Genomic DNA, 211,898 nt, shown 5'->3' with positions numbered 1-211,898 from the left:
TATAATAATAATAATTTCCTTGTATTGTCATTCTGTGTAACAATGTACACAGAACGAAATGTCGATTGCACCTGACCCGTTGTAGCGAGCCGATGCAGCCGCAGCCAACAGAGGGCGCCGCCGACCACTTTTTAAGTCTTAGGAATGACTCGGCCGGGGCGCGAACCACCGACCTCCCAGTCTCAAAGCGGGCGCCTTACCATCTAGGCTACTGAGCTATGTTGAAACATTAACAATATCGAAATGAACAAAACATGAAATGGCTAAAATTTGGGATATGAAGGAGTATCAATTGGTTCTAACTCAAAAAAACATGTAAAAAAGACACCAAAGGTACTCTAACACAGGTTTGGTTATACAGTACATCTCTGCTAACTTAATGTTGAAACACTAGACCTTATTGAACAAAACATGGAAATAAAGAACAAAACTGCAGGTTATGCTGGAACACAAACTAGCTCCCAGCCTTACTAAATGGTAAATGGTCTGCATTTACTGTATATAGCGATTTTCAAGTCAATGAAGACCTCCCAAAGCGCTTCACAATGTGCTTCACAGTTACCCATTCACACACACACTCACACACCAATCGGGAGTCAGTCATGCAAGGCGCCTATCTACTTATTGGGGGCATTAGGGATTCACTTACTTTGAACAAAACACGAAAGAATTTTAAACTAATAACAAACGTCAGTTTAAAAAAACAAGTGTTGAAATTTGCCAAAAAGGTATTAAAAGGACAACAGGAATAAAAATTTTTGGGAAAATAAATAAGCTATGATTTATCAAAACTCTTAAGACACGATACTTCCTGTTAACAGACTCCTAATGGTGTTACAAATATGGTGACTAGCTTGAGACAAAATGGCTGATTTACATGTTTATTGTAGATTTTTTGAGACTTGAGGCAACTTGAGAAAGCTAATGCTTACGTTATGCTTGAAGATTGCAGGACTCAATTTATATATCAGCTTTAAATTGTAAAAACATAAAATAAAAACGTGATACTAAAAGTTTTCAAATTAACAAAATCTCAAGGGTGTTCAAAAACCATAGAACAGTTAAAAACAAAATGGCTGACCTATTACTTTGTTTTACTTCTTATTTTTGAGATCCAAGCAAAGCGGTAGAAGCTAATGCTAACGCTAGCATACAACAAAGTCATAACATGACTATGTTAGTTTAATCAGTGATGTCACTCACCTCTTATTTATTTATCAAGGCAAGGAAAAATACACTTTAATCAATTAAGATTTTGTTCATCAACTATGACTCCCTGCTCGGCAAAGGACCCCAATTTAGTAGCAGGCAAAAGCGCCTGAGTAAAAGGCACAAAAAAAGATATCTTCTCTGAAGGCCGATTCTTGCCATAGTTAACCCATACTTGTCAACCTGTACGTTTTTGCTGTACAAAGTACTTTTATTATGCATTTTAAGACGTGTACGACATACAAGAAAATCTGTAGGGAAAAAGGCAAATTTGTCAATTATGGGTACCATCCGGTATACACCGACTATCACGAATTGGCAAATCAATCAAGTCAAACGAGTTATAGTTTGCAATAGTCTTTGATCTGTACAGCCCTTTGAGACTCTTTGTGATTAAGGGCTATACAAATAAACATGACTTGACTTGACTTCGAGTTGTGTTGTGAAAGGAAGTCCATCTCTTTTTAGAAAACCGGCTTTTTCGGCTAAACTCATTAAAGAGAGCCGGCTCTCGTTCAAGCTACTTAATTTTTGAACTTTTTTATAATAAACCTCATTCATGTCGAGCAACTCAGTATCTCACAACAAAATGTTAATTAACAATATATATGATATGACGAAACACATGTACAATATAACATGTTAAACTACATAAATAAACACGTTTGGAAAAAAAAATGGTGTAAGATTATTTTGTATTTTGCAAGGGAAAATACAACAGTTTGTAAGGGCGTGGAGCTTGACAGGTATGTTAACTTTTTAAGTCACAAATATTATGAAAAGTTGATAAATTGGTAAATACAAACTTTCAATTCCTCTTTTTGCTTGGCACAAAGTCTGGCGATAGAAAGATAGCAATTTGAATGTGTTTGTGTAATTAGCACAGAGCTCAACTCGACCGGTCGGTTCTGACGCCAACAACAAAACAAGGAGTAACGCCTGTGAAGGTGGGGCAAGGCCTGGGGGTTGCCATGGGAACCGAACCCCTCCCTTTTATTGGCTGGGGAGGTCTTTCGAAAAAAAAAGTTCCCGACGTGTTTGCGCTTGTGTTGGTGCGCGGAAGGGAGGTGTGGTCCGGAACCCGGTTCACTTGCCCGAAAGTCGACAAGAGGTGCGGTTCGGAACCCGAATCACTCGCCACAAAATCGAGTTGCATTCACTTCTACCCGACCCGGAACCGTCAGAATGGAAGAAGAACCGAAACCTGAGACCAGCAGCGTCGCGGAGCCAGAACCGCAACCTGAACCCGAACCAGAGGATGTCGAGCTTCTCATCCCGAGTACCGGCCAGACGTCCCCCACAATTGGGACTGGGACCAGTTCCAGTACCCTGGCCCGACTAGGTCTCAAAAGCCCACCTAGCCCGTCCCCCTCCAGCCCGGTAGAACGCGGACAGGTGAGTCGGGCTGCAGCTAATAATAGTTTACTAGTCAACTAGTCACTGACTATTGAAAAAATTAGTTTAATCATAGGAAAATGGTTCTTTTTTTTCTTACAGGGAGTGTGTAACAGAGGCCATTTTAGGTTGAGAGCTTTGAGGGTGCTGAGCACCTAAAGTAGGGATGGAAAATCTATGGCCCGCTTAACAAAAATGGCCAAAACATAATCAAGATATAGATATAATACATACCTGTCAACCTCCAGGGCTCCATTCCCTTACAAACTGTCGTATTTTCCCTTACAAAATAATCTTAACCATATTTTTTTGGTCAAACGTGTTTATTTATGTAGTTTAACATGTTATATTGTATATATTGTTAATTAACATTTTGTTGTGACATCCTGAGTTGCTCGACATGAATGAGGTTTATTATAAAAAAGTTCAAAAAAGAGGTAGCTTGGACGTTCACTGTAGAAGGAAAAAATACATGCAAATATAATTGAGTAGAATAATACATTTTCTTATTCAAATTATGAATTTATTTTCTGCATTAAATTATTGTTGGTAATATACTGATTAAAGGGATCACCGCAAACCTGTCTTTTTTCATTTTCTCATTTTATACTACATTTTTTTCTTAACTTCTTAATGCAACATAATAATTAGTAGTATAATGCATCAAAGCAAGTGAGCCGTTTGAGAGACCGCTCTCTTTAATGAGTTAAGCAGAAAAAGCTGGTTCTTTAAAAAGAGACGGACTTCCTTTCACTACATCAAACCGCTCGCTTCGTTTGCAACAAAAAAAAAAACGATACCGAGATAGAGGCTTCCGCAGCGAACTCGTTTGACTTGATTGATTTGCCGTTTCGTGATAGTCGGTGTATTCCGGATGGTACCCATAATTGACAAATTTGCGTTTTTCCGTACAGATTTTCTTGTACGTCGTACACGTCTTAAAATGCATAATGAACGTTCTTTGTACGGCAAAAACGTACAGGTTGACAGGTATGTTAATTTATAGATATAATACTAAATATTGTACTCGTGATCAACATGTTTTTCTTTCTTTTCCCAACTTTGAACCTATTGTCATTTTTCTGTGTCTACAATGAAAATACTACTACAGAAATACTACAAAACTAAATGTGACAAAACCAAGTGGTTAAATCAAGGTCTAACATATTTCTATGTCTTCATTCTGACTAGAAAATACTAAAGAAATACTACAAAAATACTACCTCAGTAATCCTAAGAAACAAAATTACTATGACAAAAATATTACAACAGAAATACTGCAGTATTCTTAAAATACTTGAGAAATACTACAAAGCTACTCGTATGGACATATTTGAAAATACTTCTACAGAAATACGACAAAAAACACTTCAGTAACACTATAATACCAAAATAATGCTACATACATATCAAAACAGAACTACTACAACAATTATAATATGGAAATACTACAAAAATACTACTGTAGATATACTACAAAAAAGTATTGTAAAAGATACTACAAAAAACTGACTGTAGAAATACGATAAAAATACCACAAAAATGCACCTCAAGTAATACTACAAAAATACTACGGATATAATACAAATATTCAATGAGGGAAATACTACAACAATACAAATGAAATGTTACAAAAATAAAACTACAGTAACACTGCAAAAATGATGACTACAGAAATAATCCAAAAATACAACTTCAGTATTACTGATGTACTACAAAAATTCTACTTAAGAAAATACTCCAAAATACTACTGCAGAGAAGCTACTCCACCATGATAAGGCTGTGGAGTATTTCCGATACTGAGTTGTTCACATTTTTTTTTCTTTTTTCTTTTATCTAGTGTTTTTTTGACTAGTGTTTTTATTTTAGCGTATCCTGCCCTTTATTAAGGAAAGGAGATTTTTCAAAAAGCTATCATGGGGGGTGTGTTTGGGGGTGCTCGGGTTGAATTTTGAGGTGCTTGGGTGGAATTTTGTGGTGCTTGAGCACCCGCCCCCCCAAAACGGGCCGGTTATGCCTATGGTGTGTAATATTTGACAGCTAAATGTTGCTGCATTAAGTAGTGCAACGTAAAACAAGTGCATTTACATTTTTATTTACCTCTAGGAGGCGCTAAATGATTGCATGACGTTGTTGTAGTTATGAGGCAAATAATAACAAGAAAAAGATGGTACAATGAAAAGTACATCCTTGATCAAACATACTGTGAATTCTAATAAAAAATAAATAGAAATGCAAAAACAAATAGGCACAGTGCTTGGTAGGCGTGGTTGTTACAAGAAAATACAGGGTAGTAATGATAAATACCGATACTTTTTGGTGTGCAAATGTTATGATCATTTAATAATTGACCTTTTGCGTTATTCCAAAATTACGATAAACACAGCAAAAACAAATTAGGCGCTTGAAGTGTTTTATCTTTTATCAAAAAATTGAAATGCAAATTTTACCAGTATGGAAAAATACATAAATATCTCTATTACAACTGTTACAAAACAATAGTCAAAAGAGTCAAATCGAAAAAGCAGCAAGGTAACAAAAACACAAACACTGTATAGCAGTGTCAACTAGAGAACTAAAAAACCGGTCCATTCCAAGTATCATTTTTACATCACTGCCTGCAGCTATTTGCTCTCTTTTTTTAAATGTGTTTATGTCAATTTGCAGTGTTGCCACAGTAGCAGACCACTTGACCACACAAATGACATTTTCTTCTGTTGATGAACAAAAAGTCTACACCGCACTGCACTTCCTATTTTCTTCTGTCATTTTTAGCTTCTAATAGGAAGCATACCCATAGATAGGCCCTCTTTTCTGCCTGGCAGGCAGGATGCAGCAGCAGGCCTGGAAGGGAGAGTTGCTAAAAATGTGTAAAAGTGTGTTCATCAGTTATAAAATGGCCACGAGTGCTGGTTGAGAGAGAGAAGGGCTGCACCATCACCATAGAGAAGTGACGTTTTGAGGAAATTAAAGGAGTCGAGTATCAACACAGGACAAGTGTATCGTTTCGATCCAAGTTCTTGCTTAGTATTGATAATATTGATATTCGGATCAATCCGCCCTGCCCTAACAAAGATGCAATTGTGCATGAGAAACTCTTGTTAGAGATTTTATTTATGTGGAGATGGCTTACCTCAGGGGTGTCGTTCTAGCTCAGGGGCTGCATAGTAGAAATAGCACTTGTGCAGGGGCCAGGCTAGTAGATAAGAGACAGAGAAAGAAAGAAAAAAGAAATTAGGAAAAAGATAAAGAGTAAAAGAGAAAAAGGTCTAGAGAGAGAGAAATGAGGATGGAAAGAATGTTAGAAAGGAATCGTAAAAGAAAGATAAAGGAGAGCAAAATGGAGAAAACGAAAGCAATTATTTTTTTTTCCTTTTTCACCCTCTTTTCCCATTTTTCTTTGATTTCTTCCTAATTTTTCTTCTTTCTTTTTTGCTTTTTATTTCTTTTTCCTGTTTTATCTATCATTCTACTTTTTTTTAATTTTCTTTCTTGTCAAAGCTTGGCCAAAAGAATGAGAAAAATATTGCTGTTTTGTCACTTTGAGTTTCCATAATTTGTAATCTCCTGGTATTAATTGCACAACATAACACAACATAATCCAGTGGTAAAATATTACACAGTGTCTTTTTAATTGAACTAATTACCAGCTCAGTAGCCTAGATGGTAGTGTGCCCGCTTTGAGACTGGGAGGTCGCTGGTTCGCGCCTCGGCCGACTCATACCCAATTGGTAAAATGGCGGCGCCCTCTGTTGGCTGCGGCTGCATCGGCTCGCTACAACGGGTCAGGTGTATCGACATTTCGTTCTGTGTACATTGTTACAAAGAATGACAATGCAAAGGAAATTATTATTATTATTATTATTATTATAGAGTGACAAACTCTCATTTAAGTAAAAATAATTGAAATGATTTCTTTAATGATTTAAAAGTATTTTTCTGCTTTTTATTTCTATGACATTTTTCTTTACTGATTTAAAGCTGACGGCCATTGCGCTTCTCTCAGTTGTCTTGGGGGCCAGATTCAATCATTTGGCGGGCTTGATGGAGTACGCGGGCCGTATGTTTGACCTCAATGCCTTAATCTGATGAAAAACATGTCTGGCAACCACAGTCGACAATGGAATTCATTGTCGACTATTTTTATTATGGATTTTTGTGGAAGGTAGACTAAGGATCTCATCCCTACAGGTGAGCGCCATCACAGTGGTGGCGCTGTTGGACAAACTGGTCCACATGATGGAGGCGGTAGAGGAAAACCAGCGGCGCATGGAGCAGAAGCAAGCCGATCTGGAGTCCAACGTTCGAATCCTGCAAGGTGACGTGACCCGGCTGAGCAAGAACCACGCCGGAACCTCCAACGGGGTCTGCAAGCTCCTGGAGCGGTCCAGGAAGGTCGGGGGAGGCCTTAAGGAGGTTCGGGAGCGACTCGACAAGCAGGCCGCGCAAGTCAAGAAACTGGAGGCCAACCACGCGCACCTGCTCAAGAGGAACCACTTCAAAGTTCTCATCTTCCAGGTCAGAACCTACCAAAACTCGAATGTTTGTGGTTAAGAACTGTTTTGGGACTCGTAGAGGACCTCCTCTTAGATTGTTCCATAATATAAAAGTAAAGCTTTTGTGTCACTTTGCGAGCAAATAAGATCAGGCCTAAAAAAAAAATCCAGCCCTAGCCCGACCAAGTATCTTTAATTTGCATCTTTTATATTTTTGCATCTGCAGAGGTGACATTAACTGACCATTTTCCCTCATAGATGGATTTTTTTAGGAGTTGGCAGGAAAATGTGAAGGCCTTCCATCAGTTTTACGGGTTGAAAATACCCACAGCAGCAGTACGTCCTTAATCTATCTCAACAATTTAAAAAAGAGAGAGGCATAGAGACAAAGGAGATTAATGACGGGTAGATGATAAAATTAACCAAAAGTCTGCAAGAGAAGCCCAACCCCAACGTAATGATTGACATGTTACCTAGTGTTTACTATGTTTGTGTACTGTAATCCTGTGCAGTCCTTTGAGACATTTTTGTGATTAAGGGCTACATAAATAAATGTGACTTAACTTGACTTTTAGCCCAAATTTTGGGTCAGGTCGCATTTAGGCTCAAAGGCCCAGTGTATAATATGTTACCACTACATGGCACTGTGCAAACGGAAATCAGTGACACAGAGCACAGCGTAGCAGCACGTTGCCAGACAAACATGACGGGATTCTACTATGTACAAGATTCAAGTGAAGGGCGGAGCTTCTAGTAGACAAGCGAAAATGCTTTTTAATATCAAAGTTGGGTTTTGGCACCTATGCAAAATCCATTCCTCAATGCAAGATTCTCCTTTCCCTCTTTAATACTGATTTTTCCTCCTGAGAGTTAGCAAAAAAAGGTGTGTCTGGGAACGAAGCTGCACAGGAAAAGCGGGCGGAGTCTGGAATCAGATAGTCTTTCAGGCCCGTGGCTATTCAAGTGCCAATTCAAACTCCGATCAGGGTAACCGGAGATGGAAATAACTGTCACTCATATGTATTTTATTTTTGCAGTTGTAAAAAAATCCTGTCTCCATTTTAATATCTTTTGATCGATTTTTTTAAGGATATACTTTTTACATTGCAGTTTTTATATTGTGATAATTCAGTCAGTGAAAAAATAAATAAAATAATTTTAGATAAAGTAAATATCAATGCATAAAATAAAATGTAAATAATCAGCTTTGATTTCACATGAATTATCTATTTGCATATCTCCAGATTTTTTAACTGTTGTTTTCCCCTCTTTTTTTCCCCTACCTTTTAGTTACATTAAGTTAAATTCAAGCCACCATTTTTTACGCTTTTTTCCCTTCCTACGACAATTTATTTCTAGCCATTTGTAAAAAAAAACTTTTAATTAATGCTCCAGCACCCCCGCGGGCCTACTGAGGATAAGCCGTGCAGATAATGGAAGGGTGGATGTATGTATATATATATATATATATATATATATATATATATATATATATATATATATATATATATATTTATATTTATATTTATATTTTATGTTTTAAAGTCATGTTTTAATTATTCCCCATAATTTTGGCAATTATTTTCTCATATTTCCTTTCTATCTCCATTTACATTTTCAAAAAAATTCACAGAGAACCTTTGGGCTTGTAAAAACATATATATCAATCCATTATCTGCACTGCTTATCCTCAGTAGGGTCGCGGGGGTGCTGGAGCCCATCCCAGTGGGCAGGGGACACCCGGAACTGGTTGCCAGTCAGTCGCAGACCAGACAGACAACTCACACCTAGGGACAATTTAGACCGGCCAATTAACCTGACAGGCATGTTTTTGAAATGTGGGAGGAAACCGGAGTGACCGGAGATAACTCACGCAGTCACAGGGAGAACATGCAAACTCGGGGAGGTTGAGGTAGCTGGACTTACCAGCTCAGTAGCCTAGATGGTAGTGTGCCCGCTTTGAGACTGGGAGGTCGCTGGTTCGCGCCTCGGCCGAGTCATACCTAATTGGTAAAATGGCGGCGCCCTCTGTTGGCTGCGGCTGCATCGGCTCGCTACAACGGGTCAGGTGTATCGACATTTCGTTCTGTGTACATTGTTACAAAAGAATGACAATACAAAGGAAATTATTATTATTATTATTATTATTATTATTATTGAACCCTGAACCTTTGCACCGTGGGCACTAACTACCCAGCCGCCATGCCACCTGAAACATATAGAAAATTTGTTGTTTTATAGTATAATAATCATTCATAATGATTATTTTTTTATTGTTTGTTTTCTTATTTATTGTTTTAAGTGCAAACCAGTGTTTGTCTGTGCAATTAAAACGTCTTTATTTTTATATATTTATTCACTTTCTTTAACTCATATATTGAATATTTGGTATCTTCAAGAAGAATCTTTGGACATGCAAAAAATACGTACACAAAAATTATTAGAGTATATTAAATTATAATACATATTCAGTAATATTTTCGTGTTGAAAATAAAATGTATTGCATTTTATTTTATTGTCTGCTAACTAGTGCTTATCTGTGCTGTGAAAACTCAATAGATGATTGTTTTTTATTTTGTTTTTATGTTGTTTTTTTCCACATGAGTTGTCTGAAAATGTGCTAGCTCTCCCCCTCAGTTGTCATGGTGACCCGATATTGTTGACACAGCCGAAGCATTTAGCCATCTGGGTTATCTGGTTTCCCAGGTACATAGAACAGGTGCACTTTGTCACTTGTTTTTCTTTTTTGTTGTTTTCCCCTGCAGGCAAAAGAGTGTTTGGACTAAAACGAGCGCTGATTTTTATTGACTCTTTTTTGATTGCTGACAATTTAAGAAGGAATATAAAAGGAAATTGTGAAAAAATGTACCACGCGATTACAAGGTACATTCATTTACGTAGGGTGTGTCGAAGGCCTATCAGGTGTGCATGCAACAGGTGGCAATCTTGCAATCGTTCGTGCTATTATCCGCCTGTTTTGGCTCAGGCGTATGTAATTACATGCTTATAGCTGACACTTGGCAAGCCTTAAAGTGACAGTATGTAATAACCTGCTGTAAGGGGTTGTAGCTCAGAATGGAGCTAACTTTAGCGGCTAGTGGGAGAAACTACTAAGTGGCCAACTTCAGAGGCTAGTGCAGGTAAGCTACTAATAATGCCAGTAAAAGATGGCTAAAGTTGGTCAGAGCTGGTGGAAACAGCAGACTTTAGCAGCTAGCTGAATATAGCTAGCTACTAAAAAGGCCAGTAAATGATAGATACGGTTGATTAGAGCTGGTGGTAGTGGCTCACTTTAGCGATCAGAGGGAGAACCTACTACAAAGACGAAAAATAAATCTTTTGTCACAGCTTGTGTAAGCAGCTAAATTTAGTGACTAGTGTGGGAACCTACTCATAAGCCCAGTTAAAGATAGAGTTGTTCAGAGGTAGTTTAAACAGCTCACTTTAACAGCTAGCAGGGGGAATCTACTAAAAAGGGCAGTAAAAGATAGCTGGAATTGGTCAGAGCTGGTGAAAGTGACTAACTTTAGCGGAAAGCAAGGGAAAACTACTGAAAAGGCCATTACAAGAGTTTCTTATAGCTCAGGGGTCGGGAACCTATGGCTCGCGAGCCATATATGGCTCTTTCTATGAATACCTGTGGCTCAGAGACAAATTTGATTGCATGCAAATTTTCTCCATCTCGTCCAAATGGTAAGCTACTAATACTGTTCAGATACACAAAAAGCCAAATCGAAGTTGACAATGAAGCAGTGCTTGGCAGAATATATAGGGCACGTTTTTCACTACAATTTACAGTCAAGGTGTCACACGAAAAAAAAAAAAAAAAAAAAACTCGTTCTGGCTGTACATCGCTAAAGAATCCGTTATATAAAACTATATTATCTGTCTTCAGTGTTCAGATACCTTATGGTGAATCCACAGAACACACTGTGAATACGCCAAAACACCGGAAGAGAACTTAAAGTTTTTTGATTGGGGGAGTGGGAGGGATGGGTGGAGCTATGCAAAAAGTGCAAGCACTCCCTCCCATCTCTCGCCCTACGCCGTCTGCGTCATAGATAAGCACATCAGTCTCCCTATTTGCAGAATGTTGTGACGTTTTTACAAAATAACTGCTTACATCTGGTTTTGAAACCAATATGTATGAAAAAAAGGGTCAAAATTAGTTTAACCGATCTTCAGTAATTGCAAAAAAGACACAAGTTTAAAGTGGTATGTTTGTTGATTTTGGGACACGGGCTCTGGCATTATTCTCTTTTCAGAATTTTTATCAAATCATCAAAAATAAATGTGCTGAAGACTAAGCTTTTGTCTGGGGCGCGGGTTTAGCAATTTAGTAAATTTGTCTCATAATATATGGTGTGGCTCTTTCCCAAAATAAAATTAATATATTTTGCTTTTATGGCTCTTTGAGTCAAAAAGGTTCCCGACCCCTGTTATAGCTGGTGTAATCAGCTAACTTTTGTGGCTAGTAAGAAACGCTAATTAAAAAAAAGTCAGTAAAAAAAAAAAACAGTTGGTGCAAAAAATGGCAAGACCAAAGAAGAAATTGTCAAGCATCAGCACCCTGAATACAAAAACTTAGTGACATGAGTGGCTAAAGAAGGAATAGGCAGAAAAACAGTGCCAGATGCCTGTATTGCAGAACTAGGCAATGTTCACTTGCATGAGCAGCTGTGACAGGCAATTGAAACTGAAGGACGAAGCAGGAGTAGCTAACAATGGCGGCTAGCGGCAAGTCACAGCCTGCAGCCAAGTGCTTAACATGAGTGGCTAGAGAAGGAACCAGTGGAAGAAATTGAGGATGATGGAATTATGGACTTCAGTTACCTTCGCTCACATGGTCAGCAAAAGTAGGTTACGTCTCCCTCGGTTTTATTGCGCGTCTCAACTTGAATTCATTAAACAGGAAAAAGGCTCTAGGGTGAGGCTGCTTAACCACACCTATTTGGTCAAGCGTCAATGACTGATGGAATGGCAAACAAACCATTGTGAGTCATCCTCAAGCTTTTGTGCGATAGATAAAAGTCAAATCGTAATATTGAATCGCTAAGAGAGTCGTTAAAGTTCAGTCCTCAACTCTGAGAAACATTTTTCCCTTCTACCTTCCTGCCTGCGCTTGAGTTTTGGTAGCATCCCCGCCAGTCACGTTGCAATTACGATCAGCTCACACGGATCCCATCTCATTAAAGGACAACATTTTCAAATCGGGACGGGGCGGCTCATTAGTTGTAATACAAGATGTTCCCGTGAGAGTTTGCCCCGAGACCGGCGAGTTCTGGCTAACAAACGGCCTCCCGGAATGTCCTGCGGGGAAGCGACAACATGATCACAAGTTGAGGCGCGTCGGTTGTTAGCAGCGACCCGGTTCTGCGATTTACATTTTTTGTTGTTTTCTTGGTGGCAGAGATTTGCCGATCAATGAGGTTGACTTTTTCACCAGGTCATGTCGCACGTCCATTGTTTTTTGTGGTTAATGGGGACCATAACCCCTCATAATATGCGGAAATCTGTCAAGTAGACATCCCACATTTTCGTTACTCTGCCAGCCACAACTTACTTACACAAACTAGGAAGATGAATCCGGATTTCTTCTTCATGGTGGATGCCTGGTGAGCTCTCACAGCGCCACACACGGGTAGGGGCGGAAAGAAGCACTACAGTAATGTCCTGTACTCGGAAAAAGGTGCACAAAAAAAATCGAACTTACAGCAAATTTTCGACATTCCCAAAAAAGTGTTTGTAAAAATTATATATATATATATATATATATATATATATATATATATATATATATATATATATATATATATATATATATATATAATCTCTATCCATCCATCCATTGTGGTCTGCACCGCTTATCCTAATTAGGGTCGCGGCGGTGCTGGAGCCCATCCCAGCTATATATAATATATTATTTCTCCGCTTTCTTCCAACTTGTTAAACGTAGAATAGTGACGTGCAGGTCACATGAATGCGTCTCAAGTGTTCGCACAGAAGTTGCATTCCAAAAGATCAGATATGTATCGGGTTAAGGACTGCATATGAAAGTGGCCTGGTGTCATGGTCGCCGTGGCGACCGGTCTGCCCCGCCCCCTGGTCACCAGCTGAAGCAGATCCGCTAATTGCATGGCTGCTATTTAAGGTTGGGTGGTGGGTATTGCGGGTGTTGGCTCATTACACCTTTTCTGTTCTGTTATGCCTTGTCCTGTTTAGTTTAAGTCGGAGGAAACCCATACCTGACCATTCTGAGTGTAAGAATGTTTTTGTTCTGTTTTGTCCCGGAGTTTTTGGACAACTTTTATTTTGGTAAATAAAAGCTTTGATCGTACGCAATTGAGTTCTCCCTTCCTGCCTCCTGCCTCCGTTCTGGTCCGGTCACCCCCTTCCATCCCGTGACACCTGAGTCTGGTGTGGAAAGATCTGATATGTGTCGTTTGGACTGACATAAACAGATCAGATACAGGGCTTATTTTTGCAAAAAAACTAAACAAAAAAAACAAAAATTGCCTCCAGTGTGAACCTAGCCTTAGCCTATGGCCTTCAAACGGCACTTGAGTTACAATATTTCACTATTAATGCGTTACAGTATCCGTCACTGAAAAACTATTTGCGATTTAGGAACACATTTCTTTTTGAACGTGACAAGCTGTTTTTCCCCAGTTCTTTACGCTTATAATGAACTGTACGGTTTTTGCCGCGATCCATTATCCCCACTTGACTATTGTTGCGGGTGGGGTTTGGCAGAACGCATTTTGAAAATTAGATGGGGATAGTTGGGGGCTGTACTTCTCTCAAACCCAGTTTTAGAACCATAGTGCCCGATTCTCGTGTCATAAATCGCCTCACACTGTCTGACGTTAGTCCAACCTCACGCAAACAAAATCTATGACCCCCTCTTCACTTTCACATTTACGCCCGAACGAGCGAGCAAAATAAGGACAGAGAACACTCGCCAGTCTGTACGTGGCCGCTGAAGCGAAAAGAGAGAACGGCCCAGTTATGTGCATGTTGCACTGTTGAGTGACAGAATTTTTTTTTATCCAGAATATATACAAACAAATAGAAAAACCTGACAATGGATCCTGATAACTTCTCTTGCACAAACAAGCACTAATGAAGGCCCTGATTGCTAGTGTGCTTCCATTTTCTGACTTGCAAGCTTTAAAGTGACAGTGAGTATTAAATTAATATCCTTTTGTAAAGCTTAAACTAGTTGAAAGGATGTTAAAAAAGTCAATATTCCATCCAAATAAGTCTTTTTCAAGACCCTATAACAACGATTTTAGCGGGCTTAATTTATATGAGTTAAAAGCAACAGATTAAATTCCAATTAAATTCAACAATATCATGATTTAAAGTATTCCTTTCTTGGGAGCAAAATATTTTTGAAATCTTACAACTTCAGAGTTTGTTACAAAAATGCAAAAATGTCAAGCAAGGCATTTAAATTGTCGTGTCAAAAAAACTGGTTTACCGGCTTAACTTTAAAATATGAACAGTATGTCACCATGGCTGTTTCCAACTAGGCGGCTTGTTCCAGGAGCTAACAGCTTCTTAGCTGTTAATGGTTAACGTTAATAAAAAAGGAAAAACATGAACCCTCCTCCTTATCACCGGATGTCTTTTGGACGTAGGATTTTAGATGAAATCTGGTGATCTCGGTTTATACAGTTTAATCCTGAAATGGGTGTTTAAATTGCGTTGTGATTAGCTCATTCAACGTAGAACAAATTTAGTCCAAAAGTGGTCATTTGTTCAAAGTTTGCACCTTAAAAGTTGTCTCTTCAAAGTCTTGGAAAATACTCACTTTTCAACCAAGTAAAGATGTTTTTTGTAGTTAATTCTAGTCTGTTTAGAAATTATTAAGTCCAAAAAAATAAGTCTAAAATTGGGTTTATGCCCATTCAATGAACACCAATTTTTTTGCCAAAATAGTTGTTTTATCCAAATTTCGTCCCAAATAGTCATCTTTTAAACGTTTTGAAAAGGACATAGAATTTTCTACTAGGTAAAGACGTCTTTTGGACCTTGGGTTTTGGGCTGGTATGGTCCAATTTAGACATTAATTAGTCCCGAAATAGATGTCTAAAACTGTTGTTTTTTTGTTTTTTTTATCCCATTAAACACACACCAAATTTAATGCAACAACCGTTGTCTGGTCAAACTTTTTCCCCCAAAAAGTCATCTCTTCAACATCTTGAAAACTAACTTCACTTTTTAACCAAATAAAGACATCGCTTGGACATGACATTATCTTGCCAAACCTCATCTGGTTAGTTTTAGAAATGTATTATTCTATAAATTGATGTCTAAAACTGGGTTGTGTTCAGCATAGTGTTGCACGATTTTGAAAAACAAACAAAACAGAAAAACAATTATAATTTTTCAGACCTAAATTGCAATTTGATGCGATTTTCAAACTGCATTCAAAGTGCATTTTTTATGCTAGTTCTTTTTTTGTTTCGGGCAGAGCATAAACATAGTGACATGGAAACATAACTTGAGATGACGTACTTAGAGACTGAGAGTATATGACTTTAGCAAAATATTAACCGTAGATGTACAAATAAAAACTGAATTGCAGTTGAATAAATGGTCTCTAATGTCATTATACAAAAGGACATCAAAATTGGAGGGCCATTCCTTTCAGTGTAAGATAACGATTAAGAGAGCAGCTGGCAAGCCACATGCTAGAGTCGGGTCCCTGCGACTTTTGCAAGGTCTTAGTGATGATTAAAATTCAAGAGTCACAAATGTCGCGGTTTTCCTTGAGTGGTAGCTCCAAATCGTCCGTTTTATTGGCAATAGACCTGGCGTTGGTGACTAGCCACGTTTGGCAGTGGTGGCTTGAGAGTTGTTAGCCTAGATGTTAGCGTTCCCTTTTGACGCCGCTTCAGTCAATTCCGGGACGCGATAAATAAATCAGGGAGCACACGCTGGTGATCATCTTTTTTTTTGCGCTGTTCTGACTTCCCTCAGAGTACGATTTAATTGATGATTTCATTTTCAATGTAACAAGCTGGTAAAGCTACGGGCTGTCGTGTTCGTTTTGGTGGCCAGTTGTGCACCACGCTGCTTGACTGGCAGCTTACACCAGCCTATCAAAGTCTTGCACACACGTCTTGCAAACTTTGCCTTTATTGGCTGGTGCCATTAAAATTTGCTCCTGATTGGCTGGCACTGTTAAACCATGAAACGTGACAATTCTTAGTAGCCAAAGACTCCATCACTCAAAATACAAACTGGAACTATGAATCTTTGAAAAAAAAAGTGTTTTGCGGTTACACTCTCGCGAGATCGATTCGATTTCGGTTAATTGTACAGCCCGAGTTTAATTTATTTAACGTAGACAAGATTTAGTCCAAAAATAGTCATTTTGCAACCCAATTGTCTTTCAACGTCTTGGAAAATACTTTTTGTTTCAAACAATATAAAGATGTCGTGTGGGCATTTAATTTTAGGCTAAATCTGGAGCTGTTTGACTTTTTATCGTCATAGGCTTTGTGTTCTTCCAGAGGGGGGTATATTTGGTGGTCAGAGAAAGACTTGTACTTGACATCTCATTTCCACTGGGAAAAAAAACAAAATCCCACTCATATAAAACGTGTCACATAACTTGACTCGTTGATTTTATCCGCGTACGCTCTTATGCAACAACCACTCACCGACATTTCGCGGTGCTCTTATCAGAAACGCTTTCCTCCAAACAATCCAGCCGATTACTTTCGCCGATTCGAGCGCTACTGACGCTATCTTGTGAGAGAGAGACAATAACAGGAACCGTGAACCGATGTCATTCTTTTTGTTTTTTGTTTTTATCCATCAAATACTTGCGTTGCGTGGACTGTTGTTTTCCAGGACGTGCGCTATCAAATACTTCTGTTTCCTTTCCGTCTTTTTTGCAAACTGTCCAATGACGTTGCCAACCACTTTGGTACAACCTTCATGCTGGGCTAATGCTAGCATGCAAGAAACACTGTTAAAATCAAATTGCAGGGGACAAAACGATGAATCATTCAGATAACGTACTACTGCTTACCTGTTGGCTTCCCACACAGCAAAAATTGGTTGAAAATACATAAAAAAGATGTAAAAATTGTGTCCAAAAGACAGCTGTATTTGGTTGAAATGTGAAAGTTGAAAAAAAAAACATTTCCAGACAAAAAGACGGTTTGGGGGACATTATGAATTGGGTATAGACTATAACCACTATTTTGAGACTAATTCCTGTCCAAAATAGACCCAAATTTCAACGTCCAATCAACGTTAGGTGCTGGGTTGGTCAACAGTTGTAAGGTGGCGGCTTTAACACAAGTTAAGCTTCTATGACGTTCCAATTTCATATACCAATTTTTTACAGTAATGTCCTGATCAATATTTTCATGATATTCTTGGGGAAAAGACATCAAACTGTCCAGTGATTTTCGTATCCGCTTCTGAATTACCTAGATGAATACATTCTGCGCTAATGTTAGCATACACAAATAATTCTAGGAGAAAAACCAAATGAACTTTCAGATAATGCAGTTAGCTAGTTGCAGCTCTGCTTAAATGTTGGATTCCTACCTAGCAACCACTTTCCTGGTCTAAGTTTCCTCCCATGAGTTTTTTCTTGGCATGACTGCTAGCTTTCCCTCATGACTGTTAGCAAAAGTAGCTCTGAATACACTTTGTGAGTTTCACTCTAGACTTTGTTCCAACTTTGAATTATAACATCAAAACTTTTGTTGTCCTACGTCACCGCATGCTGTTCGCAAACGTAGCGTTTAAGTACAGTTGGTCCTCAACCTGTAAATCTGGCTTCTTGTTTTTTTTAATCCCCTAGCGTAAACTGTGACCTCAAAAGGTGTGTCCTCTTTAAGGTTTTCTTTTCTTTTTACGTTGCACAATACACTGCTAGGACTTCCTGGTACCCAACTGTGACAACGCTTTTACTACCAGTTGTTTACAACGGAAATTCAATACTTGAGTGCTACATCGACGTCTTTACATTTCAAGTAGGAACAGATCTCAGTTTCTCCTGTCTTGTCTTAATGTCTTAATCCATCGGTCTGAACAGTCCAAGGAATCGCCAATCTCACATAAACGCTCATTTGGCTTAATTTGGCTGGCCCTCCATTCTCCCCTATGTCCGGCAATTTGGGGAACTGGCAAGGGAGCGCCCAACTGTGCTTGATCTGAAGTTTGGTGGCCCCTTTTGCCTGAAGGTCTTTCTGCCACAGCCTCTGTTCTCCCTTTCACCCCCAGCCTTGGGACTATTTTTTGGGGCTATCTGGCATCTGGAACATCATCCCCCTATAGGCGCCGACATGAGAGGATTGGCTGGAGTGTGCCAGCCTGTACTCATTCCGTCCCCACGCCTGCAAATCGTTAGTCTAGCTCTTTGCCTGACAGCAGAGTTTGTCGGGTCATTGCCATTGGTTGTTTTTGTTTTCATTTTTTTTTTTTTTTCTAGTTTGGACACTTCATTAGTTGCTTTAAGACCACTCTCTGCTTCCCTGCATACTGAGTCCCCCCCACAAAATCACATGTACCCAGATTTCAAATTTACTGCCAAGATTTTCTGATACAGACAGATGTTTGTGTGAAGGTTTTGGTTCAGTTGATTTAGAAGTAAACCTAGATCTGAATCAAGAGTCCTTTAGAATCTGACCATCGATTTAAACATACATGCAAAACTACAAACTGAGACACTTTCAAACCTGTCAAACATGAAGACGCTAAAGAATGATAACCTTTCCAAGAATGTCAGGAAGCTCTTAAGACATTGTAAGAGTTCTGACGGAGTTCTTAAGTTATTCGAAAACCTTGCAATCAGCTCGCGTGGGGTGTTATTACCCTCATCCTTAAGTCCATGTGGACAAGATCATCTAGAAGTCACTTGGCTTGGAAACAAATCCAAAAATTCTGTAAAAAACAAAAAAATCAGTCCTAACATGATTAAAAAATAATTTGAAAAAAGAATTGGGATCAATCTTTTTTGTAGCTGATTTTGGTCATTTACGATTGAACGGTATTCAGGAATTATCGATGATTTGTCTTGTTTAAACCTCTGTGATTGATAAAGCAATGAAATAATTTATTTTTTAATTATAAAGCATTCATTTTTAAAGATATGCCATGATGAATTTTTGTTACCGACTGTTCTTGCCCAAGACACACCACAGGAAATGGTGCCCCTACGACACTAGTGGTTAAGGGATTACATACATACATTTATATAATTATTTCCTCCTGTACAGTTCAGAAGCCCAAAATTTTGATCAGCCCTCAAAAGTAAAAAAATCATCAACGACTTGGACGTGATACAACGTGACATCCTAGCGCTGGCCTCCTTTTGTGTGCACTTGTTAATGAGCATACACGTTTTTCGAAACTGCCATCAAAGAGAAACCGGCATCTAATAGGAGCCAAAATATTCATGCCACAACCAGTTTGTTCTTGTGCAAATGTGCTTGTTGCATAACGCCCCAAGTTCTAAAATGCATGAGCCTCGTTTGCATGAGTTGTGTTAAGGTCTGCGTGTGGAAACGTAATGCGGGAAAGCAGGAACTGGGGAGGCGTGGTCAAACAAAATGTTTAATAATAAAACCAGGGAACAAAGTAAAATGCAAAACAAAAGTGGTCCTAAAACAACTTACAACATGTCTGAACCACAAGCAATAAAAAAAAACTCTGCTGCGAGGTACAGGCAATATAAAGACCTGAAATAATGAACTGCAGGTGTATGAATAGATTAGGTGCAGCTAGGCGCTCACAAGCCATTCCCTCTAGATTGGCGCCCTCTAAAGGGAGATATGGTGTAGCAGACCCTGACATCGCACCTCAAGGGTGCCATAGGGCCCAAAAAACAAATCAAAAAGCAGTCCTAAGCCTAAGGGGGTAAGGGAGGCTATGGCGGACAATCATTTGGTGCTGGAACAGGGAACAAAGCAGAAAAGGGTCCTGCGCCGTCGAAACCAAGGACAGAGGCAGCCGAGGATCGTTCGCCGCAGAAACCAGGAACTGAAGTGGATGATATTTTGCCGCGAACTCAGGGACAAATCAGGGACAAAAGTTGCCGAGGGTCCTTCATCACCAAAACCAGGGACAGATGCGGCAAAGGATCCTTAGCTCTTGAAAGCGGGAATAGAGAAAGTTTAAATTCCTTTGCCGCTCAAACCGGAGAGGGAAGCACCCGAGGATCCTTTGCTGCCTAAACTGGGGCCGGAAGTAACAAAGGGCACTTGGCCGTCAAAACTGGGGACGGAAGCAGCCTGGGGTCCTTTGCCACCAAAACCAAGGACTGATGGCACAGATCAAGAACAGGAGTGTGGAACCTCACTGCTGGTTCCCTTGATGCTTGTGTCCATCTATCACGATTTGTGTTTGGATCTAATACGTGGGGAAGCAGGAACTAAGAGAGGAGGGACTCAAATAAAGGGGAACTTGGGACCAAATTAATAAACAGATGCTCTCAAAGCAATTGACATACCAGTAGTTTCCAAACGAGAAACAAACCACAGTCACTGGTGGGTGCTCTCCAGTCACTTCTCCCATGTTGATCCTGGAACTATCTATGAACTCCCACTAGCTTGTACCGACCCTTGTAAGTGTGGAAACGCTCTTTCTTCTGGTAGCTTATATTTTGTCAATATCGCTGGACACTTAATGTCTCTGGTGAGACACTGTGTCTTTATGTTAATAGTCTTTGTTTTTTCCTTTTCCAGGAAGACAATGAAATCCCCTCCAGCGTTTTGGTCAAAGACTCCCTCAAGACACCTCAACCGAGCCAGTACGACGCCGAGTCCACCCAGCCCGACATGTCGGTCGCCAGCTCTGTGGACGGCCTCCAGACCATCAGCCTTTCCTCGGATGAGGACCTCTCGGTGGAAAGAGCCGAGGCGGACCTCCTAGAGTGCGGCGCTTCTGGAGGAAGTTCTCACGGGTACGAGCGGCGGTCCGACAAATTTAAGCGCTCCAGTCTCAAGAAGGTTGACAGCATCAAGAAGGCTTTTTCGCGCCAGAGCATCGAAAAAAAGGTGCACCAGATCACCACTAAGATTGTACCGCCTGAGAAACGGGAGAAGATTATAAAAACCCTCAGTCCCACCCACCCCAAGAGTCCTTCTTCTAAAAGTTCCACCTTTAAGGTTTCTCCCATGACCTTCAACGTCAAGAAAGTCCGAGACGGCCAAGTTCTTTTACAAGACCGGATCTCAACCGAAGAGGCCCATGTGGAGATCGCTCCTCTGGAATGCTTAACTGGAGACCAGGAAGCTGAAGCTCAGATTCCGAGTCCGTCCACTTCGGGCGACGTGAAAGCGGAGGTAGCCGTCAACGGAAATTCGGCGGGCGTCCAATGTGAAATCAATGGCGCTCGTTCGGCCGGTCTTGCTGTTCCCGAGCGTGACGACGATGTCGGAGAGGATGAAGACGAAGAACCGGAGGAGGCCTGCAAAAACCAAGCCAAGATTACGGCCACCGAAGCCGTTACAGTCAAGGAAATTTCTTAACCACTGATCTTTGTTTTCTTGACCTCCGTCAGGGAGGACTGAAATTTTCCTCTGTAGTTAAAGGTAGTACACTGGGTCCTGATATACGTCTTTAGACCAACATACAGTAGACCCCCAGGATACAACATTAATCGGTTCTGAGGTGGGGATCGCAAAGTGAAATTGATGTATGGCGGGGGATAGAAACTTATGGCTATTTCTGTATTTAATTGTGCATAACGCACATTTTTATTTTCCTAAAAAAAGAACATAATGTTTGGGTGTGCCTGAAATATTGCTGACCACAATCGCAAAACAGTGGATACAGTGGTAAACAAACGTTGAAAGAGACAAATCATAATCATTGGACCACCCGTGGTATATATATTGTATGCATTAGGTTTTGTCTCATTATTACACAATTTTTAGTCTTGGTACAAGAGATCAATGTTAGAAAATGGAGAAAACAGAAAGTTGTCCGAAAAGATGAATAAACGGAAAAAAACCCAACCCAAAAAACGAGAAAAAAATGAAAATAGAAGAATAGAATATAATCTATTGTCTTTGTTACATGTGAACGAAAATTAACATTCATCTCTGGTACCATGAATAAATATGATGTGCTAATAAGACTTAAACTAATTGTTTTACGTATGTTATCTGTACTACTTGTAGTCCAATGGTTAGGATACGTAACTCACAACACTGCGACCCATATTTGAGTCCCGTTGCATCCAACTGCAAAGTTAAAGCTAAGAAAAAGAATAAAAAAAGTTTTTTAATGAAAAAATAGGGATTCGCATTATACAAGAATGTGTATTATGCACTAACAAACATAATTACCTATGTATACCTCTGATAAAAACTTAAGAATAACAAAATACTGTATAGTAAATAATACTAATGTCTAAAATACGTATATATGATTAAACAACATTAGAATTAAAAATACATGTTAAGGAAAATTACTTCTTATTTTCACCTTTAGTGTCATGTGAATTGAGCTGGTCCAGTGGAGTTGCGGGTGGAAGCAGAGGCAGGAGGAGTCAAAAAAGAAAACCGATTTTAAATCTTCCACTTGAAAGAATTCTTATTGATTTATTCACCTCCTCATTTTTAATAATGCTCCTGATTGTCTATTATGTACGGCTATGCAACTTAGCCAGGGTAGCGATGTCAGTGCCTCCTTCACATTTCTTGATAATCGCAAGCTTTGTTTCCATGATTATCTCTTCTCCCTTTAGCATCAATGGAAAGTCTAGCAATCCATAGCTTAACAAATTTAAGTTTGTTGCATGAGTTTCTTAACAAAAAAGGGATTGTGGGATGTAGTTAAGCCAATAGCATGTCAGTGTCTATGTGACTCAAACCAATAGCAGGACCAGTGTCTTTTATGACGTTGACCAATAGCAGACATGTATCTCAGAGACATTACTCGTCATATGCTTGAACACTGGTCATTTTATACTTTTCTGAACAATTGTATAGTGGGGAGAATGCTGTAAAAAGTCGGAAAAAAAATATGACACCATAAAGTGAAAATGTCATAAGGTGGGTATACTATCCTGGGGTTCTACTGTACCATTTTTGTTTTTGAACAGGGCTCAATCGCATTTTGTAGGAAGTTTTAAACAAATGACACATTTTTGTATATAAAACTAAATAAAAAAGATTAGGTATAGGCAGGGTGCTATAAAGTATTTCAAGGAGAAATCAGAATAAATGTAGGTTTGATGAAAACGAGAATGGAGTAGGCTGTCTTTTCACATCCCCTCCATAAGGTTCTCGGACTTGTTGTGGACCACACCAAGTAAAGTATCTCCCCAGGACTTGGAACGTGAATCTTCCCCAAACTTGGACAGTAATAGTAAATCTCCTAGGAACTGCTCCACCAATCTCGTTTCTCGCTGGGCTCCGATGTCACTCCCCTGAAAAACGGCCTTTGTTGTGGCGCCCCATCTAAAAACGAGTAAATCTTTGGGGACGAAACCGCTTCTGTAGCTAGTTTGTTGCCAGGTTATGCAAAAACAGGAATGAGGTCTTGGGTTAGTCTTCAAAGCTGTTGTGCTTATAAACATAGATGAGGATACCATAAATGTAGAAAACAAACCATGATTTAAGAAAAGGATTTTTACTGTAAAGAAATTGGATAGTGTACAAAAACAGAACAAGGAAGTTTATTAGGTACTCCAGTATTCAAATACATTAAAGGCAACATAGAATCGACTACACATCCCTGTTACATACCCAGATTTAAATGAACAAAACATATAAGGCGGAGAAAACAAAAGATATGCCAGAATACTATCTAGTTCTAACTCAACTAAACATCCATGTAAGCAAGACATTGCAGCAAATGTTGAATACCAACTCGTTCTGACTGAACAAGACACGGGGATGGAGGGAACATACCCAGATGTGAATAAAACAACTACATAATGCTCCAACATCAAACAGCTATAACATAACAAAACAAGAAAGGAAGAAGACTCAAGAAGCATCCCCACACATGGACAGACCAACAACTGGAGTGCAATGATAAAGAACTCGTAAAATATACATGTAGACACATTCTAACTAGATCTAACTGAGCAATAACATTAAAGTAGGACAACGCAGGATATGGTGGAATACAAACTGGTTTTAACGGAAAGAAAACGTACTCACGCACAGAAGGGACAAATCCTTAGTGTTCACACACCAGCTGGCTAAAACAGAACAAAACATCGCAAGAAACGTTCCTAAATGTTTCTGATAGGGAGTGCCCTGACGGGGAGACCATGACATATAATGCAAATGAACAAAACCTAAAAGAAAGAACGCGAGTTACGTTGGCAGACTGAACAAAATGTGAATGTAAGACAGTGCAGAATAATAATAATAATAATAATAACATAGGAACATGAATTCACTCTATGTGCACGAGGTATACCCCTATGGACACCTGGAGAAGGGTAATTACAATTTTCTGGGAAATTAAATTTCTAACTGCAAACTGGACAGACAACCTAGAGTAAAAAAACAAAACATTTTGGGCTCATTGACCTCCAATATGAGTCTAATGTTTGCTATATTTTGTGAACGCGATGTAGCATCAACACATCTTTCGGAACTACCGATTTCTAATCATTACAACCTGGTAATATAGTGATTACACAATAAATTGTTATTTTTGTATTGCATATCAAACTGGTAGCCATTTGTGCTAATTAATAACCAAAAACGGTATCTCTTGGCAAACCAGATGTTTCAGAGGTTGAGACAATTTGAACCCAACTAAAAGAATCACAACCTGGTAATAACATGGTAACAACAAAGTAATAACACAATAAGTTATTTTCAAAATGCAAAATAATCAGCTAGCACTTTCTGCATGATGTTTTAGTGTTTTAGTGGTTGACTGAGTCTTTTTTAACATAGTCAAGTTGAGTCATGTTAATTTTTATAGCCCTTAAACACATACAACTTGGTATTAACATTGTAATAACACGATACGTTATGAAATTTCTTTACTCAGTAACAAAAAAGTACAATAGTTCAATACTCCCAAAAAGCTTGCCTACTCCTGCACTGAAGATTGTTTTTCAATTCGAAACAATTACCGAATATAAAGAAACCAAGTATCTTTCTCAAGGAACGATACGCTGCCGGGTAGATTCAAATGTTTAGTCGTATTTCTTATTTTCTGTAGCTTATCTTTGCAAAAGCGTTTGCAACGTGCACAAGCTAGTATGAGTAATTGCGCTCCTCAAGGAATGCGCTTGAGGAGATAAGAGCAATGGGAAAAAGAAAAGGAGGCCTCGCCGCCGACCCACACCCCCCACCCTCTCTTTTGTTATTTTCTTGTTACATTGCAGAGGTTGCAAAGAAAAAAACTCAATTTTGCTGTATTTTTTGTCATAGTATATGATGTGGGGAAATGGAAATAACAAAAGAAAAGCTCATGTTTTTAGTTACTTTTTTTTTAGTTAGTTACTTTTAATTCAAAATTTTACAAAAAAAGTTAATTTGTCCTATCTTAATGTATACATGTATTTCAATAAAAAGTGCTGCCTCTACAAAATAAAATGCTCCTGTTTATTTGTTAGTGTCCCCTTTTGTTATATATAACATACTGTATACATACATATTTGTGTGTATATATATATATATATATATATATATATATATATATATATATATATATATATATATATATATATATATATATCCATCCATTATCTGCACCACTTATCCTCAGTAGGGTCGCGGGGTGCCCATCCCAGCCATCTTCGGGCAGTGGACACCTCACTCACTCATTCACACCTAGGGACAATTTGGACTGGCCAATTAACCTGACATGCATGTTTTTAGAAAGTGGGGGGAAACCCACGCAAGCACAGGGAGAACATGGAAACTCCACACAGGTAGGTTTGGTCCCATGACCTCAGAACTGTGCCACACATGCGCTAACCACTGCCGTAAATGAAATGAAATGATCTGCATTTATATAGCGCTTTTCAAGTCAATGACTTCCCAAAGCGCTTTACAGTATGCTTCACATTTCCCAATAGCGGCCGTGCAGCCATGTAAGGTGCTAACCTACTTATTGGGGGCATTGGGGGTTCAGTGTCTTACTCAAGGACACTTCAACATATCACACGGAGGAGCCGGGATTCGAACTGCGATCTCTTGATCCCAAGACGAGCGTTCTACCTCCTGAGCCACTGCCGCCCCGTATGTAGATATATATATATACATATATACATATATACATATATATATACATATATATATATATATATATATATATATATATATATATATATATATATATATATATAGTGCATCCGGAAAGTATTCACAGCGCTTCACTTTTTCCACATTCCAACGCAACAACGACCGAAGCACACAGCCTGGAAAACCAAGTAGTCAAGTCAAGTCATGTGGCTCCGTAAGAAGCACTCAAGGTTTTAGCATTGCCCAGACAATTTTCAGACCTGAACCCAATCGAAAAGCTTTGGAGGGAGCTCAAACTCCATGATTCTCAGCGACCGCACAGAAACCTGACTGGTCTAGAGAAGATCTGTGTGGAGGAGTGGGCTAAGATCCCTCCTGTAGTATGTGCAAACCCAGTGAAAGACTACAGGAAAAGTTGACCCCTGTAATAGTAAACAAAGGCTACAGTACCAAATATTAACATTCATTTTCTCGGGTGTTCAAATACATATTTGCAGCTATATCACACAAATAAAAAATCGTGCATTGTGATTTCTGGATTTTTCTTTTTAGTTTTTCTCTCACAGTGGACATGCACAGACGATGACAATTTTAAATCTGGTCTGAGAGTCATTCAGGTGCTTTTTGGGTTAGGGTTAGGGTTAATTCCAGACGGGCTTCCATGTTCCTTTTACTAAGGAGTGGCTTTCGTCTGGCCACTCTACCATACAGGCCTGATTGGTGGATTGCTGCAGAGATGGTTGTCCTTCTGGAAGGCTCTCCTCTCTCCGCAGAGGAACGCTGGAGCTCTGACAGAGTGACCATCGGGTTCTTGGTCACCTCCCTGACTAAGGCCCTTCTTCCCCGATTGCTCAGTTTAGAAGGCCGGCCATCTCTAGGAAGAGTCCTGGTGGTTCCAAATGTCTTCCATTTACGAATAATGGAGGCCACTATGCTTATTGGGACCTTCAAAGCAGCAGACATTTTTCTGTATCCTTCCCCAGATTTGTGCCTCAAGACAATCCTGTCTCGCAGTTCAACAGACTGTTCTTTTGACTTCATGCTTGGTGTTTGTGCTCTGACATGCACACTCAACTGTGGGACCTTATATAGACAGGTGTGTGCCTTTACAAATCATGTCCAATCAACTGAATTTACTGCAGGTGGACTCCAATTAAGCTGTAGAAAGATCTCAAGGATGATCAGTGTAAAAAAAGATGCACCTGAGCTCAATTTTGAGCTTCATGGCAAAGGCTGTGAATACTTATGTAAATGTGATTTCTTAGTTTTCTATTTTTAATAAAACCCCCAAAAAAGTAAAAAAAAACGTTTTCACATTGTCATAATGGAGTATTTTGTGTAGAATTTTGAGATAAGAGATTAAATTAATACAATTTGGTATGAGGCTGTAACATAACAAAATGTGGAAAAAGTGAAGCGCTGTGAATACTTTCCGGATGCACTGTATATATATATATATATATATATATATATATATATATATATATATATATATATAGAGAGAGAGAGAGAGAGAGAGAGAGAGAGAGAGAGAGAGAGAGAGAGAGAGAAAGAGAGAGAGAGAGAGTGAAGAAAATAAGTATTTGAACACCCTGCTATTTTGCTATCATGGAGGGATTTAAAATTGTCATCGTCTGTGCATGTCCACTATGAGAGAAAAACTAAAAAGAAAACTCCAGAAATCACAATGCACGATTTTTTTATTTGTGTGATATAGCTGCAAATATGTATTTGAACACCCGAGAAAATGAATGTTAATATTTGGTACTGTAGCCTTTGTTTACTATTACAGGGGTCAACTTTTCCTGTAGTCTTTCACTGGGTTTGCACACACTACAGGAGGGATCTTAGCCCACTCCTCCACACAGATCTTCTCTAGACCAGTCAGGTTTCTGTGCGGTCGCTGAGAATCACGGAGTTTGAGCTCCCTCCAAAGCTTTTCGATTGGGTTCAGGTCTGAAAATTGTCTGGGCAATGCTAAAACCTTGAGTGCTTCTTACGGAGCCACATGACTTGACTTGACTACTTGGTTTTCCAGGCTGTGTGCTTCGGGTCGTTGTCACGTTGGAAGACCCAGCTACGACCCATCTTCAATGCTCTGACTGAGGGAAGGAGGTTGTTCTCCGAAATCTCACAAGACACGGCCCCACTCATCCTCTCTTTAATGCAGTGCACAAGTCCTGTCCCATGTGCAGGAAAATACCGCCAAATACCACCATGGTTCTGAGTAGGGATGGTGTTCTTCGGGTTGTAGTCTTCATTCTTCTTCCTCCAAACACACTTAGTGGAATTATGACCAAAAAGTTCTATTTTCTGACCACAGAACTTTCCATGACTCTGTATCATCCAAATGGACAAACTTAAAACGGGCCTTGACTTGTGCTGGTTTGCGCATGGGAACCTTTCGTGCCATGCATGATTTCAAATCATGACGTCTTAGTGTATTACCTACAATAACCTTGGAAACGGTGGTCCCAGCTCTTTTCAGGTCATTTATTCCTCACCTTTCTCAGAATAATTGAGACCCCACAAGGTGATATCTTGGGGCATGGGGCTCTACTATGATTTAGATTGCCCGTCATGTTTAGCCTCCTCCATTTTTTAAGGATTGCTTCAACAGTGGACCTTTTTTCCCCCAAGCTGTTTATTGTTAAATGAAATGATCTGCATTTATATAGCGCTTTTCAAGTCAATGACTTCCCAAAGCGCTTTACAATGTGCTCCACATTTCCCAATAGCGGCCTTGTATTGCAGCCATGTAAGACGCTAACCTGCTTATTGTGGGTACTAGGGGTTCAGTGTCTTACCCAAGGACACTTCGACATGTAACACGGACGAGCCGGGATTCGAACTGGGATCCCTTGAGCGCTCTACCTCCTGAGCTACTTCCGCCCTTGTTGTTTATAATTCACCTCTAGAGGTTGCTGTAGCTCAAAATCGAGCCTGCATTGGAAGGAGACACACTATGAAAGACCTGAAGGCAAAATTCCCGTGCCTATTTCCTTATTTTCTAAATTTCAGCCAGTGAAAGGACACGAACAAGCGAGCTGGATACACCCGTGGCAGTTGAAAAGACACAATAGCTAAATTTAGTCAGAGGTGGGTAAGTGGCTAACTGTAGCAACTATCGAGAAAAGCTACCTAAAAGGGCCATTTAAAGATTGAATTTCTCAAGCGTTAGGACTCTGAATCATGGGTATCAGTGGAATGAGTGACTAGAGAAGAAAACAGTGGGGGGAGTGGAAGATGCCTAAATAACGGAACTTTGCGGAGTTCTCTTGCATGAACAGCTGTGGATGGCGAAAGACACTGAAGAACAAAAAAGGAGCAGCCAACAATAACAATAGTGGCAAGGACTTGGACTCAGCTGTGTGCAGTAAGTGGACATTTTGTGCTAATAGCAGCATTGGAACAAGCTAACTTGTCAAAACCCTCATTCAGGCTTCTCTAGTGGTAAAATGGCTGCCACAAATGTCGACTTATTCAAATAGTAAAATATAAATACTAATTTTCAGACCTAAAATCATGTCATATGATAGTACACGTGTTTTTGCATATTATTTGCATCAATGGTGTTTAATTTAAATGAATGACGTATTTTACACCACTAGAGGTGGCTATAAAACACACACCAGGGCTTTAAGATAAGTTGAGGAACATTGTGTGTGAAAACGGTAGGAAACAATTTTACAAATATATAATCCGGCGTTTTGAAGTACAAACATAACTTAGAAAATGTATTTTAGACGTCATTTTAAAGGCGCCTGTGGATTCCGTCACGTGATTTGCCCCTTTTTTTTCTAAATAAACATTTATTACAGACAAAATTGGCATGAAAACACGCCAAGAGCAATACAAAGTTTACAATTTCAAGGAAAAAGGGTTCAGAAATATACCAGCGATAATAATTAAATACCATATATAAAGTAAAGACAAATAATAGTAATCACTTGTTTAACCCTCCGGTTGTCCTCATTTTAAAGGACATCTTTATACATTTTTACAGAATATTATTCACACACAAATGTGTATTGAAAATAACCTTATATTATCTTTGTAATCTTGGGACCAATCTAGGAAAAGTCATCACATTTAAATTGAAAATAATTTAAGGGATATATTCTAGGTTTTAACAACAAATTGGACAGTCATTTTGACCCAAAGAACAACGGGAGGGTTAACTCAACACAAGAAGGGATTCTTAGGTGTACTACGTACCACTTGTACATTGAGAATGTCAATATATTTCATGATTTAGCCTCAAAAACAAATTCGTTGACAACATTTGGTACGATATTTAAAACTTGATTTTCAAGGCACCTGATGATGACGTCAGAAGACTTATCACTTTGCTTTATCAAAGCAAACAGAACGTCATAAAACCCACACAAAAACGCATTGATCAGAGAGATGACAATACAGTATATCAACTAAAGTGAACATAAATTGTGGTGGATACATTTGTTTAGAGGTGGTTTGCGTCCTCTAGCGTTTAAATTACGTATTGTCATTTACACGATGACCTTTTTTTTTACCCAAAAGATATTTATACGTAATGGATGCCTTCCTCCTATGGATTAGTATGTTTTATACAAATGCATCGATATTATGTATACACTAAACACCTCAAAACGTTGCATTCACAGATGTAAAGTGATCTACTCTCTGTTTCCTGTAAACGTTGCATAGTCACGGTGGCCGAGAGGTTAAGGCGTTGGACTCGAAATCCAATGGGGTTTCCCCGCACAGGTTCGAATCCTGTTCGTGACGACATTTTTTTTCGTTCTTTCAACTGTTTGCTCAAATTAAAGTTGTTGGTCATGAATTCATGTAAACAAAAATGTCATTGAAATAACGTTTATTACGTGTTGGTCTACACCATTTGATTAAAAGTCGGGAAGTAGCAACTGACTAAGTAACCTATTACCTTTTCAGAGACAAAAAACAGAGTTTTCTTTTTTACTGTATTTGGAGAAACTTTTGTCGAAGTATAAACCGACTTTAACGATTAGAGATATATAAAAACGCGTTTGAAAAGTGTACTACCCCCCTCTCAATAAGCTGAATAAAACAGTCCATCGTGCTTGTGAGGTGAACGACATAAAGAACGCAAGTGTCCCACTGTATAGTTTTATTTTATATATATATATATATATATATATATATATATATATATATATATATATATATATATATATATATATATATATATATATATATATATATATATATATATATATATATATATATATATATATATATATATATATATATATATATATATATATATATGAAATATAATAGTTAATTTCGCCCCTCACCGTGACAAATGGAACCGTCAGACGCCAAAACCTGCTGTTTGTATAAGTCAATTTATAACAAAAGTTGAGAGTTTTACATGTAATCGTTTTTAAACGACATAAAAGAATAATTAAAATAAGGTTCACTATTTGTCGACAACGTGCACTATCCTTCGTGTTGGTTTACACCATTTGGATTTCAGTCGACGCCGAAAAACTAACTAACTTGTAGTTTTAACAAACAAACACGGCGCTCTAGTTTTTAAATATCGTTTTATTTTTATTTAATGAACATTTGGTCCATACAAAATTTCATTTATAAATTGGGAACAGAGATATTTAGAAAAAAACGATTATGAAAAGTTGACTCCCTCCTCTCAGCAAACCTAATGGAACCGTCCATTGTGTATAAACCAGCGGCGAAGACGTGTGACGTCAGACGTCATGAACCATAGTGGAAACATTGCAGTGAACAGCCGAGCACACCAAAAACTTAGTGTTTTTTACACTTTCATCTAAAATAATCTGAAATGACAATTTAACGATCTTTAACTTTGGCCAACTTTAGCCGAATTTTCATTTAACGGAACACTCCAGTTGTAACACAACTGCGTGCTTATTTATTCCCACTAAAGGCAACACAAAGGAAGCACGGTTTGTTAAGATTTCTTTAAAACAGCTTTATTTTTTTCCATTTCAAATAATTTCTTAATGTCTTTCCCCTCTCGACTTGCAGCCTAAATGGCGAAGAATTTTTGACTCCGGATTTGTTGGTACATTTTAAGGTGCAGTTAGCGCTTTGCTTGATTAACCTATTATACAGAGTTTTTTTGCGTCATTTTTTTTGATAATATTACTAAAATATTTTTGACCCTCGGCCATGAGAAGAAATTCATCCAGGAAAACCAAAGAAAGTAGCTAGCTTTCGTTGTAGCCACATAGTTGGCACTAGCACCGGCGCCACCATCGCCCTGTCATTCGATATTTTTCAAAATATCTTGAGTGGCCATTGTGTGCGTTTTAATCCCCACTAAATACATATTTATTATTTAGTGTACACAAAAAGCGGCGTGGTTGCTTTGTCGTTTCCCAAGCTAACATGCCAGCGAGGCTAATGCTAACGTAGCTTGCGGAGCTAAGCTAGTTTTCTCCGCCAGCGGGTTAGCATCGACACGGACAATGGCAGCGCCCTCGACCGAGGTGATGTCTTTGATTAAAGATGTCAAACCCGGCTTGAAAAATCTGAATATTCTTTTCATCGTTTTGGAAATCGGTAAGTGTTAGCCGGTACGGTCGCATCTTTTGGTTGTCCTATATACCCGGTCCGAATGTTCTCTTAAAGGGACAGACGTCTTTTGTGCGTTCGTCTTACGACGTCGTATGTCGAATTTGCTCGCAAAATTGTTTATAAATAAAATTTCCATTATTGTCATTGATAACGAGGTTACACGCTGTTATCCAGGAGGGACATGTAATAAAAGTGGGGAAAAAAATGAATTAAATTTAATATATTTGATTAAATAGATAATGATAAGGTATACACATCAATTACCACCAAAGATTAAAATATTGGTGTTGATTTTTCAAAAAATTAAACTGGAAAATTCACACTTTTATTTCAACATTTTAACATCTTAAAGAAAAAAAACTTGTAAGGCAGTGTTTTTATAAAATAGTTCAAAGAAAAAAGTGCAATGCCACTTAGCAATAAGACAATTCAAGACCATCAAGTCCAGAATTTACGGATTGAAAATTAACTTGCACGCTGCAAAATAAAACACTGATTAACCATGCTTTGGACCTGTATTGTGCAATAATGACAATAAATCCGTTTTTTAAAATGTAATTTATACTATAACCCTTTATTATTGTGCGCTCTGTTATGTTGTAAATTATCTTGCGCCATCAGGATGTCTTTTTTTTTTTAATTTCCTTTTGCATTTGACATGGTACTATGACGACTAATTGGGCAAAAACAAAAAAGATGAATGGTAAATTGTTTGCATTTATGTAGCGCTTTTCAAGTCAATGAAGACCTTCGAAGGCGCTGTACAATGTGCTTCACACTTAATCTTTTTCAATACATGGACACAATATTCTTGTGCGCTTGTCCAGGGTAGAGATGGGTATGTGTTTACATGACTGAAAATTTATATATATCTAAAATAAGTTTGATAAACAACAAAAGTTTTGTAAGCTGTATTTTTCATAAGTACATAGGAATAACTAAAAACGATCATTTAGATGACAACATAACTAAAAGTGCATTACTTTTCCAGTTCATATATATTAACATTTGGAAATATTTTTATTTAAGACAAAACTAATTAGAAATAAAACTGTTTTTTTGTGGTTTATAGTTGTATGAAGAAAAAAAACCTGAGCGGTAGTTATTTAATACTGTTAAGCATGGTTTATGGTTGTTTCCAAAAAGAATATGATATCCGTGTAGTCAAAAATGTAATTTTATTACTATTACGGTAGTTAAATGCTATCCCTTAGAACGATAAACTGACTCCTTTAAAAGGTTCAAGCATTTGCTTAAAAAGTACTGCATAGACGATTGTATCTAAGTTTTTTCAACAAATAACGACTGTGAAAAAATTATCGCAGTCAATGGAAACTGATGCGGACAGCCATTCGGAATGCTGAACAACGCACTATATAAATCAGTGAAGAAATGAGAGAAAATTGTGAAAATTGAACAGCGTCATAGCGAATGGTCACTGTAAATTAAATTCAGGACTCGTGTAACAACATTGTAATTCCATTTGTGTTTTTGTCCAACCAGGACGAGTGACCAAGACCAAAGATGGTCACGAAGTACGATCCTGCAAAGTGGCGGACAAGAGTGGCAGTATCGCCATCTCTGTCTGGGATGAGCTGGGAAGTCTCATTCAGCCCGGCGATATTATCAAACTCACAAGAGGGTAAGGCATCAAGTGCACAATCTCGACATTTCAGTCTGATTTCAACAAGATGTGTTCAGGTACGCGTCCATATGGAAAGGATGCCTGACGCTATACACTGGAAGAGGTGGTGATCTGCAGAAGGTTGGAGAGTGAGTAGCATCAATTACAAGATTCATTTTGGGGGTAATGTGCCAGACAAGAAAGTTGTATCATTACTAGAGGAGTAAAAATATACACTTGACCTCCAGAATATGACATTCATATGTTGTAACGTGGGAGTTCCAAGGTGAAATTGATGTGTTGTATTAGGGGGTGTAGAATAAACTTATGGTTATGTGTAGATAAAGCATTTCAAATCTCCGGTAGACCACATGAATACATTATAATCGTGTATACATATGCAAACTTAGTAACAAAATAGTGTATATTAAGTAATCATGGTTCACGGATCCCTTAACCGACAGGATCATCGGCGCTCTACTTTCTGTGGTGTGTCTTGGGCAAGTGTGGCCTGGCGCCACCCATCCCACTTTCAGTGCGGTTTTTAGGTATGAGTTTTCTCCCCCACATGAAACGGATAGTACTGCTTCATTTTCCTCATATTAAGGTTTTTAAGTTTTTCCTTGCCCTTGTATAGGTTTTAGATCAGGAGATTCTGCAGTTTGCAAAATCTGTGGTCTGTGCAGCTTGTGATTAAGGGCTATACAAATAAACATGACTTCATTTTCATGGTTACTTGTAGGGCGGCATGATTTTGGACAAAACCTTATTGCGATTTTTCAAATCAGTATTGCAATTTGAATGCAATTATCGATTTTAAAAGAAAAGTGCCTTTCCTGTGCAAGTTTTTTTTTTTTTTTTTTTTTTTTTTTTTTTGCAAGTACCTAATCACAGTGAGCAGTGTTTCCATTTAATTTTGTGAGACCCCAATGGGTGGACAGTCTAGGGCAGGGTTACTGTTACACAATTCCCTGATCTAAAACTTTCATGAGGGCAAGGAGAAACTTAAAAACCTCAGTATGAGGAATCGAAGAAACCTTGAGAAGGGGCGGCACATGAGGTAATCCCCCTTCGAGGATGACAAGGCTGCAATAGATGTTGCAAGGGCAACAGACAGACATCAACATGAAATATATGTAATAACAGAATGTCTGGTTGACACCCTACTGACTTAAACAACATTCACAAGCTATTCAATATAAGTGGGTTTTAAGCCTAGACACTTTCACTGAGGTTGCAGATCTAATCTTGAGTGCAGAGCATTCCACAGCACCGGGGCCCGATTGGAGAACGCTCTCGAACATGCCGATTTTTTCTTGGCTCTTGGGATCATTAGTAGACCAGCATTTTTCAAGCAAAGGCTCTGAGCAGGGACATGGAGGGAACTTCAATCTGAATATGAGGGACCAAGTCATTGCATTGTTTTGTATAACAAAACAGAATCTTAAAATCACATTTTAAATTGACAGGAAGCCAAAAAATCTGAGTAATGTGATCAAACTTTTTTGTCTTAGTTAAAAGCCACGCTGCAGCATTTTGTACCAGCTGCGGGCTTTTGATGCTAGATTTAGGGAGGCCGGAGAGTAGTACATTACAGTAATCGAGATGGGAGGTTACAATTGCACGTATTATATGCCACTACACAAACCAATTACTGACTAGCAATTTAGATGATGTAGACCAATAGCTGACAGGAATCTTGGAGAAATAATGTGTCAATTACAACAATTCCATACGTTTTTGTTGTCCTTGTCGTATGGAGGAGGAAATGCCAAAATGATGGACGTAAAAACCTCAAAATCCCCATTTTAAAACGCAATAATAGTTAGCTAGGGACACTTTAACTACGGGTGTCTACTGTTTTTTGGTTTGTTTTTGAAAATTTCTCATTGTTCTTTCCAGGTTTTGCATGGTCTACTCAGAAGTTCCCAATTTCAGCGAAGCTAATCCGGAGCTTCTTGCACAGACAAACCAGCAAAACAAGTCTGTAAGTGCTTCAGCGGTTTCATTACCCTAAAAATAATTTAGTGTTAAATGGAAAATTAGTCAGTTCACAAAGGTATGCAATGAATTGTCTTCCTCTGGAAAATCTGTGAGCATTTTCTTTGCAACAGGGGAAACCGGACCAGAATCAGAGAGGAAACTCTCCGCCAAATCAGAATTCAGGTAGCTCGGTTGCACCAGGTAATTCATATTCAAATATCTCTTTATGTAGTTTGTGACACCAATTCCTAATGTATTACTCTTGTAACTTGGGGAAAATGCGCAAACATTTGCAGGTAAAATCAACTGAAATTGTTTGTCCACCCCACAGGAAATGGATCCATGCCCCCATTTTCCTCCAACAACAACAGTGGCGGGGGTCCGGCACCGGGCGGTACCCGCGACTCTGCGTTCGGGCGTGCCAACGGGCGGTCCCCCGGCAACGGATCGGCCTTGCCGACTGGCCCCGCCACGGCTAAGACGTCGGTTAGCATTAGCAACGGCAGGGATCCTCGACGTGCCAAAAGATGAAACTGGGAGGGCGCCAGGTGCGCTTCTTAATACCTCCCTTTTTAAATTTTACTTTGGGTAACCTAATTTCCAGACTACAGGCCGCAACTGACTATAAGCCAAACGTGCCCAATACATTTAAAAGGAAAATACATTTTGTACATACATAAGCCGCACTTGACCAGGTTGAGACATAAGATATTTAAAAAGAAAGTTCGTAGACTTACAAAGTTTTAATAACAAATGCACAAGGGGAAGAGGCAGCAGGACACAGCAACACGTGTCACAACGCTAAGGGGGCTGGTATTACTTCATTGTTGTTTTTTGACAGTTTTAACTTTCTTGAGACCACTTTCCCACTCTTAGCTTTCTGCCCGAGCATCCCTGGCGGCCGTTAAGAAAAATGCATCTGAAAATTGTGTGTCAAGAATTGCGGCTTATAGTCTGAAAATTACAGTAACTCTTACTTGACTCCCACTTAGCTGCATTTTTTTCTCCACTGCTGGCTAATATTAGCATTAGCGCCCCAGAATTCTAGCACTCTTGAAGACTTGGTGCTCTTCTATTAAGAAAATGGAAACATTTTCTGTAGCTAGTGCATCCTTTTTTGGGGGCCATAATTGTGAAAAAAAACTTCATCAGGACCACTTGAAGCTTGAAAGCGGACAATTCACAAAATAAAGCTTAGGAAAGTTGTAAAGCAAGAGTTTGATTTTTGTTTTTCAATGAGAGCCCAACCAAAGTTTGCTTCTCTTCTGAGTGCAGATTATTTTTGCACAATTTCCTCGGTTTCCTCATATTTGTTGCACCAAGCACCTCCTTGTAATCCATTGTTTTCTACATTATGCTCTATGAAATTTCAGTGAGATTTATTTTTTTTGTAAACACTTTTGTCTGTTAATTGCTGCAGTTTTCGTTTGATTTTCAATAAATCCAAGAATAATTCAGACACGGGTGAAAAATCAAGCATGCCTGATGTCTATCAGTTGTGCTAGATTTAAGACTTGGTAGTCCCATTGCAATAAATGCGGTTAATTTGATTTTGAAATAAAAAATCTGATTTTTAATAAACCTAAGAATTATCACACTCAGGTGAACGAATGCAGCGCACCCAATGTCCTGCAGTTGTGCTCCAATAGCAACTTAGTATTTCTAATGCAATATAAGTGGCCAATTGAAAATAAAACCTACTAAAATCTAATTTTCAATAAAGCTTAATTCGGACACTCAGGTGAACAAAGGCAGCGCACCTATTTTTTTTTTTTTTTGTACCTTGTCCTGCTATATGTGGCTGTTCTTTTATTTTAGTGCTACCAAATTCAGGTTTTCAATAAACTTCACAATTCCGACACTAGGGATGAACAATTGCAGCTCACCCGCTGCCTCTCACACACTTGAATTATGATCTCGTAATTCTGTTTTAATATACGAGGGTACATTTACAAATCACAATGGAATTTTCAATAAATTAATGAACAATTTTAGAAACAAATGCCCCTCACCCGATGTTCATCTTAAGCAGTTGAATTGTAACCTTGTAATTTTGCTGCAATACATATACACAAATAAAGAAATCACATTTTTAACAATGAAGACACTGAAGAAATGCAATACACCTGGTGTCTGTCAGGTGGTCTTAAATTGTTACTTTGGAGCTGTTTTAATATATTTTGGCAAATTTTACAAAGAGATTTTCCACAAACCCAAAACAATTCAGATACACTGGTGGTTAAATGTAGTGTACCCGGTGTTTGTCAGATGTGCTCTAATTGTGACCCCTGCAGTTGTGCATTATGCATGGCCACATTTATAAATAAATGTTCCAAAATTGCATTTTCAAAAAGCTCAAGATCGATTCACTCCCACTGGCTCTCACATGGGCTCGAATTGTAACGTGGTAGTTCTGCTTTAATAGATATTGCCAAATTTAAAACTCCTATTTTTAATAAACCAAGCAAGTTTGACACCGAACAAATGGCAGTGCACCTGATGCCCCTCAATTGCACTTGAATTGTGACCTAGTCGTTCTACTTATTGTTTGTAGCCAATTTGACAAATAAATGTTCCAAAATCGAATTTTCAATCAACCAAACTTACGACACCCCAGTGAACAAATGCAACGCATCCGATTCCTGTAAATTTCGTTACAATATGTTAACCCATTTTGTAACAATGACAATAAAGGTATATTCTATTCTAAGTGCGCTTGAATAATGACCTTTTAGCTCTATTTTAATATATGTAACCAGAAAGTCTTCAAAAAAAAAACATTGACAATTTAGACGCTCCGGTATAAATACAGCGCACCCAATGTCTGTCAGGTGCGCTTGAATTGTGACGTTACAACTTAAATCAATAAAATTCTAATTTCAATGAACACAAGAACATTTTAGACACTGGTGGATAAATAAAACACATCTGATGTCTGTTACGTGCATTCGATTTGCAACCTCGTAGTTCTACTGCAGAGGTTGGGTACCTTTTTGATCCAAAAAGCCATGAAAATAGAATTTTTTTTTTTTTCGTGGGGGTGGGAGGCACTCCATATAGTTTAAGACAAAATATAGCAAAACCTCCAAACCTGCTCTTGAGACAATAGCTGATTCTTCAGCTCATTTTATTTCTCCGTGGGACGTTAGATGTGATAAAATCCATTAAAAATGATTATGTCATAGCCTGTTTCCCCATATCATTATAAATATACCACTTATAATTGGTTTCCCTCTCGCAGTTGCTTCAGAGTATAGAGGCTCATTTTTGCCCTAAATAATGGTTTCAAAATCTGGTGCAAGCAAAGTTATTTAGTAAAAATGACACAAAATACTGCAATCAAGGATACCAATGTATTTATGTATAGCTACGCCCATTCCTGTTGCTCATTCAATCAAATTGCTTTACATTCTTTTATAGAGCTTCTTGGTAAAAGGTTTGTTTCTGGTTAAAGCTGTTCTGTGGCTTTTCAACAAAGAACAGAGAATGTTCAATGAGCTTGATAGCCCAAACAGGTCTGTTGGTGTGACACCTTGATTTTAAACTGGTTAAAATTGTGTCCTATACATCTACTGGACCAAACCATTTCATGATTATCTCTGCTTCGCATGTGCAAAAACTGGCCCTTCATGAATTAAGATACTGAAAATTTGCCCCATTTCATCTGTGTGCTATATGTGTTCATGAAAAGGGCCACAGGTTCCCGACCCCTTTTCTACTTGAACATGCAGCCAAATATATTTTAAAAATCTAAAATAAAATTTTCAACAAACCTGGCAATTAAGACACTCAGGTGAACAAATGCAGCACACTTAATTTATTTTGTGACGACGTTCTATTGCAATATATGTGGCCAATTGTATTTAAACCAATCTACCAATAATCAGATTTTTATATAATCCAGTGAATTATTTCATCTGCATTAGAATTGTTACTTGATAGTTTTCTTTTAATATATGTGGCTAAATTTGAAAATAAATCAAAATTTAATTTTCAGTAAAGCCAAGAACAATTTAGACTCATGGTTGAATAAATGTAGCACACCCAATGTCCATCAGTGCACTTGATTTGTGGCATCAATTCTACTGTAATATATGTGGCAAAATTTACAATCAAATACAAATTTCAATAAACCCAAGGACTATTTAGACTGAGTGTCAAACATAGAGCCTGTGGCCGCCAACAGATTGAGTCCGGTCCGCGAGATGAAACTGCGAGAAGCGCAAGACATAAACAAATTGCAGTCCACTTGATATAGTCAAAGCCAGGAACCACTCCCAAAGATACTGAAGCTGTTTTTATTTCTCTTATCTTGTTCTCTTTCTCTCCTATGCCTCTCCCCTCTCACTCTGTTCTATCTTTCTCTCTTTTCCCTGTTTTGTCCCGGTATTTTTTCTCTTCTCGCTCTTTTTTCTCTTCCTTGCTCCCATTCTTTATCTCTCTCCTGATCTAACTTTTTTGTTCTCTCTCCTTTCTTTGTCTTTGTAACCTCAACAAATACTAACCTAACTGCAATAGTTTTTGATCTGTGAAGCCCTTTGAGACTCATTGTTATTAAGGGCTATACAAATAAACATGGCTTGACATCTAGAGTTAAAAAAAAAAATACCATATGGCCCCTGAGCTAAAATCACTGATTAAGAAATTCTGATGATTAAATGCAGCACACCTAATGTCTGTGTGTTCGGAAAATGCTTCTGCTCATGAATGTGGGAGTGACTTATTGCGTCTTAATGAATTCCTTTTCTGTGGTCTTTATCATTCAACATTTCCTAAACTCTGTATCGCTATTTTACGTTCACAAATGGTTAAAAAAAAAACGACGAAGGGGAAGTTGTATTTTCTTCTTTTTTGGGGGGGAACCAAGCACCCAATCATGATTCCGAGAAAACTTCACCAAAAGGAGACGAGCTTAGAAGCAAATATGAGTAAGTAAACATTTCTTAATTGAAGCCACGCGGATACCTAATAGCAATTATTAATTAACTTAGACCAAATGTTGCAAAGTGAGAAAAAAAATCTTATCTTTTAACACAAATTAGCGTATCAAATCCTGCAAAGGACCTGCCAAAATGCAAGGTAAATACTCGCTAATATTTCTCTTTTATATTGGATTTAACTGAAAAAAGTATCAAATAGTCTTTTTCAACAAGTTGGCAGTACACCAGTCTCTGCATTTCTGTGGTTAATCCTTTATACAACCACGCCTATCAAATGAATTTCCACCAATTATATATTATGATGTAACACAATTATTACACATTTTTCCCTGGGATATAAGGATGCCGCAAAGCACTGTGAGACTGGTAGTACAGAGATAAATGATACAAGCAAACTCCCTTGTGAAAAAACCTGTATTGTTTGATTTCTCAAGAGTTATTTGTGTTTTATTTTCTGCCCCCACGGGGGTAGTGCCACAGTTGTATCTTTCCATCTATAGTGTAAGTCCATGCTTCCGGCAAGCCAAGTACGAGCACAGCGTGTAAATGGACAGAACGCAGTTATAGAGCTCACATTTGTAGTAAACAAGCACAGTACTTGGTTGATTTTGGTGAGTGACATATCCTTTGAGGGGACATTGTGTTTAATTCAGCGCCTCCTAGTGCTAAAAAAGTTAATTAAAAAAAATAATATTGATTTTTGATTTGTCCCCTGCCCACAGTCCGATGATTGCTGGGATGGGCTCCTGCACCTCCGCGACCCTAGTGAGGATAAACGGTGCAGCTATGAGATGAGACTATTGATTTGAAGAAAATGCAAACATACATGGACTATCCTAATTAAGTATTCCTTAAATTCTCAAAATTTGACAAATTTGTAGTTATTCTACATAACATAATTCTCACTAAGAGGGTGCTGACATGAATCCGCCATCTTGCTTTTACGGGTACCCGGATTACCAAAAACCTTGCGAAAGTTCGTCCCCCAAATAAGAGATGATAAATTGTGCTTCATTGATCAGTTTTGAGTCTCCGTAGTTCTCATTCTTCTTGTGCTTTGTAGCACTAGTTTTTGGTTGCACTACACAATACAGCGACATCTAGTGGTGAAATATAATACAGTGTCCCTTTAAAGTGACACTGTAAATCTGCGAAATACGTATTTATAGAACAAAATCCGCGATACACCTGATGTTTATCATTTATATGTAAAACAAGCATATTCATCCTGAGTGTAAATGTGGTTTAGACTGTGGGTGAATGAGGTTCACATCACCTGGCCAGGAATTGATCTCTATAGAAAAACTATCCTTATTGTGGATTAGTTACAGAAACCTTCCTTAGCAAGGGTAATGATGTGGTGCCTTTTTCATATTTCGTGACAATCGCAAGTTATATTTCCATGGTTGACATGTTTTTGCTTTTGCCTTTAGCGTCACAAAAAGCTTTGGGACCTTTAGTTAAATGAATTCAATTTTTTTTACATGAGATTCTGAACTGAAAGAGGAGAGCGAGAAGGGGTGCATTGTTGGAGGGCTTCCAGCCAATAGCATATCTGCATTTTCATGATGCAGTGTCAAACCAATAGCACGCCAGCATATGATGTCAAGCAATAGCAGACAGGCACACTAGACACTTGCATAGTCTCATCTCTCATTAGCCGTACCGCTTATCCTCAGTAGGGTCGCGGGGGGGCTGGAGCCCATCCCAGCAATCATCGGGCAGTGGGCAGGGGACACCCTGAACTGTTTGCCAGCCAATCGCGGTCCACACAGGGACAGACAACTCATTCGCTCATTCACACCTAGGGACAATTTGGACCGGCCAATTCACCTGAACTGCATGTCTTTGGAATGTGGGAGGAAACCGGAGTGCCCGGAGGAAACCCACGCAAGCACGGGGAGAACATACAAACTCCGCACAGAAAGTCTGGAGCTGGATTTGAACCCACGACAGGTTCCCATGACATGAACTGTGCCGCACAAGCGCTAACCACTGCGCCGCCGTGCTGCCCTGCATAGTCATACGTAGAAACACCGAAACTTTTAAACTTGTTGTTTATGTCGTATGGTGAAGGAAAATGCCTTAACGAGGGACTGAAAAAGCATTGTATTCTACATCACAAGGTAGGGATACCGTAACCTGGGGGGTTTACTGTATTTTGTATTTGTTACCAAGTGTTTGCTAAAGCTTAAGGTCCATCCTTGAAATGTGACATTGTTCCGATCTCCCCCTCAGATCTAACCTTCTTGTCATACACACTCGACTTCGGCTCGGAGTACGACGATTACAACTACACCTACAACGACACAGACTTCATAATCGACCCCGGGACTGTACCCTGCAACCCGTTCACCATCCCAGACACCGCCGCCCTTTGCGTCAGCGTCTTTTACATCCTGGTTTTCCTAATGGCCGTTCCCGGAAATCTATTGGTGGGTTTGGTCATCGGTCTGAGCCGCCAGGCACTCCCCCCTTCGGACCTTTACCTTCTGCACCTGGCCGTGGCCGACCTCCTACTGGCGGTTACCTTGCCCTTCTGGGCGACGTCAGTCATCAGGGGTTGGGTTTTCGGAGACGGACTTTGCAAGATGATCACCATCGTCCAGGAGCTTAGCTTCTACTCTAGTATCCTGTTCCTGACTTGCATTAGCATGGACCGCTACATGGTTATAGTCCGGGCTATGGAAGCCCGCAGGTCCAACCGGCAGCTGTTGAGCTGGGGGATCTGCGCCGGGGTTTGGACGGTGGGACTTTTGCTGTCCCTACCGGGTCTTCTCTACTCCTCTTTTTCGTCCTCGGGTCACATGGTCTGTGCTGAGTACTACGACCCAGGTAGTGCCGATGCCTGGCGCCTGGCCACCAGAATCCTTCGCCACTCCCTTGGTTTTATAGTCCCGTTGATGGTCATGCTGCCCTGTTACGGAATCACCATCCAGCGACTCTTTCGGATCCGAGGCGGGTTCCAGAGACAAAGAGCCATGCGGGTCATTGTCTTTGTGGTGGTGGCCTTCCTGCTCTGCTGGACCCCGTACCACTTTGCTGTCATGACCGACACGTTCTTCCGGGCCAGGATTGTGCAGTATGATTGCCCGGCTAGGACTGCGGTGGACCGGGCCATCCTGGTCACGCATAGTCTGGGTTTGCTGCACAGTTGCGTCAATCCGGTTCTGTACGCCTTTGTGGGCGAGAAGTTCCGTAGGAGGCTGCAGCAATTGATGAAGAAGATGGGAGTTTTGGAGAGGACGGCGGTTTCCAGGACCAGCAGGTCTTCGCTCTCGTCTGAGGTCACGTCCACATTTATGTGAAGAACTGATGGTCACTGGACTCTTGTCTTTTTAAAATAGGCCTGTTTTTGAACATTTCTATTATATCAGTACTTTTTTCTCGGGTTTTAAAAGGGTTTTGCTATGTCAATGAAGAGTTATCCGGTTTCATTAGATCACCAGGAAATAGTTTGTGTTTCTGCCAATGCATCAGTTAGAAGGCAACAGCAATAATTCACATAAAGTTAATCTACCCATGATGTTCGATTTAATCATGTCTTTATTGCACCATAACGAAGTATTACCAGTACCAAAAAAAGCGTTTCCAATAAACGTAGACATGAAATAAAGATGTATTTTTAGAAACTGAATTGATATCAGATAGGATGCAGGAACAGAACAAGGAAGTTAACCAGGTACTTCAGAAGTTGGAGACATCAAAGGCTCGACTATACGCCCCTGCTACATAATTTGTTTCCACATGTATGTGGACCGAACAACAATAGTATAATGGGACCATTTAACATAATGCAATCACACTAGCTCTAACTGAACAAAACAAGACAGGCAACTTAAAATGGTAGAACACTAAAGACACCTGAACACATCATGAACTTAAACAACGGAGTCTATGTTGAAATGCTGACTAGTTCTAACCAAACAAAACACAAAAAGAGAGGACACAGAAAGCAAACTTACACCTAAAAAGAACCCTGACATAATGTTCCAACAAAACATCAAAGAGGCCACACTTGGACAGAACAACAAGAGTGCCGTAATGGCACTCCAGTCACTGTTATATCAATGTGTGAGTATGTTTTTGCCATTGTTTCCTTTCATGTTTTGTTCTGTTAGGACTAATTGGTGTTGGACCTTTAAGCAGTTTTTCTTTTCAAGTATTAATTTGGTCCCTGTCTTCTTATTTCATTGTTTTGTTTATTTAGAGCTCGATAGAGTTTCAATATATCCTGTGTCCTCTATACATTCATGATTTGTTCATTCCGATCAGGGGTCTCCATCCTTTTTCAAGCTGAGAGCTAGTTTTATTATTATTATCGCAATGGGAACAAAGTTTGATTTACATTTAAAGATAGAATGACTTTATGTTATTACTATGTTGATACTTTATTTTTACCAGGTTAATTATTGGAAAAAAACATTTTATTTGAAAATCACAATGACCCATCAGTGATGATTTTGAGAACAGGTCCTCGAGCACCTCAGTTGTCCTTACGCGGGCACCACGTTGGAGACCCCTAATTTGTGTTTCAACATAATGTAGCAGTAATGTGCCTGTGTGTGTTTGAGTACTATTGATAGCTATTGAATTCCTTGTTCTGTTCCATACACATTCGATAGCGATCCCTTTTCTGAAAGTGAAATCATTTTTTTCAAATTTTGTTTTATGTCTTTATTTGTGGGAACCTGACAAGCAAATGTCAACATCATGACAAAACAGGAAGTTTTGCAGCACCTCAAGACAAAATGAACTTTTCTAAACAATGTTTTACTTACTGAAATGGGAAGTTTTGACATTTTATGACAATCATCAAGATCCTTACATTATAGACTTTAGACCTTATATAATACAGGGGAAAAAATGAAACATTAATTCCTAATGAACACCTGATACAATACTCGTTTTTTTTTAGTTTAGAAAACCGTTTTTAAAGTGAAAGTGTGTAATAATTCTCCACTAGAGGTCATTGAAACTTAGAATGGAGCTTTAGTGTGCAATGGATGAAGACAAACTACGGAAGCCCAAAGGCAAAATTCCCAATCTTGCTTTCAGATTTCCCCCTAATGAACATGGACAGGACATCAAATTTACGGTTAAAACCCACAAGTGAAAACATAAGAGCAAATTTGATACACTTATAGCGGCTGATAGCCAACAAGTAGCGCTGCTGTAAGTGGCTATCTTTATCAGCTAGCGGGAGAAGCTATTTAAATGAATAACCAGCTGTGGAAGGGAGTAACATTAAAGGACAAATCAGAAGCAGATAATAACAACAATAGTGGCTAGTGGTAAGCCACCGCTTGCAGCCAAGTGGCTAACATGAGTGAATAGAGAAAGAAACTGTGACAGAAGAAGTGAAGTATGACTAATTCCCTGAACTCAGCTACATACAGCACTGAAGAGCAAAGCAGGGGCAGCTAACAACACCAGTTTCTCTCTTTAAGCCATAACCTTCAGCTAAGTAAAATAAATGGCTAGAAAAGGAAACAGTGGGAAAAAGTGGAATATGCCTTAATCACTGGTCTCTGTGACCATCACATGCAGGGCTCAGCTTTGGAAAGACAAAGCTTTATTCACACAGAGCCCGCTAACAATAATAGTAGCGGCTAGTGGCTTGTCATAGCCTGTAGACAAGTTACTAACCTGAGCGGCTAGAGAAGTAAACAGTGGAAAAAAGTTGTAGCTGCCTGAAACAAGGGACTTGGCAATGTTCGCTTTTATGACCAGCTGCGGAAGGCAAGTGATATGGAAGGACAAAGCAGGAGCAGCTAAAATTCCTGAATCATGGGAATCACGCTCAGCTGTGTGCCGTAAGTAGCCGTTGCTTTGCTAAAAGCTGCAAAATCAAAGCTCAAAATCCTCATCTGGGCTTCCGTACTAGTAAATTGAACCCCGAACTTGACAGCCCCCCTTCAACTTGTGTAATCTAATTAAACATTTCTTAAGCTTAAATCACATCTATAAAAAAGTACTACATGTAATTTCACTCAATATTTGAATCATTGTTTAAATCAGTGGGGGGCAAACTAGGGCCGGGGTTCACGTGTGGCCCTGGCAGGCTTTTTAATTTGGCCTGCTGAACGAAAATGGTTAAAATATAATGATAATTTATATAATTGTAAATAAACTATTACTAGTAGAAAATGTTTTTTGGGGGGTGCTAGCTTTGTCCCCTTTGTCTCTTTGTGTGTCTACTGCAAAAACAATACTACAGAAATACAAGACAAGACTAAATTTTGTGAATTTCCCTTAGGGGATGAATAAAGTATCTATCTATCTATCTATCTAAATGTGAAATTGAGTGCCTAAAAACGTGGCCCTAATATTTTATTTTTATTTTTATTTTATTTAAAAAAATACTACAGAAATACTACAACAATCTTACATTAATAAAACAAAATACTTGTAAGAAATCATTAGAACATAAATACTCAATTCTACTACTGCAGCAATGCAAATAAATCATGGAAATATTACAAAAATACTGCTACAGTAATATTAGAATACTACCATAATACTTAATAAAACCAGCTCGGTGGCCTTGGGGGTAGGGCGCCCGCCCCGAGACTGGGAGGTCGCTAGTTCAAGCCTCGGCCGAGTCATACCTAAGACTTACAACATTGGTACTCATTGCCTCCCTGCTTGGCGCTCGGCATTAGGGATTGGAACTGGGGGTTTTCTTCACCTAATGACTCCCAACACATCAGTTAATTTGAGCGATAGGGCTTGGAATCCCCTCCTCTGTTTCAATCTCCCAGAAAGAGTCAGAAATATGAACGTGTTCCTGACTCTAGCCACCTTCCACGAGGGGGATATGGCTAAGGTATTTATATATATATATATATATATATATATATATATATATATATATATATATATATATATATATATATATATATATATATATATATATATATAAAATAGTACTATACAAACATTTTTACAGAAATTATATTAAAGTAATACTAAAATACTACAGGAATACTACAACATACTATACAGTAATACTAAAAATACTTTGGAAATATTGAAAGAAATGCTGGAACAGAAAAACCTACATTTACAGAAATACTACAAAAACAATACAGAAATAAAAAAAATATTACAGAAGTACTACAAAATACATCTGCAGTAATACTACGTACATACTACAAAAAAACTACCACTGAAATTCTAACACACATTTACAGAAGTATGAAAAAAATACTATTATGGGAAAAGTGTAAAAATATTACCACCGAAATAGTACAAAAACACTGGAAAAAAATACAACTACAGTAATACTGAAAAACTAAATATCCAATTTAGTACTTAAAACAGGGACCCAATATATTATTTTGCTTTAATTGTGAACATTTCAAAACCAATTTAATGAGACGAATATTATTAAAAAAACATAAAAAGAAATGTAACATGCATATGTATCTACAGGGAGTGCAGAATTATTAGGCAAGTTGTATTTTTGAGGATTAATTTTATTATTGAACAACAACCATGTTCTTAATGAACCCAAAAGTCTCATTAATATCAAAGCTGAATATTTTGGAAGTTGGAGTGGGGCTTTTTTAGTTTTAGCTATTTTAGGAGGATATCTGTGTGTGCAGGTGACTATTACTGTGCATAATTATTAGGCAACTTAACAAAAAACAAATGTATACCCATTTCAATTATTTATTTTCATCAGGGAAACCAATATAACAGCTCAACATTCACAAATATACATTTCTGACATTCAAAAACAAAACAAAAACAAATCAGTGACCAATATAGCCACCTTTCTTTGCAAGGACACTCAAAAGCCTGCCATTCATGGATTCTGTCAGTGCTTTGATCTGTTCACGATCAACATTGCGTGCAGCAGCAACCACAGCCTCCCAGACACTGTTCAGAGAGGTGTACTGTTTTCCCTCCTTGTAAATCTCACATTTGATGAGGGACCACAGGTTCTCTATGGGGTTCAGATCAGGTGAACAAGGAGGCCATGTCATTAGTTTTTCTTCTTTTAGACCCTTTCTTGCCAGCCACGCTGTGGAGTACTTGGATGCGTGTGATGGAGCATTGTCCTGCATGAAAATCATGTTTTTCTTGAAGGATGCGGACTTCTTCCTGTACCACTGCTTGAAGAAGGTGTCTTCCAGAAACTGGCAGTAGGACTGGGAGTTGAGCTTGAGTCCATCCTCAACCCGAAAAGGCCCCACAAGCTCATCTTTGATGATACCAGCCCATACCAGTACCCCACCTCCACCTTGCTGGCGTCTGAGGCGGACTGGAGCTCTCTGCCCTTTACCGATCCAGCCACGGGCCCATCCATCTGGCCCATCAAGACTCACTCTCATTTCATCAGTCCATAAAACCTTAGAAAAATCCGTCTTGAGATTTTTCTTGGCCCAGTCTTGACGTTTCAGCTTGTGTGTCTTGTTCAGTGGTGGTCGTTTTTCAGCCTTTCTTACCTTGGCCATGTCTCTGAGTATTGCACACCTTGTGCTTTTGGGCACTCCAGTGATGTTGCAGCTCTGAAATATGGCAAAACTGGTGGCAAGTGGCATCTTGGCAGCTGTACGCTTGACTTTTCTCAGTTCACGGGCAGTTATTTTGCGCCTTGGTTTTTGTACACGCTTCTTGCGACCCTGTTGACTATTTTGAATGTAACGCTTGATTGTTCGATGATCACGCCTCAGAAGCTTGGCAATTTTAAGAGTGCTGCATCCCTCTTCAAGATATCTCACTATTTTTGACTTTTCAGAGCCTGTCAAGTCCCTCTTCTGACCAATTTTGCCAAAGGAAAGGAAGTTGCCTAATAATTATGCACACCTGATATAGGGTGTTGATGTCATTAGACCACACCCTTTTTTATTACAGAGATGCACATCACCTGATATGCTTAATTGGTAGTAGGCTTTCGAGCCTATACAGCTTGGAGTAAGACAACATGCATAAAGAGGATGATGTGGTCAAAATACTCATTTGCCTTATAATTCTGCACTCCCTGTATAAATGTGAAAAACTGGATCCAGGACGGCCCCTTGGCCACATTTTTTAACCCAATGTGGCCCACCACTCCAAAAGTTTGCCCATCTCTGATTTAAATTATTCAAGTATTTTTTACCACTAGGGATTAATATATACCATAAATTTGGTATTCTAAAGCAAAACCTCAATGATTAACCAAGAATTATTTCTACTCGTTTTTTTAATAATTATTCTTGGCGTTAATGATCTAATTGTCAAAACAACTTTATCAAGTTTGAGTGTTGGTACAGTTCTATTGAGTCCCCAGGTCAGCTAAAAATGACAAAGGGGGTGGGGCCCTTTCTGGTGGCAGCTGCTATCAGGGCCCAGGAGAGTCATTTCCCTTAACAAACTGGTAGAAGTATCGCTGGTAACTGTGGAGGTACAGCGAGGGAGAGGTTAGGCTCTGGAGGGGTTAGCTCATGGGAAAAGAAAGGCAGGGGGTCCGGTCCAACCCCCTGAAAGGTAGCTTGACATTCAGGAACCGAACCTAAGCAGGACTTGAGGACTACTGTGCAAAACCTCACAGAAGATTCATTGTCAAGTTTCAAGTTCAGCAGAAGAAGAAAAAGGTGTAAAGGTCCGAGGAGCTGGTACTGCAACATGATCCGTGTGGTCCTGCATCTAAATATACCACTGAGTTCGAGTGTGGCACCTAGAACACCAGGTAACCTTTTTTTCAGTTCAGCAGCAAGAACGATTGACAGACTTTCATGCTCTAAAAGCTCTGAAAATGTGACCCCAAGTGTTCCTAAATTCAACCATTAAGAAAAACTCTGTAAGCAAGAATGAAGAAATCTAAAGGGGACACGTCCCCGGAGATGGGGGCGAGGGACGCTTCCCCAAATCTTGGCATTCCTCCCAAATGCTCAAAAACCAGTCCAGAACCCCGAGGCCGGGCTCGCCCTAGCCCGACTCCGCCGGTTTTCACGCGGAAGATGAGGAACGCCGCTGTGGGGACGGGGTGTGACATCCGGCTTAAGGTGACAGTTTCTGGAGACCCGCAACCGTCCCTGTACTGGTACCACAATGAAGAGATCCTGAACATGGAAAACCAAGAATACGGAGGTCTTTGGATTAGGGACTGCAAGCCCAGTGATGCTGGTCTGTACACCTGTATCGCCACTAACCACCTTGGGGAGGCCCGGAGTAGTGCTGTCCTGGCTGTCTTGGATCTTGGTGAAGGTAAAAAACACTTATAGTATTATTTCGATGTGGTTTTCATCATATTTTTATATTACATTTGGAATAGAAATTCCAGAATTGTAAGGACTAAGCCATAAAATCCTTTGGACAAAAATGGTAGACTTCCAGCGTTGAAAATCCAGGTCCAGAAAGTAAAAACCCAGCCAAAAGCAGGCCAGTTAAACTGGCAAGAAAATAACTCCTTATCTCTTGTTTTAGGTCAAGCACCTGTGGTTTTCTGGACCTGAAACCTCAATTACTTGGTGACTTTCTGGGTCCTTAAGACTTTTTCATTCATCCTTTCATGATATGACTCGATTCTGTGTAGGGCTACAAAGATTTTTTTAAATTCCATAAAACGTTTTACCCTTTGGACTAAAACAGAGGACTTCCATTGGTGGTCGTGGTCAAGAATGTAAAAACCAAGCCAAAGATTTGCCAAAAGTGTGTCAATTAAATTAGCGAGTCAGCAAACTTAACTGAGAGCTGAGTACCAGCACTGGTGGAATGGAATTCCAAGTTTAAAACTTCAGTTCCAGTTGTGAAAAATCCAGGTCCAGAAAGTAAACGACCTGAGAATTTTTTGCAGGAAGTGTAACAGTTAAAATCTGCATGAAAACAAACTCGTTACCTGTTGCTTGATGACCAGCACCCATATAATGCAATTTCTAGCTTTGAGCATCATGATTAGGCCTTGAAACCTGTTGGACTAAAATGGAGGACTTCCATTGGTTGAAAATCCAAGTCCAGACCGTAAAAACCTAGCCAGAAGTTTGCTGAAAGTGTATCAGTTAAATTGGTTGGTTAATTGACCTGTTAACCTTTGGAATGTAATTTGTAGTTTTCATCGTCAGAATTACGCCATTGACTATTTTGAACTAAAATGGATGCTTTCAGGTACAGAAAACTACAAGTGCTAGTACTCAACCGAACGGTAACACGTTTGTTTATCAGACACTTTAACTCGGCAAAGCTTTGGCTGGCTTACTACTCTTAGGACCGGGATTTTCCACTTCCTGAAGGTCATCCATTTTATTTCCATGATTTATGGATTTTCTAAAAATCATTCCTGCCCAACACAGATTAGAGTCCCAAATTTTAAGGACCACAATTTACCAGGAAGTCTGCAATAGGTTGAGGTTTCAGGTTCAGAAAACTACAGGTACTGGTACTCAACTGACCTAAATGAGTTGGTTTGCCTGCCAATTTCAATTAAAATTTCAATTTCAAGAATTCTTTGGCTGGGATTCTAGTTGCTGTACCTGGATTTCCCACTAGTGAACCGTTTGACATAAGTTTGAAATCTTTTTGTCAAGCATCGACCGCCGTCTCACAATCCCTGATTTTTGAATGGGTTTGTTATGGGCAAATTCTCAAAAGGCTTTTTTGAATTTGTCTAACAATTCAAATGTTTAAAGTATTACTTGGATCTCTTTCTTAAGAGTTTCTCCTTTCTCGTTTTGGTATTTTACATACAGAATTTGTTCGAGTTAGTTATGAAACACAGCATCCTTTCCAGGTGCGTCTTGTGTAGTTCATACAAAGTTGACTCTGTGTTCTCCACAATATTCCCCCTTTGATTATTTTCAATCTGGATCCAGGACCGAATTGGACAGATCTTGGATTTTAGGCTTTCTGGCATTTTTGGGCCATGAACAAAAAGGTTGAAGCACCTAAGACCTGGTCTAAGGTACACTTGGTCTAAGGGGCTTAAAAAAGTGCTGGTTAAGACCAGCACTTGGTATGATTGCGTGACAAGTTTGGCACAAGTGATTTAACCTTTTTGGACCTAGTATAAGATACACTTGGTTAAAAGAGCTTAGACTAAGTGCTGGTCTGAGCTCCTTAGACTTAGACGAGAACTTGGTCTGATTTAGGAGACAAGAATGGCCAGCATTGACTCTCCTGGGAAGGAAAATAGGATTAATATATTTTCCAAAGTCATGTTAAGCAAAGCCTTGGACACTGTAGTCTAAGCTAAGTTGTTCATCAAAGTTTCAGCTTCTAACACTGTCACAAAACTGAATTCAGTGAATTCTTGTTTCTAGCCGCATTGTCAAAGACTAAAAGACCAAAAGACTCAAAGGGGAAAGGTTTGTTATTGTTTTTTCAATTATCTGACATTTGGTCTGAAAAGTTTCTTGAGTTTTAACCTTCAGTTCAACTACCTTTGATCACCCATGCTCATGGTCGACAGCTGTCCCATCACTCGAGCCCCCTCCAAAACGTTTCTATCGCTCACTCCCACTTCCAAAATGGCCCCCATGTCCACTCACTGACTCTGGAGATATTTATACTGTGGAATTTGCCAGGCCTCAGATTTTTGGGATGTCCACAAGCCGACGGCTCTCAGGTTACACGGGACGACATCAGCGCTAATTTTAACCCTGCCTGGGACAACTGTTTCTTTCCCTTCACTTGATTCTGTAAGACGCTAAATTCGTAAATACTTGGAATTTGTATCGTACCTGCTGCGATCATTTGGGCAACCAGAACCAGTCCCACTTTTAATTGATAGGGTTCCGCTGCTAGTTATGAGGGTACAGTGTCAACTGCAAAGGCTATTTTTACACATAGTAACGAATTTGAATTTTCGGAAGTACGTAATCAGAGAAGTTATCGGTAATCATAGTAACTGGACCAATTCATGATCGGAAACACAAACAGCACACGTCAATGTTGTGTCATGGTTTTATGTTTCTTGTCGAAATCGGGACTAAATTTGGACTTAATTATGTGTGAAACTGACAAGAACAGAATGAGCCAATATCCAAATGACATCGTTGGCTGGGTGGTCATTTTCTTGATATGACAATCGTCCCATGTGGGGGAGAAAACCCCACACCCCTAAAAACAGTCCTGAGAGGGACGGATGCCCCCAGGGTGTACTTGCCCAAGACAAGTGTCATGATATATTGCCGGACTGGAAGGAGAACAGAATCTCAAAGCTCTGATCAATCGACCCAGTAAGGAATGGAAATCTGCACAAAAAAACCCAAACAATTAGTTTAGTTAGTATTGGGAGACACAACATCACTAGCCTCTGTTTTGCTGATATTATTGCCGGATTGGCATGAGACGAACCATAACTCAGAGACCTGGTCAATCTCCTGGACAAAGCATCAACCTAGTATGGAATGGACAACAGCACAGAAAAACAGAAGTAATGACTAACAACACCCAAGGTATCACCACAAACATCACCATCAACCAAATTTAAATATTTTGGAACTTCCATTTCAGAAGAAGGGTCAGAACCAAAAATCACAGCCAGGGTAGCTTGAACCACAGCCACACTTGCCAGACCTAAACTCATCTGGAGGGACAAAGAACATAGAAGTGAAATCAGACATCAATCTCATGGAAGCGCTGGTTACTTCCATCTTTATAAACGCTTGCAAGACATGAACTCTGACAGCAAAACTGGAAAAGAAAATCCAGGCCATAGAACTGTCATGCTACAGGAAACTTCTAGGCATCAGCTACATAGCCCATGTGACAAACGAAACTGTGCGCAACACCATCAGGGGGCCCCTACCAAGAACTGTTGTCAACTGTGCATAGACCAAAACTGCAGGGGCATGGCCAAGCTCATTCACCAGGGAACGGTCCAAGGGGATGGAAGGAGAGGAAAATAGAAAAAGAACTGGGCCGACAAAATCAAGGAATAGACTGATGCCATTTTGCCATGACCCAAAAAACGGCCAGGAAAACAGTGGAAAACGCTGTCAACAACAAAGACACAGTCGATATCGGTATTGCAATTCAAACATTTCTAAAATGGACCTGAACTGATTTAGCCAAACTTTATCGTCCAAAAGACATCTCGGGCTGGCTGGAAATTGTATTTATATGTCAGAAATTACAGTTTTATAGACTTATACCTCTCGTTAAATTCACATACACTCAAATGTTAATAAATAAGAGAGACCCAGTAAGTACTAATTTTTGGACTAAATCGTGTCTTAAACCAATCAGACCAGATTTACCCAAGATCCAACGCCTGAAAGGTCCAGGGCTGAGTGGCTAATATCTTTATATGTAAGTAGTCACTGGTTTATAGACTTATGTCTCTCGTCTGAATTCACTTCAGTGGGTTTTGAATGAATTTGTATCAAACATCACTGATATCTAACTTTTTAAAAATAAGATATTCCCCACAAATATCTGTCGCCTAGGCAACCAAGAGATCCCCTTTTGTTGCAGTTAACAGAGAGGAGTGTGTGGAAAAGGGAACGAGGATGCCGAGCAGTGCCGTGGAGCTCGGTTATAAGGCTTCAGGGAGGCAGCGGGGGAGGATGCTTGCCGGCAGATGAGGGGATGCACGGACACGCGCTCTAAAACCAGCTAAAAATGGAGGCTTTTGTCCAACAGAGGAAGGAACGGCGAAGAGCGCTGAGCTGGAACTTGTTACGTAACGAGGAGAGTGGCTCTATGTCTCTGCCTCAAGCGGCGTATTATTCTCCTCTTTAACGCGGGAAAATACCTGTTGAGTATTTCAGTGGAATCCCCTCATGAAGCTGAAGGTGATTCCTTGTTCTTGGAGCACCCATGCAGGAGAACCGAATTAGTGAGCAGGCAAGTCAGGTTTATGTTTACTGTTTATATGTAAGATTTTAAAGTTGTGAGTTAAAATTTAATCTGAATTGTCGGATTTCTCCGATGTTCTCCTCAAAGCTGGTGTGATCTTTGGTCAGCTTGGTGAGTGTCTGGATCATTTTTTCTGCACATCTTCTGACTGACTGGTGGTCACTGTGGAATTCCCTTGTTTTCTTAGTGCCATTAAAAAGTGAATAGTACTTATCTGAAAAGGGGAAGCTTTTCTTCGTGTGTGTATATGCTGAAGTCAAGCATTAAATCCAGTACATATCTTTATAGGTCACATACCTCAGAATCCAGTCTTTGAGGGCCAGAGGTCTGCAAGATTTAGAGGTTTTCCTCATTAAACACAAGTGAATCACACTAGAAAGATTGCTATTCAAGTTTTTTCAGACCTTGCTAATGAATCAAGTATGCGTGGAAAGGAAAACTTAAAAAAAATGCAATACTCCAGCCCTTTTGGAACCAGTTTGACATGTCTGTGACATAGATCCTCGGCCATGCCTGCGTATTTTCGACTCAAAGCTGACTCAAGTCATCTAAATAATCGTGCAAGGGGGCTTACACTTATGAATTTTGGTAGGTCCTGGTGTATTGGAAGAGCCTTGAATGTGAAAAAAAAAAACTCATCAAAAAGGTGAAGAGCTGTCACCCAGGACCTGATTGGGCCAAACCTCCCACTATTCCTCCGACCAACCCATTCCCGGAGGCCTCGGCAGCACCAGGGCACACCATCCCTACCCCAGCGGCAGCACCTGCTGGAAAACAAGCCCCAGACCCCTAAGCAACCCTACCAAGACGGCCCCCCGCCGGCCCCAGACCTATTTCCTCCCTGCCAAGACTTGGGCGGGGTCAGGTAACTAGGGGACACTGGCCCGCAGCCCCCTGTCTATATGTCTGATAGAGGTGGGATATTGGGAATGGGATGGGATAAGGGTGTTGCCCCTTTCAATGCCCGTCAGGGTAAGACCTACTGAATACTCCTCTTCCTTACACACTATTTTTACATCCACTTTGGGTTTACTCCAATGCTTTGAACATCTGGCGGGCTGCCATTTGGTGCCACAAAATCTATAGCAAGCATTGTTAGGGTTCCGGTGCAACTTGGACTATTTAGCTTCGAGGAGCAATAAAAGAGGACCGATCTTTTGCTGACTGCTAGGATTTAAATTGGAAAAATACTGGAGTGCTTTTAAAGTGACTGCATAGTTTTGATAAATGTGAGGCACTTTATCCAGTAATCAATAATTTTAATACATTGCTGTGTTTCTCTTCGAGTCTCTTTTCATTTTTAGTTCAATTGATGACCTTGCATTCTTTCTTGATTCTCACTTTTTCTGATTTTGTGAAACGCTGTAATTGGAAGAGGTTGTGCAATCCAATCCAGAAGTATCAAAACAGAGAAGATATATTCTTAATTTTTGTTGCAGACATCAATAGTTGAGGACAATTGTCAAGTTTTGGGGACTGTCTTCAATCGTGCCACTGTCTTTGAACTCAATGTGAATATTTCAGCAACATCCGAGCTCTTCTCGCTGTTGCGTCTGTGAAAATGAAGTACCCCCGTTTACATAATCCCACCTACTGTGAAGCAAGACCCCATGAGAGCTGCCAATGACTCAGCGGTTCTTTCTATTTTAAGGCCCACCAGTTACTGGATTCCCTTTCAACGTGAACAAATCTTAGGTTCATACCGGTTTATTGAATCCTGATTGTTAGTAGTTAATTTTTGTGAAAGATTAATCTTTTGTCCTTCTTCCTGCATTTTAGAATCAGACAGCAGTGAGGACGAAGGACAAGTTCAATTTGAGACCAATGGACATGGTGTGGACGATGAACACCATGTAGGACGCAAAGGTAAACAATTTGTCCTCAAATTGCTAGTAAAAAAACCCTTAAATAAAACTCGAATTTGTCTTTCTTCATGGAGTGATGGACTCGAATGCAGAAAATGAAAGCAGAACATGTGAAGATCTCAATCAAGCAAGGTAAACATTCATCTGAATGTTTTAAGACATTTTTTATTTAGTGGATACGACATGAACCTATTCTGAGGTGGAGAACATAAAGTGAAATTGTCGTATAGCGGGGGATAGAAATGGTAATTAGCTCTGAACCCTCTGTACCCAACATAAAAACATTATAATAACAAAATAGTAAGTACTACATACAGTATGTGTATTATATGTGTGTAGGATGGAATAATATTACAAATTAATATACATGTATTAGTAAAATGGCATTCAATTCACCTTGTTTTGACATGACTTGAGCTGGTAGAGATGAGTAGTCGGTGGATGGACTGTAGTTAGATTAAAAATGAAAACGTATTTTAAAATATTCACTTGCAAAGATTTTTAGGCCCTTAGAATATTCCCTTGCTTCAATCGTCTCGTTATTTGTAGTAGAAGTCACAATCGTCGATTGGTCACAGCCATGCAATGTAGCGATTTAGATAGATGGATAGATCTTCATTGTCCCCAAGGAGAAATTTGTTTTCAAAGACACTGCCTGATAAACGTAAAAAAGGAAAACACAATGCAAAGGACATCACACGTGCAGATGACTGAATAAGATTATTACAGACAGTTAAGTGCAGCAATAGCAGAAGGGGCAGAGCTTTGACTGAAGTGTAGCCGCTTCCACCTCAGAGTTCTGAACCTGCAGCCCAAGGGCAACAGGCAGAAGTGAATGTGTAGTTGAAGATCTAAATGTCTCATAATTGTCCCGGCCATAAGTGTGATGGCTTTATTGATGAGGTGTGAGAGGTCCGTAATGGGCAGATACGGTATTTTTATGACCGTAGGGCCCACTGTGTGAAAAGGCACAGTCTCTGTCGCTGCTTCTGTATTCAACTCATACACAGGGTGCACAGCACGATAGGACGCGGGTGCCCTCTACTGCGGCCACCTTACGACAACACAAACAAGAATGCAAGTGTGCGTATTTAAAAATACAGCGGGAGCAAAACAGAGTATGGTTGTGATTTATTTAAGTATTTATTACAAAGTAAAACACCCAGATATAAACTTGTCAAAGTTTGTTTTTCAGCTTCCTCCACTTGCGAACCATCAATTCATTAGTCTTCAATTCTTTCACGGCTGCTCGTTTCTATGTTCTGACGCATAGCATAGAAATCAAGACACCATGGCAGACGTAAACAAGGAAAGCACTTAATGGAGGGAAAGTGAGGTTTTGGATTTAGTTATTATTTAGGGGGGCAACTCTGTTCAGTCTCCAGGAGCACTATAACCTCCAATTTGATAGATAGGCTACGGCTTGTTCTTCTTCTTTTTCTTCTTCTTAGAGTTTAACAGCGGTTGTATCTACCTTTGTGATGCATTACCTCCCCCTATCACCATATCCTCGTCACCGTTCCAAATCTCAAATCCTGTTAAAAGGTCCCATACTCCTCAAAAAATGTTTAAGAATCCGTTTGTTGAGGCCCATTGTCCGAGTGAAGCAATCTGTTCCTTGAAAATTACATTACTCCCCCCTTCACCAACTTTTTCTTCATTTCCTCCCTCTGAACGATACGTTATGCTGAGTTGAAGTCAATGAACAAGATTGATGCGAATCTGTCAGGTTACTCAAGATGTTCCAAGAGTAGTTGGAAGAGACATGCAGCAGCATCCTCTGTTCCCCGTCTGGCCTTATAGGCAAACCGAAATGGATCTAGCAGAGATCCAACCGTTCTATCCTCCATAGAGTGGTCTTTCCAGGCTATTCATGATGATGGGTGCAATTGGTCTGTCGAGATTCAAGTCAGATGGAGGGAGTTTTTTGGAAACCGGGATGATTATAAAGGTTTTCCAGGCTGTAGGAAAGGATGCGATCGTTAGAGAGATGAAGTGCACGATTGGTGAGTTTGGCCTTTATTATATCCTTTATTATATCTGTCTGTTTAGGCCAATAACAGAGTTTCAGTCCCCACACTGGAAGGCTTAAAGTCTTGATTTCATATGGATTTTAATGAAAGATGTGATCCAGGGATGTGAGTTGGGGTATTTCTTAAATGTATAGTGGATGATATGCAGAATTTTATGTTGTCCGTGATTACAGAAACCCTGTTCTCCAGAACACTTTAAAAGATATCCCAGTCTGTGCACGCTAGTCGGTGCTGTGGATGGTGGCTTAGGCATGTTTCAGTTCCGTTTTGTAATGAAGAAAAAACCAAGCACATTATGGTCGGCGTAGCCAAATGGAGGATGTGCCTAGACAGTGAACGCATCCGAAATGTTCCCATAGCATTGGTCCAGGTTGTTGCGCCTCCTCTTACATACTGGTACAGTGATGGCATATCACTGTCCAGCCTACAGTTGTTAAAATCACCTTGGGATACTTAGCCATTATAAAGCAAGCACCCTGGGCCAGAAGTTTCGCTGGCGTCCCGGTGCTAGCTCTTGGGGAATGTCGACACAGCTGATCACCATGCAAGGGAATAGAAAGGCAGAATTGTCAACAATTCTAGATCAGGGGCGGCAGTGGCTCAGGAGGTGGAGCGCTCGTCTTGGGATCAAGAGATCGCAGTTTGAATCCCGGCTCCTCCGTGTTACATGTCGAAGTGTCCTTGCGTAAGACACTGAACCCATAATGCCCCCAATAAGCAGGTTAGCGCCTTACATGGCTGCACGGCCGCTATTGGGAAATGTGAAGCACACTGTAAAGTGCTTTGGGAAGTCTTGACTAGAAAAGCGCTATATAAATGCAGATAGTTTCATTTCATCATCAGACATGCAGATTATGTTAGTACACCATTATTTATTAACGAAGATGCAGATACCGCTGCCCTTGTTTTTTCAAAACTTGCTTGTCCGATCAGCCCGCAAGATGGTGAAATGATCAAGACTGACCTCGGATTCTGTGATGGTCCCGTCCAGCCAAATGTCTGTCAGGCATCCATGAAGGTCCCTTCGAACTGGTACTTGACATCTATTTGATCCGTTGTGTTCCTGAGAGAGCGGATATTGACCAGAATAATGATTGGGAAAGGGGGTCCGGAGAGGGGGTCTAAAAGAACGCTTTCTCAACCTGGTGCGTACCCCACTTCGCCTACCCTGTTTTCTTGGTTGGAGTTCAGGTGGAAGATTGACTGCCAGCTTCAGGAAGCAGAGCGAGGAAGAGCAAAGCTGGAGACGCTCATTGTGGCTATAGTTGAGCTAACCAAGGTCCAACATTCTGCATTTGTTACTTAATATAATGATGCCAAAACCACAAAATATTTCGAGACAAGTGACAGGCTGTGTTGTTGCACCAGAGGTAGTGTTCCCTTTTTGTATTTCTTGATAATTGCAAGCTTAGTTTCTATGGTTGTCATGTTTTTCTTCTCTCTTTAGCATCGTTGGAAGCCTTGGGACCCTAAATACCCTCCAAATAAAGTTAAAAAAGAAAGTATTTTATTGCCGACTAAGTTTTTCCAAAGCACACAAATTTCCGAACTGAATTGTGGAATTTCCTTCTGCCAATAGCATATTAGCATTTTCATGATGTCATTACCAGAGTTGGCCACATTGCTTTAGAAAAGTAATTAGTTATAATTACTCACTACTTCTCCCAAAAATTAAGTGAGTTAGTGACTGAATTACTTATTAGTAAAAGTAACTATTTTACTACTAAACTTTCCTTTTTTATATTGACACATTAACACTGAAAAACACAGGACACATGAATTACAGTCATTATAATATACAAAAAATATCAAATAAAAGACAATTTTAACATTTTTTTTCAACAAACTTAAAGTCAACAACAAAGAATCACAGGGAACAGGCTGTTAATTGGTGGGAGCCAGCTCCCTTCGTTCACATTCAAGAGCCGGCTCATTGAGGCGTTTCGTTTGCGAATGACCCAAGTCGGTTGTGCCGCATCTAATGGTGGATCACATTTTTCACGACCAAGCCATCATTTGTCTTTTCTTTCGGCACATTAGTAAATACTATATTCGTAATCGCTTTCTAACTATCTAACGTGCTAGTTGCTAGTTTGAGTGGTGGTTGGTTGGTTTGTTGATGGAACTTTTAACCACTCGGGTCGTAGGGGCACCATTACCTGTTGTGTGTCATGGCAACTACAGCCTAGTGGAACCCATCCCTCTCCAGGCCAACATATGTCTGAACCGGGGACCTTTTGTGAGTCAGGGCGATGTGCTAACTTCTGCACTACGGAAATATTTTGAATGGTGACTTGATCCGAAAAAGATGTGACGTAAACAATCTGAAGGAGAGCGGAAAACCGTTTTATTCATAGTAAAGAACCGCTTTTGACTGTCAGCAACGGTATCGGCATTGTAACGGCAGAAAAAAATAATTTGATTATTCTGTTACTGAAAAAAAGAATGCCAATAGCAGATGAGCAATTTATATGACATTTACCAACAGCAGGCAGGCATTTTGGCGACAAATGTCGCAATGTTTTAAATTTTAAATAGTTTAATGTTGGTAGTTGTAAAGCGAGAAAAATGCCATAAAGAGGGGTCAAAAATATTGTTTCCCAAACTATAAAGTGAAACCATTGCAGGCCTTACCCCATAGGTCAACTGTAATTTGAACTGAAGCCCAAACTTTTCCTCCAATCCTGCAATTTAGGAACCACACAAATGATTCTCCAAGAGGTTCTCCTTCTGATGTTCTGCCACCACCATCTCCAAGACCTGTCAAACGGCCCTCCGATTCGCCTTCATCAACACCTGTCAGCCTGCGGAAGAAAGCTGTTGTACCCACAGAATACCAAGACACAGTACCAGCAGAGTTTGAAGAGAAGGTAAAAGTGCCAAAATCCCTTAATAACACCCAGGATTCAAGATCTCAAACGCCACTAAGCGAGTCCATTAGGACAGAGTTTCCTCCAAGGCCGTCACCAAAGTTAACCAAGGCAAGTTCAAAAGTTTTTGAGAAAGTCCGAGATCTGGAAGAGAGAAGGCGAAGTTTGGACTTTCCCGAAGGTTCCGTATCAGGAAGATCTTGGGCAGGGTTCAACCTAGCGGGTTCCGTAGACTCGGATGACGCAGGTAGCCGGTTGGGGATTTCCAGAGAAAGTTCCAGGGAAGACCTCAGAGAGGCCCTCACAGAAGACGCGGCAGAACGAAGGTCCATGTTTCGACAAAGGGCTGCGTCGCTGGAGGAGAAACCACGTTATTCTCAAAAGGTTCAGGATATTGAGAACAAGTTTACGAAAGAGTTGCAGCGTATTAAGAAGCTTGTGGGTAAACCCCATCTGAAAAAGTCCTTTTCAACAGAACAGCTGACTTCCAAGGCCAGACAGCGCCAGCCTTTCAGGAAAATTGAACCGATCCCCCCACAGGTCCTTCAAAGACTACAAGAAAGAGAACGTTCTCTGTGGGGTAAAACACCAATAGTAGCCAATCAGGGACAGGAAATACCAGAACTACAGGGTCCTCAAATCCAGAACTGCAGCACTTGTACCAATACCACAGAGTCAATGCAGTTATCGGACCTGCCAGGAGTACGATCTCTTCGTGACTTCAATCGTATCAGCCCAGTCACCGAAATCATACAGCGATCGTCATCACCAGCATTGTTTCATCAACCGATGGAAGACTCGCCGAGTTTGACAAATCTGGAACAGAAACTTGAAAAGAGACCTCCGAGTCCACTTGTCCAAAGGGGTTCAAGAAGCCAAGCCTCCTCGCATAGGCATGAATTGTCAAAGCAAAGTCATGAAACATCTGGGAGAACAACGCCAGATGAAGTAACGTTAAGAAAAGTTGAAAAAAGACCAGAAAGTCCACTAGTAAAAAATGGTAGCCTTCCAACTCAAGATCCAAGTCCTCAAGCACCCCCCAAACCTCCTAGGATGATACAAACTGACCCAGAGGAGGAAAAGATACAAGTGGAAACCCCAAAGTATGCTCCAAATTTAAACATCCCAAAGATTGTAGTGGAAAGTGAAGATGCCACCACAGGGACAAAACAACTTAAGCGGGCCAAAGGAAAACCATCAAAGACCAAAGTTAAGCATCGGCGCCCACGACCCATGTCTCCAGAAAAGGGTTCGATGCTTTAAATCTCTTCGATAACTTTTTGAAGTTGCTATCTAACGAACAGTTCTCCTTCCGTGATACCTCAGATTCTTCAGACGATTCCTACGTGTCTGCTGAAGAAGACCCAATGGAAGCTCCTGTATTTGAGTTTGGCCTTCAGGATACGGTTGCCAGAAGTGACTCGGACGTGCTACTCAAATGCAACATTTCTGGCACTCCTATTCCTGAAGGTACTTCACACTACTTGAGTAGAACCTTAAACTGGTTTCAACTTTTATTCCATCTCCAAAGTTATTTAACTAATGAATTGATGTAATTTTCTTAAAGTTACTTGGACTAAAGACAATGTGGAGGTCCAAAGCCTTTCCAATTACGTGATCAAGGTGGAAGGTGAACGACACAGCCTACTCATAAAATCAGCCCAGTCGAGCGACGGTGGAAAGTATAGTGTGACTGCAGAAAACCAGGAAGGCAAAGTGACCAGCAACGCTTCTCTCATAATTAGAACAGGTACGTATTATTTAAACATTGGATATTTTAGCTTCAATGCCATCGGAGATTACTTAATCAGGCATCCGTCCTTCAATCGTATTCGTCTTATTGAGGATGGGTCGCAGGGGCAGCATCCTCAGCAGGGAAGTCCAGCCCTCCATATCCCCAGCCACTTCACCAAGCTCATCCGCCGGTATCCGGAGGCATCCCCAGGCCAGCCTAGAGCATGTCCTGGTTATCTTCTGGGTTTCATGCTGGTTGGACATCCCTAAAACACCTCCAGAGGGAGGGGTCCAGGAGGCATCGTTACCAGATGTCCGAACAACCTCAAGTGGTTCCTCCCAAAAGGTGACAATCCATGTCCCAAGCCAGGGATCGGTTCGCCATGGTCTCCTCCCATTTCCATGGCTACCGCCTGGCTCTCTAGGCGCCCCTTTGGCTCTGGGAAAGGGGATCCACATTGTACCTTCCAGCTGAGCCCTACCAGACCACAAGGCACTAGCCAGCAGAACCCAGTTCCAGGCCTGGCTCTATATGGGGCCTTGTGAACTGTTCATAGTCCAAAGTTCCTATGCATCATGAGGGGTCTCTGAGGTGTATGTTGTTTAGCCCCTCATCGAGGACCCTTTTATCGTGGGTGACCTTACGAGGGCCATGAAAACCCAGACTTAATTGCTCCTGGAACCATTGGGATAAGCAAACCCCTCCATCAGGGTAAGGTGACAGCTCATGGAGGGGTAATTAGGCCTAAAAAATTGTAAACGTTTCTCTTCACTAACGAGATGATGAGCAAATCTTAATTTTTAATTCTGCGTCTTCGCCTGCTCTAGCTTTCTTCTTTCGCTGTGCCAGTAGTACATGCAATATATTCCAGCTCGACAACCACACTTATAGTTACCATAGCAACGAAGAGTGAAACTGAACCTATAAATTGCTCACTGGGGGCTTGGTTGCTTTGTCTCTGTGAAAATGTGTTATTGTTTGAATGTGACATTTAACAGTCGAGTTAATGTCGAGGGGTTCTCTAAGTGATAGGAATGTCTTCTGTCTAAAGGAGAACAACAACCGATTTAATTAACTTTGCGGTTCTACAATTTGGAACAACCACTTCAGTAGTCTAATTGGGTCGTGGGTGTTCTAATTTACGTCAGTTAATTGTGTAGTTAAAATTAAGTGGTTCTCTGAATGGTAGGAACTTGTTCTTTCTAAACCAGCTAAAGATTTCATGAACATTGTGCCATTTGACAGAACCACTTCAGGATTCTAGGGGTGTCCTGGAGGTTCCGATTGACATCAGCAGTCCCATAACATCCGACGATGAGTACCTCAGTCCCCTGGAGGAAGCTATGGATTTTAGTTCACCGAGAAAGACCCTAGACACCAAATTCAAAGAACCTCCTGCGTTTCTGGTGAGACCTGAAAACGATCGTACATTCTCTAGCAATGTAGTCTCCTGACTAATCATATTTTAATTGATTATCCAAGTTTAATGCATATCGACCAAACTAAAACTCATTCAGAGTTCTTATTTTTTCATTTTCAACAGGTAACAATGACTGATCAAGCCGTTTTCGAAGGACAGGAAGTCACAATGTCCGTGCGAATCAGTGGTCAACCAAAACCTTTACTTTATTGGTAGGTATCATCATTCCTTAATTTCCAGAATCTGAATCTGTTGGGTGTATCCTAACTCCTGATAAAACATTTTCACTTGTGATATGATGCTGTAGCCCTGAATATTATTTACACATGATTTCATTCAATTCCGATTAAGTAACCAGATTTACAATTAGTCCTTGTCCTCTCAAATATGGTTTAAACGTTTCTCTGGTGGGACAGGGGCTCGTAGAGATCCTGATATTTCCCCTCTGAGAATAGGTACTTTCTAAAAGTTACTGCATTGGAAAACCCAAATCCAACTGACAAATTAGCTTTGATCAACGCAGCACCCACCCCATAAGCGATTCAGGGTACTCAACAGAAGACTCTAGTTAGTGGACGGATTCATTCTCAGGGACTGATTTTTGGGTGAAAAACATTTGATGCACATGTGCCAGAATCCAGTCATCGAAGGTTCTGCAAGTTTTAGAGGTTTCCCTAGTTTAACAGATGAATTATATCAGATAGATTGTTATTCAGGTTTTTGCAGAGCTTGCTAAGGAATCAGCTTTGTATGGGAAAGGAAACGTCTAAAACATGCAGAGCTCATGTCCATTTGGGATTCATTATGACATGCCTGACTTGATGAGACAGACAGAAGGACACTCAAAGCTACAATAAACCCAGAAAATTTCCTATGGTGGAAAAACGACTATTCAATTTATTATCAGGGATTCTGGATGAAATCTGATCAAGTTCTTGGGGTGATTTTGGGCTGATCTCCACCGTCAAAATTGTATCGTGATTTTATTTTATTTTATCGTGGCAGGTTGAGAGACAGAGTTACGGTCAAAAGCGGTCCCCGTCATACTGTAGGGGAGGTAGAGGACGGTACTTTTGAATTGACCATTAAGTCAGCTCTGATGTCAGACTCAGGGGTTTACACCTGCAAAATCGTCAATGAGTTTGGAATAAAACAATGTGAAGGGAAGCTCGATGTCAAAGGTAAGAACAGAAACATTTATACAATTTTCTGTTAAAGATGACCTGTCCTGTCCTGGCTCCTCAGTCCAGAAGATACCTCTGCTGTTTTCTTTTATGTTTTAGTCAGTTCTTGTACCCTCCAACTTGTTTTTAGTATCCCCAGTCGAACCAAGCTTGGCCGTCCTTCGACCAGTAAAAGACATCACAGCCAACGCAGGGGACACGGTACTGTTTGAGTGTCATGTGACTGGGCCCAAAGACACGGACGTGGACTGGTTGGCGAACGGGAAACTGATCCAGCCGGCGTTGCTCAACTGCAAGATGCACTTTGATGGAAGAAAATGTCGCCTGTTGCTTAATTCGGTCCATGAGGACGATAGCGGGACATACACTTGCAAGCTAAGCACAGCTAAAGGTTTGGCTAGCGACAGAAATACATCTTCATCATTTTTAGAAGTACATATTTTCACATAATAAACACACATAAACATGCATTTTCTGCAATAGCTTTATATTCTCATAGTTAATATTGACACACAAATTAAGTACGGATCAATCATTTAATAAAGTCAATCTCTAGTGTCTTAAACAAAGCTTTTTAAAGACATGTATCGTTATGATGTAATGAAAAACAAATATAAAGACTCACATAAAAATAATGGGATTTTGTATCTATTTTAAACCATTTTCAGACGAAATGACATCATGTGGAAAACTACGAGTAATTCCATCAATTGAGCCCCTCTTTACACGGAAACTGGATGTTCTAGATGTCATTGAGGGGCGCAATGCTCGATTTGATTGCAAGGTCAGCGGGACCCCTCCACCAAAAGTCATCTGGACTCACTTTGGTAAGCTCATCTTATCAGACTCTGCCTTTTTTATAGTTATAATATATGAAGTCATTCACTCGTCCTACCATGTTTTTTTGGCCTCTTCCTGGTGTCACCAGTACCTCATGTCACAAGACATCCGTGATACGTGATAAGGCTTAAAAAATCACTATTAAGAAGTGGACCGTGTGACGTGTTATGAGGATGTTAATCTACTTTCTCAACCACTTTTTTAATATAATTCTGTGTGAGCAGGAAAACAGGAAAAGTCAATAATGGTACCACTCCCGCATTTTCAAACCAAGCATGAGTGTTTGTTGTTTTTATTGTTCTGTTTTGAACAAGGGCCAAGTACCTCGTTTAGTGCATCGAATTGATGATTAAATCAGAGGATATGTCACAGCATAACAAAATAGAAATTTGGAAATGTGTCGTTTGAAAACAAAACGTTGTTTCTCAGCAGATCACCCACTCACCGAGAGCGAGGACGTTCGCATTTTTCAGGAGAACGGTCGTCACTCCCTGATCATCTCTCATGTGACCAACGACGATGAAGGTTTCTACACCGTGACAGCCACCAACAGTCACGGAGAAGCCGAATGTTCTGCCGAACTCTACATACAGGAACCACGACCTGCCATTTCTTCACAGATGTAGGATCATAATCTAAACTTTTCTTGGCATTTTCTTCATTTTTAAAGTGGTTATTATCTTCATTATCCACAAAGGGCCAAGCTAGAGAAGATGCCATCCATCCCAGAGGAGCCTGAAGTTCCAGAGAACGAAGTGGAGCGTTTCACGATGCCCGATTTTATCAAACCCCTTTACGATCTGGACGTCATAGAGGGAAAGGAAGCCATTCTGAAATGTAAAGTGGCCGGACTGCCGTATCCCACCATTTCCTGGTTTCACAACGGAAAAAGAATTGAGAGCACGGAAGACAGAAAGATGACGCAATGTGAGTGTTGGCTCCCCAAAAAACACAAACCACAATAAGACATTAGCACCTTTGATTCTGTCACGACCTTACCGCTCTTTTCAGTTCGCGATGTCCACGGTCTGGTTATTCGCTCGGTGTGTCACGCACACGGTGGCGTCTACAAAAGTGTCATCGCCAATAAAATTGGCAAGGCTACATGCTACGCTCATCTTTATGTCACAGGTAAACTATTTCACTAGAAATACGCACATTCTGGAAATTCAATGTGAAGGCACAAAGGTGGTGAAGATACAGTTAAAGTACTGGAAACGCCAAATTGAATGAGAACAAAGGGAATTGGGAATAAATTGAAGCATGAAATCAAGACAAAGTATGTGCAAATTAGGGGAACGTGCTGAACAGTGTAACCATGTACTAAAAAGTACTTAGAGTAAAAACTGTTCTGAAATGTAATGAAAAGTCAAGTAAGAAAATATGAAAAGGTAGCTGTTGTAAATAACCTTCCAGTTGAGAACAGGTCACTTTTGGTTTGAAAGCGCATTCTCAAAACCTGCACTTTTGGTTAAAAAAGTAACATTTTGGTCTGCTCTTGTAGAAAACAGATCACTTCTGGTTCTAAACAGGCTCTTTTGCTCTGAAAGCCGGAATTTCAGGGTAAAAACAGGACACTTACGGTCACTTCCTGAATAAAATTGATCACTTTTAGTTGGAAATGGACACTTTTGGTCTAAAAGCTGGCACTCCTGGCTCCAAACGGTTCACTTTCAGTCACTACCTTATGAAAACAGTTCTCTTGAAACAGGCACTTGTGGTCTTAAAACTGGCCCTTCTGGTTCAAAACACGACACTTTCAGTCACTTATGCCCTAAATATATGTCAAAAATCAGATATGCTCCAATTTGTTGAGTCCTGATTTTGTTATATTGGTCTGTCTGTCTGTCTGTCAAAAGAAAAAAAGACAAGATCGTACAAAATGGAAACCAAGTTTGAAGTGATGTTTAAAAATCTGTTACTCCAGTTTGTTTCAAAGGTCTAGCCCAGACCTCATCTTTAAAATCTTAGAACCATACCTTTCTAAGGTTTATTCACACAGCTCAGATAATCATTGGCTTTTCTCTGCCCAGTTGTAATCAATGACAACAAAGACACTTTACTTCTATTCTTCTATTTTTAGATATCCTCCCTGATCCTCCTGATGGAACTCCAGTAGTAGAATCAATCACTGGTAAAGTGATCTGTCTGAGCTGGAAGAAACCAAGGAGACTGGACCCTTCCATTGGTACCACAATATTTTTTTCCACACAATCCCTCACCTGGTATGATATTTGAGTGAGTGAGTTTTTTCCCTGTAGATCCAAGCTCTTTGATGTATGCCATCCAGCAACAAACCCTTGGCTCTATCCAATGGACAATTATTGCATCTGGTCTGAAGAACACCACATACACCATCAGCACCTTGTCCAAAGGTCTTCGCTATTCCTTCAGGGTTTTGACCATCACCTCCAAAACCTTTAGCAAACCGTCACCTGGCACTGAGCCGGTGCAACTGCTGGACAGAGGTACTTGAAAGCTTTTGGTCTCACTGTGCTGATTCCTTTGACAAAAAGACTGACTGTTGTGCTTTGGATTCCAGGTCCCTATCTTCAAGAAGCTCCAGTAATTATTGATAAACCAGAAATGGTGTATGTGATGGAAAACCAGTCAGTCACTATAACCATCACCATCAATCATGTCAATGCTGCCGCCGTCTGGAAAAGGTATGGTAACTTCACCTGGTGCTGCCTAATCCAGATCAGTGTCGATTCTCAATAGTATGGTACGTAAAATTACAGAATGTGGTGTACAATGAGTGAAGGGGAGATCGGGGCCAATTCAAATTATTTCTTTACAAAAAGAAGAGTAGTCTGATTCACCTATCTTAGAGAACAGAGTTAAGATTCTAAAAAAAGGGACATCCACTGTGTTTCACAGTAAAGCTAACTGAGGATAAATCTTTGTAAAAGTTAAGAAGTTCAATAACTTTGCTCAATTAATCAAAACCAATTTTTATCATGTCCTCCTATGTGCACAGAATTAAACACATCAGCTAAATTCATGGTTTTGACACATTAAAATGACACGACGTATAACATTTCATAGTTGTTTTCTGTTTTGGAAAAGAGGAAACTGTAAGGTTATTTTGAATCAATCTTCAGGTGAGAGGCCCCCGTCTCCCTCGCCTTTAGTGGGGGGGGTTTCCAAAGTTGGCTGGTGGTCTTGGTAACTTACTTCCTGTAAAAGTTGATTTGTCAAAGATGTTGGTTGTTCATCTATTGCGGAACAGGGTCACAAATAACAATTAAATCAACAGGAAAGGTGTGATCTTGGACAACAAACGAGACATGTATGAAATGGCCATGCCAGATGACGACCAACACACATTGAGGCTGACCAAAGTGAGGAGTGCGGACGTTGGAGAATTGACATTCACGGCGTCCAATAAATATGGGAGCGACAGCTGCACTTTCAGCGTGGAAATGGCAGGTAGGTCACGTATTACAGTGGGTCTAAAACATGGGGACAGAGCAACGAAAGCAGGTGGCAGGAGGGAAATTGTGTGTCAAATCCTGACAATACCTCACCCCGAGGGCCGGATGCTTCACAGCTGAAAAAAAAATAGTCCCAAGCTTGAGGGTGGAAGGGAGCACGGACGCTGTGGTGGACAGTCCATTCCTGCCAAAACAGTGGACGATAGTGGCCTCGGGACTTTTTCTGCTGAAACCAAGTACAAAAGTGGTCAAAGGGACCTCCCCTGAAACTGAGAACATGAACAGCCAAGGGACACTCACTGCCCAAACCAAAGCAAGAAGCAGCTGAGGGACCTTTGCGAACAATAGCTGGAACAGAACCAGTTAAGCGTTCTTCAACTGTGATACCAGGACAAGCATGTGAAAGCCTCCCGTTGAGTCCTTTGATGGTCGAGTCATTTTTTCACACATCGCCGGTGGAACCAATATGCTCGGAAGCAGGAACACAGAAAAGCGCGTTACAAAAAAAAATATGTTCGATAAAAAAAAAAACAGGAACAAAATAACAAATAGTGGTCCCAAAACAACTAACAGTATCTAAACAAGCCTAATCTGTCAATAGCAAAAACATGACAACCTCTCCTGTCAAATACAGTCAATATACAGGGCTGAAATAATGAACTGCTGATATCAGGGTTGATTAGGTGCAGGTGGGTACTCTCCTTAAATTGGTGTCCTCTAGGGGGGGAGATGGGGTACCAGATCCTTACAGGCGGCACTATCACCTGTCCTTGTTTTTATAGGTTTGTTGACTGATTTTTAGTTTATAAGTAACCTACCTCTATAGGCATAGCTCACCTTCTCTTCTAATGCCAAAAGGTTTGAAGTTTCTATTGGTCTACGCTTATTTTCCTAAAGCCATTATTTCCACAGCTCTTCCATCATTCGAGTCTATAATGGAGGATATCGATGTGTGCTCCGGGGAGTCCCCTCGTTTTGCCGTGGTGGTGGAAGGCCGGCCTATTCCTGACATCCTCTGGTTCAAGGTTTGTAGCTTTCAGTCTCAAGTGAGAACTGAATACCAATCTGTCTAAACCACGTGATATTATGATGGTTTCAGAACGGTACCTTGCTCTCAGAGGGCAGCCATTTTACATTTGTGTACGATGACAACGAATGTTCCCTGGTAGTCCTCAACGCTTGTCCTGAGGATTCAGGAGTGTACACCTGCACCGCCAGGAATTTTGCGGGTTCTGTTTCCTGTAAAGCTGAACTTACTGTCAATGAAGGTGTCCTACTTAAACTTACTCATGTTAATGAATTCTTCCAATGTTTGACATTATGATTTCCTAATATAACATAGATTTCAGCAAAGAAGAGCCCATGGAAGACGAAGCAACCATTTTGAGAAAGTTGCGACGACTGACTGACCATTATGACATACACAAGGAAATTAGAAGGTATGGTGTCTTCTGTAAGCAAATATCCTACCTGGTTAAATCTTAGGTATTTTTAATAAATATCAATGTAAAAAAAGGAAATAAGTTTGTAGTGTATAGTAATGCATAGCAAAAGTGGGTCAAATAAAAGTTAGACACAGTGGCTGGAGATGAAAAAAGCCTTTGGAAACTTGCAAGGAGAATTTTCCAGGTCCTGTTTTTCCATATAAGCCTTGCAATATGCTCTCCATGTGCTATCTTATCTGTCATTTTAAAAAAAACATGTGCTTTTGGGGTGTTTTAACTCTACACGTTACTTAGCTTCAAAGGTTTTAGGCCTCTTAATGCTTTTGTTGAACTGATAAAAGTCAATGTTGAAACATTGGTGTTCCCCCTAGAGGAACATATTCCTACGTGAAACGTGTGACACAGAAAGGGGACAAAACAGAGTATGCTGCCAAGTTCATCCCCACACGGGCCAAGAAGAAAACATCAGCTCTGCAAGAGATGAGGCTTCTCTCCATGATGGACCATGATCGAGTCGTCCACTTCCATGAAGCTTTTGAGAAGAAGAATGCGGTTGTCATCATCACGGAATTGTATCCAACTTTTTTGGGACTTACACTGGTAAAAAAAATAATGTGAACCTTTATGAACTTTTCACTTTTCTTCATCAAATCACCATCAAATGCGATCTGATCTTTGTCAAAATCACACAGATTAAAAAAAAATGGTTTCCGCTTTAATTAAAAGCACTAAAACATTTGCAAGTTTTCATATTTTTATGAGGATATCATGCAAACAATGAGATGGAGGGGCGGAATAAGTAACTGAACTCCATAACTGAAGAGTCTCAAAGAGCAATTAAACCTATTTTCACCAAATATTTGTAAGTATACATTTTTAAATGAGGATAGCATGCAATCAATGAAAGAAGGGGAAGGGATAAGTAACTGAAGCTTCATTGTTTGATTGCTTTCCTCATTAGAATATGAAAACCTATTAATGTTTGGTGAAAATCTGTTTCTATTGCCTTATGTATCTCCTTATAAAGTGGGTTTAGTTACTTATCCCCCCTTCTGTCATTGTTTGCATGCTGTCCTCGTTAAAATATGAAAATTTGAACATATTTGGTGAAAATTCGTTTCAATTGCTCTCCTTAGGCATGTGTTTCAGATAGTTATTCCAACCCCTTTCTCTCATTGTTTGCATGCTATCCTCATTAGAATATAGAAGCCTGTAAATGTTTGGTAAAATGTGTTTATTTTGCTTATGTATCTTCTTGGGCAGAGGGTTCAGTTACTTATTCCTCCTCCTTCTGTCCTTGTCTGCATGCTATCCTTGTTGAAATTTGGAAACTTACAAATGTTTAAGTGGTTTTAGTTTAAACAAACACTCTTCTTTCATCTGTATGGTTTTAACAAAAATCCTTTTGATGGGAATTTTATGCAGAAATGTCAGAAATTCTAAAGGGTTCACCTACTTTTTAATATCACTGTAAGTACTACAACATTTGAGACTAACTTTCCAAATGAATAGCTGATTTGAATTGTTTAAAAGGACCCAACCTTCTTGCCAAATGTATTTTTGCTCCAATATTATTGACTTTAATGTTTATTCAAGATGCCACGAAGAGATTCTTGAAAGATTCACACGGAAATCAACACTCATGGAGTCTGACGTAAGCTTTGGATTTGTTACAACCATAAAGTGGGGTTATGAGTTACAGTTTTCAGTGAAAATCTTTGTTATATCGTAGGTACGATCGTGCATCAGACAATTGCTCGACGGAGTGGACTACCTTCATCACCTTAACATCATGCACCTTGATCTGAAGGTTAATATTCCAAAAGTCTTTCGTAATACATATTTTTAAAAACAATTGTTTTAATTTATTTTTTAGCCTGACAACATCCTAATGGCCGATGCATTCAGTGACCAGCTCCGGATTTGCGACTTTGGCAATGCGCAGGAGATCACCCCGGATGAGGCTCAGTATTGCAAATACGGCACACCAGAATTTGTCGCACCGGAAATTGTAAACCAGACCCCTGTGTCCAAGGCTACCGATATTTGGTATAAAGACAATCTTGATTCTCAAATATGATGTACAGTAGACCTGACAAATATGACTGTTGTGTGGTGGAGATCGCAAAGGGAAACTGCCTTAATACGGCGGATAAAACCCTATAGTATTAGCTTATGCCTTTTCAACCCTGGTTTTCCAGATAAACATTAAAATAACTAAATTGTATATGGTAAGTACTACTTATATAGAATATACTTGTATATAGTTAAATTAATATACTTGGAAAGAAAAATTGTGATCTACATATGGTGTGACGTGACTTCAGTTGGTGGGTCGAGTGTAGTGGCGGATGGATGCAGAGGGGGAGGAGATGGCGGATTCAAATTAAACTGATTTTTTTGTACTCTTCCACTTGCGAGGATTCTCATGCCCTTAAAATATTTTGTAGCTTTAATCACCTCCTTATTTTTAATAATTGTCCGAATTGGTAAACTACCATGCAACTAAGAAGGGGTCGTGATTTGTGTCCTAATTCATATTTGGATGATTGCTTTATTTGCATTATTTCGCGTTTTTGCTTCTCCCCTTTAGCATTACAGTAAATATTGGACCCATAATTAATAAATACGGTAAAAAAAGTACCGTATATTATCACCAACTCATGAAGTATTTTCAACGTATACAAGATTGTGAACTGAATTAAAAGAGAAAAGGCAGTGTGGGAGGTAGTTCATCCAAAAGCATGTCTTCATTTCCATGATTCTCTGACACAAACAAATAGCTTAACAGCATTTTATCTGACGTCGACCAATAGCAGAAAGGCATCTTAGAGACCTGACTCGTCATATGCACCAACACGCAAAATAATCTGTAGTTGATGTGGAATAGTGAGGAAAATTCTGTAAAAGGGTGCTGAAAAAACATCCTCCTCCACACACGAAAATGAACCTGTCTTAAATCGTGGTCGCCATATCTCGGGGTTCTACTGTGCATTAAATGTTTTTGTATATACTTCAGAATCACACTTTTTTTCCATCTCTTTAGGTCAATCGGAGTAATTGCATACCTGTGGTGAGTTCATCAATTTTCTAACATGAACAAGGATTGTGGTATGAAATCTACTTTTTTTTTTAACTTAGTCTAACTGGAGTTTCTCCATTTGCTGGTGAAAACGACCGCATCTCTGTGCTGAACATCCGAAACTACAATGTGGCCTTCGAGAAAACCATATTTGCTAATCTCTCCAGAGAAGCGAAAGGTTTCATAATTAAACTGCTTGTATCAGACAGACTGTAAGTGACCTCTTCTAATTATTTCACTATACAGTGGAACCTCGGTTTTCGAACGCCTCTCAGTTCGAACAAATCGGTGTTTGACCAAAAATTTTGAGAAATTCTTGCTTCGCTGTTCGGTCAAAAATTCGGAGTTCAAATGCTGGTAATGCGTGAGTGTGTACGCTAGAGTGCGATGCTGAGCAGCGTACAGGTGTAGATCGCCCCCACCCCTGGTGACCAACTGTTATCACGTGCGCACTTCTCTGCCTCTTTTTGCTTTCGCTTTTAATATCGGTGAACTGAGTGTTTTAGCCCCTAACTATGCCTCAGAAGAAGGTCGGTGCAAGCAGGATAGGTGAAAAAAGAAAAGTTGTTTGTACAACTATTGCCTTTAAGAAAGACATAATAGCTAAATATGAAAGAGGTGTGCGACTTTCCGATCCATCTAGGGAATACAGCATGCGCCTTCTGCTGACCACCGCAAAGGTAAGAAATCCTATTCATAATTATTTTCTTATCTTTTTTTTTTTTTCACGTTCGTGTTAGCGTAATCTTTTGTACGGAAGATTACGATAACGCGAACGTACGATTAGCCTGGGTTAGCTTTATGTTTCGAGGTAAACATTCAGGGTGTTGGAACTGAGCCCAAAATTCAGGGTGTTGGAACGGAGCCCCCTTTCCAATTAAGCGCTAGCCACTTGTGGTGCTAAATGACTTGTAAACGACCTGATTTTTTTTCATTTTTACACGTTCATGTTAGCGTAATCTTTCGTACGGAAGATTACGATAACGCGAACGTACGATTAGCCTAGGTTCGCTTCATGTTTACGTTAAACATTCAGGGTGTTGGAACGGATTAAAACGATTTACATTATTTTTAATGGGAAAAATGATTACGGTGATTGAAAAAATCGTTTCTTGAACAAGGTTCTGAAACGGATTATGGTCGAGAACCGAGGTTCCACTGTATTACGATTTTTGAAAAAAAAAAAAACATTTCATTATGTATTTGTTTATGTTTTCAGGAGACCTGAAGCTCAAGAATGCCTTCGACATCCCTGGTTCAAGGTGCCCACTTCGTTAAAAACTTTATGCATTGGGGGGAAAATGGAATTGCTTTATTTACCTGTTGTGGCAATACCACCTTGAGAATACCCGCTCTTGAGAAACTAAGCAGGGTCAGGCCTGGTTAGTTCCTGGCTGGAAAACAGCCTGGGAATACTAGGTGCTGTTAATATGTCATTTGGATCACACTCTGTTGTGACAGCACTGACTGCTCATGTTATAGTAGTTCACTGTGTTATCTTCATCAGCTGTTATTTTCTCTGAAAGGGAATTTTTTTTTCCTTCCAGACTCTCAGTAAGGGGTCAGCTATAAACACGGAGGCATTGAAGAAGTTTGTATTTCGCAGAAATTGGCAGGTAATGAAGAGTTGTTAAAAAATTCCTAATCTAGCATACATTAAGAGGATGTAATCATTTTGTCTGTTTTTTTTCAGCGTTCAATAATCAGCTACAAATCCAAAATGGTCATGAGGTCAATCCCAGAGTTGCTAGACGACTCCTCAAGTCATATCTCCATCGCTATTCCGAGGCACCTTCAAAACTCTTCACCTGTACCTTCGTCGTCCTCGGATTCGGATGAAGACATCGATGAGCTTCCTTTCATTCCGATGCCACTTCATATGGAGTTCTCAGGCTCCAGAATGTCCCTAAATGACATCCAGACTGATGAGAAGAACTTAAAGGTCCAGAACGGAACTTGTAGGCGGTCACCATGTGATATCCAAGAGACTGCAGAACAAGAAGTTGAAATCAACGACGACTCAGGAGATAAAAGACAGGATGATAACATTTCGTCTGATGAAGAATTATCAACTGAGGCAACACAAAAAACTCTAAAAAGAAATCAACTCCAAAGGGGTTACAGCACAGAGTCAAACAAACCTGAAATTCCTAGACAAAAAGGAGAACTTAGGCGTGGAGCATCAGCTGACAGTGCCTTGCTACTTCGCATCACACTGGATGAAGAAATCCCTGGAGGAAACAAAGAAGGTGGAAAAAAAATCCTTAAAAAAGCCGCTTCCATGGAACTTCCCAGGCGCAGCCCCAGTCCAGGAACAGCCAAGATGAGCCAAGAAGATTACGCTCTGAAACTGGAGCTGATGAGACAACGATTGCTTCGTGGCGGTTCCGTGGATAAAAAGATGAGTGGGCTACGAGGGCCTCTATTGGAAACCTTAGGAATGGGTGATGAAAAAGACTCAGATCGGTATTCGCACAACACTCGCTTAGGACTCCCTTCCATGGCGAGAGCAGCATCAAGTGACACACCAAGGGATGAGCTAAAACCCAAGGTACTAAGCAAAAGTGCTTCCTTTAGTCAAGGGGATACTGAACCAATAGCACTACACAGACGGTCCGGAGCTCCTCTTGAGATCCCTTTGGCTCAGGTGGAGGAACGACGACTCAAGGAAGCGATATCAATGTCGGCTCTAACTGAGCAAATCAAGCTGGACTCTCGTCCGGTAACTCCTTCTGAAGAACCTTCACCGAAACCGGCAGGGTACAATCAGCACGACAGTCCTTTAAAAACTGAAAGTGAAGAATCCTTAAGGGATGAAACCATCAGTGAAAAGAAAGAAGTGGTTACCGACAGTAATTATGATGAAAGGTCAAGCACAAGTGGTTTTTCTGAAAAGGACCGGAGCATATCAGAGGAAATACTGAATGAATCTGAGGTTCTGGATCACATTGTTCCCCCCTCATCCGTCATGGTCCAAGGCTCTGAAATCCTGGGTATTGGGGAGACAGTAATAAAGACAAAAGAAGAAATGTTAAGAGAAGATAAAAAAAGTGGATCTGAAAATATACTAACATTAGAAGTAGAACCAGATCAGTTATCAGAAGTCGTTACTGCAAAACCAGTCACCATAGAACCAAGACAAGAGAACTCTGACCCCGCACAACAAATTTCATCTCATTCAACATACTCACCATCGGCACAGACTATCCTTCCTGATGGAAAGACTTCAGCATATGCTAGTATTATGCAGACCATTATGGTTCCTTCCCTTCAACCTCCTATCCCAGTTGATGGACTCAAAACCGTGTCAATGCCAGCCTTAACTCATGTGTTCTCGCCCCAACAAGAGATTGTTTCAACTACTGAGCATCCGGCTGTTTATGCTCGAGTGGCATCTCCCGAAACTATCACTAAAGAACCGAGTCCAACAAAGACAATCGCGCAGTCTTCTCCAACATTAGTAGGAGTGGACCTAGAAGACCTCACTTCTGAAACGATTTTTGAGTCGCGGTTCAAAAAACGTGACTCATCCCTGACAAGAACATTGAAATTTTTATCTCGATCAAAGAATGATGATAAATCGGATTTAATGTCTTCAGATTCAATTGACTCTGGTGAGGTCGTATATCGGCCTGGCCCAATGGGTGCCCCACTAGAGTTAGCCCAAAGGAGACTTGAAGAGAAGTCTAAATCGGTGCAGGATCTACGTGAAGCTCAAAAGGACCAAGGTTTTATGAGAAGGCTTTCCTTGAGGTTGAAGAAAAACCCTTCGACTGAACTCAAAGACGATATAACCAAAGAAGAGAATTCAGTGCCTTTGAGACGTAGGTTGTCATGGACACTTGGAAGACGAGGATCACAGGATCATAGGGAAGAAGAAACTGTTCAAAAGGAGGACAAGGAGCCGAAAAAGTGCAAAGAATCTCCTGTTTTGACCATACGTAAGAAGATCGAGTCAACAGTGGCCGGCATTTCGACCAGAATCCGCAGCTACTCCGAAGAAAGAAAAATGTCTGAAGAGAAGGAGCCGAAGAAGACGCCAATTCTTTCCATCCTTCGTCGGGCGACGTCCGAAAACCGTGGAATAATAGCCCCTGATTTACCTCATAACCAGCTAGCATCCCAGACCAGTAACGGGGCTTCATCTGAGTCCCTGAACTCCATGTCCAGCTTTAAATCGGATACGTCAAAGGGTAGGATTTCTCTTTGTTTTGGTTTTTAACAGTCCTGAAGTTTGACAATTTGCTCACAGGCAAACAGTCTGCATTAAAGTGGCACTACAGTATGAAAGATGTGGTTCTTGTACAGGTATCGAAGGGGAGCGAAGATCCCGGTGGGATCGATGGGGTCTTACCAGAGGTAGACGTTCCCAGGCCACATCACAACCAGATATACCCACGGCCATCTCCAGAGAAACCAGCTCCCAGCCATCCCGCCAGTATTCCAAACTAGTATCTGGTATGTAATTGAATGGCAGCATTCTTTCCTTCTATTTTACACACATTGCTTATCACTTTAATTTGGAACATACATGTTTAATTCTCGTTTGACAGATTTTTCTCCAGTGTTCCACATTAAGCTAAGAGATCACGTCCTGCTTGAGGGGGATCCGGTCACACTTAGTTGCCTGCCTGCAGGGAGCCCTCAACCGCATATCACTTGGATGAAAGGTAAAACTGAACCAAGAACACACTCCAATCATATTTTTGACGACAAATCATGAATATAAAGTGCATTATTCAATTTAGATAAGAAACCGTTGAAGATAGACGCAAGAATGAACATGATAGCCTGCCCCGACGGCAGGCAGCTTCTGATGATCATGCAGACCACAAAAAAGGACGCAGGGGTTTATGAATGTGTTGCCACTAGCCCCCTGGCTTCTGTTTCCAGCTCTTGCACGATTTCACTCGCACGTAAGATGTCTTTCATGTTTGTGTGTATGTGTGTGACTTTCTAAGTTTGGAGGGAGGACGGCTTCACAATGTTTTTGTAAAAAGGTCTGCCTAACCGTCCTGGAACACCCGAGATCCCACAGAAGTATAAAAACACAGCATTGGTGGTGTGGAGACCCTCTGACACGACTGCACCTTGCACATATTCTCTGGAGAGGAAGTCTGAAGGTTTGCAGGATTTTGTTTTATACACGTTTGACAGTTTAGTGGATTTTTGTTTCATCATTCTTTTGGTACACAGGGGAGACCAACTGGTTGATGGTGACCACAGGGGTTGCCGACTGTTATTACAATGTAGTTGATTTACCAGCAGGGGGTGCTTTCAGATTTAGGGTGGCTTGTGTAAACAAAGCTGGCCGAGGACCTTATAGCAACCTCTCTCAAGTTGTGCGACTAGTTGCTTCAGGTATCTCAGTATTATTTTACAAAGTTGAATTTTTTTTAATTTTTAATGTATATTCCTCTCCCTTTTAGAACCAGAGCCTAATGGACCAGCTGTGGTCAAGACCAGCTCAACCTCAGGTCATAAAGCACCGGTGTTGAAGATGTCGTCCATGAAAATCCCACCAATGAAACTTTCTCTAAGTAAAGCATTCAAAAAGACGACTGCCCTGCCACATACACCCTACACGACAGATCTGCCTGCCTCGAACAAGACAACTGCCCTGACACATACCCCCGTTTTAATGGAGACACTTTCTCCTGCAAAAACCACTGCCCTAGACAATACCTGCGTCAAAACAGAGACACCAACCTCAACAAATGGGACTGCCCTGACACGTACGCCCATCATAACGGAGACACTTTCCCTGTCGGAGACATCAACCCTTACCCAATCACCTACTCTTATGTCCGCCCCATTTGCGCCTCCATCTGGTCCTACAATGTCCGCAAGATCTCAATCTCCTAAAACCGTCAATCCGACGGTCGAAATAAATCTAAATCAATCCATGTCCATGGAACCTTCTGTCCCAGCATTGACTGCTCCCAATACGATGGCTGGCAAAGCAAAATCCATGCTCAGCATCAGTGTGGGCAAACCCAAAACCAAGAACCCTGTTCCGCCAGTCGTCCCACCCAAACCCCAGACTCCCATAAAGGTGTTGATTAACAACAAAATTCCCAAAACATCACCCACGCCTGTCATCGGAAATCCCATTTCCTCGGTTCCGATGTATGCGCCGACTGGCATTGAAAGTGTTACACCCTCTTTGCAGTCCACTGTCACCCCAACCGTTACCACGACCTCTGTTCCTGCCGTTAAAATCTCTGCCCCAGTGGTGGTTTTGCAGAACTTGACACCGGGACTGCATAGTGGGGACAGTCGAGGTACCCTTTCAGGACAGGCCACCCCGTCAGGGAGAATCACCCCCTCAGGAAGAGGAACACCTTCCGGAAGGAGGACACCATTTGGGAAAGTTGGAGAGGGAAATTTGCGCCAGGGAGTTCCGCAGAAACCGTACACATTCATGGATGAAAAAGCCAGGTATAAACAGCTTCTGCCTGTGCCTTTGGCTCAAAAATAGTAATTTATCACACGACTATCATTTTTTACAACACAGGGGACGCTTTGGCGTGATTCGAGAGTGCCGTGAAAACGCCACAGGGAACCTGTTCATGGCCAAGATCGTCCCGTACGAAGCAGAAACCAAGAAAACTGTGCTACAGGAGTACGACATCCTCAAATCACTTCATCACGACAGGATAATGGCGCTGCACGAGGCCTACGTCACGCCACGCTACCTAGTGCTTATCTCCGAGTATTGCAGCGGGAAGGAAATGCTCCTGAGCCTCGTTGACAGGTGGACAACTTTGCGACCTTGCAGTACAGTGAACCCTCTTTTATCGTAGGGGTGACTGCTATGTTTTGGGAAGGGACCCATGCGTAGACACAGAAGTTAAATGACAATTTATTTGGGGCGTAGGGACTTAACAAAGGCGCTTCACACATAGGAGAGGGAAAAAAACTGAGTAACATAAAACACAGTCCGGAAAGCACACACAGCTGACAATGTCCACATTAGATCGACACATTATATCAGAAATCAAGGGCAAACAACGATCCGACATTTTTGGTTGTCGGCCCGGTCTTTTAATAGGTTTTTGATTAGATTTAGGTGCAGGTGATGAGGGAAAGGTGTGGGGTCTTCCAGTCCGTCTGCCTGCATTAGCAACAGATGTCCCCTGCCAAATGGCAATATCACTTTGAATCCCACCTCAAAACGAATTCATGTTGTATCCTGGGGGTCTAATGTATCTCATTCGAAGGATGGACCATGAAGAAGGGGTTTCAGTTTTATCCATCTTTCAAACGTCTTCTCTCTTAAGGTTCCGCTACTCAGAAGAAGATGTGGCAAGCTACATTGTACAGACCTTCCAAGGGTTGGACTACCTACACACCCGAAGAATCCTCCACCTGGACATCAAGCCCGAAAACATCATGCTCACACACATGAACGTCATCAAGATAATCGATTTTGGCAGCGCACACAACTTCAACCCGCTTTTCCTTAAGCAGTTCAGCCCACCTGTTGGGACACTGGAATGCATGTGTAAGATTTAAAATTTATAATAAACGACTTTTAAAATAAAATAAATACAATCCAGACCAGACAGAGAGTGGCCAACGATTTTAAGGGCTGTTTTGATGACTCTCTGTCAGGTTTTTCTGTCTGCTGAGTGACATTTTTTTTACCTGACTAATGAAATCCCATTTGCCTTTTCTGTTTTTACAGCTCCAGAGATGTTGAAAGGGGATGTGGTGGGGCCCCCAGCAGACATCTGGAGCGTGGGTGTCATCACTTTCATTATGTAAGCTTTGCATTCACACTGCTTGCAGCCAGTGCGCTCTTTGAACATTGCCGTCCGACTGGATTCAACATGAGAATTAAACTTCTTTAGCGGTTATCCTTAAATTATGATTAAAGATGTCTGATAATAATGAATGAAATGATCTGTATTTCTATCGCGCTTTTTCAAGTCAATGATTTCCCAAAGCGCTTTACAATGTGCTTCACATTTCCCAATAGCGGCGTGCAGCCATGTAAGGCGCTAACCTGCTAATTGGGGGAATTAGGGGTTCAGTGTTTTACCCAAGGACACTTCGACATGTAACACGGAGGAGCCGGGATTCGAACCTGCGATCTCTTGACCCTCAGACGAGCGCTCTACCTCCTGAGCTAATGCCGCCCCAATAATGAGATAATTGATCCAACACAGCATGCAAAATCTTCCACCAAATGCCAAATGTTTGGGTTTTGGGTACAATCTGTAATGTTCTTCAACATAAAACAGAAGATCGAGCAATTTTTTTAACCGGTAGTATGTTCTCGATTATTCAGGTTGAGTGGCAGGTCACCTTTCATGGAAAACGATCCCCAGCAAACTGAAATGAAGATCCTCGCTGCAAAGTTTGATCTATCTAAACTCTACCAAAATGTGTCTCAAAGTGCCTCGCTGTTCCTGAAAGAGATCCTCTGTAGCTACCCGTGGTAAGTTGAACAAGAGATGACAATTTGTGTCCATAGCCCCTTTTCCACCAAAGTAGCACATGAACTTTGAAGACCAAGAACACATTTACCAGGAACTAAAGATGTCATCCAATAAAGCCTGATTTACACATGCAGGAGGAGCGGCATTACGCACTTACACTCTCTCATCCGTTTTGCAGCTTTCCCGGCATTTTATAGACCTTGTTTGCCTCCATTTACATGTTTAAAACATGTTTAAAACGAAGCAGTATATTTCATATTTTAACATAACGCTGCTCGCATTTTAACCGTCATCCCTCTTCAAACATCTTGCACAAACAGGAAAGGGCCATACAGGATGAGATGGTAGAAAACGGTTGTGAAATGCTGCAAAGGCCAGCAGGTCCATGATCAACTTTCCCTTCCTCAACAGGGCCCGACCTTCAATCAAGGACTGCTTAAACAATCCCTGGCTTCAAGACGCCTACTTGATGCGCCTTCGTCGGCAGACTCTTACCTTCACAACCATCCGTCTGAAGGAATATTTGACCGAACAGCAGCATCAACGAGAGACAGCGGCCACACAGCATAAAGTTCTCCTTCGAAACTACCAAAACTCTCCCCAAACTCCAACCAGTCCAGTCACGGCAACTTCTCCGGTTCTGCGTTGAGTTGGATTCTGAACTAGAGATGTTGACCCAGTGGAAGAATGGGAAGAACAACCAGCTTTGGACGTTTGCATGCAGGCAAAAATCTGATTGGAAAGGGAATACCGGATTTCTGGAGTAATGTTGATTATTTTTTTAAGCCAAATGAGCTACCTGTATACATGTCATTTGCAAGTAATCCGATGACAAAGACAAACCGGGTGCAGCGTCATGACACAAAAAGGTATTGTTTCCGCATTTAACTTTTGACATGAACTAAGAGACTAGTTAATCCATGTCGCTCACCAAAATCAATGAATCTCTGCGCTAGCGAAAAGCATAGACTTACACTATATAAGGATGGATACAACCTTGGCATCCATTATATATGAACTGTAGCATTGAAAGTAATATGGAAATGTCTCTGTGAAATGAACCAATACAATCAAGGGTTTTTAGCAAGTTGCAAGTTAGCTGGAGTTTGCGTATATACTTTGTCTCTGTATATACAAGTCCCACAGTGCTTTAGGGGATATACATACCCAGCATGAGAAAAACTGCACATGTTTGTCATCCAGGTTGTCACAGAGTAGGTCTGTCAAAAAGTTAAGGGATGAGCAGTTCCTTTGAAGTTTTAATTACAGAATTTTCCGGGCACAAATAAGCTATAAAACACCAGCTGTAGGAATTCCCAAGTGCCAAGACTGAGATGACTTACTATCATTCTTACTATGAAATTCTTTGTTTTTGTGAAATTGTTCACATTCCCAACTAAATGCAACTTCTACGCAATCGCCGGTAACCTCTAAGTGGCTCCATATTCAACGACATCATATCATGAGTGACATGTGACGTGAGACGGAATGCATTGTTTGCGGAAGTGCTCATGGATGCTAACGCCGAAGGGTACCTAGCAATTTTTATATATTGTACTACCAGAGGCAGAACAGAGTTGTCCCTCCAAATATTAATTAAATCCAAAAGCTCACTTTCCCTACATTGAATGTGTTCCGTGTGTTGAGTTCTACGCTACACAGAAAAAGTAAAGTGAGCATCAGCAAGAGAATTGAAGATTAAATAATCGAAGGTTCGCAAGTGGGGGAGGTGAAAAACGAACTCCAACAAGTGTTTATCCCTGTAGTTTACTTTGTAATCAATACCTAAATACATCACAGCCAAACTCAGTTTTGCTACCGCTGTATTTTTAAATATGCACAGTTGTATGCTTGTCTCTGTTGTAAGGCAGAATTTTGCCAAAAAATGAACCCCCCCCTCCTGCATGAGGGAGAACGTAATAGAACAGTAAAGCGCGGAGTATTTGCACCTTGAATGCGAGAGGGTGCGCCCTATGGTCTTAAAAATACATTAATCAGAGGTCTGTGCGTGTTTACATAACCAGAATACATGCAATAGTCTGTTTCCAATCGGATTGTTGCCTGCATGTAAAAATACCCATGATTAGACGCTGAACTGATCATTAAAAACAAAACTTCAGGTCATGGTTGTTGAACTTGGTTGGCAAAAGGACACAGAAAAACCAGGCGACACATAGTCTGGATTCTATACTGGTTTTGTTACACATTGCAACAATTTTGAATGCATTTTATTTAAGTGCTATCTTTACACATGGGATGGTCTCATGCTAGTAGAAGTTGTGTGTGCTTGTTTTGGACGGTGATGGCTATAGAGAAGAAAGATGGGCAACAGATAAGCAGATAAGATTCCTTAATCACGTCGTCGGCTTTTTTTGTGGTAGAGCTTGGCGACAATATCCTCCAAACTGGGTAGAGAGCAGCCCATGATTTCCTAGGCTGTGTTGATGAATGGTTGTAAGGTTTTGCCAAGGTAACGCAAGCCGGCAATGTCCCCCAGACTGGGCATAGAGCAGCCAATGATTTTGTTTCTTTTTTTTCTTTTTTTTTTTAAAGTGCAGAGTATAGAAAATGCATTTGTGTGTTTTTAACAAGGGCTACAACAAGAAAAGAGTAAGCCTACTTGAATCTCAGGAGAAGCATTTAATTCCAAAATGGTTACAATTTTCTCGGTGTGACACATGGAAAAATCATCTAAAATTCACCTTTTTTGTCCCATAAACTGCTCGCTCGTCTTGAACATGAAATACGCTGATTTCGCTCCGACGAAACTAAAACAAAACAAAACGGAAGACTCTTTTTAATCCCCAAAACATTGTTACTTTATATATATAATGTAAAAGCTTCAGGGTTTTCTTTAAATACGACATTTTGTACAAAATGTAACTCTGTATTTTGTGAACAGTGCTGTGTCTCATAATTCGAAAAACTCCCCCCAAAAATTACTTAAATGAATTGTTTGCTACAGTAACTTTTGTGAATGTGACGTTCTGTATGTGATTTATTTATTTATTTCAGTGTCTGCTTTTCTTTTTTGTGACTTATTGTTTTGGCATGGAAAGTGGTATGAAAGAAGGCTATGCAATAAACAAATTGGATGATGGTATTCATTTTGATTATAATAGAATTGTGACCAAATGAAAATCTAAACATGAAACTCTCATACTGTGACTTTAGTTTTCAAAGTAAAATACTTGTCCACTAGAATTTTTGCTAAAAATGACACGTAAAACAAATTTGATTACTGTTTTCTAGGCAATTTGGTGACCTGTAGTTTTGTGGTTGCCTTTGCTAATGCTAAATGCTATCGTGCTAGCCAGTTCAACAGTACTAAACAAGTAACTCACCATTAGTCAACCTTTCCGTGTTGCAGAGGCTATTTAAGGTAGTTATTCTGTTTAGCCTCCATGTTTTTTTTTTTTTATTGGTTAGCTATAAAATTTAAATCATGTCCGAATGGTGAGTTTAGCATTCGGCTAGTGCTAGTCAGAAGTGGTTCAACGGTGTGTAGGAAACACAGCAGTGGTGAATGTAAGCGACAATTTGAATAAAAAAATATTCAGTTGCTCATACAAAATATTTACCGAAACACATGAATATATTTACAATATTATTAATTATTATTAGTATAATAATAATAATAATAATAATAATAATAATAATAATAATAATTATTATTATTATTATTATTATTATTATTATTATTATTATTATTATTATTATTATATTATTAGTAGTAGTAGTAGTAGTAGTAGTATTAATAATAATAATCATGTTAATCATAATAATAATAATAATAATATTTTAAATGGTCCGCAATAGGTTCAATAGGCCTGACTAATGAGGGTAGCATTAGCTCAGTCGGACTTCATATCCCACAAGACCCATAAGAGTCGAAAGTGATTTTACTTTCCGTTTGTCGTCCAGTCACACCTGTCTATTTTTATTACAAATTGGCGTTTGAAGGTAAGAAATAAGTTGAATTTAAATGTATTTTCAATAATTATCTCGTACTAATTGCTTTTTACATACACCGGCCTGTTTAAAACAATTCAGTATGCCCACCTAAACAAATAAATATGTATACATGAATGAGCGTGCGTGTCAGGAACTAGCTATAAAGTATCATCACATAAACGCTTTAAAGTTTAAAACATTAAAATACTAAAATAAAAACGGATATTGGGCTCCCAAGTCGAGGAAATATAAAAATAATCCCTTTACAAAAATGGAATAATGTAGTTTTAAATATTTCTGAAATTGGCTATCAGGCAAGTGACTTTTACAGTAGAGGCTTCAGAAGATACAAACATAAATTGATCCGTTACAAGTTTACCTGGGGTTTCAAATACGAACGAAAGCTGAGGGTAATTAACAACATAACACGTATTTCACCAGATCATGGTGTTTTACGTGCAATTTTATACATGTACTTTGCAAAGTACTTGATATAGCAACAAACCTGCATATCCTCAAAAGGTTCGATACTGTAAAACCCTTGAAGCATATAACTGGTTTATTAGTAGCTGGGTGAGAAGTACAATCTACTGAGATAAAAGGTTATCATTTAGTTCTTGGATAGGTAAGTAGTTTATTAAATTGGGTTTGAAATTGGGAGGTAAAACGCCAGGTTACGATGACAACTTGTCATTTTTCACCAAATATGGGTCCGTGTTGTTAATTCATCCCATATTTTTGCTTGTATTAGTCTTCAAAACCCTGCTTAACTTGTAAATTATGGGGATCAATTTGTAGTTGTGTCTTCTTTTTGCTTTTAGACCAATATGGAGTTGCTTAAAACGTTACGTGGCCTCTATATTTATTTTGAGGCAAATTCAATACTATAACTTTTCCACGACATATTTGCTGAGCTGCTAAACATTGAAAACCATATTTCAGAAATTATAAAGAGTTTCCAGATTTGCAAAAGTTTTCCCAGCAGTATTTAAAGCGGTATTTTTAGGTTGACAGTGATTTTTAGACATTGTAATCACACACACAACACAGCAAACAACAAAGTACCGATCATTAATCACTATTGTAAAAAATAATTGGTGTAACTGTTTTAATATTTGTAAAAACAAATATTTTAAATGCAAAGATGAACATTGGCTGATGTTTTTATTTTCAATTTTCGTAGTTTTCATAGAAAATGTGTATTTAGTCATTTACAGTGTCTGAAATAATGTCTGCTCGGACGGGTGCATCTTTTACGTCGGGCGTACAACTTACAAAACGTCTCCGCCCGGGTGGCTGACAACTTTTTCAAGAAAAAAAGAAAAAATATATATATATTTTTTTTCCCCAAATCAAACGTTTGCTTTATTCCGATTTCGAAAACTCTGTTCGGTTTGGAAATTTCGGTTCGTTTGGCAATTTGCATACTCGGCAGCCAATCAGAAGCCTGCACCGAATAACTTCGTGCTTCCGGACTCATCCGAGCGTTATAAGGTCGTGCATTAACATATCATTTTCCAAAGTAGACGCACAGAGAACACAAGAAAAATGGAGAAATGGTTAGGAATCAAGCCAAAACTTCAGCCCCAGAAGAAATTTTCAAAATTTTTGATGCTCCAAAACGTAAACGTACATTTAAAGCATAGTTGAAAGAGTACACGTGGCTTGAAGCAGACGATGCAACGCAAACATTGCATGAATGAAGATGAGTAAATATAGGTACATACTGATGGCAGATGGAAAACTGTGATGTCATATACATGCAATGAATGTTATAAGATTTTTTTTGTCGCCTTATTGTATTTCAAGTTGGTAAAAATGGGGCAGGCAACTTTTCAGAGTTGTCTCCCCTGGTGTCCTGTAACTTTGTCATGAGATTCCGACACTGCACTGTCATTTGCCATAAAATGGCGTATTAAACTACAGAAGGTTTGTAGAATTAGTAGCGCTGTGAGCGTACACAGTTTTGGAAATGTATGTAGTTTATTTGTGAACCAACACAACCCTAATCGTTTACATTTTAACACATCGTAAACCATACATGCCAACCTGTTGACATTAAAAAACAGAAGATTATATCGTACACTCTGTCTTTATGCGTGGAACACAATCCGCCTCCAGAATATTACAAAAACAACATCATGTGCTTGTTTTGATACCAAAACTGGTAAATTTGTGTCAAAATGGCACTTATTTTCGCTTTTAAAAAAAAGTAGCCGTAAACCAAAATACTAATCTCGAGTCAAGATTTTGGCTGTTGTTGTTTTAATTTTAGTGGGCTGGATAAAGAAAAAAAAGAGTTTTACGGGGTGAAGATAAGTACCGTAGTCTATGCTTCAAGCGGTAGTGTTGGCAGGTATGCGTAAACATCAACAGTCTCTTTTAGGTAACTATTTGGTCCTTATGGAAGAGAATCAAAGCATGAAAGGTAGGCACTAATTACATCCCAAACAGACATTTGTGATTGATGGCAACTAAAACATAAAATCATCTTAGCTATGAAAATGACGTAAATTATTAAATCTTGCCCCACAAATAAGTGCTTGAAGTCAGTTGTGTATGTGATGGTTCACCAGCAGGGGACACAATGACACATTTTAAAAGACAGCCTTGAACCTCTTGACCCAAAAGTTCCCAAGAGAGGTCACAGACCAGGAATGCTAGTGATGTCTTCAGCTTCACGTTACAAGACATTCGCTCTCAGAGTAGGCACGGGCCCCACAAAAAATTCAGTATTCTTTTTTAGCACAAGTTTTTTTTAAAAGCTGACTTACTCCATACAGTCAAAAGTTCCTTAAGTGATTAATACTTTACTTATAGCCTGTAGCTTCTGGCTTTCCAGAGTCCAGTTTGGCCAAGATGACCCAGCCCATTCCATCTGCACCGAAGTGGTGCGAAACAGGTTGTCAGATTTTAACACCCTATTGGGTATCAAACTAGCAGAAAATTGGCAGCAGTGGGGGTTTGTATATTTATAGAAACTGAGACGCTGGCCTTGGCCGAGGCCTTCATTATAAGAACCGTTTTTCAACCGTGCAAGCGAAACATGCCGATGCGGCGTGAGATCGTTGCTGCCCCTCGGAAACGCTGTAATCTCGTTATCGGCTCCAAGGCCTCTTGGAATGACACCAAGATGTAGGCCAACGGTTATCCGGTGCCCGGTGAACAATTTTGTGTGACGCAGAGTTCAGAACATGTGTTTTGCTTAACGTTGCCCCTTTGACAAAAGGAATTTAGAGCCTATTTGGTTTTGTCCCCTCATCTCTGACCCTATATTTAATGCTATACGGTTGACCCCCAGGATATGGTAATGACGTTTTCAGTTAACAGTGTGTATTATGATAGGGTTTTGGGGTCCTTTTTACAGCATTTTCCCCACTATACGTCGTCAGCTACAGATTTGTGTGTCCCATTTCAATTTGCGGTGTTGGTGCGTATGATGAGTTATGTCTCTAAGAAGACTGTCATATAAAATGCTGGTCTGCTATTGGTTTGCGTCTTGTAGCATGAAAATGCAAATATGCTTTTGGCTGAACTACCTCCCACAATGCCTTTCTCTTTATACATTCCATTTAGAATCTTGTGTTCTTTGTAATGACTTCAAGTCAATGGAAAAAAATAATGAATTTCTTTGTACTATGTTTATTCGCTACGGGTCCCAACATTTACAGAGATGCTAAAGGGAAAAGCAAAAAATGATATCCATGGAAAAAAGGTTTGAGATAATCAATGAATACAAAAAACGCACGCAAATCGCTACGTTGCATGGCTGTAACCAATCAACGAGACTGTTATTAGATATAAGAGGGGTAATTAAAGCATGGAAATGTTCTTAGTATGACAACGTTTTGAAATGGGTTTTCACTTAATCCTTTGTCTGCTCACGTAACACCAAAGGTAAATCAAATGTCATTTTTCTTTTGCATGTACATTTATTGATAATTTTATTTATTTCCATATATGTAAGTTATACATAAGGAGTACTTGCCACATACTTCAGGTATTTAGTTGTTCCTATGTTTTTATCTGGGGTACCGGGGGTTCAGAAGGCATTGGCAATTTCCTTTTGGTATCCCCACCTAAGAAGGGATTTATGTCATACCCCGGAAATGTACGATATTTGAATGTAGGCATAAAAATGTGATCATTCAAAATTGAAAAGCAATGAAATATTTTCTGGATTATTTTTGAATTTTTTTATGAGCGCTAAGTAGTGTGTGTCTTGTAGTTCGCACTCAGCAGCTCGAATGGGCTATTTTAAACCCACCGATGCGTGTAACATTAGCCAGGGTAATGCACTGGGCAGCGTGATATTTTTTTACACTACAAGCTCCAGCTGCCTACTTTCTTCACACTTGTTTGCACACAAACTTTTTCATTTGGGACCAATGAGGAATTCCCTAACTAGCATGCCCCTACTTTAAGGTCCAACGTCTCGTGACTTGGTCCATTTTCAGCATCGGTTAATGTAAACTGGTCAAAAAAGCCTTGGGGAATAAGGTGGGGAATCAGGTCAGATTTTGATAGATGAACTGGGTCAAATACAAATAAATAGAATTAAAAGCTCTTAAAAATCTATTAGCTGACACTGCTTGTTGGATTATAAGACTTATAGTTCCTCTATACAATATATTCGGATTTTCTGTTGAAGTAGTAGCACAGCTTGGTTGTGTCTTCTCTCTCTTTCGCCATAATGTGCAAGAGGCATCGGAGAGACTGATGATTGGTCACTTTTAGCTACGCTATATTGTTCAGTCAGCCGACACTCCTTGTTTGAATGCCTAAAATGCCATAATCATGACAAAATGTTACTTTTTGGTATTTTATATACACAAAGTGTAGTGTGCATATTTGTTTTTTTTTACACCTTTATCAAATTATGGCTGCCAAAAATTAGTTTCAAGTTTGCCGCTATAAGAGACCTCTATACCCGTAATTGGGTAAACTTTACATCTCCTGATGTTTCATTTGTATGTATATTTTTGTTTCTTATAACTAATAATGAGTACAATTAAGACAAGTAACAAGTAAACGATTTTTGTTAGCTAAGTGTTTTATGTCGAAGTGTCCTTGGGCAAGACACTGAATCCCTAATGCCCCCAATAAGCAGGTAGGCGCCTTGCATGGCTGACTCCCTATTGGTGTGTGAGTGTGTGTGTGAATGGGTAAGTGTGAAGCACATTGTAAAGCGCTTTGGGAGGTCCTCATTGACTTGAAAAGCGCTATATAAATGCAGACCATTTACCATTTAAGGCAAAGGTGCCACTCAGTATTGGAGAATTTTTATCATATTTAGAAGTGACGTATTATCACATCATGAACACACGCATTATTATATGCACTTTCTACAATGTCATTGTCAGTGTTATGCGGCAAATATCAATATTTTCTCATCATAGTTATTACTGACAAAGTACTCATTAGTCAATTGATTTATTGATAAAGTCAAGCTCTAGTCTCTCAAACACAACTTTTTGGCGAAATGTTTTCCGAAGATGGAAAATGTCATGTAATTGTTAAGAAAAATAGAGACACACACACAAAATAATTGGATTTTTGGGTTATTGGTATTTTTCTCAAGAAGCAGGATTTTATCAATTGTCTGTATCTGTACAGGTCGGAAAAGTTATTCTGTATGCCTAATATTTACTTAGTCCAGGAAACATAACCTTTAATCATCACCAAGTGTCTTGATGTGTGTTTCTTTATGGGGTAATGTATGTTTACTGTATGCACTTTTTTATTTCCTGGCATGTGGAAATATAAATATCCATTCATCAATAAAACCTAATACTAATATATTGCATGTTTTACCAATAAAAATGTCAAACAGTTGGCCAAGATTACACTGTTTTGAAAAAGAAAATATCTACAAGACTGAATTGATTTTTTTTTTTATGGTTGCTTCTAAAAGGTGGACCCATTATGCAATGCCTTCTAACCTTTTACTTCGTATCCAAAATAGAAGTTGTCAAGGAATACACAAGATGTCAGACACTGGCGCGATCTCAACAACAGCTTGAGTGATGCGCCCGCTTGGTCACTGTCACTACTATCATAAAAAAGAAAAATACGATGTGGCTGTGACATAAGCACATTTGTAAGCTCCATGTTACTGATACGGCATGGAAGCATTGGCAATTATAAAGACGCTAAATGGTACATATAGGAACTTACAAAAGAAAATGTTGACGTAATTGTTGTAATGTTTGTTGACAGTCACAACATAATGCGGTAACTTACCATCTACAACTAGGAGCTGCATATTTCAGACACGAAAGTTACTCTAACACAAGCTCAACTAGACATCCCTGCTTTGTAATGTTGAAAGAGCAACAACATCTAAATGACTGAAACATGGAGGTAAGGTCACAGGATATGTTGCACAACAAACTAGCAAACAATGAAAACATGAGAGTTTGTTTCTAGGCATCTAAACTGTTCATTCAAAAAGCTCGGAAATCGGTATCGAATAGTGTACTGTAACAGATCATGACAAGATCATCAGGACTGACCAAGATAATTCTCCAGGGCACAGTCCAAGAGAGAAAGAGGAGAGGAGGACCGAAAACGAACTGGGCCGACAACTTTAAGGAATGAACTGGTGCCAACTTTGCCACAACCTAAGAACAGGTCATGGACAGTCAACACTGGAGAAGGCTGTGTCCTCATTGGTGCCCCGAAGACCCATGCTGTTAAGGGATCTGCAAACTGTGAACCATGAACAGAACATCAAAGATAACGTGGAGCTTCAGAATTCAGACATGAAAGGTACCTCAACACAGGCTTGACTACATACCCCTGCTACATAATGTTAAAACTCTGAAAAGATCTGAATGAACAACACAAAAGTAAGGACACGGGATATGTTGCACCACAAACTGGCTCACAATGAAGAAAACATTTGTTTCTTAGCATGTAAATGATTTATTTGAAAAACTCAAATACTATTTATGACCCCAATCAGACTATTGCTTGCATGTAAACGTAGTCATTGTTTAGAATGGTAGTGTTATCCTATCTGCCAAATACAATTAGCGGGCTAATTTGTGATATGTCCTAGGGCTAGAAAGTAGACCAGGTGTACAGATGTCATCATACGTCATGGCAAGGACACGTAGGTTGTAAATTTCATGTACTAGTAGTTGCGTAAGATCACTATTTCACCAAAATCAATTTACGGGAAGTGTATTTTAGTACTCTTATGTGTCAAATTGGAGTATTACTAGAGTACAAACTAACAATTAAGCATTTAACAAATGTAATTTCCTATTGAATACCCCAACTTCTTTTGTAATTCAATATGGTTATCAGAGAAGGGCACCAAACCCATGTATCAAATGAACACATTGTAGTCGGACTTCACCTTTAAATTTCATCTATTAGTTTGTCCTTTTAAAGAGATTTGATATTTCAAAAGCTATTTGTCACTTCTTTCCAAGACCCCAAAATAAGTAACTCGCTCTCTGAGAAAAGGGGTTGGGGGGTGGAGTCTTGTCCGGTTCTAAGTTGTGACGAGCTGTCAAATGCGTGTTGATCCTACTTTTTTTTTCTCAGGGGAGTTTGTAGTCTTATTTCTCCAGCAGGCCATCTCCGTTAATACCCCCCTCCTCATGGGCACCAGCAAGTCAGTTGAACTACTGAGTTGAAGTCTGACTCCAGCCTTTGTGTAGTGTGACTACTCCAAAGGAGGAAATGCATTTGGAAGAAATTGATTCCTACGATCAAGACCCTCAACCGACTGATGGCATGATTGCAGAGCACTGCCAGGTTGCCAACGCAGGTGCAGACCTTGACGGTAACGTCCTCATAGAGCTTTCTGAACGGTTGATTAGCAGTCGGGATATTATTCCTTCTGAACTTTACACAGAACCTTGTAACAACCTAAAAGAACTTACAGATAGTAACAGGGACTCAAAGCTATCTGACCAGTATTCTGAAATAAGCCACCTTCTGGAATGCGTCACAATCCACGATAAGACTTTGAGGTTCAGTCGCCAATTAGAAAGATGTTCTGAGCTTTGTGTTAATTGTAGTCTATCCCAGAACAGTTGTACTTGTTGCACAGAACAGCCACAACAAGACGTAACCCATCCGCATGTGATTGTAGATACATTCAACAACAACTTTGACAGGTTTGAGAATGATGAAACCTTGTCTTGTCCATCTGAAGACATAGAGCAGCTGGTCTTATCACAACAATACAATCTATCGGCTATGCAGTACAGGCCAAAAACATTGATTGAGGACTGTGAGAATCACAATATGACCAGCTTCGTACATAAGACTTTTGAGTCAACTGATGAATCGGACTGCGATACGGAACCCGGTGAGTCAGCCGACCTCCAGAATCAAAGTACGGTTTCAGAAGACGATGAGTGCGGTTATTTGTCAGATGAGAGCCAGGGAAGGGGGACTGACGATGAATTGTTTCCTGTCCCAGAAGTCTGCTTGCTACAAAATGGCCTTATTAACACTAATTTTGATAAAAACGAGGGACTTCTAGAAACAAGTCAGACATCCAAGCAAACGTACTGTGACGAGAGCTTCTTTACAGAAGATAACTGCTCAGACAGCTCCTCTGAGTTTAAGTCCTTTAAAACATGTCCAGAAGACTCTGAAAACGGCTTCAATTCATCAGGATATGAATCTGACAAGGAAGTCCTGGGAGACTGGGGTGATGAGCAGTGGGAGTCATTTGAGGATGACGAACAATGCGATACAAAAGAAAGTTTTGACCTTGAAGATCACTTTGACTTATTTGACAGGGATGACCATTATGTCCCTACTTTGACACGATCGAGTTATGTCTCTTGCTTTGACGGAGGAGACATTGATGATTATTTAAAAACGGATTTTGTAAGGGATGAGAAGCACCCGCGAATTAACATCATTTCCAATCACCCTTTTGATAAATCTTTGAAAAAGGCATCAAACACCAAACCAGAAGACTACAAAACACAACTAGATCTCTATGAAACTGATACGAGACTTAGAGTGGACAACACAGAGTGTAAAAAAGAGCCACCACGTACATTTTCCAGTCTCGATGTACTTCAAGTTTCTTCTGAGATTTCATTAAAACAAGTCCCGCACAATCAGATAATTGCGGCAACAACGCCATCATCCAATCAAGATCCTTCAAGTAACTCCTGGAGTGAAATCGAGTTCCAACATGCTCAAGTCCATATTCCCTGCTTGGAAGAAACTCAAGTGTGCACTGAGGACAAAAGCAACATCTCAAACGAAGATGCAAGTTCAATTGAAATCTCAAGCCAAGTACCCGCCAGTGTTATTCACAGTGTCGTCAACAAAACTGAGGAAGAGGACAACATCCTGCAGACCACAAGGAATGAGGACGAGGAGAATGAGGTCGACTCGGACGGTGACGCTGATGATCACTGTGACTGCGAGTACTGCAGTCCTCCGAATGGGGAGGTAATTAATTAAAACTTTTTTTGTGGTTGTCAGTTATCCAGGTCAAAATGAGGAAAACTTCTTAGTTTTAACATCCAGGAACAATATTTCACTTCTAAATTTACTAGCCTAGCTTAAAGTTGTTTACTCCAAACAGGAGTTCCATGTGTCACAAACCTTGAGGTGGGCTTCTGTTTATTTTTACATAGATACCGACAAAAGTGCTTCTTCCACAACTAAAATCTCATGACACAGGGAAGATCTGCGTCGTCATCGACCTGGATGAAACCTTAGTGCACAGCTCATTCACGGTAAGTTTAGGTCAGAGAGTCTGAACTGCACCAATACATTATTTTCAGGGAAAGATTTTAAGATCATCAGGTTAAAAGCAGTATGCTTATCAAACTTTAAAACCCTTTGAATTCTGAGCATTACAATTTACAGTTCATAGACTTTCCTGTGAAAATCTCAGCCAGATGATCTTGTGTTAAAAAATTGAAAGCATCAGTGTCAAAAAAACGGCAATGTAGAGAAAGCTTGGCAGCAGCGCCTTTTTCCTTGGGCTTTGTTCAATCCAGAACAACGAAGACAAAATACACCCAAGCTTGACTTACGCATTCAGGAGGAGCTGCATCACACACTTACACTCTGCCATCTGATTTGCTGTTCCCTTAGCATTTTACATTACCCTTAAATTAGTCAATATTTGACATACATTTTAAATCCAAGTCCAGAAGAAAACAACCCAGCCACAGTTAGTTTACCACCAAAAACTTGAAGGTTGCATCTTTAACTGTATGCTCTTGAGTTATGGTTTGCGTCATTCTTATACCCAGCGTAACAAAATATGAACAAGACAAAAAAGTCATAATTTAACCACCTAGCTTGTCTGCAAAGAGCAAAGTCTGGAGCGTTCTGTTGGAGTTATGTAACGCATTCCGTGCAGTATGAAATCCATCTGTGATTAAAGACCCTCCCAAAATGATGTCACTGGATATTCCTTCATGTCACGTGTAAATTTAGATGGTACGATGTACATTCTTACAAAAGCTAAACTGGTGTGCCGTGCATAACAAGGTTGTTGACATGCACTAAACAAAAAAAAATCACAGATAGATTTCTGGTGAGGTCAGGTTATTTTGGGCTGAGGTACTCTGATTTTTTAGGTAACCATTTTAAAAATATTTTTAAAATATATTTCATATTTATTGTCCCACAGCCTGTGAACCATGCTGATTTCGTCACTCCAGTGGACATTGATGGAACAGTTTACCAGGTATGTTCTTTGCTTGCCTTTTCAATTATCAAGTGCGTTCTTGTTCTACTAAGGTATATTTTGATACTAAATATTAAAATTATTGCAATGGGTGGTTTGAGTGAACAGGTAGCAATGCCTTTAAGAGAGCACCAAAAATCCCAGTGTCAAATGGGATCTCAGTATCTCAGCACTCTCACAGTGTTCTTTTTCGACTCCATGGTGTGGGGATAATAAATCTTGATTATTTAACCCCTTGGCGTTCCTGTAAAATTCGCCTAAAATCCCGATCCAAAACGTACCTAAAGTAAATTGAATGCTGTTTTGAATCAGTTGGAGAATATGGACGCTTTTGGTCTTTTTTTTGAAAAATAACACTGAAGTTTTGTCCCAAACTAAAATAATCACTGCAAGTGCTATTAACATAGAATAATCTGAGTTGGAACACACAGAAATAAAAGGTTTTTTATTCTTGCTTGAATTTTTTTTGCAATCAAATGCATGTAGATGAGTGTAGCATGGGCATCTTAACTGGAAAACAGGTGAGACAATAGCTTGAAGCCTTACCTGTTACCTTGTCAAATTTTATCACAATACAAAAAAACTTAACATTGTATTTTACCAATTTTTCTAAATGTAAGTCAAGATGTTTCCAAAAGTGGCCATTTGAAGACAAGTTTACAGGAACTGAAATTTTTGCAACTGTAATTTACTTTGGCCAATTTTTTGGGACATTTTGTAAGAGTTGTAAATGTTTGATATATATTTCCAGAAGTTAATCTACCATTGTTCACACTTGCTGGGTAAAATGCTACGTAAAAAAGAATCATGAGAGGTGTTGCACACGTTTTTTTTTATGTCTAATTTGAATACACAGTGAATCTCTGCGTATCGTTTTCTTCAGAACTTAATTGGCTAACCAATGTGTCATTTATCATTTGAAGCGGTTACTACAAGCTGAAGATAATCAAACTGGCCTCGATTGGCTAATGCAGCCTGTGGACCATGGGAAAAAAAGACTGCTATTAGCTGAGACAAGTCCTAACAAAAGTTCAGAGGCTAATGGCTATTTTAAAAATAATTTCACAAGTTTGTTTATTTGCAAATAAAAATTATGTGGGAAAACAAACTCATTACAACAAGTAACGTACGACAATGCTGAAATGATTTTAGGCGGATTTTTTATTTCATCTCGTGGCATTACCGGGTGTTTTAGAATAAAAAATTTACACGCTTGGATTCACTGGATGGTCCTGGATGTAATGACTCCCTTTTTGCAGAATATCTGGCTACCCAGGGGACTCATTAGTGAGCTATTAAGACCTTATAGTTCTCGGGTATCTTGTCTTAGATTTGATGTTTCTTTAATGAGTACATTTTGAAATGCTATTATCACTTGAATCCCAAGAGTTTTAGCTTTCCATATGATATGTAGTATGACGTATTTCATTGACGGGTGACATCGGGCCAGCAAAATGTTAAGCGGTTCATGGGGAAGGTATCTTGGAAGTAAAACAGATGATCTGCATTATCTTATCGCACACGAAAAGGGCAAGCGATATCATGAACTGTATGAACCCTGGAAAAACTCTTGACCAGGTGTCTTTTTTTGGAGAGACCATCATTCATTAGCTCAGCATTTTAGAAAAAATAATCTCCTTCCCACCCAGTTGAGCTGAGTCAACAAAGCTTTCTTTCATTTCCAGCCAGAATGTCCAATTTCTTTCTGACCAACTTTTTCCATTCATCACTGTACTATTAATTGTTTTTTCATTTCTATCCACTCAGGTTTACGTCTCCAAGCGACCTCACGTGGACGAATTTCTACGGCGGATGGGACAGATGTTTGAATGCGTCCTATTCACCGCCAGTCTTTCCATGGTTAGTTTACTGAGAAGAGTGAAGAATTTTGTCACAGTACTAACATCTCACTTGAAATTGATACCAAAAAGGCTTCCAACCAAAGTCCTGTGGCTAATTACAAATAACCAAATAATCAACAATCACTCACTACATTTATGTGCAGGCAATAATGGAGACAGACTATTGCTAGTATTCAGACTATGGTGTATTGATTCTGAATCTGATTAAGGTCTGAGTAGGAATGTGAGAATTATGATTGAAGTGGTTGGGTTGGTCATTTTCTGATCACTCGTGCATGTATACGCATTCAAATAATCCGATCGCTTGTTTGCACGTGCAGTTTTCCCCATCCAGTATATTTTCTGTGTGATGACGTCTATTTGCATAATGACTTCACACATGCTTTTGCCTTTGTAATCAGAATACTCGCATACGTCATGTATATGGGGTAAATTGTTTGTGTCTTGGCATTAGACGGTAAATGATTGTAAACGATCCCACTCGGCCTATATCCTGCATGTAAAAATAATCAGTGTTTTTGCGTGCTGTGCTGGTTGTCAATACTTAGCACATGGCAGAAAGCCAACGCTGGTAGCCTGCTGACGCCAACAAAACAGCTGCTGCCGCTGCTGACTATTGACTTTAAATACTAGTCTAGCGTAAAGCCAAACGAGGAAGCTTGCAACTACTAACAAAAAAGCTCAAATCTATCGTGAATTCTGGACTATAGAGCGCACCTGATTATAGGCCGCACCCACCACATTATAAGAGGAAAACCGATTTCATACATACACAAGCCGCACTTGTATATAAGCCGCATGCGCCCACATTTAATCATGTAACACAAACACAAAATTACCCAAACCCGACTTCAAGTCCCGCGATTGAAACTAAATGTCCTTCATTAAAGTCCACAGTCCATAAATCACGGCCGGCAAAATGGACGGAAAATGATACCGGTACTTAAGGTTTGATGCAGACCTGCAGAGTCCGGGTCCCGTTGAAAGTAATCCATGGAAAAAAGTGTATATTTCCAAAGGTAAGGGTGGGAAAAATATATCAGATGAACACATTTACTCACGCAACTCCTTTTTCTTTAACCAACTTTTTACCCCCTCTTCTTTCCTTGTCTGTCCCTCACCTTTAGTGGTCCCCACTTAAACTCTGCACCCCGCGTTTGTTCTGCCCCTCATTTTTCCTTAACCCGTGCAAAACATATCAGAATAAGTGTCTAAAATAAATACAAATAAATACATTACAAAAATATACAGTTGCAAATACATATTATACATGAGTTACACATATTTACAAAGAAAGACGGTACACCGAGAGAGTTTTCAAAGCTTTGATAATAATAATATAGCTTTGACAGGGCAGTTAATGGTAGCAACACTCGAGCGCCGCTAGCGGCCGTTAGAAAAATTACATAAATTGGCCGCATCACTGAATAAGCCGCAGGGTTGAAAGTTAGGGAAAAAGTAGCGGCTTATAGTCCGGAATTTACGGTAACTGCTGCAGCCGACTTTTGGTTAGCCTACTCAATGAGCAGGAAGCTGACCACAGTAGCCAGCTACAGAAACAGCCAAAAGCTAACTGCGGTAATTGGCTTCTTGTGTCCACACGTTAGGTTGTGTTTTTAATGAATTCCTGTTTAAAATCAAATATTTTCTTTGTTTTTCGACAGTATGCAGATCCTGTGTCGGACGAGTTGGACAAATTTGGCGCCTTCAAAAGCCGTCTCTTCAGAGAGTCATGCGTATTCCACAAAGGCAATTACGTGAAAGACCTGAGCCACTTAGGGCGGGACCTCAACAAAGTCATCATCATCGACAACTCGCCCGCTTCGTACACATTCCAGCCAGACAACGCGGTACGTTTGCTTTCCGGCGACAATTCCCCCAAATTGTCTCGTAATTGTTCGAATCCCTCAGGTCCCGGTGGAGTCCTGGTTCGACGACGCGGCCGACAGCGAGCTCCTGGACCTGCTCCCCTTTTTCGAACGGTTGAGCCAGGCGGACGACATTTATGACGTTCTTAAAGAGCAGAGGTCTCTGGGGTGAACGCATGAGCTACAGGTTTTAGTCATACCAAGGACCCTAAAGCACAAGTTTGTACTCGGGGGCAGCAGGGACCAGCCAGGTAAAGCAAGTGGTGCTATGATGACATGGCAAGCTATGGTAGAACGTCGCAGGATGTTGTTTTGGAATCTATGGTTCCAAAGAAGGGCAGAGTTTTGAGAGCAGTTTTCTGTACAGAGTATTTTGTGATTTAAATCCAGTGTGAACTATTTCGTACAACTAAAACAAATGAAGTCGTGTAATCCTTATTGTTCAGTGGGAATAAACAGCTGGCTAAGATATGTGATGGACATTTACCGAAGAACGTTTCATGTGAATTTTTGTTTATTGATTATGCTATTCATCTATTATATTGTTTTGTTTCCCAAATAGCTGTTTATAACACCAGCATGCAAAACAAATATTTGTTAATATTCATACAGTTGAAGAAAACTGACTGTTACATGAGAAAATGTCAGCTTTATTAAATAGTAAACCACTTTTATTATAATTATTTTATTAGTATTAGTATAAAATATTGATTGAAATCATGGCAGTAATAGTTCAATTTTATACAGCGTTACAGTTTATTCATTTTGTGTTTGCCTGTTTTAGTTTTTTCTTTACACAATTCTTTAAACCGGTCTATCAACTGTTTTTTTGAATAAAAAAACACAACGGTGATGAAAAAACTTAATGCCTGAATGTGTAATATTTGACCACTAGATGGCACTGTGTTGTCTAGTACAAGTGAGGGCCAATGATACACTGCAGAGGGTGGTGTCAGGATGCTGAAAGAACATGGCCTCGATCCAAGAAGAGATTCCACGGTGAAAAACAAATAAAAATTTCTTTACCTATGTTTTTTTTTTTTTTAATAAAAAAAAACTTTTGTGATAGTCTAGTATTCAAATCATTTTTTTATTTTTGGATAAACGTTTTTTTGTACCACTTGGAAGCACTAAACATTACACACTGTCTCTTTAAAGATGTTGTCAAAAATTAGATATATTTTTCATTCTTTGAGGCCTCATCATGGTGTCACAAAAATTGCAGGGTCCATGCCGTTTACATTTTATACTAACTCGTTTACTAGTATTACAATGGGCTCTATTCTTTTGGCTTATTCCTGGTTTGATAAGACTTGCTGGGTGTCTGACACATACCGTATGTCACAAAAGTGAGTACACTCCTCACTATTCTGCAGGGATTTTATCAGCATGTTTAATTGAACAACACTGAAGAAACATCGCTTTAACACAATAAAAGGTAGTCTGTGTAATGCTTATACAGTAAGACCTCGGGTATCGCGGTTAATGGGGACCAAAACCACCCGCGATAAGTGAAAATCCGCAAAGTAGCGGCGCACCTTTAAAAAAAAAAAACATTATTTTTTTAAAAAAAATTTCGACCCGGTTAATGGGGAACAAAACCACCTGCAAAAAGTGAAGATCTGCGAAGCAGCGATAACCCTTCAAAAAGAAAAAAAAAAGAAAATAATTTTTTTTGACCCGGTTAATAGGGAGCAAAACCACCCGCTAGAAGTGAAAATCTGCGAAGTAGCGACGCCCCTTAAAAAAAAAAAAAAAAAAAAATATATATATATATATATATATATATATATATTTTGTAAACCATTACAGACCGCGGAGCTCTGAAGCCGCGAACGTCGAACCGCGAAATAGCGAGGTCCCACTTTATAAGAGTGTAAATTTATTTTTCTGCCCAAGCTAACTCAAAATGTAGCCATTAGTAGCATAATCCCTAGGAACAAAAGTTAGGACACCATTAAGTTAAAGTTCCTGAAGTTCAATATTTTGTGTGGCCAACATGATTTTGCAGAACCAATTTAATCCTCCTGGCAATGTATTTCACCAGAGCCTCACAATGTGCCACTGTAATGCTCTTCCACTCCATGACAACATGACTGAGGTGGTGGGTATTTAAGATCTTCTGCTCCTCTACCTTCTGCTTGAGGATGCCCCAAAGATGTTCTATTGGATTTAGATCTGGAGACACACTTGGCCAATCCATTCCCTTTACCTTTAGCCCCTCTAGAAAAGCCTTGGTCACATTAGAAGTGTATTTGGGGTCATTGTCAAGCTGTTTCTGGGGGGAGGGGATCATTTCCTGCTCCAATATTTCATAGTACATGCTTGGATTTGTGGTTTCCCCTGATGAAATGCAAATCCCCAATTCCTGTTGCACTCATGCTGCCCCGAACTATGACATTCCCAACACCATGCTTGACACAAACATGATTGAACTCCTCACCTGGTTGCCGCCACACACGCTTCACACCATCTGAGTCAAATAAATTAATCTTTGTCTCATCCGACCAGAGGATATAATTTCCAGTAAGCCATGGCCTTTGTTGAGAGACTTATTTTCATTATGTCAAAGCGGTGTTTCTTCAATGATGTTCATTAAATTAAACATCATAATGAAATCTCTGCAGAAATGCGAGGGCTGTATTTACTTTTGTGACATACTGTATAGTTATGATAATTACTCATTTATTAGTGTTTAGATCATCTTATCTCTTTTTGGCCTCTTCCTGGTGTCACAAAACTGGTTTTAACTATAGTTCAGTTCTTCTCTCTTCATTAATTGTCCTGTTAAATACATTTCCAATGAATTTGTGGGCCAAACGATCATGTTAATGGTTTCAGAGTTCCCCATAAAATGCCAGGAGAGCTGCACGACGGAAAGAGCGTGTAAATAGGCAGAACCTTTTTTCCTGCATGTGTAAATCAAGTGTCTGTTGTATTTGTTCTGGATTAAACAAAGCCCAAAGAAAAAGGACCCAGTGGCCTGCCTGTCTCTGCCATTGCTTTTTCCACCTATGATTGTTTGTCGATTCTAAGACAAGTATTCTTTTAGTTTAAAACAACTGCAATGCATATTCGTTCAGTTTCGAAAATCGATTACACTTCCTTAAAAACGTTTGGCATGTCATATTTTAAAAACAGCATAATCCAAACACTTTGAACTAAAAAACATGTAGAAACACTTCAAAACATATGTATAACTTCCATTTATTGACATTTAAACAAAAATGACTCAAGCAGGTTGACGCAAAACAATATTTACATGACCTTCCCACATTTCCAAACAAGACAAAAACGACACATCAAATGCAACACGGTTTACAAACTGATGGGAATTTTTGCATCTGAAAGCCAATCTAATTCAAGATAAAAAACAAAAACAAAAAACATGACATTGGAGCTGAGCGTTCTACAACTTGTTGATACGTGTCAGGTAAAAAACAGGATGAAGGTCGACTGCCGCCCACATCACTCACGACCCACCTGAAAGTCCAACACAACAACAGACTTCAAAGTAATTTTCTCAAGTTGGAGTAAAACCTAGTAATTGTTCACAACTGTCTAATTTAAGTTTTAATAAAAGTCTAAAAATGAACGGATGTACAGCTCTGATGACTTTGATGGATAAAGTTTGGTAAGGTAAACACCATGGATACTGTGTTTTAAAGGTCATCACTGTACGCTTTGGACTAAAGTTTTTCAGCCCTTTTATATGAATTTTTCCCCACTATGTGACAACTTCTTTCCCATGCCCAAACATTTTGCACTGTTAGTCTTTAAGATGCCTGTCTGCTATTGATCAATGTCATATAGAATGCTGGTCTGCTATTGGTATGCTCCACAATATTTTGGAAATGCTGATATGCTATTAGCTGAACTCTCTCCTACAATGCCTTTCTCTTCATTCAAGTCAGAATCTCGTGTGCTTGGTAATGACTTAGCAAATTGGCGATACAATACTGTATTTTTTGTACTGTATTTATTCATTTTGGGTCCAAGGCTTGCAGTGATGATAAAGCAAGAATCATAAACATGACAACCCTGGAAAACAATGATCAAAACCTATGAATAAGGCAAACACATATCGCCAAGTTGCATGGCTGTACCAAATCAACGATTGGGACTATTGTTAAAAATAAGGCGAGGACATGAGCTAATTAGCTTAGGTTTCTATTCCCCGCTATTGACCAATTTCACTTAGCAATCCCCACCTCAAAACGAGGTTGACCAACTATGGCCAGGGAGCCACATATGGCGTCAAACCGGCTAGCCAAATGAAAATTCTAAAAAACTATAATAATAATAGTATTAATCGTATAAAGTAAAAAGCACAACTCATTAACATTTTTAATTTGGTACAACTCTTGTCCCCAGTCCCCCCAGCATTCAAATAGCGGGCCCTTTTTTTTTTTGCAAATTCTTTATCATGTACTGGTATTTCATTTATCAAGCTATTTAACAAATTGAATGAAAATAAATCAACAGAGCACGCCATATTGCATTTTAAGTTTCAATTTACTACTTTGTCTACAAGCCAATTTAATGAGATAGTTTATTTACAGACAAAAAAAAGGACTATATCATCGCTGCTATTCTAAGAATTCTTAAAAATTTTGCCTGAGTTACGTATTTTCACGACTATAAGGCAAACCTAACAGCCTTTATTTTTTTCACAAGCTGACCATTAACCTTATAAAACAGTGCGACTTATATATGTATCAATTTTGAGTCACAAGGTCTTGCAACTAAGGCAAGCAGCCACCAACTGGATTTTCCCCTGTAGGCGAATTAGTCCGCGGTGTATGCTGCAACATATATACCGGTGTTTCATTTCCTAACCAATGTGTCAAATCATCATTTGAATCGGTCACTATTGGCTAAAGTTATTTGGAGGTAAAGGAGGTGGGTCCTTTTTAGCATTTACAGGCTCGTGCTAAAACGGTGTAAAAGAAAGCCTGCAATTGGTTGAAAAAGATGTGAATCACAAGTTAGGTTGCTAGTAGTCTGTATTTGTAAACAGGAATTATGGGGCTAAACAGACAGATAGCAACAAACAACGTCCATTGATGCAGAGATGCTTCTCTGCGGATTTTTTCTTTTATCTGTAGGCATTATTGCGTGTTTTGGAGAATGTAAATATTTTACACGGTTGGATTTACTACACTCATAAGTAAGAGGACCATGGTTGTGTATTATTGTTGAACATGATGGCTGCAAGACGACTTTGGTGAGCTACCGTTGCTTTAAATTTTCCCAGTATCTTGTTTCAGACTGATCTTGATGTTTCTGTGATGAGTCTATTTTCAAATTCAATTCAAAGTGTTTATTGTCATATGCACAGTAAAGAACCATGTTTCCCTGAACAATGAAATTCTTACTTTGCTGTCCACACAGTTGCTAGCAAAAAAGAAAATAAAAACTAAGAAATTGTTGGTATTTCTTGAATCCCAAGAGTTTAACCTTACTCATAATATGTGGAATGACGTATTTGAGTGATCAGTGACATTGCACAGACACTGTACGTGTCTGAGACACGTATTTACTTCTTTGCGAGCCGTCGGAATGTTAAGGGGTTAATACGTTTGACTGAACTATCTGACTGCTCCGTTGACATTCCCACTGTAGCGACTTATAGTCCGATGCGCCTTATGTATGGAAAATATAGGACAAAAAAAACATTTTTGGGGAGTGCGCCTTATAAGCCGGTGCGCCTTATAGTCGTGAAAATACGATAATCATGCAAAATAAATAAATAAGGCCAATAAAAGAGAACTACGTCCTTCTGAAATACCTGCAATTTTTTTTTTTTCCCTCGAGAATTGCAGAGGTATTGGATTCGACACTGAATCAGTAGATGCAAAAATAAAATTAATTATTTTTTGTTTTCCAACGCTTTTACAAAATGTTTCATCCAGTGTGGCCCGTGACTCAAAAAGTAAGCCCACCCCTGGGAAGCTTAGCGTAACCAAATACTTTGATGAATAAGGCTTAGTGTAAGAAAAACAAGATGTTTTTGAGATGTGATCTCTGGCACGTTTTCCAAAGTAAAGGTCTCGTGAGCTCTTTTTCGCCTGACCCACATCCACCACAAATAGACTTTTGAAAGCGTGTTACAATCTACAAAATGTGACACTGTTCCTTCCAAACGGGACGCCTTATTTATAGAGGCGCCCAATCACACTTTTCCCCACAGGGAATCTTTGGATTTTGCAGGGTCTTGGCCCTTTCTTTAAGAATGGCCAGAGCCATTAGTGTTTCTAATATTGGCCATGTTGTTTGAAATGTTATTTTAAGTGCTCCCGGTGGAAAGTGAACAACTTCAAAGACTGCAAAAGCAAAGTAAATTACAGTGGAACCTCGGTTCTCGACAATAATCCGTTCAAGAACCCTGTTCGAAAACCGATTTGTTCAATCACCAAAATCATTTTCCCATTAAAAGTAATATAAAATCGTTTTAATCCGTTCCAACACCCTGAATGTTTACCATGAACGTAAACATGAAGCTAACCCAGGCTAATCGTACGTTCGCGTTAGCGTAATCTTCCGTACGAAAGATTACGCTAACATGAACGTGTATAAAAAAAAGGATTATGAATAGGATTTTTTACCTTTGTGGTGGACGGTGGGGAGAAAAAAATCATCAAAAGTTTTTCAACCTCTTCCAAAACTTGCGGCAGTTGCTTGCTTATAGCGCTAACTTTCTTAGCCGCATCACTCGATTTCACAGCCTCCTTATTCTTTACTATCGTACTGATAGTAGATTCAGCCATGCTGTATTCACTAGCAAGATCGGAAGTTCGTACACCTCTTTCATATTTAGCTGTTATGTCTTTCTTAAAGGCAATAGTTGTACGAACAACTTGTTTTTTTTTTCACCTGTCCTGCTTGCACCGACCTTCTTCTGATGCATAATTAGGGGCTAAAACACCCGTACGCCGCTCAGTATCACACCCTAGCGTACCGGCGTTCGAACTCTGATTTTTTTGGCCGAACAGCGAAGCAAGAATTTCTCAAAATTTTTGGTCAAACACCGATTTCTCCGAACTGAGAGGCGTTCGAAAACCAAGGTTCTACTGTAAATGATCAATGGATTTTGAATTGCTGAATCGGATTTATACATTTTTTAAATAATTTAGCTTTTACTTTAATTTTTTATTTTATCTAAATTAATTTGAAAAACTGAAACAGGACAAAATCAAACACATTTACAATTCTTATCTTTTTTCATGAATTTTTTTATACAACTGGCTTCATATTTTTGTTGTTTATTAGTATTTTTGATAATAAAATTCTGTTTTTTTTTATTTCATTGGGAGTAGTCATATACAAGATCACAAATTTTTATTTTATTTTTATTTTTATTCATGATTATTTTATTAATTTTGGAATATATTTTATTTTATATTTGTTATATTTTGATATTTTAAACTAGCCAATTGTTAGGTGTTTTCTTAAAAAAGATCATGCATTTATATATATAATATATTTTTTATTTTATTAATTTCAAATTGTTTTTTTTTCATTTCATATCTTATTTTTATTTTTTTTACATACAACCTAGCTCAGTTCTTATTTTATTTCATTTATTAGTTTTATATTTTAATTTTACTTTTTGGATTTTTCTATTAAAAAGCCAATTTTGGGGGATCACCAATTTATATTTTGTACTGAATTGAACAATTTTTAAATGTATTTTAATTATTTTCATATAATTATTTTTCATTTGTATTTTTATTATTTGTTTTAGTATATAAATAAGCCAATTACTGGGAATACAGTACTCTTTGACAAGATCGCCTTTTTTTTCCATCCATCCATTTTTTTCTGCGCCGCTTATCCTCGGAGGGTGCTGGAGCCCATGACTTTTTTCCCCCAAAATACATTTTTTTACTCTTTTTTTATTACGTTAATTTCCAACTAAAGGCTGGTTTCTTTACTCAAAACTGTGAGCCGGACCGAACAATACTTGCTTAAGAAGACATCAATAAAACTGGTTTCAATATTTCCCGTTTTGTTTGGGAAAAAAAAAAATATATATATATATATATATAAAGGAAACAACACTTTAAATATTTTGTTTTTGAAGAGCCATCTAAAAACAAAACTGATTGCAGTTTATTTATGTTTTTATGTTTAATGTTTTTAAATTTAAATGTTCGATTTTCAAAAATGCAAAACAAAACAAATTGGTCGCTCGTCCGCCCTCTAGTGTACAAAAGTGGAAGCCCAGGTGTGCCAGAATGCAATCAATAAAAACGACAATCCCCAAAATAAAAATATCTTTCTGACAGGATATTTAAACAAAAAAAAAACACAATTATTTTAATATTAGAATATTGAATTATTACTGTGAAATATGCGTGTAGCGTCTCTTCTTTCCCGCCTATTTAAACATATTTCCCCTTTTCATTAATTTGTAACTAAAGACGGATGTCCTTACTCGAGACAGTGAGCCGGGCAGAACTTTTGGCATCCCCGCAAGCGAAGCCGACCTCGGCGCTGGTACCGGCGGATGTTGGGCTGAGGGTGAGTCTGTGGACGGTTCCCTGCTTCTCTTTGCTAATGCGCACTCGAGGGCCAGCCTGTAGCGGTTCCCCGTTCAGGGTCCAGACTGGTGCCTTGTTGGCCGGACCAGACACTTCACACTCGAACACGGCATCGTTGGGGGACATAACCTCCACGTCGAGAAGTTCTCGAACCATCTGGACTGGCTGGGCTGTGGGAAAGGTTTTTGAACATCAATGCTGACATCTAGTGGTGAGAAGGAGAATTCCATTCCACATTTCGACGAATACTGTACGTCAGTGAAACCAAAACACACTAAATAAGATAAAGGGGACATCAAAATAATGCACTTTTTGTGAACACCTTCAATGGACACGCTCTGCCCACCCAAAGAAACCTTGTGCAGTGAGTGGTGAGGCCAGTCTGGAAAAAAAAAAAAAAAAAAAAAAAAAAAAACAGAAGAAGAAAAAATAAAGGAAAATGGGTAAAAAAATAATATAAAGCAGGGGGAAATAAGTGAAAAGCTAAGGGGAAGGAAACAAATGAAAAAAGGAAAAAAAAAGCCCAAGGAAAAAAAGACAGCTTTTGGGGGTTCCCTTTTTCAGTGTATTACTACTACTAAAAATGTAATACTAAATTATAATAACAATTTTCTTTTCTCTGCAGTGAACTTTTAACTCATTTAAACTTTATTTTCCACTAAGCAACTTTAAACTGGAATCCCTGAAAAACACAACGAAATGTCTGTTAAAAATGTTGACTTTTCAAGGCAACAACAAATTAACTACAAAATACAAGAATAACCTATACATTTAATAAAAGCTAACCGTCAAATACATCCTTGAAAATCACTGAAAACAGTGCTGGGCAAAGGATTTTAGGGGGTAATAATAGTTGTGTGTCCTCGTGCATTTTATATGCCCCCTGAGACTCATGTCGGGCAACGGCCCTGCTTGGAATTACAGAGCTAGTTCGACAGCAATAATGTTTTTTTCTCACACATTGCAAGGTGATAAATTTATTCTGTTTTTAATATTAGAAAATTGTCACTATCGGCCAATCAGGTTGCTGTTCTTTGATGCCACGCCCTTTTGAGTGGATCTGCTTTTATTACTTAGGAGATTTAAGAAAAAGAAAGGGCTCACGGGAGGGCCTTTAGAATAGGTTGGAATTCCTTATCTGAGGTTTGGGCTCTCTCTCTTGTTCTCCTTGCAAGTTCAAAATCGATTCATGTCTTTAGTCCTTTTTTTGGGTGTTTACTGAACTTCAAACTTGGATGACAGATGGTCCTTACCCTCCACGGTGAGTTTGGCCGAACAAGTGTGCTCCCCGACCTGCATACTGTACGTGCCAGCGTCGTCCAGCGCCACCTGCTGGATGATGAGCTTACGGTAGCAGCCCTCGCTGCTAATCTCAAAGCGCTCGGAGGGCAGCACCACGTTGCTGCCTTTGTACCAGCGGATGCTGCAACGCGGGTTGGAAACGGTGCAGTCCAGCATCACCCGGGTCTTCTCCAGAGCAGTTTTGTCTTGCAAGGGCTTCACGATGCTCAGTGGGATCTCTGTAACAGTAAGGGTCTGTCAGAATCTAGCAACCCACCACAGGACGCCGACCCGGGGGGAGTGGCGGAACTGCGCACATCTACATCCAAACTTCCTGCACACACCTCTTGTTATCTATGGACTTTATAATGACTGTTATGACAGCATTGGCAATAAAAAAGGACAAAAGGTAAAGCACAGATCTTACCTTTTACCTGTAACTTGGCCACAGAGTCGACGTCCCTGGCGACAAATCGAATCTCCCCCGAGTCCTCAGGTCGAGCGTTGCAGATGAGGAGGAAGTGTTTGGTACCTTGAATTGCAAAATCTTAAGTTCAATTGAGACTGCAGAAATAAAAACCTTAAAGAGAGTCATCAACCCAGCCCAGAAAATCATGAACTGCTCCCAGCCCAGTCTAGAGGACAAAATGTCATGTTTAATTTGAATGTGAACAATGTACACTATGTTGTATCAAAGACAATATCAACATTAATTTTCTATTCAGCGGCTATTTTGCAAGTTTCCTGGCGGCGCAAACCTTCCTGTCTGGTCCTGATAGTACTGGTCTGATGGATCATCTCCCCGTTCTTGTACCATTCCCCCGGCACGTCTTCCACGGAGATCTCGCAAACAAAGACAGCATTCTGGTCTTCGGAGATGCTCAAATTCTCTAGATCCTGGACCACCAGGAGCTCTCGTTCTGTCAATAGACAGTAAATTAGAGCTGGAGTGAGACATCTTGCTTTACAGGATCACTTTATGATGCTAAGTTTACATTAATTTAAGGTTACAAATAATTCCTTAGTTCTTAAATCAACTTAATATGTAAAGATAAAAGCAGTTGGAGTTTTTTTTTTTTTTTTGGTTTGAACAAATTTATTGACACTAATAACAGAAAACAATCATGACAATCTCAACAGCAATTAAGCACGTTCACAATATTATATTTCAATATGTCTTTTTTAACAGCAAGCACAATGTGAGGTTTGAACAACCCTTCTCGAAAATCTTAATAGCAATCAAGCATATTCACAATTTCATTATATAACATTTTGTTAGTGTCAATAGATCCGTCCAGGCCAAAGTCGATTATTTTTGGTCTGTGGTTTGAACAAATTTATTGACACTAAAAACAGAAAACAATCATGACAATCTCAACAGCAATTAAGCACATTCACAATATTATATTCCAATATGACGTTATTAACAGCAAACACAAAGTGAGGTTTGAACAAACCTTCTCGAAAATCAAGCATATTCACAATTTCATTATATAACATCTTTGTTAGTGTCAATAGATCCGTCCAGGCCAAAGTCGATTGTCCTCGGTCTGAACAAATCCACCGACACCAACAGCAGCAAAACAAACACGACAATCTCAACAGCCATCAAGCATATTCACAATTTTTTTATATCTGACAATATGACGTGACGATATGACGTGACGATATAACGTTTTAACATTTTTTCCTGACATTTTCAACATCAATTTAACAATTTCAGAGTTATTTTCTTTTAACAGTAGTTAACCAGCGTGTAAAAGGCAATACTATTGAGACATTATTGCTTTTCAGAGAAAGCAGGAGCATCTGTCTTTCAATAGTACAGCTTTGGCTTAATTAATCAAGGTTTACCGGTACTTTTTGTACTCCCGACACTTAAACCTTGGTAAACATTCCTCTTTGTAAGTATAAAGACTATTTGTGTATGACGTTACTTTGTCTTATTTTATTACACAATATCTTTGTTATGTTTTATATTTATGTTTATATTTATTTTTTTCATATGCGAAGGTGCGCGGCTAGCGCTAAGCTAACTGTTTATATTTGGCGTCGACGAAGACTACAGCGGTTGGTGATATGTCATATTTTATTTTCAGTTACTATAAATGTATGCAGTAATGTGTCACATTTCTGGTTGTCTGGCAACTTCATAAAAGTACTTAAAAAGAGAAAAAAAGCATGCCCTTCGTAAAGTTTGCTGACTAGCTAGCTGCACTAGTTTTATCCATCCAGGCTTGGTACGGTATACTGCCAGTACGGCTATGCTATCCCTGTCCTGCAGATGGCAGTGTCCCACTGGATGAATTTACTTGTTACCTTGTTTCCGAGTGGAAAGCTAAACTTTCATAGCTTAATTTTGCGATAACGTACACCTCTATTTAAGTGCATTTTTCCAGGTACATCCATGTACCGTACACAAAACTTTTCTAAGCTGCCCGTTTGCCATTGTTCACAGGGATATACGATGCTGGAGTGCTATTGGTTTGTGTCATTTACATGTTGTTAATAATAATAATAATAATAATAATAATTTACTTGTATTGTCATTCTTTGTAACAATGCACACAGAACGAAATGTCGATGCACCTGACCCGTACAGTTAAACTGTAGCGAGCCGATGCAGCCGCAGCCAAACAGGGCGCAGCCATTTTAGTCATTAGGTGAGCAAACCCCCCATTCCACCCCTTAATGCTGAGCGCCAAGCAGGGAGGCAATGAGTACCAATGTTGTAAGTCTTAGGTATGACTCGGCCGAGGCTCCAACCAGCGACCTCCCAGTCTCAAAGCGGGCGCCCTACCATCTGGTATGCTATTTGCCAAAATAACTACCACAATGCTCCCTTTTTCTTTATCTGTTCAGTTCAGAATCCTGTGTTACAACATTTTGTGTAGCTGTGGGTCCCAAGACTAGCAGTTATGTCAAAAGGATAAGCAAGAAGATGATAACCATGGAAACAAAGCTGGACAAATCCATATGAAGAAGGCACATGCATTGTAACCCTCACTAAGGAATATGGTTGTAACCAACCGATGATTGGGGCAACAGGAATAAAGAGTTGATTGAAGCAATGACAATCCTCAAAAGTGAGATGTTTAAAAATCAGTTTCACCACTCCTCTGCGTTAACCCACTACGCCCTTGTACCAGCTCAAGTTATATCCCACCAGAGATAAATAAAATGAAGATTTTCCTCTACAAGTATATTTATTCATAATGTTAATCATTTACCCATACTCCATACCTTTCTACTTATTCGGTTTCATATATTTTTTTCAAATTATGTAGTCCAAGTAACATTTTTTGTAAGAATTTTTTTAAAGACTAGTTTTTATTTGTTAGACAGATCATGCCATGCTGATTTAGTCTCTAATCAGGATCGTCTCGGTCACTGGTAGCAGAGGACAACATCCTCTTAGATTGTTAATATTGTCTCAGTATTTTACATTGTCTGTCTTGCTGTGAGTAAATGGGTGCTGCATTATGTCGATGCAGTTTATTGTCACTTAATCAGGAAAATTGCAGTCATTAATAAGGAGAGCTGAGGTTGACAATAGTATGATACTTAGTATGATAATTTCACTCTGCGGTCCCCACCACAGAACCGAATAAAGTTATAAACTGTATTTTTTTGTAAACAACAAATTCCCTGATGGGTTAGAACTAACCGTAGACTTCCAGGGCTCCACTTGTTGCCACCTCTCCGGCATCGCAAGTGTACATGCCGGAATCGTTGACCAAGCATTTGCTGATCTGAAAAAATCGTTTTCGCCCAATGGAGTAAATACGTACATTTTTGCCAGGTTTCACCTCGCTGCCGTTCTGTGGAGGATTATAAAACAAGCTAATTAGGCTAACATTATCAGCGTGTCTCAGCAAATCACCCCTTGGGGTTGTTTTGCCCATATATGGTTAATTTGCCCATATATGGGCTTATCAAGACAAGCGCAACCAAAACATTTCTTCAAAACATGGGTTAGTAAAGCATCTATTGGGCTAATTTTGCCCATATGTGGGTATACGAGGATGAGGGCGGTCACTACTCACCTTCATCCATTTGACGTCCACGTTGTGCCTTGACAGCTCACATTCGATGGTGACAACCGAGCCCTCAGAGATTTTCTGATCCTCGATTTTGCGGAAAATGGTCAAGGGGCGTTCTGGGGAAAAGGAGGAATATTAAGTCAGTTTTGAAAATGGAGCATTTCAAACTGAAACTGTCTATCATGTCCAAACTATGGCTTTATAAACAATATTTTATGGTCTTGCCATAATAGCACTCTTGACATTGTTCTGTGTTGTCTTTGTTGTGTATGTTTTGTTTAGTTGGAGCTAGTTTAGGTGCCTGCAAAATACAGTATCGTAATTTTATTTATTGCTTTTATTTGATCCCCTTGGGGAAATTTATTTTCACCGACTGTACCAGGCGGATACAGTCAGTCTGTTGCAGCAGAGCGTTCATCAAATAACCGATTAACAGCACTGGGTATTCCCAAGTGGGCTCTCATCCAAGTACTAACCAGGCCCAACCCTGCTCAGATTCCTGAGATTGGACGTTTTCAGGGTAGTATGGCCGTAAACACTGTCATCATGGCATTCCATGCTAATGTTTAATGGAGTCCTGGGTATATTTCCTGTGTTGTCTTTCACAGTTTGTTCAGTTAGAACTAATTAGTGTGCCTGCATTATTTTCTATAGTCTCATTTTCATGGCACTCCTGTTGTCGTGTCCACTTGTGGGACTCTTTTGTGCCGGGTTGTTTTGTTTCTGTAAGAGCTGGTTGCTGCTGTAACATTAGCAGTGGTTCTGTCTACTCATGTTTCCTGCTTCGTCTTCTTTTGAGTTTTTTTTCAGTAAGAGAAGTAGTTCTCAAATAGTTGGGCGTGCCTGCCCAAGAGCCACGAGCCTTCGTCAAGGGGGGTGCGGGGGCGTTTGACCTAGGGTAACATTTTTTTTAACTTTTCCAGAATCAGGTGCAATTGCACTTCCACTACACTAGGGAGTAGTGGCACTCTCATTGGCAGAGTGTTTTGTTTACATGTAGCATCCACGCAGTGCACTCCATACAATAGAGTGGAGTCTAAGTGAAGTAGACTCTCATGTGAACCCATTAAAAAAATTACCACGGATTAGGAGGGAGACAAACAGAGACGTGGTAAACCCAAAAAAATGCTCGTCTTGAACGCTGTAACGAGGAAGTTTGACTTAGCGTACCATAGCACTTCATTGCGACCACGGAGGGGGAGATGAGGGAAGAGGAACCTAATAGCTTGCTTTTTCAAAACTCTTGGCAGCAGACAACATGAAGCCATATATATTGAGCTGTCACTCAAAGTATTTCTTCTTCCGGGGGGGGGGGGGGGGGGCATGACAGAAAATAATTGAGAAGCACTCATTAGAAGAAGTTGTTATTCCAACATACCACTATTGTCTATTTCACGTTTTGTTCAGTGCGAGCTAGTTAGTGTTCCAACACATCTTGCAAATACATTTTAGGATTTTGTTTGGTTCTTAGAGTCGCAACATATTCTGCGGTGTCCTTCCGTTATCTCGTCTTACTTTAAAGCTGGTTGTTTTTTGAACACTAGTAGTTGTTCTATCCACTTGAGAGTACGTTCCCTGTGTCCCCTTCTTTCACTTTATTTTAGAAAAATAATGCTTTCTGGTCAGATAAAAGTGCAGCAATGTAAACGTAGAACTAAATTGCTAACAAATAATTTGCCAGCTAAGCCCCACAAGTATGGAAACACTACTACCAAAACTCTAAAATAGACATCCAGAGAAGTTGTGCAGGGTTAAGCATGATTATATTTTGATCCCGTTGTCATCAAGCGAATAAAAGTCTCAGCGCCCAAGATGAATACTGAGTGACTTGGCACCAACTTGATTATTTAGGCAATTCAATGAACAGCTGGCAGAAAATATATCGCCGCCTGCGGCACGCTGGGCTATTTTGCGTTTTGGAACGAGGACCGGGACAAAATGTGGCCCTAGAAATTTCAGCGTGTCTTAAGACTTCAAATTTTAACGGCGATAATGTCCAAAAACCCATTTTATTATGTATCCATTAAGTAGCCATTTAATTTCAGCAAAAAACTAATCATGCGCGAGAACAGGGTTCTCAAACACATGGCTTGCTGGCCATTTATCACTCGCAAGACGATAGTTTGGAGCCTTTGCAATAGTATAAAAGCTTCCTTTTGTGCGAGTTTGCTACGGATGCTACCTCCTGCTATTTAGTTAGCCATGGTTCAAAATGTACACGCTAATGTTTGAGATGGATGTAGGTCTGCCCTGCAATATGATTTGCTAGCCACTTCCTTCTTTGCCACATGTCTGCACACACTCCAGTTAAAAAAAATGGCTGATTAGAATATTTTTTTTTTTGCAATATAATCTCGGAATTACTTTATCTCTATTGGAACAAGTTGCTGCAGCTGTTGGAAAGGAGATCGTCACTGTTGTTGAACAGAAGCTGAAAGGACATCGGCTGCACATTTTACTTAACATTTGGTATGTTTTTACCTTCGAGACAAGTTTATCTAGGTTCGTCACCACTGTTGAACTAAAGCTTAAAGGACAGTGGATGCACCTTGCATGTAACTTTTAATGAGTTTCTTTCTTTTTTGGCAATGCAATCACAAAATATTGACTTAACCTGAGTTACCGCGGTGGACAGGGTGCGGAAGGGATTGTCAGCGCTGTTGAATGGAAGCTTAAAAGACAGCGGATTCACCTTGAATGATACTTTAAGTGAGTTTCTTTTTTTCATTTTTTGGTAACGTAATCACTAAATTTTGCGTTGCAGGAGACGGAGCATGGGGTGATGGTCACCGATGTTAAACTTAAGCTTAAAGGACAGTGGATGAACCTTGCACCTAACCTTTGGTGAGTTTGTGCTTCTGAACTTAGTTTGTTATACTGTAGATATTCAACTATTCTATTTTTGTTATCAATTCCTGACATCGTTTTTTTGTATATTTCTAAAAAAAAAGATATGTAAAAACTGTGGCTTTATCGAGTACAAGGGGTCTCCAACCTTTTGCAAGCTGAGAGCTACTTTTTGCTACTAGAAAATCACAATAACCCAGCACTGGTGAGCTTCATTCAGAACAGGTGCCCGGGTGCCTCAGTTGTCCTCAGGGGGCACAGCGCCTGGTCTAGGGAAATTGTACATGGGATTACATTTGAAAAGATGCAATTCACATTTTCTATCCTGACCAAAAGAGGGTGTCTGCAATCAGTATCTGCACGTTTTGTGAGATTTGATTTTTTGTAATGGGGAATGTTTCAGATGCCCTGTTCAAATTCTGCTCACTTATAAAAGAATAATCTAAATAGTAATACATTATCTGTCGCTTATATCTGCTGAATTGTATATAGTTTGACTTTGGTAACAGCTCTCTGGGTAGGGTGGGCTGCCCATGACAAGAATGCTTTTGACCCCCCCTGCCGCCTCCTAAGCAAGCGGTGTAAATCCCGGCCCTTAATGTTGAAAGAGCCCACCCATGACAAGCAGCCGGCCGGACGTTTTCAGCCTGTCAGTGCAGAACATGAAGGTGGCGCTGTCGTCAACGGACAAGTTGCAGATGGTCAAACTGTGGACATGTCCCTTGGCGCTCATGCGGAAGTGACTGGTCAGCTTCAGCTGGCTTCCATTTCGCCACCAACTGCCTGACACATTGGGGTGGGATAGCTCCACTTCGAAGGTGGCCGTTTCACGCTCCATGGTTTTCACGTCATTCAGGCCTTTCTTGATTGTCACTTTTCGAGCTGCAAAGAAAGATAGCAGTGAATGTTTTGTGATTTTGGGGGGCTTAGCATGCTTCAATATAGAAAAGTATATCATTTCATAGATTGGATCTCTTCCCCTTTCTATCTCATCCCCTCTCCAGAGAACAAGAATGGCCCTGATCACCTCTTTTTTTTCTCTGACCCCCGAAGATATTCCACACTGGAGAAAACCAAAGTATGATCTGAACACCTCTGTCTTTATCCTATCCCCCAAAATTTACCCCCTAGTGAGTATAACAAAGCCTGTAACAAGGATGGATCCGATCACCTCTGTCTTTCTCTAAACCCTACATATACCACCCTCCATTAAACAAAACAAAAATCAAACCCTATAACTAGGATAGATCTGATCACCTCTGCCTTTCTCTGACCTATAAATATACCCCCTTTCCAGCGGACATCAAAGTCTGTGACAACAACAATTCTAACAGTTTTAGGCTTTAAACGGACTGTTTCAGAATTATGACCTACAGAAGAACACTGATGCTAAACTTTGATATCTAAAAGAAATATAAATAAGTGCCTTTAGATAGATAGATAGATAGATACTTTATTCATCCCCGCAGGGAAATTCACATTTCCAGCAGCATCCCTTCGCTGAGAACAATACAATAATAAAGCAAAAGGAATACAATATACAAATACCCAATGTGACGTGCTAATAACCGCTGTAGCGTGTCGTATAGAGTATTTAAATAGTGCTACATAAAATACACACTGCAATAAAAGTACGGTAATATGCAATGTAGGGGGTGTGGTTTAATGTGGGCCTTTACTCCGCCGGGTGGAGTTAAAGAGCCTCATGGCATGAGGAAAAAAAAGATCTCTTCAGTCTGTCGTGGTACAAGACAGTGACAACTGTCTGTCGCTGAAGCTGCTCTTCTGTCTGGATTTAATGCTGTGTAGTGGATGTGATGAATTGTCCATGATTGATTTTTAGAAAATCGCTTTAAAGTATGTGTTAGTAATGCCCAACTGAGTTCAAAGAGCCTTTGTGTTTTGTTTCACCGCGCCTATCTGTTTTTATCTTACTTTAATCATCGGTGTACCGGCCATGGAGTGCATTTTGCTAGAGGAAAAAACGTGGGAGAGTGGGGTAGAGAGTTATTTCATGCTCATGCTTGTTGTTTTCTTTTATTCTAGAATGAAAACGGTCAAAGTTAGAAAAATAGATATAAAATAAGAATAAAATGTCTCAAATACAGTCCAAATACCAACCAAAACCCACACAAAATGAATACAGAGGAGTTTATTCAAGTGTGTTTAAGATGGGCAAGTATGTGCAGCTTGACAGAAGCTGCAATGATGATTTCAGCCAGAAGACGGTGTGGATCGGACAATTTTCAAATTGTAGACCAGGGGTCGGGAACCTTTTTGACTCAAAGAGCCATAAAAGCAAAAAATATTAATTTTATTTTGGGAAAGAGCCACACCATATATTATGAGACAAATTTACTAAATTGCTAAACCGGCGCCCCAGACAAAAGCTTAGTCTTCAGCACATTTATTTTTGATGATTTGATAAAAATTATGAAAAGAGATTAGTGCCAGAGCCCCTGTCCCAAATTCAACAAACAGACCACTTTAAACTTGTCTCTTTCTTGCAATTACTCAAGATCGGATAAACTCCTTTTGACCCTTTTTTCATACATATTGGTTTCAAAACCAGATGCAAGCAGTTATTTTGTAAAAACGTCACAACATTCTGAGAATAGGGAGCCTTATGTGCTTACCTTTGGCGAGAGATGGGAGGGAATGCTTGTACTTTTTGCATAGCTCCACCCATCCCTCCCACTCACCCAATCAAATGACTAAGTTCTCTTCCGGTGTTTTGGCGTATTTACAGTTCTGTGGATTCATCATAAAGTATCTGAACACTGAACACAGATTATATAGTGAACTTTTAAATAAAGGATTCTTTAGCGTTGTACAGCCAAAACGAGTTTTTTTTCCCCCTTTTTTTGTGTGACACCTTGACTGTAAATTGTAGTGAAAACGTGCCCTATATATACTGCGAAGTGTTACTTTTGAATTTAGTTTTGGTATGGCTTTACGTGTACCTGAATAGGATAGATAACTCCGGTTTTGAACAAGATGGAGAAATTTTGCATGCAATCAAATTGGTCTCTGAGCCACAGATACTCATAGAAAGAGCCATATATGGCTCGCGAGCCATAGGTTCCCGACCCCTGTTGTAGACACTACCTTTAAGTTCAGAATAAAACAACATTTTGCCTTGATGCCAAAGAGCTAGCCTTCAATTTCCTCATCAGAACACCAAGTACAGTAAACCCCATGTTGGGGCGTCCTTAGTTTATGATGTCATCATGTTGGGATGTGGAATAATGTTTTTCCAGCCCCTTGTTACGGCACATTCCCAACCATAGGACATCATTACCAAATTATTTTGCGCAGCCTAAAACTTTTAAAACTCAAACTTTGCGATGTTCGTGCCCATAACGAGTTACATCTCTAAAATGCCTGTTTGCTATTGGTTGACCTCAAATAAATTGCTGGTCTGAAATCGATTTGAGTCACAGCGTCATGAAGATGCCGATATGCTATTGGCTGAACCCCTTCCTACAATGCTCCCTTTTCTGTTTTTTGTTCAGTTTAGAATCTTGTGTAACAAACTTAAGTTTGTATAGCTATTAGTCCCAAGCCTTTCAGTGATGCTAAAAAGAGATGCAAAAATATTATCACGATTGAAATGAAGCCTGAGATAATACGAAGGAGGAACACCCATTGCTGTCCTCGCTGAGGATTATTGACATAACCAATTAACAATCTGGAGAATTATTAAAATACAGGCATTCAAAGCAAGAAAATCTTCCTTGGGCATGACAATCCTTGCAACAGAAAGTTTTAGAATCAGTTTAAAATTTCATACCCCGCTGCATCCACTCACTACTCCTCTTGACCAGCTCAAGTCTCTTTTCACCAGAGGTAAATCCAATTCCTTTTTTCCTTTATATTATAATATTCTTTAATTATATGCCCGTATACAATTTAAATGTTTTTACCTGGGGAACCGGGGATTCAGAATTTATTAGCTAATTACAAAAGGTTTTTATCCCCATATGTCAATTTTACTCTACGAGCCCAACATCAGAACAGATTATCGTATCTCAGGTGTCATGGTTGATTAAAGTGCACACTACCAAAGCTTAACGCAGAACTTTGTGTATAGGCACACTAAATAAGATACATTTACAGTAAATGCTGATTGGCTCAGCTTTTGTTTTGCAGGATGCGGTCTTGATGAAAACCCCATAGATATTAAATTAATCCGACAAAAGCCCACTTCGAACCTGCCAACATTTTTAGCAATTCTGACATGGACATCTATTCCCCATGGAAAATAAAGGCCTGTTTATTTTGGAGACCCGATGACAACAACCTTAGATTTGAAGGCCAGGATTTAAATATAGAAGCAACGAGGAGATCCAAATTCAACGGCTCTGCCAGTGGACCAAGGTCCTGACTTTCTCCTTCATAAGTGATGAGAGAAAAGACCCTAAGTCACTCTACAAGCAGGCAGCGATTGGTATAATGGCATTTATGGGGTATGTGTGCCTGCTTGATGTGTCACAACTTCAGAAAACATAAAAGAGTACAGTTATCCCTAGTTTATAGTGGTTAATCGGGACCAGAACCCTTTTACAATATGCAAAGTTCCACAAAGTAATCCCATATTGAAACATGTGCTCTGCCAGCACCCGCTCGCTTAGTCGCCCGAAATTAATGGTTTGTGGCCGCCCAAGTGCTGTTCATTTCAGGTGGTAAGAACGGGAAGAAATATGCCACGAATAACACCGGAATTGTCGGCTTGGGATAATGGATTGCAGCCAAAGCAGTGCAGTTTATTTTACGTAGGCGGCAATGGACAGCTTCAGTAGCCCAAAATAAAAGACAAAAAAACGCTCTCCCCTACTCCCAGTAACAGTTGATCGTAGATGATGGATCGAGACCACATGGATGCAATTTATTTTAAGCAGAAAAAATTAAAAAAAGAGCCACCATGAATGACAATTTTTTTTCTCCTTATACCCTTGCTCTCAGTAATAGTCAATGGGGATAAAGGTTCGTGGCTAAAACAGTGCAGTTCATTTTAGGCGGGTGAATGGGCGATGTGATTGGGGATAATGTATCACGGCCACACTAGTGCAGTTCACTTTTTGGTGGACAGAATGGTAAAAAGGGACTCGAAGCATGCGATTGGTGATAACGATAGCGGAATATTTGTTTCAACCTGCAAGCACTGAAGCTGCGAAGTACAAAGCCTGAAGTAGAGAGAGATTAGACTAGTCATTTTATTTCTTGGCTATATTTTTGTTCTTATTTTGTTTAATTCCATTATTGTTCTAATGCATTTACATCGCATGCAAGTGTCTAAATATTTTCCATTTTATCCTAAAGGTAGAAGCAAAAACATGATAAGCATGGAAACCCAGCTTGTGATTATCAAATACAATGAAGGGACATGAATGGCTACCCTCGCAAAAGTTGCATGGCTGTAACCAATCATCTATCAAGTCTTAATGACAAATGAGACAAAAAGTTAGAAAATTAGATTATGAAAATGGCATGACTATCCTCGCAAGTGGAAGTTTTAATATCAGTTTTCGTTTGAATCCACCGTCCCCCACCCTTTTGCATCCATCCGCTACTCCGCTGGTCTGACTCCAGTCACACTGTAGGTTAATGTTTATTTTTTATTAACATGTGTATTCGTTTATTTTGTTGTTTAATCATCTATATGTGTAGCACTTACTATACACCTTTTGTTATTTTAATAATTTCCTACAGGTTACCCCCTGCTACAAGCTATTTGGCTTTGCAATACCACTTCAGATCATGTCATATCCCGAGGTTCTTTTTTAGTGAGGTCACATACGATGAAGACCCCAAATATTTAACTCTAAGTGTCTAATCGATTCAACCCTAAGCACCACTTCAATTCCTTTTTTTTCTGGCTGCGCTCTAAAGCTCTTAAATACTGCAAAGTTGACCCATGCCAGGTGGCAGTCAGCTGTCAGTTGCAATCAGGTCCCAGTAAAAGCACCCTGCTAGTCCCCTCACTCAAATTACCGGTATCCAGTCATTGCATCCAAGACACGAAGGTAAACAAACGATTGCTAGCGTGACTATGACACGTGCGCACTCACGTTCCACTGTTAGCAGGGCTTGGGTGCAGTCATGGAGCGTCTCGCAGCTGTAGGTACCCCGGTCGATCAAGGCCACTTTATGGATGGTCAGGGTATGTTTTAGGCCCTTCCGTTTTAGGGAGTATTTGGCCCCTGGGTGGATCAGCACCCCTTGTCGCATCCATTGCACTTCCCTGCAATCCAGGCTCACCTCCACCTCAAGTGTGGCCTCACCGTATTCCTCCGCCGTCACCGGCAACAGTTTCTTGGTGAAGATCACCTGCGGTTCTGAAAGCAAAAATAATAATTTGTTACTCTCATTTTGAGATTTACTGCTGTAGATCATATTTATCAGATAGCTGTATTGTAATCCAATGTTTATTGGGGTTAATTGGGACCAGATCGCCCCATGATATGTACAAATCCGCAAAGTAGATTGGTCCCTGTACTGTTCCATCGTGGTGAAGAAGGAGCTGAGTTGAAAGGCAAACCTCTCCATTTTCCAGTTCATCTACGTTTGTACCCTCACCTATTTTCCCGAAGTATGAGTAGGGACCCAAAAAACAAGGTCCCGACTATAAAAGGCTAAAAGAATTGACTCTTCCCCAGAAGCTCAGTCATCCAGACCAGGCTAAGTATAAAACCACTACTCCTCTGTGTTAAATGGAGCCAGATGAGGTAGCCCGGGAATATGATCCAGATACCTCCTGGTCGCCTCCCTATGGAAGTGTTCTGGGCATGTCCCACCAGCAGGAGGGTCCTAGGACGACTCAGGACTTGCTAGAGGGATTAGATCTCTAAACTGGAGTTGGAATGCTTCTGGATTATGTCAGTTTAGCTGGCCGAAGTGAGTAAGGATAAGGGAGGTCTGGATTTCCTGCTGAGGTTGCTGTTCAGCTACCATACCCTGGATAATGGATGTCCGACAAATTTAGATGCAAATAGGGTTCCTTTTATGCCAATTTATCAAAACTTTAGGTGACATCTTGGGACTTTATGTAAATAAGTGCATGTCAGTTAGGGAATAGATATGTTATGACCCTACTTTAATCTAGCCAACCTTTGACCGGTTCTAAAGTTCCCCATGAGTGCTCAAGAAACAGGTGGAAATTTGAGGGAGTAGTATACTTTGAAAACACTTGTCGTAAACCTAATACTTTTTAAAAAACAACTGGATCTTTGTGGTGTTGTGCTGTTTTTAAAAGAAATCATTTTTAAAGATTCACCAAAGGAATAGGTGTGGCTGACTGGGACTAATATGCAACGTGAAGTTACACAGACTCAAATTTGTATGAAATTTGCGAGACACATCTGAAAAACATGTTTTGTTGTAAGGATGACCTGAATAAATTGCGTAATCCTTATTATTCATATTTGGTGTCCATAAGAAATTCCTTGTGACTAAACCTTCTTAAACCAGGGTTTGTATCTATTAACCTGCAAAAAACAAAACTATGCAGATAAACACTGTCTGTCCTGGTCATAAGAGTCAAGACCATGGTCTCCTTTATCTGTCTTTTCATCAATATTTAAGATTAAATATTCTACAATATTTAGCGTTTTCAGCAGGATGTACGCAAACTCGAATTTGAGCTTGGACTGGACTCCTGACTAGGCTCTTTTGTAGGCATCCGTGGGGCCTCGGGGAATTTGGAAGAGACACTTGATTGTTCATTTTAAATCATCAAAAGGGGGAATAGTGTGGAGAAATCTTTTACAAAGGTTGCAAGACACATGTGACGATTGTTGCTTTATATAACTGACCTGAGAAAATTGTAAAACCTAGAGAGGTCTTGACTTCCTGATTGTCCAAAGTTGGTGTTCGTAAAATTTGGGTTTTCATTGGACAGAACCATTGTATAACCAGAGCTTGTATATATTATTTTTCTGCCAAGCTGAGTGGACCCGAATGACAGGACTCACCTTGAACCTGAAGTTCAGCCTTTGATAGCAACCCTTCTGCATCAGCCGTCACAATACCACGATCCGAAAGTGCGCAATTGCTGAGGCAAAGTGTGCGGCAGAGTCCGTTACTGGAAGCGACAGCGCGCTCATTCCCGGCTACCACTTTGCCGTTTAGCCGCCACACCACCTGAGTGTCTGCCGGTGAAACCACGCACTTGAATACTGCGTCTTCAGTTTCGCAAACCGTGACGTTACGGAGCTCTACGATGAACTCCACCACACGTGGGGCTAAAAGCAAAGAAATTGGTTTTAGGTGATATTAACTGAATGGTTGTAAGAGCACTTACCAGTGACTGTGACAATAGCTGAAGTTTTGTCGTCTGTGCTTTGGCAGGCGTAGTTCCCAGCATCTTCTTCAAGAACTTCAAGGATGGTAAGACTACGCTCTCGACCCTGCGTCCTCACACTGTAACGACCACTTGGTGAGATCACCAAGCTATCTTTCAACCAATGAACGTCTCCTTTCGCCTTATTGATCTCACAACGTAAGGTGACACTGCTACCCTTCAAAGAAGTTATGTTCTCCAAAGTTCTTGTGAATTTAACTTTCATATCTGACAGAAAAAGATGAAGGTGGTGACAGTCATCATCAACAAAATATTTACGATGGAAATGTTTTGATTATCGGGTGTTGAATTCTTACCTTTGACTAAAAGGGTGAAATGCATCTGGTCTGTGTTTGCATCACAGACGTAGTCTCCAGAATCGGACAGCTGCAGGGGATTAATGGTGAGCTTGTGGGTATTACCCTCGCTGGAGATGTGAATGTTGTCCTTGTTCAGGAGTTGGCCGTCTTTCAGCCAGCGTATGTTAGCTTTCTCTTGGCTGACCATGGCGTGCATTGTGACGCTCTCATTTTCATAGGCTAAAATTTTCTTAGGTGGGTTTTTATTCATGAACTTGACAGGGATCTCTGCAGCGGGGCAGACCAGAAATCCATATTTGATTTCATCAAATATCATAATTGAAAATAAAGTAGACCCCAGGTTACGGCATATAATGTTTTTGCTTCACGATGTTTAATAACTTCACACTTTTTTCCCAATTATATTCTTACTACGTCAACAACAAATTATTTCCTGTGATCAAAAACTTCAACCCTTGCTGTTTTTGTGCATTTAGAGCAGAGGTTGGGAACCTATGGCTCGCGAGCCATATATGGCTCTTTCTATGAGTACCTGTGGCTCAATTTGATTGGATGCAAATTTTCTTCATCTCTTCCAAAATGTAAGCTACTAATCCTGTTCAGATACACGCAAAGCCAAACCAAAGCTGCGTTAGAGCAGTACTTCGCAGAATATATAGGGCACGTTTTTCACTACAATTTACAGTTAAGGTGTCACAAAAAAAAAACTCGTTCTGGCTGTACAACGCTAAAGAATCCGTTATATAAAACCTCACTATATTATCTGTCTTCAGTGTTCAGATACCTTATGATGAATCCGCAGAACAAACTGTAAATACGCCAAAACACCGGAAGAGAACTTAAAATTTTTTGATTGGGTGAGTGGGAGGGATGGGTGGAGCTATGCAAAAAGTGCAAGCACTCCCTCCCATCTCTCGCCCTACGCCGTCTGCGCCATAGATAAGCACATCAGGCTCCCTGTTTGCAGAATGTTGTGACGTTTTTACAAAATAACTGCTTACATCTGGTTCTGAAACCAATATGTATGAAAAAAAAGGGTCAAAATGAGTTTAACCGATCTTGAGTAATTGCAAGAAAGAGACAAGTTTAAAGTGGTATGTTTGTTGATTTTGGGACAGGGGCTCTGGCATTATTCTCTTTTCATAATTTTTATCAAATCATCAAAAATAAATGTGCTGAAGACTAAGCTTTTGTCTGGGGCGCGGGTTTAGCAATTTAGTAAATTTGTCTCATAATATATGGTGTGGCTCTTTCCCAAAACAAAATTAATATATTTTGCTTTTATGGCTCTTTGAGTCGTAAAGGTTCCCGACCCCTGATTTAGAGAATAACGTCTCTTGGATGCATGTCTGTGATTGGTCAACATCATATAATTTGCTGGTCTGATATTGGTTTGCATCAGGAAACTGTTGATATGCTATTGACTAAAATACCTCCCGCAATGCTTTCTCTTCATTTAGTTCAGAATTTTGTGTGCTTCGTAAGGAATTTGTGAGTCAACAATACAAGTCTGTAAAATGGTCAACGCTTTACTAAAAAATCTTGCAAATACTCTTACACCTCGATGCACAGGTAGATAGGAAGCAGTCACAGTTTGGCCAATCAGAATGCAGAACAAGATGCATGATGCAAACCAGTGAAGTAGTGATACAGTGAAAACAGAAGTGCGTTATAGTGAGGGTTCACTAAGTTCCTTTTTCAACCTACCTTGCACCTCTACAATGGTTATCAGCTTGTCATCTTCCGCATCACATTCATATATCCCAGAGTCGGACGGCTGGATTTTGGAGACCACAAGCTTCCTTGTAGTGTCGTGGCTGGACATTTTAACGCGAGTGTCGGCTTTCAAGATCTCGCCATTCCAGAGCCATCTAACGGCGGCATTAGCCCGAGATACCTCACACTCTAAAGTGAGTTCTTCTCCTGCCAGTAATATGTGATGCTCTGAGTGACCAGAATTTCCAACGATCTTCACCGGAGGTTCTAAAGGAAAACACCGTAGCGCTTTAGTAAAGTCCTGCCTAGCCAAATTACATCTGAATGGTATTACCTTTGACAGTGATATGGAAGACCATCTTATCATCCACGGCATCACAAGTGTACTCCCCCGAATCCTCCAGCAAAGCGTTTAGGACCACCAACGATCGGAAAACGCCCTGCTCTTCGCAACAGTATCGTTTGGTGTCATCTATCGGTTTGCTGTTTTTGTACCAGCGGACGGATGCGTTCGGTCTGGACAGTTCGCACACTAAAATGATGTCATCCGACACCAGGAACTGCTTTTCTGTTTTAGCATCCGTTTTCCCGATTATTTGCAGAGGTGACTCTGGAAACAAACCAGAGAACACGTTAAAACAGATATGGGCAAACTCCAGCTCATGGGTTTGATCAGTTCTGCCAACAGAGACAGAGTTGCGAGAAGTACAAGAAAAAAATGAGCCCCAAACAATAACCTGCAGTTTTAGGTATGTCCACTGGACGTCGCCAAGGCTAAATGCCACTCCTAAAGCTGCATTTTTTGACTACCATTTATCAACCAGAGAACATTTGAGGAAACAGCCTTTCTGATGTTTTTTTACTTGAAAACTAAGTCGCAGACGCACTGTTTAAGGCGATATGATTGCACTCCCCTAGATTTCTTAGCATGTGTCCCTTTATAAACGCCGATAAAACGTATATTTTTCATTGCACTAATGGGCAAAGCAGTACTTGCTACTTTTTTAATCAATTTTATTAATTAAGATATTAAATTTTAATGAGTGAATGACACCTTTATTTCAAACGCGACAAAAGTTAACAAAAAACAACAAAACGGGGAAAAAAAACACAATGTTAACATACATGTTCCAAAGGGAGTAGGAAGAAGCATATGCTTATTGAATCCTACCCCGGACTTCTTTAACAATCGCATCACACATCTAGATCCCCTGTGTATTTACATGTAAAAAAAATAACTTATGAATTTACATATTTATATTGGTTCTGTGGAAACACAGTATGTTCATTATCATCATCATCATCATCATCACTACTTCCATCACTTTTTTTACAGTCATTATTATCATCATTGCTGTCTCCATACATTTTTAGCAAATTATATAATTAGAGTATCTATTATGACGATGGGCGCTCATGGTGAAACTGAATGCTTTGTGGTGTGCCCGTCCGTTATACAAGTATCTTTGGACCTGCTACCTTAGGGAGTCTGACCCCAGGCAGCAGGACCACCTATTCTTGAGTGTCCTGATCCGTGCATTAAAAAGGCAAGGTACAGGAACTTTAGCCAGATGCCTTCAGCATCAAGCTCCCACTTGTCTGACCTAACTATGAGATGTGCAGTAATACATTTAGGTTAGGTTAATTGGCCGGTCCAAATTGTCCCTAGGGTTGAATGAGCGAGTGAGTTTTCTGTCTCCCCCGCGACCCTACTGAGAATAAGCAGTGCAGATAATGGATGGATGAAGATCGGTCTAAGAAAAAAGAATCTTTAAATAAACAATAAACGTTCCTGTAAAGAAATTATTATACGGCATGCACAAACAATTTGAAAGAATCAAAAACTAATATAAAATGTTGACAGGTAGGGAATATGAATATATTTTGAGTGTTTGAAAACCATTTTCATGAAATAGTCCCTTTTATAAACCAATAGACAATGAAACAAAACTTGTTGCAGGGAAATGCAAAAGAGAAAAAAGGGATTAGTTTATGCCTTCATTTTTCCTCTGTATTGGCATATTCAACAAAATTAAATACATCAATGAGACATTTTTTTTTTCTCCAGCCTGGCCCCTAATGTAAGTGTTTCCAACCCAATTTGGCCAGCGACTCAAAAAGATTGCCGACCCCCCGCGTTAAAAGGAAGATAACTGGATGACGATTTAAAAAATGTGACCGACCTTTTATTTTCACATGAAAATCCATGACGTCGTCTTTGGCATCGCAAACGTAAACGCCCGCATCTTCCAGCGTCAAGGAGTGAACCGTCAATTGCCGAAGAGTTCCGTCTTCAATCACGCTAACGTTTTTGGAGTCTTCAACTTCTTCTCCGTTCCTTTTCCAGGTAACGACGGCATTTGGTCTAGAAACATCGCAGTCTAGAACCAAGGATTCACCGACCGCTTTTTCCAGTCTGTTCACAGTCTTTCGTGGACGGACAAATCGGACTGGAGGTTCTGTGAAAGTATGACATTTTGATAAGACGAATTTATGGGTACAGTAGGCACTGGACTCCTTTTTGATGTTTTCACTTTGAGATGTGGGATAGGTTTATGACATTTTGCCACTATACGATGTCAACAACTTATTTCTTGTTGCCAAATACTTTGCGGAGTTAGTGCATATGATGATTACGTCTTTAAGATGCCTGTCTGCTATCGGTAAACGACATATAAGATGACTGTGTGCTATTGGTTTGCGTCACGTCATCATGAAAATACAGATATGATATTGGCTGAACTACCTCCCACAATACCTTTCTGTCTAATTCAGTTTAGTGTCCAAATTGAATTGTGTTTATAACACGGGATAATATACGAGATTGGACATGACAATCAGGAATAAACAAGTAATAAAGACCAAAAAAGGGAAATATAAATGAATATCAGGATCAACGGGCAAACATATTTAAAAGGTAGTCCGGGACTTGGAGACCGACCTAAATTGTGAGTTCAAATCCTTGGTAATACTGTCAACGTGTGGAGTAGTGTAGAGACACAGTTAAAAGTACAGTCAAACCTGGGTTACTGTGTCCCCGCTTTACAAAACTTTCATTTTACAGTGTGGAATGAAATATTTTTCCAACCCTTTTTTTCAACAGTTTCCCCACCTTACAACATCGACATCAGATTATTTTGCGTGTCCCGAAAAATTCAATCTTTGCAATTTTATAACATATGACTAATTACATCTCTTAAGATGCCTGCCTGCTATTAGTAGAGGTCAAATCAATTGCTGGTCCGCCATTGGTTTGCGCCAAGGCATCAGAAAAATACCAATGTGCTGTTGGTTGAACAACCTCCCACAATGCTATTCTCTCAAAATCTTGTGTTCTTCATCAAGACTTTAAGAGTATGATACAATACTGTTTTCTTCTGTACTTTTTTATTTGATATGGGTTCAGGGGCTTTGATATTGCTAAAGGGAGAAGCAAAGACATTATAAACATGGAAACAAAGTAGGTGATTGAAAAAAAATGTCTTACATTGTTTATTCTTGCTAAGGACTTTGGCATAACCTATCAGGGATCAGGATTATTTTTTCAGAATTATAAGGTCATTGTTATCCTCACAAGAAAGTTTTTAAATCTGCTTTAGATTAAATCCAGTCTCTCTTTCTTTTCCCCACTATGCATCCACCTTCAACTCCACTTGACCAGCTTAAGTCACGTCAAAGGTAGATAACATTTTGTTTTTTCTTATGAATGTTTATATTGTTGCCTAATCGTATGCACGTATATTCCACATACATTGTATTTACTATACACAATTTCGTTATTTTAATGTTTCTATCCGGGGTGCCGGGGGCTCGGAGCTAATCAACATGTTTCTATCCCTGCCATACGGCTTTTTACTTTGCAATCTCTACCTCAGAAGGGACTCATATCATTTCTATGGTCTCTATTGTAAAAATTAATCTCGTGCTATTCTTACCAGCGATATTCACAAAGAACGTCACGGAATCATCCGTTGTGTCGCAGACGTATTCGGCGGAATCTTTTATGTTGGTTTCCGGTATGATGAGCCGCCTATAGACGCCGTCAACCTCAAGTAGTAGGTTGGCGCTCTCCTCAACTTCGAGCCCGTCTCGGTACCAACGGACCACCGCATTGGACCTCGAGATCTCACAACTTAGGACCATTCTCTCTGATGTTTGTTGGCACAGTTCCATTTGGGACTGACTGGGAGATACGATCCGGACAGGAGGTTCTGGAATTTGACACAATTGATTGTTATGAGAAGCTGTTTGAGAAGTAAATCATACTTGCTCTCATGTGTAACAGCATACTCCCACACATGCACAACTATAATCTCATGTATACACAATCAAACCCATGCACACATTACTCTCTCATATGCTCTACTATAGTCTCTTACACATACTATTATATTGTCATGTACTCGACTATGCTCTCGCACATACTACTATACTCCCCTCCCAGACACATATTAATATGGACTCTCTCACAGACACTTCTAGAGACCGTCACACACCCTATTATCCCTCTCATACACACTATTCTCTCCCACATACTACTTTACTCTCATACACACACAACTATACTCCCACACGCACACTACTATAGATTCTCTCATACACTATTATGAGCTCTCACGCACAATTATAGATAGATAGATAGATAGATAGATAGATAGATAGATAGATAGATAGATAGATAGATAGATAGATAGATAGATAGATACTTTATTCACCCCCACAGGGAAATTCACAATTATACTCTCTCACACACACTACTCTCTCGCACTTACTACTATACTCTCATACGCACACTACTATATACTCTCTCGCACACTATTACACTCTCTTAGAACACTATTATACTCTCTCACACACATTATGATACTCTCACACACACACCACTATACTCCCACACACAGACTACTTCAGACTGCCACAATAGTTTAATCTCTCACTCACAGTGCTACCCTTTTCCACACACCATTAAAATTGCCATTAATATAGGGTTTATTACACAGTGTAATGAAAACCTCATCTCTCAGTGTAGATTAAGTTTGGGTACTTTTGGTAACCATGGCAATGCACATTGATGTATGTATATATGTTGTGCAGTTAGACGTCAAACTGAAGTGTAGTTGTGTGTGTGAGAGAGTATAGTTGTTTGTGTGTCAGCATAATATACAAATATAGTGTAGTATGTATGAGAGAGTATAGTAGTGTTTTTGAATGGGTATGACTGTGTCTGCACCAGAGGTAAGATTGGGCCTAAAAAAATTCAGCCTGACCCAACCAGGGTCACGGTTATATAAACCCGAAACAGCCTGGACCCGACGGATGAACTTGATTTGATAAACCAGCTCGAAATAAACCAGAAGCTTTAATTTGCCATTAAAGTAAACACTGAGTTTTACTCCAGCCGTGCGTACTTCAGCGGCGAACTGTACATTCAGCTGAACTACTCAGCTTGGAGTTTACTTGGGGCCAAGTTCCTCAAATCAAGTGTGCACTGCAAGTGGGGCGCCAAAATGAACGATTCGGCGCCAAAGTGTGCATCTTAACGACGTGCAGCGAACTAAAGTCACAATAGAACAAAATGGCACCGGAAAGAAAATCAAATTCTGCAGATTACAAACTGCAAATAGTGATTTGGCCAAAAAGCAGAAAGAAAGTTTGTGAAGCTTGTAAACTATTGGCAAGAAGCAGAATAGGCGTCTGACGTGAGGGAGGTGGAAGGAGGAAGCTGCGTGTCTTTTACCCCAACACTGAGGAGGAAAATTTCGTTGGATTTAGTGATTATGGGTTAAACTAATAGTTTGGTAAGCATTTTTTTTATCTAAAAAATTACTTGAGTAAAAGTAAGTGCATGCTCTGTCGGTCCTCCACAAAGGGAAAAAAACAAAACTTAAGAGATAAGCCTGACGGCCCCAACTTAATGATTGACATTTTAAGCCCGAACCCAGCCTAAATTCAGGCCCGGGCCCAAGATCTTACCTCTAGTCTGCACGAGAGTATATTTGTGCATGTGTAAGAGTATGATGTTATATGTGAAACCAAGTATGATTAACTTCATGTACAATACAAAAAAACAATACAAAAAAACCCCTTAGTGGATTTTACCTGTAATGCTGACATTAAAGAATATGGAATCGTCTGCTGTATCGCAAACATATTCTCCAGAATCCTCAACTCTGCTCGCCAGAATCTTCAGTCGTCTGTAAGGCCCTTCAACCTTCAGCTTGATGTTCTCGCTATTCTGGAGTTTTTGTCCATCTTTATACCAGCTGACAACACCGTTTGCACGGGAAAGTTCACAACTGAGGATTATTTCCTCGGGGACGTGACGTTCCAGATGTACATCTTCTTTTGGGAAGACAATCATCACCGGGGGTTCTTGGAAAGAGAAATTGGATTCTTTCAGAGTTAGCAAATGCTAAGAATCTACTGTAGTTTACTTTGGAAGAATATAGGAATTTATGAAATACGCATTTCCTATGAAATTTTATGAAATTGAAAAAAAGCAAACAATGTTCAGTTTTACTCCTTTAGATGTTGCTCTTGGTTTAAATGCAAAATCTAGTTTGATACATTTCATTACATTGTTAAAATGTAGCGAGGGGTGGGCGTTTATCTTTTTGTGTTTAGTCATTGTTGTCTCTTTTTTAATTTTTTTACTCATTTTGCACTTTTCCCGATTTCTACTTTTAAAATTGGTTCCCTTTTTGTTTACTCCTTTTTTTAGAAGTGATAACATTAGGCAGGCACGGCTGCTTAGTATTTAGCGCGTCCGCTGCACATTTCTGATTTCATGGGTTCAAATTCAGCTACGAGCGTCCCTGTACGGAGTTTGCATGTTCTCCCCGTGCTTGCGTGGGTTTCCTTTGGGCACTCCGGTTTCTTTCCACTTTCCAAAAACATGCTTGTCAGGTTAATTGGCCGGTCCAAATTGTCCCTAGGTGTGAATGAGCAAGTGAGTTGTCTGTCTCTGTGTGCCCTGCGACTGGCTGGCAACCAGTTCAGGCTGTCCCCTGCCCACTGCCTGTAGATAGCTTGAATGGGCTCTGGCACCCCCGCGACCCTACTAAGGATAATAGGTGCAGGTAGTGGATGGAAGGAACTTTGTCTAAGAACCCATTTTCATTTTTCAATATTTGGCAGCTCTGTAAAAGCGTTGGCCACAGGTTTCAAACACAAGGCCCTAGGATCCAATTTGGTCCACCACCTTCTAGTTTACGCCCTGGAATATCTAAATTTTCATGATACTTGCTATATTTGGCAGCTCTGCACTGGATTTATTAGAATAGGACATTTTTCTTACCTCGAATGTTGACTTTGAACAAGACGGCATTGTCCCCAGCCCGGCAAGCGTACATGCCTGAGTCAGATAACTGAGCCAAATGAATCTCAAGATGTCTCCCGGTTGCTTCAGCTCGCATGGAAATCCTGGTGCTGGTCTGGATCTCGGACCCATCCTTGTACCACTGGACAATAGCGTCCTTCCTAGACACGAGGCACGATAGGCAGAGCTCGGAATTCTCTACCACGCTCTTGAAACGCTCCTCCTCTGGGATGTCGGCAAACGTAACTGGCGGGGCTGAACAAAAACTGAGGTTTACATTTGACGGTCCTATAAACTTGGTCCTGAAAGTCGTTTACAGCAACCACATAGCAGAAGAGGCGTGCACGTACACAGTAGAACCCCGTCACACATTATATATGTGTATGTGTGTGTATATATATATATATATATATATATATATATATATATATATATATATATACAGGGGTGTCCCAAAATGTATACACACGGTGACTTTAAATAGTCAATAGACATTTTTTTTTCAGTAAGAAAGGCAGATAATGGGCTGAGCTTGTGCAAAAAAATGTTCTGAAAACATTTTAGAATTATAAAACCAAGCTCACCCTTATCCGTGTTTGGAACTCTGCACTTCAGCTTTATTTTCACATTTCCAGAACGTTTTCAGAACATTTTTTTTACCAATGTAAGTCCAGTATCTGCCATTCTTACTCCAAAATCAAATCGGAAATATAAAAAAATCTGTATATTTATTACGAAAAACACATAAAAATAATTCTAAAATAGCTGAAAAAATACTTGGGGGGAACCAGTGAATGCTTCAAAATTAGTTTTCATTTTGATCCACCGTCTCTTCCCTTTCTGCATGTATCTACTACTTCACTGTATCATGTTACATCAAAGGTAAATACACTTTTATTAAACATATAAACATAACCAGTTCCATATTTTTCAGAGTACAAGTTGTTCGAGTTGAATACGCACCAGCCAAAAAATGAATAATTAGGAAGGCAAAACATACACTATATAAATCTCACCTGGAGCATGAATCATATTTTGGGGGAAATTTATCTCATAAATTCCAACACAAAAAAAAATATATGTCATCTTGAAAGACAATAAAAATTTAAAAAAATGTCCCCTCCCTTCACACGTCACTCGCACAAACGTTACACGAACAACTTTGTATCTCGTATTTAGGGAAGGTATTAAAGCAATAAAACACAGAGCAATTGCACCTTATATAAACATCACTTTTAGGTGAGTTGAAAATATTAACTTTAGCGAAATGATGCCTTATCTTCTGAACATTCGTGTCCTGATAAAGAAAAAGTGGTGTCATATCGTCAATTTAAATATTTTCAACTTGCTCTAAAGTGATTTCTATACAAGATGCAAATTATCTGTGCTTTACTGTTCTATCAGTTTTCCCTAAAAATGAAATACAAATTCATTTTAATGATGTTTTCTTGAGTGGCATATGCTAGCATGGGCATTTCACGCGGTAACATGGCAATGTTGAAATGATCAACACCGGCCTTAAGCGCCCTCTTGCATTTTAATGTTAAAATAACATGTGAAAGGATATACCGGTAATAAAAACATAAAACTCAATGATATAATGATGTGTTGATAATTTCACAAATAATTTGCACCAGAGTAAACGTCGCACCCCGGCCAAACTATGAAAAAAAAAACACAACTTGTACGCTGAAAAATACGGTACTTACTATAGAATCGTTTGTTATTTTAGCTGAAACATTCGCTATGCTTTTCTATAGGCTTTCTTTCCTCCGCTATATGGGAATTTTACATTGTGATCCCAACCTCAGAATGCATTCATGTCGTATCTCGGGGCTCAACTGTATCTTGTTTTCCTTTCTTAATCACCAGTCCACGTAAAAGTTAGTAATGGATGTTAATGACATTTAAAGCGATGTAGCAATGGGACGTGAAGCACTAAATTCCAAAGATCGATGAAATGGAATTAGAGCGTTTTGACAAATGGCTCGACCGTTTTATTAGCACTCTGCAAACAAGAAAAAGCTAATTGTATCACCTTTCACCTCCACAAAGAAAGGGTCGGGCTCTGACACATGAATACTTTTAGAACCGTACTCCTCGGAAACTGGAGAGAGTATCGGGTCCAGGTCTGGTGTTCTTGCCAGGTATTCTGAATCGGTCTTTTCAGCCGATTTGGCAATGTGTTTGACTCCATCTTCAGGCAAATCTGGGCCAGCTATCGAGTCTGAGCCCTTGCATTTTGTTTTTTCTGCCTCAATTGCCTGTTTGGAATTATTTTCTGGAAAACCTGAGAATGAAATCAGCGCTACAAGGATTGTAGAACTTTTTTCCACGCTAGGCTTTGTCATATGCATGAGATTAATGCCGAAGGAATGTGGTGTTTAGGAGGATGACCGAACACCATTTGTGGGTTTAACCAGCATGCAATATGTTTTATTGTGACTTTGTTTGAAAAGCACCAGTTAGACCAAACCAAACAATTCTCAAAAGTGAGGACAAAATGATGGTAAAGGTCACTGCAGGTTTGTCACTCTTAATGATTAGGTAACCGTAATCTGCCGTTATAATCTGGCTCTAGTACAGTGATACCTCAGTACTCAAACGTCTCTGTATTGTAACAAATATGTATTTGACCAAAAAATATGTTAGATGAGTGGCCATCTTGGCTACGAAATTATTACCCAAAACAAGATCAATATGCAAGTTTCTGCCATCAAACCACTGCTCAAAGGTAGGGTAAATGCTTTTGAATTGTATCATAATTTTATCTGTACTATGTTTGATTTAATTCTTTACTAATTTAAATATTATTGTTGTTAAAGGGATATTGAGTAATATTTAGTGCCACCTAGTGGTATAAAAAACCTTTATTCAATTGAAAAAAAGAATACAAGTTAAATCAAATAATGAAAAAATAAAAAACATTGATTTGAATACTACGCAAAAATACATTTGTTGTTTGCTGGTTTTCATTCGCATTAGACAACAGTGCCATCTAACGGTCAAATATAACACACTGGGACCTTAACCCGTTACCGTTCCTGTACAATTTGTCCATAAATTCAATTGAAGACGTACCCAAAGTAAATTGAATGGTGTTCTGGCACCATTTGGAGAATATGGACGGTTTTGGTCTCTTTCGAAAGGTAAGACTCTTAAGTTTCTTCCCAAACTAATTACTAATTACTAATCACTGCAAGTTTTACTAGCATTGAGTAATCTGAGTTGGAACACAGAAATAGAAGGTTTTTGTTCTTGCCTATTTATTAATTTTTTCTGCAAATAAATTCTTGCAGATGAGTGTTGCATGGGAATCTTTGCTGGAAAACATGTGAGACAATAGCTTGAAGCCTTACCTGGTACCTTGTCGAATTTGATCAGAATCTGAAAAACTAAACATTGTATTTTACACACTTTTCTAAAGGCAGGTTTAGGTGTTTCCCAAAGTGACCATTTGGAGACAACCACTTTACAATACTAAAACATTTACAAATTTGTATTTTACTTTGACCAATTTCTTGGACTTCGTGAAAGAGTTGTAAATGTTTGACTTCTTTTGCATGTAATTATGGTGCGTAAAAATGAATCACGAATGGTGTTGCTCACGTTATTCCGGGCTGTGATTTGAATACACCCCAGAAAAATGGCATAAAATTAAGTTTGTATTTTCATTGGGTTACTAATATGCATCATTCCATTTGTTAACAACTGGCTAAAGATATTTGGTAATGGAAAAAATGAATAGATAAATAAATACCATTACTTTTCTCCCTTTTTTTCTTTTAGTGCAGGGAAAAATATGTTTAAAAAGAAAAATATGGATTTAAGAAAAGGACAAAAAAAGGAAAAACAAGAAAAAGAAGGAAGTAACAAAAACGGTAACCACCATAACCAACTGTTTTGGTACCCGACAAATCGGTTGCCGAACACTGATCCTGAACAGATTATAGTCCTGTAAAGAGGTATCACTGTATGCGACGCGTGTACTGTTGTGTAAAGTAGTCAAAGTTGTTTTAGTACCACAAAAACACCAAAGCGTCTTTGAAAGTTTAGCAAACAAATCACCTGCAACGTCCACTTTGAACTCCACGCGGTCATCTTTAGCATCACAGCTGTATATTCCAGAATGTCTGACTTGTGCAGCTTTGATAATCAAGGCTCTCAAGGTCTCCTCCGATTTGATTTCAAAATCGTTTTTCTGGAGCAGTTGCCCGCCGTCCTTGTGCCATTCCACAAGGGCGCTCGCCTCCGAAACTTGGCATTGCATCTCGACTGGATTGCCAGCCTCCACACATTTGTTCCTTTCTTTTTCCGGGATCGCCGCAAACCTCACTGGAGCAGCTGGTGAGTAGAAAACGTAACAGAAATTATAGCCGCAGAGATACAAAAGCCTTTCAAAATTAAAACAAAGAGGGTATTCATGCATAAAAGTTAGCAAGCATTTTTAAAACTTAAATGTTTTTTAAACATTTTTGCAATGTTGGAAATTTTAAGAATGTGTGTGTCGTGATGATAACTATGCAAACATCAAGAATACGAATAGGACACTTGAATTACTACCCTCGGTAAGATGTATGGCAAAAATCAATGGACGACCGAGACTATCATTAAAAATAAGGAGACAAACAAGGAAATGTTTTAAAGGCATTGTAATTTTTGCATGTGGTAGATTTAAAATCATTTTTAATTTTAATCCGCCCTCTTTCCCCTCCGCATATACCCGCTACTCCACCGTACCAGCTAAAGTCACGTCACACAAAAGGTAGATAACATTTAATTTTTCCCATGCATTTATATTTATTTAGAATGTTATTTAATCAGATACACATATATTAAGTAATACTTAACATAAACCATTTTGTTATTTTCAGAGAGTAATTGATAAGCACTGCTTGAAATAAAGTGTTTACTTTTGACAAGTTTCAAAACAATCACAAAAAAATCCCACCTTGAACATCCACATGGAACGTGACAACATCTTCAGCCAGTTTACATCCGTACACTCCCGAATCTGACGTCTTAGCTGAGTGAATGATTAATTTCCTGAAAGTCCCATCTCTTTTCATATCCAGGCCAGTTTTACAAAAGAGGTCAGCTTCGTCCTTAAACCAGGCCACCTGTGCAACCGGATCCGATACCTCGCACTGAAGGATCATCGGAGAACCGGCTGCAACTGTCTTGTGTTTTTCTGATTGCGGGACTGGCTTGATATGTTGCAAGCGACCTAAGAGTAGAAAAACAGTGAGGGCTTTTGGTATACGCACAGCACATTTTTGAAGCTTTGCTGCTGGGGAAAAGCTGAAGAGAATGTTAAAACTAAAAGAAGATGACAAGCAATTCAATCACCTTTTACGTTTACTTCGAACGAGACGGTGTCGTCAGGTGTTGCACATTCATACAGGCCACTATTTGTGCTTTCAGCCAAAGGTATGGAAAGTGTTTGTCTTCGGGCATCCGTTGGGAACTGCAAATTTATATCCGGGTGTAGTTTAATCCTTTTATTGGAGCAGTCAACTTCTGGCTCCTGAGAGAGCTCACAACCCAGGACGACAGCACAGCCCTCTTGATCTGGCTTTTTTGTTTTTGCTTCTTGACGCTCTGTAAACTTTGCAGGAAGAGCTAGTAGAGTCAAAGAGTTAGTGTAAGAAAGAGAGCTTGGTGTTTGAAAAGAGTGAGTTGGACTAGGAAATTTCAAACTCTCTTAGGTCATGGTCCTAAATAGCCCTGTAACTATGTTGTGACGGATTTCAATGCGTAAATATATCTGTAATTGTTGTGTCTGAAGAAGATACTGTGTCTGTACAATAAAATGACACGGAACGGATTTTAAATTCAGTCACAGCTGCAAAAACAAGCTAACACTACGGTTGCTGTCACCTTTGACTTCCGCAGTGAACTGGATGTCGTCGCCCTTTGACTTCCAGTCGTCCACACAAGAATCTACCACCTCTGTAGATTGACTGACTATACTCCCCGAATCATCGTTTGACAGGATTTCTATCCCGGTTTGCGGTTGGAGCCTGATTTCGTTATTGAGCCCCAGGACTTGTCTTCCGGGGTCCGATAACCCACACCGGAGAGTAACAGGGCTGTCTGTCATGACTGACAGTTTGGTTGTAGCTGAAAGGATCTGAAATGGAACTAGAAGGGGGGGGTGCAAAATGCAATTGGTATGAAAACTTATTAGGGAGCCAAACCTGCTAAAAATGATCAAGAAAGTGACAATGTATGTATTCAAAAGAGCACTGAACACTGACTTGGCAGTTCTTTCAATAAGTTCAATTGTTACAAAAATAGACTTGTAGAAGGTAAGGAAGGGCAAACAAGTAAGAATTTCCAAATTAACCCACTCAGTGTGTTTTAGACAAAAAGAATGTTAGTATTTCATATTGCGTTGCCCTGATAGAAGACATTAGTACTAGTTTCGATAGGTTTGAAAAATATTTGCCTTCTTTGTTTAGCTACCATTCTAATTCAAGTAGCTCGGGATAAGTTTAAGACTCTAGGATTTAGAGATAGACCAGAATGTCAGAAAGGCGGCTCTTGGTATTGGTCAAGATTTGAGGATCAAAAGTCAAAGGTGGGTTAAAGTGATTTGCAGCGTAGTGTGAGGTGGCTAGGATAAATATCAGCAACTCAGAGACCACGGTTCCCAGCCAAAAAAGCCTGGCATGCCCTTTCTCAGTCTCCCCGATAGAAGAGGATAAATGGATGGATTAAAGGTACCTGGGCAAAGGTCTCAGAGCTCAAATGTATGACATGTACAATTCACTTGCACACTTTATCCACATCAATCCACCCAAAATAAATAAGAAAAAACTTCTCATCACCTGTAATTCCCCCTTCAATAGCATCAACTTTGGTCTCACAGACCACAGGAGGAGAATTTGTGCCTGATTCACTTCCACAAAGGTCCTCAATTGGTTCATTGTTGTCCACTTCAGATGGTTTTACTCCGTCCCAATGCTGGGTGACCTTCTCGTTGAGAGATGCTGGCTCACACGACAGCACTACAGGGAGTGCTACAGGCTCATTCACTTCCAGAGACTCAACCTTCTCAGACAGACCAGGTTCGGACATTTTCTCAAGTGAAGCTGTTGGAACTTTGAAGTAAAGAAATTTGCATCACTGTCACTAATTAACCAAAACAGTGGAGCAAATCAACACTTTTTTAAGACGTTAGAAAAATGCATCGATGTAACTTGTAAAGGCCAAGTCAAGAGAAGTTGTCATATTTTATCTTTCAAATAGTGACAATTTAATCTTTCATTGCCCAATAGTTATTTAGTATTTCTTGAGTAGAGTTGCAAACACACAATCGATTTTATTGCACTACTTTGCTAATGCTAACCATCACCTTCAACAGCCACCTTATTTGCAGTGACTTGAGTGCCACATTTCCTTGATGGGTAACTCCCTTGTGATGGGCCACACAGCTCGTAACTGGAGGAGTCTGCAAATGTCCTTGACGAGCTTCGGTCGGGCTTCAGTGTGTCTTTCACTTGGTCCTTTTTAACTTCCGTATTGTGGTGATCATCCTTCAGGACTGTGGTTTCCAGCATGGGCTGGTATGGTTTGGTAATCACAGCATGTTTGGTTTGACGGACCTCGCTAGGTCCGGCTAATGCCGTATGGACATGGGAATTTTCCTTAAGCTGGACAATTTCTGGATGTTGAGAGTCATTCAGCTTAGTTGACAAACCATGCATAGTGTCAGATATATCCGTCGCGGCTATGGAACAATTTGATATCTCCTCTGGTTGAGGACTATCATTCCATTTGGTTTTACTGTTGTTCCCTGAAATGACAAGTTTAGTCTCCGTTGGGTGGACATTTGTTGGATTTTGAGAAGCATGCAGTTCCATTGACAAACAAGGCATATTATCTGACATATCAGTCCTTGCTACAAAAGGAGTTGCTATCTCTTTTGGCCGAGGACTATCAGTCCATTCGGTTTTGTGGTTGCCTGAAATTAGAAGTTTAGTCTCTGTTGGCTGGACATTCCCTGGATGTTGAGAAGCATTCAGTTCCATTGACAAACAAGGCGTAGTAATGGACATATCAGTCTTTGCTGTGGAAGGTGTTGATATCCCCTCTGCTAGAGGAAAATCAGTCCATTCGGTTTTACTGTGGTTGTCTGAAACGAGAATTTTAGTGTCCGTTGGCAGGACATTCGTGGAATTTTGAGAAGCATACAGTTCCATAGACAAACTAGGTGTAATAAAAATCGTATCCGTCTTTGCTGAGGTCATTATCTCCTCTGACAGATAAATATTAGCCTGGTTGTTGTCTGAAATACATAGTTTAGTTTGGATACTATTAAGAATATTATTTGTCTCAAAGTCTGAAATCCCTGTGGAGTCATGTGTCTCCTCTGCATAAACTTTTCTGGACTTCTCTGTGTGGGGACCTTTCACAGAGTTCCTGTCTAATTGGACTGACCCGGTCTTGTTGCCGTTCGTGAAGAGCTTTGACTGGAGGGCAGACGTCCTTTGGTAATTACCTTGGTCTAACGGAACAGGATTTGGTGCTAGGCTACGGGGCTCCTCTAATTCAACTGATGAAGTCTCAATGCAGTTAGTGAAGTGCCTTGACCTAAGGGCAGGATACCTTTTCTTGTAACCTGTGTCTGACGGAACAGTATTTGGTGCTAAGCTACAGGGCTCTTCAAACGGGACTAATGCGGTCTCAATGCAGTTTGTGAGGTGCATTGACTGGAGGGCAGAAGTCTTTTGGGTGTTACCTAGATCTAAATGATCAGGATTTGGTGCCAAACTACAGTGTTCTTCTAATTGGACAGATTCGTTCATGAGATTTGATTTAACTTGTGTTATTCCACAAGTATTTTGGTTGTTAACTAAATCTAACAGAACATCCTTTGGTGCTGAGCTACAGGGCTTTTCTAGTTGAACCGCCACAGTCTGGGGGGAGCTGGAAAAGTGCCTTGACTCAAGGGCAGATGTGTTTTGGTTTTTATATCGGTCTAACAGAACAGTATTTGGTAATGAGCTACAAGGATTTTGTAATGGGACTGACGCAGTTTCGATGCTGTTAGTGAAGTGTCCTGACTGGAGGGCAGAAGTGTTTTGGTTGTTACCTAGGTGTAACGGAACAGGATTTGTTGCAGAGCTACAGGGTTCTTTTAGTTGCACCAAAGCTGTCTCAATGAAGTTAGTTAAGTGCCTTGACCTGAGGACAGAAGACTTTTGGTTCTTGCCTAGGTCCAATGGAATATAATTTTGTGTTGAGCTACTGGGCTCTTCTAATTGGACGGACGCGGGCTTGATGCAGTTAGTGAGGTGCCCTGACTTAGGGGTAGGATTCTTTTGGTTGTTACCCAGGTCTAACGCAACAGCATTTAGTCCTGACCTGCGGTGCTCTTCTAACTGGACAGAGGTGTTCTTGATACCTGATTCAACTTGTCTTATCCTACAAGTCTCTGGCGGAACAGCTGAGGAAGAAATTTGGGGTTTCGAAACCTGAGGCTCTTCTGTTTTTGGTGATTCCTTAGCTTGGGACTCTTCAAGATTTCGAGTTTGGTAGTAAGTGTCAAGTTTCATGATTGATGCATCAGAGTTAGATAGATATTTATGAGATGCAATTATTTGTCGATTGTTTTGCTTGTTTTTGTTTTGGGCTAAAACCCTTTCATATGTGTTTTCGGGGGTTGACTGAGTATTCGACTTCGGTGTGGAATGTTCTTCAAATGCCAGAAAATGGTTCTTCTTGTAGCTTGAGCTGTCCGACTTGCGCTTTGAGTGAATTTGCACGGCATCTGTTGAGTGGATCTTCTCTTCTTCAGACCTTGGTAGTCCAGCTACAAGCAGAAAGGTTTTTGTTGGTCTCAAAGCTTCCTCACAACAGAAGTGCATTGACATTGTTGTGGTTAGGATGAAGTTATGCGCTAATCCATTGCAAAGACAAACAAGATGTTTGACCATGTTTGGTCAGAAATTGAGCTCTGATAGTCCCGCCTTCTAAACTATGGTCACTAAATCACAAGAAAGACCTAACTGATTTCTTTTTTTTGAAGAGTTTCTTGTCATTGCAACAGTGCCAAGTTTTGGAGGATCTGCTGATGCTTGATGTGAAAAATGGAATGAACTAAAAGAGTTGAAAGCAGCAGTATTTTAAGAGCAAAGATGAAGGTTACAGTAAAAAAATGACAAGACAAACACCATGTATTAGTTTGCGCGAGTTCACGAGTTTTTTTAAACAATGCAGACAACTGAACCATCATAAACGACAAAATGGTATAAAGCAATTTTATGGGGCAAAAACAATCAAGTGCCACAGATGGTGGAGCCAATAGTAGAGCACCACTACGGTTATTGGCATGTATGGGCAGGGTTAAATTGATGACTGATGACGAATAATACGAAATCACCTTTGTCATCCGAAGTCAATTGGGCAGAAACCTCATCAGTCTCGCCACCGTAGTGACACTGCTCTGCTGTTCAGACAAACCCACAAAAAACAATGAGTGCGGTTATATCTCCCAATTACTTAACTTATAATGTGACGGATGAACACCTTTTATGTCCACATTCAATCGTGTATCAGCAGATGTTTCACTGTTAAAAGTGGCAACACCAGACAAGTCAAGTCTGACTGGAGGTGCAAAGGTTTGGAGTCTACTCCCATATTTTGATAGAGCTTCCATTTTGGTGAAGATTGGAGTTCCGTCTTTGTACCAACAAGCTCTTGCAACAGGGTCGGAAATTTCAAATTGTTGCACGATCGGGAAGCCCTCTTCAGCTGACTTGGCCCTTGCAACATCGGGACCATGTGTTACAACTGGAACTATGGACAATTGTTCAGTGGAGGAAGAGGAAAAAATTTTTGGGATATTAGCTTTGGACACAAACATTTAAACAGACAAAACACAATCACCTTGAGTATTTACAACTAACTGTGCAATGTCTTCTGCTGTTGCAGAGTAGTACGATCCAAAAATTGACGGGTGGCTTGGTTCAACCACAAGAGTTCTCTTGTTTTCTCTTTCCGATTCCAGTTCTGAATTTGACTCAGTAGCCTTGTGCAATGAGCCCTGGTACCGGCTTGGGCTTTTATTTTCAGGCTCCGAGATTTGATCTGGTGGTTCAATGAGGCGAGATTTTTTCTCCACAAACTTCAAGGGTGACTTAGACGCCAGTGAATCTAAAAGATGATTCATATTATAATTGAGGGAATTTTCTGTAATTCCACACTCTTAGTAAGAAGAGGGTTAAAAAATATGTCTGAAGTGTAAAAAACTAGATCAATGACAAAACAACAGTGTACAGTAGACTTCCTTAGAACGTTTTCACTATACAGTGTGGAGTTAGTATTCTCTCCACCATACAACATTAATAATTCATTTCATATGTCCAAAATCTAAACTCTAACTCGTATGTATGACCAGTTAGACTTTTAAGATGCCAGTTTTCTAATGGTCAACCTCAAATTTTCCCCACCTCAAAAAAAATTCATGTCATATCTACTGTACTAGTGCTTGTAGTGTCATTTAGAAGAAATCAATATATGTTAAAGCTAAAAGACCAGTTCAATATTAGTCAGTCAGGTGTTTCATTTGATGTAATCACCTTTTATATCCACAGTGAAATGTATGTTGTCATCCGATTTTTGGCTGTCGTAACGCCCTGCATGCTTAAGCTCAGCAGAAGGGACAATGAGTCGACTCAAGATGTTGTTACTCTTTATGTCCTGCTCTACATCTGGAAAGAGCTTAAAACATTCTTTGTATCGTTTTGTTGGCAACGTTGAGTCTTCTACCTCACTTTCCAGGACCAAAGCTTTGTCACTTTTGAAGGACTTGGCTTGCTTTATGTCCAAGGTATCAGAGGATGTCACTGGCTTGGCTAGTATTGGAAATTCAAAAAATACTTTCCTTTTCATTGGGAAAAACAGTCAGTACCAAATGTCTAAACTTTTAAATTATAATCATAACCTAAAATAAATTTTGTTCAAGCATAGTTTAGGCTAATATTTCGATACAGAAGACAAAAAGATCACCTTTTATCTCAACTTGAAAGTCCACGGTGTCATCTTTGGTGGTACACTGGTAGACACCAGTGTGGTGCAGCTCTGCAGCCGGAATGACTAAACACCTTGTGGTACTATCCGACTGGATTTCGAACTCTGAATTCGAAACCAGCAGCGTTCCATCCTTGGACCAGAAAACATCAGCTTCTGGATCAGATACCACACATTGGAGAGTAATGGGACTCCCAGGTTTGATTGATTTGGTCCTCATTTCTTCAGGAAGGGGATCAAACTTCATCGGGGGAGCTACAGGTATAGTTGAATATCTAATATCAGAACTCAACCAATTGTAAATATTTTTTCCAGTTTAGTGACTGGTTAATTCCTTACACAGTCGGAACTAGGGTTGAGAAACACCCAACACACTTATTGTTAGTGCCTTTGCATAGAAGTTTTGTTTAGGTGAATCACCTTGGATGTTGACATTGAACGAGACGGCATCACCCCTTGTCTTGCAGCAGTACAACCCCGAGTCGTACAAGTCTGCTGAAGTGATAACCAGCTTCCTCACCAGTCCGTCTGCATGAATATTGACTCCGTTTTGAGGGAAAAGCTTCGAGCCGTCTTTGTACCAGTGCACCTGGGCATCGCGGTCTGAGAGCTCACATCGTAAAAGAATTTGGGAACCCGCCTGGACAGTTTTGTTCCTCGACGCTTCGGGAATGGCTGAAAACCTCACAGATGGGGCTATGGATGATTCGGCAATGTATTTTTTTTCATAAGCCAGAGAAGATCAAATACCAAAAGAAGTAGTCAAACAATTTGTATATGATAACAATTATTTTCTTACCTTCGACTTCCACATTGAATCGTATAACATCGTCAATGGCATCGCAACAATACACTCCTGAATGCGAGAGTTCAGCGGACTGTATCACGATCCTCCTCATGGTACCCTCGGACTGGATATGAAGACCATCCGTGGTCTGTAATTCCACTCCGTTCTTGTACCAATGCACGAGAGCCGCTGGGTCAGAGAGCTCACAATACAGGACAATAGGGTTCCCAACTTCCACAAATTTGTTTCGATCCATTTCTGAGAGTGATGAAAACTTGACGAGCGGAGCTGTTGGTATAAGGGAGTAGAAGGGTAAGGTTGGTAACTTGATGAGTGTTTTTGTCAGACTTTGGCACTCTTTTGTCCAACAGACACCCAGGTTTCGACAACCCTGCTTTATGACGTTTTTTTAACTTCAAGGTGTGAAATAAGTTGTTTTGGGGACCTTTTTTACGGCATTTACCCCACTATATGATATCAACAACGTCTTATTATGCGTACCCAAAGACATTTTGGTGTTCATGTGTATAATGAGTTATTATTCTTTGATGCCTGTCTTTCATTGGTCATCAAATAAAAGTGCTTGTCTGCTTTTGGTATGCATCACTTGAGAACGGATTTATGTTGTATCCATGCGGTCTACTGTAGTTCTAATACTACAGCACATCGTCTTCGAGATGCTGGTCTCACCTTGAATATAGAGTGCGGCAGAATCCCTTATGCCATACGCAATGAATGTGATTTCAGCACCGTTTTCGGTGTCTCTAACCCCTTGGATCCGAAGAGACTGGTGTGTTCTTGAGCGCCGCATGGAAAACCGTTCGTCATCCTGAAGCTGCGTCCCATTTAAGAACCACGAGCCAATAAGAGATGCTGATAATTCAATGCTAAAGACTGCATCTTGTCCTTCTGGGACCAATGCGTCTTGTAAGGGGGTTTGGATCCTGGCAACTGGAACTGCAGAGTGAAAAACATAGAAAAAACATGACGGTACCAACAATGACCCAAATTATTTTGAGGAACTAAACTTACCCAGGTGGACCGCCCTAGGAAATTCCACATTATTGCTTTTTCCATATTTGTTGACGCTACAAATCCGGAATCGATAATCAGCCTCACAAGGTACACTGTCACCAAGGATCTCTACTGAGGTTGCTGAGTCAGTTGTCAGACACTGAAGCCATTCTTGAGAACCTGTTCCCACTTCCTGGCGCTCTAGTACATAACCGGATGGAGGGTTCTTGCGGGAGTCTTGGGCAGGAGTCCAGGAAAGAAGTGCTGCGTTTGCCCGTTCCGTGTTGATTTGGACTCCTACTGGACAAGTAGGAGGACAATGTTTGGCCGCTGAAAGCAGATTAATGACACGTTAAAAGATATTTATGCTCTTTCAGTCATGTACATCATATCATATTTTAAGTGCTCCCTTTTTATGTTCCCTGCATTAGTGGGACAGATGTATGCCAGGAGGAGCCCTTGGACCCCTGATTTAACAGACTCTGGAGTTTGAGCATGGACTGGACTAGTGAGTTAGAAATTTGACTAGGAGGCTTGAAAAAGTCTGGTTGAAGATTCCTTATCAGTAAAGAGGGGGATAAATGAAGAGAAACTGTCAACTTTGCAGGAAAAATCTGGAAAGGATGTTGTGACAAACTGTGTAACCAATGAAAGTCTTGATTCTCTGGCCAGATTTTGTGTTGTTGATGGGATTTCCTTGTGACAAAACTGTTAACAACCAGAGATTGTAATATTACCATCCTGCTAAGATTGTCTTCATGTGTCTCTACTTCACTACCAATATACAACATTCTGCAACAATTTTAACTCCTAGTGATGCCACACCGTCATTTGTTACCGCCTACCTTTCACTCGGAGCTGCGAGGAAGTCTTGGATCTCCCCACAAAGAAAGTCACAAAGCCCGAGTCTTGGGGCATTGTGTTGACAAAAACAAGGATGTGAGTCCGACCAAAAGATTTCAAGATGGTCTGGTGGGTTTCGCGTAGTTCTACACCATCTTTGTACCAGTGTATGTCCATCTCCTCTTTTTCTACTTCAACACAAAAAGCGGCATTTTCACCTTCCAAAACGTCGACTTTCCTCGGAAGCTTTCTCATTATTGGACCTAGAGAGATTGACAAGCCATATATAGAAGGAAATGAAGAAACAAATTCACAATAATGGAAAGACTGAAACCAAAGTGATGTTCCAACTAACCTTTCACGGCTACCTCAGCGATGCTTCGCCCACCGTCAGGCATCTCGCACAGGTAAATCCCATCATCATCAACACCTATGTCTCGGATTGTGAGTCTGCGCTTAGTTCCCCACTCTTCCATCCCGTATTTGGCTCCTGGTTGTAATCGGCGATCCTCCAGGTACCATGTGATCGGGACAGAGTCCTCTGGAACTTCACACTCGAGAACGGCCAAGTCCCGCTCCCATACCTCTAGATCGATGAGGGGCTGCTTGAATCGTACAGGTGGCTCTAAAACCAAAATAGTACAGTAGTATATTTGTGTTATAGGTTGGTCCACGGAAAATCAAGTATGTGGAAACAAGCCCTGAACTATTGGTCCTTAAAGGATGGGGGGGGGACGGTTAGGCTTTGAACTGCTTATTAGCCACTAGCGGACAGACAACTTTTCACTCTCCCAATCATACCTTGACCTTCCTAAAGGGTTCCCGTTAACTTATTATGCTACCAAAGTACCCTTAGGCAAACATGCAATCTCCACACAGTAAGACCAATTCCTGAAATATAACCCAAATAATTGGTAGATAAGGTAGTTTGAAACAAAACAATGTGGACCAATGAAACACATCATACAACTTCTTGTTTACCTTCTTGGAAGGAGAAAAACATGACTGTACATACCATGTACTGAATAACTCCTACAGCCCTACCTGAAATCTGATCCCCTATTCCATGGTGATCACATAGTCACTCCAGTAGTGCTTCTTTACAAGTAAGTGACTTTGCGGACATTATTACAGTGTCGGAATTTGTCTCATGATCTCAATGCACCTTCCTGGATATATGTCTCTGAGACCACCCGGGCATCAAGTGGAAGGTAATCTTATCTGAGGGTGCACAATATCACCATCACACCCCAGACTGAACTCCCCACTTCCCTTTAAACCTTTTAACCCTTTGAGCACACACACCGTTGCATCCTAACAGTGTTAAGGTGGAGACTCAAGCAAGTCCCCCGAATTAAGAACCTTGGACTGAAGTTGTATCGACTTACCTTTAACTGAGAGGTGCACGGCACTGAGGGTTTGACCTGCCGTATTGGATGCCGCACACACATAGACACCGTTATCCTTCTGTTTACAGTACAAGACCTTTAGCGTAAAGTATCCTTCTCGATCCTCATACAACAAATACCGTCTCCCAGAAAGTATCAAGCGTCCGTCTTTCCTCCAAATGATCTCCGGTTTGGGTTTTCCTGTCACGAAACAACGGAATTTTGCATGCTTCCCCTCTGTCACTGCAAACATTTTCACCCGGGTTGACTTGGTCTTGGTCAGTTGGTCTTTGTTCTGATTGGGCATCTGCCTGCTGATCCTCTGTTTTCCTTGGTGAGATTTCCGATGTCCATTAGTGTAGCCGTTGCGGTTTCCGTCCTCTTCGTGGTTGGGTCCAGCGTCTACGAGTAACACTGCTCCTGCCAAGGCTTCGCCAAATTCGTTTCTCGCCTTACATGTGTACACACCGCCGTCGGGTGCGCGAGTCTTAAAAATCTTTAGCTGGAACCAACCCCCGTCCTGGTAGCTCACGCTGAAGTGAGTGCTTTCAAAGATCTCGCTTAGTTTCCTGCCATCCTTTTCCCAGGTCACCTCCGGCCGCGGACTTCCCCACAGCTTGCAGGAAAAGACTGCGTCGTCTCCACGACCGGCGCGAGTGGATAAAGGTTTGATGAGGAACCGCGGTTTGTTTTCTTCTCTTAGCTCCAGTTCTTGTGCCTCACCTTCCACTTTCAGTGTTGCCGCTGCATATGTTTCACCAATGCTGTTCTTTGCTTTGCACATATATTGCCCGCTATCCTCGATAGTAACTGCAGTTATGATCAAGTTATAAACGTTCCCATCCTCGAAAACACGGTAACGCCCTTGAGGGTTGATCTTCTCGTTGTTCCTCTCCCACATGACCGCCGGTCTGGGATCTCCACCGATCTGACACTTAAGGACAGCGTCGGCGCCGCTTTGCACCCCAACTGGCCGAGGGTACGCCAGAAAGCGTGGTGCACCGCCAAATACGTCCATGGTTGGAAGTCTTGTTTCACTTCAAGCAGTTAGAGAGGGCGAACTTGAAAGGTATTCACAGGGGCTGATATAGTTCCAATTCCTCTCAGGTAGTTTCTAAAAAAACAAATCAAAGATAGATGTTATTTGAAGGAACTTTTAGTTACATGATAATCATTTATCCCTTTTAACAGTTGGATTCTCACATTGTACATTTGTCGTAATTCTTTTGCGGTTTTAGGCCTTAAATTAAGCCCCTGCCAGAATCTTAAGTTCCCGGCACACCTGGCGCCTCCTTTATCAATTCCCCTAGCATTTTGTATTTAGCGTTATGTGTGCCAGCTCGGTAGCCTAGATGGTAGGGCGCCCGCTCCGAGACTGGGCGGTCGCTGGTTCAAGCCTCGGCCGCGTCATACCTAAGACTTACAACATTGGTACTCATTGCCTCCCTGCTTGGCACTCGGCATTAAGGGTTGGAATTAGGGGGTTTGGTCACCTAATGACTAAAATGGCTGCGCCCTGTTTGGCTGCGGCTGAATCGGCTCGCTACAGTTTAACAGGTGTATCGACATTTCGTTCTGTGTGCATGGTTACAAAGAATGACAATAAAAGTAAATTATATTCTTCTAGGAGCTTTAGACACTACTGCTTAATTTTTAGAGTTGAACCACCACAATTTTAGATTTTTGGGAGAAGATGGTGTTGAGTATCAAACATCATCATAATGGTCAAACATTACTTTGGCGCTCAGTCGCCAAATATTTTACTTGCTCTGACATCTGAAAACATTTCAGAGGTCCTTCTGTGTGTAGAAATAAATTGATATTTTTGGTCAACATTATTCATATACCAAAAAATTAGGACTTTTTTCCCAAGCTTTCAACCCTGCGGCTTATGCAATGATGCGGCTAATTCGTGCATTTTTTTCTAAAGACCGCCAGTGGCGCCTGAGCTGTACAGGTAAGTTTGAGAGACATGGTATATATGTGTCGAGGAAGTTTAATGTAACTTTGCGCTTTATGCATGAATAAAACTAGCATTAAAAGACCCACATCATGGAAAAATGATCAATTGAAAGGAAAACGCTCACGACCACATTGGAAATAATGTTACAACAGTGTCTGAAATAACGTCTGCCCGGACGCCCGGGGCGTGTGCATCCTTTACGTCGGGCGTACAACTTACACGACGTCTCTGCCCGGGTGGCCGACAACTTTTTCAAGAAAAAAAAAATCTTTCAGTTTTATTTTTTTATTTTTTTATTATTATTATTTTTTTTTTTCAAATCAAACGTTTGCTTTATTCCGATTTAGAAATCTTCGTTCAGTTTGGAAATTTTGGAATTTCGTTTCGTTAGGCAATTTGCATACTCGGCAGCCAATCAGAAGCCTGCATCGAATAACTTCAGGCTTCCGGACTTTCCCGAGCTTGATATGGTTGTGCATTTGCATATCATTTTCCAAAGTAGACGCGAAGAGAACACAAGAAAGTGGTTAGGAATCAAGCCAAAACCCCCAGAAGAAAGATTTGAAAGAAGCTAACAAAATTCATGACGCTACTAACGTAAGCGTACATCAAAAGCATCGTGAAGAGAGGAGTTGACGTGGCTTGTAGCAGACGACGCAATGGGTACATACTGATGGCAGATGGAAAACAGCGATGTCATATACATGCAATGAATGTTATAAGTAGATTTTTAATAAACTTAAATTTAAAGTGTTGTTCTGTTATATATTCTGATTATCAATTCTTAATAATTTGCAACGACAGGGTTTTTTTTTGCGATTAGTCGTCTTATTGCATTTCAAGTTGTGAAAAATGGGGCAGGCAACTTTATGACTAGGCAGGCAACTTTTCAGAGATGTCTGACCTGGTGTCCGGTAACTTTTTGTCCTGATTTTCAGACACTGCTTACGAGTCTGTTTACTTTTCAACAGAAATAACGTGGTCAAACAAACTGATGACAAGAAGCAACGTCCAACAAAGCAGAAATGTTTTAGGCGGATTCCCATTCATTTGTCGCCATAATAGTGTGTTTTGCAGTAAATATTTTACACAATTGGATTCTATGGATTGTCCTTGCTGTAACAAAGCCATTTTTGCGGACATTCAAAGAAGTTGAAGACGGCCAGTGGGACATAATGGTGAGTTACCTCGGCTTTATAGTTTTCAGGTACCTTGTTTCAGACGGATAGTGATGTTTCTCTGAGAAGTACAGTATATATTGAAATGCTTATCATCTGAATTCCATGAGTTTAAGCTTTCCAATGATATGTGACATGTCATATTTCAGTTACTGGTGACATCGTAGAGACACGTATTTGTTCAAAAGTCCGGCGACCCAAAACTCTTTCTGTGTACCATCTTTCTATGTAAATATCTCATATTGCAATGTGGGCACATGCGTCTTATAGTCAGGTGCGCCTTATAGTTCGACTTCATCAGTAATTTAAAACGAGAGCAAAGCTCGAGATTTGATGGTACCTTATTTAATATCCACAATATTTCAACATTTTTACCAACATATCAAGCAAAGTTCTTAATTTATACATCAGAATTAAACACAAATTCTCAGGAAAGTTGCAGTGTACAGTTCCTTTGCTGTATCGTCTGAGTCAAAGTCCTATCACTGGAGTTCCCTTTAATCCTCAAGGAACGATGAGAAGCGAATGCAATTTGGTTCAAGTCCCTGGCAACCACCACTGCAGTTGCAATCTGCAGCTATTTCTCACAGTTTAGTTCTTTTAGCACTGAAAATGTGAATTGTCTCTGTTGTCGTTGATAACATAATAGTCTACAAAATATAGGGCACATTTTACGCAGCACCGCCCTTATTTGTGTTTTTTTTTCTTCGCAGTGGTGCTCGTATTTGTAAACCCTATTTGACTCTGTGGTAGTGGCCGTCTTCAATGGTTGTGTGTTCGGAAAACATGTAACCTAGACAACTTGAAGTAAAGCTGAAAATGGCATGAGGTGTGTAAGGGCACAGCGCCTTTGGTGTTCTGCAGTCAACAGCATGGATGCCAAATTCGCCATGCTAATGGTCTTGTCTGATCTGGTCCTTGTATGGTCTTTGTCTGGTCCTAGTTCTCTCCTTCCCTGCTCTAGTCCTTGTCTGGACTGATCTGGTCTCGTCCGTGTCTTGGCTGATCCTTGTCTCATCCCTGTCTGGTTCTTTTTAGGTCCTTTTAGGCTCTTATTTGCTCATATGTTTGGTTTGGTCTTTTCTGGTCATTGTCTTGTCTGGTGCTTTTCTTGTTTATTCCATGTCTTGGCTAGTACTTGTTTTAGCTGGTACTTGTTTGGTCATTTTCTTGGTGGTTTGTCTTGTTCTGTTTTGTCCTACCTGGTCATTGTCTGCTCAAATACAAATGTATTTTATGTAAAATGACATGAAATGTGTGTGAGGTTTTACCTTATCCTTGTTAGATTCTCACATTGTAAGGTTGTTGTAAACTTGAAGCAAATCTACACTGAAAACGAAACACTTAAGAGTCTTAAGAGTGACGTTCCGGGAATGTCGTTTTCTTCTTGATTTATGTGAACAGCCAATTGCTGTTGAAAACACAACAATAACCCAAAAAATAAACTTACTTTTCCTTAGGACAAGATTATATATTTTTTTGTGCTTGCAGTTCTCAGTACTCTGTCAATCTTTCCCCTGCCTTGGCTACCTCTTTGCCTGCAGATCTGTTGCTGACAACGTCCCAAGATTTATTGTTACTATTTTAGATGGTGGTAGTAATACTAGCAGTAGTTAAGTTCATAGTACGCATGTTGCTAAAGCAATAGCACTGCTACTGCTATTGGCATTACTATGCGTATATTTCTTCTGGTCAAGGAAATCTAGGATACTGCAAAATTACCCAAGAGTCTGTTAACCCCCTGGCAATGCTTGAACATTCCGATGAGTCGGTGACCTATAACCGTTTAACCTGTACTCCACAAACGTGCGTGATTCGTGGATGGTATGACAATTAGCTTAATTAAATTTGAGTTGTCTGAATGACAAAAAAACACAAACCGGCCGTGCGATTAGGTGTAAGTAACTTGCCGACACGTGGGGAGTACAGCTGGTGCTGTATTTCAGTGGGAAAGTGCCTAAAATAGTTCAAGCTAAATAAAGAGCAGGTGCGAGCTAGCGTGTGTCGGGTTACGTAAAGAAGCTTCTGAAACACAAACACGGGGGAGCGTTTTGCAGTGTGCTCACCCAAGAGACCTTACAGTTGAAATTTGTCTGCGTCATAGACTGCGTTGTCATCCTGGTCGGAACATTCCTAGAAAGCTGTGATAGTATTTGTTGTCTGCAATCTCAGGCTTGAAATGTTCCTGTTTTGGGGTTCCTTAGACCTTAACTTATGGCCTGTCAGTTTGTCTGTCTGTTTGTGTGTTGTAATGTGTAATGTAAACATTTTAATTTAATCTTATACATTAAGGTCCGCCCTATGAGACCTTAAAGCTTAAATTTTCTTTCGTCATAACATAGGGTATTGCTGGTCTGTCCTTGACTCATCCTGGTCTGGTGTAGTCTGGTCCATTTCTAATCAGGTCAATTTCTGATCCTGTTCTGGTACTTGAATATTTCTTGAACTGGTATGGTACTCCACTGGTCCTGATCTGGTTTGGTACTTGTTTTGAACTTATCTGGTCTGGTTCTTTTATTGTCTGGTCTGGTCCTTTTCTTTTTTTTTGTCTTAGTGTGATCTGGTCACTGTCTTGCCATTGTCTGGTCTGGTCCTCTTTGTATCTGGTTCTTGTTTGGTCTAGTGCTTGTCTTATCTGCTCCTCGTCTGGTCTTAGTCTGGTCCTTGTTGGGTCTGGTCCTTGTCTTATCTGGTCCTTGTGTGGTGCAGTCCTTGTCTCTTCCAAGTCTGGTCTTGTCATTGTCTGGTTTGGTGTGGTCTTTGTTTGGTCCCTGTCGGGTTCTTGTCTGGTCCTGGTCTGGGCCTTGTTTTGGCTGTTCTTTGTCTGGTCCTTGTCTGGTCCCTGTCTGGTCCCTCTCTGGTTCTTGTCTGGTCCTAGTCTGGGCCTTGTTTTGGCTGTTCCTTGTCTGGTCTTTGCCTTGTCTTATGCTGTTGTAGTTTATGTAACGTGAATAAAACAAAACATTCCTTCTTAAAATTAAAGCATTTATAATCAAAATGCCAGAAGCCCATTGATAAAAATACTACAAACTTTTTAATACAATCTTACACAATTATAATTAGGTCTGTAGTGAAACACTTGTTTAAAAACATAAGTAATAACTGGGAAAAAGAAAATAATAATTATCTTTACATGTAATTTTTTTTTACTTCATTACACTAATTATGACATGTGTGTGTAGTATAATAAATGGTATCCTAAAACTTTAAATTATTTGAATCTAACTTGATAAATTAGACTGCAATTTCTAAATGATACCACCCAGCCTTTTTCCTAAAAGGAACATATATGCTTAATTTAGTGACAAGAATATATTTTAAAGTTATCTAAAAAAGTCCACCTTGTTTATCTTGTTTATTTGAAATCCACTTGGATTGAAACGCAGCTTGGTTAGCATCATATCCTAAGCACGAGGTCCCTGGGACATAATGTCCCCGTTAGGACTTTACTTTCAAAGTGTCATGAATATTCCCACTGGCGTCTTAAAGAGCCAAATAATTCCCTTGTGTTTACATGTCCATTAGAAATGAAATGAACTTTGACCCCGGTTTCGACCTACCTTGTTCGGGTCGCCAATGACGACCGTCAACAAACATTCCGCCGCCGCGGGGACCGGTCCTAATTCCCAAAAACTGCTCCGGCAGTTTCCACTTCCCAGGTCCGACCCAAACTCATATTTTCCTTAAAGCTCCGTCTGTCCTATCCCGGTTCATGTTTGAAACATTCCCTTCAGTGGCAGGTTCTTCGGCGCCCTCGGACTGGAGAAGGGTATGGTGTTAGCGTCGTGCACTGTTAGCGTACTGCATTGGGCACCCCGAGTGTCATTGTTGGCGAATAGCGTTAAATGCTTTTGCAGCTGCTGCTGTCCCCTAAAAATAGTGAGGGGAGATAAGTATGGCGCTTCCATTCACTCGCCAGCCAGTGCTAAGGATAGGCTAGCTGTGCGCTACGCGAAAGAGCGTTAAGCGTAGCCTTCATAAGAGGAAGCTTCCGGTATTTTTGCGGACTGATTAAGCTCGCTCAGAAGAATTCAGGGGCCAAACGATTTAGATTTGTAGTTAGTTGTAATGTTAGCGTCTTGACAACGTTTTTTATTGTAAATGGCTACGCCAAACAATGACAAATTAGGCATTTTCATTTTAACTGATTGTTACTATTATCATTTTTACCCCTTTTATCTCTTGCGTTTCCTTTCACCTGTCAGCCAGTGCTAAAGATAGGCTAGCTGACCGCTAGGCGGAAGAGCACTTAGCTTGGCCTTCCAAACTCATAAGAGGAAGGTTACGGTATTTTTGCTGACTATTTCCCTCTCTTTGAAGAATTCCGGGGGCGAAGTGTTTTCTGTTTGGCGTTTAATATAATGTTAGCATCTTGGCTAAAGCCAGCTAGCAAATGCTAAAAATCTATTGTAATTTGCTAAGCCAGACAATAACAAATACGACATTTTCATTTTCATTGTTATTAATATCCTTTTTTTACAAATCTTTTGATCGTTTTAAATATTAAGTTATATTCATACTAACTAACAATAAAGTTATTGAAAATCGCTTTTTTTACCTCTTTATTTTTAATTTTTGCCTTTTCTCTCTCTACTCTTTTTTGTTGTCATTATCCTTTTATGTTTTGTTTAGTTAGAACCCGTTGTAATTCCACTATATCCTGTGTCTTCCTACTTTCATGTTTGGTTCATTTAGATGTAATTACTGTTTCTGTCATGTCCTGCACGGTTGTCATGGCATCCAGCTAGCCCCGCCCCTTGACACCGGCTGAGACGCATTGAACTGGTTGCTTGTGGAGTACTTAAACGCTCCTTTTGGGACTGCCCGTTGCCAGACCATTGCTTTACGATGTTGAAGACCTGTTCATGCCTGTTTGATCCGTGTAATGCCTAGTTTTTAATTTTGATTACCTTTGAACCTGTTTTGCTTTGTCCTTGGTCCGTTTGTGTGTTGGACAACTTTTGTTTTACAATTAAAGTGAAAGATCGGCTACGCAAATGAGTTCCGACTTCCTGCTTCCTGGTTCGTTTCCTGACAGATTCAACATGAAGCACAGATGCATAGTCGATCCTGCCAAACCATGTGAACTCAGCGAACGATCCCAACCCAATTTGGGGAATACTGGAGAACGCCGTTTGGCTATCGCCCAGTGAGGTCACCGCCCTTCAGCTGCAGGTCGAACAAGCTCTAAGCATACAATGCCAGATGGAGCAATTAGCTCAGCGGATTGAGCTCCTATCGGGAACGGTCCCGCCTTCCGCGGCTCCTTCTCTGGCCGCGATGTCACCTTCCCTGCCCACTCGAGCCACGGCCCCGCCCATCGTGGCCATTCTGTGCCTCGAATTGAGTTCCCGGGAAGATTTGGCGCCGAGCTGTCCAAGGCGTCTGTCGGTCTGACTCTCCTGCTTGCCTGTCTGACTCTCCTGCTTGCCTGTCTGACCCCCCCTGCTTGCCTGTCTGACCCCCCTGCTTGCCTGTCTGACTCCCTTGCTTGCCTGTCTGACTCCCTTGCTTGCCTGTCTGACTCCCTTGCTTGCCTGTCCGACTCCCCTGCCTGCCAGTCCGACTCCGCCGATCGCCAATCCGACTCTGCCGATCGCCACTCCGACTTTGCCGATCGCCAGCCCGACTCCGACGATTGCCAGCCCGACTCCGACGATCGCCAGCCTGACTCGTCCGCCTTCCGCTCCTGCCTCTCTCCGTTCCTGCGTTTTCGGAAGGGGGAGTGGGGTCGCCCTCATCGGAAGCGTCGACCCATTCTGGGGGGCAATGTATTTGTTTCCTTTTGAGACCTCAGGAGCTGTCCCTTGAAGGGGGGGTTCTGTCATGTCCTGCACGGATGTCATGGCATCCAGCCTGCCCCGCCCCTTCACACCGGCTGAGACGCATTGAACTGATTGCTTGTGGAGTACTAAAACACTCCTTTTGGTACTGCCTGTTGCCAGACCATTGCTTTACGATGTTGAAGACCTGTTCATGCCTGTTTGATCCGTGAAATGCCTAGTTTGTAATTTTGATTACCTTTGAACCTGTTTTGTTTTGTCTTTGGTCCATTTGTGTGTGGACAACTTTTATTTCTCAATTAAAGTGAAAGATCCGCTACGCAAATGAGTTCCGACTTCCTGCTTCCTGGTTCGTTTCCTGACAGATTCAACATGAAGCACAGATGCATAGTCGATCGATCCTGCGTTGTGCGTTTTCTAGCATGTGTTGGAGTAACTTCAATGTCTTTGAATTTTGAAGATCCTACTAAATTTTCTTCTACACCAGGGATGTCAAAGGTAAATCTACTAAGGGCCAAATCCAAAATTGTTGTGTTGAAAGTTAGCGGCTGCTGGTGCTAGTTGCTTATGTTGTGCTTGTCGCAGCTAGCAACTCCTCATGCGACCTTGGGTGTCCTAAAAGGCAATTCAAAATTAAATTTACCATATTTATTATTATTATTATTATTGTTATTATTATATTGAGTGTAGAAGGGAAAGTGTTCTTTAGCATTGTTAGACTGAAGACTGACCGAGTTTCTCCTCAAGAACAACTACATCGACACTTCTGTCCAGAAGTGTGGGATTCCTGGAGTGCCCGGCTGCCTCGAGCACACTGGTGTAGCTTATCAGAGAAGCCCACGAGAACAGAGGAGACCTTGCTGTGTTGTGGGTGGACCTGACTAATTCCTCCAGGTCCATTCCACACAAACTAGTTGAGCTTGCACTACACTTCCACCACGTTCGCAACTCGATCAAGCACCTGATCCTGGATTATTATGACAACTTAAACATTCCCTATTGTAATATACAATAATGTATCGAGATCTTCTCAGGGGGATGTACACTATCTGTTACTGTTTTATTTTTTTGGTCAATAAGTCATCTTCTAAAATTTTGTTTCGTGTCTACATAAACATAAGCTTCTCAAGCCATGCCAGAACCGGACAATTGGAAAGTGAACACTGTCCCAATCATTAGAAAATTAGAAATACAGAATTGCAAAAACAAAAAAAATAAATATACTTTTCAAGACTTTAAAGGACTGCTTTTCCCCCTTAAGGCGATTTTCACCTTTTGAGCTCCTTGACACTGGAATGTGAGCAGAAGAGACACCGGCAAAGTTCCGGACATGTTCAGGCCTGGAAAATGACAGCAAACATGCACTTTCCCTGAACTGGACTCCAGAAATCTTTCTTTATTGCTTCTGTCAATCGAGGCCAACAAGGAACCTGGAGGCAGTTATATCAACAGTGTCTCTCATCCTTTCTTTTTTCTTCTTTTTTTGCAAATGCAAAGTCTACAATCAATATTCAAACAGGAAAAGAACAAGAATTTCTCCTCAACTTTTCTTGCAACCGGATGACTAGAGAATCATCAACACAGCCCAGACAATCATTGGCTGTTCCCCGCCCAGTTAGAGAACATTGTAGATATGTGCTACCACAGCAGAACCTTGCAGACACTTATCAACAAAGCCCATCAAATTATTGGCTGCTCTCCACCCAGTCTATAGGGCATTATAGGTTTTTGCTACTGCAGCAGAACCTTACAGAGAGTCATCAACACAGGCCTGTAGATCATGGGCTGTTTTTTGCCCAGTCTGAAGGACATTGTTCACTGGCGCTACTGCAGCAGAATCTTACAGATTATGGTCTGCTCTCTACCCAGTCTGTAGAACATTGTTGGCTTGTTCTACAGCAGCAGTAATTTACAAAGTTGATACAGCACAAAAAAACATGGGCTGCTTTCTGACCGGTCTAGATTACATTGTTGGCCTTTGCTACCTCAACAGGACCTTACAGAGAGTCATCAACACATCCAACAAAATCATAGGCTGCTCTCTGCCCAATTTGATGGTCATAATTGGCCTGTGTCACTGTAGCAGAACCGTACAAAGTCATCAATACAGTCTAGAAGATCATGGGCTGCTCTCTTCCCAGTCTCGATGACATGGTAGTCTTGTCCTATCTAAGCGAACCTTACAGAGAGTCATCAACACAGCCAAGAAAGTCATGGACTACTCTCCGCCCAGTCTAGATTAGATTGCTGACTTGCGCTAAGGTAACAGAACCTAACAAAGAGTTATTGACAAAGCCCAGACAATTATAGGCTGCTCTCTGCCCAGTCTGGAGGACATTGTGGCACTGCAGTCAATCAATACAGCCCAGAAAAATCATGGGCTGCTCTCTGACCAGTCCAGTGTGCATAGCTCATTTTGTCTTATATAAATAAAAAAATTTCGACCAACAATTATCTAAAAGAATGCACGGTTATATCATTTTTGATGAGTTTTTCAGATTCAGGATGTCTATTGTCAGTGTCAAACGCTAACAAAACTTTGGATCATCCATCCATTCATAGTTAACAGAAAATACCGAATTCACAGAATGATTATTCAGACCGATATCTATGAAACCCAATACCCATAACCCAGTATAAACATTAAAAGTGCAGACATGGTACCATAAAAACTTAGTAGCAGTTCAATGAATTGAGTCAATGTTTAAAGTGAAATCCTGCCACTACCTTATACATATTACCTCTCTTAATTTTCTTTCATATTCTTTTTTTTCTTATTTTTGTCTCATTTATTACTTGCTTGTCCTGGCTTGGTGGATCAAATATCGCTACCAATGCACACTTCTTTTGGTCCCAATGACATTAAGATACTTAGATTGAATAACAACAGCCATCTCTAGTGGTCATCTTTGGTAAGTGCAAGAAAAAAATTGCTACGGACGGGTGATAGAATGAATTTATTTTTGTATTTATTTTACCCACTACTTTATTAATGCATGTTTGAATAGAATTAAAAAAATACACACTGGCTTGCACTTCTGCATTCATATCAAGATGAAAAGAATATATGTCAAAGTTCAAGGCCTTACACGCCTAAATATTCCACCTTTTACTTCATTTTTTTCATTTTTTTTTTTGACGAGAGATTTATCTCCTAGTGAGGTTAATCGTTAATGAGAGAGACAACTCCGGAATGAATGACAGAGATTTTTCCTTTGGAAACATGTTTACACGGCTCATTGTAGTGTTTCTTAAACTTAAAAAAAATACATATAAAAATGTAAAGAAGATTGTTGACAAAATGACTTTTCAAGATTGTTTTGAATTTATATCTAGTATTTGACTTTTAATAAAAAATACAGGTTTGTATATTGAATATTTAGAGGTGTTTTAATCAAATAGATGTGAAACAACTAGATATAAATCCGTTGTATTTTATTGACTAATTCAGTGTTTTTCAACTCTTTTTGAACCAAGGTTCACTTTTATTTATAAAAGAGTTCCGAGGCACACCGTCAAAAATGTTTGAAAATGAAGTTGTGTCAAGTATTTTACTGTATTACCTCATAAGCAGATAGTTAGTATATAGATAGATAGATAGATAGATAGATAGATAGATACTTTGTTCATCCCCGAAGGGAAATTCACATTTCCAGCAGCATCCCTGAGCTGAGAACAATCGAGAACAATCGAAAATAACACGGGAGCTGCTGGAGTGGCTGCCATTCGTGACGGCGCCGGAAGAAAAGATTCAATTTGAATCATGTACAAACAAACAAACAATTGAATCATGTACAAACAAACAAACAAACAAAATAATCATGTTTCAATAAGTGGAGTGTTAATAAAATGGGGGGAAAATAATTTCTAATACTGATATAATGCTGTTTAATAATCCGTTCCTCTGTCATCGTAACTTTCTTACCTGAATCAAGTGACCGAAATTTGACAAACAATACAGCATTATGCTACAGTGTTCAAGGTATATTTAAAAGTGTATCTTACCCCACTGTTCTTGGAAAACCAGGAAAAGAAGTTTGAGGCTCTCTCCTTCATGAAATCCGATGAAGTCCATGAGATCCGATATATACTGGTGTATAAAATCACTATATAAAAAGAAGAAAATAATACTTAAAATAAAAAAGAATGATGTGCTTTATTTATGTTTTTATTTTTTAAATTCCAATCTTAAACTGCTTTGTTAAACAACTCAAGTTATTAAATGTAGTCTGCTACCTGATGAGCAGTAAAAGTATATAAAAATCTACTGCCACCTACTGATATGGATGAGTAGCTCCTCAGTGGCTTTGCTTTGCCATTGCATTTTTGCTTGCATTAGTTTGGTCTAGATCAGGGGATGGTGTCATAAGAGACGGCTCAGCTAAAAAGTCTCTGTAGTGCGAAGTGGAAGGAGAAGAGGACGACGAGGTGAGCGGAGAAGATGAGGTAAAATTTTGGACTATTTGATAAAGTTTCAGGAGCGAGCAGAGAGAGTGGGAAAGGTGAGATGGCACAACATTCATTTGGACAGGTAACTTAAAATTAGTTTTACCTGGTTATATCAGTATCAGAAATTATTTTCCCCCCATTTTATTAACACTCCACTTATTGAAACATAAATATTTTGTTTGTTTGTTGTACATGATTCAATTGTTTGTTTGTTTGTACATGATTCAGATTGAATCGTTTCTTGTACATGATTCAATTGTTTGTTTGTTTGTACATGATTCAAATTGAATCGTTTCTCCGGCGCCGTCACGAATGGCAGCCACTCCAGCAGCTCCCGTGTTATTTTCGATTGTTCTCAGTTATTTTCGATTGTTCTCAGCTTAGGGATGCTGCTGGAAAAGTGAATTTCCCTTCGGGGATGAATAAAGTATCTATCTATCTATCTATCTATTGCAGTTCTCCGTCTGGAAAAAAAGCAAAAATACTGAATAATGGCCTGATTTTTTTGGGAAAGATAAAATTGGGCAAATTCCAAGGGCACACTAGACACGGCGGTCTCACTGCACACTAGTGTGCCCTGGCACACTGGTTGAAAAACACTGGACTAATTTATGTGTCCATGTTGTTCAAGGTAAGGTTCGTATTTTATCCGTCAGCCTTTTTCCGTTTTAATCCTGCTAACTTTTTTTTATTTTTGCACATTAGTCACGCATTGGACATTAACTTACAGTATCGAATAAAGAAGCCGTACCCTGATTTGAAAAAAAAAAATAATAATTCAGTGACTGGCAAATAAAAAAGAACCGGTTGGCATCTTTGGCTTGAAACTTCTCATCTTTTTACCCCATGAAAATCTATATGTTTACTTTGTTTCTTTGTTTGACATATTTACAGTTTTCCCTTAATTAACTCCTGCCACTTGCTGGCAAGAAGTTCATGGTGTCCCCTTCCCACTTCCTGAGGATGGCTAGGTTGAGCTCCAGCCTCCCCACTACCCTACTGTGGATAAGCGGCGCAGAAAATTAATTAACTCGTCAAGTTGTCTGAGGTTATTTTTTCTGAACGGAAATGAGGGTGGAAACAAAACAAACAAAATGAGAAATTAAGGACGACAAAAAAAATCACTTTTGTTATGATAGAAACAAAAGGATTTTTGTATAATTTGCATCCTTCAGATTTACACTACTGATGGATTAAAATCAGACGGGAAGTAGACGTCTATATCATTGTAAAAAACATTTGGGAACTTTTGTTTCAATCTTTTTATCTTTTTTCTCCCTTTGAAAACTGTAACCATATTTTTTTTCTTTTCGTTCAGTTAACTTTTTCTGCTTTCTTTTATTTCATCATGTAGTAAAGTTGTTGGTTGTAACTTTTCCTGAGATGTGGTAAAATATAACCACTAACATTGGCATTAAAATATCATTTTTACATTAAAAAACAAATTAAATCAAACGGGGGCAGAACGGCAGAGCAGTGGTTAGCGCGTGTGTGGCACAGTTCTGAGGTCATGAGATCGAACCTTCCTGTGTGGAGTTGTATGTTCTCCCCGTGCTTGTGTGGGTTTCATCCGGGCACTCCGGTTTCCTTCCACATTCCAAAAACATGATGGTTACTTGGCTGGTCCAAATTGTCCCTGTGTGTGACTGAGCGAGTGAGTTGTCTGTCTCTGTGTGCCCTGCGCGACTGGCTGGCAACCAATTCAGTGTGTCCCCTGCCCACTGCCTGAAGATAGCTGAAATGGGCTATGGCACCCCCATGACTACTAAGGATGAGCGGTGCAGAATATGGATGGATGGATAAATCAGACGGGAAAATTACATAGGATTTTCTTTATTTTTTTACTTTTGTTGCAATCGAATACAATGTATGTGTCTATAATAGGCACGCTTAAGACGATAAATTCCAGTTGAAAAAAATGAAGCCAGAGGTTAACATCCATCCCTGAATTATCTATTTTTAGTTTTTTTCCAGAAACCCAACTAATGGGCAACTTTTGCTTTAATGTTTTATCCTAGAAAACCATCGCATATGCAATCTATCTATCTATCTATCTAATCTCATTTTTATCTCTTTGCCTTCCTTTTCTCCATTTTCTCTCTCCCTCTCTCTCTCTCTCATTTATTACCATTACTCAACAACACGGCCGCTTTATGCGTCGGACTACTGCTTTTCTGCCTTTTAAAAAGCCTACTGATGAAAACAAAATACCGTTTCATTTTCAAACATTAACTATAAAAAGTGTCGAGATTACTAGTATTTTGTCATGCGGCTGCATTATTTTGAAACTAGACTAACTACTTCCGCTTTCAAATAAGCACGTGTTTTATATTATTTGAGATAGATATTGTTTGGCAAGTAAAAGTAGTGGGTATGATAATATTTACCGGGTTTTAATGTCAAAAGTTTTGTTTGTATGTTATTTCTTTTTTTTTTTTCGGGAGGCGAACTTAATATGTCTATCTGCGCCGCCTCTGTCCGTCCCATGAGAAGGGCGCCTTTTAGGACCTGGCGGAAGCCCCGTGCGAGTGAGCGAGTGGGTCTCCAGCCTTCCTGGAGCCCCCCAGCGCGGATCACTTGTTGCGGGACCGGCCTAAGAGGACGTCGGAGTCCCCCCTCCTAAATTGTTTTTAATTAAAATAAAAACCTCTTTGGAGGTGCGAGGCACGCGGCAATGAGGTTGGTATTTCATGTTGTTTCATTTCTGCAAAAATGACCGATTTGTTCTCTGCTTTCGGTGAAGAAAAAGGTCGAATTTTATTTTATTATTATTTTTTTTTTTGCAGGTGTTCCATACGGTTGGACAGTTTTTTATGCTGCGTCCTCGTTTTTGCTTGCAGGGTTGCGACGCAATGGCCAGGTAAAGTTTACTTTTTAATTTTAATTTAATTTAGATTTAATCGAGAGTTGATGAATGATGTTCATGAGTTGGAGAGGGATTTGTGTTGTATGGGAAGTCAAGAGTGCCAAAAATAGAAACGAAATCTACAGCAAAATTCTAGGTTACTATGTAATTTGGTTGCTTATTATCTGATTATTATGTAAAATAGAACAAATATCACTACATTTGTTGCTTTGTTAACATGTGCTGTCAAACTAACTTGGGTGTGCTCAAGTCTTGAATTTGATTAGTTTTCCAGGACATCGTTTGATTAAAAGTTAGTGTCATTGCTTTAAAATATGCTTTTTTTTAAAATTATTGAAATATATTCATTTCAAAGGTAAAACCATAACATAGTCTCTTAATTTAATTTTTACGTGTTTTTTAAACTAATAAATTCACTTATTTATGATAGATGTAGATGTGTGTGTGTGTGTGTGTGTCATTAGTTAGTAATATTAAATATTAATATTAAAATTAAAATTATGCTGTCAAACAAAGCTTGGTGTGCTCAATTCTTAAAATCGATTGCTTTTCCTGGACATTAGTCATGTCTGTCCTGGAGCCCAGCCTCCTTTTGTTTGATTGACAGCTCTGCTGAAAAACAGGATTCTGAAATTAAAACGCCAGGCAAAAAAAAAAATAGTCAATGAAAACACATTGTTGATAAACATGAAGTTAATTTTTAACGTGTCAACTTAATATTGTTGTTAAATCTATCAATTTTAAAATGAGACTCTTCTTGTCAATCTTAACATTGATTGCTATTCCCTGGTCATTGGTCACTTTTATTCTGTAGGCCCGCCTCCTAAGGTTTGATTGACAGCTCTTAAAGAAAATAACACTTTTTATCTTTAAATAAAACAATAGAAATTCACAATTTATGAAAATTATGAAAGATTTAAATTTGATAAACAAAAATAATGAACAGTCATATTACATATTTACCTTTTAATCAGCAACCCTTTTTTAAATGTGTAACTAGTCATTTTTATTTATTTCATTTTGTCACTCTTGGGTTTCCGTAGCCTTTAGGTTGCATTTTATTGGCTGAGATCCAGATGCTGTTTTGAATAATTGACGGGTGTTCCCTTTTTTGCTACTTGCAAGCAACACGAAATGAAGAAGGTTTGATTAATATTTGATAGATTTGCAAACAGATGAGTTGTGGGCTAGCATGGTTTACGGTTAGCGATTGTCTTTGGAAATCTCAATGTTCTCTGGTGGATGAGAAAGCAGCCTTTTGGTTAAAGTGACCGTGTGTATTATATAACAACTCTTAGTGATACGAAAATACTTAATTAGTTTAAATGGAACACTTTAAATTCAGATCATTAGCAAAAACACTGGCATTTGTCATATTTGACCTTTTTCCCACTGTTTCCTTCTCTAGCCACTTAGCTGCAGGGTGTGGTTTGCTGCTGGCTGTTATTGTTATAGTTAGCAGCTTCATCCATCTCTACTAGTCATGCAAGCAAACTTTACCAAGTCCCATGATTCAGGCATCTTCGGCTAATTTTTGTCACTGTTTCCTCTTTTAGCCTTTCACTTTAGCCTCTTGGCTGGTGGCTATGGCTCTCTGCTAGCCGCTATTGTTAATGTTAGATGTTTTAGCTTTGATCTTCTGTGTGACTCGCCTTCCACACTAGAATTCCGTGATTCAGGCATCTTCCATTTTTATCCAAGGTTTTCTTCTCTAGCCACTAACTTGTCTGCAGGACATGGCTACCTGCTGGCCACTATTGTTTTTGTTAGACACTCGAGCTTTGTTCTTCAGTGTAACTCATCCAAAGTTGCTTATTCAAGCTAACATCGCTGAACATCATGATTTCAGGAATATGGTCGTTTTTTCTACTGTTTCCTTCTTTAGCCACTCACTTGTCTGATGGCTGTGGCTCGCTGCTAGCCGCTTAGTTATTGTTGGCTCCTACTACTTCGTCCTTCAGTTTGACTTTGCTTCCACAACTGAGCGTCGCGGAGTCCGGTGATTCAGGCATCTTCTGCTTTTTTTCGATTGTTTCTTTCTTTAGCAACTCACTTGGCTGCAGACTATGTCTCGCTGCTAGCCTCTATTGTTATTGTTAGCTGCTCCTACTAGGTCCTTTTGTGTCACTTGCCTTCCATAGCTAAACATCTCTGAGCCCTGTTATTCAGGCACACACCCCCCCACACTGTTTCCTTCTCTAGCCACTTGGCTGTAGGCTATGGTTCACCACTAGCTGCTATTGTTATTGTTTGCTCAGTCCTTCTGTTTCATTTGCCTTCTACAGATGCTTATGCAAGCGAATGTGGCTAAGTTTAGGCAACTGTGACTTTGTTTCCACTGTTTCCTTCTCTAGCCACATATGTTATCCACCTGGCTGGAGGCTATGGCTAACTGACACTGTTATTCTTAGCTGCTTCTGCACCGTCCTTCCGTGTCACATGCCTTTAATAGCTGAACATCGCTGACTCCTGTTATTGAGGCATCTTCCGATTTTTTTTTTTGCTGCACTATTTCCTTTTTTAGCAACTCTAGTCACATGGCTGCAGGCTATAGGTCGCCGCTAGCTGCTATTGTTATCTTTAGCCATGTCCTTCAGTGTCTGGGGGAAACCCTAACGCCTAAGATGTTTCATGTGAACTTTGCTAAGTTCAGGCAACTATAGCTTTTTCCACTGTTTTCTTCTCTAGCCACTTCTGTTAGCCAAGTGGCTGGAGACTATGGCTCACTGACTTGGTTATTGTGAGCTGCTTTTGCACCGTTGATCAGTGTGACTCGCCTTCTGCAGCTTAATGTGGCTAAATTTTACACTACAGGCATCCGTCGCTTGTCATCCTTTTCTTTTTAAACTACTCTTTCCTTCTCTAGCCACTCATATTACTTAGTTACGTGATCCAGGGTTCTGAGACTTGGTTTGCGTGTGTAAGTGGCATCCCCTCAGGCTTCCATAGTGCACATACTTCAGCTTTAAGCTACAACTCTAGTACTAAATTTAACACACTGTCACTTTAACCCACCTCGATCTTTGAATAAAGGTTATTTGGATGTGTCTCAGGTACTCGCAGTAAAGCGAGACCACTGCTGCCTCTGGCCACTCATCCGTCATGCATCAAGAACTAGACCCCCTCCCCAGAAAGACCCTTTCACGCACCTGCGATCCTGAATCGCAAAGACCTGGGGCCACATGACATAATGTCGTACCCCAGCCTCAATCAGGATCCGATTCAGACCCGGTCCCCGGCTGGGTTAGGAATCTCTATTGTCATGTGATCTTTGACATTTGGCCTGAAGGGGACGGAGGGGGAGGGGCTCAAAGGGGGACTTCCCGCCGGGCTATTTCACGGATGAATTAGATGCCCCTTTAAAAAAAATCAAGTTTCGGGGGTCTACTTTTGGGGGTCTTGGGAACACAGGGGAGCTGTTTAAAACCTATTTGGAAGACCCTAGTTTAAAGTCACAGAGAGGTTATATTGGACCTCATTCAGTACCTTTGCATGTACTACAAAAACGAAAACTCCTAGAATATATTAAAACAGGGTTCCCCCCAGTGCTCTAAAAGCCCGCTGGACCACCCAGGATTTTGCGACATTCGTAGACTTTTTCTGACCAACCCTAACTACTACCTCAGGAAGTTTTCAGGGGAAAATCCTAACACACAGCTACAGCAGAACCTCAGGGATATGGCATGAATCTGAGGAGTGGATCATGAATTGCCGTATAGAGGGGGGAGAGAAACCTGGATTAATTAGCTCCAAACCCCTGGTACCCCAGAAAAAAATAACAAAATCGTTTGTTGTGAGTACTACTTAAATATGATTGCATGTAAATATACATAGATGGGAAACTTGGATTTACTTTCGTTTGACTTGAGCTGGTAAAGTGGAGTAGCAGGTGGATGCAGAGTGGGGTAGAAGACGGCGGATTTAAATTTATAATGAAATCTTTAATAGTCGTCCTGATCATCGATGCATGAAATTGAGCAAACCGTGTGCCTTCTTTGTATTTTTTGATAATTGCAAGCTTTGTTTCCATAGTTGTCATCTTTTAACTTTTTACATACAGAATTGTATTTCTGACTTGGAAAGTCGACAGAAAGCACATATGATTATGAACATAAGGAAGAGACAGAAATGCATTCTGGAGGGTAATTCTGCCTATAGCATATTGGTATTGACATGATGTAATGCCAACCAATAGAAGACAGGAATTTTACTGTATATGATGTTGACCAATAGCAGAAATTTGTTTTTATGTCTGTGAAATAATTTGTTGTTTATGTGGTATCTTGCGGAAAATACTGTAAAGAGGCACTCCGAAAAATAATTGTGTAAAATAAAAATGTCTTAAGGCGGGGTCACTGTATCCTGGGGGTCTACTGTAATCTAGCTTCTGAGAAAAGGGCGGCCACGCCCCCTTTTTGCCTGCAAATGTTAAATTTCTGTTGGTCCTAGGTTACAAAGTTCTCTGGAAACAAAAACGTCCATCTTCTTGCAACGGGGCAGATGCTTTAGCACCAGGCGTGTGCACTCGCCAGCTCATTTTTGTACCCAAATCCCTTCGAAAATGTTGTTTCCTTCTATCTAAGTCGAGCTTCAATGCAAATGGAATAAACGGTCGTTATATCATAATATCGTAAGAAACTGACTTTTGTTGAGTCACTTAACCATAACCACCAGGCTTAGCAAGTCTTCAGGGGGAAACCCTAACACTCATGTGGTTCCAGGGAAAGGTGGCCCCGCCCCTTTTTGTCTGCGAATGTTCATTGTCTTAGGGTTTCCCCCAGAAAACTTGCTAACACTTATCTCGTTCCTGGGTTAAAGATCGCCACGCCCCTTGTTTGCCTGCAAATTTTGTTGGTCTTATCTCACAAACTTCTCAGATTGATCAAAACTTGAAATACATTGGGTCAGTTTTTTTGGAACAAAGACAATATACTTTATTAGGGCAGGTGCTTTAGCACCAGGCGCTCATTTTTTTTTTTTCACCTTTCAAAATGAAGTTTTCTGTTGTGCAACCAAGGAGTCGGGTCCACCAGGTTTGAACTTGGGGGGGCAGAAGGGGGGTGGGTCATTTAAAGTGTCAAGTGGTCTACAGCTAGCTTAGCGGGTAAGCCATTACTCCCATTAGCACAAGTGATCCATTTAGCTTCGGTGTCACTCACCCAGACCAAAATCGGTTCTCCTGATTTATTGACCCGGGATTGTTTTATCGAGACTCGTCCCGATGACGAGACCATTCATGGACAAGACGAGAAGAGACATGTAAAAAAGTCGTTTTTTAACCTTAACTTGGATGTTTTTTTGTGATCACATGGACCCATCTGGATTTTGTTGCCAATCTTGGGATTGAATTAGGACTCTGAAAAACCTTGCCTGCTTTTTAAACAAACAAAGCGTGTTTTCTTTCTTTTGTTCTTTCAGTCATTTTTTTGTTTTGCTTTCTTTCTGTCCTTATCTCTGTCTGTGTCTTTCTCTTTCTCTTTGTCTTTCTTTCTCTTTCTCTTTGGTTATCTCCTTCTTGATTTCTCCCTGTGGATTATTCTCTCTCTTTCTCTTTTTTCGCTTGTTTTTTCTTTATATATTTTTTTCTCATTTTCTTTCTTTCTGTTTTTTCTATGTTTTCTGTCTCCTTTTTTGTTTCACTCTTTTCTCCTCACCCCCCTTCTTTGTTTTTCTCTCGCTTTCATTCTTGTTTTCTATTTTTTCCTTAATTCACTCTCAGTTTCAATATTTCTATGTTTCATTTTTTTCTTTTTCTTTATTTCCTTTTTTCCTCTATTACCCTCCCTATTTTTCTGTATTATTTTATTTATATTTGTCATTTTCTCCATAAATTGGTTATTTTTCTTTTTTGCCCTTTCAGTTTCTCCTTTTTTTCTATATTTCTCATTTTCTCCCTTTCTCTGTCTGTCCCTCTATGTTTCACCCTCTCTTTTTTTCTCTTTCTTTTTCTAATTGTCTCTCTCCCTCAATTTTTTTACTCTCCAGCTCTCTACTTTTTCTTGATCTTTTTTTCTCTGTATATCTCTCTATTTCTCTCTACATTTCCATCTCTATCCTTTTCTCCAAATGTATCTCTTTCTCTCTCTTCATTATTTCTTTCTTCAACTGTACCTCTCTATTTATATCTTACTCTCTTTTTCGTTGTTTCGCTCTCTTTCTCGCTCGCCACATGCACATTCTGTTTAGAGTGCTTGTTTATAGAGGAAACATTTGCACAAATACTTCAGTTATTTGTCATTGAGTTTTATTTTTATCAGAGGAAACAAACATGTCGTTCTTTGTAAACAACACAGTGAAAATTCTTTCAGGCATTCAGAGCTCCAAGTTCAGTAATGCTTTTAAAGGTACCAAAATCCATTTTGGCCATGAATTAGCATAAGAGGAGGCCATCTTTTTTAAACGTTTTGACAAAAACATATTCACAAACCCGTAATTATAACACCTGGGCGATGTTTCCCGATCCATTTCCTCCCTAAAGCTGTAATTTGAGTTTTTACATGGCAGAACTTGTTTCAGGTGCCGTCTACTTCAGTTTGGAGCTCGGAAAATACAGAGGCATCCACGGTGTAATTGCTAGCTTGGACGCGAAGGGAGCGAGTCGGCACGGCTAACTTCTTTAGCGCTAATGGCTGACTAGCGCTAGGCCAGTTCTCGGCTCTTTACTGTTTGGTGCTAAACCATCACTTATCTGCACGTTTTTGAACCAGCCAGGACCTGCTCGCTATGTGCTAACATTAACAAGCTAAACATTAGTTCGCTGTTAGCATAGACACCATAGCAAACAGTAGAATACTGTATACATACGCTGCCCTACTTACGAACGAGATACGTTCCGGACGATCGTCCGTAAGTTGGATTTGTTAGTCAGTTGCGTCAGTGCTATACTTTGTATGTTTAAGGTTTATATAAGTATGTTTAAGGCTTATATAGGTAACATGTATTGTTTTTTACTAAAAGATAAACATTTCACAAAATAATATGCTCTATAAAGATAAATAAAGTTGAGTTTAACTTACCTTTGGAAGATGGGCTTCAAGAGGTCCTCCTCTATGGTAGAGGGTAGACAAAAAAATCAATCCAACCATTTTCTCAACCGCATCAAGCTTTCTTATTCCACTTTAATTTCAAAAGAAACGGCTCGCCTCTTCTTTACACTTTACACCAACCATAATGAACGGATCCACAAGATATTAAACAATAAAAACGGCAAAGTTCGCTAGAGACCTTTGACAGCGCCACACGGCGGTAGCTGCGGAAAGAAGCACTACAGTGCTGTCCAGTACTCGGAAAAAGGTGCACACAATACACAATTTCACTTACAGCAATGTCCGGATATTTTTCGACATACCCCAAAAAATCGTATCTACCGATTTGCGTAAGTCGAATGGTCGTAAGTAGGGGAATGCCTGGTATGTGATATCAGTTCTATGATTTATTTGGAACTTTCAGTGGAAATGCATGTTTTTGTTGATGCTTCAAATTATTTAAAGATTGGAGTTAAACAATTGAATGGATTTTGACGTTTCGATGGCAACATAATTGATTGATTGAAAAACTGGATTTTTTTGGTGTATTTGAGTCATCCATTGCTAAAGTTAACTTGATCTGATAACTACTATCTAAGTTTAGAGAATTGTATTTATTAAGGTTGCATGCTAATAATCAGGTCAAATATAACATCACAATTATCATCCGGAAAGAAAAAAAGAGCCTCTGATTTGTCATGTTACTCTAGAATATCTAATTATCCGGCACTACTTGTTAGAAAGATTTAAAGCATTTGTTCCTCATTTGTCTAGATTTTAGATGATCTGTAGAAGTAGTAGTACAACTGGTCACTTCTCCTCGATACTTCTCGGTAATAAAGACATTGGTTATCGGTCTCCAGAAGCGTGTTTTTTTTCTGGTTATAGATATTGGGAGGAAAAATCGTTATTATGCATCTACACTTACATTAGCTTATATTCCTGTGTTATTTCTTGATATATTTATCAGGCTGATAGTTAACGGACCGATAGCATCCAAATATAGGATAGCCCGATAGGAGGATTAACTGAAGGTTTTATGTACCTCATTTGATTAGATCTGGATTTAAAGAGCATTAGGAGCACAACTTGGTCATGTCCCCTCTCTACCTCCTCATAATATGTGCGACGCAAATGTTAGCAGAAAAACAGAGAGACAAAATAAATATTCTAACCAATTTTCTCCCTCACTAGAACATATTTTGGTTTCCTTATGGAAGTAGCTCAATACTGGTTTTATTGCACAAATTTTCTTACTTTATTTTATTTTTTACTGTACATATTTTCATATTCCTATTTATGCGTGCACTTGTGGTGGCACTCAAATTTCAATTTACTTGTATAATGACAATAAAGGCATTCAATTCAAATCAAGTAGTAACACAACTTGGTTGTGTCCCTTCTGAACCTCTTCATAATGTGCGCAAAGCACTGGAGAGCTTGGGTATATTCAAAGGATTTACATTCCAAATCGGAATCTATTTTCATATTCTGGAGAAGTAGTAGCATAGTTTGGTCGTGTCTCCACCCGACCTCGTCATAATGTGCACGAGAGACTGGAGACTTGGGCCAAAATCAGTTGCATCGTCGGGATGTTTTGATTGTATGGGTTTCAGAACTTTGGAGAGTTGTTTTTGTTTTGACAATGTTTTTTTTCTTATTATTTTGTTTATAAGATTGCAGATCTAATTAAGATTGCCTGCTCCTTCATTAAGACCGAGAGCTGCCATGCCAAGTACGCAAACATTTGTCTTAATCGTGACACATTGTGTTACTTTTCTGTCCTCGATGTCTAATGAGTGTATTCATTTTGAGTTAGGATTTGAGTTAAGGCTTAGCTGGCTCCAGAAGCAGGATTTGATCGTTTTTTGATGTCATTAGTAAAAGTCGTTATTACATGCACATTAGCTTCTACATATAGCTCGCCACATTTTAAGTCGACTTTGATTGGTCTGCATTGAAATATGTTATGACTCCGCCCAAATTCAATAACTTTGTCAAGAGTCAACGCAACTGCGGAGGATTTCACGTCTCAAAAAGACAAGTAATTAACCCAGATAACCTTGACACAGATAAGTTTCAGTTTTCAGTTACCCAGAAACCAGAACCGGCTACTTACCACTTTGTTCTCGGCGTCTCACTTTTAGGAAACACCAGCCGTGAAACCGAATACCAACCCCCCAACTCTTGTAAGAAAAAAAACGCGTCACCGGATTTTCCATATTTGGGAATATTCAGATAGACCTGGGTGACATTCCACTAAGGTCTTCCCAAGCAGATTTTTAACGCCAGATGTGAAAATGGTTGAATGGAATCGTCGGGTTTAGAACCTGTGAATGGACCATTGAAGGTCTGGAGAGGCCCCTTAAGGGAATGCCTTTGTCCGAGCCTCTGTTATGTATCCGTGCTTTTGCTCCGGGCCTGGTCTTATCTCCTGATTGACTTCAGCAATTCGAATTCCGGTCATTCAGCCGTCCCTCATGAGTGGCCACCTTTCTGGGGCGCTGGTCTTTTTTTTTTCAACCCAGATCTCACACCGTTGGGGTGCGAAGTGAAGGGATCCCGGAGGCCAGGCGGATTACCATCGAGTCTAGGGCTATTGTGACAAAAGGGGGATTTGCTAAGTTTTCCTCAATGGGTCTTGTTGGAAGTAAGGGTATGATAATAGGAAGGGTCTTCTGATGTCTCACGGCAAGAGTCGTTTTGGATTTAATAGCTGCTGAGGGTGTCCAAACCTCGTCCAGAAGTTAAACGCCGTATTGCAGGTTGGTTTCAGATATGGATCCAGGTTTTTCAGGTCCAGAAATTGAAATCCTCCCATGGCTTGGCTCCAGGATTTTCAGCCCCATAAGTTAAACACCCCGTCACAAGTTGGCTTCAGCTTTTGCTTCAGGTTTTTCAGGTTTAGATGTTAACCACTCTGCCATGAAGTGGAATCCAGGTTTTTGTGATCCAGAAATGAAAGACCCTGCCAGGAGTTGGCTCCACGTTTTTCAGGTCCAGAAATGGAACACCCTGCCAGGGGGTGGCTCCAGGTTTTTGAGGTCCAGAAAAAAAAACACCCTGTCACTGATTGTCTTTAGTTTTTGCTCCAGGTTTTTCAAGTCCATAAAAGTAAAGACCCTGCCATGGGTTGGCCTCAGGATTGTTCCACTCGTTGCCTTTTTTTTTTTTTGTTCCAGAGTTTCCAGGTCAAGAAGTTAAATACCGTGCCACTGGTGAAGCCAAACGTTTGCAGGTCTTTTAGGGGGAAATTTTGAAAATTGACTTAAAAGTACCAGATGCAGTGGTGGTTCATAACGGCTCAGTTTAGAGGAGCAGTAGAGGTGCAAGCATGGCCCAGAATCCAGTCACGAAGTATCAATTGTCAGCTTCTGTAGTTCCACATACAAAATAAATAAAAGTCAACAAACTAGACTGTGTCTGAGACTAGTCCATTGAAGCTTCTGCAGTTTCTGAGTGTCCCTGTACCCCAAAAGTCGGTGGACCTTTCCCCAAGTTGTTGTGTGTAGAATCAAATTTCCTAGTTCCCAATAAGGGAATGCCACTTGATAAGAACCGGTAATAGATTTGCCTTAGCCAAGGCATGTATTACATTCAGTTTTGAAATACTTGTATCATATTTAAGTGTCCAGAGGTAGGATTTAGGTTGTTATGGTTATAAAAAACTGTTATTGTGTCCATCTCTGTTAAAACAATTCAAAAAGCTGCGGTTTTGGATTCTGAATCAGCAAAAATCCCCCCGAAACGAAGGCCTCTGCTGCTCATAACTGGTAATCGTGTGAATCATGAGTATGCAGACAATAATGGGTGCCCTCTATTCCCTTCAGCCAGGTGGCACAGTGCCATCTATTCAACATTTTCATGCGGGGGCAGCACAGGTCAGCTATTAGGACATGAAATATTTAAAAGTCCGCTGAGAGATTTGCGGGGGCCGCCGGGCTACTCAATTCCGGGGCGAGGTAGGCCGGGAAGTCTGCAGTCGATTGTCCTCAGATGTTGTCGCGTTCCCCCGCAGTTTCATAGCCATGTGGAGACCTTGATAATTGTTTCCTGTCCTCAATCTGGAAAGCAGAAGACCAATGCATAGGTTTGCAGGCAGGAATCATCCAAAGTTAGATTTCTGGAGTGATCCCAAATAATCAGTTACATGGCGGGAGACAAAAGGATGACCAGCCGAATAGCGAAAGCTAGCCAAAAGCATAGACTTACACTATATATGGATGGATGCAACTGTCACCGTGGGTTGGCATTAACTTTTGCTCCAGTTTTTTTTCAGTTCAGAAGTTAAACAACCTGCAACAGAGAGAGCATGCAATTTCCACCAGGAAGGCTGTTACCTGAATTTGAACCCATGACCTCAGAACTGTGATTAGCAGTTTGGGTTTTAAAAACCCTCCCACAGGTTGTCTTATGTATTGCCTCCAGTTTTTTAGGTCCAGAAATAAAACGCACTGCCACAGGTTAGCTTATTTTTCAGCTTCAGTTTTTTCGGGTGCAAAATTTAAAGACCCAGCCACATGTTGGTTTCAGCATTAGCTCCAGGTTTTTCAGCACCAGCAGTTAAACACACTGCCACAGTTTGGCTTTGCTTTGTCGCCAGGTTTTTCGGGTCCAAAAGTTAAGCACCCTTCCTGTCATGATTACTAATTCGGGGCATCTGCAGCTGCCCCGTTGGCGTCAACAGCCCTGATCGCTGATTGGTTCCCTGACTCTTTTTAAACCCCTGTCTTCCAAGAGAAAGTTGTCAGACCGTCTGCAAACCTATGCTTTCAGCTTGGGAAGCTCTGTACTATCCGACTGCCCTGTTTTCTCCTGCCTGATACCTGTTGCCGACCTGTTTCTGGACCCGTTTCTGCCCTGCTCCTCTGTCCCGGCCATTGACATGTTTTGCCCTGTTTCCTGCCTGATACCTGTTGCCGACCTCTTTTCTGGACTCGTTACTGCCCTTGCTCCTCTGTCCCGGCCATCGACCTGTTTTCCCGCTGCCTACGACTACCCTTGCTCGACACGGAAGTGCCACTTCCGCGTTCCTGCCATCAGCTACCCATGTCCGACGATCATCGGCTCGTGGAAGCAAGCACTACTCTCTTTTTTTTTTCTCAATAAAACTGAGTAAAATGAACGCTATTGGGTCCTGTCTCCGTTTCTGGCATGTGACACTTCCATGGCTTGGCTCCAGGTTTGAAAACATTGGTTGTCGATGTGGTTTAGTGGTGAAAATGACATAAAGGGAGGCTGAAAAAACCTCTTATTCCACACTTTAAGGTGAAAAAGGTGTCCCAGGGTTCCGCCACATGTATACAGTTCCTACTTTTGCGGAAATTCACTTAATATGGCTGGTTATGGAACGGATTAACCACAAAAATCAGGGGAATACTGTATTCTACTGACGATTAGCTCCAGTGATCTCCTCCGCCTGTGGCCTCCTTATCTTACTTGCATCTGTAAAAGTATGATGAGGTCGGCAGTCCATTAACGCCGCAGGGAAGGAATACCTTTCCATGTTTACCTGCTGGGCGGAACTCTTCGCTCCGGTATCGGAGCAGCGAGCGAGTGAAACAATATTTGCACGGCAACGTCCGAGGCAGTACTTTTTAAGCGCCTACTATTGTCGCTGTTTCTTTTTTTTTTCTTCAAGCGGCCACCTCGGAAATCCCCCACGTGGGGGCATCAGGTTTTCCGACAGGTTCACGAGGTTCAGTGGAAATCAGGTCGCTAAAGCTCCGTCACGTGGATTAGAACATGCCTGTACTTGGTTTAAGCAAGGGTGGGCAAAATTTGAGTGGCAGGCCACGTTGAGGTAAAAAATTTGGCTGTGCCAGAAGGGAAAGAATTAAGTAGTTGGGCAAGTTGGTTGTGTTTCTTCTCTACCTATTCATATTGTGCAAGAGGCACAGTAGAGTTTTGGTTTCATCCCCTGCATGGCTGTAGAAGTTGTTATTCTAAGCATTTACGTTCCCTATTACAATACCATTTCCAATAGAAGTAATAGCACAACTTGGTCGTGTCATCTCTCTAACTCTTCATAATTTGCACAATGTGCTTTAGAGTTTGGCCATAATCACCCATGTGGCTCAGATTGTTGAGGTTCTAAGCGATTATGTTTCTTACTAAAATATGATATCCTCAAGAGGTATTTGCACAACTCGATTGTGTCTCCTCTCTACCGCTTCATTATTTGTGAGAGATTGGCCTGTTAACAAGATTCCAAGCATTTACTGTATGTTTTTCATTAGCATATGTTTTAATGTTCTGTAGGAGTACTAGCACAATTTGGTCGTGTTTCCTCTAAACCTCTTAATGATGTTTGAGAAGCATCAGAAAGCTTATAAATATAGCATGCAGTTAAGTTAGAAAGGTCCTAAGCATTTTTGTTTTTCATATTTTGAGTTTTTACCTAGAAGTAATGGTTAATGTAACTTGGTTACAGTAGCATGCAGTTACAATAAGATTCTTAGCAATTATGTTCCTCATCAATCCATTATCTGCCACTACTTATCCTCAGTGGGGTCATGGGGGTGCTGGTGCCCACCCCAGTTCTCTTCGGGCATTGGATAGGGGATACACTAAACAGGATGCCTGCCAGTTGCAGGGCACACGGAGACAGACAACTCACTCGCTCATTCATACCCAGGGACTATGTGGACCAGCCAATTAACCTGACATGCATGTCTAATACTCAAGACGAGTTGTAGCACTACTTGAGTGGCACCAAAACAAAAATGTTGTTTGTAGTGCTTTACCTTTTGTTCAGCTGGCGGGATAAAAAGGCCTGACTGTATATGACCCACGGGCCGCATTATGCCCCCCCACCCCTCATTTCCAGTCTGCCCCCAGCAGAAGGGGAACAATGAAATCCGGCACCCTGGACTGTAATCTTTTGTGTACTAATTGATTGTCTTTGGCATGAAAAACGTTTTGGTAGCTTAACTTCGCTTCTAAAATGCCGTCGGAATAATGTCACCCTCTCGCCGACAGTTTTCGATTTAGTAAAGAAGATTACAGTCCCTTGAAAAAGTATTTTTTTCCCCCTGATTTCTGTGTTTTTTGCACATTTATCAGTCACAAAGGTTTCGGATCATCAAACCAATTTTGATATCACACAGAGACAACCCAAGGAAATACAAACTGCAGTTTTGTAAAAAGAATAAACATTTCAAAACAGCATTTTGTATTTCCTTGAGTTGTCTCTGTGTGATATTAAAATGAGTTTGATGATCTGTAATCTTGTGAGTGATAAATATGCAAAAAACAAATGAATCAAAAGGGGAGCTTTTTTTCGATCGCTTAGAAATTTCCATTCCTTGACAAAAGAAAAGTTTAAACGATAAAATTGTTTTTTCTAATAAAAAACTGTTTTTTAATCTTCTTAATCTCTCCAATAAACTTTCTACTCATTTTGCAACTAATTTGATATTAAAAGGTGTGACTTTTCATTGAAAACACAAACTTGTCTGAGTGACCCCCAAACCTTTTGAACAGTAGTCTAAAGTTCTAATAAGGTCCCCAAATTTTCTATTTTTCTTTTAGACCAATTTTTGACAGATTTTAGACCTTACTGGAAAAATGTTCAATTTAGTTTAATTTTGTGATCTAAATTTAGCTGTTGTAAAATAGATACCAAAAGGTTACATAACTGGCACATAGTTTTGGTTAATGTCTACCTAAAAAGGTATAAATGTCAAGCTTTAGCCTTTTTTTTAAGATTTCACAGGAACTTTTTTTAAACTTCAGAGGGCGGCACAGCGGATGAGTGGTTAGCGCGTCCGCAGCAAAGTTCTGAGGTCATGGGATTAAAAACCTTCCTGTGCAGAGTTTGCATGTTCTCCCCGTGCTTGCTTGGGTTTCCGCCCACATTACAAAAACATAAATGTCAGGTTAATTATTCATTCATTCATTGTCTGCACCGCTTATCCCCAGTGGGGTCGCGGGGGTGCTGGACCCCATCCCAGCTATCTTCGGGCAGTGGGCAGGGGACACCCTGAACTGGTTGCCAGCCAGGTTCAGGGTGTCACCTGCCCAATGCCGAAAGATAGCTGGGATGGGCTCCAGCACCCCCACTGAGGATAAGCAGTGCAGATAATGGATGGATGGATAGATGAATTGTGTGGTCTAAAATTCACCAATGAGTAAAATTAAGGTGTCAGAAGGTGAAGCAAAGTTAACTGGCTATTGTCTACTTAAAAAGGTCCTAAAAAGGTCAAAATTGTCTCATGTTTACTTCTGACCAGTTTTCGACCTTTTTTAGAACATACTGGAAACCAGCGGAAATTAATAGAATGTTTTGGTCTAAAATGACCCGATGTGCATAAAAATAGATGTCAGAAGGTGAAGCAAAGTTAACTGGCATGCTGTTATGGTCAACGTCTTTTTCTAAATGTCTTAATATTTAGACCATACTGGAAGAATTTTGAATTCAGTAGAATTTTGTGGTCTAAAATTAGCCAACTCATTAACAAATAGACATACGAAGGAGAAATAAGTTACCTGGCATACTGTATAAGTTCATATCTACCTAAAAACGTCCTAAATGTCTGTTTCACCTTCAGATCAATTTTTAGACTTATTTTAGATCATACTGGAACAATGTTAAAATTTGTCAGCGACACGTATAAAAAATAAGAAGTTGAGGGGAACACTGTTCTGCTCAATGTTTGCCTAAAAATGTCCTAAATGTCTAACTTTTACTTTTGGACCAGTTTTGGACCTATTTTTGACCGCACTGGCAAAATGTTCAATTTAGTGGAATTGCCCAACCTGTATAGAAATAGACATCAAAAGGTGAACTTAAGTTAACCGACATGCTGTTCCTGGTTAATGTCTGCCTAAAGAGGTCTTAGATGTTTCACGTCCTTGCTTTTCGACCAGTTTTTGACCTTTTTTAGACCACTTTGGAAAAATGTTGAATTTAATGGACTTTTGTGGTCTAGAATTGCCCAACTCGTGTAGAAATAGACATCAGAGGTGAGCTAAAGTTAACTGGCATGCTGTTCCTGGTGAATATGTGCCTAAAAAGGTCTTGGATGTTTCACGTCTTTGCTTTTCGACCAGTTTTTGACCTATTTTATAACACATTGGAAAATGTTCAATTTAGAGGACTTTTGTCGTCTAGAATTGCCCAACTCGTATAAAAATAGATGTCAGAAGGTGAACTAAAGTTAACTGACATGCTGTTCCTGGTTTTTGTCAGCCTAAAAAGGTCTTGGATGTTTCACATCTTTGCCTTTCCACCATTTTGTGACGTATTTTAGACCACATTGGGAAAATGTTGAATTTAGTGGACTTTTGTGGTCTAGAATTGCCCAACTCGTATAGAAATAGACATCAGAAGGTGAACTAAAGTTAACTGGCATGCTGTTCCTGGTTAACATCAGCCTAAAAAGGTCTTAGATGTTTAAAGTCTTTGCTTTTTGACCTGTTTTGGACCTATTTTGGACTGCACTGGAAAAATGTTGAATTTAGCGGAATTTACTGGTCTAAAATTTCTCAACTCGTATAGAAATAGACAACAGAAGTTGAACTAAAGTTAACTTGAATGCTGTTCCTGGTTAACATCTGCCTAAAAATTAGGAATTTAGTTGTCTAAAATAGACTTTTGAAGATAAAACAAGTCAACTGAACAAAATCTGTTCATGTCTACCAAATAACGTCCTAAATGTCTCACTTTTACTTTTGACAAATTTTAGACCTTTTTAAAACTGCACTGGATAAATGTTGAATTCAGTATAATTTTATGGTCTAAAATAAGCTGTTTATTTTTTTATTATTATTATTATTCAGCCAGTATCAACCATCAACATGATATCTACTGGAAATCATTTTGTCACGCGAAGCTATCGACGTGACTCGTCGCCTTCGATCGGCGCCGGGTTTTTAGACCCAACTGCTGTGTTGGGAGTCATTAGGTGACCAAACCCCCCAATTCCAACCCTCAATGCCGAGCGCCAAGCAGGGAGGCAATGGGTACCAATGTTGTAAGACTTAGGTATGACTCGGCTGAGGCTTGAACCAGCGACCTCCCAGTCTCGGAGCGGGCGCCCTACCATCTAGGCGACCGAGCTGTTGTCTCCAAGTTGATTTTGGAGGGTGAAGCAAGTTAACCAGCACGATTTACTCGTTAATGTCCATCTAAAAAGGTCCTTAAGATGTCCAAAATGTCTCACGTTAAATCTAAAACCAGTTTTTGATCTATTTTCGACCATTCTAAAAAATGCAGAATTTTATGTTTTAAAATTGGCTGATGACAGGCGTTAGATAGACGTCAGATGGTGAAACATGCTACCTAACATGAAGTGGTGGTTAATGTCTACTTAAAAAAAGGTCCTTAACTTGTCACTTTTGACCAATTTTTGACCTATTTTAGACTAAACTGGAATCAATTACAAAAAAATATCATGTATTTTTTCTCAGGTTAAGGTCAAATATTTGGTCTAAAATTAGCCGTTGGGTATTGAAATAGATGTCCGGTAGATGAGTGGGGTCATACATGTGAAAGCTAAAGTAAACGCTTAATTTGAAGGCAACGAGTGTATTCTTGTGAAAGTGTGGCCCTCGTGGCCCCCCGGGCCCTATCGACTATCAGTCCATAAGTTGGCGTGCATGAGTGGCAGGAGAATGTCAAGAATGCCGATGGCCTGGGAAGTTGGTCGCTTGCTTTTCTGGATTTTATTAGATATGAGTGTGTCTTGGAATGTCACCAACTTTTTTGCCTTTTGATTTATGAAGCTAGCAAGCTGGAGCACGTCCAGGGCTCCTCATTATCGACCAAAGGTTAAGTAGTGGGGATTTGGACTTTTCTTGCTATAATTTCAAACTGTGCATGGTTTAACATTTGGTATTTATTCAAATACGCTAGCATTAGCGGCTAGAGGTCATGTCCAAAATGCTAGCATTAGTAGTTAAGCTTCATGCAACTGGCATTAGCTGCTAAATTTCTTAGCATTCGCCTCGAAAGTGATGCTTGCAGCCGAAGTAATTCTAGCTATGAGAGCAATGCTGTTTGCTAATGCAGCTATCAGTTGTTTTCACTATGCTATCACTAATATTAGTAGTTAGTGTACATTAAATTTGCTACTTAGCTGCTATTTTATTTAGCATTAAAATCTAAAGTGATGTTAGCGGTAAAAGCAATACTTGTTACCAAAAACAATGCCATTTGCGAATTCAGCTAGTGATTCTGTCCACCGGTCTGTGAAACTGGCATTCATTCTAAAATAACTTCTATGATTATGCTAGGGGCTAAAGACATTTTATATATTAAATTGACTATTTACTAATGCAGCTAGCGTTAAAATTGATAGGGTCCAATAAACTGGTGGCTTAGCTACTAAATTTTTAGCCTCAATTTTTTAAGGTTATACTAGCAGCTAAAGCGATTCTAGCTATTAAAGTGATACTGTTTGCTAATGCAGCTTGCGGTCTTGTCCACAATGCTAGCATAGTAGTTAATGTCTGTGAAACTGGCATTATCTCCCACATTTTTTAGCATTAACTAGCAATGAGTAGTATAAGGTCTATGAAACTGGCCTTAGGTGCTACAATTTTAGCAACCACTTCGAAGTGATGCTAGCAGCTGAATCAAATCTAGTTAACAACGTAATGCTGTCTGCTAATTCAGCTAGTGGTCATTTCTACGTTCAGTGGTTAGGGTCTGTGAAACTGGCACAAAGTGATGCTAGCGTTTTCCAAAGGGATGCTATTTGCTAATGCGGTAAGCGGAACGGAATCGAATATGGCCCAGAGATTATCTAAAGATCAATTTTTAGGAAATTTTACCTCCAAATATATCTTCAAATATATTCTATATGAATACTGTGACAAATCCTGCCTTCTTTTTAAGAGAGCCAAATACCAAGCTCTCATTCCTTGATCATCACATCCTAATTTATGATTGACAGCTTTATGCTTCTTCCAAAATTCCTGAGAATTGAAGGCCATAAAATTGTCAACCGGGTGAATGTTTGACCTCTAGATCAATTGAGTTTTTCCCAGAATTCTCGGCTTTTAGTCAGATTATGGATTAGCAAGATCAGGCATAAACATAACGTACAGTATTGCTAAATCGTTCTCTTATGAAACCACCAATAAACTCTGAAGATATCGTCTGGGGACCTTCAGAAACTGGAACTTTGCCCAAGTCGGTGGGAAATGAATAACTCTTTGACTACAGTGGACGGTTTTATCAAAAACAACCTTTTGATGACAAATGAAGTGTGGTCGTTGACTTTGAGCACAGTTTTTCAGTTGAAGAAAAAGATTAGGGGGTCTTGTTTAGTGTGGTTTTCCGAGTGCAAAGTAGACATATTTGGCTTTTGACAACAACTTTTAAGTTAAAGACATATATTAGGAGGTGAATATTGTTTTGTGTGGTTGGCTGGAAGCAGGGAACTTAATAGTCTTGATGAGGTGAAGAGGCAAGACAGTAAAAATACAATTTTTATAACCAAAAATATGGAGGTTGTTAGCTTTTCTGACAACAACCTTTTCAGTTGAAGATAAGAAGTTGAAATGTGTTTTGCATGGTTGGTCGGTAGCAGGGAAATGAAAATCCTGACAAAGTGAAGAAAGAAGACAGTAAAAAGAACCTTTTACTGACCAAAATGAATAGAAAATATGGGCTGAAACCACAACTTTTGAGTTGAAGAAAAAGATTAAGAAGTGAATATTGGTTTAGTTAGTTTATCTGGTTGGCCAAATGCAGGGAAATGAAAACTCAATATTGGCCTGTGAGCAAAACCTTTAGATTTAAAAAAAGATTAGGAAGTGAATTTGGTTTTGTCTATTTGGCCAAAAGCAGGAAAATGAAACGTCTTGATGAAGTGATTAGGGAAGACAACCAAAGCAGCATTTTAATGAACAAATATAGATGATGTTATATTTTTGCACATCTTTTCAGTTGAATTAAAAGATTAGGAGTAGTATTGTGTTTTGTGTGGTTGTCCAAAAGAAGGAAAACTAAACTTATTTGAGAAGTGATGAGAAAAGACGGTAAAAAAAATACCTTTTAATGACAAAAATCGGGATCATGGCTTTTAGATTAGAATAGAATATACCTTTATCGTCATTGTTACAAAATGGGTTAACATATTGTGACAACAAAATTGGGCATGACACTCCAGTTTCACACATTCACAGTGAGGTAAAAAAAACAAAAAGATAAAGGAACAGAAAAGATAAGGTTATAAAATAAGGAGGATAAGGTTATAGTTATAATTTACACAAAATTTACACAAGAAATGTCGGCATGTAGGATGTTACATACAGTTTGGTATCGTAAGGGTTTGTGCAATATGCATTTGGTGCAAAAATAGTCATCATAGTGCAAAAAACGACAGTCAACATTGTGCAAGGTGAGCAGTAAACATAGTGCAGTCAACATTGTGCAAGAAACATAGACATGAGTGCCATTTACGTTCGTATGAGGTTGTGTTTTTGCAAGAGTTTTTCAGTTTTTTGTGCGGTGTGTATTTTAAGCACAATTTTTAAGTTGAAGAAAAAGAAAATTTTAAAGAGTTAAAAAATAGCATTTTTTATAGTGATGAAATAAAGAGGTAAGACCCTGAAAAGAACCTTTTTATGACAAAGAAATAGAAGTTGTTTAATTTGTAGAAAAGGATAAGGAGGGACATTTTGGTTTCTTGGGTTAGTCAAAAGCAGAATAATGAAAATTCCTATTGAAGTGAAGACAACAAAAATAAGCATTTGATGACCAAAAAAATATGGATTCTTAGCTTTTAGCACAGCGTTTGAGTAGAAGAAACTGATAAGGATGTGAATATTGTTTTCAAAACAGCAGAAAACACCCTCAATCTTCTTCAAGATGTTTCAAAGACATTTTCTTCTTCTGGTGAACACGTCGAGCCAGACAGTGGATAGGTCCTGAGGCGTGCCCCCTCCCTGCCTTCCCTTCCGCGGTTTTACGGGCCAGGGCTTGTTCCCGACTTCAGAAAAAACAATAAAGTCAAGTGCCATTTTAAAGACTCATGCCTGGATGAACAAAACGAGCTTGTAGAGTCGTTTAGCACTGTGCTAATGATGCTAATCGTGACGTTAAATGCACGGATTGTTTTTCGGGAAGTAAAAGTCGTATTTTAAATGAGACATTTACGTTGCGTGATGTTCTCAGTGGTAAAAATGATGAATGGGCTTTCAAATTTCGACTTGTAACTCCAGGGGAAAAACATATCTCGTATCCCAGCTGACAAAAAAGCAAAATAAATACACCAACAAATTGAATTTGAAAGTTGCCCTGCGACCGGCTGGCAACCGGTCCAGGGTGTCCCCTACCCACTGCCTGAAGATAGCTTGGGTAGGCTCCAACACCCCCGCGACCCTACTGATGGATAAGCGGTGCAGATAATGGATGAATGGATGAATTTGAAAGTTTAGGTTTTTAGTCTGTGCATTCCGGCCCTCGCTCCTTACATCTGAGATCTGTTAACAAGGTCTGGATTGACAGGTAAAACTAATCAAATACAGTATGTGTATGGATGTAATAATACAATTTATTCATAAAAATAAAAGACCCCCTAAATCCAGCATACAGTTTACAAACTAGGGTTAAAATTATAGGCCTGACAGGACACAGGGAAACCGTGTGAGGAAAAAGAGGGAAGAAATTATTCCTGGCCCAATTGGGCAGGGCGGATCCCTTTACCACTTAAATATGTCCATACAACACTGCCGCCTATTTTATAAAAATCATTTATATTTATAACGTAATCTATGAACACAATACCAAAATCAAATTTACAAAGTCTAATTTATTATTAGATGCACCAAAGAATTATGTCCCTCCTAATTCTTTTTTGCGTTTATATGTTTTAGGACGACTTTGTTTTTTTTCATTCTCTTACATTCGTCTATGGTACTGTGAATTTTTGGTTAGCTGCCCGATCTCCATGAATTTCAGCATGATCGGCAACTTTGAGCATAAAAGATGCTTCATAGACTGAATGTTTCCTCTCGCTGCCTGAGGTGAGGTGCCATCTAACAGGTATATCATTAAAAATATGAAGACTAAATTGAAAATAATGCTGATAACGCAAACATGCAATGCCCAATTCATATTTTAAGAAATCAAGAAGCGCTTTTGCCTTTGTCCACATATTACTTATTATTAAATGTCCATGCTAGTGAGTTAGATATTGTTACTAAAATGGAGTGTAGGTCTCTTGTGGGTCAAGACATGTGGTTGCGATCAATATTATGCTATATTTGGACTGATCAATCCTTGCGAATATACGATATAACCTTGTTTATAACGTGCACCGAAACCTTTGAGTTATATTTTAGGTTACAAAAATGTGTGTTATACACAAAAATACGCTCAACATATCAATTATGTAACACCACAACAGAAATATTTTTCTTTTTTTTTTTTTTTTCTAACTGGAATTTTCACAGTGTGTACCATTCCTACAGGAAAAGCCCATTACACAAAAAATTACTGTAATCCCTCATTTATCCCATTTAATGGGGACCTGCTCTCAGCAATAGTTGACCTGAGATAATGGATTCTTGCCAAAACAGTGCAGGTCATTTTTAGGCGGGCCACATTAGCACACTTCAACGGTCTGCCACCCGGGGTTCTCATCAATAATTGACAGAGGATAAAGTATTTCATTGTATACAGGCAAGAACGGCCCACTTCCTTTCTGAAGTGCCTTTTGCCAGTCCCTGCTCGCAGGAATGGCAACAGAGACAATATATGGCGGCCATGCGAGTGCAATTCATTTTAGCAAAGAAAGGGTCACAAGGCCCGACAACAGTGCACTGGCCTTTGTTTGCAGTAATGTGCGATCAGGGATAATTGAATGCAGCAGCACAAGTTCGGTTCATTTTAGGTGGACCACAATGGCACGCTTCCGCGGTACGCCAACACCCGTTCCCAGTAATAATTGACAGAGGATGAAGGATCGCAGCCATAGCTATGTATTTCATTGTATACAGGCAATAATGGAACACTTCCTGTCTAAAGTGCCTTTTGCCAGTCCCTGCTCGCAAAAATATGGCAACAAGGCCCGACAAAAGTGCACTCTGGTGGTCCTTGTTTTCAGTAATATGCGATCAGGGATAATGGAATACAGCAGCACTAGTGTAGTTCATTTTAGCCGGAAATAACAGCAAATAAGAGCTGACAGGCCCAATAAAAGGGTTCTCGATTAGTCCCCGTTTGCAGCAATATGTAATCGGAGATAATGGATTATGGAATATTTTTAACTCCGTGATGCACTGAGGCTTCAAAGTACGAAGTGCCAAAGAGCGATGAGGTTACAGTACATACAACACGTACAAAAAACAACTTTTGTTTCATTTGTAGATCATGTTCTCATTTTTGAAGCTCTAAAATATAAATATAATTGTATGTTACCATTTTTAACTCATACATTTTTTCAAAACACAATTTAAAAAGTTATATAATAATCAGAAATGTTTGACTTTTTGAAACCTTTAGAACTTGTATCACTTTTGACAAATGAGCTGCCATCCATTGTCCTGAAAAACGTCCGATGAGATTTAACGGTGGCGTCCCAGAAAGATTTATGAGTGGCCAGCCCAAAAGGGGGCGGGGCTTCCAATTCCCTCTCCCCATCACTAATGGAAATGGCCCTAAGCTTAGTGTCTGAAGTTGAAAAGTGGAGGGGAGGGGGGGTTCTTTCTGGGAGCTCACTGACAGACACACAAATGGAGTCAAGTCGCCTCGGTGAATTGTTCCAACTTGTGGAGAATGTCCCTACAATGTCTGTCCATCTTCTTTGTCCTCAACTATTTTCTTCATACATCAGCACGTCCAGATTCCGAAGATTGTTGCCTGAACAGGCTCGGTTGTGTGGACTGAGATTCTCCGGAATCGAGAAAAATTAAAGCAAAATGCGCTACCTATGATTTGAGCGTGAACGATTGCTCGCAGGAAGCAATTTCCGCGCTCGTGCTGCCCTGGCGCTAGCTAGTCTGCACTTTAGCATCTCAGTTGTCCTTTGTTTGATGTGAAGGGATGAAAGGACGTCTTGTCACTCATTTCCAAGGTCATGTTTGTTTTGAAGTGTGCCTCAAACCTTGAATCTTCTCGTCCCACCCAAACATCAACACTAACTCGCACACAACAGAAAGACACATACAGTATTAAGTACAGAGCTACTAAGAGGTGCTATGTGGCCAACAGTCCTTAAAGTGACTTCCTCTTTTGTGGCCCTTTCCTGAGGTCTTGTTCAATCCATAACAAAAAAGACAACAAATACTCAAACTTGATTAACACATGTGGGAGGAGTGACATCATGCACTTACACTCTCTCTGATATTATTGCTCTACCAGCTTCTTAATGACAAAGTTTCAAGCACATTACCAAGCTGTATTCTTACAAACCATTTATGAATACATTTTGCCTACATAATTACTGAGCAATGAAAGAAATTGGAAGAGTTGATACCTTAAGTTAACATTAGGGTCTTATGACACCATAAAGAGGCCTAATAAAATAAAGCTACTAGTAATATTAGTAAATGTGTAAATATAACTCTGTGTCACGCAACCACCATGTCTTATCAAATTAAGGTGTTGTGATACCAGGAAAAGGCCAAAAGTGAGGCCCATAGTGACTCGTGCTTCTTGTAAATTCTGAAAAAGGCCAAAAATATAGAGGCCCATAGTGACTTCAGCTTCTTGTGAATTCTGGAAAAGGCCAAAAAGAACGAGGCCCCTAGTGACTTCTGCTTCTTGGGAATTCTGGAAAAGGCCAAAAAGAACAAAGCTGCTAGTATTACTAGTAAATCAGTAAATGTATGTTAACTATGTGTCATGCATGTCTTGTGATACCAAAATTGGTACCAAAAAGAATGGCACCTGTAATATGAAGTTAATGAGTTAAACTATGGGCAGCACAGCGGCGCAGTGGCTAGCGTGTTAGCGGCACAGTTCTGAGGTCGTGGGAACCTCCTGAGTGGGTTCAAATCCAGCTCCTGGCCTTACTGTGCGGAGTTTGTATGTTCTCCCCGTGCTTGCGTGGGTTTCCTCCGGGCACTCCGGTTTCCTCCCACATTCCAAAGACATGCATTTCAGGTGAATTGGCCGGTCTAAATTGTCCCTAGGTGTGACTGAGCGAGTGAGTGTCTGTCCCCGTGTGCCCTGCGATTGGCTGGCCGCCAGTCCAGGGTGTCCCCTGCCCACTGCCCGATGATTGCTGGGATGGGCTCCAGCATCCCCGCGACCCTACTGAGGATAAGCGGTGCAGCTGATGAGATGAGTTAAACTATGCTAACTACTGGTATATGCTTCATGCACCTTGTGCATCTCGGGACACCAGGAAGAGGCCGAAAGAATGAGACCAATAGTAATACTTGTACTTTATATACATAATAACTACAGGTATATGCATTACGTGTTCTGCCTGTCTTGTGACACCAGGAAGTAGGTCTGCACGATTAACCAAAATCTAATCAACATTGCGATGAGACATTGTGTGATTCTGTAATCCCAACACTCTGCGGTTTGTGCCATTTATGTGCAGACAGAAACCCTAACAAAGCATCCCAATAAAAGTGCGCTGTTTTCTTAGTAAAGCATGTCAATAGGATTAACAGTAAACCTCGTATTGCCTTTATTTTAAGGACCATTTTTATACAGCTTACATGGAAATGTGAATAAAAACAAACTTTCATTTTTCTATTGTTGGGACCAATCTAGAAAAAGAAGATTTAAAGTATAGTAAAATATCATTCAAGGGGATTTTTATGGATTTTTGACAACACAGAGGCATGTCGTTTGGACCCACCAGGAAGAGGCCCAAATGAATGAAGCCCAAATTAATACTGGTATTAATACTGGTAAATGAGTAAATATTACATAACAATATGCCCCAAGAACCGCGCACTTATTTTGGCAAGCTAGCAAAAAAGATTGAGGCCAATAGTTAGACCTTGCATGTCTAGTGACACTAGGAACAGGCCAAAAAGAATGTAGCTCTGAGTAATGCTGGAAAATAAGTAAATATTTGATAATTATATGCCTCACGCATCCTGCATGTCTTGGGACACCAGGAAGAGGCCAAAAAGAATGATGCCCTCATTAATAAATGAGTAACTATATAACTATACAAACTGCATATAATATTTGACAACAGATGAAACACAAAACACTTATCAACGTCTATTTTTGAACTAAACAAAGTCTGAAATGGGCCGGACCTTATTAATCCATCGTCCCCAAAATGTCTGGTATTGGTGCGAATGTATCTTTGTTTTTTGGGGGCTACCAAGTAAAACAAAAACACGAAATGACAGGAAGTCCAGCGTCTGTTAAAAATATTACAGACGCTATTCGATTTTGTAGCTTGCACATGTGAAGTCCATCACACCCCCTCCTAAATGACTTTTTGCCTCATTCAAAACCCCAAGGAATTGTTTGAGTTATTAGATTTTTCCGGAAGTCTCCTTTCTTGACCTCAAATAAGCAGTAGCCACATTTATTACATGAATACTTGCGTATATGATCCAGACGTAGGCGCAATCTTCGTCTTAAAGACAAAGAAACCCTTTAAAGATCCCTTGAATTAATACACAGGTAGCTCACAAGCACAACAGATCAAATTTAGCTATGGTTTATTGAACTTTATAGAGATTTTCAATGACACAACAAGTCAATAAGAGCTAAATAATACAAATAAAAATACAAATGTACCCGATTTTTCAGCTGGAGGTCACCAGGTTTGCACAAGTCACTCACAATAACACTAAAGTAAAACCTCACATGCCCCTTCATAATCAAATTATTTTTATTGCTGTCCTGTTTGAGGATTTATTGTGATTCTAGCAATTGTGCAATCCACTTCTCTCAATCCCAAATACCAGTTGTCCAGTTGCTCACATTTACGCAAAATTAGAACAAAAACTCATATGTCCCTCATATTCAAAGGGTTCTCATTGGACATTTTGGCTGTTTGTGTTCCTATCTGAAGTTTGTAGTAGCTTAGCAATAGCCTAACTGTCTTGACCAGAATTTAATCAGGACCCAATTGCGTAACGTTTACCACAAGTTTTATTGAAAGAAAGAGGAAGGGCTGCGCCCACCATCCAGTGTTCGCTACACGCAGGTAGCAAGTTGCTCTCACACTCGGATTGTCATCGAATACGGAAGTGGATCTTCCGTAGCGAGCGATAGTGGTGGCAGGGATGGAGGAACAGGTCGGGGTCGGAAACGAGTCGTAAGCCAGGACGGGAGAGTAGACGTAGTCGGGATCAAAACAGGTCGTAGCCGGAGACAAACTGGAGCAAAAACGTTACAGGCGGAAGTCAGGGTCAAAAAAGGTTTGCCTTGTATCAACAGAAGTTCGCAGACGGACTGACAACAGGAGAGTGACAGGACTGGGTTTAAATAGGCACAGGGAGCCAATCAGAGCCCGCAGCTGTTGGCACCAAATGAGGGGGCACAGGTGATTCACATCGGTAATCTTGACACTAACTTGCTTCTCTCTAATTCCAAAACCCGGTTCATTAACTCACATTATCTCTAAAAAAGAACTAAAGCTCACATATTTTCCTAATTAGCAATTTTTTTTTCCCGAAAGTAGCTCCTCATAGCCTGTGACTTGAATGCCACATTCAACTTGCTAGCAACTGTTAATAGATATTCACTACAAATTATAAGCAACTCCAATTAAAGTCCTAAATTCCTTCCATTGAATTCACAAATTAGAGAATTGACTGAATCAGTTTTAAGGAAAGACAGTAATTATTAATTAATGCCAAAAGTAGCCACTCCGCGTGCAACTACATGCTACAATTTATTTCCTTTAACTTTTTGGGACATATTTAGCACAAGTTAAAAGTAGCTCAAATAAAGCTCTTAAATCCCTACAATTTAAAAAGTTTCCATAATCAATTTTAAGAAAAAACAAAAGTTATCTAAAATGCATCTATTAACTTGTTAATATTTGTCAGTAGATAATCAACACCAGTTTTACGCAACTCAAGTTAAAAACTTAAATTCCTGCCCTAGCAATTCAGCAAAGTTCCCAGATCAATTTTAAGGAAAAACAAACATTCATAGTTTATTCCCCCAAAAATGTGACTGATATGCCTTTTGACAAGTTGTCTGGTACCATTCGTAAATTATTAGCACCAGTTTTTGGTAACTCAAACAAAATTCTTAAATACTTGCCATTAATATCACAATTGAGAACAATTTCCAAATTTGTTTAAGCAATCTTCGGAACTTCTCATCACGTATTTATCTCCATAGTGTATTTATTTTTTGACTTTAGTTTTGGATGACGTTAGGAGGGACATGATTGGATAGATTGAGAAATGAAATTGTGAGAGACAGAACTGGAGTAGTAGTGGAACTGTGTAAGCATGTGGATAAGAGTACTCTGTTGGTTGGACACATGGAGAGGATGGATGAAGAGCGGATGTTAAAGAGGATCTACAGAGCAGTAGTCAATGGAAGGAGACCAAGAGGAAGGTCGCGATTGACGTGGATGGATGGTGTTATGAGTGCAGGGATGAAAAGAGGTCTAGATGTATTGTAAGCTGGAGCTCTTGTTGGTGATAGGAATGAGTGGAGAGGTGTTGTAAAGGGATAGTGGGATGTTTAGACGTGTTCTAAGGGATGGGCAGGGCACCTGCATGATGTGGCAGGGGTAAACCAGTGAAAGCTGTTGGGCCCTGCTGTTGAACAGAAGCGTGTGTTGTCACCCTGACCCGAGTGACATTCTTGTGTCCCGTTTCATCTGGAGGGAGGAAATCATGACCAACTTGTTTGGGTGATTGGGCATTTGGCATGGCCATGGTCCAATTTTTTGTGTTTTTTTGCAATTTTTGCCTTTTTAATTTTCTTTGTTTTTGTGTATATGTTTGTCTTGATGTTGGTCACCCCTCTTGAGGGATATGACCAGGGTAGATAGATAGATAAATAGTTTTGGATGAGCTAGTCACTGCGGACAAGCAAAAGGCAAATGTCTAGTGTCAGTTTAATAAAATCCACATTTCGTGTCTTAAAAAAGGTAACAACTTTGTGGTCTTGGCTAGCAACTTTAGTCGGGCAATTAACACGATACAGCATCAAAAGGTCGGAATCGGCTCTGTTGTTTTAAATTACAGGCGCTGCCCTACTTACGAACGTTCGTAAGTTGAATTATTTAGTAAGTTGCTTCAGTGTTTTCAGTATTTTGTATGTTTAAGGTTTTTATAAGTATGTTTAAGGCTTGTGTAAGTAACCTGTATTGTTTTGAAACTGAAAAATAAACGTTTGGCAACATCAAGTGGACATATTTCAAACTGCACCTCGTTTTTCTCTTGCTCTTCTCTGAGCGTTTTCTCGTGGGCCGGATTCAATCCCTTAGTGGACCTGTTCCAGCCCGCATGTTTGACACCCCTGCTTTACATCGTATTGAAAAGTTCTTTACATCTTTTAATTTTCAACCAATTAAAATCGTCTTCTGGACATGATTTACACCAAAAGAAGTCATTTTGGGGTTTTTTCTCTGTGAAACGTGGTCCAAATGTAACCCCCCAAGTTTCGTCAGATTTTTCACTTTTAAATTAAAGATATATTTTTGGCGATGAATTTTAGACAAAATCTGGTCCGGTTAATTTTATGACATGATTTAGAGCAACAACAATAGTAGTCTTTGGCTTCGTGTCCTGAAACAAGTCACGCCGGGAATGTTGGCACAGACCAGCTTCCCTTAACCACAAAACTAAACGCCTCAAGACTGATTTATCTTTATCACTTTACAGTCAGAATGAATGTCCCGGACGAGTTTATATCCGTTGTTTGCCGACTGCCAAGATGAGTAACAGGTCGCTCTGCGGTTTTACGGCGTGACTCAGCAACGGAATCGAAGAAATCGGAAATTTCTTACAAACGGATCCAGATGGGGACGGAAAATGACCTTGAGGAGATTAGCATACATTTCCACTTTGATCTCCGATTATGGGTGTTTTTTATTTCAAGAGACATTTTCAATGAATAAGGATTTAAGGGTTTGAGTTAAGTTACTCCGTAAGTGTGTAGGTATTCACCTCAAGAGGTTGCTGTAGCCTGGAATGGAGCGGCAAGTGGCTAACATGAGTAGCTAGAGAAAGAAACTGAAAAAAAGCACCAAATGCCTGAATAATGGGACATGAAATCCATCAAATGCAGAGCTTAGGAAGGCGGGTGACACTGAAGGACAAAGAAGTTAACAAAGACAAACAGCAAGCCAGTACCTGCAGCCATGTGGCTAACATGAGTGGCTAGAGAAAGAAACTGTAGAAAAAAAGCACCAAATTCCTGAATAATTGATCATGAAATCCATCAAATGCAGAGCTTAGGAAGGCGGGTGACACTGAAGGACAAAGAAGTTAACATTGACAAACAGCAAGCCAGTACCTGCAGCCAACTGGCTAACATGAGTGGCTAGAGAAAGAAACTGCAGAAAAAAAAGCACCAGATGCCCGAATAATGGGACACGACAACTATCAAATGCAGGGTTCAGGAAGGCAAGTGACACTGAAGGACAAATAAGTTAACATTGACAAACAGCAAGCCAGTACCTGCAGCCAACTGGCTAACATGAGTGGCTAGAGAAAGAAACTGCAGAAAAAAAAGCACCAGATGCCCGAATAATGGGACACGACAACTATCAAATGCAGGGTTCAGGAAGGCAGGTGACACTAAAGGACAAAGAAGTTAACATTGACAAACAGCAAGCCAGTACCTGCAGCCAAGTGGCTAACATGAGTGGCTAGAGAAAGAAACTGCAGAAAAAAGCACCAGATGCCCAAATAATGGGACACGACAACCATCAAATGCAGGGTTCAGGAAGGCGAGTGACACTGAAGGACAAAAAAGTTAACATTGACAAACAGCAAGCCAGTACCTGCAGCCAAGTGGTTAGAGAAAGAAACTGTAGAAAAAAACACCAGATGCCTGAATGATGGGGCACGACAACCATCAAATGCAGGGTTCATGAAGGGGAGTGACACTGAAGACAAAGAAATTAACATAGACAATAGTGGCAAACAGCAAACCTTTACTTGCAGCCAAGTGGCTAACATGAGTGGCTAGAAAAGGAAACAGAAAAGTAAAAAGAAACATGACAAGCTGCAGTGTTTTCACATATTATTTATATCTTTTTTTTCAAATGAATGAAATACTTTTTCACCACTAAGGGTCGCTATGTATTACACACTGTTGCTTTAAAATAAATTGGTAAAGTGTGTTATGTGCTTTGGTGTAAAGTTGTTTATCTAGCGCCTTGTGTTGACAAGCCTCTTTGAGACAGCGTGTTTGATTTTCAGCAGGTGTGTTTTTGTTTCCCTGAGCGTCACCTGGAAACAGTCGCCTTTGATTTGCCGCCAGTGCCAAAGATGCAGATAGTGGCTAGCCTAGCTTAGCTAAGCCTAGCGTGTGCTGCTGCAGAAATTTGGAGCAAAAATACATTTAGTTAGAGTATTTTTTCAATTACAAGTTTATGTATTTTTTTTTTTATAGCTACACAAATCACAAACATTTCTTGGCAAGGTTTTTAAATTTCGTGCTTTTTGATTCGTGGCCAGCCGTAAACATGCCAGATAGCTGCAGCTAGCTTAGCTTACCTTAGCGTTTGATGTTGCACAAATGTATTTGTGTTAACTGTATTTTTTTCAACTAACAAATTTATGTAAATCACTTTTTATAAGATTAAAATTTAAATGTTTTATCACATAAAAATATAAATACAGATAAAATCACCAAGTAAAATTACTATTTGACAAATAGCTTGCCAGTTCTTGTTTATTTTTTATTTTTTTCAGATTAAGATACGTGTATTTTTTCGTATTGAACATTTCCCACAATTCCTAGCGCCAAAAACACAGCGTTCTCGTTTTTAAAAAGCAAATAAAGAAAATAAATATATAATAAAGAATTATGTGAAAATATTATCAAATTTATTGAGTAAAAAGTGGTTTGAATTGATCGTGTAAGAACATAAAATTATTATACTTAGTTCAAGATATAATATTTAAAATGTAAAAAATGGTAATGTAAAACAAAAATCTAATATGATTTTGAGTATTTTTGAATGAATCGTCGCTAAGCTCACAAGAACCAAAGGTGATGTTTGCAACTTTGGCCAGCAGAGAGCGCCATTTTCCCACATCCGAGCCTGTCTGGTTTGACTATCAGCCTTATGCAGTATCATGGATGGAAATTTTTCCCCTTTGTCTATATTATCACTATTATTAGTATTATTATATTTTTGTTGTTATTATTATCTGAAAAATTAACAAATTTTTTAGATTTTTAATTGTATTTTTTTGTTTTTATAGAAAACAGTTAAATATGGTAAATTCAGAAAAATAGTGAGATTTACATTTCAGCAGATTATCATTATTCAAAACAATGTATAATAATTATTGGTATTTCAAATTATAAAAAAAATAATTAAAAAATACAATTTAAAGCAGAATCACATAAATAATATTTACACATAAAATGTTCTTGGATGATTGGTCAAATGTATTGTTCTTGTTATTAGTGCCATTGATGTTATTTTGTGTTTGTATTTATAATATTATTTTACTGGTTTTAAGAGAAATCGAGTTAAAAAAAATAATCAAGATAAATGAATAAATCTTTTTTTCATAAATCAAGGTTTTTTAAGGTTTTATTTTATAATTAAATTATTATCCAAATAATTTATAGGATTATTGGGGGTATTTTAATAGAAAAAGCCCTTCACATTTAAGAATATTTAAGAATATGTGAATTAAAAAGCAAACTCATTAATAATACGTATTAGTATTATTATGTTTTTTTTAAAACATTACTTTTTATGTTTTAATAGAAAACGAGTTAAAAGTAGGGTAAAATAATAAAGAACAGCTAAATTATTATGAATTAGATTTTATTATTACTTTTACAATAATTTCTAGATTATTTCTGGTATTTCAATAACTGCATTTGAAATTAAAAATAAAAATACACTTTCGCATCCCCAAAAATTAACCTCATTTTGAACTTCTCAATAATGATTTGGATGATTATTTTCTTAATGTAAAAATAAGTAAAAAAAATTGAGTAACAGAAAAAATATGAAAAAAGCATTTCAAATTAAAAATATGTATTTTTTATTTTCTACCCAAACCATTACACTTATTTTTGTTATCAGTAATGATATTATTGGATAAATACATAAATAAAAGAGTAAAATAAGAAAAATATGAGAATACTATTATTATTATTGATTATGATTATTATTATCAGTGATTTGATCATTAAATGCGTTTAAATTAGCTAATTTGTCTGCCAACAAAATGTTGTAAAAATATGTAATACATAATCAGTCATGTTATTTTTAATCTGTTTATTGAGGGGAAATACATCTTGTAAATATGATAAATTGTTTAAAAATGTAACAAAAAATTGTATTGTTTTATTTTTTACTACTATAATTTTTATGTAGTACAAATACATCTATTTACATTTTATTCTGACATTTTTAAACAAAAATATGCTCTTTGTTTACCCTCTGTGATCGTAGCCGGGACATTTGTTTGTTTTTTCGTTTATACTATCATAAATATTTTGTAGCGACCTCAAACAAGCGCTCCAAAAATCTGTGGTTTGTTTACCCTCCGCCTCAGCTGAGATCGGCACCGGAATATTTGATTCCTTTTTAGGTTTTATTATTACCGTATTTTCCGCACTACAAGGCGCACATAAAATCAGATTTTTTTTTTAAAAAAGCTCACTATGCGCCTTATAATCCGGTGCGCCTTATATATGGATCAATATTGAATTGCAAGGTCTCGCAACTAAGAGAAGCAGCCACCGACTCCATTTTTCGTGTAGAAGAAGAAGTGCGCTGTGCATACTGGGAAATATTAAACAACAATTCTCTTTTATCTGTGCATTTGTATAAAGACCCTGAAATGGCTCCTATTAAGAGACACGCTTACAACGCAGAGTTTAAACTCAAGGCGATCAGTCACGCAGTAGAACACGGAAATAGAGCAGCAGCGAGAGAGTTTAACTTTAATGAATCGATGGTGTGGAAGTGGAGGAAGCATGAGGATGAGCTGTTTACGTTTTACAGTTTACAGTTATTATGTTATTGCTTTATTGTTATTGTTTTGCACTTGTTACTGTTTTTGCACATTACGAGTGTCACTATATTGCGATTGCACTAACGTTTAATTTACCATAAGAGTATCAGACGTTTTTTTTGCGTGTTGACTAAACGGAGGAAAAGTAAAATGTTATGCCTTGCTGCTGTTGTTTAAAGATGTGTCACGAAAATGCTTTACCTCAGAGAAAATAATAAAACAGCTGTTTATTCATTTTGGGAGTGAATGGAGTTGTGGAAAGCTTGTTTGTTATCTATTAATAAAGTTTGACTGACCTCTCTGACTGTTTTGTTGACATTCCCTTTAGCGCGGCACCTTCTAATGGTTGCATAACGTAACTACGTCCTCTACTGTAGCCAAGTCAAGTCACATTCATTTATATAGCCCTTAGTCACAAAAATGTCTTGAAGGACTGCACAGGATTACAATTACAAAATTGCACAATTACCTGATCTTAAACCAGCATGCACCTATAGCGCCTTATAATGCGGTGCGCCTTATGTATGGAAAAAGTTTTAAAATATATCATTCTTTGAAGGTGCGCCTTATAGTGCGGAAAATACGGTATAAATCTTTTGCAGTGCACAGACATAAAGTATTTGGAACCTTCTTCACTGTGATTTGTGCTGCCATAACTTTAAACAAGCGCTCCAAATATCTGTCGTTTGGTTACCCTTCCACCTTAGCTGTGGGTTCAAATTGAATGGCCCATTCATTTTGAATGGACCCATTCAAAATGTTATTACAGTGTAATAACAGTGTTATTACTATGTTATTACCATGAATGTGAACTACGGAACCAAGTTAAAAATTACAAATACATCTCTCTGAGTTGATAACTTTCTGCTAACTCATAATGCAAACAATTCAACGCTACCAGTTCTCTACCATCATCTTCCTGATCCATCACAACTCTCACAATTGCCTCGGGAATTGTCTAGTTTTAATAATTATTTCGTAGTGCACAGACAAAGAGTATTTAGAACCTTATTTACTGCAATGTGTGCCGCTTTAACTTTAAACAAGCGCTCCAAAAATCTGCGGTTTGTTTACCCTCCGCCTCAGCTGTGATCGGCGCCGGAACGTTTGTTTGTGTACATTTTTTTCGCTCCGCTTGTGTTGTGAAGCCGGCGCCTCGGACCTCGTAAAAGAGTCCGATGACCCCGAGCTTTCTGAAATAACATTTCAGACGCTGCAGGGGTGTCGTGGGAGGACCAGGAGACGCTGCAGGGGGGTCCGGGGTGGACCCCCGTATTGCTTTTTCCGATGGTCTGTGTTTGGACAGCGGTCTGACGTCTCGCTGAGGGCGGAACCCCTGAAGGACGGCGTGCAGCTGCAATGCCTTCAGGTGTGGCGGTGGGGGGACCTTCACTACAATGCTATCTCAAGGGGGTCAGGGAGCCATTTTTTTTTCTCTTATCTCTAGGACAAGAAAATTAAGTAGTTAATAAACAAATTAAATCGGTAATGAATGAATAACTGATATTTGTTATACAATAAAGTTACTAAAATGTACACAATAATTGTATGCACATATTTGGAATCTAAAGCCCCAATGTGTAATATATCGACCCCTAGTGGTGTAAAAATACTTAATTTGTTTTGATAAAACTCTCTTGATTCAATTAATAAGCAAAAACATATGTACTATTTCATAAAATGATATATTTTAAGAGCTATGTAATTGTATTATACAACTTGAAGAAGCTGACATGATCGGTGGCCATTTTGCTACTACAGATTTTGAGAGGATAGCTTATTCTAGTGATGCTTTTAGCACTAAATTGTTACTTACTACACACAGCTGAGCCTCAAATAAGATGGTTGCCTAATCCTGTGAATTTGTTTCCACAATTTCCTTCTCTAGCCATTCTTTACTGCAGGTTATGTATCGCCGCTAGCCGCTATTGTTATTGTTGGCTGGTTCTGCTTTGGTTTTCAGTGTTAACCACCTTCCAAAACAGAATGTTACTGAGTACCATGATTCTGGCATCTTTGATTTATTTCCCATTGTTTCTTTCTCTAGCCACTCATTTTAGTTACCTGGTTGTAGGCTATGGCTAGCGATTGTTGTTGTTAGCTGCTCCTGCTTCTTCTTCAGTGGCACTCACCTTCCATAGCTAAATTTTGTGATCTAGGCTTTTTACCCCTTTTCCCCTGTTTTCTTCTCTAGCCACTCATATCACTGAGTTCTTTGATTCAGGGTCCTGATGCTTGATAAGTTTTGGTTTGCTCTTGGAATTTTATACTAGGCTTTAAAAAAAGCTTGTCTTGCTAGCTGATGAAGTTAGCAGCTTACACCTAAAAGGAAAGTTAAAACATTTTTTTAGTAATTTAGAAAAGATTTATATTTATATTCCTAATATTCTTTTTTTTTTGAGTGAACTTTTTATTTTTTCATTATTTTATTGTATTGTAATATATACTTTTAATCTTAGTTTTTTTATTTATTATTTATTAATTGGCTCAGTTATTTTCCAAGTCAATATCACTGCAAACCACTAGAGTTATGCTTACTCGGCTTTGTCGTAGCGCTTAGACAAACTCTGACCAACTCCAGCCATAGGCTCTTTTCAGCTGCTCCAAGTGTATCCAGCTCACTTGGTCTTCTTTTTCATTGGACATGGCTCAGAGCTTTGAAAACATCTGGAAGTAATTATACTGTTATGTAGACATCTTGCACTTTTTCCCCCACTTTTTCCATCTTTAGCCACTCATGTTAGCCACTTGGCTGCAGGCTATTGATGCCACTATTATTATTGTCAGCTGCTCTTGCTTCATCCTTTATTGACACTCACTTTCCTCTCCTTAGCTGCTAAAGTTGGCTGCTTCCACTAGGTCTGACCAACTACAGCTATTGGCTCTTTCATTTGTTCCGGGTTTCTAAACTCACTCGGTCATTTGTTGTTGCTGTAGTGTAAAGGTAAATGGTATGCATTTATTTATTTAGCGCTTTTCAAGTCGATGAAGACCCCCCAAAGCGCTTCACAACGTGCTTCACACTTTTCCCTTTTAAACAGAAACTAACCGATAGCAGTGCCATCGAGGGCATTAGGGATTCAGTGTCTTGCCCACGGACACCTCGACATATAACACGGAGGAGCCGGGAATCGTTCCTGCGACTTCTTGATCCCAAGACAAGCGCGCTACTTCCTGAGCTAATGCCGCCCAAAGTTGCTCAATTGAGAAATTTAAATCTTTTATCATTCATGCATGCCACTTTTTCTTCTGTTTCCTTCTCCAGACACTCATCATTTGCTTGCTGCTAGCTGTTGGCAGCTTGTTAGCTTCTCTCTGTAAAAAAAACCTTGCCTTTGCTTTGGCCTTTTTAGTGGCTTCTGCTGTTCTTGTTGTATAATGTTAGCTGCTTCCACCAGCTCTGACCAACTCCAGATTTTGGCTCTTTCCAACCACTCCGGGAGTATCAACTTTCAAGTAAAATCCTTCGGGCTTCTATAGTCCTCTTCTTCCGCAAAAGCTTCCGCTCAATTCCAAACTACACTAACTAGTGGTGAATTATTACACACTGTCACTTCAAATTGTCTTTTGAACACTTTGTATTTGTAAAAATTGACAATTTATACCACAAAATTTACAAGGTCAACGAGGTACTGTTACCTGTGGAAATTAGCCAATCATTCCTCACCGTTTATAGTCTGGGCTGGCGGACAGCTTCCAGGTTTTGAGTTTCAATCTTTTGTTTGGGTTCGCATGGAATTTCAGGTTATCCTTTGGCAGACGTCTCGGCAAATAATTGACGAGGTGACGATAACCTCAAAGGCGCTCCAATTAAGCAGACGGCACGGTTAGGCTCTTTGTTTGTTGACGCTTAGAGGACCTGTTGAAAGGGGCCGTGGCCTAGTTCGTTTGAAGAAAAAAAAAGAAGTTGAAGCGTAGTTGGATGATCTATCTCCTGGACAAAGCATCAACCCAGGGATGGACAACAGCACAGAAAAAACAAAAGTAATGATCAAAAATCTCTAAGGTATCACAAACATCACTGTCAACGACAGAGGGCTAGAACCTATCACTAGATTTAGATATCTTGGAGCTGTCATATCAGAGGAGGGGTCAAAACCAGAAATCATGGCCAGGATAGCTCAAACCACAGCCTACTTGCCAGACTTAAATCCATCTGAAAGACACGAACATAGCTGTGAAATAAAAGATTCGACTCATGCAAGCGCTGGTTACTCCCATCTTCCTCTACGCATGGGAGACATGGACTCTCACAGCAAGACTGGAAAGGAAAATCCAGGCGATGGAGATGCTATGCTGCAGGAAACCTCTCGGCATCAACTACATAGCCCTTGTGACAGACAAAACAGTGCGTAACACCATTAGGGGGCACATTGCTGTCAGGAAACGAAGCAGTAAGTCGGAACTCATATGCGTAGACAATCTGTCACTTTAATTAGGAAATAAAAGTTGTCCAATAAACAAATGGAACAAAGACAAAACAAAACAGGTTTAAAGGCAATCAAAATTACAAACTAGGCATTACTCGGATCAAACAGGCATGAACAGGTCTTCAACAAGGTAAAGCAATGGTCTGGCAACGTGCAGTCCCAAAAGGAGCATTTAAGTACTCCACAAGCAATCAGTTCAATGCGTCTCAGCCGGTGTCAAGGGGCGGGGCCAGCTGGGTGCCATGACAACCGTGCAGGACGTGACAATTGCACCCTACAAAAAACTGTTGTTAACTGTGCGCAGAAGGAAACTTCCGTGGTATGATCATTAGGACTGACCTAAATAATTCTCTAGACCAGGGGTGTCAAACTCATTTTAACTCGGGGGGGGGCCCACACGATAGAACAAACATTCTGTCGGGGGCCGGACAAGTAGATTAAAGAGAAAGAAAAAGAGATAAAGAAATCAGAGAAAGAGGGAGGGATAAGGAGGGAGGGCGGGACAAAGAAAGAAAAAGAGAGAGAGGGAGAGAGCGTGAGAAACAAAAGATAAAAAGTCGGGAAGAGGTAGAGGAAGAAAGAAATCCAAAGAGAAAATAGAAAGACAGAAGGAGAGAAAAAATAAAAGAAAGTGCAAAGGGTATGAAGAGAGAAAGAAAAAAGAGAGAAAAGAAAAAAAGGAATTTAGAGCAAAAGAGGTTGAAAGACACAGAGAGATAAAGAGACAGAGTGGGAGAAAAGGGGTGAGAGAGAGAGAGAGAGAGAGAGAGAGAGAGAGAGAGAGAGAGAGAGAGAGAGAGAGAGAGAGAGAGAGAGTCTTTGTAAGAGGCACCTGGCTTTGGCAACATCAAGTTGACATATTCCAACCTGCAGCTTGTTTTTCTCTTGCGCTTCTCTGAGTGTTGTCTTGACACCCCTGCTCTAGACCATAGTCTAAAGGGGCAGGATGAGAGGAAGACCGAAAAAGAACTGGGCCGACAACATTAAGGAAGGGACTGGTGCCAACTTTTCCACAACCCAAGAACAGGCCAGGGACTGTCAACAGTGGAGAAGGCTGTCCAGAGTTGCATCCTCATTGGCGCCCCGTGTGGTTAAGGGATCCGTGAACCATGAACAGTAAACACAAATAAAGAGAAAGAAAAGAGGCGTACTGATTTGGCCAGAGGTAGGAAGCAGTACTAGCTAATTACATTTTAGCCCAATGCTAACTGAGGCATTATAGCATTTTAGATGCTAACTGAGGCATATCACCCCCCGGTTTAATATTTTCTAGGTACGAGGGGTCCCGCGGTCCAGTGAAAGATAGTTAAAGAGTTGGACTCGTTTGCGTTGGACTTTCTTATAGGGTTTCGCTTGTTATTAAACAGGATTTTTGGGGGTTTGTTGCTAGTCCTACTTTGTAATCAATGGTAGAGTGTATTGAGGATAGCCATTTTAACACTAATGTTAGCATTTTAAACCCATAAACTGTGTTTGAAACTCTTATGCACTCTTCGATTCGAAATACTGCTATTATCAAAAACTAGAATGCTAACATCTCATTTCGTAAGTGTCGCAAAAGCTAACATACTAACAGTGAGTTAGCCCACTAGCAATATGTTCCAAGGGTGCTTGAGTAAAGGCTAGTAGGCTAACAATATGCTAAGATTGATTATTTAAAATGGAAACAAGGGTAAATACTAACCAGCATGCTAACGTCTCATTTCAGTAGTGTCGTTTAGGGTGGAAATACCGGTTTTATTTGTGTGTAACGTGCACCCTTAATTTCTGAGTAAAAATCGTTTTACAATTTTTTTTCAACTTTACTCAGCATTGGGATTGACAAACGTTTTTGATTAATACTGACAACGTAAACTATGAACTCAATACTAACATAAAATTGACAGCATATTTCCTGTATTTCATGTACAACATCATCAGATACACCAGAGTTGCTTTTCTCGCCGTGTTTTGTTGCCTTTATTCATATCTTACAGGACACTTCCTGTTTTCTCCATTCTGTATTGTTTGTCTCTGGTACCGTGAGTAAAGGTGTGATAATGCCTTTTCATATGTGATCTATATCACTGATGGTCTAGTGGTTAGGTTTCAGCGCCCTCACCAATATAAACGGGTTAGATTCTTCGATATTTTTCAACAGATCAATCGTTGCACATCTCCTTTTTTTTGTTTAATAAAAATTGAGCGCTATACACTGGGGCTGCAAGTAATGATTAATTTCATAATCGATTAATCGGTCGATATATATTTCGATTAATCTATGAATCCGATTTCTTAAAGAGATTTCTAATTTCCCCTTCTTCATTTAAATATGGAAGTTTTGGAATATGATAAACATTTCTAATATGAAAATAATACATGCTCAGTAATTTGCTCCTTGGGTAGAGTGAAACATGTTATTGTTATCATTTTTTACTTTTGCTTATTTTATTTTATTTACTTTTTTTCAGATTTTTTTTTTGTCTGTGTATTTCTGCAGCACTGTTTGTTCCCTTGAAAATCGTTATCTTTGTTTCATGATGAAAAAGTCAAACACTATAAAGTGGAAACTTACATGCCAGTTTTGTTTGAATCGATGATCTAATTCGTTGCCAACGCTTTTAATCAGCGATTTTAATCGTCTTTATCAATTAGTTATTGCAGCCCTACCATTCACAAGTAAATACGGTAGTTGAGTCTTTTAAAAAAAAAAAATAGAGATTGAAATATTGCACTTATTGGCCGGAGAAAATGTTGGTCAGACAGAAAGCGTATAAAAATTAGAAATATTTTGTTTCCCTATCTTTTTCCATTTTCAAATGTCTTTGAAAAAGCTTTAAAGAGCCAGCAGGGCGGTGCTAAAGAACCCTATGCAGCTCAAAAACTGTAGTTTCTCTGACCCCCAGGCTAAACAGCATCTAAGACAGTTGTTATTGGTGAAAATGAGATGAAACCCAGGATATTGCAACCTGCCTTAGTACGTTTTTACTTTTTACTGTGTGTAACAAGACATTTTTTTGCCTCCTCTTTAGAGCATTTTACCTAATATACGACATCAACAACATATTTGCATGCACCAAAACAAAATAAAATTCAAATTTGGCAGTGTTTGTGCATATGACAGTTACCCATAGATGCCTGTATGCTATTTGTTGACTTCTTAAAAGATGCTAGTCTGCTTTTGGCTGAACTACCTCCCACAATGCCTTACGGTCTCTTCATTCAGTTCAGAATCTTGGTGATTCAATACTGTATTTGTGTACTGTATCTACTGGCTATGGGTGCCAAGGCTTGCAGTGACGCTTAGTGGGAAGCAAAAAGATGATAACCATGGAAACACTCTTCCGATTATAAAGAAATACAAAGGAGGCAATCGAATCGCTACCCTCACCAAGTTGCATTGCCATAATAATACTGTTACAATATAATACTGTATTATGATACTTTATTTATTAGACTTGCAGTGATGATAAAGAAAGAAGCAAAACATGATAGCCATGAAAACAAAGTTTGTGTTTATCAAATGTTTTATGGCCGTAACCAATTAACAATCCGAACTATGATTAAAAATAAGCAGGCCATTATTGCAAGGATATCTCTTAAGGGCATGACAATCCTTAGTAGTGGAAGTTGTAGTAATAAGCCACTGTCATCTCTTCCACTCTGCATCCACCCACTACTCCCCTGTACCAGCTCAAGTCACTTT

The 211,898-nt window shown here is 39.7% G+C and overlaps 6 protein-coding genes, 1 long non-coding RNA gene and 1 other non-coding gene across 11 annotated transcripts; 7 read left to right on the top strand and 1 right to left on the bottom strand.

Moving 5' to 3' along the window:
* The first annotated feature begins 2,266 nt into the window (after nt 1-2,266).
* On the top strand, nt 2,267-25,633 carry cavin2a (caveolae associated protein 2a). The gene is made up of 3 exons (XM_088352371.1): nt 2,267-2,604; nt 6,797-7,123; nt 20,821-25,633. The coding sequence occupies exons 1-3, from the start codon at nt 2,395-2,397 to the stop codon at nt 21,604-21,606; spliced, it is 1,323 nt and encodes a 440-aa protein (XP_088208497.1). The 5' UTR covers nt 2,267-2,394; the 3' UTR covers nt 21,607-25,633.
* Nucleotides 25,634-30,992: 5,359 nt separating this feature from the next.
* On the top strand, nt 30,993-31,074 carry trnas-cga (transfer RNA serine (anticodon CGA)). Its single transcript has one exon. It is a non-coding gene; the product is annotated as a tRNA-Ser (tRNA).
* Nucleotides 31,075-32,024: 950 nt separating this feature from the next.
* On the top strand, nt 32,025-37,713 carry nabp1a (nucleic acid binding protein 1a). 3 transcript variants are annotated; one of them, XM_088352373.1, is made up of 7 exons: nt 32,026-32,258; nt 32,341-32,877; nt 34,396-34,534; nt 34,594-34,665; nt 36,419-36,503; nt 36,631-36,700; nt 36,831-37,713. In XM_088352373.1, the coding sequence occupies exons 2-7, from the start codon at nt 32,784-32,786 to the stop codon at nt 37,028-37,030; spliced, it is 660 nt and encodes a 219-aa protein (XP_088208499.1). In that variant the 5' UTR covers nt 32,026-32,258; nt 32,341-32,783; the 3' UTR covers nt 37,031-37,713. The 3 variants fall into 3 exon arrangements, with proteins under 3 accessions (XP_088208500.1, XP_088208499.1, XP_088208498.1); XM_088352374.1 differs by having other exon boundaries at nt 32,025-32,877; nt 36,631-36,682; XM_088352372.1 differs by having other exon boundaries at nt 32,026-32,877.
* A 3,691-nt stretch (nt 37,714-41,404) lies between these two features.
* LOC148352940 (C-X-C chemokine receptor type 2-like) lies at nt 41,405-45,129 on the top strand. Its single transcript, XM_088352656.1, has 2 exons — nt 41,405-41,427; nt 43,678-45,129. The coding sequence occupies exons 1-2, from the start codon at nt 41,424-41,426 to the stop codon at nt 44,745-44,747; spliced, it is 1,074 nt and encodes a 357-aa protein (XP_088208782.1). The 5' UTR covers nt 41,405-41,423; the 3' UTR covers nt 44,748-45,129.
* A 6,113-nt stretch (nt 45,130-51,242) lies between these two features.
* spegb (striated muscle enriched protein kinase b) lies at nt 51,243-87,690 on the top strand. The gene is made up of 42 exons (XM_088352663.1): nt 51,243-51,639; nt 58,009-58,095; nt 58,169-58,226; nt 62,823-64,246; nt 64,324-64,467; nt 64,565-64,747; nt 65,978-66,138; nt 66,276-66,364; nt 67,158-67,333; nt 67,467-67,727; nt 68,005-68,163; nt 68,606-68,798; nt 68,874-69,103; nt 69,188-69,307; nt 70,260-70,364; nt 70,438-70,644; nt 70,719-70,842; nt 71,436-71,608; nt 72,526-72,638; nt 72,713-72,881; nt 72,956-73,052; nt 73,430-73,630; nt 74,655-74,712; nt 74,791-74,868; nt 74,935-75,107; nt 76,105-76,131; nt 76,200-76,352; nt 77,360-77,402; nt 77,688-77,756; nt 77,834-80,333; nt 80,449-80,598; nt 80,694-80,810; nt 80,889-81,056; nt 81,141-81,263; nt 81,337-81,501; nt 81,570-81,687; nt 81,922-82,581; nt 82,658-82,897; nt 83,424-83,647; nt 83,831-83,906; nt 84,437-84,586; nt 84,999-87,690. The coding sequence occupies exons 1-42, from the start codon at nt 51,243-51,245 to the stop codon at nt 85,234-85,236; spliced, it is 10,401 nt and encodes a 3,466-aa protein (XP_088208789.1). The 3' UTR covers nt 85,237-87,690.
* Nucleotides 87,691-88,435: 745 nt separating this feature from the next.
* Nucleotides 88,436-103,748, top strand: LOC148352938 (uncharacterized). 2 transcript variants are annotated; one of them, XM_088352478.1, is made up of 8 exons: nt 88,436-88,550; nt 95,073-95,312; nt 96,231-97,979; nt 98,168-98,269; nt 99,178-99,234; nt 101,002-101,094; nt 102,761-102,946; nt 103,008-103,748. In XM_088352478.1, the coding sequence occupies exons 3-8, from the start codon at nt 96,237-96,239 to the stop codon at nt 103,134-103,136; spliced, it is 2,310 nt and encodes a 769-aa protein (XP_088208604.1). In that variant the 5' UTR covers nt 88,436-88,550; nt 95,073-95,312; nt 96,231-96,236; the 3' UTR covers nt 103,137-103,748. The 2 variants fall into 2 exon arrangements, with proteins under 2 accessions (XP_088208604.1, XP_088208603.1); XM_088352477.1 differs by having other exon boundaries at nt 96,099-97,979.
* Nucleotides 103,749-106,159: 2,411 nt separating this feature from the next.
* On the bottom strand, nt 106,160-154,465 carry LOC148352937 (obscurin-like protein 1). The gene is made up of 38 exons (XM_088353512.1): nt 153,448-154,465; nt 152,415-152,684; nt 152,062-152,322; nt 151,235-151,546; nt 150,893-151,159; nt 150,215-150,490; nt 149,836-150,111; nt 149,395-149,670; nt 148,965-149,240; nt 148,273-148,539; nt 147,913-148,182; nt 147,767-147,832; nt 146,633-147,196; nt 144,737-145,177; nt 144,210-144,482; nt 143,257-143,520; nt 142,726-142,998; nt 142,328-142,603; nt 141,445-141,720; nt 139,415-139,666; nt 137,356-137,631; nt 136,158-136,430; nt 133,994-134,269; nt 132,242-132,517; nt 130,393-130,668; nt 130,050-130,325; nt 128,340-128,609; nt 127,984-128,250; nt 127,655-127,924; nt 125,753-126,019; nt 120,297-120,563; nt 116,838-116,950; nt 116,459-116,612; nt 113,550-113,711; nt 113,219-113,323; nt 112,764-113,030; nt 111,405-111,680; nt 106,160-106,447 (listed from the first exon to the last, which is right to left on the bottom strand). Exons 1-38 carry the CDS (start codon nt 154,463-154,465, stop codon nt 106,437-106,439), a joined length of 10,536 nt encoding a protein of 3,511 aa, XP_088209638.1. The 3' UTR covers nt 106,160-106,436.
* A 14,878-nt stretch (nt 154,466-169,343) lies between these two features.
* On the top strand, nt 169,344-172,957 carry LOC148352936 (uncharacterized). Its single transcript, XR_015852728.1, has 3 exons — nt 169,344-169,499; nt 169,607-169,680; nt 172,740-172,957. It is a non-coding gene; the product is annotated as an uncharacterized LOC148352936 (long non-coding RNA).
* Nucleotides 172,958-211,898: the final 38,941 nt, after the last annotated feature.

Source organism: Urocampus carinirostris, chromosome 14 (assembly GCF_059441175.1).
Source record: "Urocampus carinirostris isolate Australia breed hairy pipefish chromosome 14, RoL_Ucar_1.0, whole genome shotgun sequence".
In the NCBI taxonomy this organism is placed as follows: domain Eukaryota; kingdom Metazoa; phylum Chordata; class Actinopteri; order Syngnathiformes; family Syngnathidae; genus Urocampus; species Urocampus carinirostris.
The sequence above is the reverse complement of the archived record's forward strand: the minus strand, read 5'-3'. Positions and strand labels throughout refer to the sequence as shown.

What these genes read in the sequence shown, in the direction of transcription:
- cavin2a (XM_088352371.1), top strand. Translation starts at nt 2,395, where the DNA reads ATGGAAGAAGAACCGAAACCTGAGACCAGCAGCGTCGCGGAGCCAGAA. An exon ending in GCCCGGTAGAACGCGGACAG is followed by an intron (nt 2,605 to 6,796) that starts GTGAGTCGGGCT and finishes TCATCCCTACAG; the next exon opens with GTGAGCGCCATCACAGTGGT. An exon ending in TCAAAGTTCTCATCTTCCAG is followed by an intron (nt 7,124 to 20,820) that starts GTCAGAACCTAC and finishes TTCCTTTTCCAG; the next exon opens with GAAGACAATGAAATCCCCTC.
- nabp1a (XM_088352373.1), top strand. Translation starts at nt 32,784, where the DNA reads ATGGCAGCGCCCTCGACCGAGGTGATGTCTTTGATTAAAGATGTCAAA. An exon ending in TTTCATCGTTTTGGAAATCG is followed by an intron (nt 32,878 to 34,395) that starts GTAAGTGTTAGC and finishes TTGTCCAACCAG; the next exon opens with GACGAGTGACCAAGACCAAA. An exon ending in AGGTAGCTCGGTTGCACCAG is followed by an intron (nt 36,701 to 36,830) that starts GTAATTCATATT and finishes TCCACCCCACAG; the next exon opens with GAAATGGATCCATGCCCCCA.
- spegb (XM_088352663.1), top strand. Translation starts at nt 51,243, where the DNA reads ATGAAGAAATCTAAAGGGGACACGTCCCCGGAGATGGGGGCGAGGGAC. An exon ending in TCTGGAGAGGAAGTCTGAAG is followed by an intron (nt 81,264 to 81,336) that starts GTTTGCAGGATT and finishes TTTGGTACACAG; the next exon opens with GGGAGACCAACTGGTTGATG. An exon ending in GGTGTCATCACTTTCATTAT is followed by an intron (nt 83,907 to 84,436) that starts GTAAGCTTTGCA and finishes TCGATTATTCAG; the next exon opens with GTTGAGTGGCAGGTCACCTT.
- LOC148352938 (XM_088352478.1), top strand. Translation starts at nt 96,237, where the DNA reads ATGCATTTGGAAGAAATTGATTCCTACGATCAAGACCCTCAACCGACT. An exon ending in TAGTGCACAGCTCATTCACG is followed by an intron (nt 98,270 to 99,177) that starts GTAAGTTTAGGT and finishes ATTGTCCCACAG; the next exon opens with CCTGTGAACCATGCTGATTT. An exon ending in TTGATGGAACAGTTTACCAG is followed by an intron (nt 99,235 to 101,001) that starts GTATGTTCTTTG and finishes CTATCCACTCAG; the next exon opens with GTTTACGTCTCCAAGCGACC.
- LOC148352937 (XM_088353512.1), bottom strand. Translation starts at nt 154,465, where the DNA reads ATGGACGTATTTGGCGGTGCACCACGCTTTCTGGCGTACCCTCGGCCA. An exon ending in ATTGAATGTGGACATAAAAG is followed by an intron (nt 147,833 to 147,912) that starts GTGTTCATCCGT and finishes TTGTCTGAACAG; the next exon opens with CAGAGCAGTGTCACTACGGT. An exon ending in AAATAAGGTGGCTGTTGAAG is followed by an intron (nt 144,483 to 144,736) that starts GTGATGGTTAGC and finishes TTTACTTCAAAG; the next exon opens with TTCCAACAGCTTCACTTGAG.